Source organism: Puma concolor, chromosome E2 (genome assembly GCF_028749965.1).
Source record: "Puma concolor isolate L17-30 chromosome E2, mPumCon1.1.hap2, whole genome shotgun sequence".
Taxonomy (NCBI): Eukaryota; Metazoa; Chordata; class Mammalia; order Carnivora; family Felidae; genus Puma; species Puma concolor.
Window position 1 is genome coordinate 53,820,770 of NC_141681.1, and position 208,712 is coordinate 54,029,481.

A 208,712-nucleotide genomic window follows, 5' to 3' on the forward strand; every position below is an offset into this window, starting at 1 on the left:
GTGAGCGGGGGAGACGCAGAGAGAGAGGGAGACGCAGAATCCGAAGCAGGTTCCAGGCTTGGAGCTGTCGGCACGGAGCCTGACGCGGGGCTCGAACCCACGAACCGCGAGATCATGACCTGAGCCGAAGTCGGATGCTTAACCGACGGAGCCCCCCAAGGCGCCCCCTGGATCCGCCCCCTTCTCTGAAGATTCCCTTAGCTTGAACTACCCTCCCACCTCCGTGTCTCCCCTAAACTGGAAGGGGTGTCTCTAGTAGGGCTTCTCACCCAGGCCCTGCTGACACCTGGGATCACACGACGGTCGTGGGGCCATCTTGTGCACTGTGGGACGTTGAGGCACATCTCAACCTCCACCCACTGCTCCCAGTAGCATCTCCCGCGGCTTCTGACCCCCTTGATCTAGGGACTGGATTTTTTTTTTTTTTTTTTTTTTTTTTTAGGTGAGAGAGAGAGAGAGAGAGAGAGAGGGAGACTCCCAAGCAGGCTCCTTGCTCAACATCGAGCCCAACGCAGGGCTCGATCCCACAACCCTGGTATCGTGACCTGAGCCCAAATCAAGAGTCGGACGCTCAACTGACTGAGCCACCCAGGTGCCCTGGGACTGGCTTTTAAAAGCCTTCCAGGGGATTCTGATGGACAGCTGGGGTGACAACTTGTGACCCCAAGGTACTGTTGACTCAGCTTTCATTGTGGGCCAGGAAACGTGCAAAACTTTTTTCCTTGAGGGACACCCGCCAGCGTAGTGGGTAGAGCCCGCAACTCTTGATCTCGGGGTCGTGAGTTCGAGCCCCACACTGGGGACAGAGATTACTTTAAAAAAAAAAATAGTAGTGGGGCGCCTGGGTGGCGCAGTCGGTTAAGCGTCCGACTTCAGCCAGGTCACGATCTCGCGGTCCGTGAGTTCGAGCCCCGCGTCGGGCTCTGGGCTGATGGCTCGGAGCCTGGAGCCCGCTTCGGATTCTGTGTCTCCCTCTCTCTCTCTGCCCCTCCCCCGCTTGCTCTCTCTCTCTCTCTCTCTCTCTCTCAAAAATATAAATAAACATTAAAAATTTTTTAATAAAAAGAAAATAAAATAAGATAAACAAAAATTAAAAAACAACTTATTTCCCTCAAGCCAAGCTGATGTCAGGTTCAGACCCATGCTGGACAAGCACCATTAGCTCTCTGTGCCCCAGTTGCCTTATCTGTAAAATGGGGATAATGGGAGTGCAGGCCTTATAAGGTCATCATGAGGATAGATCTCCTGGCACCGAGCTGGGCACTGAGTAAGGGCCACGTCAGTCTTTGACAAATACAACAAAACTATGAGTGTGTTTCTTGGTATGACTAACAGTGTCCCTGGTTGTGTCTTTGCATTGTGCAAGGCATGTCCCTGAGCCACGAGAGAGCCGGCCACGTCAGGGGAGGCAGCGTGCGGGATCAGTGCCAGGTCACAGAGGAAAGCCGGGATGGCACCCAGCTCCCACCGCCCTGCCATCTTGCCTGTCCACCGGCCTGCTCCTGCCTCTGAGCTTCCGTTCTTGCTGAGCCTTCTGCCTTTCCTTCCTTCAGCCCCTTCCTTCAAGGGCTCGTTCAGATGCCACCGCCTAGGTTTAAAATTGCAATTCCAAAAAAAAAAATTGCAATTCAAGGGGTGCCTGGGTGGCTCTGTCGGTTGAGCGTCCAACCCTTGGTTTCCGCTCGGGTCGTGATCTCCCAGTTTCGTGAGTTCGAGCCCCGCATCAGGCTCTGTGCTGGCAGCCTAGAGCCTGCTTGGGATTCTCTCTCTCTCCCTCTCTCTCTGCCCCTCCCCGACTTGCGCTGTGCCTGTCCCTCTCAAAAGAAATAAACTTAAAAAAAAAAAAAAGAAGAGGGGTGCCCGAGTGGCTCAGTCGGTTAAGCGTCCGACTTCGGCTCAGGTCATGATCTTGCGGTTCCTGAGTTCCAGTCCCGTGTTTGCAATTCAACTCAAGGCCCACTCCCGATCTCCCAGTGCTTCACCCTGCCCGTGTTCCTCCGAGGCACTGTCTTCACATGTTTATCTGGAAAGCTCCCTGCAGGGCAACCACATACCATGATGAAGGCAATTTGACGATATACACATACTTAAAACAAATTCATTTGAGAAAGGGGTGTTGTCTTTTTCCAATTGCCAACGAAGGCACTGTGTAGATCACCAGCTCCCTCCCTCAAACCCTCTGCTCCAACCACACTGGCTTCCCCATGTTCCTTCCTCGCCCGCCCCAGGCACGCTCCTACCACAGGGCCTTTGCACTGCTTCTTCTCTCTGCGGTGCTCTCCCTGAGCTATCCACCCAGCTCCCTCCCTCACCCCCTTCGGGCTTCTGCAAAATATCGCCTCCTCTGAGAGGCTGGTCCGGACCACCCACCTACAACAGTCCCTAGTTCAAGTTCCAGCCTCTTCGCCTGCCTTGTTTTTTTCCTAGTGCTTGTCCCTCCTTTCCATTTATGTAATGTTTAGCTGTTTGCTATCCTCTTTCTACTTCTATAGTTTCATATTTTTAATGTTTTGTATTTATTTTTGAGAGAGAGAAAGAGAGAGAGAGCAGGGGAGGGGCAGAGAGAGAGGGGGACAGAGGACACTGCGCTGACAGCAGCGAGCCTGATGTGAGACTGGAACTCACGAACCCACAAGATCGTGACCTGAGCCGAAATCAAGAGTCAGACGCTCAACCGACTGAGCCACCCAGGCGCCCGCACAGCGGTTTCCTACTGCTACTGTAGCAAATGACCCCAGATTTCGTGGTTTAAAACGACACAAGTTTCTTATCTTGCAGTTCTGGCGATCCGAAGACCAAAGCGGTTCTTACTAAGCTAAAATCAAAGTGTCTACAGGGTGGAGGCTCCAGAGGCTAATCCGCCGCAGAGGCTAAGGCCTTTTCCAGCCTGCACTCCTCGGCTCTCGGCCCCTTCTTCCGGCTCCAAAGTCCGCAGCGGCCACCATCCCGAAATCTCTCTCTGACTCTGACCCTCCAGGCTCCCCCTTTCACTTTAAAACACCCAGGATCATCCCCCCCATCTCAAGACCCTTCGCTCGATCCTTTGGCCGCATGAGGTCACACGTCTGTCTGTGCCAGGACCCGGGTGCAGGGTCATTATTGGGCGGGCCCACCGCTGCGGCCTCCCCAGCGCCTGGAACAGCGCTTGGCACTGAACAGGCGCTCCGTAGGAGCTGCGGAAGGAATGAATGGAACACAGGAGCGGGAGGGGCAGGAGAGGTGTTTGGTGGGGCAGGTTTGGGGGGACTGAGGGCCAAAGAGGAAGTGTCATCCACAGAAGGAAGTGGGGGCACCGCCCCTTGCCCCAGGCGGGCGGGTGATGGAAGGAGCCAGGAAGAACAGGACGAGTCTGGCAGGCTGATGATGCAGCAGTGGGGGCATCCTGTTCTCCTCCTGGAGCCCGGCCTCCCATCCACCTACTCACTGCCCTCACCCTCGGGCTGGGCTCAGGTCTTCCTGAGCCACTGCAGGGAAAGGAGGGGGGGGGGGCACAGGATGCCCGACTGGCACAGCTGGTTTGGCTGGTCCTGGCATCTTGGCAGGGCAGAGCCCTGGGGACAGGTGAGGATGTGGCTGGGAGCACCTGGGAGGACGGGAAGACGCGGGTCCCTGGGGACCCCACACTCCCATATCCACCCAGAAGGCTCGCGGGACCCTGTGTGTCCCAGCCCCAGGGCCCAGGCACCTAACCTCCCCATGCCAACCTTCTCCCAGACCCAGAGGCGGGGGACCTTAGAGCCTCCTCCCTCGGTCCAGGCTCCCAAGCGCCTCCTCCCTCAGACCCAGGAGTCCAGGCCCCAGTCCCCTCCTCCCTCAGACTCAGGAGTCCAGGCTCCCAAGCCGTGATCTGTCACCATTGCCACCACCGGACTTGACCTCTCGGGATCCCTCCTCTCTCTACACCTGTGCCCCTTCCCACCTCCCCCCCCCCCCGCCCCCCTTCTTTTGTGATGGGGCCGCTGGTAAGGACCCAGCTTCTCAGGCCCCCCCCACCCCCAGCTCCTGGGTCTCTGGCTCGCCCCAGGACGCCGAGTTAGGGTCCCCAGCCGTGCCCTCCCCCGGGGGAGATGAGGTGTGGCCGCCCCCACCCCGCCCCGGCGCAGCCCCAGGAGCAGGTGGGCGGGGCGCCCGGGTGGCCGTGCGGGGTGGGGGCGGGGCCTGCAGTATCGGCCCCGGGGCGGGCTCCTCCATGGGGCAATCGGGGTGGGGAGCACCCAGGGAGGTTTCTGCAACGCCGCACACCCCGAGATGGACCCACTGATTAGAGGGGAAAGCTTGGGGGCGGGGCACGGGCTGCCTTGGAGATGTCAGCTGGCCTCCTACCGCACCCCGTATGATGTCTTGTTTCCTTCCCAGAGGGGCCCTCCGTAGCCCTGGGGACCAGGGCATCCCTCGCCCATGGCCCATCCCTTCCCCAAGTCCAGCTGTCCCAGTTTCGTCTCTGTCTAGGTCACAGGAGTCCCGGCCACCCCCCCACCTCCTCCCTCAGAAGGAAGAATCGGGGCCCCCAGCCCCTCGTCCCTCAGACCCAGGAGTGTGGGCCCCCAGCCCCTTGCACTGTCCCCCTCCCCACCTCATTCCGATTCTTTATTCGTGACTCCCCAGATTTGGGAGCCCTGCCCCCAGCCTCCACCTTCTCTGGGGAACCCAGCCTCTGAGCAGCCTGGTCTCCAGCTCTCCCAGAATTCCTGGCAATTACTGGCTTTTAATGGAAAGGTCAGGCTCTGGAGGTGACAATGGCCCCGATTCTGTGGCAACCTGACCTCGTGACCCAGTGACCTCCCTTTGCCCAGGTCTGAGCTCCAAGAGCAAAATGGCACAGCCTGGGGCTTCGTGGGGCCCTGGTGGGGGCTTGGGGAAGCCCCAAGGAATGGATATGGGGGGCCCAGAACAGGGGGGCACCTTTGAGACCTTCCCTGATGCCTGAAGCTGGAGACCCCCCCACCCCCCGATGGTCAGTGGCACACACAGGTGACCCGTTCATCTCCCTGGGGGCTTGTCGGGGCAGAGGGCACGTCCTGACCGACCAGCCTGGCCCACCCTCCCTGCTATCCTTTTTTTTTTTTTTTTTTAAGTTTATTTTTCTTTATTTTGAGAGAGAGAGAGAGCAAGCGGGGGAGGGGCAGAGAGAGAGAGGGAGAGAGAGAATCCCAATCAGGCTCCGCCCTGTCAGCGCAGATACTAATCCCCACTGGGGCTCAAACTCCCGAATCCCTGAGATCAGTGACCTGAGCCGAAATCAAGAGTGGGATGCTTAACCGACTGAGCCGCCCAGGCACCCCCTCCCTGCCACCCTTGAGCCCCGGGGACAAGTATCAGCTCCCACTCCAGGGCCCAGACACGCCCCCCTTATCCTCAGATGCTCCCTCTTTGGATGAAGAACATAGTTTCCCCATCGTCGTCCCTCCAGCATCTAAGCCTTTGCCCCACCAGGACCTCCACCTGGTAGTTCACGGGGAGCCGCTCCCCTGCTGTGACATCCTCCTCCCTGGGGAGCCATCCCTGACCTCCCAGAGGGGCCCACGTCTGCGAGCAGCATACCCACCAGGCTGAATTTGCCCCAGGCCAGCCGGACTCGTATGCTAGCCACACCCGTCATTTTAAACCTTCCCGTGGCCACATTCTTCTAAAAAGTGAAGAGAGGGGCACCTGGTGGCTCTGTCTGTTAAGCAGCTGACTCTTGGACTTCAGCTCCGGTCATGATCTCACCGTCGGTGAGTTCGAGCTCTGTGCTGACAGCGCAGAGCCTGCTTAGGATTTTCTCTCTCTCTCTTTCTCTGCCCCTCCCCTGCTCGTTCTCTCTAGCTCTCTCTCCAAATAAATAAATAAAATTTATTTTACAAAAGAACAGAAAAATAAAAAGCGAAGAGAAATCAACGAGATTCATTTTAGGGATAGATGTTATTGAATCCAACGTATCTAAAATACCATCACTTCAACGTGTAATCAATATAAAAATTACTTATGAGATCTTTTACAAATTTTGTCTCAATTCCGATGCTCCGTGCCCAAGGCTGAAATTGAAATGTCATCTTACCAAAGCATGAATGTTGCATTTAAGAGGAAAGTAGTTTACGTTGTTTCTGTTTTTCAGGTTACTGTGTAAGTTGATTAAAATTAAATACAACTGGAGGGGCGCCTGGGTGGCGCAGTCGGTTAAGCGTCCGACTTCAGCCAGGTCACGATCTCGCGGTCCGTGGGTTCGAGCCCCGCGTCAGGCTCTGGGCTGATGGCTCAGAGCCTGGAGCCTGTTTCCGATTCTGTGTCTCCCTCTCTCTCTGCCCCTCCCCGTTCATGCTCTGTCTCTCTCTGTCCCAAAAATAAATAAACGTTGAAAAAAAAATTAAAAAAAAAAAATTAAATACAACTGGAAAGGTTCACTTCCTCAGTCACACAAGCCACATTTCTAGGGCTCAATAGCCATGTGTGGACGGTGGTTCTCGTGTTGGATGGTGCAGCTCTAAGCCGTGTTTATTTACCTTTCTTGTTTGTGGATGCAAGGCCAAGTCCTGCAGAGGAGGACCCCCCCAGATATTAGTTGGAAGGATGGATGGTTGGATGGCTTGGGGATGATAGATGAATGGATGGAGGGATGATGGATGGATGAATGGATGGAGGGATGATGGATGGATGGTTGGGGGTGGATAGATGAATGGATGGAGGGATGATGGATGGATGAATGGATGGAGGGATGATGGATGGATGAATGGATGGAGGGATGATGGATGGATGGTTGGGGGTGGATAGATGAATGGATGGAGGGATGATGGATGGATGAATGGATGGAGGGATGATGGACTGGTGGCTGGGGATGGATAGATGAATGATTGGAAGGATGACAGATGGATGGTTGGGGAAGGGATAGATGAATGAATCAAAGGATAGACGGATAATCCTTGCTTCTCCTAGGAAGACCAGCTGACACTGGATTTTCCACTTTTTTCTTCCCACCCTGACCTCCAAGACTCTTTCCTGTCGCTCACATCTCTAGGCTCCCCAGAGCCATGTGATGGGGTCAGTGATCCCGATTACTGTCCCTCCCCTCCTGTCACTGGGTAAATGTTATTCTGGCTTCTGGTTCCCCTTGCTCCCTCCTCAGGAGTCTGGGCCCCTCGCCCTCTACAACCAGGCCTTGCATTTCCCACCCCCTGTTCTGAAGAGATTCAGCCAACTTTTCCAGGCACCTCCCCTGGGATACAAGAGGGGACAAACATAGAACAAGCCCTGTCTTCATGGGGCTGACAGTCTGATGAGGAGACAGACAGTAAGACCAAGAAGTAAAACATTTAGACATCAGAAGATGACGAGGACTGTAGAAAAAAGCAACACGGGGGGCGCCTTGGGGGCTCAGTCCGTTAGGCGTCCGACTTCGGCTCAGGTCCTGATCTCGCGGTTGGTGAGTTCGAGCCCCGCGTCGGGCTCTGTGCCGACAGCTCGGAGCCTGCAGCCTGTTTCGGATTCTGTGTCTCCCTCTCTCTCCGCCCCTCCCCTGCTTGTGCACTATCTCTCTCCCTCAAATATAAACATTTAAAAAGATATAAAAACAAAAACAAAAATAAGTCAGCGACAGGATGGTGGGGCTGGACGCTGACACGCCTGCGGGAGGGAACAGCAAAGCCTGGGGTGACCGGGACCCATGTGGACATCCCCAGATGGAAACCCAGGAGGAGGCATGATTCCGGGGAGCCCCTGAGCCCCCGACCCACGCTGCGGATGGTGTGTGTCTTAAGCCCGGGAGGGGCCCAGAGGGGATGGTGGGGGCCCCTGGGAGACACATCCTTCTGGGCCCAGGGCTTCCAGAAGCTCAGAGAAGAAAGTCCGAGGGGCTAAAGGCACTCGCTCGGGCCTACACGTGGCTCACGGGCGACGGCTCGTGACCCCCACTTTTCAGACGGGGACCCTGAGGCTCAGGAGGGCACGTGACTGGATCAAGGTCACGCACTGAGCGAGGGCTGGCCATCTGCCGGCCCTCTGGCTGGGGGGGGGCAGAGAGGAGGGAGGCTCCCAGGTGGAGGGAAGCCGGGGGCTCTCTGGGGGGAGACGGGGCAGAAAGCCAGAGGGCCGAGAGAAACGGACAGGAGAATGCGGAGCAGAAAATGCCAGGCCTCGGCCCGGAGCAGGGTGGGGACAGCCCAGAGCACCTCAGCCCCGGAGGCACAGAGCCCAGAGCCCCTGGGAGCCTTGTCTACATCACACAGCTCTCACAATTCACGTGCTGGGATCCCTGGAGCCCGGGGAAGCTCCTGGCTGAGGGCAGGGAGGGCAGGGGAGGGGAGGGCAGGGGAGGGGCCCAACACTGCAGCCTGGGGTGGCTGGGGTGGCTGGGGGGGCCCAGAAGGCCAGCGGACAGACTCGCCTGGCCCGCCCGCCTGGCCTGCCTGAGAGTAAGATATCAGGGGTCGGAGGTCATGTAGGCAGCGCACCTTGTGATCTCGGGCTGGCTGCCTGCCCTCTCTGAGCCTCCACTCGCTCATCTGAAGACCACGCTCATCTGAAGGGCCACGGGCAGGGGGCGCTGGGGGGGGGGGGGCGGGGGGGCGCGGGTGTCACCAAGGCTGTGGAGGACGGGAGGAACCGCAGACTCCGGGGGCAGACCGATGGGGTTCGGGTTTGCTTCCGGCCGCCCCATCACGGCCGTGGCACTTTCCCTCTCAGCCTCAGTTTCCCCATCCGGAAAGCGGGTACCGGACCAGTGTCCGACTCACCCCCAGGAACAGAGGAGTCATGCTCCGGAGGTGGGGAGGGCTGTGTGCTGACCTCTGCCTCGAGGGCCGGGCCGAGGAGCCCAGGGCCCATCCTCCGACCCTCCAAGCTTCCCCCCTGGGGACCCGGGGACCCGGGGACAAGGGCTCTGGCTCTGGGACCCAGCTGCATCCGGGGCCCCGCCCACCCCTGCCCTCTCCCGCCTCCCCCAAACAGAGCAGGTGGTTCCTCACAGCATCCCAGCCCTTAGAACAGCGCCTGCCTGGCCCCCTGGGCGCTCAGTAAAGATTTCTTGAATGAATGCAAGTGTGGATGAATGAATGAACTCTCTGCGATGGGACTGGCCTTTTTGTCACCGCAGCGAACCGAGGCTCCAGAGAGGTATGCCCAGAACCACCAGCCCGGGAGGTTCCCTTGTGGCGCTGGACTTACGCCTCGGACTCTGCCCCCCCCCTCCCCCCCCCCAGGCCCGCCACGCCACGGGCGACATTCCTCAGATGTGCCCATCACCCTCCTCCCCTCCCCACCCTCGGAGAAGGGCGGCTCTCTCCCAGCCTCTCCCCGCTGTCGGAGGCGTGGGTAGCAGCTTGGAGAACCGGCTGGGTGCTGCCCCTCCCCTTGGGCGCGGAGGTAGGCACCTGGCGGACGCCCCGGGTGGCAGGCGTCACCGCTGCACATACCCGGTCCCCGCGCGCTGCCGGCTCCCTGCGCGTCCTCCCCTCCCCGCCCTCACCCGCCGCCTGCCATGGACGGGCCCGCGGAGCCCCGGATCCGGGCCCTGTGGGACGGCCCTGAGGACATCTCGGACATCAGGTGAGGCCCAGAGCCCCGCGCGAGCCAGGAGATCCCCCCTCCACCCCGCCGCCTGGAGGAGGTGGCCTGGGGGGAGAGCCACAGGTCCGTTTCTGCCCCGGTGGCTGCCAGGCTCCTGCTGCCTCCTGCCTGACCTGGCGGGACCCAGCTGGCCCTTCCACCCTGGGATGCAGGTCCCTTCTGGAAGGGAGTGGGGCACGGGCTGTGCCGAGGTGGCAGCTGGGACCTGTGAGGTGGCCCTGATCGCTGTGGGGCCTCAGTTTGTCTCTCTTTCGAAGGCGTCTTCCTGATGCGGGGCTGGGTGAGGGCAGGGATTTGGCTCAGAGCAAACAGGACACAGGAGGGTCTGTTGTCGCCTTTTCCTCCCGGACACCCCAAGGGACCCTCAGATGGGGGTGCTGCCCCTCACAGGGGCTCAGGATGTGGTCACTGCTCTGTTTGGGGGAGGTGGGAGACGGCAGGGGTAGGCGGGGCCCCGGATGCAGCTGGGTCCCAGAGCCAGAGCCCTTGTCCCCGGGTCCCCGGGTCCCCAGGGGGGAAGCTTGGAGGGTCGGAGGATGGGCCCTGGGCTCCTCGGCCCGGCCCTCGAGGCAGAGGTCAGCACACAGCCCTCCCCACCTCCGGAGCATGACTCCTCTGTTCCTGGGGGTGAGTCGGACACTCGACCGGTACCCCGCTTTCCGGATGGGGAAACTGAGGCTGAGAGGGAAAGTGCCACGGCCGTGATGGGGCGGCCGGAAGCAAACCCGAACCCCATCGGTCTGCCCCCGGAGTCTGCGGTTCCTCCCGTCCTCCACAGCCTTGGCGACATCCGCGCCCCCCCGCCCCCCCCCCCCGCGCCCCCTGCCCGTGGCCCCGTCTTCAGATGAGCGAGTGGAGGCTCAGAGAGGGCAGGCAGCCAGACCGAGATCACAAGGTGCGCTGCCTACATGATCTCCGACCCCTGATATCTTACTCTCCGGCAGGCCAGGCGGGCGGGCCAGGCGAGTCTGTCCGCTGGCCTTCTGGGCCCCCCCAGCCACCCCAGCCACCCCAGGCTGCAGTGTTGGGCCCCTCCCCTGCCCTCCCCTCCCCTGCCCTCCCTGCCCTCAGCCAGGAGCTTCCCCGGGCTCCAGGGATCCCAGCACGTGAATTGTGAGAGCTGTGTGATGTAGACAAGGCTCCCAGGGGCTCTGGGCTCTGTGCCTCCGGGGCTGAGGTGCTCTGGGCTGTCCCCACCCTGCTCCGGGCCGAGGCCTGGCATTTTCTGCTCCGCATTCTCCTGTCCGTTTCTCTCGGCCCTCTGGCTTTCTGCCCCGTCTCCCCCCGGAGAGCCCCCGGCTTCCCTCCACCTGGGAGCCTCCCTCCTCTCTGCCCCCCCCCAGCCAGAGGGCCGGCAGATGGCCAGCCCTCGCTCAGTGCGTGACCTTGATCCAGTCACGTGCCCTCCTGAGCCTCAGGGTCCCCGTCTGAAAAGTGGGGGTCACGAGCCGTCGCCCGTGAGCCACGTGTAGGCCCGAGCGAGTGCCTTTAGCCCCTCGGACTTTCTTCTCTGAGCTTCTGGAAGCCCTGGGCCCAGAAGGATGTGTCTCCCAGGGGCCCCCACCATCCCCTCTGGGCCCCTCCCGGGCTTAAGACACACACCATCCGCAGCGTGGGTCGGGGGCTCAGGGGCTCCCCGGAATCGTGCCTCCTCCTGGGTTTCCATCTGGGGATGTCCACATGGGTCCCGGTCACCCCAGGCTTTGCTGTTCCCTCCCCGAGGCGTGTCGGCCCCACCGTCCTGTCCCTGGACTCTCCACCCACACCCTCCTTCTGCCTGTCCCCCCCACGCCTCCTCTCCCACCACCCCCAGCCTCACCCCAGCCTCCCTGTCTCCGGTCCTTCCCAGAGCTGCCCTCCCCTCCCCCCAGTCCCAAGGTTTTCTGGGCCCTGGTGGTCGGGCCTCCTGCCTGTACCCCAGGACTTCACATTGCCTGGCCACACGCCTCACCTTCTCTGCCCCAGTGCCTTTGCATGTTCATTTCCTCTGAGGATTCCCGGAGAAGTCTTTTCTCATCTCCAAATCCACCCGTAGCCATCCCCAGCTCAAGTTCCCTCTGTGGCTCCGTAGCGCCCATGCTGATGGTGTCTAAAACGTTTAAGACGCAGATTTCTCTGTCCCAGAGAAATCCTACTCTGGGGCAGAAATACTTACTAGAGATCAAGACGGAGCTGGCTGTAAAATGGGGGAGTAGGTGGGGCGCCTGGGTGGCGCAGTCGGTTGAGCGTCCGACTTCAGCCAGGTCACGATCTCGCGGTCCGTGAGTTCGAGCCCCGCGTCGGGCTCTGGGCTGGTGGCTCGGAGCCTGGAGCCTGTTTCTGATTCTGTGTCTCCCTCTCTCTCTGCCCCTCCCCCGTTCACGCTCTGTCTCTCTCTGTCCCAAAAATAAAATAAAAAAAAAAACGTTGAAAAAAAAAAAAATTAAAAAAAATAAATAAATAAAATGGGGGAGTAGGGCCGGGGTCTCGCCGTTCGCCCTGCTTCTTCCGTGGGAGCTCCTCTCCGCACAGTCCCCACCTTCCTCAGTGCCTGAGCCCCACTGGTTGCCTCCACACCCGCTCTCTCGGGGCCTGGACCTCCCACCTTCAGGCCTTTGCATGTTTCCAAACATTCCTTTGCCCGGGGACGACCTCTCTCCCGCAAAGTCTTTCTCCCCCAATTTCGGATCCTTGGTCCCTGACCACACTTCCAGCTTCAAAGGCATCCCACGCAGCAAGCCGTGGACAGTTCGCGGGTAGGGACAGAGTTGGGCCACCCCGGGGCCCCAGCAGGTCTCTGAGAAGGATGTCAAGGAATGAATGGAGGAAAGATGAGGCAAGCCCCGAGCAAGGATGAGGCAGGACCAGAAGGCAGGTGAGCAGGGGAGAGGAGGGGCAGACAGCAGGCAAGTCTGGATCACAGGGGAGCAAAGGGCAGCGGGACATTCCCATGGGGACCCTTGTTACGCAACCGCCACACGAGTGGCATGTCCAGCGAAAGGAACGAATCACAGGACGCCAGCTGCAGCGTGATTCCATTTTTTTTTTTTACCAACCCCCCTAAACCCAAAAAGCCGATATCTCGCTGTTGGAGTACAGGCACTCAGGACAAAAGTCTCTTTAAAAAAGTGAGCCACGGGGGACGGCGGGGGCGGGGCTCGGTCCGTTGAGCAGCCGCATCCGACCTCGGCTCAGGTCATGATCTCGCAGGTTCGTGGGTTCGAGCCCCGCGTCGGGCTCTGGGCTGAGGGCTGGGAGTCTGGCCGGCTTCGGATTCCGTGTCTCCCTCTCTCTCTCTCTCTCTCTCTCTCTGCCCCTCCCCCCACCCCCGAATAAAATAAACATTTAAAAGAACTAAAACCAAGAAACCAAAAGCAATGGACAAGGATTTCATCGGAATAGCGGTTGAGGAGCCCAGAGACACCCGCAAGGCCACGCTGCTCAGAATGTTCTCGTTCACGGGGTTTGTTAGAAACCAAGCCTTATAAATTGTGTGGGCGTCCCGTGTACCCAAAGGGGGTCCTGAGGGCAAAGTAAGAATTTGCCAAGGGAAATGTTAAAAGCGGGAGGCAGGCAGGACGCGTGGGCAGTTTGTGTTCAGCGTACGGTCCGTGGCGCCCAAGGCGACACAGGCCCAGGGGACGTTCGTCCCTTTTCGCCCTTGCTTATGGGCTCACCGCGCCGGGTGCCTGCCACACATTCAGCCACTTCGCCTTCACAACAAGTGAGATTAACCCGCGCAGATGACTAGCTCTTATCATCCCGTTTATGGTTGAGACACCGGAGGCCCAGAGAGGTTGAGCGAGCTGCCCGAGGTCGCACAGCTGCCAAGTAGGGTGTAGCCAGGATTTGAACCGAGCCTGCCCGACTCGCAGGCCCTGGCTGGGATGAGCAAGAAGGGGAAGCGGGCCCCAGCCCAGACCGGAGGCTTAGTAGGCCTCCTCCTGTGCTCCGCCACATTTCCGGGCCAGCCCCTCCTGGAGGGAGTCAAGGCCAGGGGAAGCCAAGCAGGCATTTGGACCTGTGGTTACCACCCCTCCCTCCCTCTGATCTTGGAGAGCCTCGTGCAAGGCCCTTTCTGATCTCTGCCTCTTTATGGCTGAGGTCCCCAGGCCAGGTTTTACAATCCCGCCCTCTCCTTCCCTGGGGAGGGCTGAGCCACCCCAAAGCTTTTATGGCTAGAGCCCTGCCGGTCCCCAGAGCTGCTTGGCCCAAGGAGAAGGGGCCCGCTAATAAAAAGGTCCCGAGCAATAAACAAATAATAAGACATTGGGCCTTGTCGCCTGGGTGGAATCTGGGCCCCGGATTTGGGCAGAGAGGGGAGGGGACTCCGGGCCACCGCGAGTAAAGAAGGTGCCTTGGGAGACGCTCACAGCCACCCCCCTCCCCAGACTCCCACGTGCTCTTTAGGGGCCGGAAAATGGAAGCATCCGAGGACCCACTTGGAAAGAACTGAGCAGCCCGGTTTGCAGAAGGTGGGAGGGAGAGCGGTGCCCGGCGGGCCCTTGGTAGCACTGAATGCCGAGGCAAGGAGCGAGATGCTGGTGTTGCGGGGAGGCCTGACCCAGAGGACTTTGCTACAGCGGACAAGGATGTGCCACATGGCTCGCTGGCTGGGACCCGCGGGGCAGACGGGGGCGCTTGGAGCTGCGCGTCTGCGAAATGGGTGCAGAGGGGGTGATGCCTGGGGACGGGTCAGACCCGGGCGCTCTCTGCTGAGTCAGGGTTTCTGCGGTTTTCTCTCCTCCTTCTCCAAATCCTGTGACCCCTCCTGAGCCAGGAACTCAGCTGCCAGGAAGGGTGGGGTCTGGGTGAAGAACGGTAATAATTACAGCCTTCCAGAGCATTCCCCATGCGCCAGGCCGGTTGAGGGCTTTGTGTGGGTCAGCTCCCTCCAACCTCACAACAGCCCTGTGAGGCGGCCGATGTGAGGATTCCCATTTTACAGGTGGGCAAACTGAGGCCCAGAGAGGACTCGTACATCTGAGCTTTGCTCCCAGGGCCTCCCCCCCAAGCCCCCCAGAGGGGACCTCAGAAGGAAAGAAGAGGCTGTCACCCACACGGGACCAATGAGTCTGTGGTCTGTCCACCCTCCAGACCAACGCTGTCCCACAGATGCACAGCGTGAACCCCCAGGTAAACATTTTCTAGTAGCCACATTAAGAAAAAAAAAAAAGGGGGGGGGGCAAAAGGCACCGGCAAAACTAATTTCAATTTTGTATTTTATTTAACCCGCTATATCTGAGATGTTACCATTTCAACATATAACCGATAGAACAAACTATGGATGAAATATTTTCCATTCTTCTTTTCATACTAAGTCTCTGAGGCTGAGCGGGTTTTTTTTCTCCAAGGAGATGCCAAACTCCCATCAGAAAGACTTGATGGGCATGTAGGTCTCGCCCCGTGGGGCCCCCCCGGGTGGCTCAGTCAGTTAAGCTGCCGACTTCAGCTCAGGTCATGATCTCGCGGTCTGTGAGTTCGAGCCCCGCATCGGGCTCTGTGCCGACGGCTTGGAGCCTGGAGCCTGCTTCGGGTTCTGTGTCTCCCTCTCTCTCTGCCCCTCTCTTACTCACGCTCTGCCTCTCTCTGTCTCTCAAAAGTAAATAAACATTTAAAAAAATTAAATAAACAATTGAATAAAAAATAAACAAATTTAATAAACATTAAAAACAAAAATAGACCTCACCCCGTTACAGCTACGAAAAGTCAATTCCCAGGCCCGAGTTGTTCCAAACCTGCCTAGAAAGTTTTCTCACAACCGAGTAAAGTGTCAGGGTTGCGGTTGAAATCAATACTAATCAAATAGAACTAAAAGGGCCCCTGTTATCACGGCCGCATTTCAAGGGCTCAGTAGCCACATGCAGACAAGCAGAGGTCATACTGGCCGGCACGGGGCGAGCTGTTTCCATCATCACAGAAAGTTCCGTCGGATGTATGTTTCAAGGGAGAGAGACAAAGGAGAGAGAGAAAAGTCAAAAGGAGCCTGTGGCTAAAGGCACAGCACACATAGACATCCGAGGTGTGCTGGAGCATAGAGTATATAGGGAACAATTAGAACTCGATGATGGGTACGGAACAACACCGGTCGTGCTGGTGTGGGGACCTAGGAGAGGTGGGGGCCGGTGGGGGCGCCATGAGTCTGCTGGCCCTTGAGGGACGAAGCCGGGGATACAGTACAAAGAGCTCTGAGAATTTGAAGGGAGTGATTCATTTCTTTAGCTAGGATTTTTCTTTTCTTTTTTTTTTTTAATTTTTTTTCCCAACGTTTTTTTTATTTTATTTTTGGGACAGAGAGAAACAGAGCATGAACGGGGGAGGGGCAGAGAGAGAGGGAGATACAGCATCGGAAACAGGCTCCAAGCTCCCAGCCATCAGCCCCAGAGCCTGACGCGGGGCTCGAACTCACGGACCGTGAGATCGTGACCTGGCTGAAGTCGGACGCTTAACCGACTGCGCCACCCAGGTGCCCCTAGATTTTTCTTTATAATTATTGTAAAAGTAATATATCAAAGTGATATATCTCACGTGTTTTTAAAAAACTATTTAAAAGTTGATATAAAAGTTTTTTTTTTTTTAATTTTTTTTTTCAACGTTTTTTATTTATTTTTGGAACAGAGAGAGACAGAGCATGAACGGGGGAGGGGCAGAGAGAGAGGGAGACACAGAATCCGAAACAGGCTCCAGGCTCCAAGCCATCAGCCCAGAGCCCGACGCGGGGCTCGAACTCGCGGACCGCGAGATCGTGACCTGGCTGAAGTCGGACGCTTAACCGACTGCGCCACCCAGGTGCCCCGATATAAAAGTTTTTAAGTTTATTTTGTTTGAGAGAGAGGGAAAATACCTGGTTGTTTGCCCCAAGAAATGCGAACGTAGGCAAGGACATTGCAACAGCTTTAGGCAGAACAGCCTGATCTAGAAACAGCTGTGAACAGGGGGATGGATGGATAATCACGCGGGGATTGATTCATGCAGTAGAATTCTACTCAGCTGCAAAAAAGGAAAAAATTCGAATATACACGCAGACACCAGAGAATGTTGAGGACGTTATGCTCAGCAAAGAAGGCAGGTGCCAGAGTGCATTCCATGAGATGAATGTTCTAGAACAGCCAAGACCAGACAGCTCAATTTATGAGGTAAATGCAGGACAGAGGTCACCACTCGGGCAAGGGCGGGGACAGATTAGGAAGAGACAGGAGGAAACTTTCTGGGGCCGTGGACTCTTGCATATCTTGATGGGAGTTCGGACTGTGTGAGGATGTGCGCTTGTCAAAATTCCCTTAAGATTAAGACATTTCTGGGGTGCCTGGGGGGGGGCGCTCAGTGGGTTGAGCAGTCGACTTCGGGTCAGGCCATGGTCTCGCGGTTCGCGAGTTCCAGCCCTGCGTCGGGCTCTGTGCTGATGGCTCCGAGCCTGGAGCCTGCTTGGATTCAGCGTCTCCCCCTTCTGCCCCTTCCCCAGTCATGTTCTGTCTCTGTCTCTCAAAAATGAATGAACGTTAAAAAAAAAAAAAAAAGAGGGGCGCCTGGGTGGCTCGGTCGGTTGAGCGTCCGACTTCGCGGCTCAGGTCACGGTCTCACCGTTCGTGAGTTCGAGTACGAGCCCCCCCCCCCCCCCCCCCCCCGTCGTCGGGCTCTGTGCTGACGGCTCAGAGCCTGCAGAGAGCCTGCAGGAAATCAGTATTTTTTGGAAGGAGAGGAGAGGGGGAGGGGGAGGGGAGAGGGGGAGGGGGAGGGGGACAGGAGGAGGGGAAAGAGAAGAAATCTGAGGAGCTCTGAGCGCTCACCCTGTGCCTATGTTTGCCTGTGCTTCTAAAATTTTTTTTTAAGGTTTTATTTATTTTTGAGACAGGGAGAGATAGAGCATGAACAGGGGAGGGTCAGAGAGAGGGAGACACAGAATCTGAAACAGGCTCCAGGCTTTGAGCTGTCAGCACAGAGCCCGACGCGGGGCTCGAACACACGAAGCCGTGAGAGCGTGACCTGAGCTGAAACCAAGAGACTGAGCCACCCAGGTGGCCCCTCCCCACCTCCTCCACTTAGATTTTCTAAAGAGAAAGACAAATACGCATGTGCCTCATTAAGCAAGTCTGCCGGACTTAAATGTACCCCCCCCCAAGCCCCACCCACGTGAGGTGCTTAACCCAGTAGAAATTCAAGGAGGGTCATCCTCCAGCCCCAAGTGCTTTGGGCCATGTGGTCACATGTTTGGGGTCAGGTGCTTCCACCGGTGGTTTCCAAGTCCCCTGAGATGTCTCTGGTCCCACCAGCCAAGGGCAGGGGTGGGGGGGTGGCGAGCACACAGCAGCCACTGCCACTATGATTTAATTCAGAATTCAAGATGTACGGAAGCCAGGACGTGGAAAATTCTAGTCTCACAACTACCCCAGACCCAAACCACTATCTGTCCTTACTTGTGATGCATTTCGAAGGAAGAGGCACACATCAGAACGTTTCATTGGAACCCGTCCCATATGTGCTCGCGGGATTTTCTTTTATTTTTTTTTATTGGGAGGGGGAGGGGCAGAGAAAGAGAGAGAGACTCTTCTCAGCCTAAAGCCCTGACACAGGGCTGGATCCCATGACCCCAGGGATCCTGACCTGAGCCGAAATCAAGAGTCCGGATGGATGCTTAACTAGCTGAGCCACCCAGCCGCCCTAATGGGATTTTATGTACGTATTTATTTTAAATCCTTTTTAAAGTTTTTTAATGTTCATTTATTTTTGAGAGAGGAGAGACAGAGCATGAGCAGGGGAGGGGTGGAAAGAGGGGGAGACACAGAATCGGAAGTGGGCTCCAGGCTCCGAGCTGTCAGCACAGAGCCGGATGCGGGACCCGAACCCATGTACCTGGAGATCATGACCTGAGCCGAAGTCGGATGTTTAACTGACTGAGCCACCCAGGCGCCCCAGTGTTTATTTCTGAGAGACAGAGACAGAGTGCAAGCAGGGCAGGGGCAGGGAGAGGGGGAGACACGGAATCGGAAGCAGGCTCCGGGCTCCGAGCTGTCCGCACAGAGCCAGACACGGACGCGGCGCTCGAACTCACGAACCACGAGATCATGACCTGAGCCAAAGTCGGACGCTTAACCCACTGAGCCACCCAGGCGCCCCAGTGGGATTTTCTTTTCATACACGATGTTTTACATCACTGATTCTTGGAGGTGGGACACGGGAGAAGAGGAATTTCCGCTCCCTCCTCCTCCCCCTCCTAGTGGGGCCTGACTGATTTTAAGAAGTCCATAGCCAAAGAAATTAGTTACTAAGTATGAAAAGGACTGTGAAAGAAGCAAACAGGATGCTGAGCCGAATAACAATATAACAATGCGCCTGGGGGGGGGGGGTTGTCTCCTGCTTTAGAGGGGGTGGTCTGCATAATTAAAATGTTGCCAAGTGATCTCCCAAAGAGGTGACTCTATAATCCCCCCGCCCCCCAACCCCAAGAGCGGGCAAGTGAAAAGCGCCTGGTTTCTCTCTGGACCGCGGCCAAGGCGTGAGTCATTGCACTGAGAAGGAGGTGCCCAGAGGAGATGGGGAGGCTTGCCCAGATGGGCTCCAAGCTTCTGGAATTTCAGGAGGTGAGGAAAAGGCGCTCCCGCCACAGAGAAGGGCCCAGGCAGAGGCATGGGGCTGGGCTGGAGACCGCACGGTGTGCCCTGGGAATGGGGCACGGTGAACCCAGCTCGGGCTCGGGGAGTCTGGCAGGGCTCCCCCAGAGAAAGGCAGGTTGGTCACAGGCCCCCGCCATGAGTCAGCAGGCTGGCTGTTAAAAGCATCCTGCGGCCCGATTGCATTCCTCAAGGGTGGGGCCGCTCGCAGGAAGGGGGCGGTGCCCCTGCAGCCCCCCAAATCCCAGCAGCCCCCTCTCTCTCCTCCGCTTTGCACAAACCGTTCCCCGCCCTCCTGCTCCCCCCCCCATACTGCTTCCCAGGCCTCTCTCCGGTCCCTTCAGAGGACCCTCCCTTGACTCCCTTGATCTTAAATCGCCACCTTGGAGGAGGGGGGGTGCTGGGTGGCTCGGTCGGTCAAGCATCCGGCTCAGGTCAAGATCTCAGGGGTGAGTTCGAGCCTTGCTTCGGGCTCCCTGCTGACAGGGCAAGCCCGCTTGGGTTTCGCTCTCTCTGTCTCTCTCTCTTCTCTCTCCGCCCCTCCTCCCCTCTCAAAAATAAACAAATACACTTAAAATATATCTATACATAATCGCAGGCTTTCCCGCACACTCCCTAACCTCCGCCTACCCCACCTGCCCCCATCACCGTCCGATACACCACATTTAAAACGTTCGGGGTTCATTTTTGTCCACTCAAACACACACCACAATAGGGCTTTTTGTTTGTTTGTCCACCTACTCTGTGCCCCAGCCTCTAGCATACCGTAGGTGCTCAATAAATCCTCGCGGGCTGAATGGAGCAATTTGACCCCGTCTCGGGCAAGAAGGCCTAAAGCTTCCGGGGATACGGAGAGCTGTCTTTGGACATCAGACTGGAAGGCCCCGGGAAAAGAGGTCCCTGGTCCCCCCCCCCCCCCCCCCCCGCCACTGGTTATTCTTCAAATGAGACCAGAGAGGCACAGCTTCTGTGTACATTCCTGCATAGCCAAGGAGGACACTGGCCAAAGGGATGCTTTGCTACAAGACTGGATAGTGGACTTTAAGCATTTCTATTAAAGAGGCTCGTTAAAGAAAAACATACAGGGGCACCTGGATGACTCAGTCCCTGGAGCGTGGGGCTCCTGATCTCGGGGTTGGGAGTTCAAGCCCCACATCCGGCGTAGAGAGTACTAAAAAAAAGAAAAGATGGGGTGCCTGGGTGGTTCCATCAGTTAAGCCTCCGCCTTCGGCTCAGGTCATGATCTCACGGTCTGTGAGTTCGAGCCCCGCGTCGGGCTCTGGGCTGATGGCTCAGAGCCTGGAGCCTGCTTCCGATTCTGTGTCTCCCTCTCTCTGCCCCTGCTCCTCTCTCGCTCTGTCTCTGTCTCTCTCTCAAAAAATAAGTAAACATTAAGGAAAGAAAAGAAAAGAAGATCGTACAGTAAAGTCGATTTGTGGGGGGGGTGAGGGGCGTGTTTAGGTTTACGAATTTTAGCGCCTGTATAGATTTGTGTAACCGTCACCAGCCTCAGGATACAGAACGGGTCCCATCCCCCCTCGACTCCTACCCCCACGCCCACATCGCGTCTCTGTACAGCTTTGCCTTCTAGAAAACGTCCCGTTGGTTTCCCGTTGGTTTCCCGTTGTTGGTTGCGACAATTAACCACACGCCCCTGTGGCTGCGAGCGGGTCAGAAGTCTGGATTCGGTGCCACTGCGCGGAGATCCCCGTGTCGGCAGCCCGGCCCCCAACAATCTCCCCATCTCGAAACCCTTCCCGTAACCACAGCTGTCAGATCCCACTTTCCCTGCAAATGTAACACACTCATATAGGCTCTGGGGACTGGGATGCGGACGTCTTCGGGGGCCGCTGTCACATAGATGGAATTCTACAGGCTGGGGGCCGAGTCTGGCTTCTTTCACTCGGCGCGGTGCCTTCGAGACGCATCCATGGGTGGTCGTTCTCCGTGGCTGGTTCTCGTCTTTGCCAAGTAGCGCCGCACAGTGTGGACGTCCCCGTTTGCCTGCGCACCTGCTGAAGGACGTCTGGGGTGTTCCCACTTTGGGGCGATTGGGAACAGTGTTGCTATAAACGTGTGAGTGCGGATACTGGAGTGAACATACGACTTCGTTGCTCTTGGGTGAACACGCAGGAGAGGGAGAGAAGCCGTTTTAAAATGTGGGGGGTTTATTTATTTATTTATTCATTAAAAAAAATTTTTTTTTAACGTTTATTTTTGAGGCAGAGAGAGAGCATGAACAGGGGAGGGTCAGAGAGAGAGGGAGACACAGAATCCGAAGCAGGCTCCAGGCTCTGAGCTGTCAGCACAGAGCCCAACGCGGGGCTCGAACTCACGGACCGTGAGATCGTGACCTGAGGCGAAGTCAGAAGCTCAACCGACTGAGCCACCCAGGCGCCCCTATTTATTTATTTTTGAGAGAGACAGAGACAGTGTGAGCAGGGAAGGGCCAGAGACAGAAGGAGAGAGAGAGAGAATCCCAAGCAGGCTCCACACTGTTAGCACAGAGCCTGAAGTGGGGCTCGAACTCACAAAACCACAAACTCATGACCTGAGCTGAAACTTGAGAATCAGACACTTACCCGACAGAGCCCCCCCCCCCCCGCCCCCGCCAGGCGCCCCGAGAGAGAATCTGCTTTAAAATCTGCTTACATAGGGGCGCCTGGGTGGCGCAATCGGTTAAGCGTCCGACTTCAGCCAGGTCACGATCTCGCGGTCCGTGAGTTCGAGCCCCGCGTCGGGCTCTGGGCTGATGGCTCAGAGCCTGGAGCCTGTTTCCCATTCTGTGTCTCCCTCTCTCTCTGCCCCTCCCCCGTTCATGCTCTGTCTCTCTCTCTGTCCCAAAAATAAATAAACGTTGAAAAAAAAAATTAAAAAAAAAAATAATAAAATAAAATCTGCTTACATTAAGATAGTTCAGGGAGGGGCCCCTGGGGGGACTCCGTCAATTAAGAGTCCGACTTTGGCTCAGGTCATTATCTCGAGGTTCATGGGTTCGAGCCCTGTGTCAGGCTCTGTGCAGACAGCAAAGAGCCTGCCTGGGATTCTCTCTCTCTGCCCCTCCCCTGTTCGTGCTTTCTCTCTCTCTCAAAATAAATAATTAAATGAAAAAAGATGTATAGTTCAGTGAGCTATTTTAACATACAGTATATAATGCAATACAGTATGATAATAATATTCCCCAAGGAGTTTAATACTCCCGTGACCAAGGGGAGGCAGGTGAAGACATACTCGGAGAGGTTATGTGAGGTCAAACCCATGTCTCCTTGACCACCCCCCCCATCCCGAACCCCCCACAGCCCCTGCCCAGAAAGAGCACACCTGGAAAGAATCGAGTTCGGGGGCTACCTCATGGCCCTTGGTGGTTAGGGGCCACACCCGCTTGGGTACAAATCCCCGCTCTGCCCTCCGTAGCTGTGTGACATCAGCCCAGTGACTTTGCCTCTCTGTGCCTCCATTCCACATCTGTAACACGGCGATAGAAATACCACCCACCTCCTAGCTTTGTGGAGGGAATAAATGAATTCAGGCGCATCGCGTCGTGGGGATCGCTGTGCCAAGGGGGCGCTCTCAGCATTATTTAAAAAAATTTGTTTTTAAAGGTTTATTCATTTTTCAGAGACAGAGAGACAGAGTGTGAGCAGGGGAGGGCTAGAGAGAGAGGGAGACACCGAATCGGAAACAGGCTCCAGGCTCCGAGCTGTCAGCACAGAGCCCGTCTCGGGGCCTGAACTCACGGACTGCGAGATCATGACCCGAGCCGAAGTCGGCCGCCCAACCGACTGAGCCTCCCCGGGGCGCCCCAGCCTTATTTTTATTTCTTCAACGAATGCTGACTGAAGGGCTTCCCTGGGTATTCGGGTGCTTGGGATACACTGGGAACCGAGACAGAGGGAAACAAAAGAAAACAAACGCCTAAAATCCCTGGTCTCATGGAGCTTACTCGCCAGAAGGAAGGCAATCAACAATGAAAGAAACACGTAAACCTCGAGGGAGGGAGGGAGGGAGACTCTCAAGGGCTCCAGAAAACGACGCAGGGGGAGGGGAAGGGGGAGGCTCAGCTATAAACAGGGCGGGTGGCCGAGGCCTCAGGGACGAAGTGCAGGGGTGATCTTGGAGCACAGGCAGGAGGTGAGGGTGCTAGTCACCCAATGGAAGACAGATCAGTCAGTGCAAGGGCTGTGGGGCAGGCCTGGGCCTGAAGGGCCGGGAGGGTTTCTGACACGGGAGAGTCAACAGCCTAGTTAGTTTCTAAACCATTCTGAGAACCGACCACGGTGGGGGGGGGGGGGGGGGGGGCGGGGCGCTGGAAGCAGCGAGATCAGCAAGGAGGTGACCCGGTGACCCTGGCTTTTAATCCTTCCTCCTTGTCCAGAAGCCCAGAGAGGTTATTCAAGGTCACAGAGCTAGCTGGTAGCCGAGCCTGAGTTCAAATCCAAGGTTACCCAACCTCAGCCTGTCTGCCTTCCCCACCGGCGCTGCCCCTGGAGATGGTGACGAGGCACCCCACCCCCGGGGGATCTGAGCTGGGGACCGATGTGCTCATGGCACGGGTCGTGTGCCAGGCACCGGGGATAAAATACTGAATGTGACGGACGCACTGTGGCCTCGCGGCAGAGGGAAGGGGCGAAGGTGCCTTGACAGGTACGGTACCGAGACCACCTAGGAAGGCGGCTGTGTGGCCTTAGGGAAACGCGTTAACCTTTCTGGACCTCCGTTCCTTCTGGCACGAGGTGCTGTTCTCAATACCCGCTTCATGGGATTCTAGAAGTCTGATAGTGTGTGTGTCCTCGGCTGAGAGTTTCTTCATGAGTGGGGCCCCCCGGGTGGCTCAGTCGGTTGAGCCTCCGACTTCGGCTCAGGTCAGGATCTCGCGGTGTGTGGGTTCGAGCCCCGCGTCGGGCTCTGTGCTGACCGCTCCGGAGCCTGGAGCCCGCTTCGGATTCTGTGTGTGTGTCTCTCTCTCTCTCTCTCTGCCCCTCCCCTGCTCACACTCTGTCTCTCAATAATAAATAAATAAATAAATGTTAAAAAAAAATTAAAAAATTAAAGAATTTCTTTATGAGTGCCCCCCACCCCACCCCCCCGCCTCCTCCCCTGCTGGAGGCAGAGGGAAGTCAGAGGTCTGAGGAGGGCAGAGAAATGGGCAGACCCAGGCTATGCAGGGCGTTGAGTTCCGGGCTGAGGGGCTACGGCCAGGTGCGGGATGGGCAGGCGGGAGGGACTGGAGGCCACGAGACTGAGGAGGCTGGGTTGAGGGCCCGGGGGGCGAAGAGGAGAACAGAGCTGGATGGGGGCAGTGGGGACAGAGAAGGAGGGCCAGCGCCTGGCACACGGTGGGGTAGAAGGCCTCAGGGCCGATGCCTTGGGCCATTAGACTCTCGTGTCCGGGAGGGGGGGGTCTCCCGAGCAGGGCAGGCCAGGCATCTTCTGGGAGGCTCAGTGGGTCCTTGGCCAGCTGCCTGTCGTGTTGGCCGTGGAGCCCACTGTCTGTTTCTCCTGCAGGCCTCTGACCCAGCTCAATAGTTACCCCCATGCCTCTGCTCCCATCGAGCGACTGCTGTGGGCCACGTGGTGTGGGGACCCGGCGGGCTCGTCACCCAGCGAGTGGAAAGGTCACCCCGGGGCCAGGTTTGATTTACAAGGTTGGGAGAGAAGGCACACGGCACCTGTTCTAGGACACCCAGTGAGGTCCGGCCACGCGGGAATCGGGTGGGGGCTCCGTGGCCTCTACACTCTAGCGCAGACGAGGACAGGGGACCAAAGTCTTGGCTGGAGGACTGGCAGATCCAAAGGACCGGAAGGGGGAATGATGCTCAGCGCGCTGGGGAGATTCGGCTGGAGGGTGGGGTGCGTGGGGAAGGGGGGACTGGAACAGAAAAACCTCTGCAGGGCTGAGGTTCAAATCCCAGCCCTGCCTGGAACTTGCTTTATGGTCTCCGCCAAACCACTTCCCCTTCCTAATCTTCCTTTTCTTATCTGTAGCCGTCATAACACGGAGGGACATCCCAACCCTACCCCGTTCATGCCTCAGTTATTTATCGGATACTGATTCATTTATTGAGCGGTTGCTTGTTCTGGGCTCAGAGGGCACGGTCGTGAGGTTTGGAAAGAGGCCTGTGAAAAGAGCAGACTTTGGGCATCTCTAAAGGCCCGACAGGGGATTTTTGAAGGGCTGGGTACCGAGCACCACTGGGGCAGGGAAAAGGTCATAACAAAAGCTCTTTGACTTGACTTCCTTTTTTTCTAGGGAAATCCCTTCCTTCATTCACATGAATGAAGGAACCCCCACATTCATTCAGTTAGTCAAATACTGGCTGAGCACCAACCATGTTCCCCCAGGGCCTCCTGGGGTGGGGCCAGGACCCTCGATTTGCAGGCTGTAAACGCTGGGAGAGGGGGGAGGTCTGGGGGAGGGGGACACCCTTATATTTATTCATGTGTGCAGTCACAGACTGTTTCGGGGACTCCTGACAGGCACAGGATCCGTTTTCCTGTCGCGTAAACTGGGGAGGAAATTTCTCCAAGTTGCTGTCAGACCAAAGACTGAAATAGCACTGCCCACTAAAGGGAGCTCGTTTCCGGAGTGGTTATCAGAAGCCAAGCGCTTAACCTAGATTATCCCTTTGAATCCTCGGGTGCGATTAAAACCATGGGGTAGAGATTACTATTATCCTCATTTGACAGATGAGGCAACCGAGGCTCAGGAGGTGAGATCCGCCGCCCAAGGCACGGAGAGAGCCAAGGCCCAGGCACTTGGCCCCCAGTCGGCCTGATGGTAACTGACCACCTCGGAGCGCCCACGCATTGGGCTCATCTGCCTAGCAACCAGTGACATCACCAAGCCCACACCCACACTCAACCTTTGGGGGGGAAATGACGTCATCACTGAGCAGTAAAGTGACTAAAAGGTGCTGAGGGCTTACTGTGTGCCCCTCCTCTGGACACACGCAATGCCCAGCGTTAGCTCTATTACTGTGTCTGGCCACGATAATTGTAGGAGGGCCCAGCTGACTCGGCTGATGGAGGACTCCGGGTCTCAGGGTTGTGAGTTTGAGCCCCGTGTTGGGTGTAGAGATTACTACTTAAAAAATAAAATCTCTTTTTTTTAATTTTTTAAAAATCTGTATTTATTTTTGAGAGAGAGAGACAGTGTGTGAGCAGGGGAGGAGCAGAGAGAGAGGGAGACACAGAATCCGAAACAGGCTCCGGGCTCCGAGCCGTCAGCACGGAGCCCGACGCGGGGCTCGAACCCACGAACTGTGAGATCATGACCTGAGCCGAAGTCGGACGCTCAAGCGACCGAGCCACCCAGGCACCCCGAAAATCTTAAGAAAGCCCCCAAACAGGAATTCTCGCCCAGATTTATTGAATGCAGGGCTCCATTTTAAAGTTTTGTGTCTACTGATACATTATATTTTCCCACTGTCCTTATTTTTAACAAAATCAGCAGGGGTTCTCTCTCTCTCTGCCGCTCCCCTGCTTGCTCCCCCCCCCAAAAAAAAAATAAACAAACATTTGAAAAGAAACATCAGTGGTTTTAAGGTGAATAGATAAATAGTTAAAAAATAAAATGAAGACAGGTGTTTTAATGGGAAGGATCCCCCCTCCCCCCCCCACCCCATCCCCTTTACTGCTTTGTTTATTCGTTCACTGAATACTTTGTTAAAGTAAAACACGGATCTTTTGTCAACAACTCAAGGAATTTTGCAAGGTAGGCATACCGCCACCAGACCCCCATCTGCCCCCACCCTGTCAGCCCCTCCTCCCAAGGATAACTGCCACCTGCCTTCTAGCACCTTCTTCTACCTTACTGTCTTGTACTTGAACTTCCCATAATTGAAATCATGGGGTCTGGACGCTCGTGGCTCATCTTTGGCTCAGCCCCTTGTGTTTCCGAGTTTTCGTCCGTGTGGACCCCACCCCTCTTTATATAACAAGAGTATCTATATAACAGCCTCTTTACTATCCCGAAATGCAACCCACAGGCAGTGTAACCTACTTACACACGTACTCCCCCCCCCATTTCAATGTATTGTCCTCCGTGTATTATAGCGGGACACCAACGCAAAGTAGCACGGTGTCGCGGCTCAGAACTCAGATCGAGTTCTGCGGGGGGGGGGGGGGGGGGAGGGAGGGAAGCTTACACCGCTTGGAAGGGGGTCCTCCTTAAGGCGAGGAACCAATGTGTGCGACTCCAAGCCTAGGTGGGGGGGAGGGATGTTGATTTAGAGGGAGGGAGCAAGTGACAGCAACTTGTCTCATTTTGAAAGCTGACAGGCCCTCCTAACGTTCCAGAAAAAGGACACAGAGTACCTTTCTGGCTTCATCCCCTTTGAACCTGTGTCTCCTCCTCCCGCACATGCTTTCACGCCAGATGCCCTAGGACAGGTGAGGCGGCGATGCGACTTCTGGGAATTCTTCTGGGAATTCCTGCAGCCAGCCGGCCTGCACAAATGCGACCACGCTCCCTGACTGCGGACCTGATGAAATACCCCCAGGGAAACTCAGTAAAAAGTATCCCCACCTCTGTGTCACCTTACTGGGTTTTTTTTAATGGTTATTTATTTTTGAGAGAGAGAGAGAGCCCGTGGGCACCCAAGTGGGGCAGGGGCAGAGTCAGAGGGAGACAGAGGGTCTGAAGTAGGGGAGGGGCAGGGGAGGGGGCGGACAGAGGATCCAAAGCTGGCTCTGTGCCAGGTCCCCCAAATGCCCACCCCCTCTCCCATGCCAGGGGCAGGAGACCCCCCGGGGGGAAGCTACGGTGGAAAGACACAGTGGGGTACGTGGATTGCTTTTAAAACAGCTCACCCGGGAAAATGTTACTTCCGGGTATGGCCCTGCGGTTGCTTGGTGGGGCTTTTTCGGAAAGGCAGCTCAAGTGAGGGGCTGAAGCTTAACACTGTTTCAGTTGCAGGGGTGGGGGGGGTGCCTGGCTGGCTCACTCGGTAGGGGTGCCACGCTTGAGCCTGAGGGTTGTAAGTTCAAGCCCCGCCTTGGGGTGTAGAGATTACTTAAAAATAAAATCCTGAAAAAGAAAATAAATAAATAAAAGCATGTGTTAATTTCTTTAAAAAAATTAAAAAAAAATAAAATCCTGGGAGCACCTGGGTGGCTCAGGCTGTTGGGCACCGGACTCTTGATTTCGGCTCAGGTTGCGATGTCCCGTTTCATGAGTTCAAGCCGTGCGTTGAGCTCTGGGCTGGCAGTGGGGATCCTGCTTGGGACTCTCTCTCTCTCTCTCTCTGTCCCTCCCCCACTTGCGCCCGTTCTTTCTGTCTCTCAAAATGAGTAAATAAACCTAAAAAAATGAAAAGGGCATCTCAGCCTCATGGTGACCCCTGGATGGGGTTTTTCATAAGTGGGCTTTGCCAGCCCTGTGGCCTTGCACAAAAGAGTGGGCACGACACATAATTTCTGTGGCTTCGATTTCCTCGTTGGTAACATGGCGGGGGGAGGGGGTGACTTCGCCTCTCCCTCGAGGGTTGGGCCAAAGAATCGATATAAGGAAAGCACTTGGCCCCAGTTTGCAGATGTGAAGTGTTCCATGTTCCACCGGCTGTGTGGCTTTGGGAAAGTCACCCAACCTCTCTGTGCCTCCCTCTCTTCATTCCTTAAAGGGGGATGCTAATCACTGTCACCGCATAGGATTGTTGTGGGGTTCTGGTAAACCATTCCCAGTTGGCAGATGAAGAAATGAGGTTCAGGGAAAGTTTGTCGCCAGGATTCTCTAGCTAGCGGGGTACCCCTCCCCCGTCTCCCTGCTCACCATCCCTCTTGCCCTGACATTTCTCTGCCGCCGCCCCCCCCCCCCCGCGCCCCCGGGGGTGACCTCAGTCCTCCTCTCCTCCCCGGTCCTCACGGTGTCTCTCCCCCATATTCCTACAGCCAGAAGTTGTCAGGCGAATACTTCAGGTACAAGGGGATCCCCTTCCCCGTGGGCATCTACTCACCCGAGAGCATCCGCATGGTCGAGAACGCTGATGTGCAGGACGACGACATCTTCATCATCACCTACCCCAAGTCAGGTACCTGCTGGGAGGGGTTGCTGGGGGTGGGGGAGGGAAGGTGGCCACAGAGGCTGAGAAGGGAGCACCCAGGGGAAGGAGGCAGAGGAAAGAGTGGGGGGAAGGCCTGAATCTGCTCAGAACCTGGAGCTTGGGCGTTTGCACTGGCGGACCCCTCCGCTAGGTGTCGCTCTTCCCCCCCACAACCCAAGTGGGCTCATCCTCCTCGGGGAAGCCTTCCCGTGGCCTCCGGGGCTGCAGCACCTGTCCCCACCCTGTCCCGCTCTATCCCCTTAAACTCGCCTCTACTCTTCTCAGCCCGTGTCGCCACCGGCCACTTGGCTGTGTTTTTGGTTGTTGATTTAGCCTCCCGTCTCCCCCCACCCCCCCCCCTAGAACATGAGCTCTTGGAGGACAGGCAGCTTAGTGTGCCTGGATCGCGGCTGTATTCTTGGAGCCTAAGTCGGTGCCTGGCACCCATTCAGTAAATATTTGCGGGAGGAAGTGGGGGCGGAGGGAGGGACGATCTTCATTGTCTCCCTCCCTTTCGCTGCTTATTCTCTGCCATGGGTGCAGACGCGGCTGTGAACTGGGGCGACATTTGTCAGTTTCTCCGGCGAGACAGGCTTTATGTAAACCCGCGCTCACTCCTTTGACTATATAATTAGGGTTGGGGGGGGGTAACCTCGAGGAAAGGTGCAGAGAGCGTTGAATGTAGGTAACAAGAGACCGTCTGGGGGATGAGCGCAGGCTTTGAGGGGGAGAAGATGTTCGTGCGGAGATCTGGAAGCCGCAGAGGCGTTTGAGTGGGAAAGGGTGTCCTAGACGACGGAGGAATGGCACACGCCAAGGCCCGGGGGTCGGGGGAGGCTTGAGGGAATCGAAGGAACAAGACGGGATCAATGAGGCTGTGATGCAGGGGGCAGTGGAAGAGGCTGGGAATGGGGGGGGGGGGCGCCTGGAGGATGAAACATCCCTACTTCATGTCTTTGTCAGAATATGTTTGAAAATTTTCAAAATATGGCTCTCTGATAGAGTTCTGTGAGGGGTCCTTTTTGAGATATTCATGTACCATGTGGTTTATCCATTTTAAAGTGTACGTTTCAGGGCACGTGGGTGACTCAGTCAGTTAAGCGTCTGATTTCGGCTCAGGTTATGATCTCACGGGTCGCGAGTTCGAGCCCCGCACCGGGCTCTCTGCTGTCAGCCCAGAGCCCGCTTCAGATCCTCTCCCCTCTCCCTCTTCCCCTCCCCACTTGTGTTCTCTCTCTCTCTCTGTCTCTCAAACAAATAAACATTAGGGGGCGCCTGGGTGGCTCAGTCGGTTAAGCAGCCGACTTCAGCTCAGGTCATGATCTCTCTGTCCCTGAGTTCGCGCCCCGCGTCGGGCTCTGTGCTGACAGCTCAGAGCCCGGAGCCTGTTTCGGATTCTGTGTCTCCCTTTCTCTGACCCTCCCCTGTTCATGCTCTGTCTCTCCCTGTCTCAAAAATAAATAAAACGTTTAAAAAATTAAAAAATTTTTTATTAATAAAATAAACAGATAAAATAAACATTAAAAAATCTTTACAAAATAAAGTGTACAATTCTATGGCAGTAATGTATTCACGGATTTGTGCAACACGTCACCACAATCCATTTTAGAACGTTTAGAACAAGATACGCATCAGCCATCACTCCTCAAACCCCACCTCCCCGACCCCAAACCTTAGGCAACTCTGACTCTATGGATTTGCCTTCACGTCTGGCTTCTTTCATTTAGCATGTTTTGGGGGCTCATCCATGTGGTAGCGCGGGTCAGGGCTTTGTTCCTGTTTATGGCCAAGTACGGTTCATACTATTTTTCTTTCTTTCTTTCTTTCTTTTTTAACATTTATTTATTTTTGAGACAGAGAGAGACAGAGCATGAACGGGGGAGGGGCAGAGAGAGAGGGAGACACACAGAATCTGAAGCAGGCTCCAGGCTCTGAGCGGTCAGCACAGAGCCCGACGCGGGGCTCGAACTCACGGACCGTGAGATCATGACCTGAGCCGAAGTCGGACGCTTAACCGACCGAGCCACCCAGGCGCCCCATTTTTTTTTTCATTTTTTTAATGTTTAGTGACTTTTGAGAGACAGAGAGACAGAGCACGAGTGGGGGAGGGGCAGAGAGAGAGAGGAAGACGCAGAATCTGAATCAGGCTCCAGGCTCCGAGCCGTCGGCACAGAGCCCAACGCGGGGCTCGAACTCACGGACCGTGAGATCATGACCTGAGCCGAAGTCGGACCCTTAGCCAACTGAGCCTCCCAGGCGCCCCCTGGGGCTACCACTTTTTTTGTTTATTCATTGGTCAGTTGATCAACACTTGCGTTGTCTGCGCTCTTTGACGGTCAGGAGTAATGCTTCTAGGAACATGGCCATTCATTTCCATTTCCCTCAGAGTTCTGAGTTTTGAGAGACACATACGGTCATACAACCCCCATCGCAACCAAGATACAGAACCGCTCCCTCACCCCCAAAATCCCTTCGCACCCGTTCGTGGTCTGCTCCTCCCTCACCGCCAGCCCCCGGCAACCATGGCGGCTTACGCCCCCCCCCCCCCCGGAGTTTTGCCTTTTCCAGAATGTCACACAGATGGGCTCATACTGTGTGCATCTTTGGAGACCGATTTCTTTCACTCAGCATATTCTACTTTCGATTCATCCAAACTCTTGGATTTTTTTTTCTTTTTTTTTTACTGCCGAGAAGTATTCCATTCTATGGATGGACTGTGGTATATCCATTCATCTCTTGAAGGACATTGGGGTTGTTCCCAGATTGGGGTAGGTATGAATGAATACACCTGCTATGAAGCTTTGTGTGCAATTCCACGCATGCAGATGTGTTTTCATTTATCTTGGGTAAATCCTTAGAAATGAGACTGTTGAGGGGCACCTGGGTGGCTCAGTTGGTTAAGTGACCGACTGCGGCTCAGGTCACCATCTCTTGGTTCACGAGTGAGCCCCACGTGGGGCTCTGTGCTGACCGCTGGGAGCCTGGAGCCTGCTTCGGATTCTGTGTCTCCCTCTCTCTCTCTGACCCTCCCCCGTTCATGCTCTGTCTCTGTCTCAAAAACAAATAAACATTAAAAAAAAAAATTTTTTTTTTAAACAAGTGAGGGAGGATTAAACTACCAAGAGGTGAACAGAGCCCCAGGGGACACAGGAAGAGCCCATACAGGGATCAGCCAGTCCCCTTGGGCTGAAGCAGAGCCCCCAAGGAAATCTGCCGGGGGGGGGGCGGTGGCGGAGGGAGAAAGGGTCACTGGGGTCCGCGGCACTGCTGGCCGCTGTCCGGTCACGAGAGCAGCAGGGAAGGGCCCGGGAGAACCTGGAAGGGAACCCCGTCCTCCTGCGGGGTTCCTCCAGCGCCCTCTACTGGCCGCTGCCGGAGAACCGTTCACAGGGTCCCGCCCCAATATCCCAAAACAGGGCAACTAAGAATGAGTTTGGAGGCGAGAGGCAACCCATTAAGAACCCGGGCGGGGTTATTGTTAGAATCCAGGGAACTAGAGGGGCGCCTGGCTGGCTCAGTTGGCGGAGCGTGTGATTCTTTGACCTGGGGTTCGTGGGTTCGAGCCCCACGTTGGTCACGGAGATTACTTAAAAAAAAAAAAAAAAAAACAACCCACAGAGAATCCAGGGCAATATGATACTAATGACAGGTGATTGTCAATATTATTATTATTTTTTTCTATTTCTCATCTGACCTGCCTGTATCCTCGTGGAATCCGGACGCGTGAACTGGGCCATTTGATGCGATCCCTTCCTGCTACGTGACACACGGGTGTCCCCACAGAGATCAAGGGGCTCCTCCCGAGAAGGGGCAGTGAAGAGAGCTGAGATTTTAAGTCCAGATGCCTGGATTTAATTCCAGCTCCCTCTGTGTTTGGACACGATGCTTCTGTCCTCATCCGCGAGCCGCGGAATCTCAGACACGAAGGCCTGCTGGAAGCTTCTGTGTCATTTCTTCAAACTCCAGTTGGTGGAGGGATGGAGGGAAGTTGGGGGAAATCCAGGCTGCCTCAGGCATTCTGGCTCCTTCCATCTCATGGCCTGCCATCCCCGGGAGCCCCAGTTTCCACTGGGTCCCCGCATCCAGCCAGCAGAGAGGGAAGAAGAGAGAGTGGCGGGGGGAGGGGGGGACACGTAGGAGGTGTTTATGGGCCAGCCCTGGAAATGGCTGCCACCTGCACTTCCTTGGCCAGAACTCGGTCACACGGCCCCACATGTAGCTGCCGGAGAGGCCGGAGAAGTGGGGTCCCCTCATCTCCCTGGTGGGGAAAGAAATGGGGTCGGGTGGACAGCCAGCCGGTCTCTGTCACTTCCTCGCCTCGCCGCCAGCTGTGAGGCTCTGGGCCGTCAACCTCTGTAGCGAATGGCGCTGTAAAGCCCAACACGACTCTGTCTGTTTCCCCGCTCCTCTCCCCTGCACCCGTCCCCGCCCTTTGATTGATTGGCCCAATTTCTCCTGACAGGGACCAACTGGATGATTGAGATCCTCAGCTTAATCCTAAAGGACGGGGACCCATCCTGGGTCCTCTCGGTGCCCATCTGGAAGCGGGCGCCCTGGTGTGAGACCATCCTGGGTGCCTTCAGCCTCTCGGACCAGCCCAGACCCCGCCTCATGAGTTCTCACCTCCCCATCCAGCTCTTTGCCAAAGCCTTCTTCACCTCCAAGGCCAAGGTGCAGGAGGAGGGAGGCGTGTGGGGGTGGGGGAGCCCATAACCAAGGGGTGAATTCAGCACGGTATTTACGGAGCACCTACTATGTGCCTGATCTGGAACGGCAGTAAATAAACGCGCAGCAATGCCTGCCTCGCAAGCCCACGTTCTAAAGGGTGACAGGCCGAGAGAATAGAGAAGAAAAATCTCCTCGTGGGCAAAGGTGATGACTTCACGAACAGCCCGCAGGGGTGGGCGAGGAGGGCAGAGGGCGCAGGTGGGAGGCAACGGTGGGCCCCACGGAGTGGGAAGGGGTGGCCCGCGCGGAGGTGAAGAGAAGAGGCCGAGCTGGGGTTGTATGTTGAAGGTGGGACCAGCAGTAGGATTTGTTGGCAGATGGGGCGTGGGTGTGAACCAGATGAGTCAAGGGTGACTCTAGGGCGTTTGGTTTAAGCAACTGGGAAGATGATGCTGATGTCAACTGACTTGGGGAGGCCGGGAGAGAGGCTCGGGGGAAGGCGGGAGCTCTGTCGGGGCCCGTGGACGTCCAGGTGGAGGGTTGCCAGTGGGCAGTGAGGCAACCGAATCAGGATTCGATAGGACACGCGTCTCTGGAATTGGCTGGTCGACACAAAGGTGGACGGGGCCATTAAAGGCGGGAGACTGGTCGCATCACCAAGGAAGCGAGTGTAGACAGAGGAGGCCCCCCGGGACCCCCCCCCCCCCGCCCGGTCAGGCTCACGGCTTTGCTGCGAGGAGGCCCAGATCTCGGCCAAGCTGCTGCACCCACGGCCGCAGAGAATCCCAGCAAAAGGACCGAGGCTAAAGTCAGTGGCGGAAGGAGGCGTGTGGGTCAGCGTCCAGGTGTCTGTCCCAGAGCAGAGCTGCCTGACCCTCCCGGCAGCGACATGGGATGACACGCGAGCCTTGGCATCCGGGGTGTTTGTCGGGGCGGACCGCCCGGGTGGCTGACCGTGGTCGTGGGGAAGGAGACGGTGGCCAGGAAAGGAGCCATCTGGTGGGGCTGACGCAGGCTTGGTTGTGGAATAGGAAGCTGGTAATCAGCTAGGAGCCAGGGAGTCGGAGCCTTGAACGCCAGGCCCAGAGGCCAAGAGGGTCAGTCAGTGCCTCTCACCTTGATCACCCCCATCCTGAGCCCCCCATGCCTTCCTCCTCCTGTTTTATGTATTTAGAGAGGGGTAGGGAGGGGCAGAAAGAGAGGGACAGAGAGAGTCCCAAGCAGGCTCCATGCTGAGAGCACAGAGCCCAATGTGGGGTTCCATCTTGCCAACCGTGAGATCATGACCTGAGCCGAAATCAAGAGCCGGACGCCCAACCGACTGAGCCACCGGCGACCCCCCCCCCCCACCCCTGTCCTCCGGTCTTAATTCCCTTGAAGCCAACCTGTCACCCCGCCTGGTCCGGGAACAGTCCCCGTGTCCTGCTGGAATGTGGCTGCAGGGAGGTCTCCCCACCCTCTGGGATGAGATGAACTTGATCTAAGCCACTGTTGGCGGGGAAAGTCCCCTGAGAAGTCTACCCTGAGGCCTTCCTGCTGCAGGCCCAGAAACAGAGAAGGCTTGGGGGCATGCAGTCTTTGGGGTGGGGTCCTGCCTGTGTGCGACACCTTCTCCCCTCTCCCCAACACCCATACGCAGGCGATCTACATGGGCCGGAACCCCCGGGACGTGGTGGTCTCGCTGTATCATTACTCCAAGATCGCCAGGCAGTTGAAGGACCCCGGCACACCTGACCAGTTCCTGCAGAACTTTCTCGAAGGCGAAGGTGAGGACTGAGGCAGAGTGGGGGTCCGGAAGGGGTGCCCCTCTTGGGCCCAGACAGGAAGGGGGCAGGGGAGGGGGTAAGAAGGAGAGAGAGAGGCAGCGATACAGGGCGTGATTGACAGTGAAGGCGACAGGTGTGTAAGAGACCGAGCGACGGTGACAGACACAGCAATGGGGAGAAAGAAGCGGAGAGAGACTGAGAGGCCCAGAGTGAGCAGGAGACAGAAGGAAACGGAGACAGACAGACAGACAGACACACAGATACAGAGAAGGGAAGAAACAAACAGAGACAGAAATGCAGAAAAGGGGCAGAAATAGAGAGAGATGGGGAGACAAAGGTTCTCTCTCCGGGGGCCAGATGTGGGGGGGGGGGCTTGGGGGAGGCATCCAGCCCCGAGGCACCATGCCCGGGGCCACGTGGGGGGCTAGTCAGGCCTCCCCCCCCCCCCCCCCCGGTCCCCCAGCGGGGGTGGCCCTGCTGCCCGGCCCTCATCCGCCTGCCCCTCCGCCCCGCAGTGCAGTTTGGCTCCTGGTTCGACCACATTAAGGGCTGGATTCGGATGAAGGGCAAAGAGAACTTCCTGTTCATCACCTACGAGGAACTGCAGCAGGTGATCGCGCGCCCCCACCGCCACCCGGCGCCTCCCGCCCCCTTCCCTTCCCCCAACACACCAGGTACTGGGGGCACAGCGGTGAACAGAGCAGAGTCCCGATCCAGGGAGCAGGAGAGGGGCCATGGGCAAACAAAGAAAACAGATGGCAGCTGGAGAGCAGAGAGAAAAGGCAAGGCGGAAAGGAAGATAAGGAATGTGTGTGGGGCACAATTTTAAATAGGGTGGTTGGGGAGGCCTCCGGGAGAAGATAACACTTAAGCAAAGATCTGAAGGTCAAGGACGACCCAGGGGGATAGCTGGTTGGGGGGGGGGGGTCTCAGGCAGAGGGAACCCGCCAGTGCAAAGGCCCTGAGGTGACAGCACACGCTTGATGTGTTTCCAAGGGGAGCCAAGAAGGATGTGGCCAGAGCCGCCTGAGCGGGGGTAGGGGTGGGGGTGGGAGACAACAGCAAGGACCTTGGCTTTTCTCTGAGGAGGTGGGAGCCAGGGGTGGGCCCTGAGCAGGCGAGGCGGCAGGAAAAGCATGGAACCGTGGCGCGTGGGGAGTGAGCTCCAGGGATGGCCGTGGCAAGGAAACAGCCTTTGGAGTCAGACGGGGATCCTGTCTGGACCCCACCAGACGTCCCCGGAGCAGGCACCTGGGAGAGAGATGCCTTCCGGCTGGGGCAATCAGGGAGAGTTCCCTGGAAGAAGTGCCGTGCCAGAATGCCCACTGCCTTGCCCCGCCGCGAGGAGGATGCCGGGCTTCTGGGGGCACAGCCCCCAGCGAACACGCCCAGCCATTCCAGGTCCTTAACAAAGATGTTTCCAGAAGCTGGGCACCCGAGAGGGTGCCCTTACATGCCCCTTCCCCAAGCTCCCCAGACATGTTTCCTTCTTGTATGTACACGTCATGGATTTTATTTTATTTGGTGGCGGGGGGGGGGGGTTGAGAGAGGGGGAGACACAGAATGGGAAGCGGGCTCCAGGCTCCGAGCTGTCAACACAGAGCCCGACGCGGGGCTCGAACTCCCGAACCGTCAGACGGGAGTCGGACGCTTAACCGACTGGGCCACCCAGGCGCTCCTCATGTATTATTATTATTATTATTTTTTGGATGCTTTCTGCCGGTACTTTTTGGAGGGGGAAGCACCTGAATGTTTGTGTCCGACAAAGCAGTTAACGTCCCCCCAAATCTCTCAGAGCCTCAGACGTCCCATCCTTAAAATGGGTGGGAAAATGCTAGCTCGTGAGGTTGCCGGAGGGAGCCCCCGGCACAGCACGACCATCTGACAAGGTACCCCAAAGTGTTAATATAGTGCGCAAAGTAAAAGCGACTAGGTCCCGAGGCAGGACCTGTGGGATCGGCAATAACGAGAATACCACGCACCAAACACCTCACTTAATCCTCAGCGTGTGGACAGGCGAGTCACAGATGAGCTAGAACCACCTACAGCTGCCCATATTGGACCCGTTTGGATCTGCAAAAAATATAATTGTATAGGGTGCACCCCAATATTGTTAGTACCCCCGTTTTATGGAGGAGGAAGCTGGGGGACAGTTGACAACCTGCCTGAGTCTTTTGCCCAGCCCGGTAAACGTCTTTTGATGGAAAGGTCCAGACAAGATGTTTGGCGTTAACCGCCACCCCCCCATCCCCTCCCCCACCCCCCGCTTTGTTTTATTTTGTTTTGTTTTGTTTTGTTTCATCGCGCTTTTTTCTCCAAAGCCAAAAACTGGGCCATGCAGCCTGGCAGAGCTTCTGGGCTGCCCCTGGCGTGTGAGGAACTGCACACATGTTAGAATTTCTGGGACACGCCGGTGGTTCAAGAAGATAAAGGGATGTAGGGTTGCGAAACCAGGAATGGCCTGGAAAACCCGAGCCGTGGGGCTGGCGGCGCTGACGAGAAGGCTAACTGTCCTGGGCACTAAGTATCAGGGAAGGCGGCGAGACAGAGGAGGGAAGCGTGGGCTTCGGGCACGGAAGTCTGAGTTCCTCCCTAGCTGTGTGACCCTGGACGAGTGTCTTCCCCTCTCTGGGCCTCCATTTACTGACCGGGGTAATGACACCTGTCTGCAAGGCTGCTGGTGGGCTTGGCACAGATATACGAGAGAGAGAGAGAGAGAGAGAGAGAGAGAGAGAGAGAGAGAGAGAGGGTGAGGGGCAGAGAGAGAGAGGGAGACAGAAGTCCCGAAGTGCGCTCTGTGCTGACAGCACAGATGTGGGGCTCAAACCTGTGGACGGTGAGATGGTGACCTGAGCCGACGTCGGACGCTCAACGGACTGAGCCCCCCAGGCGCCCCTCAATCCACGTGGCCTGAACGATCGATCGTTGCCAGGAGGAGGGTGATGTTTGAGCTGTATCTGGGTGGAGAAGTTTGCCTGGGGGAGGAGGGTGCCAGGGGGCATTCTCGGCCACCACCCTCCCCCCCCCCCCCCCCCCCACCAAGGCTGCAGGGAGGAAAATGCAGGGAATGGTTAAGTTCTGGAATTAGAGGCCAGGCCAGACCACTTCTGTCCTTGAAAGCCAGGCCTGGGGGCCGGGACTCCTGTCCCAGGGCACTGGGGAGCCACAGGGGGGCCGGGAGCAGCTTTGGGTGTGGGCGCCTGGAGGCAGGGAGGCCAGGGAGGAGGCCGAGTCGCGGGTCCACGGGGAGAGGACAAGCCAGGCCCAGTGCAAGGGCGCCGAGAACAGAGGAGGGGATGAGCAGAGGGACACTGACAGGGGTGTGGGGGGAGGGGGAGTAAGAGAGGGGGGAGGCCGGGCTGGGAATCTGGTCCTGTGACCCAGTGAGTGAGGCTGCTCTTCCGGGATGGGCACCGGGGGGGGGGGGGGGGGGGGGGGAGGTGCAGATCTGGGGCACAGACAGGCTGACCCCCACTTCTAACCTGAGTGAGGGGTGATTGTGCACCAGCTGCCCAACTGACCTCTGCCCCGGCTCTGCCCCTTCCCTCCCACCCGCGGAACCCTCCGAAACCCCCAGCCTGCGAAAACTCTCGGAAGCCATCGCCCCATCCCTCGGCTTGGTGGTGGGGAAACTGAGGCAAAGCAGCAGAGCCACCCAGATGGCTCTGGGTCGGGGACTCGGACATCCAGATTCTGGGTCTGGTGCTCCTTCCTTGCCTGGGGTCCCCTCCCTCCACCCGGCCTCCCTGACCCCCCTCCCCGGCCCCCGCAGGACCTCCACAGCTCCCTGCAGAACATATGTCAGTTTTTGGGCCGGCCGCTGGGCAAGGAGGCGCTGGACTCCGTCGTGGCACACTCGGCTTTCGGCGCCATGAAGGCCAACGCCATGTCCAACTTCACTCTGCTGCCCCCCAGCCTGCTGGACCAACGCCACGGCGCCTTCCTCCGGAAAGGTGCGGGGGTTCTGGGGTTCCAAGGCTCACCCGGCCACCGCCTGGCTGTGCACCTTGGGGCGGTCATGTCACCTCTCTGGGCCTCGGTTTTCCCAGCTGAAACGTGGGGTCGCTCCGAGCAGCACTGCCTTCCCAAGGTCCCGAGGGACCCCCCCCCCGCCCCCCCAGGGCTTAGCACAGGGCCCGGCATCCAGAGAGCTCCAAACGGCGACAAAATGGCCCTGTCCAAGGCCACAGCCAGGACTGAACCGTCTTGAGGCTATATAGACTCTTAGTGAATCTTTCTTAGTGTTAAGGTTCAGCCCAGAAACATTCTAGCGCTCGGATTACGGGAAGGAGGGGAGGGAGTGTCTTCGTTCCTATTCCTGCTACAAGACCACAAACTGAGCGGCTTAACACAACCCACGTTTATTCCCTTACAGCTCTGGTCAGAAGTCCCAAATCAGTGTCCCTGGGTTAAAAATCAAAAGTGTCAGGGGGACGGGTCCTTCTGGAGGCTCCAGGGGGGAGAATCTGTTCCCTGCCTTTTCCGTTTCCAGCCCCACACCGACTGCTGGGCTCCTCGCCCCTCACCGGTCTTCCGATCAGAAGGGTGGCAGTCTTCCAATCCCAGACTCTAAGCCTCCCGCCTCTTTTGCTTTTTCTTTTTCTCCCTATGTTTGTTTGTTTTGAGAGAGACCAAGAGGGAGCAAGCGGGGGAGGGGCAGAGAGAGACGGGGAGGGAGAGAGAGAGAGAGAGAGAGAGAGAGAGAGAGAGAGAATCCCAAGCAGGCTCCGCACCGTCCATGGGGGGGGGGGGGGGGGGGGCTCGAACTCACAAACCATGAGATCGTGTCCTGAGCCCAGATCAAGAGCCTGACACTCAACCTGAGGAGCCACCCTCCCCCTCCCCCCGGGCGCCCCTCCCCCTCTTCTTATAGGGACCCTTGTGGGTCTGCCTGGATAAACCTCCATCCTTAACCAATGACACCTGCAAAGTCCCTCTTGTAAGGTCACATATTCATAGGTTCCAAAGACCAGGACGTGGACGTGGGGGGAGGGGGATTATTCAGCCTATCACAGGGAGCCCCACCCCCACCCCTCACTAGGGGGCGTCATGTAATTCAAAATACTGCCATCCAAATGACATTGGCCCCAGGTGAGAAGCACGAGGCCGGCCCGGAGGGGGCCCCCCCGGCGCCCGCCTGGGCCCGTGGAAGGGGCAGAGGTCACGCCCCTCGCCTGCTGGGTCGCCACGAGGGTTAAGGAGGGAAACCGAGGAGGCCAGGGCCACCCTTCCGCGCGTTCCCTGGCACGGGCGTGTGGGCACATCCCCAATGGCAGAGCCATCACGGAGGTAGCGTGGGTGTTGCGGGAGCCCCGGAGTGAGGATGCTGTTTTTCCAGCCAGAGAGGTTAGGGACAGGGAGCCAGGAAATGCTGGAGCGGGAGGGGGAGGTTCTGGGCAGAGCGATTTAAGGGGTCAGGGGGTAAAGCTGGAGGAGGAAGGCAACAGGTCTACTGAAAGGAGAGGCGGGGTGGGGGGGGGGAGCCAAGGGAAGGAGGGGGCAAAACGGGTGCCCAGGGGTCTGGCCAGGTGACTGGAGGCCAGCGTGAGAGGCAGCCACCAGTAGGAGGTAAAAGGGCAAAAACGTGGAGATGAAAAGGGAGCGGGGAGGTGCTCCTGGCCAAGGCCCGGAGGCGGGCAAGAGGGTGCTGGGATGTGGGGCGCGGGGGATGACCCCGCCGGGCCTCACCTCGCCGCCCCTCCCTCCTCTCGCCGCCCCTCCCTCCTCTCGCCGCCCCTCCCCTCTCGCCGCCCCTCCCTCCCCTCCAGGGGTGTGCGGCGACTGGAAGAACCACTTTACGGTGGCACAGAGCGAAGCCTTCGACCGCGTCTACCGGGAGCAGATGCGGGGGCTGCCCACCTTCCCCTGGGACGACCCCGAGGACGCCAGCCCGGACCCCGATCCCAGCCCCACCCCAGCCCAGGCCTCCGAGCACCCCCCGGACCTGTGACCTTGAGAATAAACGCATCGCTCCTGCCCCGACTCTCGATGCGCTCTGGAGGCGGCGCGCCGGTGGGCGGCCGGCAGGGGGCGCGCGAGGGGAGGAGGCCGCCGGGGTGGGGGGACCCCCACGCTGGGCGCCTGGCTCCCCCAGGGAGTCTGAGGGAGGAGGGGCCCAGGACTGGATTCCTGGGTCTGCGGCTAGGCTGTGAAAATGCAAGATTCTGGCATAAAGCAGCTTTCTTGTGAGCAGAGGGAAAGGGAGCCCCAACTCGCCCCTTGGCACCCAGAAAACAGTCCCAGCGCCCAGGGCCCTGACCGGTCCCCCAGCAGGGGTCCCCACCAATTTCCTGTCCCTCATTATTAAGCCCCACTCCCTGGACTGGATTCTCTCCTCTCCTCTGCTAAGCTCAGTTTACCCACAGCTCCGGAGCCTGATAGATCCAGGAGGCTCCCCACCCTGTCCCAGGGACGCCCCACCTTCGCCCCCACGCGACGCCGGCTCGGGGGCCACTCGGCCAGGCCCGTCCTCAGACAAGTTCCGGCCTGGCCGCAATTGGATATGCCCTGTCCCGGGATGCCAGCGGGTCGACACTTTCTGCCCATTTTCTGAACTGCGACACTGGCATCTAGACTGAGCACTGGGCTTGCCCGAGTTCTAGAACAAAGGGGGAAACATCCCTGCCGCTTCCCGGACACCGAGGCCAGAAGCCTTGTCCAAGGCACCACACGGACGGGGGACGGGGGGCTGGGAGGTGACCGTCGACAGGCCCGTCCAGGGTGGCTTTGGCTCCCGTCAGGGTCGCCCCCTGAGTCCTGCCTGGGCAGCCCAGTCTGGCTGCTGGGTGCCTCGGGGCTCCTGCAGTTTGGAGGTGGCATCCTCACCAAACCTCCTTCTGGTCGGGGACAGATGGCGGAGGCGGCGGGCAGGGAGGACGGGGAGGGGGCCGCCTGGGGGCTGGGACCGGCCCAGAGGACGGGGTTCTGTCTCACCCCAGGGGGCCCCTCCCATGCCCCGCTGCCTCATCAGGGCCTTCGCGGGGGTGTCCTTGGAACCCCAGGATTTCTTGAGCTGTGGAGGGAAAGACAGGGAGGTGAGAGAAGGTGCTGGGGGCCGAGTCCAGGCAAGGGGGGGCAAGGGGGGGCGTGTGTGTGCAGGGAGGCCTGGGGGGGGGGGCCCCCGGGAGCCGTGATCCCCCCCTGCAACTCTAGACTTGAGGAGAAACAGGAAGCTGCCAGCAGCTGCCTGGGGGGAGTAAATATTTGCCGAGGGAGGTGATGCTGGGTGAGGGTGGCTCAGGACCGGGTGGAGGCGAGGACCTTGCCCCTGCTGTGCCCATCCCCACCTCTCCCCTGGACCGGAAACGAGGGAGGGAGGGGATTCCTGGGACATTTCTCCCTCCCCCTCCAAAAAGGTCCCCACTGGTTCCCACTTCGCGGATGGGAAAACTGAGCCTGACGGGGGCGCACAGCTCGCGGAGAAACTGTGCCCCAGTTCTGCCGGCATCCACGGCCCCCTCCCCATCCCGGCTCCGCTCTCACCCTCTCGACAGCCCACTTTACAGCTGGGGGCACTGAGGCTCCCCACCCAGGATCCCAGAGAGTTAGTGTAGGCTGTGTTGGAACCCCGGTGTCTAAGCAGCTGGGGAGGGGGGCGCCAAGACCCCCTCAGAGCTCCCCAAATCCCCTCCCCAGCACCCCCATGACGCTCGAATCTGGGAAGCCAGGGGCAGAGCATTTAAAAGCTTCACCCGGGAGGCAACCAGGGCCGAGTTCCAATCTCTCCCTGGTGCCTCGGTTTCCTCACCTGCGAAATGGGCGGGTGCAGAGTTGTAATAACATTCCCCCACACCCCCCCCTCCGCCAGAGGGTTGTGGCAGAGGTCCCAGCTAGCCACCCCTGGGAAAGCGCCCGGCGTGTGGCAAGGTGCCCCCAAAAGATGGTTGCTTGGAACTCTGGGCAAGTTACTTGACCTCTCTGGGCCTCAGCTTACCCCTCTGTAACAATGAACGTGAGAAGACTAGTAGCTCACTGACCTGGGGTGAGGTGAGGCCACGAACTCAGTAAAAATAAATTCCACTTCGCGGATTTACCGGAATGATGATTGTTCTAGTTCATCCGCCCCTCACTGACTCCCTCCCGCCGAACTGAGCATGGGGACCACTGCTGGGCCCATTTGCTAGACGAGAACATGGAGGTTCAGGCAAATTTCTGCCCCCCCCCCCCCCCCCCCCCCCGCCCACGGCTCTCACAATTGGCGTGTCGTGCCCGGATTTGCACCCAGGGTGGCTCCCGGGGTCTCTGCCCCGGGCCGCCCAGCGCTCACCCCTGCCTGGCACGCAGTAGGGCCACACGCCTCTGAGGTGGGTGTTACTACAGCTCGGGACGCACCCATTTCACAGATGAGGAAACTGAGGCGCCAGGGAGAGACTGGAACTCGGCCCTGGTTGCCTCCATCCTTTTCCAGCTATCCCTGTTCTCTCTCAGGCCACCCGCCAGGTCTCACCTCGTTGTCACCGTCGCTGGAGCCGGACAGCTGGGACAGGCGGCTCAGGTCCCACAGGGAGTGGCTGGGCCGGGCGGGGGGGCCGCTGGGGGTCCGGGCGCGCTGGACACTCCTCAGGATGTCGCTCAGCGCCGGCCCTGGGGCGGCCGGGGTCTCCTGCCTGTCCCCGTCAAAGACTCGGCAGGCGGCCAAGCGTTGGGCCAGCGGGCCATCGGGCGGTGGCGGTGACACGGGGGCCACAGAGCGGCGGCGGGCCACACGGTGGGGGTTGTGGGCCAGCTGCAGCCCCCCCACGATGCTGACGAAGGGGCCCGAGGTGGGCGCGGACGGGAGTGGCCAGGAGGCCGCATACAGTGTCCGGAACTCTCGGCTGAAGGCGGCAGCAATCTCGCCGGTCAACAGGGTCACCAGGCCTCGGTGCAGGCGGGAGTCGCTCCATGTGAAGCTGGGGGGCACGCAGGGAGGGGTCAGGCTCTCCGTGCAGCCCCGCGGGCCCCGCCCGGACTCCATTACCAGTCCCCACCTGGTCCCAGGGCAGGCTGTGTGACCTCAGGCAAATCCTGCAACCTCTCTGGCCTCGACATCCCCCTCCGTAGAATGGGAACGACTCACGTACCTACCCAGAGGGCTGACGTGACCGCTACATGAGTTAAGACACTTAAATTTATCTTAAGGGACTCTGCCCCCTCCCCAACCAAGGCTGCATCAGTGCCTCGGTTTCCCCATCCGGAAAGAGATGGGATGTGTTTTCGGACTCCACAAGTCCTGTCGTCGGGCTCGGCTGCTTCCCATATAATGACCGCCATTTGTCAAGCACTTGTTGTGTGGCCGCTCCGTGCCTCTGTCTGCTCGTCTGTCATACGGAGCTCGAATGTAGGGAGACTGGAACGAGGGAACAGGGCGTTGAGCCCCGGGCACGGTGGCCAGCTCTAAAAGCCTGCTGGCTGTGGTCAGCGGTGTCCCCATCGCCCCTGTTGTCACGATGGTGGCGTTTAAAGCATCTGGCTCAGGCCTTGGCGCATAGCAGGTGCTCAGTAAATGCCCTCTTTGGAATCACACGAACCTGGGCTGCAATCCTGGCCCAGGGGACCTTGGACACGTCGCTTTCCCTTCCTGAGCCTTGGTTTGCCCATCTGGAAAGTGGGCTCACTGCGGGCTGTGTCTCGTGCGCCTCAGCGGGCACAGCACCCAGCGCCCAGAGAGCGACGACTCAGCCCCCAGGATGGCGAGCGTGGGTCCGATCGTCCTTACCTTGGCAGGGTGGCAGTGTCCTCCCTTGCTCCCTGGCAGGTCAGGGGGCCGTCCTGCCCTCAGATTGTGACACCCCTCCCCCCACCTGTGACCTCACCCCTGGAGCGGCCAGTGGGAACCCTGAGGGGTCTGTGAGGTCACCCCATTCCGCTGCACAGAGACGCCCGTCGGATCGCGCCTGCTGGCTTGTCTCCGTCCCGGGGATCTTCTGAGACCCAAGCGCTCGAGAGCCGTGGTCACGACGGAGCTCCTGAGACGGACACGGAGCGTTGGGAACCGAGGACACTCCAAGTGCTGACCCCGGGAGGCCAGCCCAGGGGCGAAAGTCGCGGGGGGGGGGAGGGAGACTCGGGATCCTCATTCAGCGGTTCCGGGAGGCCCAGGAAGCCCACGGCCTGGCTTGGGCACCGTCACCCCCGCCTGGCCACCATGGTCCCCGGCTGGCTGCTGCTTCTGGCGATGGCTCTGCCCCCGGGTGCCACGGGCGCCAAGGACTGTGTGTTCTGTGAGCTGACCGACTCCACGCAGTGCCCCGGGACCCACATGCGCTGTGGCGAAGACGAGGACTGTTTCACGGGCCAGGGGGTGGCCCCGGGGCTCGGCCTCATCATCAACAAAGGCTGCGTGCAGTCCACTTCCTGCGGCCACGAGGAGCCCGTCACCTACATGGGCGTCACCTACACCCTCACCACCACCTGCTGCTCCGGCCACATGTGTAACAGGGCCCCCGGTCCCGAAAGCGGCCAGCTGGAAGGGGTCACCGCCGCCGGCCTGGCGCTGGGCCTGCTGCTGTTCCCACATTTGCTGTGACCGACCTGAAGGGCAGGGCCTGGGACTGGTCTCCCGGCCTTGCTGCTCCCCGAGCCTCCTGCCTCCACCCCTCCCCCTCATTAAATGCCCAGAGGCCCTGGACAACCTCTCGTGGCCCTGGCCTCATCTGTTCTAGGGCCGTCCACCCGGACCCGGGGGCTCGGCAAAGCGTCCTCAGGCCTGATTTGGTGGCGGGGAGCCACGCTCGGTGGGTTTGACTTGTCCCCCTACTGTATTTCATTGGTTCTAAGACGCATCTCTTCTCGCGTTTTGATCAGGATGCTGCTTTTCATCGGTGGCACCTTAGAGTCGATGAAATAGGGTTCAAAACAAAACAAAACGAAACCAAGAAACCCCGAATAACGACAATAATAAATGACAGCTGATGTTTACGGAAGGCGGCTGATGTGACGTGCCAAGGCACTGTGATCTCGTTGAATGCCCCCAGGCCAAGCCGGGAAGATAGATTCTTTCCGAAAGGTCCCAGTCTCCACAGTGGCGGGTCCCAGAATGGGTTCCTCGGACGGGCAGCATGGGTAATCAGTGGGAGGAGCTTGCCAGGAATGCTGCTTCCCAGGTCCCATCCCAGGCCGGCTGAATGGGGGCGGGGCCCCGAGATCCACGTTTTGATTCCGCCGCAGGCAGGCCCCAGATTGAAAACCGCTAGCCTAGGCCAATGGTCACCGACCGCGCATGTCTGCCCGTCCCCCCCCCCCCCAGGGGGCACCCGGCAATGTCCGGAGACACTTTGGCTTGTCATAGTAGGGCAGAGTGGGTGCTATGGTCGTCTACTGGGGAGACACCAGACATTCAGTTCAGCCTCCTCCAGGGCCCAAGAAAGTCCCCACGACACAGAATCATCCGGCTGTCCCTCACGTGAGCACCGTCTCTGTCGAGAAGAAACCCTGCTCCACGGGCCCTAACCACATCATCCCGCTGTGCAGCGGGGGAAAAGCAAGCACAGAGAGGTGAAGTCCGTTGCCCAAAGTCACACAGCGAGTAGCTGGTGGAGCTACAGTTTGAACCCAGGCCCTCTGACCCGAGAGTCCCTGCACCCCGCACCCTCCCCGAACTGTGACCTTCGGAGGTAGGTGCTGTGATTATTCACACCTTCCCGATGGGGAAACTGAGGTTCAGAGCAGGGGAGGCACAGAGCTCAGTGTCACCGAGCTAAGAGGTCGAGGAGCCAGGATCCAGGGTCGGGTCAGATCCCAAAGACAGGAGAGAGGAGGGTCACGGACCAGTCCGAGGGCCAGGCCCTTTGCACACCGGCTGTTTTTTTTTTTTTTTTTTTTTTTAAATAGACGCTTAGAGGGGCGGAGTCAACTCACTCAGGGCGGAGCTAGGACCCCAAGCCAGGTCCTCCTGGTTTGGAAACCCACACACAAACTGCGGGCCCCGCTTTCCAGATGGGGAGACCCAGGGTTAAAGAGAGGACCCTCCCCCACTAAACCGGCCCCCTGGGCAGGCCTGGCTCCACCCCCAGCTGGTTCTGCCCCCCCCCCCCCCACCTCCTCTACCAGCAAGGGTGTTTCGACCCATTTCACAGACCAGGAAAGCGAGGCTAGGCTGGTCAAAGGGACGCCAGCTGCTCTCTGAGCACACTGGGAGTTGGGGACAGGACACCGGGTGGCATCACGAGGGGCAGCAGTACCTGTAGGATCCGGAGATGACCCTCTCGCCGTCCAGCAGCACAAATTTCTCACGCACGTTGCCACTCACCTGCCGTCGCCAGCGGCTCTGGAAACTGCAGCCTCGCACGACCCGGATATCCAGGTTCTGGAACGGAGGGGGCACGCCCCTGCTCAGGCCCACCTCGCACGCCTCCGCTCACCGCACAGGGCCTGGGAGTCCCCTGCTTAGGACTCTGTCCCAGCTTCCCCAGAGTCACCAATATCCGGCCTTGTGGGGGTGGGTCTCTTGGAGGTACCCCTAACTCAGGGGGACCGTGTGGGAAAGCCCGCCCCTGATTCCCCCAATGCCTCGGGCATCAGGTCTCAGCAGACCCTCTCAGCTGGCATCTGCCTCAGTGAGCTAGGACCCTGTGGAAGGATCTGCCCCTGCTGCCCCAGCGCCAGGAAGATGGCGACTTGGTCGCCCCCCCCCCCCCCCCCCCCCCCGCCGGGCTCCTACCTCAGTGGCCCAGGGGTTCACCCCCAGCTGCCGGGCCAGTGTCAGGAAGGCAGGCAGCTGCTGGCGGTCCAGGAGCAGGTAGACAGGCACCCAGCGGCGTGTGGCGGCGTCTAACAGGTCCGAGAGCAGGTCTGGGTCGGTGAAGATGTCCATGACCACGGCCACTAGCTGGGGGGAGGGGTGGGGAAAAGGGCTGTGGATGGAGCCTGGAGCTCCGGGGACATTTGGGAGTGGGGGGGCGGGGCCCTGGGGGTGAGGTGCTCTGGGGGTGGGAGTTGAAGGGCCTGGCTTCCGCGGGATGTTCAGAGGACTGCGGGAGAGACCCCCCCCCCAGACCCACACTCCTGCTCATATAGTGCCTACACGTGGATGAGGAAAAGCCTGGCTTTCCTGGAAAACTGTCATCCTAATCACAGCTGCAGTGGTGAATGATGTCCCCTGAGCTGTGACACACTGCATGGTGCCCCACCCCCACCCCCCCCCCCGCTCCAGGGCTCAGTGGGCTGGATGCCCGGGCAGGGCACCTGTGGCCAACTGCACAGCTGGGTCCTTGGGGGTGCCCTGGGTGCCCTGGATACCCAGAGCTCCCCTGGGGACTGGGGTGCTGAGCACCTGGAAATACGTAGCAGTGATGACTCCTGATCACCGGCCAGGACTCCTTGGTCCAAATCCCCGCTCGGCCACTCACCGGTGAAGACACTTAACCTCCTGTGCCTCAGTTTCCCCATCTCCTCACTTGGTTAAAATGCGTCCCAACCTCACAGGACCCTCCTGAGGGTCATTAAATGTTAACCCGCGCAAAGCACTTAAATGTGGGAGCCGACAGGCACAAAGACCAGGCTAGGGGCGCCTGGGTGGTTGAGCCTGTGACTTGGGCTCAGCTCATGACGTCACGGCTCGTGAGTTCGGGCCCCGAATCGGGCTCACTGCTGTCTGCACAGAGCCTGCTTTGGGTCCTCTGTCTCTCTCTCTTTCTCTCTCTCTGCCCCTCCCCTGCTCACTCTCTCTCTCTCTTAAAAATGAAATATATATTAAAAAAAAAAGAGTAGGCCACCTAGGGGGGGCTGCAGGGGGGAATCTGGGGTGGAGGAGGTGACTGAGCCAGGGGGTTATAGTTAAGTCCCAAGGGTCGTGGATGCCTAGGGGTACCCAGGAGAGAGGGCGAGGAGGAGGTCTGAGGGATACGGACACCTGAGTCATCGGGGCGGAGCCATGTGGACCCACAAGTCCCAGGAGGGCATGGCCAAGATGCCACGGGGCCTAGGGGACGTGCACTCCCAGGGGCGGGAGCTGGCGTGTGAGGACGCGCGGGTCTGGGGAGTGGACACCGGGCCCCCGGAGCCCCCACCTTGCGGGCGGCCTGGATTTCCTGGCGCACCAGCTCCTTGAGGGGCGGGTGGCCCTCGTCGGGTGGCTGGGTGAACAGCTGCACCCGGGTGATTCCCTTCCAGGCCGGGTCCTCCGGCCAGCCCAGCCGCAGCGTGGGCACCAGCTCCTCCGACCGTCCAGGCCAGTAGGTCAGGCTGCCCGAGTCCCCATCGGTGGCGGCGGCTCCCTCTGCCGCCCTGTCGGGCCGCTGCTTGGACGCTGTCCAGTCTTCGGCCGCCGCCGCCAGACTCCGCAGCTCTTCCCCGCTCAGGAAGGGCCGCAGCCCCTCTCGCTGCACGCAGGCCTCGAACGCCGCCGCGCCCTTGCTCAGCAGGGCCTCGAGCGCCAGCCGCTGGCCCTCGGAATACAGGAAGCCGGGGCTGGCCTCGGTCAAGGGCGGCCCCCCGGCCTCCGACTCAGCTCCTTCCAGCGCTGCCAGCTGGGAGGCTGACATGGGGCTGCTGGGGCGGACGGCCGTGAGGCTGGGAGGTGGAGGGTTTGGCCGTCTCTGGGGCACTGACCATCTGGGGGTCTCCTGCCAGGCAGATTCTACGCGGCCACGGGACCCCTCAGCTCCTCCTCTATGCTCCGCCCCGCAACAACTTCCGGCCTGCTGGCCACGCGATGCCCCAAATGACCGGTCTGCTGGCTCAGTCTCGGTCAGGCTGATGGCCCACCTGTCCTGGCCAGAGAGCCGGCCGACTGCCCCACCATCTCCAGGCGACAGGCCGCCTGCCTGTCTCCTACCACTCAAATGTCCCCAACTAAAGGCAGAGCGGGCTGCCTACGTGCCCCTGACCAATAGCGCGTCGAACTGACGCTCTCCTTTGGATTATCTGGCAGGCATCGATTGCTTCCAACAATGTCCGTATCTGACCACCCGGCCGTGTCCCGCAGAATCTGTTTTTCCTGACAACTCGCGGCTGGCTCAGCAGCTCTCACGGCCGGATCGTTCCACGCACCTCCCCTTTGGACCTGCTCGCTCAAGCTTGGGAAGAATGGGCTCCAGCCCGAAGTCTGGGCATCCCCCTTACCCAGCCAGGGAACGAGACCGGTCTCCGTGGACTGGGGACCCTGCTCCTGGGGTTTCACACCCACTCGGGCTGCCACAGCGGAGCCGCTCACCAGGAGGTTTCATCACCATGGAACCGGCCCATCTGGATGGAGGGCCTGACCAACCACCGTTCCTTGGATTGGCTGCCCCTGCCGGCCTGTCTCCCAGCCGGAGTGCTCTCGGGCTGCCCTCTGATCTCTGCTGATCCCTGGCCGAGCTGCCCTGCCGGGGTTTCTACCCGAATCCTGCTATCTCCTGCTAGCTAACCACTTATTCCTGGCCAAGGACCACTCTGTCTCCTGTCCTGTCTCCCTCTCATGCTGTTCCTTTGAGGCTCCTGACCCAACCTTTGGGCTGTGGACCCCTGATCCCTGCAAACCAGCGGCCCCTCCTTCCAATCACGGCACCCAGGCGGCTTCCCTCCTCCAGACCACAGCGACCAGGCCTACAAAGATAAAGAGGAATAAAACCAGGACTCCCTCTCGCCCATCCAGAGCTCCCCCCATGTGTCCGGACCCCCATCCTCTTCCCTCCTTGCCTTGCCTTTTCGGAGGTCAGAACAGGGGTCTGGAGACCTCCTGCCTCTATTTCTGCCGTCCTTCCGGCTGTCTCGCCTCATTCATCAGGTTTTAGCCTGGGATCCGGGGAACCCAGCCCCTTGTGTAAACACAGAGGAGGGCCCGATGCAGGTCCCTGCGGAAGGCCCCAGCCCAGGGAACACACTCACCAGGTCACTGGCCCAGGGCCCAGGGGCCCGCCAGACCCCAGCTGACTCAAGCTTCGGTTAAAGGGGAGCAACTCACCTGTTCCCACGTACCCCTCCCCCACCGCGATCCCGCCCCCTCAGCACTTCCGCGTCCACACCCTGCCCACCAGGCCGAGCCTGGGAGGAGCTCAGGTTTAGAGGGGCGGGTGCGGTTAATCCGGGGGAGGGAACAGGTGCGGAAACACCTGTCACCCGGCTCACTGAGGGGGCGGGACTTTGGCCGTGGGGGGCCCTCAAGGGTCCAACGGTGCAAGATCCAGACAAGCACGCACCGGAGCCTCCAGAGGGCGCCTGCGGGTAGAGCTAGACTCCGCCCCCGAGGGAAGGGCTCCTCCGCCATTGGTGTCCACGGAGAGGGGCGCGCATCCTACTCCCAGACTCCAATTCGATCCGATCCCCTCCCGTGTCCCGCCCCCCCGTCCCTCATCCCTGGAATAACACACAAGAGAACGTCAACAGTCCAAATCTTTTTAATAACAAGGCAGGGTCTGGGGTTAGTTTTTGTAGCCTCGGCTGGCCCTGCGGCCTCTGGCGCGCTCGAACTTCCGGCCCTTGGATCGCACGTAGGGTCTGCGGGAGGGAGAAGAGGGTGAGACCGTGCCCACACAGGAGTGGCCAGCCCCAATGGGACACGGACAGCTACAGAGCAGCACCGGACACGGGATGGGGTGGGGGGGGTGAGGGGGAAGGACCGGGGAAGGCCGGGAGTGCAGTTAGCATCAGGCACCCAGGAAGGGTTCATCTGAGCTGCCCCAAGGGCAGGGTAAGACGCAGGCTCCGTGAGGGAGGTGCAGACTCAGGCCCTGCAGGGCCTCAACAGGACCAGCTTTAAGCCAAGTCTTGAGGAAGAAGCAGTAAGACCAGGTTGGGGGGGGGGGGGTTCTACGGAGGCCTGACGCTGGGTTGGTCTGAGAAACAGAAGGGGCTGGAAGCGGGGCAAGGCCCCCAGACCCACCGGGCGGGGTCCAGGAAAAAAGTCAGGGCCGGGTGGCAAGGCTGGGTATACTCACTTGGTGTGGCTGTGTGGGGTCCCTGGGGCCTTGCCGAAATGCCTGTACACCTCTCGGCCCTTGCGCGGACCTGGGGAGAGGAAGGGAAGGACTGGATCAGGCAGGGACCCGGCGCCCAGAAGTAGCCACGGGAGCCACTAAACCCCACTCACCAGAGAGCAAGACGGTGCCACAGCCCTTGGGGGAGTCCAGGGCCAGCTGGTCGAAGGTGAGGATCTTGCCTCCAGCTTTGAGGATGCGGCTCCGGGCACGGCTGCTCACACGCAGTGCGCACACCTGGGGGACACACAGGACAGGAGCGGTCAGACCCCTGGCACGGCCACCCACGGCTGCTGGGACTTCCTCTCCACGGCCCTGGCCCAGCAGTCACCCCACTGCTTGCGGCGCCTGCTAATACCATTAGAGTGAGCTTCCTGAGTTGACAACAGCTATTCTTACCATTTTAAAAAATGTTTATTTATATTGAGAGAGAATGTTCACGTGCAGGGGAGGAGCAGAGAGAGAGAGAGAGAGAGAGAGAGAGAGAGAAAGAGAGAATCCCAGGCAGGCTCCACCCTGCCAGCACACAGCTCAATGCGGAGCTTGATCCCATAAACCGTTAGAGCACGACCTGAGCCGAAATCAAGAGTTGGGACACTTGACCTACTCAGCCACCCAGGCGCCTCTGAGGCCAATTTGTTTCTAAAATTGCCTTTAACAATGCAACACCCTCAAGTTACTACGGATAAGGAAACGGGGGTAAAAAAGACCCCAGACGTTGTCCACAGGCCACAAACTGCCAGAGAAATCTAGATCGGAAGCCAGGCTACATGACTTGAGAACCAGCACTGCCAACAGGGACCCAGAAGGGATGTGCCCAGGGACACCCACCATCGAGAACGCCAAGATCATCCCCCTTCAATCCTAAAAGCTGCTCAAACGGGTAGGTGTGACGCCTGCCTCACACAGAGCAGACCTGAGACAGGTCATCCAGGCCCCGGAGTCTGCTCTCGCCCCCCCCCACCATGCCCGGGAGCGCCCTCCTCACCCACCTTCAGTTTGGGCACCTCCTGGACCCGCACGTCATCGGTTATCGTCCCGACAACCACGGCGGTTTTGTTTTCCCGGCCAGGCAGCTTCATCTTCCGGATCTTTGGAGGAGGAGAAATGCATGTCAAGGAAGTTCCTTCTGGTGTCTAAACCCCATCCCACTGCTCCAGGCGCCCCCAAGGGCACAAGAGACACGTGTGCCCTGACGGGGCTAAACCCACCCGCGCCCCACCTCCCAACTAGCTCCCCGCTGGTCTAGCCTGGGAAAAGCACCAGACACGACGCGCAAGCAGACTGTTCAACAGATCGCTCCTGACACTTAAGGACTGCGTCATGGGACCTGAAACCACACGAACCCACTATAACTGCCCCTGCTTTACAAGAAAACAAGGCCGAACCACTCAAGTACCCACCGCTGTTCAGCCTCAAGGGTCAGAGCTCTGTGCCCACTGCTGGGTGAAGTAAACCAGCCGATGGCCAGGCTCCAGGCCTGCCCACCCCCCCGCCCACCCAGAGCCCAGCTCTAAGACAGGATGCAGTCGCTCAAGTCAGCCGCTCACCATCCGGGAAAGGGACAGCGGTGGCCGGTTGGTGCGACTCATGAACAACCTCTTTAACACAACTTGGTTAAAGGTAGAGTTGGTCCGTCTGGCCAGAAACCGGTACAGCTGGAGGAAAGAGAAAAGGAAGGATGAGAACCGAGGGCAGCCCACACCCCTCCCTCCCAACCTTCCAGCAAAAGGCAAAAGAAATGATGTTTGGGCTAGCAAGGTTTTTATGGCTTTCCCCCAGCCCACTGGGCCCCAAGGAGACCCTCCACGCCCCCTCCCCAACCCCCAGATATAGACAGCCTAGACGCTGAGAACACTGAACCTTCCGGAACCCCGGGCAAAACCAGTTACGAGCTTGCCAAGCAGACCCCTGGAGGAGCCTGGGGACCAATGCTAGAATGTTCTAGAAGTCACAATTCTGGGGTGGTGCTGCCTAAGGGTCTCAGGCCTCAAACTCACCTTGACCAACAGTCTCAGGTAGATGTCCTGGCTCTTGGGTTCCTTGCGCCGAACCTTTCGGTCCTTGTTGTGACGGATGTCGACTCCCTGCAGAGTTGATAAAGCAGAGATTACGGACCCAACTCTGATCTGGCAGATTATTCGCCCGCAAAAACGAGTTGATTACTCATCTCCGAGGAAGAGCAAGGACTCCAGTCTCTGAAGAGACAACACATCCCCGGTCCACCCCTAGGTGACATGCGGAGAGTCACTTACAATCTTCTGAGCCTCAAATGACCCCTATGAAAAGCTTTCACACAGCAGTCACACCAACTCAAAAAAAAGATTTTTTAAATTCTTTAAAATCTATTTTTTGACGACAGAAGCCAAGGGCAGACTCTACCTAACAACGTAGCGGAGAATCTTTATTTGGAACTCACTCAACTCACAACCAATACGAGAACCTTTCCCGCACTTACCTCCCCGAACCCCACAACCTTAGGAGGGAGTTTCCCACTTTTACGGAGAAAACCAAAGAAGCCACCGTTTCCACTACACCGTACCTCAACTTCTGCCCCGAGATTTTTTTTTTTTTTTAACGTTTATTTATTTTTGAGACAGAGAGAGACAGAGCATGAACGGGGGAGGAGCAGAGAGAGAGGGAGACACAGAATCGGAGCCAGGCTCCAGGCTCTGGGCCATCAGCCCAGAGCCCGACGCGGGGCTCGAACTCACGGACTGTGAGATCGTGACCTGAGCTGAAGTCGGACGCTTAACCGACTGAGCCACCCAGGCGCCCCGATTTTTTTTTTTTTTTAATAGACCAAGTTAGGAATTGCAAAGAACTACTTGGTTATCCGTAGCTCCCTTTTCTCCAACATTTAAGGTATGCAATCATCTATGATGCGTTCTTCGGACAAACTCTTCCAAACTCACATCGGTCACACAGGATTACTGTGTCCCCAACAAACAGACCGACAAATGGGGGTACGGAAAGGGAAGGCAAGATCACGGGGCGGACAAGGAGCTGAGACTTCAGCGGTTTGCCTGGCCACGAAACCCAGGCATTGGACGGTCAGAGACACCCCCACCCCCCCAAACCTCCCGCCCCAGAACCCAACGTGCCAGGCCAGGAGGGATGACAGGTCCAGGTAGAGGCAGCAGAGACAAGAGATTAAGAACGGACGTGGGACCAGCGCCTGGGTCGGAACCCTGGCTCTGCTACTTCCTGGCAGGGTGATCTCGGTCCTGTCACTTAACCTCCTTGTGTTTCAATACGGCCATCTACTTAATTGTACGTATAGTAACAAAAAGGCAAGGGAGGGGGCCGGAGGCTGAGATGACCGACCTATCCCTGGTCTCCGAGCCTCCCCAGTAGTTCCCCCACCGCGGCGGTCGCCCCCTCCGAGCTCCCCTGGCATCCCTGCTCCCCTCCGGCATTCCCCCAGCCCCAGTCCGAGACGGATGGCGGCGGATAGTCGGGGCCCCCAGCTCTCCAAAGCACGCTCACCATGATGGCGCCTCCCGCTCAGCCAGGTCCGGAAAGAGAGAACAGCGCCGGGGTGGGCGGGGAAAGCCTTCAGCGAGTGGCGCCTACGTGACGTCACACGGGCACGACGCGGCGCGGCACTCGAGCCGAGCCCCTTCACGGCGAATCGCCTCACCGGCCGTAGGGGCGATTCCGGAATAGGTGGACGAACCACCAACGGGGAACGAGCGCTACGTCGAGGAGGAGGGGCCAAGCCCGGCGGGGGCCTCTCTGGCCCCACCAGTCCCTGTTCTCGATAGTTTTCCGGAAGAAAGGGATCTGGGAGCGAGAGCGATGTGGCGCAGAGCTGGGAGAACGCGCCGCGCGGTGACGCTCTGGCCCGACGCCGACGGCCTCTCTGTGGCTCCGGGAGGACCCGGCGGGCCGAGTACTGGAGGTGAGGAGGCGGAGCTGGCGGGGCTTGTCGGAACCTCGGGAAACTTCTGACCCCACGCTTCAGGCATTTCCTTATCTGGCTCACCTCTCTTATCTCGTGCCGCGCTTGTTTGGCGCGGCCTTAGCTCGGGAAGTCCTACCTGAGATCTAACCCGAGATCCGCTTGCTGCAGCCCAGTCTAGAGCATCCCGCATTTCCCATTTTTAGATGCCGTTTCTCCCCCTCCTCTTTCTCTGACCCCCTCCTCAGCCTCTGCCATCTGGGGGCTGCTTTTCCCAGCCGGAGAGATTCAGGTGACCCAGCGGGATCAGTGCGAGGGCTTTGCACGGTACTGGAATGCGGAGGGGGCGCACAGAAGCCCCGGGCCTGGGGTGGGGGGGTAGGGTGGAGAGGGAATCGCTGAAAGGCTCCAGAAAGAGAGGGGGAGGAGAGACTTTGAAGGAGAGGAAAAGACTCAGAGGAGAGGAGGATTGGAGACCCAGAGGGGGAGTGGACAGAGACCGAGGGTGAGGGAAATGGAGACCTAGAAAGAGAAGGGAGATGGAGATTGAGGGAGAAGCAGAGACACAGAAAAGAAGGTGAGATGGGGTCGTGTCAGCTGTAGCCAAATTCAAATCCCGGCTCTGCGAATTACTAACAGTGTGACCTTGGGCAAGTCACTTAACCTCTCTGCGCCTTACTTTGCTTGTCTACAAAAAGGGGATAATAGGCTTGGCACATATTTTCCAGAATTACATAAGTTAGTAAAAAAAAAAAAAAAAAAAAAAACGCTTCGTACCATGCTTTACACAGGAGCACTCAATACAAATTAGTTTCCATTCCTATTATCAGCCCTTATTGTGTAAGACCGGACAGACTGGCTGGGGCAGTGACAAAGCTGACCTGTCCCCTCTTTTCTCCTTCCTCAGGGAAGCCCTGCCTGTTGGGCCTCCAGCACATGCAGCCTGGCCTCCGGTCGGCCTGCCCTTGGGGACAGAGGCCAGGCCCGCACTGTCAGGCCTGACTCCTTGCCCATACCACCCTCCCATGGCCTCCTGCCCGGGACCAGGGTCTTGCTGATGTGGTAACAAAGCAGAGGGCCAGCAGATGAATGGACACCTTGAAACAGAGGAGCAGGGGGATCAGGTAAGGAAGGGTCCACGTGAACGTGAAGATCACCATACCATGGGACACAATTTTCTTCGTGTCGCTGTGCCCTTGCGTTTGTGACTTGGTCTCTGTTGTTGAGCCCCAGCCTCTTTGTCTGGTGTGCCTGCCTTTCTCCCCAACTAAGATGTGTGTTTCCCTGTCTCTCCATCTTTCTGTCCCCTGTCGCTCTCTGGATCATTCTTTGGCGTATATTCTCTGGTGCTGTTGCTACTCTGGGTTTAAACGCAAGGAACATTGTTTGACAGTAAATGAACTTCCTCCATTCATCACTTTTAGCAAGTTCTGTCCCTGTCTCCTTCTGCAGGTGTCTTTCTGTGATTCTGTTTTTTTGGTCTCCTGATACTATTCTTGTCTTTCTCTCCATTGCACAATTTCTTTGCTTCTCTATGTCTCTGTCAACATTTTTGCTTTCTTTTTTTTTAAATTTATTTTTATGTTTTATTTTATATTTGAGAGAGACAGAGACAGCGAGCAGGGGAGATGCAGAGAGATAGAGACAGAATCTGAAGCAGGCTCCAGGCTCTGAGCTGTCAGCACAGAGCCCCACGCGGGGCTCGAACTCATGAGCAGTGAGATCATGACCTGAGCTGAAGCCAGATGCTTAACCCACTGAGCCACCCAGGCGCCCCAGCATTTTTGCTCTCTGACTCGTGGATTTCGGTTCCTCTGGGCCTCTGGGCCTCCAACATCGTCTTCCTCCCTCATCCCTGACCTAGAGGTCTCTCTCAGATACTGGTTCTCCCCATCTCTCTCTCTCTCTTTGTTTCTTTGTCTTGCCATGTTACTGGGTCATTCAGTGGGCAGATGTCCATGTCAGGCTGCCTCCATCCTGGTTTGGATCCAAGGTAGATGAATTAATGAGCCTCTTCTCCCTGGCTTTCATTCCAGAACTATCTGTCTCCATCTCTGTGTCCATCATTTTCTGGGTCTTCTTGTGGCCTTAGCCTTGCATGTTCTCAATTCTATTGTCTTTGTCTCTTTGTATATATCTCTGTTTTTCTTAGCGCTTGTCTTTCTGTAACTATCTGAAAAACAGAGGGCACTCTAAGTCTCTTACTGCTTCTGACTCTGCTTTTCTGGGTCTCTTTTACTAACTTCCGTTGCATATCTCTGGGTCTTTGTTACCTGTGTTAGGGTCAGTCTCTAATCTGCAGGCGGAGATCTTCCTCACGTCCCTTTTCTTTTATAAACTCAATGGACAGGACAGGCCTACCACTTGCCCTGCACAAAGATGGCGTCAGCGGCGCTGTCAATGGAGTCGTGACGCCCCCTCTGCTGCGCGTGTGCCCTCACCTACTATGGCAGCTGATCTCGCGGAGCGCGATGCCCCGCCCAGTTCTCGAGCTGTCCCTCGGCTAGTCCCTGCGCCAAGCTCGCGAGCCGGCTGGCCCCGCCTCCCGCACGCTTTCACTGGTGCGGCTCAGGCCGGCCGCGCGGCCATTGGCTGAGACGATGCACACCCTCCCCCCACCCCTGGGTCTGATGGGGGCGGTTGGTGCTGACTTGAGGGGCCGCCCGGAGGAGGACTCGGCGTGTGAGGAGGGTGCGGGGGTAGGATCAGGGACCCGAGTCTGGGGGACCGCGGGACCAAGAGGAACGGAGACGCAGGCCGGGACTGGGATACCAGGGGTGTGGGATGGAGACGGAGGACCAGAACCGGGATTGAGGGATCCAGGAATGGAAACCCAGGTCTGGGACTGGGTTCTGGAAATGGGGTGGGAATACAGGACCTGGACCGGAGGAACCGGAGACGGGAACTCAGGCTTATGGATTTGGGGGAATTTATGGGTGGAGACCCATGCCCAGGTCTGGGGGACCAGGAGGCAGGGGCTGGAGAGAATGGAGACCGGGCCTGAGACTTGAGGACCTGGGGACAGAGGCTCAGGCCCAGGACTGGGGGAGATCTAGGACTCTCTACTTAAGCCTGATTTGAGCTAACGGATAGGGGAGGGATCAGTTCAAGTTAGGGGTGGAGCCTGAGGGAGCTGCCCAGGGCAGGGGGCAGAGGTGACTCCTGAGGGTGAGTCCATAGATGGGGGTGCATCTGGGGCAGCTCTGGGCCCAGGAAGGAGAGGGCAGGACCGGCAGGTGGCTGGGTGGGTGGGGCGGTGGGGGACAAAGGTGAGCTGGAAGGAGGCAGAAGCTGGGCAGAGGGCAGGGGGAAGGTCTCTGGGGAGGGGACCTCAGGCCCGGCTCCTACCCCCTCCCTGGAGAGCAGGCGGCCAGACGCCCAGGTCAGTGCTCGGGGTCCAGCTTTTGGCCCCTGCCCCTTGCAGGTGCCTGCATGTGGCTTCTCTAACTCTAACTCTCTGACTCCTTAGCTCCTCCGTGTCACACTCCTTTCTTGATCTCTCCAGCTGTCTACATCCCCCCGCCCCTCCTATCTGCCCTGTCCTTTGTCTTTCTGATCCTCAGAGGACCTCCTGGAGCCCCTAAACTCTGACTCTCCTAAGTATCTTTCATCATCTGAGCTGTCTGCTCCTTGAAGCTGGTGGTCTCCTTCTCTCAGAGTTTGGCTCCTAGAACTTCTCCCTCTCTTTGGGTCCCAGTGTCTCTCCCTTGTTACTTTCTCCATCTGGAGATGACCGTGTGAGTGTGTGTGTGTGAGTGTGTGCGCATGTGTGTGCTTTGTGTGTGTGTGTGGTGTTCTCTATCTTTGCATGTCTGTTTCTTTATATCTCCACCATCATGATCTCTCTCCTCTGCCTTATTTTTCTCCAAAGCCCTTGTTAATCCACCATACTATGTATTTACCTCTTCGTCTCATTTTTCTGTCTTCTGATAAGACTATAAACTCCACAAAGGCAGGGATTTTTGTCTGTTCTGTTCCCTGCTGTGTTCGCTGGGCCTGGCACTGTGACTAGAACATAGAAGGCACTGAATAATTATTTGGGGGATAAGTGAATGAGTGTTTGCATGCCTGGCTGTCCACCCTCCAGGATGCTAGCCTTCCTATACAACTGACTTCTGTCCTGTGTCCTCAAGGTCTCCCCCCACCCTTGTCTGAGCCTGTCTGTTTCTGATGCTCCCATCTCGTCTGTCACCGCCCCCCTTGTCTCCTTGTCCACAGGCCCCGCCCCTGCTTTTCTCTATCAGCCGTAGGGGTCTTGGACTCTGACTCCTGCCCTCCTCCCTCCCCACAGAGGCCAGACCAGGAGCTGACCTGGAGCTGGGGCCACAGGCCTAGAAGCGCCCTGGACAGGGCCAAGGCCATGGCCCCCCCACCGCCGCCACCATTGGCCGCCAGCACCCCGCTCCTGCATGGCGAGTTTGGCTCCTTCCCGGCCCGCAGCTCCCGCTTCGCCCTCACTCTCACACCACAGGCCCTACACATACAGCGGCTGCGCCCAAAGCCTGAAGCCCGGCCCCGGGGCGGCCTGGTCCCGCTGGCCGAGGTGTCTGGCTGCTGCACCCTGCGGAGCCGCAGCCCCTCGGACGCAGCGGCGGCCTACTTCTGCATCTACACCTATCCGCAGGGCCGGCGCGGGGGCCGGCGCAGAGCCGCCCGCACCTTTCGGGTCGACGGGGCGGCCACCTACGAGGAGAACCGCGCTGAGGCCCAGCGCTGGGCCACTGCCCTCATGTGTCTGCTCCGTGGACTGCCGCTGCCTGGGGACGGGGGTGAGGCACTACACAGCCGCTCTGTCCCTAGGGCCACCTCGGTGTCTCTGTGGGTCTCCCTCTGTGGGCATCTCTGTCTGTACTGTGTGTCTGTCTGTGCTGTGTCTCTCTCGGTGTGTATCGAAAGAGTGATAGACAGGGACGGGCCCCAGAAGGAAGAAAACCACAGGCAGAGAAAACATGATTGGTGTCTGCTGCTCCCGTAGGTGGTTGTCTGTGTCCCCTCCCCCCTTCCATGGGCCCTGACCACAGATGAGTCAGAGGTTCCCAGGCTGGCGCGAGCAGCAGACTGAGACATGATTAGTCACCACCCAGGGACAGGCACTCACAGAGGTCCCCTAGGGCAGCCCAGGAGCCCAGAGGTGGCATCTAATCCGGCCTTTGGGGGTGGGGGTTGGCCAGAGACTTTTGGGCAGAGTGCCCCACTCCCCCCAGGCTTCTCAGTTGGCACAGGAAGGTAAAAGTTCAAGGGTCCCCAGCTGGTGAGTCTGCCTTGGTCTTCCAGGATCCTGCTGGCTGGCTGGGGGCCCTGGGGGATGGGAACGGGGAGGGGGCCTTGCACGGTGGAATAACCTGATCCTGGATTCCAGGTGCTTGACGAAGAGGAAAGTGAAAACCACAGCTCTCCTTCCTCCTCCCACACATGGGTCCAAAGGGCACTGGGATTAGACACCCAAGTCCTGCCTTTGGAGGACGGGGGGTGCGGAGGGTGCACACCTGAGCCTCAGCAGCCGAAGCCCCGGAGGCAAAAAAAAAACAAAAAACACACACCTTTGACTTCCCAGCAGGCTCCTGTGCCAGCCCTCCACCAGTTCCCCTGGGGCTGTTTGCAGTTTACTGCTGCTGCGGTGAGGGGCCTGGGTCTGGGGCCCACGTAGACGCCTTCCCCTCTCTTTGCAGAAATAACCCCCGAGCTTCTGCCAAAGCCACCCCGATTGCTCCTATTGGTCAATCCCCTGGGGGGGCGGGGCCTGGCCTGGCAGTGGTGTAAGACCCACGTGCTGCCCATGATCTCGGAAGCTGGGCTGTCCTTCAACCTCATCCAGACAGGTAAGGGCTGTGTCAGGATGGAGGTAGGGGCTGGGGTGGGGGGGAGGCTAGGACTCCTGAGTCTTGAGGCCTGGGGCGTGGTGGGGGGACGGAGCCGAACAGCCTGGCTCACCTCCGACTTCCCCACGCTAGAACGACAGAACCACGCCCGGGAGCTGGTTCAGGGGCTGAGGCTGAGTGAGTGGGACGGCATTGTCACGGTCTCCGGAGACGGGCTGCTGTTTGAGGTAGGGCGGGGGCATCCTGCTTGAGCCCTGGGATGCGGGGTTGGCCTGGCCCCGGGACCCAGGTGTCTTGGTCTCCCGCCCTCCAGGTGCTGAACGGATTCCTGGACCGCCCTGACTGGGAAGAGGCTGTGAAGACGCCCGTGGGCATCCTCCCCTGTGGCTCAGGCAATGCCTTGGCCGGAGCTGTGAACCAGCATGGGGGGTAGGTGGGGTCCTGCGTCGTAGGTGAGCCTGATACCGTGAGGGGAGGGATGAGTCCTCCTGCGGCCTGGCACTTAATGTCCCCAAGTCCCCTTTGCCCGCCAGCCCACTGCCAATCAGTCTGACTGGGGTGCTCCCCATACACCCCCCACCCCCCCGACATTTTTGCCTGGTTGTTCCCAGCTGTGTCCCTAGTGCCCAGAAGTGTACCTGGCACACAGATGGCACTCGGGAACGCTCATGGAATGAACTGACAGGGAGCCTGGCTCAGTAAGAAGAGTCCATCCCGAGGGGGCCCGATTGCTGCAGGCGGGCCAGGCCACCACAGGCCTGCCTGGTCCCGCCCCCCCCGCCCCTCCCCCCCGCTTCCCACCCCTTCTGTGCCTTTCTCCTGCTACCCTGTGCTCTGTGCCTCTCACCCAAGCCCGTCGACTCTTTCCCACTGTGTCCATCCGTCTCTGGCTGTGAAGGTTTGAACCTGCCCTGGGTGTGGACCTGCTGCTCAATTGCTCGCTGCTACTCTGCCGGGGCGGCAGCCGCCCGCTGGACCTGATGTCTGTGACGCTGGCCTCTGGCTCCCGCTGCTTGTCCTTCCTGTCTGTGGCCTGGGGCTTCGTGTCAGACGTGGATATCCAGAGCGAGCGCTTCAGGGCCCTGGGCAGTGCCCGCTTCACACTGGGCACAGTGCTGGGCCTCGCCACACTGCACACCTACCGAGGACGCCTCTCCTACCTCCCTGCCACCGTGGAGCCCACCTCACCCACCCCTGCCCGTGGCCTGCCCCGTGCCAAGTCAGAGCTGACCCTGGCCCCGGCCCCGGCCCCGGCCCCACCTGTGGCACACTCACCCCTGCATCGTTCAGTGTCTGACCTGCCCCTGCCCCTGCCCCTGCCCAGGCCCGCCCTGACCTCCCCTGGCTCGCCTGAACCCCTGCCCATCCTGTCCCTCAATGGCGGGGGCCCAGAGTTGGCCGGGGACTGGGGTGGGGCTGGGGATGCCCCCCTGTCCCCAGACCCACCACTGCCCTCACCGCCTAGCTCCCCTAAGGCAGCTTTACTGTCACCCATCACCGAGGGGGTCCCAGAAACGTTAGCATCCTCTGGGCTTCCCCCTCCCACCCCCGGCTCTCCGGGAGCCGTCTCTACCAGGGGCCCGCATGACCACCTGCTCCCTCCTCTGGGCACCCCACTCCCCCCAGGCTGGGTGACGCTGGAAGGGGACTTTGTGCTCATGCTGGCCATCTCACCTAGCCACCTGGGGGCAGACCTGGTGGCAGCTCCCCACGCGCGCTTTGACGACGGCCTGGTGCACCTGTGCTGGGTGCGTGGTGGCATCTCCCGGGCTACGCTGCTACGCCTTTTTCTGGCCATGGAGCGAGGTAGCCACTTCAGCCTGGGCTGTCCGCAGCTGGGCTACGCCGCGGCCCGTGCCTTCCGCCTCGAGCCTCTCACGCCTCGGGGCGTGCTCACTGTGGACGGAGAGCAGGTGGAGTACGGGCCACTGCAGGCGCAGATGCATCCGGGCCTCGGCACGCTGCTCACTGGGCCTCCCGGCTGCCCGCGTCGGGAGCCTTGAACCCAACGAAGCTTGCGGCCCGCCGGGGGCGGGGCCAACATTCCAAGGAGGCGGAGCCTGACCCGAGGGCGTGGCCTAGCTGCTAGAGTTAGGGCGAGGGTCCCACACGCAGGGGCCCCAGCCCCGTCTCAGGATTGCGCCCGCCCCCAGGGGACCAGAGGTAAAGTTGGAGTGTGGCCCGAATTCCGGAGGCTCATGATGGTCACAAACGGGCTGGCCCCGAGGGTTGTGCCTGACCGATGAGGGCGGGGCTCAGCCCAAACCCTCGCTTCCGGCTCGTAGGACGCCAGGTCGACTGAGGGCAGGGTCTGTCTTACGTCTTGTCCAATGACGGGGCCTGGCATGTGCGGGCTGGGGAAGGCCTTAGTTCATTAGCCAGTCAGGGCCCGGGTCTCGCCCCATCCATTCCGGTGCCTCCACTTAACTGGCCAATCAGCCCACGAGGGGCAGGTTCCCCGGGGCCGACGCTCGGATTTGCACTAATGTTCCTCCTCACCCCCTTGCCGGTGGGGGGCGGGGAAACGACCGTCTCCTGTCTTCTGTCTCCTGTGCGTCCCGACCCCAATCTTCAGAGCAATTGAAAAGGTCTATGCAATAAAGGCAGTCGTTGCATTCCTCTCAGACCGTCGTCCCTGCTGCACCACGCAACCCGTGGGAGGGATCCAACCCTAGGTGCTTCCGGTAGCTGCTGCCTTTTGTGGCTCCAAGCCCAGACCTGCCCACATACCGCGGCCAGCGTGACCCGATGGCCTTGAACTGGGGCCAGGGAGCTGCCTCCTCCCCCCACAACAGCTGGCTCTGGGGTTCTCAAGATTTATTCAGGGTGTGTTAACGGAGGCGGTGGGAAGATGGGGTCCCCGAAGTGGCAGGGGCAACACGGAGGACCCTCCCCGCCCCCGCGAGGGAGGGGGGAGGCTCGCTTTTTCTTAAAAATATAAATGTATTTATCTGCATCATCACGTCCCTGGGGCACCCAGCTGGCCGGCCTGTGGGCCACAGGGCGGGGAGGGAAAAGGGCGTCGGGGCGCAAGTCTGAGCGAGGCGGGGAAGAGCTCCGCCGGGCAAGGGTGGGGGACGGCCTCACAGGGCTCCGTGCTGGGCCTGGTAGCGCGACAGCACGGCGCGGTAGTGGGACAGCTCCTGGCGCACAGCCACCACTTCCTGCCGCAGCAGGGCGTTCTCCTTCTCCAGGAAGGCCGCCCGGACCGATATCTGGTTCTCCTTGAGCCGCCGGGCATCTCGGGACCGCTTGGCTGCCTCGTTATTCTTGTACCGCCGGCTCCAATACTTCTCGTCCTGGGGGTGGGGTTTGAGAAGGCACTGAGGGCCAGGGGTAGCAGCTTTCCTTGTGCCTTCAAGGACGGAGGGCATCTAAGAGACCCTCTGGGGGGTTTCTTGCCCAGTAGTGGGGCTTAAAGGTTACCAGGTCTCTCCTAGGATGGGTACCCAGGGATCTGGTTGCTAAGGAGAGCAAGCCCCTAGCAACAGCTAAGGTGTGAGATCCACCCACACTCAAAGCAATTTGGTTTCATGTTTTCACTGTGCAGAGCAGACCCCACTGCTCCTCACCCAACAAAGGGCCTCCAGTTAGCCCCTGGTTGCTAAGAATGCTCGTTCCCTAGCAACGGGATGGGACCTTCAGGGTCGGAGGGCTTCTCCCCATAAAAAGCACTGCTTTATGCATCACCTGCCCAGATGCTGGTTGCTAAGGAAAGCCTAGGCTCCCTAGTGATGGGGTTCTGTGTCCCATAAATCTTTCCAGAGCTGGGGGCCTTTGGACCTGGTTGTCAAGGCAACCTCCTTGTTGTTTCCCCAGCAAACAAAGGTAATGTCTAAGTGGTCCCAATGACTGTAGCCAGTCTCTGACCTACTGGCCTTGAATAGAGGCCAGAGAGCTGCCTTCTTCCCAACGGGTCCTGGTTGCCAGAAGGGCTGTACTTTAGCAAAAGGGCCTATCCTGAGGCCTCCCCACACCATTACACTTAGGGTTCTCTGGTCCTAGAATTTGGTTGAGGAGGACCACTCCTTAGTAACAAGGGCCACCCAGAGCTCCAAAAGATGACCTCACATCCCCGTTTCCTTAAAGCCTCGTCCCTGCTCACTAGGGTAAATCCGGTCCAGGCCCCGTGACAAGAGAAACCGCCGGTCCAGGCTGGGTTTACAGGCCAATCCTCAGTGCTTCGAGCAGTCGTGTCTTACACAAGGGTGAGGTGAAGTCTGGTGAGCAGCCAGGACCCCTCTTAACTAGGGGAGGCCCCAGAATTGGCCAAAGGGAGAAGACTGGAAAGAAGCAGTCGCTGCCCCAAATCAGAAGGCAGCTCTGGCTGCTGATGGGAACTTGAGGTCTCTCACCAGGGAGCAGTCCAGGCCCAGAAAACAAGGCCCAGAGGGGCTGTCAAAGTCTGCATCCTAGGCGGACGCAAGCACCCTGAACGATGCCCCAAATCAGAGACCAAAGGACCAGCCCCAGCAGGGCTAGCGGCTCAGAAGAAACAGACTGATACCCTGCTGCTAAGGAATGCTGTCCTTAGTAACTGGGCCTGGTCCAAGCCCCAAGCCTGTACAACTGGGCCCAGCAAGGCTGATTGAGACTGCATCCCATAATGACACCATCTTCGCAAATCTCAAGCCCAAACCTCAGCCCCGTCACACCCCACGGCTTCGCACGACTGAATGATCCTTGGCTGTAGGTTAAGGGAACCTTGAGAGCTAACCCTAATGAGAAGCCCAGGCCTGACTGGGAGGAAAGGGCCATCCCTGGCCGTAGGGCCTGTAAAGGCCATGCCTACATCCTACATCTAGCAGTGCTCACCTTCTGCTCCTCTGGCACCTGGATCTTCCGAGCCTTCTTCATGATGGGCTGGGGCTTAAGTTCCTCCTCTGAGAAGCGATGTCTCCGAGGGTCAAAGGTCTCGTGGCCAGGAATGCTCGACAGGGCTAAATCTGCTGGGTCGGGTTCAAATGTCATCAGCACCTCCACGGTGTCTGGGTCCACAGGGCTGGGTGTGTCCCGAGAGGTCAGGCCTTGGGGAAACAGAATGTGCCACCTGAGTGTGTATATATTTGGTACTCACAGAGGCTACCCCCTGCTCAGGTATCTTTTCCACCCCGAGGAAGGCCCTTACGAGGCCTACCGTAAAGCCTGCCAGAGATCAACCTCTCTAATATAAACTACGAAGGGTCCCTAAGCTACCTTGTAGCTTAGAAATCATGGAACCGACTCCACTTTCACAAACACAGAAATGAGCCCAATTATAACTGACTTACCCTAAATAACACGAGTCTGGTCTATTGCTTCTAACACCTCTGGCCCTCGGATTGGCAGCGTCAGCTTCCTTCCCATAGTCTAGCCCGAATCCTGCTTATTGAATCCCTGACCAAAGCCTAGCCCCCCCGGGGGGCTGCTCAAGAAAAAGAAATCCAATGCACTGAAAAGGCTTCAGGTAAGCTTCTTAAGAGCTGCTGGCTTCGAAGGGTTAGGGATGAAAAGCGGAAATGACAGGTTTTTGGAGGTCGGTTCAAGAGAGGGGACAGGGGCGGCCTGTGCCTTTAAGAGCGACCAAGCCGGGGCCAGCTGAGGACACAGGTTCAGGGCCAGTCACGTGCGGGCGCCTGCTTTCCCGCCCCGCCCCCCCTGCAGCCACGGGCGCCCTCTAGTTCCCCAGGCCCCGCCCCCTCCGCGTGACCGCGCGTGCGCGAAGTCAAGACTATGGAGAAGAGAGGAGAGGACTCACGTGGCGCAGGAATGTGCGGCTGGGAAGGGGAGGGCCCTGGTTCTGCCCGGAGGTCTGGCCAGGGGCAGGTGTGTCCGGGAATCCCCAACCTGCAGGCCGCCCCTGGACCCCCCAGTGCCCGAGAGAGCACACTTTTCCTTCGGCTCTTTGCGGTTCCTTAGCTCGAACCTCTCAACCTCCAAAGATCCAGGCATTCCTACACTCTGGGGAACACACTGAGAAACGGCCCCCTCGACCTCCTTCTCCCTCGCCACTGGGATACACGCTAGGATTCTGGGATCCTCGGCCCCTCCTCTCCCAGGACATAGGAGACTCGGTCCAAGCCTCAATGTAAGATCTAGAATGAAGATCCCCGACCTTCTCCCCTCTAGAGGATCCGGGGTGCTAGCCCTTCTCCACTGGTGGACTCAGGAACCAGGGCAGACAGTCCCTTACATCATGGTGGAACAGAAGTCTGTGCCCAGACCTTGCTTTCTCCCTTGTAGAGGACCTACGAGTTATGGTCCTTCCACACTCCACCGATTCTGGGCCCGGATTCTGGAGTGCAGTTCACTCCCCAGTAAATAATTCCGGTGTTCTGGGATCCCAGTCCCGGCTCCTCGAGTATCCGGACCCTCGGTCCCCACATCCCACCGAAAAATCCACACTATCTCCCTACTTGGACGTACTTCCTGGAATTTGGGGTCCCAAGTCCCTTATCTCCAATGGATCCAGGAGACCCAGTGCCCTGATGCATTAAGGGACACAGAATCCGGACTTCTCTCCAAACATCTCTCGCCTAGAAGGACCCAGAATTTGGGCGCACAACCCCAGCCCCACCATCGCATCCCCGGGTCGCAGCCCCGCCCCCGAAGTCCAAGCCCCGCCCAGCCGGGGCCCTGTCCCGCCCCCGCCGTCGCACCTGCGCGGTGGCCGCCCGCGGCCCCGAGGGCAGCCCGGGTGGGGGCGTGCCCCGGCGAGGAACGAGGGGAAGCTGAGCCGCAGGAGCCGGGCCCCGGGGAGGGTGCGGGCGTGCGCACGGGCGAGGGCGCCGGTGATGGGCCGCCGGGGGGCGGCGGACTGGGCGGGAGCCCGTGCTCCAGCAAGAAGGCGTCCAGGTCCACGTACTCCACGTCGCCGAACGGCAGCGTCCGCTCCCACAGCAGCGGCGCCAACAGACCCGGGCCAGGCGCGGCCCCCGGGCGCCCCCGCGGGGATCCGCCGCCCACCACCGCCCCAGCTGGGGCATCCGCCGGGCCCGCCGTCTCCAGGCCCGGCCCGGGGACCGTGGATGCCGGCGGAGCCGCCTTGCGCTCCTTTTCCTTCAGGAGACCTGCGGGCGGGGAAAAAGACCGGGTGGGGTGGGAAGGAAGAGACGGAGGAGAGACCCCGACACAGAAAGACAGGAAGAATGGGGGGATTGAGACCCACACGGCGGAGATCCAGAGAAAGAGGGGGGAGACGGGGGGGAGAGGGAGAGATCAGAGAGGGAAGGCAAGGACCCAGAGAGAGAAAGCAACAGAGACTCAAGAGAGCGAAGGAGACCCAGAGAGAGAAGGCACAGACGGGGGCGGCAGAGACAGAGAGGCAGGCAGAGACCGAGAGAGGGAGAGAGACTCAGAAAGAGGGAGGAGGATAGAGACCCAGAGAGGGGTAAGATAGAGACCAGGGAAGGTACAGAGCCACGGAAGGAGGACCGAAGTTCAAAAAGAGGCAGGTGGAGGGTTGGGCAGGTGAGAGAAAAAAAAAATGACGGCTCTGTAATTTCTCTGTAACCTACCCCCCTGCTCACTGTAGCCGCTTCTCCCCACCCCCACACTCTGCAAGGGGCAGGAAGGGGCTCTATTCCTGGGGCACATTCCTCATCCCCAGACTCCATGTGACCCCAGGAGGCCCCGCCCAAGCCCGTGTCAATACCGTGTGAGCATCCGACACACCCCCTCCCTCTTTCCTGGACCCCAGGGGTCCGGACTCTCATAACGCAGAGGAAGGGGGGGGGGGCTGGGGCCTAGACTCTTGGGTCCTCAGGGAAGAGGACACGGAGACTCCTGGGTCCTCCTGGTGGATGGGCTTTAAGCAGGTACTTTTGGATCCTAGGTGCCGAGGGATCTAGGGTCCTAAACACCCTAGTAACTGAGTAGATGAAGGTTGAGAATGGACTCTCGGCACGATAGGAGGTAGTCCCCCCCCCCCCCCCCGCCCCAGCATTTGAATCCCTAAGGGAGTTGGGTGTCCGAGTTGGAATAGGCGGGGGCTAGAACTCACAGCTGGATGGCTCTTTGGGCTTGCTGGTCCCCTGCAGAAGGCTCCGCAGCCCAAGCAGCGCTCCCCCGCCAGGGGGGGCCCCGGCTGGGCCGCCCAGCAGCAGTGGGGCCGGGGTCCTGTCGCTCACGGGCCGCGCCATCACCGGGCACCTGCCCGTAAGCTCACGGGCTCATGGAGAGGCGAAGAGCTGGCCTGCCAGTCAGCGGCACACTCCTGTGGTTCGGGCGAGTGCCTGCCCAGGAGCGGGCGAGCGTAGCCTGCAAGCCTCCAGTATCCAGAACACTGCAAATCCTAGGAGTGACGGGGATTCGCAGTCCTCAGTGCAGAAACGTGCAACTCAAGAGGGTCCCAGGAGACCATGCAGTCCGGGTGAGGGGGTGGTCAAATCAGGCAACCGGCTCTTTGCAACCCGGAGTTCAGGGGGACACAAGGCGCTCCAGCAAGGTGGGCGAGCTAGGCTCTTGCAAAATCTGCAGCTCTCTCAGCGGAAGGCGCTTTGCAATCTGCACCAAGAGGTGTGCGCGGAGGGGCGGGGGAGGGGGCAAGAGGAGGCGGCCGCCTTGAGGCGTGGCCAACGCAAACTTCTTTCGCGGAAAAAAAAAAAAAAAAAGCCAAACCAAAACACCCGACGCCACAGCGCACACCCCTCCTCTCGGCCCCCGCCTGCCTCTCGGGCCAAGCACCCCAGCCGCGTGCCTCCCTCCGGCTGAACGCACGGGCCAATCGCGTCTTGACCCCTCGAGACGCGCGGCCAATGGGACCCCAGCATCCGCCAAGGCCCGGGAGGGCGCGTGAGGGGCTAAGTGCGTGAAGTTGCTGCGCCTTTAGGTGGGAGGCGGGACCCTGACCTACATTTGCCCAATGGGAGACGGCACTGGGGGCGGGACCGTGACCCAGTTCGGGCCAATGAGGCAGGCGGGAGGGGGAAGCACATGGCTCTGCGCGTGCTGCCCGACGGGGAGGGTGAGTTGGGGGGAATGAAAGAGGCGCCACTTAAAGGAGCCGCTAATCTAAATGACAGTTTGGGGAAACAGGAAGCCAAAAAACCGAGTGGTGCGGTTTAGGAAGAGGGAGATTGGTTTCTAGAAGAAGGCTGCTGTTCTCCAATACCCAAATGTTTCCCCGCCGCGCCTAGAATCAGACCACTAAGAAACAGGAAGTATTCTGTCCCTTTAATAGCTTTGTTTTGGGGGTGACTCCCCTCCCCGAGTGGGGAGACTTGGAAAGGACAGGCGCAATCCTCGATGGGGAGTCTCAGCGACCATGGGGGGCACCATCCACTGTAAGACAGACGACACCGGTGGGGGAGAGTTAGTTTAGGGCACCACAGGCTGGACCCTGCAGAGGGGCGGGGGCTGGGCCGCGTAGGGCTCTAACCACAGGGAGGCTGCGAAGGGGGAACCCGGAATGTACCAGGTCGACAAGCTGGAGAAAACGGTCAGATTCTGGACCGGCACTGGGTTGAACCAGCAGGAGGCAGCAGGAGGGTGGAATAGGGATGTCCAGTTTCAGCATCAGACTCAACTGTGTGAAGGTATTCATGGGCGGGGGTGGGGTGGGGGGGTGGGTCTGGGCCAAACCATGTGGAGAAGCTGGAGAGGTGGCCTTTAGATCGCAGGGCTGAGCCACAGGGAGGCGGCAGAAAGGGAAGGGGAGTGTACCATGTTGATTTCCAGGAAGGGGGTGTGTGTCAGATTATGGAACACGATGCGATTGTACCACATGGAAACAGGGAAGGGATCCGGGCTGTACCATTGTGGAAAGCCATAGCAATAGGAACCACGGCCCAGTAGTTAATCGTACCACAGGGAAGCCAGGTGGCTCGGGTTCGGGTTATATACAAGTTGCAGGTTGCAAGCAGTGAAGAGGAAAAGACAAATCACGGACCAGCAACGGTCTGTGGCGTGGAGGTGGATTGTACCATGTTGACACACACGTAGAAGGGAGAAAGCGAGCGCGAGCTCAGGAGGCTGGACCAAATAGAAACAGCAGAGGGGTGGGTAGGACTGTATCACATTGGGACAACGGGGGGGGGGGGGGGGACACATAGGCGGGTTAGACCAAGACGTGCGGGGGAGGGGGGGGTGCAGACTGGACCATACCATGCAGGCGGTAGTTGGGGCCTCGGCAGCGCCTCTCGGGGTGCCGGGGGTCCCTGTTGCCCCTCAAGGCCCTGTGGGCCAAGGGCTGCAGGGGCCGGCCGTTACCGCTGAGGCTCTGGAAGATCTGGGACGGAGGATTCTGGCTCAGGAGTCTCAGGGAGTGCATCTGCCGCGGGAGGGGATGGGAAACAGAGTGAATAAGGAACGGTCCGGGTGAATGGTCTCAGGGGAAGCTCCGCCCCTCGAGCGGGTGGGCGGGGCTTTGCTCAGCCCCAGCCCACCCCCAAAGGTTGTCTGACCCTCCCAACAGTCGGACAAGGAAGAAGGGAGGAGAGTAGGTGAGGCCAAGGGAGGATCCCCAGGCCAGGGAATGGGTTAGCCAGGCCAAAGGGGCTGCAGTGCACAGTGGGTCACCTGGAGGGAGGTAATATTGAGGGCCCGGTCGATGAGGATCCAGGTGACAGTCTCTGAGCAGGGCGGGGTGCTGAGAGAGCCCTGATAGGTGATGAAGCCAAAGGATTCGGGGAACAGGAGCTCCAGGCTCAGGTCTTGAAGAAAGTAGGCATCATCTGCGGGAATACCGGGCGAGAGTGAAGAGGAGTGCCCTTCTTGAGCTCCCGTCCTGTGCACACCCTGCTCCCCCAGTCCCCCACCAATGCACCAGGGACTTACTCTTGTAGGAGATGCGGGTGATGGTGTCACGGTTAAGGAGGCGGCTGAGGAAGGGGTTTGAGCTGCCGGCCACCTGTGTGGGGGTACGAGGTGAGGAAGTGGGAATCCAGAAGCCCGAGCCCCCAATCCCTTCCTTCCCCAGAACGCGGGAGCCTGGGCCTCCCAGACTCCTTCTGGCTCAGACCCCACCTTCCCTCAGACTCTTGCCTGGGCTCACATTGACAAAGAGGCTGAGAATGGCCAGGCCATTGGGGCCCCGGGAGGCGGCGCTCAGGTTCCCATAGAGTTCTTGGTTGAAGTGGATGAGCTGCACCTGGGAGGGAAGCACAGAGTGGGGGTCCCCCAGCAGAAGGGGAGGAGAGAACAGGTACAGCTCTGGGCCCTTGGGGTCTCAAGTCAGGTTAAAGCTTAGTGCTCGGGGGGCTGTTCTATGAAAGAGGATGGGGTGAGGCCTCAAAAGAAAGGTAAGGTGGGGGAGCAATTGGGTCAACTTGGGGCGAAGGTCAAGGGTCAGAGGTCAGTGGCCACCACCTCCGCAGAGAACCCCTGGTGGTTGATCTGGTGTTCAGAGCCGGCTCCATCGCGCGCTCCAAACAGCAATCGCAGTTCACTGAGTCGATGGCTATAGAGGAGGGGCCCCCCAGACACGTTGACCACGGGCCGGGGTGCAGGCAGGAAGGAGACATGGCGGCCGGTGTTGTAGAGGGTTCCCCGGAGCTGCGGGAGAGGTGGAATGAGGTGGAAGCCGTCACAGGGACGAAGAGAGATGTTCTCGCTCCCGCATTCCACGCCTACATTTCCTGCTTCCGACAGTCATTTAGTCATTCGGCATAGTTTCAACACCAGTGACTTTGCAGGCTCTGTTCTGGTCCGTGGCAGGTGCTCACGATCGCTGGATTTATTTCACTAACAAATATTTATTGAGCTGCTACTATGTGCCATGGATGCCAGGAGGAGAGCATAAACAAGGAGACAAAAACCCTGGGCCTCATGGAACTTGCATGCTAAGGGAGCAGACACAATAAATAAGGAATCACATAAGTAACTGCTTAATGAATTACATCTTATGCTCATGCAGTAAAGAACTGAAAACTCTCAGAAGGTGTAATGGGAAACCCAGCCTAGATCGGGGGTGGGGTAGGGTGGGATGAGGAAAGGCCATCACAGGAAAGGGACATTTGAGTGGAGACCTAAAAGATAAGCAGGAATTAGTTGCAAAGAGCAGAGAGAAGGGCATTCCAGGAAGAGGAAACAGGAAGTGCAAAGGCCCTAAGGTAGCCTGTTTCCATGACAGCAAGGAGGCCAGTGGGACCAGAGCTTGGTGAGCAAAGGAGAGGAGATAGGAGCCAGATGGTGCAGGACCTTGTGGACAATGACGGGATGTTTTGTATTTTTATTTAAATAATTGAAAACACACACACACACACACACACACACACACACGCAGAGCTAGGCTCAGGTCATGATCTTTGGTTTGTGGGTTCAAGCCCCACGTTGGAGCCCGCTGCAGGTTTTCTATCTTTCTCTCTCTCTCTGCCTCTCCCTCGCTCATGCTCGCTCGCTCTCCCTCAAAAGTGAATAAACATTTAAAAAAAAAAAAAAAAGAAACGAAATGGCACTGCGAAGTGGGCAAGAACGTGGAGGCTAGGACCACACCGCCTGGGTTTGGATCCCAGGGATGGCACTCTAGCTGTGTGACCTCAGACAAGTAACCCAATCTCTCTGTGCCTCAGTGTCTGCATCCATAAAATAGGGACAATGATAGCACCTGTTTCATGGTGTGGTTTCTGAGGATTAGAAGACTTATTATCAAGCTTTTAAAACGGGGCCCAGCACCAAGAGCGGTTTGTTTTACAATTGCTTTTACAGATGTGGAAAAACTAGCGAGCCATGTTTGGGGAGGGGGGAACAGGTGATCCACTTTCGAGCGTAAGGAGCCTCCTTTCCACCCAGTGTGTGCCCCTCCTTACCCCAGGCTAGATTTCCACCTCAGAGACCCACCCCCACTCGTGCCCACCCCCAGGGGATTGGGTAACCCCTCCCACCAGGCCCCTTACCTTCTCTCCCCCAGTGCTGAGTCTCAGTGGGGGCAGAAAGGGGTCATAAAGGACCCTCTTCAGCTCCACGTCCACGGGGCTTTGCCGCTTCCCCACAGCACACAGACTCCAGGCGGCATTCACCAGGCCCCAGAAGGGAGGCCCTGGAAGCAGGGATGGGGCAGGGGGGAAAAGCAGTCAGAAATAGGGACTGGATCCCAATGCTGGGATCTGCCCACAAGGCTGTGGTCTGGACTCCCGGATCCCAGGAGAGGAAGGGCAGGAGACGGCGACTCCTGGGTCTGAGGGAGGAGGGGGCTGGGATCCAGAATCCTGGGTCCTAGAAGAATCTTGGAGGAGTTTCCTAAAACCATCTAGCACCCTCCTGGATGAAACCGATCTGAAGTCATTAAGCCATTGGGGGAAGGAACTACAACTCCCAGCAGGCCTGAGGGCAGCCAGCCTACCCATCCACTGCCGGCCCGCCCAGGCGCCCATGGGAGTCGTAGTTCTTTCAGTCTCCTGTGTCCCGCAGCTGGATAATGAATGTATGGGGAGAGGAGTTGCAAGACAGGGCTGGCCAAGGCAAGGGAACCGGCCGGCGACCCACTGGCTCCCAGGAACAGCCGGGACCTACCTGCCTCTTTCCTTGCAAAGGGACACGCGCTCTCTTCCACCCCCACACTCTTTCCTTCCACTCACTCCCACTCACTACTTGAAATGCACATATATAATGTCCCATGGTGAGCTCCCGGGTTCAGAGGCTGGGCCCAACTCCTGAGGGAGGGAGGAAGGGGCTGGGACTCCCGGGTCCTGTGAGGAGAGGGCTCCTGGGTCCGAGGGAGGAGGCACCCAGCAGCCCGGACTCCTGGGTCCCCGCCCTGGCTGCACCTGGCACGAAGTTTCCCTGGAGATTATCCTTGTAGCTCCACCAGTCTTCCGGATCAGGTGCAGGTCCGATGTGAGCTGCGGAGAGAGCAGCCTGAGCCCCTCTCCTGGGCACCCCCCCCCCTCAGGGGCTCCTGCCCCAACCCCCCCTCACTGGGCCTTACCTGCTGCCCCCAGTGCGGCCCAGAGTACCAGCGCTCGAGGGGCGCTCAGTCGAGCTGCAACCCCCATCCCCGGGAGGCCTCTGAACGACCCCTTCCCAATGTCCCGGCCCCCTCTCTCAGCTCCTCTGGCCCCTCTTTGTGGGACCCAGTCCCTCCAGGACTGCCAGCCTGCCTCTCCTCCCCACAGGGAGACCGGTTCCCCGAACACCGAGGCGGTGCTGGGGAGGACCGAGACCCCCCAAATCCCCTCCCGCCTCCTCTCCCTGCTCTCCCTCTCCTCCTTCTCTCTCTTTTCCCCAACCCTCCAGCCTCCCTCCACCTCCTGATCTTCCTATTCCTCTCTCTGCCTCCTGCTTCTCCCCGGGGTTACCTCCTGGTTTCTAATCCACACCCCCCCTCTTCGCTCTGTCTTCTTCCAGCTCCCCCCCTCCCCCCAGCCACCTAACCCCATGTCTCCATCCTGCTTCTCTTTCCTCCTCCCGGTCTCTCTCTGTCTCCAGCTTCTCTCTCTCCCTGCCTCCCCACCTCCTCCTCTCCTGCCTCTCCTGTTTCTTCTCCTTCTCTCTCTTCCCTCGTCCCCGCTCCCTCCTCCCCCTCCCTCTCTTCTCTCTCTGGGTGTTATTTAATTTTTTTGTCGTTGTTGCTGGGGGGGCGGCTGATCTCACGGCAGCGAACGCTCCTCGGCCTGGTGTAGGGGGGATGCCCAAGGGGCAGGATGGAGGGGTCGCTGGGGGCCGATCCCCAGCTTCCAACTGTGCCGGGGCCATGGGGGCGGGGCGGGGGGGGGAGGGTTGGCCGGGACACCTAGGGCCCAGAGCTGGCAGTTCCCATCTTCCGCAGAAGGGGGAAGGGGGGGGGGAGCTTAAGGTGGCGCTGACAGTCCTCCGAAGTCTCGGTGCTATGGTCCCGCTGGCGCCGGAGGATCCGAGGTCCCCCGGCTCTCGGGGACCCGGGTTGAGCCCGCACCGGCGCCTGCAGCCCCCGCCCCCCGCCCCGCTCGGCCTCGGCTGGGGGCTGCCTTAACCGGGCTGAGGGATCCCCTGGGAGATCGGGGTGCGGTGCGGGCGGCTGACCAGGAGGGGGAGGCAGAGACCTGGAGAGGGACCGAGAGCCGGGAGGAGGAGCAGGGGAGGCGGAGGCGAGAGAGCCGGAGGTGAGGTTTGGAGAACTGCAGAGGCTTGGGAAGGGAAAGGGAGCCCGAGATGGACGCGGGGCGCCAGGGCGGGGGGCAGACCGCCGGCTGGAGATGGGGAGGCCAGGAGGGAGGGAGAGAGAGAGAGACACACACGCTGAGAGAGAGATCCAGGTAGAAAGACGCGGAAAGTGATACAGAGAGAGAGAGAGAGAGAGAGAGAGAGAGAGAGAGAGAGAGATACTGATGGAGGCAGAGCAAGAAATACGGATACACACTTAGCTATAGCAACAGAGAGCCCCATCCACCCAGCAGGTCGGAGATGCCAGAACGGGACGCCAGGCAAGGCCGGGGGGGGGGGGGGGGGGGGGCGGAGACAGAAATAGAAAAGAGATCCAGAGTGACACAGCCAACACTAAAGAGAGAGACAGAGGGGCGCCTGGATGGCGCAGTCGGTTAAGCGTCCGACTTCAGCCAGGTCACTATCTCCGGGTCGTGAGTTTGAGCCCCGTGTCGGGCTCTGGGCTGATGGCTCAGAGCCTGGAGCCTGTTTCTGGTTCTGTGTCTCCCTCTCTCTCTGCCCCTCCCCCATTCATGCTCTGTCTCTCTCTGTCCCAAAAAAATAAATAAACGTTAAAAAAAAATTAAAAAAAAAAAAAGAGAGAGACAGAGAAACACAGAGAAAGAGGCAGACACACACACAGGCACCTGAGTAGAAACACTGCAGGGAAAGAGAGAGAGCCAGAAAGGACCAGATGGCAGAGACCCAGGGGCCCAGACGGAGGGAGAGAGACCCAGAAACAATCCAACGGACGTCAAGGGAGAGAGTCGAGGCAGAAAGACAGACATTCGGATAGAGAATTGGGAACGGACATTCCAAGGACCTAGAGATGGAGGGGACAGGGACGCCCAAAGGGAGTCAGAAATGAAGAGAAAACGCGAGAAAGAAAGGTATGTATGACTTATCCATTGCCACAATGGATATGGGGGGAACAAATCTCCCCCAAACTCAGTGGCTTAAAGCAGCAAACATCTGTTGTCTCACCGTTTCTGAGGGGTTAGAGTTTGGGAGTGGCTTAGCTGGGTGGTTCGGCTCAGGGCCTCTCATGAGGGTCCAGTTAGGCTATGGGCCAGGGTGCCGTCATCTGAAGGGTCGACTGGGGCTGGAGAATCACTTCCAAGCTCTCCTACACGGTGGTTGCCAGGAGGGCCTGGGCTCCTCACCAGTGGGCCTCACAACGTGACTTCTGGCTTCCCTAGAGTGAGTGATTGTGAGAGAGAGAGAGAGAGAGAGGTCTTCTATGACCTAATCTCCAAAACCACGCACCATCACTTCTGTTTTCTTCTGTCCCTCAGAAGTGAGTCGCTAAGTCTCACTAAGCCTAAGAGATTAGGCCCCTCCTCTCGAAGCATCAGAGAATCGACGAGGGAGAAGAGGGAGAAGAAGAGGGAGACAGAACAACGGGGAGAGATGGACCCTGAAAGCCCCGTGAGGCTTTGAGGTCAAGGAGACACATATTCAGAAACTCAGTGACACGTGGAGAGAGATGCTTGAGGGGACTATGGAGACAGGGAAAAGAGCAAGACAAAGGAAACAGTGGCGATAACACGGTAACAACAACAACAACAACAACAATAATAAGTTACAGTAATAACAGCCAGCACATAAAGCAGCTACGACATCCCAGGCAGAGTTCTGAGACTTCCTGTGAACTCGCTCGTGTAATCCCCAGCCGCCCAATGGGGTAGAGGCTGTGGTCCCATTCTACAGATGAGGAAACCAAGGGTCAGAAGCCATCAGTGACTTGCCCAGAGTTCTCCACTTAGGAAGTGGAGGAGCAGAGGAGGAAAACAAAGACGGGGGGGGGGGGGGGGGGGAGGGGCGCCTGGGTGGCTCAGTCGGTTAAACATCCGACTCTGGATTTCAGCTCAGGTCACGATCTTGCGGTTGGTGGGTTCGAGTCCTGCGTCGGGCTCTGCACTGTCAGTGCGGAGCCTGCTTGGGATTCTCTTTCTCTCCTCTCTCTGCCCTCCCCCCTCTCAAAATGAATAAATAAACTTAAAAAGAAAAAAGAGGAATGGAGGAAACACGATGGAGGCATAGATGCAGAAAAGTGGGGAAAGCGTCAGGAAGAGTGGAAGAGGGACCCAAATCTGATGGAGAAAAGCCGCCCTGACTGGAGTTTTCTAGACACCAGGCCATGCCATGCACCCTGTAGGCTTTATTTCAACCCTCAAAGCTGCCCCATGAGGTGGGGTTAAAATTAGCCCCATTATAGAGCTCTTCCTGCCCTTCGGTCCTGTCCCCATGCTTTAATAATAATATAAAAAAATTAGCCCCATTATTCAGATAGAAACACTGAGGCTGGTGAGAGAGAGAAGCGACTCATCCAAGATATAGTAGGTTGGATGGTGCCCCCACACACACACGAAAGAAAGAAAGGAAGGAAGGAAGGAAGGAAGGAAGGAAGGAAGGAAGAAAGAAAGGAAGGTTCCTCAAACCTGTGAATGGGACCTAATTTGGCCAAAAGGTTTTTTTTTTATAATTTTTTTTTTAACATTTATTTATTTTTGAGACAGAGAGAGACAGAGCATGAACGGGGGAGGGGCAGAGAGAGAGGGAGACACAGAATCGGAAGCAGCCTCCAGGCTCTGAGCCATCAGCCCAGAGCCCGACATGGGGCTCGAACCCACGGACCGTGAGATCGTGACCTGGCTGAAGTCGGACGCTCAACAGACTGAGCCACCCAGGCGCCCCTGGCCAAAAGGTTTTTGCAGCTGTGACTAAGTTAATGACCTTGAGAGCAGATCCTCCTGCATTATCTGCCTGGACCCTAAATCCAATGACAAGTGTCCTTATGAGAGAAAGGCAGAGGGAGATCCGAGATGACAACGTGGAGACAGAGGCACAGATTGGAGTGATGTGGCCGCAAGCCAAGAAATGCCAGGAGCCACCAGAAGCTGAGAGATGCGAGGAAGGATCCTCTCCTGGAGCCTTCAGAGGGACCATGGCCCTGCCGACACCTTGATTTGGGCCTCCGGGCCTCCGGAGCTGTGAGAGAATAAATTTCTGTTGTTTTCAGTCACACAGTATGTGGTCATTGGTTATGGCAGCCGACCTCACGGGTGGGGAGAAATACTGAGAAAGTCTCGGAACTTTTCAGAGACAGGCAATGACGGAGCCAGAGATACATGGAGGGAGAGACGGACAAGACACTTCACTTCCTGACACGTCAGGAAGAGTAGGCTCTACCTAAGAGTTGGCTCTCTTCCTCCGGGAAGCCCTCCCTGATGCCCCAGGCTGGGTCAGTGCCTACTGAGCACATCCCTAATGCCCTGTGCTTCCTCCGTTAGAGCACAGATCCCATCAGAGGAGGGACTGTCTCCTGTGTGTCGTCTCTCAAGGGCCCAGGCCTGACCCATCTCTGGGTCCCCAGCATCGCCCCACACAGGGCACATGGGGCTGTTCCTCGGGAGAGAAATCGAACATGATTGAATGAGACCAAACTTCCCATGTCTCTCCCCTTGAGACTCTGGCTCCCTCCTATCTGCTTGGGAGACACTTGGGTTTCCTGCAAGGTCCAGCAAGGGCCTCACCTCCTCCAGGAAGCCTTCTCTGATCTAACAGGGGAAGCCCCAAGCTGTCTCCATTATCACACATCACACCGATGTGACTGTATGTAGGTCTCTCCCCTACAACACCCTCCCCCTGCAGGGCAAGTCCTGGGTCTGACTCAGGTCTCCATCCCACTATTTCCCAGGGAGACCTCAGGAGAGTATGTTGAATGAAGGAATAAATGAAGGAATGGAGTCAAAATAGAGACAGTGGCAGAGAAATGAGGGAAATGGTGGAGAAAACATTTTTGTGTAGGGGAGGGGGGACTAAAAGGAAGGCTTCCGTGGGCGCCTGGGTGACTCAGTCTATTGAGCACCCGACTTCGGCTCAGGTCATGATCTTGCGGTTCATGGGTTCAAGCCCGGCATCGGGCTCTGGGCTGACCGCTCGGAGCCTGGAGCCTGCTTCGGATTCTGTGTTTCCTTCTTGCCCTCTGTCCCTCCCCCACTCGAGCTCTATCTCTCTCTGTCTCTCAAAAATAAATAAATTAAAAAAAAAAGAGAGAGAGAGAGAGAGAGGAAGGCTTACAGGGCCTCCTGGCTTCTTGATGTCAGCTCAGGTCATGGTCTCACGGTTCCTGAGTTTGAGCCCCACATCGGGCTCTATGCTGACAGTGCAGAGCCACCTTGAGATTCTCTCTCTCTCTCTCTCTCTCTCTGTCCCTCCTGCTCTCTTTCTCTCTCTTTCAAAATAAATACATAAACTTTAAAAAAAGAGAGAGAGAGAGGAAGTCTTCCAGGTGTAGGTGACATTTTCCCCTTTGTCTGTCCCCATAATTGAGGCCCAGGTCCAAACTCCTCCTCTCCCTGCTGGCCTCCCCCTTCTGGCTCTCCCTCTGCCTCCGGCCTACCCTTTACGGATCCCAGACCTCACCCTGCCTCTGCCCTAGTCACAGAGGTCCCACTGATGCCCAGCACCCCTGGACAGAGTGTCCGACCCTCAGCCTTTCTTGTTGTGACCAAATCCTTCATCTGTCCTTCAAGGCCTATCTCAAATATCACTTTCTCTAAGACACGTTTCCTGATCTCCGGGCTAGGTTCACAGCCCTCTCTGGGCTCTCCCAGTGAACTGAACACCTCAGTGATTAGAGGACTGGCTCTCCCCTTTCTTTAGCTCATAGACCTCCCAGGGCTCCCCAGGGCCCCACGGAAAAAACACACAGGCCCTCAGCCTGGCCTTAGAGGCCTCATATGCCTTGACTACCGCCAATCCCCAGCCTAATCTCTCTGGTCTAACCACACAAGGCCCTCTGGCTTCGAGAACTTTGCACCAACTGTTGCCTCTAACTGGGGTTCTCTTTTTCTCTTCTCTGCTGAGCAAATTCTTAGTCTCTTAGATACTGAAGGAGTCTACTCTTCTAGGAAGCCATCAGCAATGGTGAGGTGGGCAGGAGGCTCCTTTGAGTTCTGGAAGCCACCTGTGTGGCCTCCATGATAGCACACAGACAGACTGGGCTCGCTGCCCGGAGGCGGAGGGAATGGCCAGGGCGGAGGTGGGTCCCAGATGTGGATTTCACGCCTATTTGTCTCGGTCGCTGGGAACAAAGTTTGGGTCATAGGGAACATATGGGGCTCACCTCGGTCCTCAGTTTCATCTCCTGCCTCCCTGACCCCTGGGTGGGAGGCGACAGGGCCAGGACTCTCCAGGCCTGGATGGTTCCCACAGCCTCTCTTCAACTCCTCGCCTTGAGAGCAGGGAGAGAGAGCTGTTTGCAGCTTCTGCTCTCTTGGGGGAGCCCAGCAAATTCTTCCAGATCTGTGTTCTCTCTGTCTTTTGGCCTCTCCTTTCCTGAGGGAGCTGTGGCCACCAGGCATTTAAATACACACACACACACACACACACACTAAAGTTTATTTCTTTTGAGAAAGAGAGAGATCATGGGATGGGCAGAGAGAGAGGGAGAGAGAGAGAGAGAGAGAGAGAATCCCAAGCAGGCTCTGTGCGGTTATTGCATGTTCTAGATCTACTGTCTCCAGTAGGCTAGCCATCAGCCACTTGAGCTGTGGGTAATGCAACTGAGGAACCGAAGGTTAAATTTTATTTCATTTTAATCAACTTAAACTTAAATAGCCCAATGTAGCTAGTGGTTAGTGTATCACACAGCTCGGCTCTAAAGAACGAAGTTTGAAGGCCTGCTGCTCGTTGTGTGACAGTTGCTAAGACTCTTGGAAGAGATGGCTAGGAATGCTGGCCAAACCTTGGGGCGCCTGGGTGGCTCAGTTGGTTAGGCATCCGACTTTGGCTCAGGTCACGATCTCACTGTCCGTGAGTTCGAGCCCCGCGTCGGGCTCTGTGCTGACTGCTCAGAGCCCAGAGCCTGTTTCAGATTCTGTGTCTCCCTCTCTCTCTGACCCTCCCCTGTTCATGCTCTGTCTTTCTCTGTCTCAAAAATAAATAAACGTTAAAAAAAAAAAAAAAAAAAAAGGAATACTGGCCAAACCTAAACACACCTGGGTTTGAATCTCTGCCCTCACCTCAACATGGAGTTCGCCCCCCACCGGCCCCAGGAGCCTCAATTTCTTCATCTGTATAAGGGGGATAATAATAGGACCAACCTATGTATTCAACAAATATTTGAGTACCTATTGTGTTCTAGGGCTGCGGTTACAACATGGAACAAAACAGACGCAAATCCAAGGTCAGGACGGCAGGAGGTGGAATGCAATGCCATGACCAGACTCCTTTGAATCTCAGCTTCTCTTTTCCTGGAATTGCCAAAAGGCTGCTCTGCCTAAAAAAAAAAAAGCTGTTCTGCCTAGCATTTCATGATGTCATAGCATACTCTGGGTTCTGGGTTCTGATTGGCTAAGGGTCTGGCCTAAAGTCAGGCTGGCCGATTGTCCAAAACATTCTTTCTTTTTCTCTTTCTTTGATATTAAAACACCCTATTTAGCTGGCTCCAAGACAGCACAGCATTAAAAGTTGTTTTTCCACCTTCTCTTGCAGCTAGGTGTCGTCATATCACCAGATTCTGGCCAATGAGATAAGAACAGAGGGATTGTATGGCAGTTTTTGGAAAATAACCCTTATAAGTCAGCTGTGTGGGACTTTTGGCCTTTTCTCTTTACCTTCTTCCATCCTGATGCACTCTATGGATGATGGAGAGGAAAGCCAGGAGGTTCCAGTGGCTTCACTACATCCAGATTTTTCTTGTTTGTTTGTTTTTTGTAATTGGCTTCACCCCCCTCGTAGAGCCCATTGTGGGGCGTGCACTCACGACCCTGACATCAAGACCTGTGCTGTCAACGCAGAGCCCAACGTGAGGCTCCATCTCGATCAAGAGTCAGACGCTCAACCGACTGAGCCACCGGGGTGCCCCTGACTTGGGTTTTAAAGCCACCATCCTGGTTCTGTCTGAAGAAAACTCTTAGTAGGGGGGGAGAGGGGAGACCAGCATGGACACTACCGTAATAACCCAAGAGAACAATGGTGGGGGCTTGGACCACGTGGTGGCAGTGGACATGGTAAAAATGGCTGAATTACGAACATATGTAGTGGATGGAGGGTACAAGATTTGCAGATGGACAGGACATGCGGGTGGAGTGGGCCATTTCCTTCCTTTTTGTTGGCTGGAGGGCCCGTCCTCTCTTCCTAGCACCCAATGACATCATGGCCCATCCTGACTCTCCATTGGCTGAGAGGACTTCTTTCTTCTCAGGGAAGGAACAGGGTTGCTCTCCAGGCCCCAGTGGAGGGTAAGTCACATCCCTTCATCTGAGACTCCCTCAGGGCATTCCCTCGGTGACTCTCCTGCAAGGATCACCCAAATTTGAAATTGTTCTTGACTGTGGCTGCAGGGGGCAGAGGTGAGGTGGCGAGGAAAGTTCTAGGCTATGACAACCTTCCATTCCATGGTACTTACTGCTTCTTGCTTTTTTTTAGCTCCACCCCTGTGGCCCGTAGGGACCCAACTGTTGAGTGGGAATATAATTCTGCTTAGCAGCGGGGCGCCTGGGTGGCTCAGTCGGTTAAGCGTCTGACTTCGGCTCAGGTCATGATCTCATGGTGTATGAGTTTGAGCCCCACGTCAGGCTCTATGCTGTCAGCTCAGAGCCTGGAACCTGCTTCGGATTCTGTGTCTCCTTCTCTCTCTGCCCCTCCCCAACTTGTGCTCTGTAATTCTATGTCTCTCAAAAAATAAATAAATGTAAAAAAAAAAAAATCTGCTTAGCACCAAGTGATGCCCATAACACTCTGTGGCTCCCAATTGGCTATTCTCTCCAGAAAGGGTTTAGGCTGTACTTCAAGACCAGATGAACCTCAGTCAGAACCCTCTTTGGATATTCACTCCAAGTCCCTTTGTTCCTTTCTCAGAGACTATCCTAGGGGCCATCAGGAACACAATGTTCCTAAAGGTGGAACTTTCTGGAAACCCGGCACCGCTGTCCTTTTCCTCTGGCGCATCTCCCGCCATTTCAATCCACCCTCCCTCCCACTGGCTTCTGGCCAATCGTCAAGCAACACAAATCTGACCAGCACGTAGTGATGTCTTTCCAGCCCTTTCGCTGGGCTTGGCATTTTTGTCAGGGGGCACTGCCATACTTCAGCTCCGCACGTTTTCCTCATTTTGCCCCTCCCAGCACATATCAGGTGTCTGTGGCCAAAATTCCCCAAGAGTTGAGACTTTATTTAGGGGACTAGCTGCCCAGATCACAGGCCACATGTCCTCGCAAGAGGCCAAATGCCGGGCTCCCGGCCTGCCGCCTGCGCTGAAGGGTCCCTCCAGCCTGGCGCGTGCCAGTGACGTCAGCGGCTCCACGGCGCCTGATTGGCTCGCAGAGGGACGCGCCGTCGAAGTAGAAGATTCAGCTCGCGGTCGCTCCCAAGTTCCGTCGTCGTCGTCGTCGTCGTCGTCGTCGGCTGCGGAGGCCGAGCAGGTGGGGCTCTAGGGCTCGGGCCCCGGGCTCGGGGTGGGGGGTCGCAGGCCGCGGCAGCCCCCGGCGCGCTCCTGCAGCTGCAGCCGCCGCAGAGGCCGGGCCCAGCGTGGCCTCCAGGGCAGCGCGACGCCGTGGCGGTCGAGGACCAGGCGCGCGGGGTCGGGGCCGCCGGCCGCGCTGCCCAGCAGCAGGTAGTCGGTGTCGGGCCGCAGGCGCAAGCAGCCGCAGGCCAGGTCGGCGCGGGGGACCCAGGCGTCCTGGCCACCGCGACGCACGGGCCGCGCCCGCTGCTTGTACACGGCCAGCACGCGCACGGCCAGCCGCTGCCACGCCGGGCCCGCCGCCTCTGACGCCAGGACCTGGGCGCGGAGAACTGCGGGGAGGGCTGCCGTCAGGCCCGGGCTGGGTGTGGGGGGAGCCCCTGGGGTGGCGTGGGGTCGGTGTTTTGGTGGGGAGGGAGGCAGGATCCCCGGGAGGGCTCCCAGGATACCATTAGGAAGGAGAGAGACCTTGAACGTTTGAGGGTGGGCTGTCTGGGGGTCTGGCCCGGCGTGGGGGAGACGACGGTGGGGCTTAGGGAGTGCCAGGTGGGTTTCGAGGGTTGTAACTATGGAGGCCAGACTGAGAGAGGAACCCAGGAGCATGGGACATGCCAGGTGGGGCCCTTTGGGGTTCATACTGGGAGTAGCAGGTGCCCGAATTGGGCGTAGGAGAGGACTAAGGGGACCTTACAGTGGGTGTGGCCGGGAGCAAGACAGAAGAGGCAGGTCCAGGGTCTCTAATGTGGCAGCGTGAAAGATGTCAGAAGCAGAGCCCTTGGGAAAGGGTATTGCTGGGGGGGGGGGGGGGGCTCTGGGACGAATTTGGGGGCCAGAAGGAGGTCAGAACCTAGACCCTGAGGTCCTACTGGTGGTGATTCAGAAACATGTAATCGCTGAAGGGCCGAGGCGAGACATGTCAGGGGAAGGACTCTGGCTGGCAAGCTAAGTCTGTAGGTCAGAAGATCTCTGCGGGAGGCGGGACGAGAAGTTTCCACCTTCCAAGTCCTAGGACACTAGTGGCTAGGACCAGAGGATGATGATCCTCAGGGAGGAGAGGCCTGGGGGGTCTTACACCATCGAGGAAAGTCATGGGCTGGGCTGAACTCCTGAGTATCTAAGAGATCTCTGAGGTCACGGGGCTGGTGTGGGCTGATGGATTATGGCACTTCGGGGTGCGTCTCTGCGAGAGTGGGGCTAGGGCGCAGAATCTAGGACCCCGATGGGAGGCGGAAAGCGTCGAAGATGGGCAAGACCATCCATTCAACCAGTTCCCTTTTCTCCTTCCATCCCCAAGAGGCCAGCTGTCTCCCTCAAAGATGTCCAGCTGAAGGAGATAGCGAAAGTCTGAAGGCCGAGAAGATGGGGAAAGAGGAGACAGAGGAAGATAGGGCACGCCCCCCACTCCACTGCCCCTGCCCCCCCATTTATCTTCTGTCCCGTTAGGTCCTAGATCAGGAAGGGTCCTTTAAGAGCCCCCCCCCCTTCCCACTTTAGATGAGAACTGGGAAGCCCAGAGAAAGAGGCGGACATCAGAACACCTGGCCAGCCCCCAGCCTTTTTTTTCCTCCCCAGCACTCACCGTAGTCCTGCTGGCAATACCTCCAAAGGCTCATGTATACCCTGGTGTCCGAGACATTGCAGTAGTTTTGACACTGAGGGTCTGGGGAGGGTCAGGCCATCTGCAGTGGGCTCCCGAAGCCTGGACCACAGCATTCTACCCCCTGCCCAGCCCCGCGTGCCATCTTGACGGACACCGGAGGGGGGGCGTGCCCCAACCCTGGGGACTGGGCTCGGTGGGCCACCCCTGGATCCCCCACCTGGGGGCCCAAGCAGCCCATCCCCGATCCCGTTTGCTGCCAGGGTTCTCCACACCAGCCTTACCGGAGCTGTAAGCGCCAGGGGTAGGAGCAAGGGGGGTCGTCGCCTCTGGAATTCCTGTGAGAGAGGAGAAATGTAACCTTAGGGGTCCCCCCCAACAGGAATCCAGACCCCCCCGTGTCTATTCCCTTAAGCGCCCTTCGCCCTCCTCCTCCAGGACCTGGAGTTGGTCCCTAGTCTCTTCCTCTTTCAGATCCGGGAATCTAGACTCCCAGCCCCCTCCTCCCTGGGACACAGGAGTCCGGGCTCCCGGCTTCCTCCCTCCCAAGACTGAGGGGCCTGGAGTTTGAGGCCCCACCTCCCCCCAGGGACCCAGCGTCTGTTGCCCCGCTGGAGATGTGAGAGGTCCCCTTCCCGTCCCACTTAGGACAGGCGGCTCTGCCCCTCATGACTCACGCTGGCAGGGCATCCTGGGAGAGCGGCTCTGCTGGTAGCCAGGACCACAGCGGTTGCACGTCAGGCCGGTGACCCCTAGCTTGCAGGAGCACTGCCCGCTGGTCTGGTTGCAGATGCCACCCGTCGCCCCAATAGGGTGACACTGGCAGGCTGCGTGAGGAGAAGGGTCGGGGATCTGGAGTGTCTGGGCCCCGGGTGCTCCTTCCCAATCGCCCAGCCCCCTCCTCCCTCAGACCCAGGAGTCAGGTCCCGCCCGCCTCTCCTCCTAGGCCCCGCTCCAGACTACACTCACCCCTGCAGGCCTTGCGGCTGGTGATAGGCTGGCCGGGGTCCCTCCAGAACCCCGGGCGGCAGTAGTGACAGTGGCGCCCAGCCGTGTGGTGGCGGCACCGCTCACAGACGCCCCCGCTCCGGCCGCCAGACAGCCTGAACAGCTCCGAGTTGAACCTGCAGCGTCGGGCGTGCTGGTTGCAGGAACAGGCTAGAAAGAGGGCGGAGCAGGCGCACGTCAGGCCCGGCCTTGCTGCTCTGGGCCCCGGGCTCGCTCCCCACTGCCCGCAGGAGAAGAAATAAAGCGCGAGAGCGGGTACAAAGAAGAGATGGCCGGGGGTCCCGGGGTAAGCCTGGCTCCCCGAACCTCCTCGTTCTCATCTTGGGGTGCACTGGACTGAAGTGGGTAACCCCGAGGGGCCCGATGGACCGCCCGAACGTCCCTGAGACGCTGGGGTTCGGCACGAGCGCTGTGGGCACGGGCTGTGGAGTCAGACCCCGCACGTCCGCTCCCCACCGTGTTCCTCGAGCAAATGACTTTTCTGCAGCTCAGCCTCCTTTGCCGTAAGATGACAGTTCCGATGTCTACTACTTCCGGAGGCTTAAAGGAAACCAAAAGGATGTGAAGTTCTTGACCCGGGGCCTGACCCAGAGCCTGCCCTTGCCTGTGGGGAGTTTCTGCGCGCCCGGTGCTGCACATTTCGTTCTCGGAACGGCTCTGTGAGGTTCACGGCTTACAAAGTAATACAGCTGAGGGGGTGGCAGGGGCAGGGTCGGCCCCCAGGCCTTCTGGCTCGAGTCTGTGCACCGCGCAAGCAGGGTCCAGTGTGGCCCGCGCCCCGCGCGAGGATTCTGTGCGGTGTGTGTCTTCCTGGGGGGCTCTGGTCAGGGAGGCAGTGGGCGTCGAAACTTACTGCTTCTCACAGTTACCAGGAAACAGCTTCTCGGGGCGCACCCCCAGGGATCTGTGGTTCTGGCGAGCGAGATGCTGACTCAGGGGTTCGCGGGTTCGCGGGCCGTTCTTTGGAGAGATTTAAGGAGGGGCCTGGGCTGGCAAGGCCCGAGAACGCGGAGAAGCGGTAGAAAGGTCAGCAAACTGAGGCAGCCGTGCGTTCTTGGGAAAATGAGGCCCCTCTCTAAACCGTGGCTTCCTCCCATCCAGTGGGGACCTCAGTCCTTCTCCCCCAGGGTTTCCATGGGCCTGGAGGCGGCTGGTGCTCTTTAGATTATCAGTGGGAAGAATCTGGCTTTGGATTCCTTCTGACCTGAGGGTGATCACTTCACCTCACTTGCGCCCGGAAAACTCCGGTGACGGGAAGGGGTTCAGATCACCCCCGTCGGTCAAACCCGCGGCTCTGCCACAGGACTTAGTCCCACCCTGTGCGCCCAGACCCTGCTTCCTCACGACACCGTCGGCTTCTTGCCCAGATTCAGAGTGCCGGCGCCACGCTCGGCCTGGGGCCGTGTGGTGACCCTCAGACAGAAGGCCTCCCCCGCTCCCAGGCCCTGTCCGGGCCCAGGACGACCCCCGGCCCGCCCCCAGACAACGTGAGTCTCCCCTCAGGGCTCAGATCTGGCTGGTAGAGCGGAGTGGAGCTACCTCCCGGGGCCTGGTGCGGGGCCTGGTAACAAACGCACAGCATCAGCCAGGACGGCAGAGGCCGGAGGCAGAAGAGAGGGGGCTGTCTCTGAGGAGGGGCAGCTGGCACATGGGCAGGGCAGGGCCCAGACCCTGGAATCTCCCGCCTGGAAAAACCCGAGGGAGGGTGGAGGCAGGGAAGGTGTGGAGCAGGCCTGGAGCTTGCCGGGCTAGCCGGATGGCCCGGTGGATCGCCCGTTATCTAGGAAGGTCTGGCTTCCCGAGTCCAGTCCCAGCACCGCCGCTTGCCGGCATCGAGACTTAAAAGCAAGTGGGGCGGCCCCTCGGGCCCCCACCCTCTTCATCCGGGGAGTGGTAACATTGGCGATTCCGCAGTGAGGCCTTCCTTGGCGCCAGGTACCATATGCTAAGCTTTATTGTAAGGACTCTATGCATATCAACTCATTGGGTTTTCACCACGGCCTGTAGAAGAAGTGCTGTTACCAGCCCCGCTTGACAGGCGGAGGAACCGGAGGCACAGAGAGGTCAGGTCACTTGCCTGTGGTCACACAGCCATGGAGCAGAGGAGCTGGGATTTGAGCCCAGGCCGGCCGGCCCGCCGCTGAGCCCGAGTGCCCATCTGCCACCCTGGGGCACCGAGTGTGACGGCACCTGACAGGAGCCAAGACCCCAGAGCGGGACTTCCTGCCGCTCCCTAGCTGTGTGTGCTTGGGCAGGGGCCTTCTTCCCCCCCAGCCTCAGCCTCCTCATCCGTGCAAGGGACCCGATGACAAGCCTGCCTGGTACCCAGCAGGCGATGGGTACATATGTGTTCATGAATAAATCCTTCCCCCATGTGGTTGGTTTGGTGACTCGGGAAAAGTCCCGCTGCCCTGTTCCCCACGACCGTTGGGTAAATATCACCGGAGCACGTGCAGCAGCGGCATCATAATGGTGTGGGGGGCAGAGGCTGGAGAGACTGGAGCTCCCAGTGGGCGGCAGAGAGTGGCAGGCAGGTGGAGCCTGCGGGGTGGGGGGGGTGGGGGGGGGCGGGGGCGGCGGGAGGAGCCTGCGGGGGGGGGCGGGGGGAGGCTGTGAGGGGGGGCGGGAGGAGCCTGTGGGGGGCGGGGGGAGCCTGTGGGGGGGGCGGGGGGAGGCTGTGGGGGAGGCGAACGGGGGATCCCCTCAGGAGCAGTGGCGCTGAAGCAAGGAGCAAGCCCGGCTCTCAGGGGAGCGAGCACACTGCCCGCAGGGACCAGGGACCGGCTGCTACTGCCAGAGCCTCGGGGGCCGAGTGGTGGGTGGGGGCAGGAAGAGGGGGGCCCAGGACTCACGCAGGCAGGGGTGGGGGTGCTGGGGCGTGGCGGGCCGCCAGGGCCAGTCTCGATGGGACGGGCGGCAGCTCTCGCAGCCTGGGCCGGTGGTGTGGTGGCGGCAGCGGCAGCGGGGCGGCCGGGCGCGGGCGGCGCAGCGGGCAGCGTGGCCGTGGCACTGGCAGCGGCCTCGAACGCCACCTGCCGCCAGCCCCGCCCGGCCCCCGAACTCCACGCGGAGGTGACTGACCACCACGCTGGACTTAGGGCCCGGCGGGGCTCGGAAGGTCACCTTCTCGGGGCCCCCCAAGGCCCCAGGCCAGGCGGGTCTGCGCCACAGTGATCTCCAGGGGCCTCCGGTGGCCCAGGCAGCAGACAGGACCAGGGCCGGGGATCCTGGCGTGCAGAAGCGTAGGCTGACGGACGTCAGGAGGAAGGGGCCACCCAGGGCCAGGGTCAGACTCCCGTTGCAGGTGGCCCGGGGGCTGAGGTCCGCCCCCAGGGAGAGGGCACAGGCCTGGGGACAGGAGGCCGCCAGGCCGGCCAGCTGGGTCACCGGTGGGAGACAGAAGCGGGGGCGGCCACCTGGATGGTAACACGGGTCTGCGGTGGCCTGGCTCAGGAGGAGCAAGAGGGCAAAGGTCACGGGCATGGTCCTAGCAGAGCAAGTACCTGGAGAGGAGGAGAGGAGAGGAGTGACCAGGCCGAGGGTCGTCGGTCACCCTCCACCCCCTGCTCCCCGCAGGCTCTCTGAGGAACCCTAGCATTCCATCCCCGGCCCTGCCCAAGCCCCCCTGCCCGGCTGCTTCTAAGCGAGGAAAATAGTTCCATCTGGGGAGAATTACTGTTTACATAACCCAAAGGGAAAAGAACGCAAGCAAAATTGAGAATTTTGCCTGAACTAATCCGTAGCTTAACACCCCAGAGCTATCGTCAGTGTCGAGGGGCAGGGGGCCCTGGGGAGAGGGCAGGGGTGGGGACAGAGGGGGAATCCTAGAGAGGGCACCAGGGGGAGGGGCACTGAGAGACAGATGAAACTCAGAGACAAAGGGACAGAGGCACAGACGGCCGAAGACAGACAGGAGGGGACACAAGTGTAAGGGAAGGGCCAGGTGCAGAGAAGGAGCCATGAGGAGAGAGGACCGGACACAAGGGGAGGCCAGAAGGCCCAGATGGAGAGCGGCTGGGCACCCAGATCCACAGGGAATGGAGGGGATAGAGTGCCCGGGAGCCTGGGGCCCCGGCAGACAGGCAGACAGACAGGCAGACAGGCAGACAGACAGGCAGACAGGCAGACAGACAGGCAGACCTTGAGGCTCGGAGATACCCAGGGAGCAGGGGGAGAGCAGAGAGCAGACAGCCTGGCCCGTGGGGAGGGGGGGAGCGAAGAGGGGAGGGGAGGGGGCTGGGGGAGGGGCTCGGCAGGGGATCAGAAGCGGGAGGCCAGGCCCCCAGCCCACGAGGATCAGAGCAGAGGCCCTTTCCCACGTGGGGCCCTAACCTTGTTCTCCACACCCAGGGCACGGAGGGGGATTATCGCCAAACAACCCAGCGGCCTCCACTGCCACCCACCCCCGGCCTCCACCCTGCCTTAACCCTTTCCCACCCAGGTGCCAAGCCCAGAGAAGTATGCTGAGGAACCGGAGGGGGGACACCCGGGGACTAGAAGCCTAGGTCACTCTGGAGCTGAAAAGCGGGGTTAGGAAAGCTGGTGCACGAGTCCCCCTTGGAATTCACCGTGGGAGAACCCTGTACTTGGATTTCTGAGGACTTTCTTATAATCTCAGCCCTCCCCACTCCCGCCTGCCATCCTAGGCCTCAGGGTCTGGAGAGCAGAGCTCCCACATTGTCCGCCCCCCCTAAGGTCCCCAGATTAGAAATGGGAACGGATGTGGGGGGTGGCAGGTGCTGAGGAAGCGGGCGGAGAGAGAGGCAGGACAGGGCAGGGCCAGATGCCCAGGCGTCCAAGGGGGCCCGAAGTCCAGACCCTGGGATGGCAAGAGCTGGGAAGGACTGGGGTGCTGAAATGCCCCCCTGGTTTCCCGCTCCAGGGCTGGCAGCCCCTAGTGAGGAACTTCCTCAGGTTTGGGGGGCTCTTAGAGCCTTTCTGGGGCCCCACTGTCCACGCCCTTAGCTTGCTCCCAGCCTGCAAGTCTGTGAGGCGTCTGGGGGTGCAGGTGGGGTCCCATCCTCCCCCAGCCTGCTTTCACAGGCCTGGCTGTCCCCACTGCAGTTGTCATGTGCAGAGACCACGTCCCCCTGCCCCAGATGACCGGCGTCACCCTCCGCCCCTCCCGAGGGGCCTGGCGCCATTTTGCTCACTGGCGGCAGCGGCATTTGCCCCGTCCGTTACCGCCAGCCTTGTTAAGGGCCTGGCCCCCACCTCCTACCTCTCCTTTCTGACCTGGGTGGTTCATGGGGTAACACTTTCTGGACCCTAGCACCTTGGACGGCCAGGCCGTGAGTCCCCCGGTGTTCCTGAGGGGTCCAGAAGCCAGCCCCTGGCCATCTGGGAACCCAGATGTCCAGCCTCCTGTCCCTACCCGTCTGGGAACCGGAACATACCTCCCGCGCCGCCCCCCCCCCCCCCACCACCATAAGGAGAAAAGCCTAGCTGTGTTCCACCGGACCCACAGTAGGCCCCCCTGGCTGGGCGGTGTGGGGGTCCGCCTGGAGCCCAGGCTACTTTTCCCTGGCTTTTTTGCACACACCCTGCCCTTTGCCCCTGATGTTGGCCAAACCTGCACCCAAGAAGAGTGTCCTCTGCGGTGCGTTCCTCCCGTGCTCTCCCGTCCCACGGGAGCTCGGCGGCGGCGTGGGCTCTCAGGAGTGAGTGCAGAGTGGCTGTCGCCAGGCCCCAGGCTAGTGGGGGTTCTGGGCGGGAGCTCAGAGCAGAGCCCGCAGAATCCAACACCACCACCGCTCCCCCCAACCTCCCCCCCCACCCCCGCCCCAATCCCCTTCGCCAACCGCAGCCACGCTCTCCCCACAGGGACCCCAGCCAGCCCGCCACCCAGGACTATGTGGAGCGCCAAGGACATCGCCCGAGGGGGACAGCCCCGAGCAGGCTGGCCCAGGAGGCTCAAGGCAGGTAGGATGGGACAGCCGGCCAGGTGGGCTTTCCCGGGTCTCGGGTCCCCACCGCACTCACACTTAGACCCCTGCCCCAGGACTCCCAAGGGCAGGCAGTCCGCTGGGCTGAGCCCACCACGTGGTGGTGCAATCGATGGGGAAGGGAAGGGGCTGACCGGCCAGGCTGCTTCAGGGCGGCCCCTGGCCCACACTGAAGGGGGACCCCCAGCCAGAGCCTCCTCCCCTCTGGAACCTTCTGTCATCTGTGGGTGAACTGAGGATGAAGGTCAGTCATTTTCAAACCCCAAAAATCGGTGCTTTGGGGGGGATCTGGACAGCCACCGGGAAACCCAAAGAATTGGGCCGCTTTCTGAGATGGTGGGTGGGGAAGGAGGAGAGGGGATAAGAGTCACTCGACCTAGGACCTAGCGTTGGAGGGAGGAAGCAGGGACCCCAGCTGAAAGCGGAAAGGCCTTTCCTGCGAGGCCTCAACACTTCACTCACGGAAATTGTCATGCTGATGTGACTGACAACCCAATGGTTTTGACTAGAAAAATAAGGCTCTCCTTCACTTCCCGCTGAGAAAAGCTGGGGCGGGGGAGTCTCGAGAGGATAGGGCACAGATATTTGCTGCCGCGCCCTTGAGTGCCTTCGTTTCGGTGCCACGAGGACCCGACCCTGACAGGGATTTGGGGGTCCGCTGGCGGGACCCTGTCCTGGGGTCGGGAGAGCACAGCCAAAGGGCTGTGTGATTCTCGTTCCGGGTGGCCATCACCCGCCAGCACGAGCCGGGAGCCAGGACAAGGACATCGGATTTGAAATTAAGCCCGGAGGAGCAGTTAACCGCGAGAGAAGGAGATCGGGGGCAGAGACACCCTTAGATCACAGGGCGCATACCGGTTCTGGGACGGCGGTGTGAGCGACAGGGTAACATCACTGCACGAATCCATCCCGCAAGTGCGCCCCAGAGTCCCTCCTGTGTGCAGACACCCCGCTGAAGCTACCACCGCGAACTCCTACAAACCTCCCCGCCCTTGTCAGTCAGGCTTACAGTCCAGAGAGAAGAGCGATCGCTTCGGACAAGTAGTAAGTAATTCTGCTCCAGAGGATGGCGGAAGGTGGCGAGCGCTGCGGAACAAAAGCGAGCAGGGAGGTGGGGGTGGGGGGGTCGGGGTCCGGAGGGGACATCCGGGCTGAGACCCGAAAGCGGTGGGGACACACCGCAAGCCACCCGAGCATCATCGTGGGGGCTGGAGCGACGCGGGCAGAGGGCAAGGCCAGTGCAAAAGGCTAGTTTGGCTGCCAGAGAAAATTCCAGGAAGTTTAGGTCGCATTTTACTTTCCTCCCCATCCGGGGACAAGAAGTTTCTTTTTTTTTTTTTTTTTTTTTTTTAATTTTTTTTTTTCAACGTTTATTTATTTTTGGGACAGAGAGAGACAGAGCATGAACGGGGGAGGGGCAGAGAGAGAGGGAGACACAGAATCGGAAACAGGCTCCAGGCTCTGAGCCATCAGCCCAGAGCCTGACGCGGGGCTCGAACTCACGCACCGCGAGATCGTGACCTGGCTGAAGTCGGACGCTTAACCGACTGCGCCACCCAGGCGCCCCAAGAAGTTTCTTAAAGTAATGTGACCTGGAGGGAGGCTTTCTTCCTCGCTTTTGGTTTTCATAGTACTTACTTACTTACTTATTTACTTATTTATTTATTTAGGAGAAGGGGTTCCTCAAGTATTGGGCACTTTCATCCCCAGAGAGGAGGAAGCAGAACCCCCCCCCCCACCCCCAGGGCACAGCTCAGCCCAGCAGTGTGGGACCCACAGCTCTGGGCTTGCGGAGATCTTTTGCCCCTACCTGGGCGGCCCAGACACGGCAAGAGGCCCCACAAGGCAAGGCAGGTCACATTCCACGTCTAGCTGGACTGAGAGTGTGCGGCTGAGGGCTCTCCCTGAGGAATTCTCGAAAAATCCAGGACAGTAACGGACAGCACAGATTCCTGAGCCACACGGCCTGGGTTCAGATTCACGCTCTGCCTCTCTCCTAGCTGCATGACCTAAAGCAGGTTTCTTTTTCTTTTCTTTTTTAATATTTATTTATTTATTTAGAGAGAGAGTGAGTGTGCGTGTGGGGGGGGGAGGGACAGAGAGAGAGAGAGAGAGAGACAGAGAATCCCGTGCAGGCTCCCCACTGCCAGCGCGGAACCCGATGCGGGGCTCAAACCCACGAACCGTGAGATCCTGACCTGAGCCGAAACCAAGAGTCCGAGCCGCCCAGGCGCCCCTAAAGCAGGTTTCTCAACCTCCGTGCCCGGGTGCTCTCGTCTGTTAAATGAGCATAACAGTGTGCCTTCCTCGAAGGAGATCAAGAGGATTAAATGAGCGAAGACAGGCTTTCGGTTTCCTCTCTGAAACTCTGAAACTCTTTAGACCAGACACGTTTCAGAACCTGTGTGTTGGCACCGTAATGGGGTCCCTAGACTGTATGTTAGGTAGCTCCCCTGCAGGATCTGGGCAGCATCCCATAATCCAACTCTTTCTTTCTTTCTTTCTTTCTTTCTTTCTTTCTTTCTTTCTTTCTTTCTTTCTTTCAATGTGTATTGATTTTTGAGACAGAGACAGTGAAAGCAGAGGAGGGGCAGAGAGAGGGAGACACAGAATCCGAAGCAGGCTTCGGGCTCTGAGCTGTCAGCGCAGAGCCCGACGCGGGGCTCGAACTCACAAACCTGGAGATCGTGACCTGAGCCGAGGTCAGACGCTTAACCGACTGAGCCAACCAGCCACTCCTAACGTTACTGTTTCTGCTAGCAAAACACACGGACATCACATTGAGCAAAGTCTACAAATAGCCGCGGGTCAGTTCAGGCCATGTTTTGTCCCCGGATGAGTTCAATTCGGGTGGGGGGTTGGCCACCCAACTGGAGGAAAGTGGCCAACAAGGAAATGTGGACTGAGACGGTAAGTCTGGGGCCAGTGCCTGGTGTGTGGCGGAACCACAGAAGCAGTAGCCTTAATTCGCTGTTTTTCTGTGGCTTTCTAGTTGTTCAGGCTGAGAGAAAGCCAGGAGAGGGAGCTCTTGAGATTCCTGGAAGCGGGTGGCTGCAGGGCCGGCTGCCTGATTTGCAGAGCCAGTGGAACAGGGAAACAGGGGGGCCTTGTTCACATTTATTGATAATTTGTAGCTGTGAGACCAGAGCACTAAACCAAGTGCAGCACCCCCCCCCCCGGTTGTTTGTTTTTTAAACAAGTAAACTCTGCACCCAGCACGGGGCTCACACTCAAAACCCCGCGATCAAGAGTTGCACGCTGTACCAACTGAGCCAGCCAGGTGAAGCGCGGGGGTCCCTTTTGAGTGCAGGCCGTGGGCCGTTGCACGGGTCACACGCCTGGGTGGTGGGTACCTTTGTCCTGAGCGGCTCCCTCTTCCCCGGTAGCCCAGGTTCTAGTCCCGGCTCCGCTCCACCCCCTCTGCCTTTGGGACCTGGCCAGCCCCACAAGCTGGCTAGAGCCTGAGACCTGAGTCCTCCATGTAGGACCCCCCAGGCAGGCCCCGAGCTGGCAGCTGCCGTGATAAGGATTGGGACAGGGTTGTCAGGAGGCACGTGAGCAGAAGGGCTCCCCCTTTGGAAACCAGAGCAGTGGGCGGGGCACTTCTCGTACACACCGGTGGAATGTGAGGTCACACTTAGCCTTGCTGTGGAAGAGCCAGCTGACCTTGCTGGGGACCCACGCTGAACAAGCGACATTTGAGGAGGGCCCAGGAGTGCTCAGATTCCCACAGGGTCAGATTAATAAAGTGAGGAGCCCCGGAATGTGGGAGGAGGAGGAGAGCTGAGGCAAGGCCCACAGCACCCTGACGTTTGAGGGGAGCTGGCGGGGAGAGAGATGGGATGCCTGGAGCAGGGCGGACAAAAGCCAGATGATGAAGAGTGCCCCCCCCCCCCCCCCCCCCCCCCCCCCCCCGGCAATCCAGGGCTTCCTCCCACACGGGCCCATGAGACTCCTGAGCTGTGGCCGCTGGAATGGCCACAGGGAAACCGCAGATACAGAAGAGAACAGAAAGCGGGTCAGGACGCGCAGGACGCCGCTAGACAGGCTGGGATGACTTGTGTGAGGAATGAACCATTGGAGGGTGAGTGAGACTCACGTGCGCCTGCCCACCCGTCCTGACCGGATCCTCCCTCCTCCCCGCAGCCATCGCGAGATCCTGGGCCACTTGCCCTTCCTTCTCCACCGTCTACTTCCTCTTCATCATCTCGTGGCGTCTACCGACTTCCACTGCCACTGGCGCCTGGCCGTGGTGCCCGGCCCCGGGGCCTACTCGGGCCGCGTCGTCCTGCTCCCCAGATCTCTGCCCCGGGGCGGCATGGTCAGCATCAACGCCCAAGGGCGCCTGGGGAACCAGATGGGGGAGTACGCCACCCTGTACGCCCTGGCCAAGATGAACGGGCGGCCCGCCTTCATCCCGGCCGAGATGCACAGCGCGCTGGCGCCCATCTTCCGGATCAGCCTCCCCGTCCTGCACCACACCGCGGCCGGCAGGATCCCCTGGCGGAACTACCCCCTGAACGACTGGATGGAGGACCGCTACCGCCACATCCCGGGCGAGTACGTGCGCCTCACCGGCTACCCCTGCTCCTGGACCTTCTACCACCACGTGCGCGACGAGATCCGGCGCGAGTTCACCCTGCACGACCACGTGCGGGAGGAGGCCCAGGCGTTTCTGCGGCGGCTGCGGGTGGGCGGGCGGCGGCCGGGCACCTTCGTGGGCGTCCACGTGCGCCGCGGCGACTACGTGCACGTCATGCCCCGCGTGTGGAAGGGCGTGGTCGCCGACCGCGGGTACCTGGAGCGGGCCCTGGGCTGGTTCCGGGCCCGCCACCGCGCCCCGGTCTTCGTGGTCACCAGCAACGGCATGGCCTGGTGCCGCGAGAACATCGACGCCTCCCGCGGCGACGTCGTGTTCGCCGGCGACGGCGTGGAGACCTCGCCGGCCAAGGACTTCGCGCTGCTCACGCAGTGCAACCACACGGTCATGACCATCGGCACGTTCGGGATCTGGGCCGCCTACCTGGCGGGCGGGGACACCATCCACCTGGCCAATTTCACCCTCCGGCACTCCCCCTTCCGTTGGATCTTTAAGCCCCAGGCAGCCTTCCTGCCGGAGTGGATGGGCATCGCTGCTGACCTTGGCCAGGCCAGAGAGAACAGCCCCTAGCCCCGCACGCGCCTCCCTGGCCCTCGGGTCGGCAGGCGGGCCCAGAATCAGGCACCCACGGCCTGCCTCCCGGCTGCTCTGCTTCTGAGCTGGGCGGCGAACAAGTGCCTTAACCTCTCTGTGCCTTTGCGGGCCACGTGCAGAACATAATACAGGACTTCCCTCAGCGGCTCCTCGCAAGAACCCAGCAAGTCCATTCGGTGTTTTGAAAACACGTGGTGAGGGGCTCCTGGGTGGCGCAGTCGGTTAAGCGTCCGACTTCAGCCAGGTCACGATCTCGCGGTCCGTGAGTTCGAGCCCCGCGTCGGGCTCTGGGCTGATGGCTCAGAGCCTGGAGCCTGTTTCCGATTCTGTGTCTCCCTCTCTCCGTGCCCCTCCCCCGTTCATGCTCTGTCTCTCTCTGTCCCAAAAATAAATAAACGTTGAAAAAAAAATTTTTTTAAAAAAAGTTTTTCCGGGGCGCCTGGGTGGCGCAGTCGGTTGAGCGTCCGACTTCAGCCAGGTCACGATCTCGCGGTCCGTGAGTTCGAGCCCCGCGTCGGGCTCTGGGCTGATGGCTCGGAGCCTGGAGCCTGTTTCCGATTCTGTGTCTCCCTCTCTCTCTGCCCCTCCCCCGTTCATGCTCTGTCTCTCTCTGTCCCAAAAATAAATAAACGTTGAAAAAAAAATTTTTTTTGAAAACACGCGGTGAGTATTGGCCACTAAAGGGCGCGTGCGTGGCGTCCCCTGAACCGTTGTGCTGCTTTAAGAGGGAAACATATTTTGAGCGTAAGCCCACATTTTTTTTGCCCCTGCCTCCTGAGAGGGTTTGGTTTGGTGAAGCCATTCCTGCCCTCAAGTCAAGGGCAGCTAAGAATTCGGGCTTTGGGTTTCCTGAGGCCTTATCGTGCAAGGATGTGAGGGAAGCCAGGATCTGAGAGGGTAAATCTCAGGGAGACGCCCTCGGTGGAGCAGAGAAGTCCCCGGAAATGGGGGTGGGCGTGGGGTGGGGGCCTCACAACGCTCCCGGGACCCAAAGCCACTCTGAGAAACCCCTGTGTGGACAAAAGTTGGATGAAATGATCGTAATACGGGTTTTCTGGTATTCAGTGTGTTTAGAAGTATGGAGATCCCAGTATCTTTTTTCGGTGTATCACTCCTTTGTGGATAGTAAAAAAAAATAATAATAATTAATTTTAAAAAATCTTTTTTTTTCAAAGTTTATTGATTTGTTAAAACAAAAATATTTAATGCTTATTTATTTTTGAAAGAGAGAGAGAAACAGAGCATGAGTGGGGGAGGGGCAGAGAGAGAGGGAGACACAGAATCCGAAGCAGGCTCCAGGCTCCGAGCTGTCAGCACAGAGCCCCGCGTGGGGCTCGAACCCACAAACCGTGAGACCATGACCTGAGCCAAAGTCGGACGCCCAACTGACAGGGCCACCCAGGCACCCCTGAGTCCCCATTTCTTGGCACGCTTCTGAGGTTGAACAAATTTGTTTTCACGTATTAATCACATTGTATCTCCCCAGAGCCATTTTGACCCCAATTTACTTCCTTCAGTCCAGATGGAGGCATCATGGTCTGGGGCTGAGGGTCGGGGATACTAAAGAAAAGCCGAAGAAGGTTCCAGAGGAAGGGGAGGGGAGCCGGGAGGGAGGTTCTATGTGAGCCGTCTACTGCTGCTTAGCAAATTTACTCCAAAACATAGTGGCTTAAAATAACTACAGTAATGTATCACCTCGTACAGTGTGTGTGGGTCAGGAATTCGGGAGCCTTGTAGCTGGATGGTTCTCCCTGCCAGGTGTCGGCAAAGGCCAGTCATCTGAAGGTCCTCCTGGGACCGGGGGCATCGGCTTCCATGGCTAGAAGTTTCCTGGGCTCTTGGCTCTTGGTCATATCCTCGAGATGTGGGCCTCTGTGGGGCTGTGTGAGCCTCAAGGCCGCTGGATTCCTCCCTAGAGAGAAACCAAGAGACCAAGGTGGAAACTGCCCTGCCTTCACGGCCCAGCCAGCCCGAGCCACACACGGCCACTTCTGCCATATTCCATCGATCACACAGCGCAGCCCTGGTGCACTGTGGGAGGGGACCGCAGCAGGTTAGAATCCCCCGGAGCAGGGGGATCACTGCAGGCAGCCAGTGCGGTGGGGGGGGGGGGGGGTGATACTAGTTTTCTAGAGTCGTCATAACAAAGTACCACAAACGTCGTGGCTTAAACCACAGACACGGATTGTCCGATGGCTCTGGAGGCTGGAAGTCCGATCCACAAGGTCAGCTGGTTGGTTCCTTTTCTTTCTTTCTTTTTTTTTTTTTTCAACGTTTTTTATTTATTTTTGGGACAGAGAGAGACAGAGCATGAACCGGGGAGGGGCAGAGAGAGAGGGAGACACAGAATCGGAAACAGGCTCCAGGCTCCGAGCCATCAGCCCAGAGCCTGACGCGGGGCTCGAACTCACGGACCGCGAGATCGTGACCTGGCTGAAGTCGGACGCTTAACCGACTGCGCCACCCAGGTGCCCCTCTTTTTTTAATGTTTATTTATTATTGAGAGACAGAGACAGACTGTGAGCAGGGGAGGGGCAGAGAGAGAGGGAGACACAGAATCCGAAGCAGGCTCCGGGCTCTGAGCTGTCAGGGACCCCAAGATCATGACCCGAGTCGAAGTCGGACACTCAACCCACTGAGCCCCGCCAGCCGCCCCCTGGTTGGTTCCTTCTAAGGCCGTGAGGGAGGATGTGTTCCTGACTTGTACATGACCGTCTTCTCCCTGCCTTTTTGTCTCCCCTCTGTACAGGTCTGTGTCCAAACTTCCTCCTCTTCGTTAGGACACCAGTCATAAGGGATGATGCCCTCATTTTTGTAAATGTTTTTATTTACTTATTTATTTTTGAGAGAGGGAGCAGGGAGAGGGGCAGAGAGAGGGGGACAGTGGATCCAAAGTGAGTTACTCTGAGCCGACAGCAGCGAGCCCAACGTGGGGTTCGAACTCACAAACAGAGAGATGGAGACCTCAGCCAAAGCCTGACACTTAGGCCACGGAGCCATCCAGGCACCTCCCATTCCATGTGTTTCTTCCGTTCTCTCAAGGCCAGTCCCTCCTCCTCAGGATCATTTACCGGAGTCTGGATCTTTTCCCAAATTGTCCCCTTTGGAGAGACTCAAGCCAGAAGGGTAGAGGCATCTCAGCCGTGACCTGTGGCCCGTTACCAACTGCGACAATTGCAAAGTACAGAAGTGAACGGAGGCCGTGTGTCCCCCTTCGCTAGAATACGGCCGCGCCAGGGTCCTTCCTACCGCTCCTCCAAATCTCCTCTCCAACCTCCTCCGCCCTGCTGGCATCTGCTGAGGAGGGAATGTTTGGGTCCCTCCCCAGTTCCTGTGTTGAAGCCCTAACCCCCTACCGTGCTCGTGTCAGGAGGCGGGGCCTGGGGGGGGCGGGTGGGGGAGACAATTCGTTCATGAGCGAGGAGCCCTGGTGTAACAGGATCGATGCCCCTGTTGTTGTTGTTTTAACGTTTATTTACTTTTGAGAGAGAGCACGCGGGGACGGGCGGAGAGAGCGAGAGAGGGAGACCGCAGACTTGAAGCTGGCTCTGCCCTGAGAGAGCCCCATGCGGGGCTGGAACTCATGACCCGAGCTGAAGTCGGACGCCTAACCGACCGAACCCCCCGGGCGCGCCCCGGGATCGGTGCCCTGGTAAGAAAGAGACGCGAGAAAGATGATCTTGCTCGGCTCTCGGACTGCAAATCGGGAGGTGTGCTCTCGGCAGGCACCGGGGCGGCAGGCGCCCTGACCTTCAGCCTTCAGGCGGCAGCGTTGTTCCAGCCCCCAGTCCGGGGTTCTTTGCTGCCGCAGTCCCCACTGACTAATAAAGACCGTTTCCAGGGGCTCCCTCGCCCTGTGGCTCCGGTTGGCTTAGGCCAGTGGGATCACAGTCCAGAAATCAGGGGAGGAAGGAGAGCGAAGCCCGGGTATTTATCCTCCAGGCCCGTCCCTGCCGACCTGGGGTGGTAACTGCGCCCCATGTCGATGCCCCCGCCCCGGGAGCTGTAACATCTCTTTGTCGGTTTCCCTACATCCTCCCCACACCTTTGTAAACCGTCCTTGGAAACCCCTCTCCCGTTGCCCCCACGACTGTTCCCTCTGTGTTGGGACCCTGCGCGATGCCTCCAGAATTTTGCTAGCGCACAAAAGCACTCCCCACACCCACGCGGCTGTGACACCGAAGTCACTCAGCTTAGTGGCACGATGACCTGTCAGTCAGAATCAAGTTGGTTCTGAAGAAAATAATGAAAACGATGAAGAGAAAACAATGAAGTGATATTTCCCGCCGGCTTCACTTCAGGGACCCAGAGGAAAGCCACAGGCGGCCGGGCGCCCGCTTCCCGCCTATCTCTTCTCTCGAACACCCTGGGGACGCTGTTGGCACTGGGGGCATATTCGGAGGGTCCATCCTCCCAGCCACCCTCCGGCATTATCTCCCGGGTGGGGTCGTCTCTGCTGGGAAGGAGCCCTGCTGGGAGGCAGAACGGGGGCAGCTCGCTTCCGCTTCCGGGGAGCTGGGCGGAGAAGCACAGCAAGCCTCCAAGTTGCATCTGTTTCACCCAAATGCTAAGGGGACCCAGCTCTGTTCCCTCGTCTGGAAAAGGAAATAAATGACTTTTAGTTGGTAAGGGCCAAAGCAGAAACTGGCGAGCTGTCAACCATAAGTGGCACAAATTCAATCAACAAATATTTGCTGAGCTCCGCCCTGAGCTCAAAGACCTCCCACCTTGTCCCCACCACAGGGGATGGGGGGAAGCCCAGGGCAGGGGCCAGCAAGCCCAGTACCCCAAACAGCACGGAGCACGCAGTATGTGCTTGTTACGGGTCGAATTGTGTCCCCCAGAAGGGTGGGCGGAAAGCCTTCCGCCCAGGATCTCCGGATGTGCCCTTCTTTGGACATTAGGATCTTTGCAGATAAATTAGTTAAGATGAGGTCACGCTGGGGTAGGGTGGGGGCCCTGCCTCCGACGTGGCAGGTGACACCGACACAGGAGGGGACAGCGCCATGTGATGACGGAGGCAGAGATCAGCTTCTAGCCCCTGACTGGGAGGGAATGATTTTCCATTGTTGAAAGGCACACAGTGTGTGGTTAACAGCACCCTTGGGAAACGGATACGGTGCTTCCGGTTTATTTATTGAATGGCTTGGACAAACACGAGCTGGTGCCAGGCCCCTCACTGCGTGCACCAGCAGATTAGAGACACAGGCTGCCGTGGCCCAGGACCGGTGTTCCCGGTCAGATCACGGAACCCAGTGGCCATAAGGGGAGAGCACTGGGGGGTGAGTCAGGCAGGGTGTGATCTGGTTGAATGTGGGAAGCGGGTAGAGGCTATACAGGCACACCACAGGGGGCGACCTAGCACCAATATCCCTGCTTGTCATCTACTGTCCCTGAAACCCTCAGAGCCCAGAAAGCTGTCTTTCCAGAAGGAACTCAGGCTTATCAACCAGACGCCTATACCTGAGTTGAGCCAACCCAGCTGCGGGTCTGGGCGCCTTGGGTCACAGGGCCAGGGGTTGAGCCCAACCAGAAATGGACTCCCGGGTGTCACCTTCCCCTCTGGCAGCCTGGGACTCAAATGCAAGGACCAGGGTGGGGGTGGGGGGTTGCAGACTAAGGTTCACTTCACAGCTCAGCTAATGCCCCTGAGATTCCCAGCCTTGTGGCCCACAGGCTGGAGATAAGACCACTTTCTCACGCCATCGAAAATAAAGCCTCTGTTCCCAACTTGGAATGTGTTACACGTAGTGACTCAGAGGGGACGCATAGCTCAGTGGTTAAGTGCACACGCTCTGGCCGCAGGCTGAGGATGTCAGGCTCCCACACCCACTGGCCGTGTGACCCTTGGCAAAGGACTTCACCTCTCTGAGGATTGAAACAGTACCTGGCCGGAGCATGGGTGGGGGTGGGGGTGCCTGGAAGGCTCAGTCAGTTAAGTGTCTGACTCTTGATTTCGGCTCAGGTCATGATCTCATAGTTCGTGGGTTCGAACCCCGCATCGGGCTCTGTGCTGACAGCATAGAGCCTGCTTGGGATTCTCTCTCCTCCCCCATGCTCCTCTCTCCCTGCCTCCACTCTCACAATAAATAAATAAACTTGAAATATATATATTTATATATACTATATATATATTTGTAAAAAATATATATGATATATATTATATGTATATTACATTTTATAAAATATTAAATAAATCAATAAAACCGTAGCGGGCCAATCAACCACATACTGTATGAAATGTCCAGAAAAGGCAACTCCACAGAGACAGAAAGCAGACTGGCGGTTGTCTGGGGCTGGGGGTTGAGAGGCAATGGCTAGTGAGCGCTAATGGGAGCAGGCTTCCTTTTGGGGGGGATGAATACATTCTAGAATGATAGTGGGGACGTGTGCACGACTCTACAGCCACTCTGGTTTACAAGCCACTGATCCGTAAGGCCACCGAATACAAGCCACCGAATACAAGCCACCGAAGCGCATACGTCAAGTGATTTGTCTGCTTTACATTTTATAGTTTGAGAATTAGAGCTCAACCAAACTGTGATTAAAAGATCAACAATGCCCGGCCCAGCGACATGCGCAGTGACTGTTAGCTGTTACCACACGCAGGGGAAAGGGTGCCATCCCGGGGCGGAGGGGGGGGGGTCCAGAGCAGGGACCCATGGATTTCCACTTTTGCATGAGGGTGTATTTGTGGTGGTTAAAAGGAAGACGAAGAAAGGGGCGCCTGGGTGGCTCAGGGGGTTAAGCGTCTGACATCCGCTCAGCTCATGATCTCACAGATCATGAGTTCGAGCCCCACGTCGGGCTCCACTGACAGCTCAGAGCCTGGAGCCTGTTTCAGATTCTGCGTCTCCCTCTCTCTCTGCCCCTCCCCTGCTCGTGCTCTTTCTCTCTCTCTCTCAAGAGTAAGTAAACATTAATCCAGGTGCCCCCTCCAATAATAATAAAAAAAAAAGAATAAGAAAACATTAAAAAAATAAAAAAATAAAAGGAGGAGGAGGAGGAAGAAGAAGAAGAGGAGGAAAGAAAAAAGACAGCTTTGAGACCATGGGGGAAATTATAATTTGGATATTATGATATTCAGAAATGACTTAATTGTAGGGCTGGTAACAGCATGGTGTTTGTTCTACACTTAAATTTTTATTTAATTAATTTAAACAATTTTTAATGTTTATTTATTTTTGAGAGAGAGAGACAGAGCGTGAGTGGGTTAGGGGCAGAGAGAGAGGGAGACACAGAATCTGAAGCAGGCTCCAGGCTCTGGGCCGTTAGCACAGAGCCCGAGGCGGGGCTCGAACTCAAGAACCGCGAGATCATGACCTGAGCCAAAGTCGGACGCTTAACTGACTGAGCCACCCGGGTACCCCTACCAACACCTCTTTTTGTGCCCCGGGGAAAAGCTTAGGGGTGGCCTGGCCCTGGTTTCCACCCCACAGGGCTCCCAGTCTGATGGCAGAGGCCACAGGTAACCTTAATGGTGGGAGCCGCTCAGAGCCCTCACGGGGAGGCTGGAAGAAGGTTTGAAATCGCCCTTTAGCTTACACTGAGTGTCTCCTGACTGATGCAGAGCCCATGGATGGCGGGAGGTGGGGGGAGCTCCAGCGTTTCACCCTCCCCTCTGCAATCCCCATGCCCCTTTGTGTGTGGTCACCACAAGCGCCCCATCCACAAATCCCACATGCAGCCCGGGGCCCCTCTAACCCCGCGGTTAATAACCACAACACATCCCGGACTCAGATACTCATCAGCAAGCTGTTTACCTACATAGAGGTCTGGCAAAATGTTCCAAAGTCACGGGGTGCGGGAACATTCTTGGCCAAGTAACGATGATTCCTCCTCATTCTGGCATCCCCGGCCCTGGTCATGGAATGAGGTAGACGTACCCCCACCAACACTTTATCATACGCATAGAGGCTGGTGGGCAGTCGTCAGCTGCACGTACGTCTCATAGACATCATCCCAGGAGATGGAGGTCTGAAAACCCCTTCCTCCCTCCCTTCCTCCCTCCCTTCCTTCCTCCCTTCCTTCTTTCCTCCCTTCCTTCCTTCCTTCCTTCCTTCCTTCCTTCCTTCCTTCCCTCCACAAATATGTATAGAGCACCTACTATCTTCCAGGAGATGTTCTAGACAGTGGTGACCCACGAGGGAGCAAAACGGACATGGTTCCTGCTCTCAGGGAACTGTCACCTTAACGGGAGGTGTTTCAGTCAGCTAATGCTGCGTAACAAGCCGTCCCCCAAATGTAATGGCGTTAAGTGCCGAATTTATTATTTGTCACGATTGCGTGGATCGACTGGGTGTTTCGCTGCTCCGTGTAGCGTCTGAGGTCTCTCTTAGGGCTGCGCTCAGCAGGGAACTTGGTTGGGACTGTCGGCCATCGTCTGTGTGGCCTCTCTCCCGCAGGACAGGCTGGGCTTCCTCAGGGCATGTTGGCTGAATGCCAAGGGGACGTGTATCAGTGTTTACGGAAATGGGGCAGGTATTTGTGCAGGATCTTGTCTACAATTGGTACCCACGACAGAGAGGGTTAGAGTCACTGTCACTGGTCATTGCCTGCCTGCCAAAACAAACAGACAAAAAGGCTTCGGGTTCAGGATTTAAATCCCAGTTCCGCCACTTCCAGGCTGGGTGGCTTTGGGCAAGTGATTGCACCTCTCTGGGCCTCAGCTGCTAGGGATCACCTCACACAGTTGGAAGGACTAAGTAGGTTATGGTTGTAGAGCCATAATGAACATCGATAGAGTTCCTGCCCTGAAGGGACCTACAGCCATTACAGATATTTTTAGTCTCATTACTATTCAAGGTGCAAAATGAACATAAAAGTATGTCCTGGGGAGGGACCAGGAACAGAGGATTATGGGGGTTCCTGGTGGCTCAGGAAGTGTCAGCCTGAACTTGGCCCCCAGCTTGCAAAGGAGTTGGCTGGGGAAGGGTGCCCCAGGGGTTCGGGAGCCAGTGACTTGATTACAAACTGTGTCTGTGTCACCTTCTGTGTGTGACCTTGGGTTTTTCTCTTTGGCTTTCTTTATTATTATTATTTATTATGATTATTATTATTACTACTATTTTAATGTGTATTTATTCTTGAGAGAGAGGGAGAGGCAGAGCATGAGCGGGGGTGGGGGGGGTGGGTAGGGGTAGAGAGAGAGGGAGACACAGAATCCCAAGCAGGCTCCAGGCTCCGAGCTGTCAGCACAGAGCCCCACTCGGGCTCGAACCCACAAACCGTGAGATCGTGACCTGAGCCGACGTCAGACGCTCAACCGACTGAGCCACCCGGGCGCCCCTCTCTTTGGCTTTCTAAGCCTTGGGGTCTGAGGTCACAGCAAGACACAGGGGATGCTGGGACCTGGGCCTAGGGGCAGTGTGGGAGGAACATAAACGGAGGCCCCTGGGACAGGCCAGGCTCAGGCATGTGTGAGAGGCAGACCATCGCATCACAGAACATTTCCACTCCCTCGGAAAGAGGCCGGTACCCGTCAGGAATCACTATTTCCCCCTCCCCAACCCCCCGGCAACGAATCTGCTTGTGGATTTGCCTACTCTGGAAATTTCGTAGAACTAATCACACAAGGGGTCCCCGGGTGCCTCAGGGTTCGAGGCTCGTGGGCTCGAGCCCCGCATCGGGCTCTGTGCTGACAGTGTGGAGCCTGCTTGGGATCCTCTCTCTCTCCCTCTCTCTGCACCTGCCCTGCTCACTCACTCGCTCTCTCTCAAAAGAAACATTAAAAAAAAGTGTTCTCTCTCTAAAAACAAAACAAAAAAATAGACTAAAATAGAGTGTACACATAACTTTTTAAAAAAATTTTGTTTTTAATGTTTATTTATGTTAGAGAGAGAGAGAGAGAGAGTGCAAGTGGGGGAAGAGGCGGGGGGAAGCAGGGGAGAGGACCCGAAGCAGGCTCTTCCCTGACAGCTCAGAGCCTGGAGCCTGCTTCGGATTCTCTGTCTCCCTCTCTCTCCGCCCCTCCCCTGCTCACGCTCTCTCTCTCCTTCAAGATAAATAAACATCCCCCCCCCCAAAAAATTTTTTTTAAGTTTGAATTTTTTTGGTTAAGTTGGTTCTCAGTCGAAACAAAACAAAACAAAACAAATACACTTTTGAACATGTATCACAATCGAATACCTTTTGTCAAACCAAAACTCGAAATTCCTCCTGCCCGGATTATTTTCGTAGGTTTTCCTATCGTCTGTCTCTTGGGGTTATTTACATGTATTGTGTCCGTACGCGGGGTATCAAAGAACAATGTTCTCTGCAAGTCTGTGTTCTAAGATACGATGTTGGTTGCTTGACATTGGCCATGGGGTGGGGGAGGGGGGTGGTATTTATACCATCAAATTTTTTACCATTCACACCACTTGCTACCAACCAGGGATTATTTTTGCCCCAGGGAGCCGTCTGTTAAGCATTTCCCAGCCCACCCCTGGTCCTGAAACAGGAGACCTGAGGGGGAAGAAGGTGTAGAACGTAGAACAGCCGTCCTCAATTTGCGAGTATTGTCCGGGGCGGGGGGGGGGGGGGGGGGGACATTCTGGGCATCCCTGGGGCAGGTTTAGTTGTCACAAGGGTTGTCCGATGTGGCCACGGCATTTAGTGACTAAGGATAAATGCTGATAAATGTTACATAGAGATGTGTCCCACATCCCCGTGACTTTAAAAAATTTTTTTTTCAACGTTTTTTATTTATTTTTGGGACAGAGAGAGACAGAGCATGAATGGGGGAGGGGCAGAGAGAGAGGGAGACACAGAATCGGAAACAGGCTCCAGGCTCCGAGCCATCAGCCCAGAGCCTGACGCCGGGCTCGAACTCACGGACCGCGAGATCGTGACCTGGCTGAAATCGGACGCTTAACCGACTGCGCCACCCAGGCGCCCCATCCCCGTGACTTTTAAACATCCTGTCGGAGATGCACATAGGTGAAAAATCCGTTTCTATGTTTCGGAGCCCAGAAGCTGCTTTGCATATCTTACAAGCCTCCTCTTTGCTTGTTCCTTTTCTTCCAGTGTTGGGGAAGCCGGGTCATATCTCCTGTGGACCGTCCCACGTTCCGGACTTGGCCCAATGCACCCTCACGGTGTCCGTTCACTGGCGACTTTATCCTCCTGTTTTTCTGAAAACTGGTGATCACACCGAGAGGCTTGATCCGATTCAGATTTTTTTAAAGGTTTGTTTTATTTATTTTGAGAGAGAGAAAGCATGAAGCAGGGAGGGGCAGAGAGGTGGGGGGGGGGGTGGGGAGAGGGAGAGAATCCCAAGCAGGCTCCCCCCTGTCAGTGATGAACCTGGCTCGAACGTGCAAACCTCGAGATCAGGAGCTGAAGTCCAAGTTGGTCGCTCAACCGACTGAGCCACCCAGGCGCCCCCAGATGGTTTTCGTTTTTTGCAGGGAAGGAGCGGAGGGTGAGCTCCATGGATGGTGGGGCCTCCCGTCCACTCACTCAGGAGCCCGGAGGAGCTGTTGCCTTTCAGTGTTAGGACTGGTGGGGGCTCCTCCCTCCCCTGGAAAATTCCTCCTCGACCTTGCACTTGATTTTGGCGGCCGCAGACAAGCATAGCCTGGCCCTGTGATGTACGGTTAGGGGACTTTCATTTCCGAAGAGAATCTTTCTTTGAAAGCAGGGAGAGTGAGAAGAGTCGGTGCTCGCCAGGGTGTATCCGAGATTCTGGCCAGCCCGGTTTCGAAACCTAGCTCCTCTCACTTCCTAGCTGTGTGACCTTGAGCGAGTTACTTCACGTCTCGGGGCCTTGGAATCTCCGCCTGCACCACAGGGCCGCTGAGCGCACCGACCTCACCCGGTGGCGAAGATAGAAGGAGGTTAGCAGACCACGTAAATGCTGCGGTTGGGGCCCAAATAAAGAAACCCAGGAGGACCCTGGCAGGGCTGAGTCCGGACGAGCCAGGCCGGGCTGGACTCAGCCGGCCTCCTCCCGAGGGGCCTCCCGGGCCAGCGTCCCAGCAGTCACGTGGGGTGGGAGGTGGGGCGCCGGGCACACCTGGCTCCCTAAACCCCGCCACCCCCCACCCCCACCCCCCTACGGCTCGGGGAGGCCAGGTAGAGCCTGGGCGGGGTTTTCCGGACCCGGGTGCTGGAAGGTTCACACTTCTGAGTGAAGGGTCGATCTCCGACGAGGGAGCACCCGATCTGCTCGCGGAGCAGCCCCGTCGTCGGCCCCCGGATTCCTGCGGCCGGAACCAGGTGAGAGATGGCGAGGTGGGGCGGGGGTGTAGGGGGAGAGGCTCTCCCCGACCCGCTGCGCGCTGGCGAGAGCGCGCGCACGGGGCCGAGTGCTGGGACGCACTTGAACTCAGGGATCCCCTCTGGGATGCCCCGCCCCCGCCCCGGGGTCTCCGCCAGCAGAGGGTCCACCCCTCGCCGCCCAGGAGCCCACCTCCTCCGCACCCAGCACCCCAGTCGTCTCATCTCCCCGTGAGCCCCAGCCGCCGCCCCGCTCCGCTCCCCTCCCCTCCCCTTCCTTCCCTGCCGATCGACCACCTGAGCCCGCACCTCCCTCATCACCTCCACTCTCCCCTCCCCAGCCCCAGGCCACCAGCTCCCTCCCTCCCGTCACCAGTTTCCTGGAGCTTACCTAAGAATCACCGTGCGGGGCAGGGCCTGCTGTGCGAGAGTTTCCTGTTCGCCTCTCCCCGCCACCCCCCACCTCCACCTCCTGCGACCTCGGGGTCGCAGGACCCACCCACAGGACCCAGGGGTCCTCAGGGTCCCCGAGGCTGCTGCCACCCGCACCTCCAGGCCCACCGTGGCCCCAGGGATCCCTGGCTCCCGAGCCACCCGCCCCTCCCTCCATTCCAGTCCTGGGAATCAAGTCGAGGACTTCCAGGTGGTGGCCTCACATTTGTGCCCCAAGCTCTTCCCCAAAGGTGTGCTTACAGTGCGAATTTCGGGGGTGGGGTGGGGGTGGGGGGAGACGGGGTTATTTCTTGGTGGCGAAGCCTGGCTGGGTGGAGGTGGAAAGCCCTGGGAGGGCGGTGAGCTGGGGAGGTGCAAGGCCAGCTCTGGGTGTGGGGACAGATGGGCGGAGGCTTGGCACCAGGGGCCAGGCTCCAGAGGGGAGAGGACGCAGTGGGCCAGGCTTAGTCTGGGGTGAGAGAGCCAGAGAGAGCGCTTAAAAGGCCTTCTGGACAGATAGCAGTGGCCCCATTTTCCCGAGGGACCTGCAGGCTGGGCTCCTCCTTCGAAGTTGGGGCTCCTTCTGTTGTTCTCCAATCCTCCTGCCTCCAAACGGATGAAGGAAGGACTCTTGACCTTTCCTCTTGCCCCTCCCTCCTTGGATGATGGCCTGAAGGGCCTGATGCCGGTACAGGGACTGAGGACAGACACAGGGACTGAGGACAGACCCAGAGATGGACTTTCCGATCCCCCTGGGATCCCACTTTCCAGAAGCTGGCTGCTGGCATTCCCCAAACTCTCCCCACAGATGTCAGAGGGGCAGCTGCTCTCCCTGTCTCCCTGTGCCCAGCTCCCCGTCCCAGCCCTGGCCCGGGCTTGTCCCCCAGGCCCTTCTCTGGCTAGTTTCTGAGCCTCTTTTTTTTTTTTTTTGAGAGAGCCAGAGTGGCAGAGAGGGGCAGAGGGAGGGAGAGAGAACCTTAAGCAGGCTCCAGCACGGAGCGGGAGGTGGGGCTCCATCCCCCCGTACCGAGTGAGGAAGAGGGGAACCACCAAGGAAGCTGAGAGACGGCAGCCACCGTTCTAGAACATTCTGCCTTCCTTTTCACCCAAACAAAGCTGGCCTTATTGTCTTTCTGTCTGAGGGAAACAAATTTCGAGGGCACATTCAGGGCCAGCCCAGAGACGAAGAGGTGTGATCCTCACGGTCATTCTCCCAGTATCCTTGACAGGTGGAGGCCCACGTTCCTTCTACATACATTTCCCGAGCACCTACTGTGTGTCCAGCCCTGTTTCCGAGGGCTGCGGGACAGAGGTCAGAGCTGGACTGAGTGCTGCAGATCCTTTTCTCTCTCTCCTGTCTCTCCCTCTCTCCGTCGCTCCTGTGGTTTTCTATTCCTGTCTGTCTCTTTCTCCCTGCCTCCGTCTTTCTCTCTGTGTCTCCGTGTCTCCTTGTCTGTCTGTTCTCCTGCTCTCTCTGGCTCTGTCCCTGTATTTCTCTCCAGTTCTTTCTGTCCCTGTCTTTTTCTTTTCCGGTCTCTTTCTACATCTGTCTCTTCCCTCCTCCCTTCCTTCCTCCCTTCCTTCCTCCCTTCCTTCCTTCCTTTCTTCCCTCCTTCTTTCCTTCTCTCTTCCCTCCCTCCTTCCATCCTGCCTCCCCACAAGCATTTCCCTGGGCCCGCGTTTTTCCCATGTCCCGTGCTTGGCAAATTCGCAACCAGACAGAGGAGCTCTTCAAAGGCTCACAAGCTACTTGGAGGAAGGAAGAGAGAAGCACCCAGAAGAAGTGGGAAGAAGGCACTGAGGCCACTGTCCCTCCTCCTACCTTGGGTGTCCCCTCTGTCCCCAGCTTCCTCCTGCTTCCCAGTCCCCAGAGAGTTCCTTCTACCTCCAGAGTCAGGGCCGGGTCTCGAGGAATCTGGTTGGGATCTGGACAGGAATGTAAGGGCCAGTGGCCTTGACGAAACCGGAGCCAGGGAGCCATCAGGGGGGCACAGTGATGCTTTCCATCTCTCCCTCAACCTTTTTCATCTCAGGGTCCAGTTCACTGTGCTCATGGGTTTCTCTGGTCCCTCTTGGATATGGCTCAACATGGCTGCACGCGGGCTCTCACAGGCCCTTCAGCCGTGGGGCCCACAACCAACCAGCCACCCTCCCTGTGTTTCTAACTTCAAATTCCCAAGGGAGAGACTCTGCTGGATACAGACGCGTCTCTTGAGCCCGCGCCCATGCCCACACAAGGGCCGCCTTGGACCAAAGTCAGATGATGCCCTACTGGCTGTGTTTTTCTTTTTTTTTTTTTTTTAAATAAAGACACCATTGCTATTGGATTACGGCCCACCTTAGGATGACCTCATTGTAACTCGGTCACTTCTGTAAAGACCCTGTGTCCACGTAAGGTCCATATTCTGCAGTATCAGGAGTTAGGATTCCAATACGCCTTTTGGAGACAGACACAACCCAACGCATGGCACACAAGGTCTATGGGTTGAGTGGGCAAAAATGCACTACCTTCATACAGTCTACCCCTTGACTGCCATCACACGTATGCTTCATCTCATACCCCCAACTCCATTTAAAAAAAAAAAAAATCAGGGGTGCCTGGGTGGCTCAACTGACTAAGCGTGGGACTCTTGATTTTGGCTCAGGTCATGATCTCACAGGTTCGAGCCCCGTGTCAGGTGCTGCCCTCACAGCGTGGAGCCTGCTTGGGATTCTCTCTCACCCTCTCTCTCTCTGCCCCTCTCCTGCTCGCTCTCATTCTCTCTCTGTCTCTTAAAATAAATAAACACTAAAAAAAAAAAAACCCACAGAAATGGGGGCGCCTGGGTGGCTCAGTTGGTTGAGCGTCCGACTTCGGCTCAGGTCATGATCTCACAGTCCGCAAGTTTGAGCCCCGCGTCGGGCTCTGTGCTGACGGCTCAGAGCCTGGAGCCTGCTTCAGATTCTGTGTCTCCCTCTCTGCTCCTCCCCTGCTCATGCTCTGTCTCTCTCTGTCTCAAAAACAAATAAACATTAAAAAAAAAAATTTTTTTAGCCCAGAAATAAAAAAAAAAAAATCAAACATTAACCAGGGCAAGTAGAATCACACACACTCACCCACTCCTCAGAGAGACAGCCCCCGTGGTCAGCTCAAGCCACCGTATCTACATCTGATGGTATGAGGTCACCCTAGCTCATCCCAGAATTCACAACCTCAGGAAGAAATTCATTCCTCTTGTAGGTCTGTTCCCATCTCAGCCACACGGAGCAGGGCTCTTTGCTTTGAATGTGATCATCTTTCAATAACTGTTTAAATAAGTTTACATATTTATTTTGAGAGAGGTGGAAACAGCACGAGCAGGGGGGAGGGGCAGAGAGAGAATCGCAAGCAGGCTCTGCACCGTCCGCACAGAGCCTGACGTGTGGCTCGAACTCCCGAAAAACCGTGAGATCGTGACCTGAGCTGAAATTAAGAGTTGGATGCTTAACCGACTGAGCCACCCAGGCGCCCCCTGTATGTGATAAGATCAAAAGGTACTGTTTTAATGGTCAGAAAGGTGAAGTTGCTTCCCAGAGTCACACAGCTAATGAGCGTGGGAGCCTGCCGTCAACAGCCTGTGATCAGAGTGTGTCCACTGAGTCATGCATCCTCTCGGTCACTGTGTGAAGCCTAGTCCGTGTTGGGCTTAGGGAACAGAGGCTTTATTTACACTCGGTGGCAATGAGGAAGGGGCCTGATCCGGAACTTTTGAGCAGTAAGACTGAGCATCTGTGGAGCTGTGCAATGAACCTTAGTCAGTAAACCCAGCCTCCCTGGCTCCTTGCCTTTCAAGTTGAAGGGGGCCAGAGGAGATTGTATCATCCAGGAGTCCATTTCTGGCTAGGCTCAACATCTGGTAACCCAAGGGGCCCAGACAGACCCCCACCTGAGTTGGTTCAACCCAAATCCAGGCATCTAGTTGGCAAGCCTGACTTTCTTCTAGAAAGATAATGCGTATGGGGCGCCTGGGTGGCTCAGTCGGTTAAGCATCCGACTTCAGCAAAGGTCATGATCTCACAGTCCGTGAGTTCGAGCTCTGCATCGGGCTCCGTGCTGACAGCTCAGAGCCTGGAGTCTGCTTTGGATTCTGTGTCTCCCCCTCTCTCTGCCCCTCCCCTGCTCATGCTCTGTCTCTGTCTCTCTCTGTCAAAAATAAATAAAAACATTAAAAAAAAAAAGAGAAAGATAATGCAGATCATCTTAATGGGCTATGAGGGTAGCAGCGATTAAGAAACAGGGATATTGTTGGGACGCCTGGGTGGCTTGGTCAGTTAAGCGTCTGACTTCGGCTCAGGTCATGATCTCACAGCTCGTGAGTTCGAGCCCCGCGTCGGGCTCTCTGATGACTGCTCAGAGCCTGCAGCCTGTTTCAGATTCTGTGTCTCCCTCTCTCTCTGCCCCTCCCCTGTTCATGCTCTGTCTCTCTCTGTCTCAAAAATAAATAAATGTTGAAAAAAAATTAAAAAAAAAAAGAAACAGGGATATTGCTACATTAGGTCCAGTGCCAACTTTTATCAGCTATATATAATTAACCATAAAGGACCATATCTACATAGCTTCTGGCACCTTCCCAGCTTCAACCAGGTCACACCCTGCTTGATTTCCCCCCAGTGTTCTCTTCTTAATGGCCACTTGCTTCAGTACTTTGACCAAGGAACACAAACTGTGGACCCAATCAACCAGAAACCTTTCGTATCTAATCTACCTTCGCAGACAGTCTCCAGGATATGCTCTGATGAAAGCCTGCTCATGAGGAAGAGTTTTAAAAAGAGTGGGTGGGAACCTCATATTCACAGGGGAGGGAGAGGGAAGTCTCTGGGAGAGCTGGGGGACCAGAAGGCGCTTCATTCCTTTGACTCCTCCCATATATCCCCATTCCCGTGATTCCAAGCCCAAAGTTGATCAGTGACCAAACCTGGACTTCCACTGTGGCCAACAGGCAGCAGGTGTGGCTCCAGCTAGACTGCAGAATGGCAAAGCCCATCAATCACTTCTAGGGGCAATCTTCCAACAATAAAGCGTTAACCGTGATAATCCGGAGCAAGGCTTGTTCTGCTTTTCCTTCCTGGCGTCCAGTCATAATGGGGAGTCAGAACCAGTTCACTCCCTGGTTTCCTTTCCTTTCAGCTGTTTTGCTAACGCTCCATAACTGTATCTCCAAACCCCTGTCCCGTCTGGGCCTTATTTTAGTTCTAGGGGGTCCCAGGCCAAGAGCCTGATTAACCACTTCCCTCTTCGAACCATTGCATGCCTCCATAGTGAAACTTCCATCAAACCCCTAACCAATGGGTTTTGGAGAGGCTCTGAGTTTGGCAGGCCCACCCAAGAGCCAGGAAGGCGGCCCACCTCACCTCCATGGGGACGGCAGAAGGCCCTTCCGGATCTTACCTTATGTACTTCTTCTCCGGTTATGCGTTCGTATCCTTTATAATCAGATGAGTTCTGAGTTCTGTGAGCCATTTTGGCACATTATCAAACCTGAGGAGGGAGTCGTGGGCACCCCCAGTTCAAAACTGATCAGTCAGAGATGCGAATGGCTCAGGACTTGGCATCAGTATATGAAGTGAGACGGAACTCTTAAACCCATTGGATCGGATCCCAAGTCCAGGAAGGCAACGTCAAAATGGAATTGAATTGTTGAACACCCAGTTGGTGTGAGGGGAGAAAAAACAAACACTCACCTGCCAACTGCCTTCTGACCTTCAGGTAAAAATATTCAAGAGAGAGAATTGGCCAACTTATCTTTTTATTTATTTATTTATTTATTTGGAGGGGGGGAGAGTTTATGAGCAGGGGAGGGGCAGAGAAAAAATCCCAAGTAGGCTCCACACTGTCAGCCCAGAGCCCGATGAGGGGGCTCAAACTCACGAACCGTGAGATCATGACCTGAGCTGGGATCAAGAGTCAGACGCTTAACCCACTGAGGCACCCAGGGGCCCCTGGCCAACGTGTCTTTCAGAGCCAGCCTTACAAGTTGCAATTTTGCCAACAGATGGCAAAGCCACCGTGGAACCAGGCGTTTATCTTCCGTTCAGTTGGTGGTGGCGACGAGGGCAGGCAGGTCAGGTGGTGGAGTTTGTGATGGGTTGGGCAATTTCCTTTCAAAGGGACTATGGATAGGCAGGGCATGCAAGAATGGACATCTCTAGAAACCGGATCCCGGTCGGTAGAAGGTCTATACACTTGTCCTGCCCATATATACACACCCATGGAAGTATATTCAGTCTATAAACACATTGAAACATACAACGTGTATTTACATTATGTGTGTGTGTGTGTGTGTGTGTATGCTCACTGTATACATATTACACACCCTATATGTACATAACATATACACACTCACACAACACAACGCACACCTGTCCCTTGTATGCACACAAATTCACACATACCTGTATGTGTGCACAACGTATGCATACTCGGGTGAATGCACACGGCGTACTCCTTTCGACCCGGATAAGCAGGAACGAATGAATCCGATGGAAACACACTCCCGAGACCTGCCCCCATACACGTAACTGAGCACTCACGCTCATCTACACACAGAGTGACCCCCCCACCCCTGCACGCACCCTCCCCCCACCCCCCGCGTGTCTGCGCGCACCCCTCCGGGGCCGTCACCCCCTGGCCTAACATCCCCGGCTCTCCCTTCCCCGACAGCCATGTTCAGCGTCCAGGCGCCCTTCTTCTTCTCCATGGGCCATATCCTCCTCTTCGTCTTCACGGCCTCTACCATATTTCACCTTCAGCAGCGGCTCGCGAAGATTCGCCCCAGCTGGCAGTTCGAGACGCTGGTGTGGGCGCCCGCGGAAAACTCGACGACGCCCCGGCCCCGGGGCGGCATGTTCACCATCAACGCCCAAGGGCGCCTGGGGAACCAGATGGGGGAGTACGCCACCCTGTACGCCCTGGCCAAGATGAACGGGCGGCCCGCCTTCATCCCGGCCGAGATGCACAGCGCGCTGGCGCCCATCTTCCGGATCAGCCTCCCCGTCCTGCACCACACCGCGGCCGGCAGGATCCCCTGGCGGAACTACCCCCTGAACGACTGGATGGAGGACCGCTACCGCCACATCCCGGGCGAGTACGTGCGCCTCACCGGCTACCCCTGCTCCTGGACCTTCTACCACCACGTGCGCGACGAGATCCGGCGCGAGTTCACCCTGCACGACCACGTGCGGGAGGAGGCCCAGGCGTTTCTGCGGCGGCTGCGGGTGGGCGGGCGGCGGCCGGGCACCTTCGTGGGCGTCCACGTGCGCCGCGGCGACTACGTGCACGTCATGCCCCGCGTGTGGAAGGGCGTGGTCGCCGACCGCGGGTACCTGGAGCGGGCCCTGGGCTGGTTCCGGGCCCGCCACCGCGCCCCGGTCTTCGTGGTCACCAGCAACGGCATGGCCTGGTGCCGCGAGAACATCGACGCCTCCCGCGGCGACGTCGTGTTCGCCGGCGACGGCGTGGAGACCTCGCCGGCCAAGGACTTCGCGCTGCTCACGCAGTGCAACCACACGGTCATGACCATCGGCACGTTCGGGATCTGGGCCGCCTACCTGGCGGGCGGGGACACCATCTACCTGGCCAATTACACCCTCCCGGACTCCCCGTTCCTCAAACTCTTTAAGCCCGAGGCGGCCTTCCTGCCCGAGTGGATTGGGATCTCGGCAGACCTGTCCCCGCTGCTCCACCACTGATGGTGGCCGGCCTTCGGCACCCCCCCCCCCCCTTCGCTGGCTCCCCCGAGACCAGCTGCCCGAGGCCCCAGGGGCGTCTTGTTCCGTGGGCCAGGACCCTTCCCTCTCGCACCGGGACGCCCGAGAGGCCGCAAGAAACCCAAGTCGCCACCGACTTGAAATAGCACGTTTCTGTGTCCCACGCAACAAGAGCGGTGGGGCACATCTCTGGGGTTCGTCGAGGCAGCGGCTCGGCGATGTCACCGGGAACTCCAGTTCCGTCCATCTTGTTCAACTGCCATCAACTCCTCTCAGACCGCTCCCCACCCGTACCCCCCACCCCCATGATCCCAAAACGGCTGCCACATAACCGGCTGTCACATGCGGGCAACCTCTTCAGGAGGCAGCCAAAAAGTGGTCCGTTCTTCGGTCCCTTTTGAAGAGTGAGGGACGCATTCCAAAGCCCTCCTGCAACTGCCCCCCCCACCCCCCCCCCACCCCCCATAGCTCACTGGCCGGAAGTGTATCACATGCCCGCCTGACCCAACACAAGGCCAGGCGAATAAGACCCTGGGATTGGCTTAGCTGCAAATCAATAAATCTTTGCCCCCTTCGGCCGGGGTGTTGATCAGCCTCCTCTGAAGGATGTGGCGGCGGACAGGAGGAAAAGCGGGGCGCTCTTACCGAGGAGGAAGGACGCAATGTACGTACGGAAAACAGGGAAGCCTTGAACTCGGTTGTCTGCTCCCTCCACAAAGCCGCCTGGCCAAGGAGGCAAGCGCGCCTCAAATAGCGCGGACAACCACCTCTCCAAGCCGTGTCCTTGGCCTGGCTCATTTTTTTCTAGTTTGCCCGGAACGGGGTGGGGGTGGGGGTGGGGGGACCTTTCCCCCGGTTTCCGAAAGAGCGCCGCCCTGTTGGCCAGTCGCCGGCGTGCGTCCCAACACCCCCGGGGCCCCACTTCTGCAACCCTGGCTTCCCAGGGCCTGGGACGATTACTGTTGAGAACTCCGAGCGCAGCATGGCTCAGTGGACTTGAAGCGGGTCCATCTGTTCCCTCCGTAAACACTCGTGGCGGTGGAACCTCGCTCGGATCCCCGCCAGCGAAGGCGGGGTTGACAGAACCTAGCGGCCGACGTCTGGATCGCCTGCGTGTGTGGCCGGTCCCCCAGGACAGCTTGGACTTCCGCCTGGAACATTCCCTCATCCGGCCGCCATCTGGGTGTCGGAAGCCACCATGCTGTGAGGGGGCCCAGGCTCGCTCCGAGGCCACGCGTAGGTGCTAACAATGAGCGGTCTTAGCTGGGGTCAACTTCAAGTCCTTCCGCGTAGGCATCCCCCAGGATTCCACCTGTGACCAAAGAGGTAATGGGGGAAATAGAGAGGTCTAGACTCCAAGGGCTCAACAGAGACTCCTCGGGCCTGGAGTTCACAGGTTCACAGCCCGGAAAGAGACAATCTGATGCCTCAATCAGAGTGATGTTTGAGCCCAGCACTCACCGCGGGCCAATTGCAGAGAGGTCACACAATACAGACAAGGCCACCGTATTTGTAAGGGAGTCGGTCTGAAAAGGAAGTAATAAAGGAATATAAGGACTGGGAGGCACCTGGGTGGCTCAGTCAGTTGAGCATCTGACTCTTGATTTTGGCTCAGATCACGATCCCAGGGTCGTGGGATGGAGCCCCACGTTGGGCTCCGCCCTAAGCATGGAACCTGCTTGGGATTCTCTCTCTCTCTCCCTCTCTCTCTCTCTCTCCCCCTCTGCCCCTCCCCTGCTTGTGCATCACCCTCTCTCTCTCTCTCTGAAAAAAAGAAAAGAATATATATGTAGAGAGAGGAAGATGCTCCAAAAATCAGTACATAGGGAAAAAACGTTTACCACTATTTCAGTGGCTGAAGCCAATCAAGTGGCCACACCCAATTTCAAGAACAATCCACCCATGCACCCCAGAATATTTGTGCTCTAATAGCTACCTCACATCCTGCAGGCCTTCAAGGTCTCTCTAGGGGGTTCTCTTGGAACCCTTTTCTTTTGACTTGGGACTCATGCGATGGGGTGCCACGATTCTTAGTATGCTAATAGCTCTCTGCCTCAATAACTCTATGAACTCATTCAAATTCCCAGTCTGATTTTTAAGTTTTTATTTGTGATTTTTCGGTAGTTTATTTTATTTTACTTTACTTTATTTATTTTCAAGTAGGCTCAGGGCACCCGGGTGGCTCAGTCGGTTAAGCGTCTGACTTCGGCTCAGGTCATGATCTCGCAGTCTGGGAGTTCGAGCCCCGCGTCGGGCTCTGTGCTGACAGCTCAGAGCCTGGAGCCTGCTTTGGACTCTGTGTCTCCCTCTCTCTCCCTGCCCCTCCCCTGCTTATGCACACACTCTCTCTCTCTCTCTCAAAAGTAAGCATTAAAAAATACAAATAAAAAATAAAAAAATAAAAATAAAGTAGGTGCCACACCCAGCATGGGCCTCGAACTCATGACCCCGAGAGCAAGAGTTGAATGCTCTACCAAATGAGCCAGCCAGACCCCCCGTCCCTCCCCCGGTCTGATTTTACACAGCTTGAATGGGTGATGGTTTTTGGATTGGGTTTCGGTCTTTATTTTTTATTTTTTATAATATTAAAAAAAATTTAATGTTTATTTATTTTTGAGAGCGAGACAGAGAGAGACAGAGTGCAAGTGGAGGGGCAGAGAGAGAGGGAGACACAGAATCTGAAGCAGGCTCCAGGTGGCTCAGTTGCTTAGGCATCCAACTGTTGATCTCGGCTCATGCCATGATCTCATGGTTCGTGGGATCGAGACTCGCATCAGGCTCTACACTGATAGGGTGGAGCCTGCTTGGGATTCTCTCTCTCTCTCTCTCTCTCTCTCTCTCTCTCTCCTTTTCTCTGCCCCTCGCTCACTCGCGCACGCTCTCTCAGAATAAATAAGCAAACTGAAAACAATCCTAAATGAATTTGTTTATAAATTTGGCATTCTCCCTTTTAATGCACATTTTAAATGCATGGGGGTGGTGCGTGTTTCACATGCTGCTAAATTAAACAACATCATGGTTAGGTGTCATTTCCAACAATGGCCATGAGGACATCTCCCCTCCATCTCAACCACCCAAACCTTCCCCGGCCCATCCCTGATCTCAGTAAATGGCACTGTCCATTTACTTGAACCCAAACTTAACTTCTTCTTGATTCCTCTTTTCACACCCCATCCACCTGCAAGTTCTGTCAGCTTTACCTTCAAAATATACCCTGAATCTGACCTTCTGTCCCTCCTCCACCGTCGCTACTCTGTCCAGGTCACCATCACCTCTGCCTGGACATCTGCAAAAGTCTCTTAAAAACTACGGGTGCCTGGGGGGCTCAGGTTATAATCTCACGGTTCCTGGGATTAAGCCCCTCATAGAGCTCTGTGCTGATTGTGGAGACTGCTTAACACTCTTCCTCTCTCGGGGCTCCTGTGTGGTTCAGTCGGTTAAGCGCCGACTGAGGTTGTGATCTCGCAGTTCATGGGTTCGAGCCCCGCGTCGGGCTCTGTGCTGACAGCTCGGAGCCTAGAGCCTGCTTCGGACTCTGTGTCTCCCTCCCTCTCTCTCTTTCTCTCTCTCTGTCCCTCCCCATTCATGCTCTGTCTCTCGAAAATAAACATTAAAAATAATAATAATAAATCTTAAAAAAAAAAAAAACATTCTCTCTCTCTCTCCTTCCGCCCCTCTCCCGCTCTCTTGCTCTCAAAAATAAATGAATTAATTAAAAAAAAAAAAAAACCCTAACTAAACAGGGGCGCCTGGTTGGTTCAGTCGGGAGAGCAGAGGACTCTTGCTCTCAGCGTTGTGAGTTCAAGCCCCACGCTGGGCATAGAGCCTACTTGAAAAAAAAAAAAAAAAAGCGTAGGTGTGTAATTCTACACCACAGCCATGAGAAAGGTACGCTATAAAATGTCTATTAAAATATGCCTTGAAGAATGAATTTGACAGTGGACCAGTGAAGTGATGGCAGAAGTGAGGCAAAGAGACCAGTGAGATTACCAGATTTCTTTTTTTTTTTTTAAGTTTTTTTCAACGTTTATTTATTTGTGGGACAGAGAGAGACAGAGCATGAATGGGGGAGGGGCAGAGAGAGAGGGAGACACAGAATCCGAAACAGGCTCCAGGCTCTGAGCCATCAGCCCAGAGCCCGACGCGGGGCTCGAACTCACGGACCGCGAGATCGTGACCTGGTTGAAGTCGGACGCTCAACCGACTGCGCCACCCAGGCGCCCCGAGATTACCAGATTTCAAGATTGACCATAAAGCTAAAGTTACCATGACAAACTTGTGCTGGCATAAAAGCCGGACAAATGGGAGCCAACAAAGAGCCCAGAAATAGACCACATATATACAGTCACTTCATCGATTGATTGATTTTTTTTTTTTTTTTTTTTTTACGGTCACTTGATTTATGACGAAGACGTCAACACAGTTCAGTGGGAGGATAGAAGAGCTTTTCAGGGTGCCTCGGTGGCTCAGTCAGTTGAGCATCTGACTCTTGATTTTGGCTCAGGTCGTCCCAGGGTCCTGGGCTCTAGCCCCGCATCAGGCTCTGCACGGAACGGGGAGCCTGCCTCAGATTCTCTCTTCCTCCCTCCCTCTCTCTCTCTCTCGCCTCCTCTGCCCCCTCCCCTTCTCCCACATTTGAGCACACACTCTGTCTCTAAAAAGAGAGCTTTTCAAGAAATGGAAGCAATCCAGTATCCTTATAGAAAAAGTGAACCTTGATCCCTTCCTCACACCATTCACAAACATTAACTCAAGATAGACCACAAAATGTGAAAGCTAACAGCACAAAGCTTCTAGAATAAATGACCTTGAGGTGGGCAAAGGTTTCTTTTTATTATCATTTTTTAAATTTTAATGTTTATTTATTGGTGAGAGAGAGAGACAGAGCACGAGCGGGGAAGGGGCTGAGAGAGAGGGAGAGACAGAATCCGAAGCAGGCTCCAGGCTCCGAGCTGTCAGCTCGAACTCACCAACTGTGAGATCATGACCTGAGCCGAAGTCAGACGCTTAACCGACTGAGCCACCCCGGCGCCCCTTATGTTACTTTTCTAAAAGTAATCTCTACACCCAATATGGGACTCAAACTCACAACCCCCTAGATCAAGAGTCACATTCTCTACCAGCTGAACCAGCCAGGCGCCTTGGTTTCTTAATGAATACACACACACGCACAAAACCCCAGTAAACTGATAAACTGGGCAAACTAATAAACAGAAAAACTAGTAACCTGTACATCTTCCTAGAGAGCCCACACTGATTCCCAGTTCTTTTTTTTTTTTTTTTTAATTTTTTTTTCAACGTTTATTTATTTTTGGGACAGAGAGAGACAGAGCACGAATGGGGGAGGGGCAGAGAGAGAGGGAGACACAGAATCGGAAACAGGCTCCAGGCTCTGAGCCATCAGCCCAGAGCCCGACGCGGGGCTCGAACTCACCGACCGCGAGATCGTGACCTGGCTGAAGTCGGACGCTTAACCGACTGCGCCACCCAGGCGCCCCATGATTCCCAGTTCTTAACTGCAGTAGGCTCATAACATACTTGATGGATAGTCTAGTATAGAATTTTTTTGGGGGGGGGTTGTTGAGCACACACATCGGTCTCAGTTTCCTCCTATCCTGTATCTTACACCGTAGATGACGTCATACCACCCTCATTCTCCAGATTTTTTTTTTTTTTTTTTTTTTTTTTTACATGAAATCACAGAGGTGCCTGGGTGGCTCAGTCGTTTAAGCGACCGACTCTGGATTTCAGCGCAGGTCATGATCTCACAGTTCGTGGGTTCGAGCCCCCAGTCGGGCTCTCTGCTGTCATCGCAGAGCCCGTGTCTGATCCCCTGCCTCCCTTTCTTTGCCCCTTCCTCCTCTGCTCATGTGCACTCTCTCTCAAAAACAAACAAACATTTTTTTAAGATAAATTGATAATTTTGGCAATCTGTTGACTATATCCTTGGTCTTTCTCCCGTGCCTACTGAGATGGTATAGGAGGATAACGTGGTTCAGGGGCTCCCCATTCCTGTGCCCCACTTTGGTCCAGCCCTCTCTCGCTGGGGGCAGGAGAGAGCAACAGAATTGTCTGGAGAACGGCTGAGTGACAGGCGGTGGGGAGCGTGGGGCCCACGCCTCTCTCTCCGGCTCTGGGGTAAACATGCACACTCTACCCAAGCCTGTGCAGACAGATGGGAGAAGCCTCGCCGCACCCCTTCTGGATCTTTCCAGGACTGAAGGCACCCCTTTCCCACCAGTGTTCGGCCGGACACAAAGGCTCCTGCAGCCCCCGGCTGCCACCCACCTTTTGTTCCAGAAGCCCTGACCTCACAAGGTTCCCCCCACCCCCACCGCCCCGTGGCCACGCCCTTCACACCTTCTCCAAGGACCGCAGTCCTCCACACCGGTCCTCTGGCCACCCTACCCATTCCCCTCGGCTCCTGGTACTTTCTAGGAGTCACGGCCCCTCTGCCATGAATATACCCATCACCCTGCACTGAAACTCTCTCTTTGCAAATGTCTGAACCTCCCCAGAGCAGACAGCGAGGCTCTTTTTTGTTTCAACGCAGGCACAGGCTGTGGACTCATGGATCACGTTTAAAGCCCCTCTCTGACACCTCCCCGTCTGTGTGACACGGCGGGCCGCACCCCCCTCCTCTGGTCTTCCCCGATCTCATCTGCAAAGTGAGGAGGACAGATCCTCCCAGATTGCTCGGAAGACACCAGAGATCGCCTTCCCGTCACGGTGGCGAGCGCCAGTCCCCTCGCCTGTCCTGTCGTGACTCTTGAACGCCCACCAGGGTTTCCAACACTGGCGAACTAGAATTGTTGACCAGCAGCTAATAACGGTGGGGGACACTTATCAGCGTGGCTCCCACGCCACGTCCAGCTCGTGGGAACTCTCAGGGCACCTCTCATCCGCACTGGGCTGGAGTGCCACAAGAGCACACTGACAGCAAGGCAAGGGGAAGTCGCCGGCTCCGGGTCCCGTCGCACGTAACTGATCTCACGGTCCTTTTCCACCCGCAGTGGACACAGCTGGTGGCGGCCCAGGCGCCCTCAGACAGATCCCTCTTCCCGGTCCTGGGCACCCAGCCCCCAGCTTCTGCGTGCTTTATGCATCCATTCTGCCTTTTTATTTCCTGTTTTTCTGGTGCTCTGGCCTCTTCGGCTTTGTGGACAGTGCGGGGGGGGGGGGGGGGGGGGGGAACTGCCCTTCCTAGGGCTAGCCACTTCCTGGAGACAGTAAAAGACTCACCCAGGAGTGTGCTTTTCATATGCAAACTAACCAACCCCGAGCCCAGACTCACAACCGCTTCCTTTTTGAGCGCCTGTACTCCAGGCCACTGTTCCCCAGCCTAAACACCCCAGGATCAGGTTCCAGACAACCAGGGAAGGGGGGGGGGGGGCACACCTCAGAGCCAGCTGAAATTTATCCAAACTAGACAACCCTGAGGCTGCTTACCCTGCCTCTCCGGTTCCTTCCCTGGGAAACCACAGGAAAGACTTTTGCCCAGGGTTTCCCTCCCCCTCCCCCACTCGGCCTCCTGACTGACCCTGGCCCTTGCCCACGTGGCCTGGTGTGGCTTGGCACGCCCCCTTCTCTCGGGATCCGTGAGAAAAACAGACGGTCTTTTCAAGGAGGACAACAAAGGATCAGATCGTCCTGATCTGCCCGGCTCCGCCACACCTAAATAATACGAAAACCTATGCTTGAAAACCTACGCTGGAAAAGACGTTGTTTAAAGACAAACATTAGAAAAGAGAAATGTAAGGGGCGCCTGGGTGGCTCAGCCGGTTGGGCCTCCGATTTCAGCTCAGGTCATGATCTCATGGTTTGTGGGTTTTCTGTGCTGACGGCTCGGAGCCTGGAGCCTGCTTTGAGTTCTGTGTCGCCCTCTCCCTCTGCCCCTCCCCTGCTCCCACTCTGTCTCTCTTTCTCTCTCAAAAATAAATAAAAAAACATTTTTTTTTAAATAGGGGCGCCTGGGTGGCTCCATCGGCTGAGCTTCTGACTTCGGCTCAGGTCATGATCTCAGGGTTCATGAGTTCAAGGCCCCATCGGGCTCTCTGCTGTCCGTGCAGAGAGACCACTTCGGATCCTCCGTCCCCCCCTCTCTCTCTGCCCCTCCCCTGCTCGCGCTCTCCCTCTCTCTCAAAAATAGTGAAAAAAAAAAAAAGAAAAGAAAAAAATGAATAAAAAATGAAAATGAAAAAAAAAAGACTGTCTCTCTCTTGGGACACCTAGGTGACTCAGTCGGTTAAGCATCGACTTTGGCTCAGGTCATGGTCATGATGTGGGTTGGAGCCCCGCAACGGGCCCTGAGCTGATAGCGCGGAGACTGCTTGCGATCCGCTGTCTCCTTCTCTCTCTCTCTCTCCCCCTCCCTGACTCGCACATGCATTCTCTCTCTCTCTCAAAAATAAATAAACGTTAGAAAAAATTCTCTCTCTCTCCCCCGCTCCCACTCTCTCTTAAAAAAAAAAAAAATGACTGCAACCCCAAAGAATCGCCTTGCTGAGCCACTCAGTGGAATTGTGAGTGATCATAGTTATTATTTTGAGACTCTAACTTTGGGGATGGCTTGTTATTCAGCAATAAAAAGGGGGGGGGGCGGATCTCCCTCAGCTTCAAAAGCCTAACTCCCTTGGCCTCAGGGTAGGACAGACTGAAGCTTAATTTATCCTCCAGAGCTCCCCACGGGGCCCAGTTGAGGTTGGGACGTCACCTGACGTCACACTCTTGCGAATCTTCCCCCTTCTCTGTCCAGTGTCCTCTGCTCCCTTTTGGTTTCTCCTCAGAGCATTTATCTCATGAATCAGGGGGCACATGAGTCTTGTCTCGGGCTCTTCTTCCAAGGGAATCTGACCTCAGACAGGACACGTTGATATTCTCACTTCCAACCGGAAGCCAAGGGTCTGGCTCCCCATTCTCCCTCCCGACTCTTCCTTGACCCTCTCCTTACATCCCGCAAGCACAGACCACCTTCCAGACTCCCCAGCCCCAGGGAACCATCTAGTAGGTGGCACAGAGGGGGGGGAGGGGGGGGAAGAAGGTGGGAACAAAGACATCATGAGGTCTCTGAGGGAAGGAGCAAGCAGTTTGTTGGCCCTGGCCAGCAGCAAAGGACACGGACCACACAGCCATGGAGGAGATCATACGGAGGTCAGGTAGACAAGAGTCTGGCCGACGGCATGTCAGCAGCCGTTCAGGGGCCACGTGGGGATGAGAGTGTTCTCTGATTCTGTGTCCATGGTGGGAGGGGCTCTGCAGGTTGTCCCCCGCCTTCCTTGGGAGTATGCCTCTGTGACTTTCCCATCCCCACCAGTGCCCCCTCCTTGGAAGCCCCAGAATCCATCACCACGGATCGTCCAGCAGGTCCCACAGCCGGGTGCCACTGGGGTCAGATAAGTCAGCAGAGAAGACGCTGGGGGCTGGGGGACCACAGCCTAGCAGAGGACCCCCACTCAGAGCCTCCAGCCAGTCCAAGGAATCCGTGGGGCCCCTGGGAGAGGGCGACGGGGAGTTTGTGGGGGACGGGAGCGAGGAGGAGAAGACAGATGAGAGGCCTTCAGAGTCTGGGGAGGGGGACAGCACGTCGAAGGAGCCGGGGAAGTCCAGGGGGATGGGGGGCAGCTGGTCTGCAGAAGGAATGGAGTGTGAACTTAGGCAGGCAGAGATCCGGACGCCACTCTGTTAATCCTCGTTTCCAGACGTCTAAGTCCCCAACCTCTAGGACCCAGGACTCCAGACCCCAACCCCTTCCTCCTTGGACTAGGAGTCCAGAACCTCAGTCTCCTCTTCCCCAAGTTTGACTCGGGGCGCCTGGGCGGCTCAGTCCGTTGAGCGTCCGACTTCAGCTCAGGTCATGATCTCACAGTCCGTGAGTGCGAGTCCTGCGTCGGGCTCTGTGCTGAGCGCTCGGAGCCTGGGGCCTGCTTCGGATTCTGCGTCTCCCTCTCTCTCTACCCCTCCCCTGCTCGTGCTCTGTCTCTGTCTCTGTCTCTCTCTCTCAAAAATAAACAAACATTAAAAAAGATTAAAAAAAAAGTTCGACTCTTACCATCGGGCTCCATCTGATCCTCCAGGATGTCATCAATGCCCCGGTTCGGAAGTAACTGCGGGACGGGCAGAAGCGGCGTGAGCCTGGGACCCGTCCCGATCCTGATCGAGACCCCTAACCAGCTCCCTCTCACCTGCGCCCTGCGGATGGCTTCCTGCAGCTCCTCCTCCAGACTCGGGGCCGCCGTGGATGGTGCCGAGGCAGGGGTCAGCGCCGGAGCCCGCGCGGGAGCCGGCGCAGTCGGCTGGGTTTCCGCGGCACGTGGAAGAGGCGGAGGGTGACAGCCCCGGCCTGACTTGAGCTAGAACCGCGGGGAAGAGTTCCCATAAGCCACGCCCACTGGACGCAACCCCACCCCCCCTCGCAAGCTGTGGCTCCACCCCCCCACCCCCCGCCGGTCGCATCCCGGCCCTGCGCTCACTCATCGACCACCCTATTGGTTTCTCTTCCCTTAAGATCCGCCCACTACGCTCTTAACCACGCCCCCACACTTCATTGGCTATTCTTCTTTCGACCGCCCGCCCCCGTCCCGCTCCGTCTTCTCCTCACTGGTCCATACGCGCGTGGCCCCGCCCTCACCGAGCCCGGCCGCCGGACTGCTCCCAGAGCCTTGGGCCTGAGGCGCGGCCAGGGAGCGCTCGCGGGACTGTCCTCGCGTCGCGGCTTCGGCCGCTCGCGGGGCAGGGCGCCGCCGCGCATGCGCTCCAGGAGCATCGACTTAGTCCCCGACACCGGGAGGCCCCGCAGGCGCAGCTGCTGCCGGAGCTCTGAGACCTGGGGTGGGGGAGCGGGGAGAGGCCTTGCTGGGAGGGCTGCGGGGCGAGGCGGGAGCTGGGGCCGGATATTTGCAAAACCGCGAGAAGAGGGACGAGAAGACGGACGGGGTCTCCAATGGGGCAGAGACTGGGGGCTCAGACTTATGGGCATCCCCCCCACCCCCGAAGGAGAGGGCCAGCCTGGGAAGTACTCCCCATACTCACCGTCAGCTCCTCCAGTTTAAGGGTCTGAAGTTCCAACTTGTGTGGAGAGGGCGAGGCGCTGGGGACTCCAGGCGGGGAGGGAGTGAGGGGGATGGGCTTCATCCTGGTGGTAGTCGTGGGGGTGGGGGAACAGAGGTTAGACGGGGCGGGGCGGAGAGAGAAAGGGCATCCGGGGGTCCTCAAAGACCTGGGGCGGGGGGGGGGGGGGGGGTGGGGCGGTGTGAAGAGGAAGGAGAGGGCCCAAAGTTCTGGGTCTCCGACGAGGCTAGTCCCTGTGCATGGGGAGCAGGAACCGGAGGCTCAGTGTCTTGGGTCTGGAGCCAGGACTCCTGGAAACTGACGGGAGAGGGACCAGGAAACTGGGAGAGGAAGGGGCTGGGGGCTAGACTCCCCTGCTCTTGGACTCTGGGTTCGAGTCCAAGATGCTGCGGGCCTGACTTTCCGGCAGAGAACGAAAACGGGATGCATACCTGGGAGGTGGCCGCTGGGCGTTTGTCCCTTCCCACAGAGGTGGTCCAGGGGGACCCAGAGCCAACATTTTGGCCTGGGGGTCGACCCTGGACCCTTGTCTCGGCCCCGGGGGCACGTACTGGTGGTATGTCAAGTTCCCCTTTGGCTTGGGCTCTCTCCAATGTTGGGAGATCTTAGGAGACTCCTGTAAAAGCAGGTGTGATGTCACATGCTTCAGCTCTGTGCCCCCTTTCCTGCCCCAGAGCCTCATGCAAAGCAGGGCGAGCGTCAGTCAGCTCAGCCCCGCCAGAAAGGAGCCAAAAAGGGCAGCAGCAAAGAGGACCAATGCTATAGACTCTCGGGGGTACTTCCCTTCACTCGGTGGAGACTCACCTTCAGGGACCTCCAAGGGCCATATTCAGATTCAGGGAGCAGGTCCCCAGGACTGAAGAGGAAAGGAGTGGGACCCGAGGGCGAGGCTGGGGCCAGGGCAGGGCCCGTAGCTGAGACCCATGGATCTGGATCCAAGTCTGAAGAGGTGGTGAGGGACCCCGAGACGCCTGCAGATAGCAAGCCAGGCAGGGAGGAACAAGACTGTGTGGGAAGGAGGGCCCTGCAGGCCACAGCCCCCCACCGCGGGCGTGAGAGGGCGGGGCCAAGGAGTGAAACCCCAGGAGCCTGCAAGGCAGAGGTTCCAGGGACCCAGACTTTTATATTCTCAAGGAAGGCAGGAATCGCGTCCTTAGTCACCAAGGGGTGTGATGGCTGCGAATCGCAGCTTTCTGGGGTTCTGCTGGGACAGCCAGCACTCCTGGTTTCTTGAGGAGAGAGAGAGAAGCTGAAAGCCACATCCTGAGATGCATAATGTGTGCCAAATGCGGGGCCTGGGATGCCTGTCTTCTCCAAAGAAACGGGATCTGGATTCACGCGTTTCATTGGGGCGGGAAAAGCCAGAAAGCGGGAAGCGGAGCTTTTGGGGGTAGGGTGGCCAGGGACCTGTGTTCTTGGGTCCTCGGGAAAGGACGGGATCGGATTTCAGTGTATCCCTGGCAGAGGGACTGAGGCTCGGGAACCAGTGCAGGAGATCTGGCCGCTGGGCCCCAGGGGAGTCTGGCCACCATCCCCTCCCTTGCAGGGCCCACACTTACTTGGGTCCTGATACCGTCTGTGGATCCGAAGCTGGAGGACTGCGGAGGAAAGAGGGAGGTGGGAGGGGAAAGGCGGGAAGGGAGTGTCCAGGAGCCTGGCCTGGCGGGGCGCCGCGCCCAGCCCCCTTACACTCCCCGGGGCAGGCGGGTGGGTGGGCTGTCAGCCCGGTCCCTTTCCCGGGCCTCCCGCCTGCTCCTCGCTCCCAGCCGCAGCCCTTCTGCGACCAGGAGCCAGCCAGCGTGCAGGCAGGAGGCGGCCCTGCCCCCCCCCCCAGCTCCACCGGCCCCCCCTTCAGGAGCACGTACCCACCCAACTCAAGGCACCATCGCCATCTTGGCCAGCCGGACCCGTTTGCACCCTCGCCGCCTCCGGTCCATGTGCTCGAATCTGCGCAAGCCCACTCCCTCCTGCGTGCCCCTGGGCCTCCCCACAGTCGCCCCCTCTGTAGACGCCTCTCCCCTGGCCCTGGTTTGGCACGCACGCCACTTCTGTGCACTCGTACCCTGTGGCACTCTCCATCTTGGCTCACCCTGTCCTGGCACCCACCCAGCCACACTGACACACTTCCCCGCACACTCAGGATCTGGCTTCCAGCTTGGGAGCAAGGATCCCGCTCCGTCACGTTCCACGTGCACTCCCCGGCACCCCCTTGGCTCTTCGGTCACTGGCGTCTTCGCACCCACCCAGCCACGGAAGCACACTCGTTCACACGCGCATTTCACCCTCCGCGCGCCGCGCGCGCAGGAACTGACATCCAGCGCCACTCACTTGCCCGCTTTCTGTCTGCACTGGGACCTAAAACACAACCCGTGACGCTTTCGCCGCCTGACAGCTCGCTTGTCCCCTCACCCACGCTGCTCACGCCAAAGTCCCCAGTCTGTGTACCCCGTCCACTTTGCACACCTGTCAATTTCAGCTCCTGTTCCTTCGCAGTACCCGACTCTCCACACCCACCCCTACCCGCCCACCTGCTCCTCAGTGTTTACGTGAACATTGTATTGGCCGTTTGCACGCTCGCTGAGCCACCAAAAACTCATGCCCTTTGCTGGGGCCTCCTTTCTGCACAAGTGACCTTTTGTACAGAGGACACGTGCCTTGTGGGTCCCATGGCCTCCTTCCCACCTGACCCCCCCCCCCATACACACTCCCAGAGTTAAGAGTTCTCAATCCCAGGGGGCGCCTGGGTGGCTCCCTCGGTTAAGTTCAGGTCATGATCTCACGGGTTCGTGAGTTTGAGGCCTGTGTCTGGCTCCGCGCTGACAGCACGCCTGGGATTCTGTCTCTCTCTCTTCCCCCCCGCCTTCCCCCACTTGCTCTCTCTCTCAAGAATAAATAAATGAACGTTAAAAAAAAAAAAAAGAGTACTCAATCCCGGGGCCCAGAAGACTCCTTCCCTACATGCACAGAGAGAATCCTCTCACCAGATCTGAACTTGGAGCGAATGATTTGGGAGCGCTGGGAGGAAGCCGCGAGGGTCATTGCCAAGGCTGTGATGGTGACCTGGACTGAGGCGAGGGCAGGGCCCCCACAGGAGGCAGGGTCAGAGTGGAGGTCAGGAGGCTGTCCCCGCATGCGAACGCAGCAGGGAAACAGCTTAGGGATAGGAGAGGACTTGAACCATAAGCTCTGGATCCTGGGGGGTGGGAGGGATCCAGGGGCTGGGAGCCCAGACTCCCAGGTCTGAGGGAGAAGGGGGTTGAGGGCCCCAACTCCTGGAGCCTGGAGGAGGAACGGACGGGATCTCTGAAAGGAGACCCCCCCCCCCCCCCCCCCCCCCCCCGGGTCTGTGAACGGAGAGGGAAGAAAAGGGGGTGAAGAGACAGAGCTCAATCCTCTGAAGGGACTGGAATCCAACACCCTTGATCTAGAGGGGAAAGAGACCTGCTAGGCTCCTGGGGAAGGGAAGGGTCTCTGCCACCTGCATTTAAGCAGGGAGTGGGTGGGTGTCAGCCACTATGGTCTGTGAGGAAGGGACTGGGACCAGAGAGGTGGCAGAAGGGTTAAGGCGGGTCCCCCCAGCCCCACCCCAGGGGCTTCTCACCAGGTGGTCTCCGGCCAGTAGTGCTCCGGGGCGGGTTGAGTCCCCAGGTCAAGGCTGGAGGCCGCAGGCTCCGCCCCACCAGCCCAGGACCGCCCAGGACACCCCTTTGTAGGGCGAGCAGGAGCCTGTGAAATGGGGCGGGGCAGACAGAAGCTCCGCCCGTGACCCTGAGAAGGGGCGGGAGCACGGTCTGGGTGGCACTGGGGGAGGGGCGAACGTCGGGGTTCCCCGAGTCTCTCCCTCCTCCGAGGCCTGGGGCTGTGGGGCTCAGGCTGGGCAGCGGCAGGCGGACTGACAGAAGCAGGTGCCTGGAGAGGGGCGCCGGGTGAGCAGCGGGAGCAGGTGGTCGCGACCCGGCCCTGCGGGCAGGTGCCACCTGTCGCTTATTTTTTCCCTGACGCAGCAGCGGGAGTCGGATTTAGGGGAGTGGAAAGTTCAAACCGGAGCTCCGGACTCCTGGATCTGAGGGAGGAGGGAGCTGGGGATCTGTACGCCTGGGTCCGAGGGAGGAGGGGGTTGGGGCCTGGACTTCTGGATGTGAGGAAGGAGGGAGGCCAGAACCAGGACAAGGGGTGTTGGGATTCGGCAGTGTGACCGACGGGCAGAAATGTCCAGATGATGGCCGGGGGACCCAGACTCCCGGGTCTGAGGGAGAGGAGGGCTGGAGTATGGCCTTTGGGGTCCGAGGGAGAGATGGCTGGTTCCCGCTGGCAGGACCGAGGGCCTGATACCTGGCCGACCCAGCTTAGGGTTCTGTCCTGAAATGCGTTGCGAGGCCCCAGGGCTCCCGGTTTGGATTACAAGCCCCAGGGCAAGCTGAGGCCGTGGCTATAAATACCCCCGGGGCCTCGGCAAGAACTCAACGCTCCAGTCGAGGAACCTGGTGCTCTAATCCGCAGAAAATCATCATCGCCAGCGTTCCCAAGTCTTAACAAGCGAGGCGGTGCCAACACCACAGATACCTTTATTGCTTGCTCCTCGCCCTCACCTCCCAAGCCCGTCTTCCCGCTGTCACAGCCTCTACTACCCGAAAACTCAAACTCCCGGCATGCCACGCGGGGGAAAGAACTACAACTCCCAGAGAGCCCTGAACTCGGGCGGGCTCCAGGGAGCAGAAGCCGAAGAATTTTCAAGGGTCGCGCGCTCGTTGGTTATTGGTCCTCAAGGAGGCCGTGGCCACGGGAGGTCCGTGGCGGTGATTGGCCGGCAGTTCTTGCTGCTCAAGATCCCAGAGGAGGCGGCGGAGCCTGCGCAGTTCGCGGTGCAGGGCGTCGTCCGTCACGGGACCCGTGAGGCGCAGGCGCGAGCTGCCCAAGGGCAGGATGAGGGGCGGATGGGAGGAGAAGCTCTCGAAGATGTCCCCTAGGAGACAGAAGAAGACGGCGTCAAATTCTGAAAATGGGCGTGAGGCAGCAGTGTTAGGGAGAGGCTGCGTCACGCCCGAGGGAAGGGACAGACTTCAACCAGCAATTCCCGGAGCGAGACCACTCAAAGACGAGTCTTGGGAGTCCCCAAGCATCATGGGAGTTGTAGTTCAGACAAAGAAAGAGAGGCACCGCTGCCTGGGAAACGGGCGAGGTAGTTGGGTTCTTGGGTCTGAGGAAGGAAGGTCTGGAACTTAGTTTTTACGGATTCCTTCGTGAGGGGCCTGGAACCCGAGCCCCTGGGTGAGAAGGGTAGGTTGTCGGGGAAGGGGCTGGGGGCCTGAACCCTGGGGGGGGGGGAGGAGGAGCTGGGGCTTGAAATCCCGTATCCTGGCGGAGGAGGGAGTTGGGGCCCATCACCTTATTGGGTCTCGAGGGAGGAAAGGGTTAAGGGTCCACAATCTGGGTCAGAAGGAGGAAGGGGCTATGGATTCCTAGGTCCTGAGGCCAGAAAACAGCTGACAGCCCCCGTGCCTCTGTCCCCACCGTGCCTCACCTGTGTCCACAGCGTCTCGCTCTGCAGGGGGAGGGTCCCAGGCAGGTGGTGGCCCACGGCCAGGACCCAGCTGGTAGTGGCTGAGCAGATGGTGAAGCTGAGCAGGGGTCAGCGTGGGGTGGTCAGTTCGTAGGCTGCTCCAAGAAGCCTGGTGGGAAGATGAGGTGAGAAGTCGGTGGTCGTTATGGGGCAGCTGAGAAAGCCTGAATGGAAGGCCCCCCCCAGAGGGTACCGATGTAGGGGGTCGGCCGTGGTGTCTGTGCTGCCAGATTGTGACTGCGAAGCCAGGCTGTCACCAAAGTGATGGTGAGAAAGGGGGTGCTCTCAGCTTTAAAAAAAAAAAAAAAGTGATTTGTGGGGCGCCTGGGTGGCTCAGTCGGTTAAGCTTCCGACTTCGGCTCAGGTCATGATCTCACAGTTTGGGAGTTCGAGCCCCGCGTCGGGCTCTGTGCAGACATAAATGTAAAAATTTTTAAATAATAAAATTTTAAATAAAGTTTGGATCTACTGAACTGAGATGACAACCAAGTCATCATTGCGGTGGAGCCAGATTGCCTGGGTTCAAAATCCCGGCTTGACTACTCTTTACCTCTGGCAAGTCCCTGTGCCTCAGGTTCTTCATCTGTAAATCGGGGGTGGAGGGATTAGGCACCACCTAATAGGGTTGTTCTGAGGTTTCAATATGGCAAGATCGTAAAATACTTAGAACACGGCCTGGTGCTTATTAAGTGCTCTGTAAAAGTCTGAGAAATATCAACAAAAGAAATCAAGGAACTTATCCTGCCCGAATCTCAGTTTCCTTGTCTGTAACAAATGGTCAATGAATAACCTATTTCTTGAGGCTTAATCAGCACTCAATGAGCAGTGCTTGACAGTGTTTGGTATCTAGTTTACGTTCAATGAATGTTTTGACTGTCGCATTCCTTGGTCTCATACCAGACTTTCGGAACCAGCATGACTGAGGGAGGGGGCCTTGGAAACTATTATTCGGAAGTCCCACTGGGATTCAGGTGCACTTTGGACGCTTGGGGCTGGCTTCTAACTGCCAGTGCATCACCCACGGTGTCTGCGCTGGGACTGGGGATAATGTGAGGGCCAAGGGGATGTCAAGGGTGGGCTGAATACAGAGGATGGATGGTGGGGGGGGGGGTTGGGGACTCGAGGTCAGGGATCGGGAATCACCTTGAGCAGGGAGGTGCGGGGCACACAGAGCAGGTTCACAGCTATGGAGAGTTTCCGGAAGAATTCAGTGGCAATGTCGCCCAGCCCGGCCCCCTGCAGCCAGTCCAAGACGAGGTCCAAGTTGGTCCGGATTTGGACAGCTCGGGACCATTGATAGAAAGGTCGGCCTTGACCTGTGGGGAAGGTTAGGAAGGGGAATGGGTGCGTGGACTCTGCCCTCCCGCCTCCCGGACCCTTCTTATTTTTCAGCTTGGGATCTGGAGCTTGCTCTCCAGACTCTCTAAAGATGAGGCCTGATCCTGTGGTATGTTCTGAACTGACTTGGGTCCCGATGGCTCCCGCCCCTTCCCCGATCTGACCCGCACCTCGTTCCATCAGCGAGTTGAGGAGGGATGCATTGGAGAAGAAGAACAAGTAACCGAAAGTCTGAGACACGAGGTCCGGATGCAGCTCACACTGGCTGGTCAGTTCCAGGGCTGCTTGGAACACGCCCAGGGTGGGTCTCAGCCCCGGAGGCATGGCCGCCAGCTCGGCGCCGGGCCCGGGAAGCTCTGCCCCAGCGGTAAAAGGGTTACTATCCAGGAGAGCAGGCAGCGTTGAGTACAGAGTCTAGGAAGATACAGAGATGGAAACAAATGATTGGACTACACCTTCCTGGAAGCTTCCGGGCGGTAGAGCTTCTGGGAATTAGAGCCCATTCAACCTTCAACACCCTAAAGGCCTCTGAGCAAATCCCTACTTTCCAGGTGGCTTTCCGGCATTCATCAGGCCTGGGACACCTCAAGCCTTGACATTTTTTCAGTGTTTATTTCTTTTTGAGAGAGAGAAAGAGACGGAGCTCAAGTGGGGGAAGGGCAGAGAGAGAGGGGCCGACACGGAATCCGAAGCAGGCTCCAGGCTCCGAGCTGTCGGCACAGAGCCCGACGCGGGCCTCGAACTCAAGAACCATGAGATCGGGACCTGAGCTGAAGTCCGACGCTCAGCTGACTGAGCCACCCAGGCGCCCCAGGACTTGTATTTCTCAACACGGACAGCTCGCGGAGGACAAAGGACGCTGAACAAAGAGGCCCCCTTCAGTCAGAGAGTGATTTATCCAGAATTCCCAAAGGAAAGAAAAAGAATAGAGAGTCAGGAAGTGGGAGCAAAGTGGCAGTGAGCCAGTGGAAAGTGAGATCGGGCCAAGGACAGGAAATGAGGTCAGAGCCGAAGAAGAAACAAAGCCACACGTGGCAGGAATGTACAGGAAGCGAAGCCTTGGAGGAAAGGGCTTCACAAATCAAGGCTGCGTAAGGAACATCTTTACGTTGATCAGTCCCCAAAGATCCCCGTTCCGTTTACGGACAGGGACTCAGACCCACGGTAAGCCTGAAACCCTGAGAATTCCAAGGAGCAATATCAAGGTCAAGGGTGGTTGGGGGCCTGGGGGAGAAAGCGGGTCCTCAGGACTAGCACTCCAGGGAGAAGGTCTGTGGCTTGGAAAAGGGAGTGAATTTGGAGCTATAGGAAATGAAGTCAGCAAACAGGAAGCGAAGCCTGATTACAGAGGACTTTTCGTTTAAATGACAGTGCCTGACACTATTTGATATCTATCATCTTTCTATTTTACCAGTCACTGAAGAGTGGACTTAGAAAACAGGAGCTTGAGGGGCACCTGGGGGGCTCAGTCAGTTGAGCGTCCAACTTCGGCTCAGGTCATGATTTCACGGTTTGTGGGTTCGAGCCCCGTACTGGGCTTTGTGCTGACAGCCTGCTTCGGATTCTGTGTCTCCCTCTCTCTCTCTGGCCATCCCCCACTGGCGCTCTGTGTCTCCCTCTCTCTCTCTGGCCATCCCCCACTGGCGCTCTGTGTCTCCCTCTCTCTCTCTGGCCATCCCCCACTGGCGCTCTGTCTCTCTCTCTCTCTCTCAAAAATAAAAACATTAAAAAAAAAAAGAAAAAGAAAACAGGAGCTTGAGAAAGTGATAAGGGTGATACGACCAGGTAGTAAAGTTCACTTGTCAAGAGGGGACAGATGCAGACACAGGAGAAGAAGCCAGAAAGGCGTAGGCTCCAACAGGAAGGGGTATCAGAACAGCAAAGCCCTGGGGTGAACGGGAAGTGATGTCAGAGAAGCGGGAAATCTCACAAGGTCAACTAGGAAGTGACGTCAGAGCAACATGATGTAATGCAAACCGGAAGTGACGTTATGTCGAACAGGCAGCAGGGGACAAGACCAACCTTGGTGAGGTAGTAGACAGACTGCTGGAAGGTACACATGATGACCTCATCCAGGAGGGCCATGGCCTCATCACATAATTCCAAGTCATTGCAGAGCTGTGGGTCTGAGGACAGACCTGGGGGTAAGAGAGAGAACCAGAGGCTGACAGGCAGGAGCCCAAGTCCCCAAGTAGAGGGAATGACAGGGATCCCGGACAGGCCTGAGCTTGGGTCAGAGCTCACCCTCCTGGTCGGCCTCCTTCTCCATTTCCAGCACCTTCTCCTGTACAAAACTCAGCAGCTCCGTGGTGTTGGCCATCCACAGCATGAGTGGCCGCAGCTCTACGGACACAGCCTCGGGAGTCAAGGGCACCTCGGGGACTCCCTCAGGGTGGCTGGAGAAGGAGAAAAGGACCCATTAACGGGACAGTCCATTATAGTCATGGGGGTGGGGTGATCTCTGCCCAACCCCCACCATAGTGTCCAAACCCCGAGCTCTGGATCTAATTGAGGACAGAGGCCAATCCCCATTTCACGGCTGGAAAAGTTGGGGGCCAAGGAAGAGCCTGCCCGCAGAGCCCCACCCCTGCATCCCTCTATAACCCTTCTTCCCAGAATGTCTCTTACTTCTCTGGCTGGCGGTCTCCGATTTCCTTGATCTTTTCCTGTAGAACAGTAAGCTCAGAATCAAGGCGCGTGGAATTGAGGGAGAGAGACGTATGAGTTAATACCCTAGTATTTCTGGAAGCACTTTTTTTTTTTTTTCAACGTTTATTTATTTTTGGGACAGAGAGAGACAGAGCATGAACGGGGGAGGGGCAGAGAGAGAGGGAGACACAGAATCGGAAACAGGCTCCAGGCTCTGAGCCATCAGCCCAGAGCCTGACGCGGGGCTCGAACTCACGGAGCGCGAGATCGTGACCTGGCTGAAGTCAAGGACGCTCAACCGACTGCGCCACCCAGGCGCCCCTGGAAGCACCTTTTTGACACAGCCTCTCCACGCTCAAATGGACCCTAATCCCCAGGTTTCAGAATGGTTTCATCTCTCTGTACCTTTTTTTTTCTTTTTTAATGTTTATTTATTTTTGAGAGAGAGAGAGAGTGTGTACACGTGTGAGTGGGGGAGGGGAAGGGAGAGAGGAAGACACAGAATCTGAAGCAGGCTCCGGGTTCCCAGCTGTCAGCCCAGAGCTGGATGTGGGGCTTGAACTCAGGAGCCGTGAGTCAGTTCCTTAACGGGACTCAGTCACTTGGCCGACTGAGCCACCCCGGCGTCCGTCCCTCACCTCTCCATACCTTTTAAAACACAAAGCCCTAGGGGCGCCTGGGTGATTCAGTCGGTTGAGCGTCCGACTTCAGCTCAGGTCGCGATCTCACAGTTCCCTGAGTTCAAGCCCCACATCCGGCTCTGCGCCGGCCGTGCAGAGCCTGCTCGGGATTCTCTCTCTCTCCCCCTCCCCCACTTTTGCGCCCGTGCGCGCGCGCTCTCTCAAAAGAAATAGAATAAACTTACAAAAAGAAAATAAAATACAAAGCCCTATAATTGCCGGCGGTCTACCTCCCTCAGGCCCACTTCTGCTCGAATAGAAGTTTCTTCTTACCGCCCAGGCCCTTCCTCAACCTTCGCTCTGAGAAGCCCTAGCTCCATTGGATGGCGACTTTAACCTCCCCCCACCCCCCCCAAAATCCAGAAATCTGGATGATTTCTCCCAGGTACTTCCATCTGTAGGTCCGATGGATTTGTCCTCCCTCGCCTCCAAGCACGGTCTTGCCCACTACTGTTCAAAGCTTCGGGCCCAACGGGCTGCCCGCCTCACCTCCCACAACGGTCTCTCCTGACTTCTCATCCCAGGAGCTCTCTTCCCCCGGCTCCCAGAATCGTTTCTCCCATTATCCCAGAGCCGCAAAGGTGGTTCTTCGCTGCCTTCTCTTCCGGCACCGCGGATGAATCCACCACTCCCAGCACCCCGCAAGATCCCTTACTGGAGAGCCCAGCCCCCTCCCAAGCATCAGGAGAGAGGTGGCTTCATCCTGCTCGACTTCCAAACCGGCGGCGGGGGACGACGAGAAGCTGGGGGAAGCCCACGGGGAGCAGACGGGGTTGGACGGCGGTTGGAGGCACTCACCCAGACAGCCTCCTTGATGAGCCGGGCCAGACGGCCCAGCAGGCGCGGCAGGTGGCCCAGCTCCAGCTCCCGGGCTGAATGCTGGACGCACAGCGCCAGCAGCGTGGCCGGCCCCAGCGGTGGTAGGTCCCCGGCGCCGGCCGCTGCTGCGCGCACGATCTCACCCAGCAGCGCCTCTTCCTCGCGGGGTCGGAAGCGCAGCACCGGCTCGCGGCCATCCAGGTAGGCCGCCAGCGCCTCGCCGCGCTCCTGCAGGCCCCGGCCGCACAGGCGGCAGGAGAAGGCCCAGCCGGGGCCTGGCGGGGAGGCCCCAGGATGGGTGGGCAGCCACGGCGGCCGCGCTGGCCCCGAGCTCCCAGCGCGGGGGTCCTTGTACATGAAGAGGAAGTGCTCGCCCAGCCCCAGCAGGTCGCCAGGGTGCAGCTCGGCCTCCCGCAGCAGGAGGCACCCGTTGTGCGTGACCGGGGCACCCCGGGCCGGGCGCACCACGGCCGGGGGCTCAGGGCCGGCACGCACCGTACAGTGCCGCGGCAGGATGTCGGGGGCATTGAGAAAGGTGTCCACATACGGGGCCGGGGACCCACCACGGGCCGAGGAGTTCCCGCCCCGGCCGAAGACATGCTGCTCCCGCGTCATCACATACACCACGAAGTCCTGGAGGGAAGGTGAAGATACAGGAGAGACACAGCTCCGTGAGGAACGGATGTTTCCAAAGGGGACCCTTGGCCACAAAGGACTCTCCCATCCACCACCTCGCTTAGAATGAACGCTTTCAAGGAGATCTCCTGGGATCCCCAAAGCCTCAGCAATGGCTTCCCCTAACCGTGAGTGGACTCTTCGATGGCACTTCCTGTGATGGACTGGTCCAGAACACCCATCTGGAAGACTGGCTGGGTATAAGGAAACCCCTTTCTTGACATGAGTTCTGTAATTGCCCTCCCTGAAATTATTGATGTTTCCAGGAGACATTTCTCCAGGAGACGCCCCCCTCTTCTCACCTCTTCTGAATGGACCCTTTCAAGGAAATCCATTCCCACAATGCACTCTCCCATGATATAGAGCCCAAAGAAGGGGTGCTTCCAAGAGCACCACACCCCCATGACTACAGTGGACTGCCCATTAACTTGCCCCTCAAAGAATGGAACTTTCCAAGGACATCTTTCTCCTCTGAGCCCTCCCATTTCTCTACCCCTGGCCCCATTTGCCAGTCCTTCCACCACCATAATGGGGACTTCCAAAGACATTTCCCCTTCTAATAAGAGCTTCTCTGAATATTTCCAAGACATGGGACGGATATCTTTAAGGAGACTGCCCCTTTGAACAAAGGTTTCTTCCATTATCTCCACCCCATGAACATACACTTCCAGGGAGACCCCCTTTCTACAAAGGACCCTTATTTTCCCCCACCCCATGCTGAACTCACTTCCAAGGAGAAATAGTACTACAATGGACTCACCTACTACCCCCACTCCCATGATAGAGGATTCCAAAGATACTCTCCTTTCCATCAATGGATGCTTTCAGTATTCTCATCCCAACAAAGAACATCTCCATGGAGCTCTCCATATAGTGGCTCTTCTAGTAACCCCACCTTATTAATAGATGTTTTCAAGGAGACCCTCTTCTTATAATGGAGTGTCCCATTTCATCCACCAAATGAAGAGGTGCATTCCAGAAGACCCCTTCCTAAATGACTCTCCCATCTCCATCCTATAAAAATGGAAGAGCTCAGTCTGGCCCCCTTCCTAAAATAGACTCTCTGTTCTCTATTCATGTTGGGAGAATAGTCATCCTGATATCCATAAATCCTACCCTGAACTCACGCATTACCTTTACCTCATGGATGGACATTTCCAAAGAGACCCCTTCCTACAATGGACTTGTTCATCTGTCTCTAGGAAATGGACCTTTCCAGTATGACCACCTTCCGAAGGTAAAATCTCCTGTTATCCATCCCTGTTTGAAGGAATGGAATGGTCCAAAATACATGAAACCCTTTTCTTTTCTAAAATTACTTAACCCCAGAAGGGATTCCACAGTGCCCACAATGAACTCCCAGGTTATAGCCACTCATGAATAGATGAGTGCAAATAAATTCCTCCCTAAGAGATTCACCTCTGATTCCTCTTCCCCAGGAAGGAATACTTCCATAGAAGCCTCTTTCTTAGAAAGGAATTTCTCATGAACCCCATTCAAAAGAATGGATGCTCCCAATGGTCCCCCTCTTCCCAAAACAGGCTCTCCTATTCTGCAACCTTGTCTGCAAACCCCTCCCTGTAAGGAACTTGCCCCAGTCAGGAGGGATGAATTCTTCCACGCAAGCCCTTCTCTCAATAGTCTTAACCTCTCACTCATACACACCCACACACAGGCCACCGAACCCAACTGGATCACTCTCTGACAGCACAAATGGGACTATTTGCTGAGCTCCACTACCTCCTAGAGTGGGCTTTCCCAACGATTCCCAGCAGTACCTGTGGAACTTGGCTGTACTGCTGTTACTCAAAGTTGGGCAACACCACAAACATGGCTCCCCCAATCATCGCGCGCGCGCACACACACACACACACACACACACACAAATGAGTCTTTCCAAGAGTACATTACGTTTCTATTAATGAAACAATTTCCCACTAACCCACGAATCATTTTCTACTATCTGCTAATCCTTTCTCCCTCTCTGCTGCCTAACACTCAAGCAAAGTTCTACTGTCACCCAAATATAGAAAACAGAAGCATCCGTACCACCTACGCCCCCTAACAAGAGTCAAATCATTCCAGTGTAAACCATCACCTTTAAAAAGCGGGTTAGTCTGCTCCTTCCAAGAAAATACACGCTTACCCAGAACAAGATCCCATACATCAATGAAATTATCTTCCTCCCAAACAAGATAGACACTTCAATTACTCCTCATCAAGAAATAGAGGTTTACAAGGAGATCCCTTTTCTACGATAGGCTCTCACATTCCCCCTTGACAGACAAAGGCAGTGTTTTCCCCCAACACTGCATGAAATGAACCGTTCCCCACTTGTTCTTCAGCAAAATCTTTTTCAGCCATCAACCTCCACGACTTTCACCTCTTCCCCCCATCCCCTGTCTCCCACAATGACCTCTCCTACCCTGGAACCCTACCTTGCTGGGCCCACGCCTTCCCGCAAACCTGAGACTACCGCGACCCAGGGGATTCTGGGAGTTGTAATTTTGTCGCCCTGCAGACGAAGGAAGGTCGAAGGAAGGCCGGAGCATAGTTCTCTCCGGGGTAGGAGGGGCTGCCTTACCTGAGCGTCCTGGTAGCCCTGGAGCAGCAGGAAGTAGGGACGGTTGCTGGGAGCCTGAATGAGGCACTGGGTCAACTGATCGAAGTCGCCAGGGTCAGCAGGTCCGATTTGGGTGTCGGCTGCCCCTGGGGCCATGCTAAGTGCCTGCTGCCTGCGCTCCTGCTGCCGCCGCCGGCGACCCTGCAGGCTGAGCTCCGACACGCTGCGCCGCAGGGACAGGTTTTCTGAGCGCTCTTTGCCCCCGGACCCAGCGGGGGGCCCTGACCCGGACCCTGGGCCCGGACTGGCTAGGGCCGCCCCTCCGGACGCCGCCCGGGAGCGATTCTTCTGCGGCCGCCACGAGGGGGCACCCGTGCCTGCGGAGAGACCGAGAGGGATGAGGCAGAGACTCCAGAGAGCGAGACAGGCTCGCAGAGCCGAGATGATAAAGAGACAAAAATTGACCACAGAGAGGTGAGGCTGCTTCCCACATTTAGTTTTCTGTATATGCTGTTCCCTGTGCCCGGCACGTAGTGGGTGATGGTGAACGGAAGGAACGAACTAGTGATTTGTTTCTCACTAGGCCGCGAAATCTAGGAGGGTGGGAACCTCATCTGTCATGTGCTCACTGTATTCCCCCAGGGGCCTAAATAATGTGTGGCCCACAGTAGGCGCTCAACCAATGCTTTTTTGGGGGGAAAAAAAAGACAGTGATGGTTGTAATTGCCTTTCTTTATTAGGCGACCACTATGTGCCAAGCCCTGTGCTAAAACCCTTTTATACATTTTCCGATTTCATCTTCCCCTAGGGTTTTGCAGAGCGGAACCGACAAAGAACGGATCGGAATCCAAGCCAGAGTTCAGAGCTCAGGAGGTTGACCGCTACCCCACTCTGTCTCCCCGATGGGAGGCTCAGAAACAGAAAAGCGTTAGAAGGTTCTGTGAGCAGCCCCTTAGAGCCAGGCTCCATCCCTGCCGGGCCCTGCTCTGCACTTACTGTTTCACCAAGGGGGCCACCTCCTGTTCCAGGAACGTTTCCTCAAAGGCCAGGCCAGCATGTAAGCCCTTGATGGTGTTACGTCTTCATTTCGCATGCGCCACCCTCAAATCTCCCACCCACAGTCTGCGGCCAACCCAGCCTAGATCTACCTGCTCCAAGGTCAGATCCTCTGAAGCTTCGATCTTTTTTTTTAATTATTCTTAAAAGAGGGAGAGCATGAGCAGGGGAAGGGGAAGGGCAGAGAGAAGGAGACAGAGAATCTATAGCAGGTTCCAGGCTCCCAGCTGTCAGGACAGAGCCCGACGCCGGGCTCCAGCTCATGGACCGAGCGATCATGATCCGATCCGAAGTCGGAGGCTTAACCCACTGATCCACTCAGGCGCTCCTAAAGCTTGGATCATTTTCGGCCCCAAACAAGCCCACCATTTCTTCACTCTCCAAGCTCCTCCCCCTAAGAGGCTTAATCTACGTCGGCCCTGCCTCTCCCGAGAGGCCTTCTAGCCACGCGGACGACCACCACCACTCAACACTTCTGGCTCTGGGTTACCCTCTTCAGCAGGGACCCCCCCAGCCCATCACAAGCCCCGCCCATCCACTCTGGCAATAACTCCGGTCTAGCCCCAGCCCCGCCCCCAACCTGACCCGGGGCTTTAGGCTCCTCCCATTCACACACCCCCCCCCCTTTCTCCCGTGGGCCCCGCCTCCAGCCTACCCTAGGTCTCTCCAGCCCCCTTAGCCAGATCCCGGCCCCCTTAGCCCCCCGGCCCCAAGCCCCGCCCAGCCTCCCCGCTGGCTCCGCCTCCAGGACAGGCCCCGCCCCGCCCCCGCAGTTGGGCCCCCGCCGGCTCACCGTCGCTGTCCGCCGCCCCGAAGGCCTCCTGCTCCAGGCGGCGCGCCTCCTCGCGGCCGCGCAGCTCGAAACGGCGCGCCCAGCCGGGCCGCGCTCGCCACAGCTCCTGCACCAGCAGCGGACGCTCCGAGTCGCCCAGCACGCGCAGGTGCTCCGCCCGCCACTCGCAGCTGCCCACGCCGCCCGCCGCGGGCCGGCCCAGAGCGTCGCACAGCGCGAAGGCGTCCACGCAGCTGCTCTCGCCTGGGCTGCCGCCGGGGCTCCCCGCCAGCCCGTAGCGCTCCAGCGCCTCGGCCACCAGCTCGCGTGCCGTGGAGCGCGCAGTGGCGAGCACGCTCTTGTAGTTGGCGCCCGACGCCAGCCCGGCGCCGAAGATCTTGAGGACCCCCGGGGGTGCCGTGGCGCGGGCGGCCAGCGGGGGCTCGGGGGCCACGCCCGCGGCCAGCTCAGGCAGCTTCTTCTCGCTGGCCCAGCGCTGAGCGCCCCCCGGAGTCCCGGCGCCTCCCGCGCCGCCGGACCCCGTGGCCCCGGTCCCCGAGCCCCGAAAGAGCTGGGAGATGCGCTTGGCGCGACTCCCGGAGGCTCCCCCGGCCGCCTTGACCGCGCCCACTCGCCGCAGCTCCACGTGCGGCGGCGGCGGGGGCAGCGGCTCGCTGCTGCGGCTCCCCGTGTCCGAGGAAGAAGACCTGGGAACCCGCCAGGGGAGCGGAGAGGCGGCAAAGAGACCGAGAGAGACAGGCCAGGATGGAGGCCGATGGTAGAAGACGAAGGAAGGAGGTGGGCAGAGACCCAGACGGAGGGATCAGAGACCCGGAGAGTGACAAAGAGACCCATTGAGAGGGGAGACAGATCCAGACCGAAAGAGCAAAAGAAACCCAGGGAAAGAGAGGGACAGAGACACAGATAAAGAGGGAGACAGAGACCCACAGAAGGGGGAGAGACGCGAGTGTACAGATACGGAGTTGGGCAGAGGCCAGAGTCAGAGAGAGAGAGAGAGAGAGAGAGAGAGAAATAAATGAAGGCGAGTGGCACCTAAGGAAGTTGCAAGAGGTAAGCAGGGAGGGGAGGAAGGAAGGGTAATCAAACCCTTGCCCCTGTATCCCCATCGCCTTGTCCATCCAGCGAGGGCCCCTATCCAGGCCCGGCTCTTCCCCGACCGGACTCTGAGAGCACTGTGGCCCACTGTCTGTCTCCTCCAGCCCGCCACCTCACTTGCCCATTCCGGAAAGGAACTGCAGGCAACGCTCGGGACCCCTGGCCTTACCCGGTGCAGAGACTGGATCAGAAACGAGGACAATTGGGAGGTAGGTGGAGGAGGGACAGGGGCCTGGAGGAGGTGGGCACTCACTTAACAGAGGCGGCGCTAGGCCAGCGGCGTCCCAGCTTGGCCAGCTGCTTCCTGGGAGAATTGATCCACAAGCCCACGGGGAGGTGGAGCTTCCCGAAGCGGGGGCTTCCGCCCTCTTTCCGTTCACCAGATAGCATGGCCCTGAAGAAGGATGGGTAAGACCCCAACTCCTGAGTTCCCGAGTAGTGGGGTTTGGGATGGAGGGGCCTGGGGCTCAAACTCCTGAGTCTGGGTGGAGGAGAAGGATGCGAGCTAAGCTCCTAGGTGCTGGGATGGGAGATGGGTGGGGACTGGCCACTGGGTCTGAGGGAGGAGGGGTCTGGACTCCTGGCTCCCCGGTTCTTACCCTGCTTCAGGTCCCAACAGCACCCCGGGGCCCTGGCTCCGTTGGCCCTGGTTGCTTCCTGACCCCGCTGTTCCCGTTCAGCCTTTGCCTCTGTCCCGGCTCCCAGCACTGGGTGGGGGACAGGAAAAGGCGAGAGGAAACCCGGCAGGAAGAGCTGGGAGGGGGCGTCCTGTGAGGGGACCGGGCCTGGGGGAGGAGATCTGCGGAGGGCAGGCCCTTCTCTACTCCTTGATTCTGGAATTACATCTCAGCTAGTTGGGCACTGCCTTGACACAGGGAACTGACTTCCCAGTCTCTCCGAGGACAGGAGACCCGCCCCAGAGCTCTCCTCTCGGGAAGCCAAAACTGAGAATCTGACCGGAGAAAATGAATCCGATATTTAGGCAACCAGATAAATCTTTATTTAAGCCTTGGTGCTGTGGCCTTTTCTTCGTTCGGTACCTTGGGAAGCTGGGTCTGTGACACCTGGCTCTGTGATAGCTGGGTCTGTGACAGCCGACTTTGTGGACCCTAGTCCTCTGGGGCTGCTGCCTTGTCGGTACGGACCCAGGACTTGACCGAATCGATCAGGGTCCCAGACCTAAAGCAAAGTACGCTGGGGAAGGGGGGGGTGCGATCGTGTAAGCAGATTAGGTCCTGAGTGAGGGACACCCCTCCCAGCCTCCCTATATCTGATCCTTTTCTATGACCCAAGCTTCGCCGCCCTGGGTAAGCACGCCCCTCTTTTCTAAGCCCCTCCCCCTAACACCTCCTCCTACGTCAGGACGTTGGAGACCCCGCCCCTCGCCCCAAGCCCTGCCTTCTCCCGGAGGCGGCTCACGAGGTGGCAAAGCCGAGGATCAGAAACACAAAGCCCCAGATCAGCATCTCGAACAGAAAGCCTCTCAGCACCCCCCCAAACCCAGGACCCTGAGTCCCATACGTCTGTCGACTCCCCAGCTCTGACCTGTGACTTCAAAATGGATGATCGTGGCTGGGCCGGATCGCTCAGTGCCCAACTCGCAGCGGTAGTTACCCGCATCCTCTGGCCTCACCAGTCGCTTGATCAGGGTGGGCCGTTTCCCCTCGGACACCAAGGTCTCAGAATTGCTCCCCCAAACCTAGACCCAAGCTCAAGGGGTCACAGAGGCCTGGGGAATTCAGGGTTTGGGGCAGTACAGGTGTGAGGGCATCACGGGCTCTCAGTGGGGATGATGGGAGTCCAGGGTCACTGGTAAGGGCATGGGGTCCCCGGGGATCCCTAGAAGTCACACCTGGTGGGTCATGGGTCATGGGGATTGTGGCAACAAGCTTGTGGATGAGGGGGTCGGCGTTCACACAAGCCTTATGGACTTGGGGTTAAAGGGCCCACCCTGTAAAAGCTGTAATAGGTCAGGCCTTGAGATAATTTATGCCAGTCGAGCTCACAGTCCAGGATCAGGTCTTCCGTTTCATGGACGTTGATTTGGAGCACTGGTGAGAGGGGTTGTGCTCCTTTGCCTCTTCAAGGTTCCTGGTCCTCCCTCAACTGCCTCCACTTGGTGGCGGTCCCACCTTCTCTGGTGGGCGGGCTACAGTCTCCTCCCCCTCTGGCCCCGTCACAAGTCTGGCTCCGCCCCTCTTGCGCCAACCCCTGCGGCTGCCCCAGCTCTCTCACCCCCACAATCTCTGGATTTTCGACAAGCGTGAAGCTGCTTTTTACAGTTACTGCACCAGATCAGAAGCTGCAACATTGTACCTGAAGGGACAGGATCCAGGCTGTATTCGCCCTGAGAGGCGAGGCTAAAGGCAGGGCCAAGGTCTGGGGCGGAGTCAGGCGCCTAATCCCTAGAGCTCAGCCCAAGGGGCGGGGCTAGAAGGCAGTCCTCCCTGAAGAGGAGTGGAACCAGTCTCAGGAAAGAGCGCCCAGAGAATAAGACCCGTTGCCCAGGAAGTCCGCTGTGCAGAAGGACTACTGGGGACCAGGAACCTCTCAGACGTGGGGAAGGAAGAACCACCGAGACCCAAAGCCAGAGGAGAAAGGCTGGGTATTCACGGTGCAAGGATGAAGGATAGAGAGCCAGGTCCCGTAATCCGGACTCACCACATTTGTTGGGACAGAAATCTGCCTCAGAAGGAAGAAAAAGCAAAACAACAACAAAAAAGGATTATCAGATTCCTGTTAAAGGAGATGAGAGGGGGGAGAAGGAATAGGTTGCGTTTGGGCTCTGGGGATGGAGGGAAGAAGGACACGGATGTCTGGATCTCTGGGTCCCAGGGAGGACGCGGTGGGGAGAAGTGAGAGGCTGGACATAGAAAGCAGGGGCTGGGGACTTAGACCCTGGACGTGTTGGGGGAAGGGGCCGTGGTCCCTGACAGAACCCATCTTCCCCCACCCTTTCTTTGGAACCGAGCGACATAGCCCTGAAAGGCTGCCTTTTCCAGAGTCAACATCCAGGAGAACTCGTTCACGAAAGTGTCATCTGGGAAGGAGCAGGGTGACATAGAGTGGTACCCCTCCCCCGCCCACCCCAGGAGGAGATGCAGGAAGTTGGCCTCCATCTGAAGAGGCTGGCGTTCCACCTTGGGGCCATCTCAGGGAGGGACAGTGACATTGAATGACCACTTAACAATGCGGGCCACTGAGCTAAGCGGCGCCTGGCGTGCAGACACTGTTAGGACCCACTTTAGAGGTGACAAACCAGGGAAATTCCTCTCTCAAGGCCACACAGCTAAGGGGTGGCCAGGCCTGAAGCTGAACCAAGGCAGGTGGGCTCCAGAGCCACCACCAGACCCGTCCTCACCAACAATCATTTTTATACAAGATTCTGGAGCCCCATCCCCTGGCCCCTGTGTGGATTTACCTGCTGCACCACTGTTTCTGATAAGTCTCACACTCCTCAGAAAACTTAAGACTGACGTTTCCATTGTGGCCTCATCTGGAGGGACACAGAGGATGGGGGAGAGGAGCTAGACCTCAGATTCCAAGTCTTAAGGTCTCATTGGCTCAGCTAGTGTCAAAAACTACACTACCCATGAGGCTACTGGGCAAGGCCAGGGCTGTAAAAGGATTGCACGCCCGTTGACTTCTGGGAGATGTAGTTTTTTTTTTGTTTTTGTTTTTGTTTGTGGGTTTGTGTGTTTGTTTGGTATTTTACAAAATTGCAGGATAAGGACTAGGGAAACAGCGTATTCCTTTGCCCAGGGGAAGGCCTGGAATCGGCATCTCAGTCTTCTCCATTCACGAACCCAGCAGACTCTGCCTCCAGCCCTTACCTCCTGTCCCGCCCCCCGCAATCCTAGCACCAGACCCCTGCTTTCCCTCCACCCTGGATTCCCACGCTCTACCCTGCCCTCACCGATAACCCCCAGAAAGGTATCCTCTAAATATGGCAGGTCCCGGAAATTCCTCACGGTTTCTCTTATCCTTTCCATCACTTGTCTGTGACGCCCGGGGGCGAGGTGGGTAGGCAGGTATTCCTTTTCCAAGGCGTCCAGCGCGGCCACGACCCTTGGATCACAAATGACACAGCTCCGGGCCCGAAGCAGGCAGCCGGCCAGCGCCGCCACCAGGAGGGCTACTTGGGGACCCATTGAGGCCAGAGGGCTCAGCCCCGCACAGAACCCCGGGGAGGGTCCTCCCACCCCACTCGGAGGAGGTGATCGCTAAGGGGAAAGAAGCTATCCCTGAGACGAAGAGCCCCAGTTTGCAGGGCTCCCACTTCTCCGTTAGGAAACCGAGGTGTCCGGAGTCCCGAGGCACCCTAGACAGCTGCTGCCCGACCTTGACCTTGAATGTTGTAGCGGAACAGCCGAAACCAGGCTGAGGGCTTTTGGAAGGGACGAGCAGGCCACCGTCTTCCAGTCGATTTCCCAAGACTGAAAATAAGGATGTTGTTGGGGAGAGGGTGACGTTGGTCACGTGATGTGGAGGGCTTTATGACCGGAGCCAGGGTCACCTTTCACCCCGATCTACAAGGAATTCCCACACCCTCCCCCTTCTACGTTACTACCTGGCCCGCCCCCCCCCCCCCCCCCCCCCCCGCCGGACTTCCCTAGAGACGACGCTCCCCGGGAGTTTTCTTGGCCCCGCCCACAAACCCAACTCTGAGTCTGATTGGACGGCACCAAAGGGAGGCTCCGCCTATGGTTCCAGGACAAAGCAGACAGCCCCCTCACAGACTAGAAAGTTCATCTGGTCCCCCCAGACTAGGCCCTCAGTGGTGGGGTTGCCGTGCTGGGGGCTGGGGTGAACTCGTGAGTCTGGGTGGAGGAGAAGGATGGGAGCCCAGCTCATGGGTGCTGGGATGGAAGACTGCTGGAGACGGGCTCTTGGGTGTGGACCCCCGGATGCCTGGGTCTTCCCCTGCCTCAGGTGCCAACAGCACCCCGGAACCCTGGCTCCCTTGGCCCTGGTGGCTTCCTGACCCCACTGTTCCTGTCGGGCGTTACCCCAGCTCCCAGCACTGGCTGCAGGGCAGGAAAGGGCAAGAGGAAACCCATGGTAAACGTGGGGACAGGGTTCCTTGGAGAGGACCGGACCTGGGTGGGGTGGGGAGAATTCGGTAGGACTGGTCCTTCCCCACTTCTTAATTCTGGAACTACCTCTCAGCCAGTGAGGCCCTGCCACGACGAAGGGACACGGTTCCGGTCTCTCTTTCTAGGACAGGAGACCAGCCAGACCTCGCCTCTGGGGAAAGCAAACCCGAGGACCAGACCTGAGGAAATGAACCTGATGTAGAGACAACCAGATAAATCTTTATTTGCGCCTTGGCACTGTGGCCTTTTCCTTTGGAACTTTCCAAACCTTCGGAACCTGGGTCTCTGAAAGCCAACTGTGTGAACGCTGGTCATGTGACAGCTGGCTCTGTGACAGCCAACTCTGTGGAAGCTGGTCCTGTGGAGCAGCTGCCTTGTCGGTGCGGAATCTGGACTTTATGGGATCGATCACCATCCCAGACCGAAAGCAAAGTACGCTGGGGGACGGTAGGGTGCAAAATGCGGTAACAGATTAGGTCCCTCCCCATATTTGATCCTTTTCTAGCAGTGACCCAAGCTTCGCCCATGTAGGGGAGCCCCTCCCAGTTTTCAAACCCCACAAGACCCCTCCCACATTAGGAAGGTGGGGACCCCGCCCCTCACGCCAAGCCCTGCCTTCTTCAGTGGTTGGCTCACCCAGTGAAAAATCCTATGATCAGCAGGAAAAAGCACCAGAGAAGCAGCCCTATCAGACGGCCGGTCTGCACATCCTCTGGGTTTGAACACTCTGAGGGCACGAGGGTCGGGGAAAGGTCATCCCAGGTTTCCTCCTCGGCCTCGGTTCTAATGGCTGGTGACTGCGTTCCAATGGTTGGTGACTGGGTTCCAATGGTTGATGGCTGGGTTACAATGGTTGCAGACTTGGGAGATGTCGCCGTCACCGAGATGATTTTCCGAGGCAACACTGATAGAGAAGAGGAAATGAACGGACCTGAGAGGGTCCCAAGGGTCCGTCCTGACCCAGGCAAGCTCTCGTCAAGCGTCCCCAACACCCAGGCCTTCCAGGAGATACTCCCAACCCTAACTGCAGAAAGCAGGTCAAGGTGGCTGGGGGCCACACCCAGGCCAGGAAGCCACACCCCCGTGGCCTGAAACCACACTCTGACAGGAAGTTTTAATCCAACTGAATCCCCCACTTCGTTTTAACGAAACTGAACCCCACACTTCTGTCAACAGCACTGACCTGTGACTTCAAAACGAATGGCCGAGAATAGGCTCACTCCCGGAGTGCCCAACGCGCAGCGGTAGGTGCCTGCATCCGCGGGCCTCACCAGTTGCTTGGTCAAGGTGGGCCATTTCCCCATGTACAACAAGCTGTCAGCTTTGCTCCCCCAAACCTAGACCCAAAGCTCACGGGGTCACACAGGCCTGGGGAATTCAGGGTTTGGGGGAAGTACAGGGGCGAGAGCATCACGAGACCTCAGGGGAGAGATGGGGGTCCAGGGTATACCCTTAAGGGCGTGGGGTCGCCGGGGATCCGTAGAAGGCAAACCGGGTAGGTCACGGGTCACAGGGATTGTGGGAACAAGCCTGTGGCTACAGGAGTCGGGGGCTCACAACCCTAACGGATATGGGGTTGAAGGGCCCACCCTGTAAAAGCTGTAACCGGTCGCGCCTGTAGCAATTTTGTGCCAGTCGAGCTCACAGTCCAGGACCAGGTCTTCCTTTTCATGGACGTTGATTTGGCGCACTGGGGACGAGGGTAATGGTGGGGTGCTTCCTCGTGCTTCCAGGCTCTCCATCAACTCCCTCCAACCGGGTCTAAGCCCTTCTTTGCTAACAGGCCAGGTTCAGTCTCCTCCCGGTCAAGACTCCCTCTCTCCTCTGGCTCCGCCCCTCCTGCGCCAACCCCTCCCGCTGGCGCCAGCCCTCTCACCTCCGCAATCTGTGGACTTTCGACAAGGGTACGTGTGCAGCAGGCAAGAATCGCACCACCTCAGAAGCCGCAACAATACACCTGAAGGGGCATGAATGAGGCTGTAACTCGCCCCGAAAAACGGGGCTCCACGGAGAGGGCAGGGCCAAGGTCGGGGGCGGAGTCAGGCGCCTAATCCTTAGAGGTCAGCCCAAGGGGCGGGGCTAGAAGGCAGTCCTCCCTGAAGAGGGGTGTAACCAGTCTCAGGAAAGAGCGCCCAGGGAATAGGACCCGTTGCCCAGGAAGTCCGCTGTGCGGAAGGACTACTGGGGACCAGGAACCTCTCAGACGTGGGGAAGGAAGAACCACCGAGACCCAAAGCCAGAGGAGAAAGGCTGGGTATTCACGGGGCAAGGATGAAGGTTAGAAACCCAGTTCCCATGATCTGGACTCACCACATTTGTTGGGACAAGAATCCTCACCTGGAGAAAACGATGAAATGATAATCAGATTTCAAAGGTAAAGGACACCAGAGAGGGGGCCAGGGAATAGGTGGGGTTGGGCTCTTGGGTTGGAGGGAGGAAGGACCCGGGTGCCTGGAGCTCCGGGTCCAAGGGAGGGCGCGGTCCGTAGCGGTGAGGGGCTGGACGTAGAGAAGCAGGGGGCTGGGGACAGAGACCCTGGGACTGGTGGAGGAAGGGGCTGTGGTCCCTGACGGAGCCCATCTTCCCTCACCTCCGTGAAACCGAGCGACATTGCGCCGAAACGTTTCCTTTTCCCGAGTCAACATCGCGGAGAACTCCTTCACGAAAGTGTCATCTGGGAAGAAGCAGGGTGACAGGGAGTGCGACCCCTCCGCTCCCCACCCCAGGAGTGAGGTGCAGAAAGTTTGCCTCTGTCTGAAGGGCATGCCAATTCCCGTTGGGGACTTCTCAGGGAGCCACAATGAAATTGAATGACCACTTGACCACGCCGGCCACGGAGCTAAGCGAGGGCTGGTGTCCAGGCACCGTTATGATCCATTTTAGAGGCGGAAAACCTCCTCCAAGGCCACGCAGCTAGGGGATGACCGGGGGTGGGGGGATTTGAACCTAGGCAGGTTGACTCCAGAGCCAAAAGATTCTGGAGCCTCTCCCCTGGCCCGTGTGTGCATTTACCTCTTAAACCACGGTTTGTGATAAGTTTCACACTCCTCAGAAAGCTCGACGCTGCCATTTTCATTGTGGCCTCATCTGGAGGGGAACAGGGGATGCGGGGAGGGGAGCTCTAACCTCAGATTCCAAGCCTTAAGCTCTCTTGGCTCAGCTAGTGATACAAACTACAATACCCATGTGGCTCCTGGGCAAGGATGGGGCTGGAAAGCGATTGCCCGCCCGTTGCCTCCTGGGAGTTGTAGTTTTTATCCAAAATGGCAAGGTAAGACGTAGGGAAAGTGAACTCCTAGCCCTGGCAAGCCTGGATTCTGCATCCCAGCCTTCTCCACGCCCGAACCCAGTAGACTCTGCCTTCAGCCTTTCCCTCCCGTCGCCCCCTGCCCCTAGCAATTCTAACACTAGACGCCTCCTTTCCCAGGACCCAGGGTTCCCACGCTCTGCCGTGCCCTCACCGACAGCCCCATTTAAGGTAGACTGTATATCTGGCAGGTCCTTGAAATTGTCGACGGCCTCTCTTATCTTTTCCATCACTTCCCTGTGCCGCCCGGGGGCAAGGTGGGTTCGCAGGTATTCTTTTTCCAAGGCGTCCAACTGCTTCCCAACCCTCTCATCACACGTGATACAGCTCCGGGCAGGAAGCAGGCAGCCGGCTAGCGCCGCCACCAGGAGGGCAACTTGGGGACCCATTTCCCCAGGGCGCTCAGCCCCAGCAGAACCCACCAGGACTATCTGGACTTTATGGGGAGGGTCCGCCCACCCCACACGGAGGAGGAAGTGATCGCTAAGGGGAAAGAACCCTTTCCCGGCGACAAGACCCCCAATTTGTTGGGCTCCCGCTTCTCGGTTAGGAAACCGAGGAGTCCGGAGTCCCGATGCACCCTGAACAGCCGCTCTCCGACCTTGAGCTTGAAGGGTGTACCCTCGAATACACGTAGGGTTCACTGAAGAGCGGAATCCAGGCTGAGGGCATTTAGAGGGACGAGCCGGCCACCTCCCTCCAGTCTATTTTGCCATGAGTCCTCTTAAGGATGTTGTTGGAGCGAGGGTGAGGTTGGTCACGTGACGTGGAGAACTTTGTGACCGGAGTCAGGCTCGAGGATCGCCTCGATGTACAATGGAATCCCACAGCCGCCGCTTTCTACCTGCCTACACTGGGCCCCCGACTTCCCTAGAGACACTCCCAGGACGCTCCATTGGCCCCGCCCAGAAACCCAACTCCGAGTCTGATTGGACGGCAACAAAGGGAGGCTCCGCCTATGGTTCCAGGATGATGCGGACCGCCCCCTCTCACGCTAGACCTTTTCATGCATTCCTTCCAGATGAGGCCCTTGAGCGGTCGCGTTGGGGTAGCGGGGTGGCTCAGACTAATGAGTGCGGGTGGAGGAGAAGGATGGGAGCCTAACTCCTGGGTGCTCTCATGGGAGATGCCTGGGGACTGGCTCTTGGGTCTCAAGTAGGAGGCGTGAGGATCCCCGGGTCCCCGATTCTTACCCTGCGTCAAGTCCCAACAGCACCCCGGCGTCCTGTTTCCGCTCTCCCTGCTTGGTTCCCAAACCCGCTGTTCGTGTTCAGCCTTTGCCTCTGCCCCGGCTCGCAGCAGTGGCTGGGGGACAGGAAAACCCCAGAGGAAAGCCGGCCGGAAGAGTGAGGAGGGGGCGTCCTGTCAAGAGATGGGCCTGGGGGAGGAGATCTGGGTAGGGCTGGCTCTTCCCCACTCCTCGGTGCTGGAATTACATCTCAGCCAGGTGGCCCCGCCCTGACCAAGGGACCCCGCTTCCGGGTCTCCTAGGACAGGAGACCAGCCCCAGAGCTCTCCTCTCAGGAAACCAACACTGAGGATCAGACCCGAGGAAATGAATCTGATATTTCAGCAACCGGATAAATCTTTATTTGTGACTTGGTCCTGTGTCCTTGTCCTTCGGTACTTTGAGAACGTGGCTCTGTGACAGCTGACTCTGTGGAGCCTGGTCCCGCGGAGCAGCTGCCATTTCGGTGTGGTATCTGGACTTTACGGAATCGATCACCACCCCAGACCGAAAGCAGAGTATGCTGGGGGAGGGTGGGGCACGAAACGCGGTAAAGGATCAGGTCCCCAGTGAGGGACACCTTCCCCAGCCTCCTAATATCTGATCATTTTCTAGCAGTGGCCTAAGCTTTGCCCACCTGGGTAAGCCCCACCCAGTTTTCTAAGCCCCATCCCCCACAGGACCTCTCCTGCAGTAGGAAGGTGGAGACCCCGCCCCTCTCTCCGCGTCCTGCCTCTTCAGTGGTTGGCTCACCCGGCGACAAAGCCCAGGATCAGCAGCAAAAAGGACCAGAGCAGCAGCCCTACCAGAAGGCCTGTCTGCACGTTCTTCGGGTTTGAACACTCGGAGGGCCGGAGGGTTGGGGAAAGGTCACCCCAGATTTCCTCAGCCTCGGTCCCAATGGCTGGGGACTGTGTTCTAATGGTTGGTGACTGGGTTTCAGTGGTTGATGGCTGGGTTACAAAGGTCGAAGACTTGGACGTGATCTCCCCAAAGATTCTTTGAGGCAACACTGACAGAGGAGAGGGAAAGAGCCGACCTGAGCAGGCCCCAAGGGTCCGCCCTGGCCCAGGCATGCTCTCTCCACACCAACCTCCCCCAAGACCCAGGCCTTCAAGGAGATAATTATGACCTTCACTGCTGGAAGGCCGGTCAATGAGAGCGGTGGCCACACCCAGAACAGGGAGCCCCACCCCCGTGGCCTGAATCCACACCCCGAAGGGAAGTTTTAACCCGAAGACCACGCCCCCACGCTGCCTGCCATCCCCCAAACCCAGGACCCTGACTCCCACACCTCCGTGGACTCCCCAGCTCTGACCTGTGACTTGAAAATGGATGACCGTGGCTGGGCCGGATCGCTCAATGCCCAACTCGCAGCGGTAGTCACCTGCATCCTCTGGCCTCACGAGGGGCTTGGTCAGGGTGGGCCATTTCCCCTTGTACAACAAGGTCTCAGAATTGCTCCCCCAAACCTAGGCCCAAAGCTCAAGGGGTCACAGAGGCCTGGGGGAATTCAGGGGTTGGGGAATTACAGGGGTGAGAACATCACGGGATCTCAGTGGGGGAGATGGGAGTCCAGGGTATACCGCTAAGGGTATGGGGTCCCCGGGGATCCGAGGTCAAACTTGGTAGGTCATGGGTCATAGGGATCGTGAGACCAAGGCTGTGGATATAGAGGTGGGGGCTCACAGAAGTCTAATGGACTTGGGGTTGATGGGGTTGAAGGGCCCACCCTGTAAAAGCTGTAATAGGTCAGGCCTTGAGATAACTTATGCCAGTTGAGCTCACAGTCCAGGATCATGTCTTCCTTTTCATGGACGTTGATGTGGCGAACTGGGGACAGGGGATTAAGGTCGGGTGTTTCTTCAAGGGTGCTGGCCCTCTCTCAACTCCCTCCACTTGGGCTCCGCCCTGCTTTTTCTCCAGTCTCCGCCCTCTCTAGACTCACGCTGCCCTCTGGCTCCGCCCCTCTCTTGCCAACCCCTGCAGCTGGCCCCAGCTCTCTCACCCCCGCAATCTCTGGACTTTCGACAAATGTAATTGTCCTGGACGCAGTTACTGCACCACATCAGACGCTGCAACATCGTACCTGAAGGGGCATGAACGAAGCGGTATTGGCCCCGAGAGGCCAGGCTACACGGAGAGGGCGGGGCCAAGGTCTGGGGAGGACTCAGGCGCCTAATCCCTGGAGGTCAGCCCAAGGGGTGGGGCTAGAAGGCAGTACTTGGGAAGACTGATGGAACCAGGCTCAGTAAAGAGCACAGGTAGAGTATGACCCGCTGCCCAGTAAGACCGCTGTGCAGAAGGGCTTGGAGACCAGGAACTTCTGTGACGTGGAGAATGAAGAACCATCGAGACCCAACGCGGGAGGAGACAGGCTGGGTATTAACCCAGCGAGGATAAGGAATAGAGGACCAGCTCCCATAATCCGGACTCACCACATTTGTTGGGACATAAATCTGCCTCGATAGAAAAAAAAAAAAAAAAATCAGATCAAAGATGAAGTACTTGAGAGAAAGGACGAAGAACTACGTTTTGGGTTGGGCTCTTGGGTTGGAGGGCGGAAAGACCCGGATGTCTGGATCTCTGGGTCCCAGGGAGGACCGGATCGGCAGACGTGAGGAAGTGAACATAGAGAAGCAGGGGGCTGGGGGCAGAGACCCTGGGATTGTTGGAGGAAGGGGCTGTGGTCGCGTACAGAACTCATCATCCCTCACCCTCTCGTTGGAACCGAAGGATGTAGCTCTGAAAGGTTGCCTTTTCCCGAGACAATATCTTGGAGACCTCCTTCTCGAAAGAGGCATCTGGGAAGGAGCACGGTGACAGAGTGCTTTCCCCTCCCCACCCACCCCAGGAGGAAGTTCCTTCTGTGTGAAGAGATTGGCATTCCGCGTTGGGGCCATCTCAGGGAGGGACAGTGAAAATTGAATGACCACTTAACAATGCCGCCGCTGAGCAAAGTGACGCCTGCATGCAGACGCTGTTAGGACCCATTTTGGAGGGGACAAACCTGGGAAATTCCTCCCGCAAGGCCACACAGCAAGGGGTGACTGGGCGGGAAGCTGAACCCAGGCGGGTGGGCTCCAGAGCCACCACCAGACCCGTCCTCACCAAAAAACATTTCTCGAAAAGTTTCTGGAGCCCCATCCCCTGGCCCCTGTGTGGATTTACCTGCTGCACCACTGTTTCTGATAAGTCTCACACTCCTCAGAAAACTTAAGACTGACGTTTCCATTGTGGCCTCATCTGGAGGGACACAGAGGATGGGGGAGAGGAGCTAGACCTCAGATTCCAAGCCTTAAGGTCTCATTGGCTCAGCTAGTGTCAAAAACTACACTACCCATGAGGCTACTGGGCAAGGCCAGGGCTGTAAAAGGATTGCACGCCCGTTGACTTCTGGGAGATGTAGTTTTTTTGTTTTTTTGTTTTGTGGGTTTGTTGTTGTTGTTTTTTTTTTTTGTTTTTTTGTTTCTTGTTGTGTTTTTTTTTTTTTTTTTTTTTTTTTTTTTTTTTTTTTTTTACAAAATTGCAGGGTAAGGACTAGGGAAATAGCGTATTCCTTTGCCCAGAGGAAGGCCTGGAATCTGCATCTCAGTCTTCTCCATTCAAGAACCCAGCTGACTCTGCCTCCAGCCGTTGCGTCCCGTCCCTCCCCCGCCCCCAGCAATCCTAGCACCAGACCTCTGCTTTCCCTCCACCCTGGATTCCCACGCTCTACCCTGCCCTCACCGATAACCCCCATAAAGGTATCCTCTAAATATGGCAGGTCCCGGAAATTCCTCACGGTTTCTCTTATCCTTTCCATCACTTGTCTGTGACGCCCGGGAGCGAGGTGGGTAGGCAGGTATTCCTTTTCCAAGGCGTCCAGCGCGGCCACGACCCTTGGATCACAAATGACACAGCTCCGGGCCCGAAGCAGGCAGCCGGCCAGCGCCGCCACCAGGAGGGCTACTTGGGGACCCATTGAGGCCAGAGGGCTCAGCCCCGCACAGAACCCCGGGGAGGGTCCTCCCACCCCACTCGGAGGAGGTGATCGCTAAGGGGAAAGAAGCTATCCCTGAGACGAAGAGCCCCAGTTTGCAGGGCTCCCACTTCTCCGTTAGGAAACCGAGGTGTCCGGAGTCCCGAGGCACCCTAGACAGCTGCTGCCCGACCTTGACCTTGAATGTTGTAGCGGAACAGCCGAAACCAGGCTGAGGGCTTTTGGGAGGGACGAGCAGGCCACCGTCTTCCACTCGATTTCCCAAGACTGAAAATAAGGATGTTGTTGGGGAGAGGGTGACGTTGGTCACGTGATGTGGAGGGCTTTATGACCGGAGCCAGGGTCACCTTTCACCCCGATCTACAAGGAATTCCCACACCCTCCCCCTTCTACGTTACTACCTGGCGCCACCCCCCCCCCCCCCCCCCCCCGCCGGACTTCCCTAGAGACGACGCTCCCCGGGAGTTTTCTTGGCCCCGCCCACAAACCCAACTCTGAGTCTGATTGGACGGCAACAAAGGGAGGCTCCGCCTATGGTTCCAGGACAAAGCAGACAGCCCCCTCCCAGACGAGAAAGTTCATCTGGTCCCCCCAGACTAGGCCCTCAGTGGTGGGGTTGCCGTGCTGGGGGCTGGGGTGAACTCGTGAGTCTGGGTGGAGGAGAAGGATGGGAGCCCAGCTCATGGGTGCTGGGATGGAAGACTGCTGGAGACGGGCTCTTGGGTGTGGACCCCCGGATGCCTGGGTCTTCCCCTGCCTCAGGTGCCAACAGCACCCCGGAACCCTGGCTCCCTTGGCCCTGGTGGCTTCCTGACCCCACTGTTCCTGTCGGGCGTTACCCCAGCTCCCAGCACTGGCTGCAGGGCAGGAAAGGGCAAGAGGAAACCCATGGTAAACGTGGGGACAGGGTTCCTTGGAGAGGACCGGACCTGGGTGGGGTGGGGAGAATTCGGTAGGACTGGTCCTTCCCCACTTCTTAATTCTGGAACTACCTCTCAGCCAGTGAGGCCCTGCGACGACGAAAAGACACGGTTCCGGTCTCTCTTTCTAGGACAGGAGACCAGCCAGACCTCGCCTCTGGGGAAAGCAAACCCGAGGACCAGACCTGAGGAAATGAACCTGATGTAGAGACAACCAGATAAATCTTTATTTGCGCCTTGGCACTGTGGCCTTTTCCTTTGGAACTTTCCAAACCTTCGGAACCTGGGTCTCTGAAAGCCAACTGTGTGAACGCTGGTCATGTGACAGCTGGCTCTGTGACAGCCAACTCTGTGGAAGCTGGTCCTGTGGAGCAGCTGCCTTGTCGGTGCGGAATCTGGACTTTATGGGGTCGATCACCATCCCAGACCGAAAGCAAAGTACGCTGGGGGACGGTAGGGTGCAAAATGCAGTAACAGATTAGGTCCCTCCCCATATTTGATCCTTTTCTAGCAGTGACCCAAGCTTCGCCCATGTAGGGGAGCCCCTCCCAGTTTTCAAACCCCACAAGACCCCTCCCACATTAGGAAGGTGGGGACCCCGCCCCTCACGCCAAGCCCTGCCTTCTTCAGTGGTTGGCTCACCCAGTGAAAAATCCTATGATCAGCAGGAAAAAGCACCAGACAAGCAGCCCTATCAGACGGCCGGTCTGCACATCCTCTGGGTTTGAACACTCTGAGGGCACGAGGGTCGGGGAAAGGTCATCCCAGATTTCCTCCTCGGCCTCGGTTCCAATGGCTGGTGACTGGGTTCCAATGGTCGATGGCTGGGTCACAAAGGTTGATGACTTGGAAGTTGTCTCCGCAATGATTCTTTGAGTCAACACTGGTAGAGGAGAGGGGAAGAGCAGACCTGACTGGGTCCCAAAGGCCAGTCATGGCCCAGGCAAGCTATCTCCGTGCCAACCTTCCCCAGCACCCAGGACTTCCAGGGGATAATCAAGACCCTAACTGCAGAAAGCCCGGTCAAGGTGGCTGGGGGCCACACCCAGGGCAGGAAGCCACATCCCACTGGCTTGAAGCCATGCCCTGAAGCTGACTGTCCCCCCCAACACACAACCCTAATCCCACACTTCAGTCAACTCCCCAGCACTGACCTGTGACTTGAAAACGGATGACCTAGAGTGTGCTCACTCCCGCGGTGCCCAACTCACAGCGGTAGTTACCTTCGTCCTCTGGCCTCACGAGGGGCTTGGTCAGGGTGAGCCAGTTCCCCTTGTACACCAAGGTCTCAGAATTTCTCCCCGAAATCTAGACCCAAGATCAAGGGGTCACAGAGGCGTGGGGAATTCAGGCCTGGTGTAGCACAGGGGTGAGATCCTCAGGAGACTTCAGTGGGGGGTGATGGGAATTCAGGTATACTGCTAAGGGCATGGGGTCCCCCGGGGATCAATAGAAGTCAAACCCGGGAGGTCATGGGTCACAGGGATTGTGGGAACAAGCCTGTGGATACAGGGGTCGGGGGCTCAGACAAACCTAATGGACTCGGGGTTGAAGGGCCACCCTGTAAAAGCTGTAATGGAACCCGCCTGTAGACATTTTATGCCAGTGGAGCCCACAGTTCAGGATCAAGTCTTCCTTTTCATGGACGTTGATTTGGCGCACTGGGGACAGAGGGTGACCGTGGGGTGCTTCCTCATGGTTTCCGGTCCTACCTCAACTCCCTCCCACTGGGTCTGGGCCCCCCATGTTTGCTAGGGTGCCAGCTTGAGTCTCCGCCCGGTCAAGACTCCCTCTCCTCTGGCTCCGCCCCTCCTGCGCCAACCCCTCCCGCTGGCGCCAGCCCTCTCACCTCCGCAATCTGTGGACTTTCGACAAGGGTACGTGTGCAGCAGGCAAGAATCCCACCACCTCAGAAGCTGCAACAATACACCTGAAGGGGCATGAACAAGGTTGTAATTCGGCACCCTGAGAGAAGGGGTTACACGAAGAGGGCAGGGCCAAGGTCTGGGGCAAGGTCAGGTGCCTAATCCCTAGAGCTCAGCCCAAGGGGTGGGGCTAGAAGGCAGTCTTCCCTGAAGAGGGGTGTAACCAGTCTCAGGAAAGAGCGCCCCAAGAATGGGACCCGCGGTCCAGGAAGTCCGCTGTGCGGAAGGACTACTGGGGACCAGGAACGTCTCAGACGTGGGGAAGGAAGAACCACCGAGACCCAAAGCCAGAGGAGAAAGGCTGGGTATTCACGGGGCAAGGATGAAGGTTAGAAAACCAGTTCCCATGATCTGGACTCACCACATTTGTTGGTACAAGAATCTTCATCTGAAGAAAGGGAAGAAATTATTATCAGGTTTCAAAGGTAGAGGACACCAGAGAGGGGGGCCAAGGAATAGGTGGGGGTTGGGCTCTTGGGTTGGAGGGAGGAAGGACCCGGGTGCCTGGAGCTCTGGGTCCAAGGGAGGGCGCGGTCGGGAGAGGTGAGGGGCTGGACGTAGAGAAGCAGGGGGCTGGGGACAGAGACCCTGGGACTGGTGGAGGAAGGGGCTGTGGTCCCTGACGGAGCCCATCTTCCCTCACCTCCGTGAAACCGAGCGACATTGCGCCGAAACGTTTCCTTTTCCCGAGTCAACATCGCGGAGAACTCCTTCACGAAAGTGTCATCTGGAAAAGAACAGCGTAACAAGGAGACCGTCCCCTCCTCTCCCCACCCCAGGAGTGAGGTACAGGAAGTTTCCTCTGCCTGAAGGGCATGCCAATTCCCGTTGGGGACTTCTCAGGGAGCGACAATGAAATTGAATGACCACTTAACCACGCCGGCCACTGAGCTAAGCGAGGGCTGGTGTCCAGGCACCGTTATGATCCATTTTAGACGTGGAAAGCTTCCCGCAAAGCCACACAGCTAGGGGATGACTGGGAAGGTATTTGAAGCTAGACAGGTTGACCCCAGAGCCAAAGATTCTGGAGCTTCTCCCCCCGCCCATCTGTGTGCATTTACCTCTTAAACCACGGTTTGTGATAAGTTTCACACTCCTCAGAAAACTCGACGCTGCCATTTTCATTGTGGCCTCATCTGGAGAGGAACAGGGGATGCGGGGAGGGGAGCTCTAACCTCAGATTCCAAGCCTTAAGGTCTCCTTGGCTCAGCTAGTGTTACAAACTACAATACCCATGTGGCTCCTGGGCAAGGATGGGGCTGGAAAGCGATTGCCCGCCCGTTGCCTGCTGGGAGTTGTAGTTTTGATCCAAAATGGCAAGGTAAGGCCTATAGGGGAAGTGTATTCCTAGCCCTGGCAAGGCCTGGATTCTGCATCCCAGCCTTCTCCATTTCCGAACCCGGTAGACTTTGCCTCCAGCGCTTCCCGTTTCTCCACGCCTGCCCCCTCCTGCAGCAATCCTAGCCCCCAGACCCTTCCTTTTGCAGGCCCCAGGGTTCCTTTCTAAGCTCCCCTCACCAACAGCCCCCATATAATGGAGGCTTTAAATCTGGCAGGTCCTTGAAATTCCTCACGGTTTCTCTTATTGTTTTCATCTCTTGTCTGTGCCGTTTGGGCGCCGTGTGGGTAAGGAGGTATTCTTTATCCAAGGAGTCCGGTGCCGCCACGACCCTCTCATCACACATGATACAGCTCCGGGCAGGAAGCAGGCAGTAGGAGGGTAGAGCCTGAAGGAGGAGACAGGGAAGGGCAACCAGCTATGGGCACATAGTCCTGACTTTCCTCAGGACTCCGTAACATAGACCGCCCAATCAAGCTGTACGTCCGTATGTTGCCATGTATGGAAAGCAAAGAATTAGAAATTGTATAAAAGGCCATACCCCGCCGCACTCACGGGTCAGTTTGTTGGGGGTACCAAGCCATTGAGGCCGTGCTGGCACGATGAATCAAGTTGCTTCCTGGAAAGAAACGCCTAGGTATCACGACTCTCTGCGAGGACCTTGGTGCCATTACACTATGGGTCAATATCGATCAGATGAGGGCCTATGAGGGTAGTTACCAAAATGGAGGCAGCTGAATCCGACGTGGACAACATACAGGAACCTCCTCGTGTAGAAAGGATTGTCTGTTGGCTTGAAGTTAATGCAGTGATGGAGTCTTGGGATCAGGATGAGATACAACAAGACAATTTGAATAACAAGAAAGAAACTCCAATAAAAGTCCTTTGGTAGTTGCCAAAAATGGTCTAGTGCAAGAATTTAACCAATCGCTAAAGGAAAGGGAGTCAATGGGTTTTTTTTGTTTTGTTTGTTTGTTTTAATTATTTTTTAGAGCAAGAGAGAGAGAGAGAGAGAGAAAGAGAGTGAGTGGGGGAGGGGCACCAAGAGAGGGAGACCTAGAATCTGAAAGAGGCTCCAGGCTCTGAGCTGTCAGCACAGAGCCCGAAGTGGGGCTCAAACCCACAAACCATGAGATCATGACCCAAGCCGAAGTCGAATGCTCAGTCGACTGAGCCACCCAGGTGCCCCAAGAAAGTGATTGTTTAAAGCACCCATTTGAGTACTCATGTTAGGTAGAAACCCAGAAATACATTTGTGGTAATCTGGAACAATACACAGCATTGTTTTTATGAGAGCACAACTTCCACCTTGTGCAGCAGCGAAAACATCTAATGCCCTTCTATTTTACAGAGCTGTGCTGCGCGTCTGCGCGACTTCAGTGTTGAGTAACCAGATGCTGTTTTGTGAGTTATTGAATGCCCCTACGGTCTAGTTATCGAGGGCTTCCACATGCCAAATGACACTTTTTAACCCTACACGTGGGACAAAAATGGATGCCAAGTGATCATGACAGCGGAAACAGGTCCTGCCCACTTTTGTTTTAAATCTGGAAGGTCAGCTGGGGCAGCGATGGTTTTAATAATGCGCCCATGAATCCAGGCAAATTCGAAGGTGCAGTGATCTATCTATCCATCTTGGAGAAAGCCAGGGCCATAGGTAAGTACTACGTATCATATGTATCATTTCTTTGTTCCCTGCATAAAATTGCCCTTTGTGACTGAGCGATCCCATGGTGAGCGTGAGCCATAAATATGCATCCCAAATTTGACAGATGCCATCCACAGTATGCTGATAAGTGGGGATTTGTAACTTAAGCCCTCGTTGGTGGGTATTACCTTGTGGGTTTGTAAAATCAGCTACTACCTTCACAGGTTGAGGATATGAAAAAGTCCAGTTATGTCCTGGTAAATTCCAAGACATCGCTCCTGGACCAGAAAGGAACATTTTGATTAGTGATAGACTTCTTTTGAAACATCGTATCTTTCTATGTTATTTTTGAAATCCAAGTACATAGAGAGTGCCAACCAATACCTTGTAAAGGGGAGACCCACCATGGTAGCCCAGATGTGCTCGACATGGGCAAAACTCTACGTATCCAGCAAGCTGTCTGACATTGGAGTTCAGCACTAATGCTGTGCCCATTGTACAAAGGAATCGTTAGTATAAATTGGGGAAAGGAGAATGAGAAAGGAAAGGCTCAACCATCATAAGGCAGGTTTGAGGTCTTGCACAGGTTCACAGGAAGATGAAGGCACATTAGTTTGTTCATTGACTTCCTGTAAAGGGGGTACAGGTTTTATTTAGATACAGGGGCTCATGAAGAGTTCCCCTCTAACTGTACTGCAGTGGGAGTATATAATAGGACTCGTTGGGGGCACTTTTATTTTGGAGTTAAATCCCCTGCTGTATTAGACTTTTAATCCTCTAAATAAACAAGGTCTCCTGGGTTTATATGGTGTGAGTTTCTAGTAATCACCGGGTCAGGTTTAGGAAGGATACGTTAGATTCAGGTGAATAATTTCATAAAGCTCTATAGTCTTTATCTACTGATAGGTTTACAGCGAGAAAAGTCTTTTTTATGTATGATTGTTAGGGGAGTCCATCCCATTTTCCCGTTGTTCAAATAATCCTATGCCCATTGAGTCCTATTATTATCCCCACAGAATAAGAAGCAAAAAGATTGTCCATACCTGTGCTATTGTGACAATATCTCTGAAGTGCCTCAAGTTGTCCAGCTTAGGCAAACATTTAAAGAAAATCAGAGCTAGAATTTAGTATCCATTAAGGTCTATTATTGAAACCTAATTTTTCTCCCTAGTAACCTTCATTCCAGAGATGGCCAAATCCAGCCTAATTCGCTTGTAAAACACATCTAGTTTGATAAACTTGGCCTAATTATTCAGATAAGCTCAGCAAGAATAGCGATCGAGTATAAGGATCTTTTAAAGTTTGCTTTGCTGGAACCTTTCATAGGGAATCTCTAGATTGAACTTTTAGTAGCCTTTACAGTCCAGAAGCCAAGCCAAGCACTTGCCATCAGACATGGCTGCAATACCTGTGGAATTGGGTGAATTCCTCTTCACGAGGTCCCCAAGCTATCCTGAGGTTCCTACACCTGCCAGGAAGTGACATGTTTTACGCAACTGGTAAGGCTGCTGGGAACTCTGTGAGCAAGGTTTCAGGCCAACATTTCCAAAGGGCTTTATGGCTCCCTGTTTCATAAAGTCAACCTTAGTTTCTTAGAGCTGTATGGTCATGTCTGAGTCTACTCATGTCTCTCAAACAGGACATTCCGGTCAAAACCTTGGTAAAATAACCGTATTTCCAATGGCATCCTGTTGCAAGCAGAACAGATCCTTACTGAACTTCTGCAAATGATTCTAATTGTTGTGAACAGATACTCACTGAGGGTCTTTGAATTGTAGAGGGTCGGGGCGCCTGGGTGGCGCAGTCGGTTAAGCGTCCGACTTCAGCCAGGTCAGATCTCGCAGCCCGTGAGTTCAAGCCCCGCGTCGGGCTCTGGGCTGATGGCTCAGAGCCTGGAGCCTGTTTCCGATTCTGTGTCTCCCTCTCTCTCTGCCCCTCCCCCATTCATGCTCTGTCTCTCTCTGTCCCAAAAATGAATAAACGTTAAAAAAAAAAAGATTAAAAAAAAATTGTAGAGGGTCTAGGTAGAGAGAAAAGTTAAATGCTCCAGTGTGTACACAAATGAATACTCTATCACATTTCCCTTTGTCATAGGTACCTTAAGAGAAAGTTCCCTTCATCTGGAAGAGCAAACCTTAAAGGACCGGCAATATTTCCAACAAGAGTCACAAAACTCGAACCTGTTCCTCACTTCATTTAGTCCACTGTTCCTAATTCTTGTCCAGTTTGAAGGCAGCTTCTCACCCATTTAAGTATTCATCTTGGAGATGTCAAATATCTCTCTTTGTCCTAAAAATCCTTTTGATTAATCTCCTTGAAGATGAGTATCAGAACCACAACTATAAATGACAAAATGTCAGAAATGGACATGTTCACCATATGATATGAGAGTTCATTATGATGCAGTTAGCAAGGTCATCCAGTGTTCAAAGACACATAATACTTTGATAGTCAGAGTACCAAAGGAAGACCCTGTACCAAAACATTAAAAGTTTAGAAATCACATATATATTTGAACAGTTCTAGCATTTACCCATGCAATACCATTATTTGTTGGAAAGTGGTTCCAGAGTAACTTAATATGCCAGAAAATGCCTAATTGGTAAAAAAAGACTTCATTTATGATTTAAATGTGGGAAAGTTTGCTAAAACCTCAGTAAGCTACAAAGCACATCCTAAATAGGATTACAGATCATTACAAATCGTCAAACTTTACATTATTTATTTAACCAGGATGGCAACAAGAGATCCCAAAGGCAAACATGTAAGGTTATACAGTTGTTAGCAAAACTTAGCTCCTTTAACACTGAGAAGTTTTAACTAAGTAATTAAAGACTTGATGAAAGAGGAACCCTAAAGCTTTGGGCTTTTTCCCAAAGAGAAAAAACTCTTTGTTTGCATTTTCTTATCAAGGGCAGACCAACAATCCAAGAAAACTTTGACTTTGAACAGAGAGAAAAACAGAATTTCAACCTTATACCAGTGTACTTTTTTTATAATGTTCATTTATTTTGAGAGAGAGAAAGAGAGACAGAGCATGAACAGGGGAGGAGCAGAGAGAGAGGGACACAGAGGCTCCAGGCTCCAAGCTGTCAGCACAGAGCCCCACATGGGGCTCGAACCCACGAACCGTGAGATCATGACGTGAGCCAAAGTCGGACACTCAACTGAGTGAAGCATTCAGACGCCCCCAACATGAGCTTATTTGACCTTTAATAAACCTAGATAGAATAAGTTTCATATTTAATGCTGATAACCCTAAAGACATGTATCAAATTAAATCAACAAACTTAAATTAGTTTAAACACCAAATAAGTTCCACCGGTGTCCACTTACAAGATAATATGTTCCCCGTTGTCAATTTTTTAAACTTGGGACACTGGTGGGGAAACCTGAAGTGGGTGGTCCAAGGGGGTGCTCTTTGCTCCTTGACCTTGAGGGAGGAGCCGATGGTGCCTGAGGCACTGAGGGTGGTATAGAAGACAGTTGTGTAGGTCTCACCCAAGGTGGTGCAGAAACAGGAGGAGGGGGATAAGACTGAAGGGGTGAGGTTTGGCCAAGAAGCCTAAAGGTAGATAAAAGCCCAGAGAGCGGAGAGAGGGGGGTCTCCTGGTACTAAAGCCTGTCAACTTGAACAGATGAGCAGATGGCATGTTTTTTCCACCAAAGAAGAATTAGGCGGTCCGTGTCAGGCTGGAGAAGATAGGGGATTTCCCTAAAATGAATGGAGTTTCGGCAGCTGCTTGGGAATATTCCGTAAAGTCCCAGACCCGAGGGAGACTAATCACAATTACCTCCAATTGTAGCCGTTAACCCAGGAAATGCATGAGGGAGAAGCCCTCACACCAGTTAGGAGGAGGAACAGAGAGAAAGAGTTAGCGTCCCCTTGGCTGGAAATGGCCTGTGTTTCCTCCAACAGCCTGGATTCACTTAGAGGAGGCCTATCTAGACATCCAATATGTCAGGGGGGAGTTTACCAGCCAAATACACTTTGGCAAACACATTCTGCAAGAGGCATTTGGGTCTGGGTCGTGATTTAGAGCTGTGAGGGCCTGGACCTAGGGTACCTCTGTCCATTTGCCCTGTTTACTGCAGAAGAGATCTAACTGCTAGATCCTACGGACGCCATGCAGTATTACAGGAGATCAATCCTTTCCTAAATTTTGCAATCCAAATTGTTTCCAGTGGGTTAAAAGACATCCCAGGGGAGACTCCTTGGAGACAGAGGAGGAACTCCCATGCTTCTCCTAGAGAGAAAGCGTCTATTATCCTGACAACCGCCCCACCCCCCGGCTCCCTGGTGGTGTCCCAGGCACAGGAAACGTCAGAGGTTCCCGGTGCCAAAGCGACCCGACACAACCCTCAAACGAAATCGCTATGACCACCGACTAGCCGATTAAGGGCTCCTAAAAGAGGGATGTTAGCATCCCTTCACTTCCCCCAGACTACAGATGGGTGTCTGACGTATGGACGAAATTTGCCTTGCTGAGGAGGACAGTCAACTGTCATTTAGAGCCCGTGGAAAACACTGGAAAAGTTTTGCAAGGGGGAATGACCCAATTTGGTAATTTAAGTAGCAGGTAGTAGAGGACACTGATTGAAAACAGTAAAGGTAGAAATCCACCATGATCTAAGTGACATTCCAACACGTAAGGTCTTCACAGCCAACTTCCCTAAGAAACGGTCCCCGGTTCAATGTTCTTTCAATCGAGTAGTGGTTCCACCAGCTCTCCGTGGGAGGTTCCAAGGCTGGAAGCAGCTAGACCAGAAATGTGGAGGGGATCACCTTAGACCAATGAGGAAGATACCTCACACGGGAATCATAAGATTGGCAGCCGTGTTGGTCCACTTGGCTACTTGGACAGGTGGCTGTCCCATGCACAAGACAGACAACTTTGCCTGAGGACAGGAATAAAGAGAGGGCACCAAGTTTCTGGGTCTCATTACCACCCCACCCAGGGTAGTAACATCCAGCCAAAAGACAGGCTTTCTCCTCCCCATAGAGTAGACACGGGCTAGAGGATTGCAGCCTGAGCAATCCACATGAAAAGGGTTCCAGTAAGACCATACTTCGCGAAAAGCCCCTAAAATGAGAGTAAAGGAAGAAAAGACAAAGTACCTCAGGAGTGTCTGAGCAATGTCACCTATATCCCACCAGGGGGTGGGGAGTGCTAGCTTCTATTTTGCTCTCAGCCTGCCTTATGCTCCCTCAACACTAGGTCTGAGGGAGGAGGGGTCTGGACTTCAGGGTCCCTGGTTCTTACCCTGCTTCAGGTCCCGACAGCACCCCAGGGCCCTGGCTCCGTTGGTCCTGGTTGCTTCCTGACCCCGCTGTTCCCCTTCAGCCTTTGCCTCTGCCCAGGCTCCCAGTACTGGCTGGGGATCCAGAAAAGACAAGAGCAAACCTGGCAGGAAGAGCTGGGAGGGGGCGTCCTGTGAGAGGACGGGCCTGAGGGAAGAGATCTGGGTAGGGCTGGTCCTTCCCCACTCCTTGATTCCGGAATTACATCTCAGCCAGGTGGCTGTGTCGTGATGAAGGGTCGCATGTTCCCAGGCTCTCCTTCTAGGACAGGAGAGCAGCCCCAGAGTTCTCCTCTCGGAAACCAAGAGTGAGGATCAGAGCAGAGCAAATGAGTCCGGTATTTAGACAACCAGATAAATCTTTATTTGTGCCACGGTACTGTGGCCTTTTCCTTCGGTACCTTCGGAACCTGCTCCTGTGAAGGCTGACTCTTTGGGACCTAGCCCTATGGAAGACCCGCCCTGTCAGCGGAGAACCAGGTATTCATGGAATCGATCACCTTCCCAGGCCGAAAGCAAAGGACGCTGGGGGAGGGTGGGGTGCAAATAGCAGAACCAGATTAGGTCCTGAGTGAGGGACACCCCTCCCAGCCTCCCTATATTGGATCTTATTCTCGCAATGACCCCAACTTAGTCAGCAGAGGTAAGCCCCACCCCATCCCCAAGAGAACAACCTCCTCCATTTGGAGGGTGGACATCCCGCCCCTCGCTCCAAGCCCTGACTTCTTCAGTGGGCGACTCACACGGTGAGAATGCCGATGATCAGCACCACAAAGCCCCAGATCAGCAGCCCTATCAGACGGCCTCTCAGCCTATTCTCCAACTTCAGGTACTCTGCCCTCCCGACAGTTAGGGACCGGTCATGCCAGATCTCGGCCAGGGTTCCACTGGTTGATGACCGGGTTACAAACATTGAAGGCTGGGTTACAAAGGTTGAAGACTTGGACGTTGTCTCCACAATGATTCTTTGAGGCAACACTGACGGAAGAAAGGGAAAGAGCAGACCTGAGAGGGTCCCAAGAGCCCTTCGTGGCCCAGGCAAGCTATCTCCACGCCAACCTTCCCCACACCTAGGCCTTCCAGGAGATAATCAGGACCCTAACTGCAGGAAGCATGGTCCAGGTGAGTAGTGGCCACGCCCAGGACAGGAAGCCACACCCCCATGGCCTGAATCCACATCCCACAGGGAAGTTTTAACCCGCAGGCCACGCCCTGAAGATGGCTGTACCCAAAACCCACGGAACTGAACCCCACACTTCTGTCGACTCCCCAGCACTGACCTGTGACTTCAAAATGGATGATCGTGGATGGGCCATGTCGCTCAGTGCCCAACTCGCAGCGGTAGGTACCTGCATCCTCTGGCCCCACGAGGGGCTTGGTCAGGGTGGGTCGTTTCCCCTTGTACACCAAGGTCTCAGAATTGCTCCCCCAAACCTAGACCCAAGTTCAAGAGATCACAGAGGCCTGGGGAATTCAGGCCTTAGGGAGAACAGAGGTGAGATCATCACGGGCTCTCAGTGGGGAAGATGGGAGTCCAGGGTCACTGGTAAGGGCATGGGGTCCCCGGGGATCCGTGGAAGGCAAACCTGGTAGGTCATGGGTCATGGGGATTGTGGGAACAAGCTTGTGGATACAGGGGTCGGCGCTCACACAAGCCTAATGGACTTGGGGTTGAAAGTCCCACCCTGTAAAAGCTGTAGTTGGTCAGGCCTTCAGATAATTTATGCCAGTTGAGTTCACAGTCCAGGACCAAGTCTTCCTTTTCGTGGACGTTGATTTGGCGCACTGGGGACGAGGGTTATGGTGGGGTGCTTCCTCATGGTTCTAGGCCCTCCATCCACTCCCTCCCACTGGGTCCAGGCCCTTCTTTGCCAACAGGCAGGCTTCAGTCTCCGCCCTGTCAAGACTCCATCCCTCCTCTGGCTCCGCCTGTCCTGCGCCAACCCCTCCCGTTGGCCCCAGCCTCTCACCTCCGCAATCTGTGGACTTTCGACAAAGGTAAAGGCGTTTTCTGCATATGTGACACCAGAGCAGAAGCTGCAACATCGTACCTGAGGGGAGAGATCAAGGCTCTATTTATCCTAACAGAGGAGGCTAAAAGGAGAGGGCAGGGTCAAGGGCTGGGGAGGGATCAGGCGCCTAATCCCTAGAGGTCAGCCCAAGGGGCGGGGCTAGAAGGCAGACCTGCCGGAAGAGGGATCTAACCGGGCTCAGTGAGGAGCCCACATGGAATAGGACCAGGAAGTCCGCTGTGCAGAAGGACTACTGGGGACCAGGAACCTCTCAGACGTGGGGAAGGAAGAACCGTCGAGATCCAAAGCAGGAGGAGAAAGGCTGGGTATTCACGGGGCAAGGATGAGGGATAAAAAACCATCTTCCATAATCTGGACTCACCACATTTGTTGGGACAGAAATCTGCCTCAGAAGGAAGAAAAAAATAACGGCATCAGGTTTCTAAGCTAAAGGACATGAGAGAGGGGGAGAAGGAATAGGTGGGGGGTTGGGCTCTTGGGTTGGAGGGAGGAAGGGCCCGGGTGCCTGGAGGTCTGGGTCCAAGGGAGAGCGCGGTCGGGAGAGGTAAGGGGACGGACATAGAAAGCAGGGGCTGGGGACATAGACCCTGGGACTGGTGGAGGAAGGGGCTGTGGTCCCGTACAGAACCCATATTCCCTCACCCTCTCTCTGGAACCGAACGACGTAGCTCTGAAAGCTTTCTTTTTCCCGAGTCAACATCTCAGAGAACTCCTTCTCTAAAGTGTCATCTGGAAAAGCAGCAGGGTGACGTAAAGTGCTTCCCCTCCGCTCCCCACCCCAGGAGTGAGGTACAGGAAGTTTGTCTCTGTCTGAAGGGCATGCCAATTCCCGCTGGGGACTTCTCAGGGAGCGACAATGAAATTGAATGACCACTTAACCACGCCGGCCACGGAGCTAAGCGAGGGCTGGTGTCCAGGCACCGTTATGATCCATTTTAGAGGCGGAAAACCTCCTCCAAGGCCACGCAGCTAGGGGATGACCGGGGGTGGGGGGATTTGAACCTAGGCAGGTTGACTCCAGAGCCAAAAGATTCTGGAGCCTCTCCCCTGGCCTGTGTGTGCATTTACCTCTTAAACCACGGTTTGTGATATATTTCACACTCCTCAGAAAACTCAAGACTGACGTTTCCATTGTGGCTTCATCTGGAGGGACACAGGGGATGTGGGGAGGGGAGACAGAACCTCAGATTCCAAACCTTAAGCTCTCTTGGCTCAGCTAGCGTTACAAACTACAATACCCATGTGGCCGCTGGGCAAGGATGGGGCTGTAAAGCGATTGTCCGCCCGTTGCCTGCTGGGAGTTGTAGTTTTTATCCAAAATGGCAAGGTAAGGCGTAGGGGAAGTGTATTCCTAGCCTTGGCAAGGCCTGGATTCTGCATCCCAGCCTTCTCCATGCCTGAACCCAGTAGACTCTGCCTTCAGCTCTTCCCTCCCGTCCCCCTCCCCCCCCCCGCCCCTAGCAATCCTAGGACTAGACCCCTCGTTTCCCATGACCCAGGGTTCCCACGCTCTACCCTGCCCTCACCGATAACCCCGATAAAGGAACGCTGTAAATTTGGCAGTTTGGTGAAATTCCCCACGGTTGCTTTTATCGTTCTCATCACTTCTCTGTGACGCTCGGGCGCCAGGTGGGTAGGCAGGTATTCCTTATCGAAGGAGTCCAGCGCAGCCACGACACTTCGATCACACGTGACACAGCTCCGGGCAGGAAGCAGGCAGCCGGCTAGCGCCGCCACCAGGAGGGCAACTTGGGGACCCATTTCCCCAGGGCGCTCAGCCCCAACAGAACCCACCAGGACTATCTGGACTTTATGGGGAGGGTCCGCCCACCCCACACGGAGGAGGAAGTGATCGCTAAGGGGAAAGAACCCTTTCCCGGAGACAAGACCCCCAATTTGTTGGGCTCCCGCTTCTCGGTTAGGAAACCGAGGAGTCCGGAGTCCCGATGCACCCTGAACAGCCGCTGCCCGACCTTGAACTTGTCCGTTGACCCTCGAATACAACTAGGGTTTGCTGAAGAGCGGAGTCCAGGCGGAGGGCATTCAGGGGGACGAGCCGGCCACGTCCTTCCGGCTCTGTTACGCCACGACTGAAATTAAGGATGTTGTTGGAGCGAAGGTGAGGTGGCTCACGTGATGCAGAGAGCTTTATGACTGGAGTCAGACCTGAAGATCGCCTCAATGTGCAAGGAAATCCCACAGCGTCTCCCTTCTAGCTTTCCACACAGGCCCCCGACTTACCTAGAGACAATCCAGGCGTGTCCTTGGCCCCGCCCACAAACCCAACTCTGAGTCTGATTGGACGGCAACAAAGGGAGGCTCCGCCTATAGTTCCAGGATAATGCCCTCCGCCCCCTCTCTGCTAGAACTTTTTTCTGGTTCCTCCCAGATGAGGCCCGCGTGTGGTCGCGTTGGGGTGGAGGGGGTGGGGTCAGACTAAAGAGTCTCGGTGGAGGAGAAAGATGGGAGCTTAGCTCCTGGGAACTGGCGTGGAAGATGGCTGGGGACTTGCTCTTGGGTCTGATGGAGGAGGCGTGTGGACCCCTGGGTCCCTGCTTCAGGCCTCAACAGCACCCGGAGCCCTGGCTCCGTCGGCCTGGTTAGTTCAGACCCCACTGTTCCTATTCAGCCTTCGCCTCTGCCCCGGCTCCCAGCACTGGCTGGGGGACAGGAAAAGGCAGTGGAAACCCACTGGAAGAGTGTGGACGGTTGTCATGTGAGGGGTCGGGCCTGGGGGAGGAGATCTGGGTAGGGCTGGCCCTTGATTCGGGAATCACTCCTTGATTCTGGAAGTGCATCTCAGCCAGGTGGCCCTGCCACGCCGAAGGGACCCGGGTTCCCAGTCTATCCTTCTAGGACAGGAGACCCGCCCCAGAGCTCTCCTCTCAGGAAGCCAAAACTGAGAATCTGACCGGAGAAAATGAATCCGATATTTAGGCAACCAGATAAATCTTTATTTAAGCCTTGGTGCTCTGGCCTTTTCTTCGTTCGGTACCTTGGGAAGCTGGGTCTGTGACACCTGGCTCTGTGATAGCTGGGTCTGTGACAGCCGACTTTGTGGACCCTGGTCCTCTGGGGCTGCTGCCTTGTCGGTACGGACCCAGGACTTGACCGAATCGATCAGGGTCCCAGACCTAAAGCAAAGTACGCTGGGGAAGGGTGGGGTGCGATCGTGTAAGCAGATTAGGTCCTGAGTGAGGGACACCCCTCCCAGCCTCCCTATATCTGATCCTTTTCTATGACCCAAGCTTCGCCGCCCTGGGTAAGCACGCCCCTCTTTTCTAAGCCCCTCCCCCTAACACCTCCTCCTACGTCAGGACGTTGGAGACCCCGCCCCTCGCCCCAAGCCCTGCCTTCTCCCGGAGGCGGCTCACGAGGTGGCAAAGCCAAGGATCAGAAACACAAAGCCCCAGATCAGCATCTCGAACAGAAAGCCTCTCAGCACGTCCTTGGGATTCAGACACTCTGACGGCTTGAGGGATCGGAACCGCTGATACTGGGTCCTGGGCTTTGATTTCGGGATCTCCTCAATGACTCTTTTGGGCAACACTGACAGAGGAGAGAGAAGGAGCAGTCCTGGGAGGGCCGGTCGTGGCCCAGGCAAGCTCTGTCCACGCCACCCTTCCCCAGGACCCAGGCCTCCCAGGAGATAAGCACGCCCCTCACTGCCTGAAGCCAGGCCACTGTGAGAGGTGGCCGCACCCTGGGCAGGAAGCCACCCCCCCCTTGGCCTGAAACCACACCCCGACAGAAAGTTAGGCCCCCCAGGGCGCTCGCTGAAGCTGACTGCCCCCCAAACCCAGGACCCTGAGTCCCATACGTCTGTCGACTCCCCAGCTCTGACCTGTGACTTCAAAATGGATGACCGTGGCTGGGCCGGATCGCTCAGTGCCCAACTCGCAGCGGTAGTTACCCGCATCCTCTGGCCTCACCAGTCGCTTGATCAGGGTGGGCCGTTTCCCCTCGGACACCAAGGTCTCAGAATTGCTCCTCCAAACCTAGACCCAAGCTCAAGGGGTCACAGAGGCCTGGGGAATTCAGGGTTTGGGGCAGTACAGGTGTGAGGGCATCACGGGCTCTCAGTGGGGAAGATGGGAGTCCAGGGTCACTGGTAAGGGCATGGGGTCCCCGGGGATCCCTAGAAGTCACACCTGGTGGGTCATGGGTCATGGGGATTGTGGCAACAAGCTTGTGGATGAGGGGGTCGGCGCTCACACAAGCCTTATGGACTTGGGGTTAAAGGGCCCACCCTGTAAAAGCTGTAATAGGTCAGGCCTTGAGATAATTTATGCCAGTCGAGCTCACAGTCCAGGATCAGGTCTTCCGTTTCATGGACGTTGATTTGGCGCACTGGGGACAGGATTTACGGTGGGACACTTCTTGGAGGTTTCCGGCCCTCCCGCCAGTGCCACCCACTTTGTCTAAGCCCCCCTTTCTGTCTCCACCCTCCGCTCCAGTCCCCGCCCTCTCTAGGCCACGTCTCTCCTCTGGCTCCGCCCCTCTTGCGCCAACCCCTGCGGCTGCCCCAGCTCTCTCACCCCCACAATCTCTGGATTTTCGACAAACGTGAAGCTGCTTTTTACAGTTACTGCACCAGATCAGAAGCTGCAGCATTGTACCTGAAGGGACAGGATCCAGCCTGTATTCGCCCTGAGAGGCGAGGCTAAAGGCAGGGCCAAGGTCTGGGGCGGAGTCAGGCGCCTAATCCCTAGAGCTCAGCCCAAGGGGCGGGGCTAGAAGGCAGTCCTCCCTGAAGAGGGGTGTAACCAGTCTCAGGAAAGAGCGCCCAGAGAATAGGACCCGTTGCCCAGGAAGTCCGCTGTGCAGAAGGACTACTGGGGACCAGGAACCTCTCAGACGTGGGGAAGGAAGAACCACCGAGACCCAAAGCCGGAGGAGAAAGGCTGGGTATTTAAGGGGAAAGGATGAAGGATAGAAAACCAGTTCCCATAATCCGGACTCACCACATTTGTTGGGACAGAAGTCTGCCTCAGAAGGAAGAAAAGAGAATTATCAGATTCCTGTTAAAGGGGATGGGGGCGGGAGGAAGGAATAGGCTGGGGGTTGGGCTGTTGGGTTGGAGGGAAGAAGGACCCGGGTGTCTGAATCTCTGGGTCCAAGGGAGGACCGGGTCGGGAGAGGTGAGTGGTTGGACATAGAAAGCAGGGGGCTGGGGACAGGGTCCCTGGGCCTATTGAGGGAAGGGGCCGTGGTCCCTGACGGAAGCCATCTTCCCTCACCCTCTCTTTGGAATCGAGTGACGTAGCCACGAAAGGCTGCCTTTTCCAGAGTCAACATCCAGGAGAACTCCTTCACGAAAGTGTCATCTGGGAAGGAGCAGGGTGACATAGAGTGGTACCCCTCCCCCGCCCACCCCAGGAGGAGATGCAGGAAGTTGGCCTCCATCTGAAGAGGCTGGCGTTCCACCTTGGGGCCATCTCAGGGAGGGACAGTGACATTGAATGACCACTTAACAATGCGGGCCACTGAGCTAAGCGGCCCCTGGCCTGCAGGCACTGTTAGGACCCATTTGAGAGGTGACAAAGTTGCAAAGTCCCTCCCTAAAGGCCACACAGCAAGGGGTGACTGGGCGGGAAGCTGAACCCAGGCAGGTGGGCTCCAGAGCCACCACCAGACCCGTCCTCACCAAAAAACATTTCTCGAAAAGTTTCTGGAGCCCCATCCCCTGGCCCCTGTGTGGATTTACCTGCTACACCACTGTTTCTGATAAGTCTCACACTCCTCAGAAAACTCAAGACTGACGTTTCCATTGTGGCCTCATCTGGAGGGACACAGGGGATGCGGGGAGGGGAGCTAGAACCTCAGATCCCAAGCCTTGAGGTCTCTTGGCTCAGCAGGTGTTAAAAACTACAATACCCATGAGGCTACTGGACCAGCCCAGGGCTGTAAATGGCTGGCACGCCCGTTGCCTTCTGGGAGTTGTATTTTTTTTTTCCATATAAAATTGCCACGTAAGGACTAGGGGAACAGTGTATTGGGAATCTGCATCCCAGCCTTCTCCATTCACGAACCCAGTACAGTCTCCCTCCAGTCTTTCGCTTCCTTCCCTCCTGCCCGCTCCCGCAACAATCCTAGAACGCAGACCCCTCTTTTCCCTCGACCCCTGGATTCGCACTCTCTACCCTGCCCTCACCGATAACCCCCAGAAAGGTATCCTCTAAATCTGGCAGGTCCCGGAAATTCCTCACGGTTTGTCTTATCTTTTCCATCACTTCTCTGTGACGCTCGGGGGCGAGGTGGGTAGGCAGGTATTCCTTTTCCAAGGCGTCCAGCGCGGCCACGACCCTTGGATCACAAGTGACACAGCTCCGGGCAGGAAGCAGGCAGCCGGCCAGCGCCGCCACCAGGAGGGCTACTTGGGGACCCATTGGGGCCAGGGGGCTCAGCCCCGCACAGAACCCCGGGGAGGGTCCTCCCACCCCACTCGGAGGAGGTGATCGCTGACCGGAAAGAACCCCTTCCCCGAGATTAAGACCCCCCAATTTGCAGGGCTCCCCCTTCTCGGTTAGGAAGCCGAGGAGTCCGGAGTCCCGATGCACCCTAGACAGCCGCTGCCCGACCTTGACCTTGAATGTTGCACCCTGGAATACTAGGGTTCGCTGAAGGGCCGAATCCAGGCTGGGGGCCTTTAGAGGGGACGAGCCGGTCACGTCCTTCCACTCTATTTGCCACGGCTAAAATCGAGGATGTTGTGGATCGAGGGTGAGGTTGGTCACGTGACGTGGAGAGCTTTATGACTGGAGTCAGACTCGAAGGTCGCCTCAATCCCACAGAGTCCCTCTTCTTCCTTTCTCCTTGGGGCGCCGACTTCTCTAGAGACACTCTGGGCCGGTTTCCTTGGCCCCGCCCACAAACCCAACTCTGAGTCTGATTGGACGGCAACAAAGGGAGGCCCCGCCTATTGTTCCAGGATCTCGCAGACCGACCCCTCTCTGACTAGAACTTTCATCTCATCCTCCCAGATGAGGCCCTTGTGTGGTCGCGTTGGGGTGGAGGGGGCTGGGGTCAGAGTAAGGAGTCTGGGTGGAGGAGACGGATGGGAGCTTAACTCCTGGGAACTGGCGTGGAAGATGGCTGGGGACCGGCTCTTGGGTCTGATGCAGGAGGGGTGTGGACCCCTGGTCCCGCGGTTCTTGCTCTGCTTCGGGTCCCAACAGCACCTCGGCGCCCTGTCTTCGTTGACCCGGGTTGGTTCTTGACCCCTCTGCCCTGGCTCCCAGCACTGGCTGGGGGACAGGAAAAGGCCAGAGGAAACTCTGGCTGGAAGAGCGGGGAGGGGGCGTCCTGTGAGGGGGCGAGGCTGGGGGAGGAGATCTGGGTAGGGCTGGCCCTTCCCCACTCCTCGATTGGGGAATTACATCTCAGCCAGGGGGCCCTGCCATGACCAAGGGACCCGGGTTCCCGGGCTCTCCTTCTAGGACAGGAGGCGAGCCCCAGGCCTCTCCTCTCGGAAAGCCAAAATGAGGATCAGACCCGAGGAAATGAATCCGGTATTTAGGCAACCAGATAAATCTTTATTTGTGACTTGGTGCTGTGTCGTTTTCTTTCGGTGCCTTCGGAACCTGGCTCTGCAGGGCGGCTACTTTGTTAGTGAGGAACCAGGACTTTATGGAATCCATCACGTTCCCAGGCAGAAAGCAAAGTACGCTGGGGGAGGGCGGGGGATGATAGTGGAACCAGGTTAGGTCTTGAGGGATAGCCCTCCTCGCCTCCCTATATTTGGTCTTATTCCAGCAATGACCCAGGCTGGATCATCACTACCATTTTCTAAGGCCTCTCCCTTAAAGGACCCCCTCCCGCATTGGGATTTGGAGACCCCGTCCCTCTGTTCGTGCCCCGCCTTCATCAGGGTTGGCTCACGCGGTGACAAAGCTGATGATCAGCACCACAAAGCCCCAGATCAGCAGCCCTACCAGAACGCTTCTCAGCACCTTCTCGGGCTTAGGGTACTCTGAAGGCTGGAGGGTTGGGGACAGCTGCTCCTCGGTTTCAAAGTTTGATGTCGGTGTCTCCTCAATGATTCTTTGAGGCAACACTGATAGAGGAGAGAGAAAGAGCAGCCTTGGGAGGCCACCAAGGTCCCCCGTGGCCCGGGCAAGCTCCCTCCCCTCCAACCTTCCCCCAAGACCCGGGCCTTGGAAGAGACAATCGCGACCCTGTCTGCCTGGACCCCGGCCACCGTGGCGGGTGGCCACACCCCCGTGGCCTGAAATGACACCCCGACAGGAAGTTTTGCCCCATAGGCCATGCCCCAAGCTGACTGTCCCCTAACCCCAGGACCCTGATTCCCACACTTCCGTCGACTCCCCAGCTCTGACCTGTGACCTTAAAATGGATGACCGTGGCTGGGAGGGATCTCACAGTGCCCAACTCACAGCGGTAGTCACCTGCATCCTCTGGCCCCACCAGGGGCTTGGTCAGGGTGGGCTGTTTCCCCTTGTACACCAACGTCTCAGAATTGCTCCCCCAAACCTAGACCCAAGCTCAAGGGGTCACAGAGGCCTGGGGAGTTCAGGGTTTGGGGAAGTACAGGTGTGAGGGCATCACGGGATCTCAGTGGGGGAGATGGGAGTCTAGGGTCACTGGTAAGGGCATGGGGTCCCCGGGGACCCGTAGAAGTCAAACCTGGTAGGTCATGGGTCATGGGGATTGTGGGAACAAGCTTGTGGATACCGGGGTGGGCGCTCAACCAAGCCTAATGGACTTGGGGTTGATGGGGTTGAAGGGCCCACCCTGTAAAAGCTGTAATAGGTCAGGCCTTGAGATAATTTATGCCAGTTGAGCTCACAGTCCAGGAGCAAGTCTTCCTTTTCGTGGACGTTGATTTGGCGCACTGGGGACAGGCGGTTACGGTGGGATGCATCTTGGTTCTCCCTCAACTCCCTCGCACTTGTTCTTGGCCCCCACTTTTCTGGTGGGCCGGCTCCTTTCTTTGGCCTCTCTAGATCCCGGCTCTCCTCTCGCTCCGCCCCTCTTGCGCCAACCCCCCACCCCCTCCAGCTGGCTCAGCTCTCTCACCACCGCAATCTGTGGACTTTCGACAAACGTGAAGCTGCTTTTTACAATTACTGCACCAGATCAGAGGCTGCAACATCATACCTGAAGGGGCAGGATCAAGGTTGCATTTATCCTGATAGAAAAGACTAAAAAGAGAGAGCAGGGTCAAGGGCTGGGGCGGGGCCCAGCGCCTAATCCCGAGAGGTCAGCCCAAGGGGCGGGGCTAGAAGGCAGACCTGCCGGAAGAGGGATCTAACCCGGCTCAGTGAGGAGCCCACATGGAATAGGACCCGCTGTCCAGGAAATCCGCTGTGCAGAAGGGCCACTGGGGACCAGGAACCTCTCAGACGTGGGGAAGGAAGAACCATCGAGACCCAAAGCAGGAGGAGAAAGGCTGGGTATTAACCGGGGCCAGAATGGGGGATAGAAAACCAGCTTCCCTAATCTGGACTCACCACATTTGTTGGGACAGAAATCTGCCTCAGAAGGAAGAAAAAAAAAAAGTTATGAGATTTCTAAGTTAAAGGACACGAGAGAGGGGGAGAAGGAATAGGTTGGGGTTTGGGCTCTTGGGTTGGAGGGAGGACGCTGTTGGGAGAGGTGAGGGGCTGGACATAGAGAAGCAGAGGACTGGGGACAGGGACCCCGGGACTGGTGGAGGAAGGGGCTGTGGTTCCTGAGGGAACCTATCTTCCCTCACCCTCTCTTTGGAACCGAGCAACATTGCGCTGAAAGGCTGCCTTTTCCAGAGTCAACATCCAGGAGAACTCTTTCACAAAAGTGTCATCTGGGAAAGAGCAGGGTGACAGAGTGCGACCCCTCCTCCCACCCACCCCAGGAGGAGGTACAGGTACCCGTCTGAAGAGGCTGGCGTTCCAGGTTGGGGCCATCTCCGAGAGGGGCAGTGAAATTGAATGACCACTTAACCATGCTGGCCACAGGGCTAAGTCACTGGCCTGGGTGCAGGCACCGTTATGACCCAGTTTGGAGGTGACAAAGCTGTGATATCCCTCCCTAAAGGCCACACAGCCAGGGGATGACAGGGCCGGTGTTTGAACCTAGGCAGTTTGGCTCCAGAGCCAAAGGATTCCGAAGCCCCTCCCCTGGCCACTCTGCCATTTACCTGCTATGTCACTGTTTGTGATAAGTGTCATACTCCTCAGAAAACCCAACACTGACGTTTCCATTGTGGCCTCATCTGGAGGGACACGGGGGATGCGGGGAGGGGAGATAGAACCTCAGATTCGAAGCTTTGTGGTCCCATTGGCTCGGCTAGTGTTAAAAACTACAATGCCCATGTGGCTACTGGGCAAGGCTAGGGCTGTAAAGGATTGCCTGTCTGTTGCCTTCTGGGAGTTGTAGTTTTTTACATAAAATTGCAGGGTAAGGGGTAGAACACAGTATTTCCTAGCGCTCAGAAAGCCCTGGAATCTGCATCTCAGCCCTCTCCATCACGAACCCAGTAGACTCTGGCTCCGGCCCTTCCCTCCCTCCCCGCACCCCGTCCCTGCTCCCAGGAATCCTAGCACCAGACTCCTCTTTTTCCACGACCCGGGGTTCCCACGCTCTACCCTGCCCTCACCTATAACCCCCATAAAGGCATCCTCTAAATATGGCAGGTCCCAGAAATTTCTCACGGTTTGTCTTATCGTTTCCATCACTTGTCTCTGACGCTCGCGCGCCATGTGGGTAGGCAGGTATTCCTTTTCCAAGGCGTCCAGCGCGGCCACGACCCTCTGATCACATATGACACAGCCCCCGGCAGGAAGCAGGCAGCCGGCTAGCGCCGCCACCAGGAGGGCTACTTGGGGACCCATTGCGGCCACAGCGCTCAGCCCGCACAGAACCCTGGGAGGGTCCTCCCACCCCACACGGAAGGGGTGATCAGTAACGGGAAAGAACCCCTTCCCCGAGAGTAAGACCCCTCAGTTTGCAGGGCTCCCCCTTCTCGGTTAGGAAACCGAGGAGTCCGGAGTCCCGATGCACCCTAGACAGCCGCTGCCGGACCTTGACCTTGAATGTTGCACCCTGGAATACTAGAGTTCGCTGAAGGGCCGAATCCAGGCTGAGGGCCTTTAGAGGGGACGAGCCGGTCACGTCCTTCCACTTTATTTGCCACGGCTAAAATTGAGGACGTTTCTGGAGCGAAGGTGAGGTTGGTCACGTGATGTGGAGAGCTTTGTGACTGGAGTCCGAGTCACCGTTTCCCCCGATCTACAAGGAATTCCCACAGCCTCCCCCTTCTAGCTTCGGACGTGGGGGCGCGACTTCCCTGGAGACACGCCCAGGAGCTTCCTCGGCCCCGCCCACAGACCCAACTCTGAGTCCGATTGGACGGCAACAAAGGAAGGCTCCGCCTATGGTTCCAGGAAATCGCAAAGAGGCCTCCTTCTCAGACTAGAAGTTTCATCTGGTCAGCTCAGGCGAGGGCATCTGCCCTTCAGCCTCCTCTCGTCCCTGAGTTTCTGAGCCCAGGCTTCGGCTAGATGCCTGGGATCTTTTGGAATGTTTGGCGTCAAGCCACGGAATTGGGAAGTGGCCCTTTCTAGCCGCAGGACTACGACTCCCAGGAGGCCCTGGGGTGTCTCCCTGGCCAGAGTTCCACACTTTACTCACTCCCTCCTCCTCCTTCTCTCCGTAGCTGAGGGGCTGGATGCCAGGGTTCCAGAAGAAAGAGGCCTAGAGCCAATACTAAGAACCTGGGGCTCAGACCTATGGGTCCTGGAAGGTCTCTCTCTCCTTTTCTACATCAAGAATCAAACCACCATAAAAACTGGAACCGCGGGGCGCCTGGGTGGCTCAGTGGGTTGAGCGTCCGTCCGGCTTCGGCTCAGGTCATGATCTCACCATTCAAGCCCCGCGTCGGGCTCTGTGCTGACAGCTCCGAGACCGGAGCCTCCTTCGGATTCTGTGTCCCCCTCTCTCTCCGCCCCACCCCTGCTTATGCGCTGCCTCTCTCTTGTCTTTCAAAAATGAATAACCATTAAAACAAAACAGGAACCGCGACTCACACAAGCCTGAAAACAGGAGGCTGCCAGATCTCAGCAGGGACAATACCCCTAGACGTGAGCAGTTCTGGATTTCCCCTCTTACACACACACACACACACACACACACACACACACACAGTGGGCGCCACAACACCTGCAGAGACAGGATTTGGTGGTGTGGACTTTTAATTCATACCTCCCTCTCTCCCACCTGTGGCAGCTGAATAGTGAATGATCCCTCAAAACTCCCTGAGAAGACTAAAAAAAGGGGGGCTTGGATTCTTCTGGGTAGGTAGGAGACGCGATCAGAGTTGTCTGTAATAAAGCTAGGTACCTTCATCCCCTACAAAAAAGCACCAAGGGGGTCCTGGAATCTGAGTCAAGAATCCCATCCTCCTTGGCCAGACCTTGTGCTCTGGCCTGGGTTTCAGGCCAGCCCGGGTCCCGTATACTTTCAGACCTTCAGATCCTTTCATTCTTTTTTTAATGTTTATTTATTTTTGAGAGAGAGAAAGAGAGGTCGAGCGGGGGTGGAGGGGTGGGGACAGCGAGAGAGGGAGACGCAGAATCCGAAGCAGGCTCCAGGCTCTGAGCCGTGAGCACAGAACCCCACTGGGGCCCAAACTCACGAACCATGAGATCATGACCTGAGCCAAAGTCGAAGGCTGAACTGACTAAGCCACCCAGGTGCCTACAGAGCCTTTGAAGCCCGAAACCGGGTTTAGTGGTTCTGTGAAATCAGAGGAAGCTCAGGTTGGCAAGGGTCCCCATACCTGTAGCTTTCTGCAAGCCCAAAAGAAACATTCATGACGTTTATTTATGCTGGCTGAATTCCAGAAAATCGATCCCGTTACATCCAACAGCCCAGCTGCAGAGAAGGAAACTTTCTTAATTGAGAAGAAAGGTAACCTTAACTCAGAGCCAACTTGTAAAGTGCCTGTCTTTGGCAGTTTTTGACAAAAAAAAAAAAAAAAAGTCTCTAGGTTTCTGGAAGGCTTTCCTCCAGGAGCTGCTGTATTTCAGCATCCATACCTCTCCCCCACCTGTGGAGGAACAGTCCCACGTTTTAGTCTATCTGCTCAAAATAGACTCTCTGGGGCGCCTGGGTGGCTCAGTCGGTTAAGTGTCTGACTTCGGCTCAGGTCATGATCTCGCGGTTCGTGAGTTCGAGCCCCACCTCAGACTCTGGAGCCTGCTTTGGATTCTGTGTCTCCCTCTCCCTCTCTCTGCCCCTCCCCTGCTTGCTCTCTGCCTCTGTCTCAAAAATAAACATATAAAAAAAAAATTCAAGGGGCACCTGGGTGGCTCAGTCAGTTAAGCCCCCGGCTTCAGCTCAGGTCATGATCTCTAGATCTGCGAGTTCGAGCCCGAGTCGGGCTCTGTGCTGACAGCTCGGAGCCGGGAGCCCGCTTCCGGTTCTGTGTCTCCCTCTCTCTCTGCCCCTCCCCTGCTCACGCTCTGTCTCTGTCTCTCTCTCAAAAATAAACATTAAAAAACATATTTTTGGGGCGCCTGGGTGGCGCAGTCGGTTAGGCGTCCGACTTCAGCCAGGTCACGATCTCGCGGTCCGTGAGTTCGAGCCCCGCGTCGGGCTCTGGGCTGATGGCTCGGAGCCTGGAGCCTGTTTCCGATTCTGTGTCTCCCTCTCTCTCTGCCCCTCCCCCGTTCATGCTCTGTCTCTCTCTGTCTCAAAAATAAATAAACGTTGAAAAAAAAATTAAAAAAAAAAAACCATATTTTTTTTTCTTTTTAAATTTCAAAAACGGGCCTTTGTCTTTCTTTTTCTCAGAGGCTGAGAGGTTGGACAGATTTCCCACCTCACGGGACAGACACTTTGTGTTCTGCCAGTCTTTCTGGCAGTGGCTGAGGTGTTGAACTTCTGAGTGTTCCCTTCCTGAGATCCTCCTAGAATTCCAGAACCTCATCCCCTCTGGGGGAGCCCTGCAGGATTCTCCACAGGCCTGAGACCTGGCCTTCTCTAGAACCACTCCAGAAACACAGCAGGGGAGTGGATGAGTGCTTGCTGTGGACTACCCCTAAGTTCTTTCAGTCCTGAAGATTGTCCTTCTCTTCTAGAAAAGACCAGAGGCAACATTAGAAGGGGGGGGGAGTTCTCCGTTTTTGGGGTGAAGCCGTCCAGAAGTACCCTGGATCCGTGCTGGGAACAGTGGGTAAGGCATTGCCTTCCAGAACTGACGTGAGCCTCTCTGGACATTGCCAGGCCTCAGGAAAAGATCCCCTGCTGGTTCTAGAACGTCCAGGCAGTTACAGAAAGCCCCTAGGTTTCTCTTTCTCCAAGTCCTCTTTCTCCAAGTCTAGCCAACTAGGATTACTCTAGAAATGGGTGCCCGCCTGCTACGGGGCTACCACAAGCTTCTCCAGAAGCCGCTAGGCCCCCGGAGACCCAGAACGCTGGCCCGAGCTATTCCAGAAAGTCTCCCCGCTGCTCAAGGCCCAGCCAACGAGCGGAGGGGAGACAAGTCTGCGTTAATGCCCACCCACTCGGGCAAGAAGGCAGCCTCGGGCTTAAAGATCTTCAGGAAGTTGGAGTCGGGCAGGGTGAAGTTGGCCAGGTAGACGGTGTCCCCACCGGTCAGGTAGGCGGCCCAGAAGCCAAAAGTGCCAATGGTCATGATGGTGTGGTTGCACTGCGTGAGCAGCGCGAAGTCCCTCCCCGGCGAGCCCTCCTGCCCGTCGCCGGCAAAGATCACATCCCCACGGGACGTGTCCATGTTTTCCCGGCACCACTCCATGCCGTTGCTGGTGACCACAAAGACGGGGTCTTCGTGCCGTGCCCGGAACCAGTCCATAGCCTGCCGGAGGTAAGCGCGGTCGCCTACCACCCCCTTCCAGCGGTGGGGCATGACCCGCAGGTAGTCCCCGCGGCGCACGTGGACGCCCACGAAGGTTCGAGGGCGGTCCCCGGTGGGGCCCAGGCGGAGCCGGCTCAGCAGACCCTGGGCCTCTCGCCGAAGGTGGTCGTGCAGCGTGAATTCCCTGCGGATCTGCTCCCGGAGGTGGTGGAAGAAGGTCCAGGAGCAGGGAAAGCCGGTGAGCTTCAGCAAGGGGTCCCTCAGGCGGGCGTACTCCCGGGACATCCAGTCGTGGAGCTCCAGCTCCCGCCAGGGCGTGTGGCTGTCCACCTCGGGCGCCAGCACCGGCAGGGTGATGCGGAACACGGGGGCCAGGGCGGCGTGCATGGCGGGCAGGATGAAGGCCCGGCGACTGTTGAGCTGGGCCAGGGCCAGGAGCGTGGCATACTGCCCCATCTGGTTACCGAACCGGCCGTCTGGGTGGATGGTCCAGGTTCCCGAGAGGGAGGCGGGGGGCTTGAGGCAGGCGGAGGTGTTGGGGGACAGGCAGAGGATGGCCACGGGGGATGGCACCGGGCGGCGGCCTGGACACAGGGCCGTCAGGGCCAGGCCGTTGGGAAAGAGGTCTTGGTGGACGTAGAGGAACAAGGTGGCTGAAAGGACACACACTAGCAGGAAAGCCACACAGAGCTGCCGTTGGCTGGGGGCCCACATGGCTGCACGGGAGGAAAGGTGAATTAGCGGGGCCCCGAAGCCCCAGGAGGAAGTGTCCGTGGGCAGGGGCCTGGGGGAACGAGGAAACCAAGGCTTGAGACTCCTGGGTCCCGGGGAAAGGGGATCAGGGGCCTGGATCTGAGGGAGGGGAGGGAGGTGGACGCTTGGAACTGCAGGGATGGGGACGGCGAATGTCGAAAACTGGTGTTTCCAAGATAGCAACGGGTCTCGGAGCCGGCCTGCCACATCCGCACCTTGGAATCTGGCTCTCCGGGCCGGGAAGTCCCACTTTAGTTGGGTGATGTGCCACCCACTCCTCTCTGGGGTGGGCCTGGTGGAGGGAGGGTGAGGACTCCGCCATGGGGGTGACGGGAAGAGACGGGCCAGGTGGAACATGAGAGGCTGGAGGTCGGGGACTGGATGAGGGATCTCGGCCTCTGGACGAGCAGGAGTTGGGGGGGTGGGGTGGAGACTCCTGGGGTCCTACGGGGCTAGCGGTTGGGGCTGCGCCTCCTGGGACCGAAGGCCCCGATTCCTGGGTCCCAGGCATCCTCCGGTCCCACTCACCTGAGCTCCTGGCGGGTGACAGAGCCACAGCGGGCTTAGAGAGGCTGGAGCGCGCCGACCGCAGGTGCAGCCCACATCCGGCCGCCCCCGGAACCCGGGACTCCGGGATCCTAGGCTCGGCAGCCCTCCCCTCCATGCCGCCTCCCCCGACTGGCTCCTAGGGCTCGGGGGAGGGAGGAAGGAGATGGGCGCGGTTCCGAGACTCCCAGCCTCCGCCCCTCCCGACCTGGGCAGGTAGGTCGGAGGCGGAGCCCCGCCCCCGCCCCGGCGCCCCAGGCTAAGCTGGTAACCCCCGCCCCCCCCCCCCGCCCTCCCCAGACCCGGGGACCCGCGCCCGGCCCCCTCCTCCTCGGCCCCGGCCCGCGGGCGGGCTCTCCAGGGCCAGCCTCCACAGCATGGAGACCCGGCGCCCAGCCGCAATGCCGGACCCAGGTATTCGGGTCCATCGACTTCTCCCCCTTCTCCCGAGCCTGGGCTGAAGGGCCGCCCAGAGTATCTGGATGCTCCGAGCCCGGCCACGCCCCAGCCGCTGGGGAGGGCGCAGACACCAGGCCCGGGCGGGGGCGAAGATCCTCCGCCCTCTGCCGGGTCCTCCCGGTGGGGAGGCAGAACCTGTTTGCCAGGCCTGCTCCAGGAGCCGATGGAAACCTCCTCCAGCTCTCAGGGTCCCGAACGTGGGCGCCTCCGGCCCGAAAGTGTGTCCCCGCGCACACCGGGGGCCGCTGATTCCCCGTCTCCGCGCGGTGCACCTGCGAACTGCTGAGCCTCTCCTTTTGAGGAATCGTACGATCCGGGGTCCGACGGCTCCTCTCCAGACGGGCGCGTCCCGGGGGCAGCGTCTCCCCGAGGGCGAGGAGGAGAAAGCAGGAGGGGAAGCGGGCCTGTCATGCCCAGCCGCACCGGGAGGCTGGGGCCCCAGGTTGGGGATCCAGGGCCTCGGCTCCGCGGTGTATACCTGGAGCCGCTTCCATTGTCCGGGCGGTTCCGCCACCCCCTCCCCCCCCGCCCCACTTCCCTGGGCTGGAGCCGTGTGATCATTGTCATTCAATAAATCAAAGCTAAAGACCCAGGAATTTGACTCCCCTCTCCAGAGAGTGGACCGTGATGTCTCCAGACCCAAGCCCCTCCTTCCACAGACCCAGGATTTCCAGCCCCAGCCCCCTCCTCTGCTGGAGACGTTCAGACCTCCGCACTGGAGGGTGTCCAGTTTCTGTCTTATAGTTTCCAGGAAACCACCCCCCCTCCCACATTCCCTCTGGGCTCTGGTCTCTCACTTCCCCCCTCCAGAGCCTGGCTCAGCCCCCCCCCCCCCGCCCCCACCCCAGAGGCGCTGAGTCAGACTTTCACCCTCCACCCGCCCTCCCCACCCCAGGCTATTTTGAGAACACCTTTCTGGGCCTGGGGTAGCTACTCTGGTGAAAGAGGTCCCGGGATTGCATCAGGGAGGAGAGGGAGGCTCTCCTCTGGCTCATTAGGTGCCCGAGGAACCTCTGGGCTGGGGTTGGTGAGGTTGAGGCGAGAGGCTTTTGGTCACGTGGCTTTTGCTGCTGTCCTGATGATCGAGGAACGTCCGTGTGTGTGTGACACCCTCCCTGCCCACACCCCCCCCCCCCAGAAACCCACAGAAATTCAGGCAGGATGGCGCAATCCCGATTATGGGGCACGGTGTCCGTCGATCAGTCAGGGAGGCAGTTTTCCAGGCCCCCAGCCCTCTCCTCCCCCAGCCCCTTTCAGCCAAGTCCCAGTCAGCAGGTCCCGGTCCCCCTGATTCCTCAGACCCGGGAGTCCAGGGCCCCAGCGGGAAGGACCCCCCCCCCCCCACCACCGGTTGCATCATTCGGCTCAGGCTGATCTGGCCACGGTGGAATCCTAGCTCTTGCCAAGTGGGTCAAATATCATGGGTCAGGTGTGGGGAAGGTGATTGGGCGGGTCTGTCTGGATATAAATTTTGGAGTGCCTGCATCCATTCTAAGAGACCGGGGTATTCTGTCAGCTGGGAATCCGCGGACACGAAGACCCAGGCGTTGAGGCTCACTAAGGTGCAATCCGTGAATCTCCTGTCCCAGACAACCAGGATCTGAGACAGAATCTAGACCATTCGGCTCCTCAAGCCCCAGACCCCGGATCTCACCTGAGGACGTGAGCCAGTGATGGGCTGGGACGAGGCCGGGTCCCAGCACCTGGGACTGTGGGTCCTGATGATGCTGGGGGTCCTTTTCCCGGAAGCCTGCCAGGCACACCCTATCCCTGACTCCAGCCCCCTCCTCCAATTCGGGGGCCAAGTTCGACAGCGGTTCCTCTACACGGACGACGCCCAGGAGACAGAGGTCCACCTCGAGATCAAGGCTGATGGCACAGTGGTGGGGACCGCTCGCCGGAGCCCTGAGAGTGAGTGCACAGACAGAGCCTGGTCTGAGGGAGCAGGGGCTGGGGGGCCCAGGCCCCTGGGTCTGAGGGAGGAGGGGCTGGGAGCCTAGACCCCTGGTTCTAAGAGAGACGGGCCTGGGCAGAGGTCCTCTGAGCCCCTGACCACTCTCTCCTCTCAGGTCTCTTGGAGCTAAAAGCCCTGAAGCCGGGAGTAATTCAAATCTTGGGGGTCAAAACGTCCAGGTTCCTGTGCCAGGGCCCAGATGGGACACTGTATGGATCGGTGAGTTTCTGGGATCGCCCCCCTCCTCGTGTTCCCCCCCCCCCCATATCACCTTCACCACCCAGGGTTCCACCTCTCGCACCTTGGGCCTGAGCCAGGCTTGGTTCTGTGCTCCCTGCGTGGCCCCCCCCACCTCGCCACCTCCCCTGCACGAGGGAGCTGACCTCATCATTTGTGCACAAGGGGAAACTGAGGCTCAGGCAGGGACACACCAGCTCCGAGTCACGAGGCCCGTGAATGACGGAGCGCCTGAGTCCTGTGACCTGTGACCCCTGCCAGGCCGCATGGGCTCCTAGCTGCCTGCTTCACGCTGGGCACAGGGCTGCTCAGGGGACCCATGGCCTGTAAAGTGACCATGACCCCTTGGGTGGAAGCCAGACGCCTCTGTCTGGACTCAGAGAGCCTTGACTGGTCCCTGGGCTGGAATATTGGTCTCTGTGAAGTGAAGCCAGGGAGGTAGGCCTTGCAGGACTGCCCAGGGGTAAAGGGGGAGCCTGCTTCTGTTACCTGTGTCCCGGAGGAGGGGCTGGGGGCCGGGACTCCTGGGTCCTGCAGCAGGAAGGTGCAGAAGAATCCCGTATCTCCAACGTCCGCTCTTGTCCCCTCAGCTCCGCTTTGACCCCGCAGCCTGCAGCTTCCGGGAGCTGCTTCTGGAGGACGGATACAACATCTACCACTCGGAGACCCTCGGGCTCCCACTCCGCCTGCCCCCCCACAACTCCCCATACCGGGACTCAGCCCCCCGGGCACCTGCCCGCTTCCTGCCGCTGCCAGGCCTGCTTCCGGCACCCCCGGAGCCTCCAGGGATCCTGGCCCCCGAGCCCCCGGACGTGGGCTCCTCGGACCCTCTGAGCATGGTGGGGCCTTCCCAGGGCCGAAGTCCCAGCTACGCTTCCTGAAGCCACGGGCTGTTTGCTGTGGGGCCTCCTCTTTATTTATTGGGTTATTTGGTATTTATCTTATTTATTTTTTTATTTTGCCTACTTGGGATAATAAAGAATCTGAGAGGAGGGTCAGGGTGCACGTGTGTGAGTGTTTGAGGGAGGAACTGGGAACCCTGTGCTGAGGGAGGGACTGGAGGGACTGAAGTCTGGGAGTCCTGGTTCTCTAGAAGAGGGCTTGAGGATCTAAATTCATCCGTCCAGGTGCTTATGGACTTGGAGTGCAATGACTGTCACAGAATGCAGTCCCAGTGAGCGGGTTGCCTGTTCTCTCTCCCCGCCCGCAGCGTAGATTTCCACGTTGTTCTTTGAGCGATTCCCTGGGTGGGACAGAAGGGAGGACAGAAATGTAGACAACAGCCCAGATTCACGGACAGCGCTGATGTCCAGGAGTCTGACCCACTCCCACGGCGTCTTGGGCCCTTCATTTTTTTTTTTTTTTAATTTTTTTAATGTTTATTCATTTTTGAGAGACAGAGACAGAGCATGAGTGGGGGAGGGGCAGCGAGAGAGGGAGTCACAGAATCCGAAGCCGCTCCAGGCTCCGAGCTGTCAGCACAGAGCTCAGCACACAGCCCTACACGGGGCTCAAACTGTACGATCATGACCTAAGCCGAAGTGGAAGTCTTAACCCACTGCGCCGCCCAGGCGCCCCAGGGCCCTTCATTTTTATTTATTTATTTTTTTTAAAATTTTTTTTTTCAACGTTTATTTATTTTTGGGACAGAGAGAGACACAGCATGAACGGAGGAGGGGCAGAGAGAGAGGGAGACACAGAATCGGAAACAGGCTCCAGGCTCTGAGCCATCAGCCCAGAGCCCGACGCGGGGCTCGAACCCACGGACCGCGAGATCGTGACCTGGCTGAAGTCGGACGCTTAACCGACTGCGCCACCCAGGCGCCCCCAGGGCCCTTCATTTTTAATTCCAAGGTTCAAATGAGAGGAACATCTCAGTGGAAAGGGGATATAACTGCAGGTCCCAGCAGGTCCCAGGAGGGACTCAGTGACTGGAGGAAATGAAGCTCTCTGCATCTCGTGGCAAGTGTGGCTGTCCGCTCTGGTGGCACTGGGCTGGCTCCGGCAGGGAAAGAGTTGTCACCGGAAGCAGAATCCGAAACGCCACAAAAGTCGCCGGAAAGAGCGGCTTCGTGGCTGGGGGGGGGGGGGGGGGGGGGGAGCTTCATGTGGGATGTATGTTCCTGGGTCAGAGGAGTTCACCTGACTCTGGAAAGTCTCCCCCCTGCGAGGGAGCAGGAAGCACCTTGGGGCATCTGCCCTGATCACTTTCCCGCCCACCCCACCCCTGCAAGCCTCCGCAGTCTTGGAGAACGCGGACCTGGCCAGCCTGGCGGGGAGGGAAGAGGTAGCGGAATGGTGGGGGGTGGGTCCTAAGATAGACACCCAGAGAGAGGAAGTCAAGGACCCAGGAGGAGGAGGAGAAGAGGGACAAACGTGGGGCTCGGTGGGGAGACGGGGGGGGGGGGGGGGGGGGGGGGTCAGAGATACCCAGAGAGGGGCGGGACCCTGGAAGAGGGAAGCCAGACAGGAAACCTACAGAACTGCAAGATGTGTTAAACAAGCAAACACCTCTCCCCCCACCTGGGGATGTTAACTCCCAATCGCATTGTCTCTCCTTTCCACTAGAAGCAGGTTAGTGTCAAAATTAAAAAAAGAAAGGGGTGGGGGGAGGGGGGGGCCTGGGTGGCTCAGAATCCGCAGCAGGCCCCATGCTCTGAGCTGTCAGCACAGAGCCCCACGCGGGGCTCGAACCCATGAACCGTAAGATCATGGCCCGGGCTGAAGTTGGACGCTCAACCGACGGAGCCACCCAGGTGTCCCTAAATTACCCTCTTCTTACGAGGGCACCGGTCACGTCAGGTTTAGGACCTGGTCTGGTCCAGCGTGACCTCATCTTGATTGGATTCCACTGACAAAGGCCCTATTTCCAAATAAGGCCACATTCATAGGTTCCAGGTGAACTTGAATTTCCAGAGGATGCTCTTGAACTTGGTGCACACCTGTGCAGTCTGTTACATTCGTCTGGTCTTGCTCACCTGTCAGGACGTTTAGGAGGGGTGTGGACCGGGATCGCTGTCCCGGGCTCAGAGTTCTTAAAGTTCAACTCTTTGTTCTTTCCATACGGTGTTTAAGAACATAACCATCTCGGGGACTCCTGGCGGGCTCAGTTGGAGGAGGGTGAGACTCTTGATCGTGGGGTTATGGGTTCGAGCCCCACGTTGGGTATATAGAGATAGCTTGAAAATAAAATCTTTCGGGCGCCTGGGTGGCTCAGTCGGTGGAGCGTCTGAATTGGGCTTCGGTCATGATCTCACGGCTCTCGGGAGTTCGAGCCCCTAATCGGCCTCCCTGCTCTCAGTGCAGAGGCCACTTTGGATCCTCTGTCTCCCTCTCTCTCTCTGCCCCTACCCCGTTTGCACTCTCGCTTTCTGTCAAAAATAAACATTAAAAAAGTAATAAAATATTTTTAAAAAAATAATAAATAAATAAACAAATAGAAATTACCTGTTAGTATATCCACTTCTCCAAAATTTTGTAGAGAGATCTACCTCTGTTTCCCTTCCTACCAGTACCCAAACCTTTTCTCTCCTTTACCCCCAGAGCTCCTGCCAAAATCAACCTGGGGTTTCCTTACGCTAGTTTTTACAAGAATAGACCTTTAGTCCAACCCCTAAAAAGAAAGGATAATGATGAAACCTCATAGAGGTGTTCATAATTACTACAATGGCAATCACATTATGCTATGTAAATGTATCAGATTAACATGTTTATGCACCTTAAATTTTTACAATGTTGTATGTCAAATACGAGCAGGAGAGGGGCGGAGAGAGAGAGGGGGAGAGAGAATCCCAAGCAGGCCCCTCACGGTTAGCGATTCAAGGCTCGAACCCACGAACCGTGGGATCATGACCTGAGCCGAAACCAAGAGTCGGACGCTTAACCGACTGAGCCACCCAGGCGCCCCATGAGTTTATTTTATTTTTGAGAGAGAGTGTGCACGCACACGCAGGGGAGGGGCGGAGAGAAAGGGAGAGAGAATTCCAAGCAGGCTCCGCGCTCAGCCCGGAGCCCAACACGGGGCTCCATCCCAGGACCCTGGGATCGTGACCGGAGTTCAGAGATCAAGAGTTGGATGGAGTGCCCCCTGCAGGGAAAGTTCCAGTCTTGCTAGCTTCCTTTTTGGTCCCAGTCACTTGTATGTCAGGGGTTTGTGCAAAATGTTTGTTGGTGAATTTCTGCTATCGTAGTTGCTCTACGTGGATCTGTTTCTGTTGTTGTTTGGGGGGGGGTACGGGGGTGGGGGTGGGGGTGGAGGTGGGGGGTGCAGGAGGTGGGAGGTGGGAAGATCCAGCCAGCCTTGTGCTGCCTAACCTGAATCGAATCGTGAGGGAGGAAACATTTTCCTATCAGGAGACCTTCTGCAAAACAACCGGCCTTGACTCTCTTGGAAGAAGTCAAGGTTAAGGACAAGGCCAGGAGGAAATGCTCGTGTTAATGGACACCAGAGGCAGCTCTCTGAGCAATCAGGTGACATCCCGGTGGTGAGGAAGACGCTTGATGAAATTTGAATGAGTTCAGTGCATTAGATAGTGGTAATTGATCCACGGGAATTTTTCTGATTTTGATGATTGCCTTGCGGTCATTAAAAAGAATGTCCTTGTTCTTAGCAAATGCAAATACACGCTGAAGTACTTAGGGACAAAGGGGCATGGTATCTCCAGTGTTTTCTCAAATGTTTCTGGAAATGTAAATATATAATAACCTAGAGAGATAGCGAGCGGATGATAAAGCAAAACGCGGGGGGTTGCTGGGGTGGGGGACGGGAACAGCGAGAACTGAAGAACCTAGCAACGGATAGATACATGGGGCTCTTTGCACAAGTCTCAAAACTTTTCCATTAGTTCAAAATTATATCCGCTAAAAGCTGCGCCCGTGAGAAAAAATTCCATGCTGTGGCCCTTGTTGTTACCTGGCGTCTTTCCAAACATCCTTCTAAGTGTGTGGACAGGCTTCTAAGAAGAGGGACGCCTGGGTGGCTCAGTTGGTTGGTTAGGCATCCGACTTGGGCTCCGGTCATGATCTCATGGTTCATGGGATGGAGCCCCACATCAGGTTCTCGGCTGACAGCATGGAGCCTGCTTGGGATTCTCTCTCTCTCTCTCTCTCTCTCTCTCTCTCTCTCAAAATAAATAAGTAAACTTAAAGAAAAAAAAAAAGGAAGAAAGAAAGCTTTGAGGCAATTTTCCTATTTCTGCTGGGGCCCTGAGTGGAAGAAAGTGATTCCATATTGGAAATTATAGAACCACTCCAACCAATCTCATGTGGCATGGGCTTGAGGTCGAATTGGGTGGTTGAGGCACTGGGACGCTGAGAAATTAATGCGATGACGGGTGGACTAGTGATGTCCCTGGGTCCTCTGCCAAAGGAAAGGCTAATGCTTCTCTAGAGAGGCGTCACTCAACTCCGATCGCACGGAGGAAGGCTTGAGTGAGTTCCTAGTCCAAAGTCACGAAATACGGGAGGGATCCAGGCACATGGTGTGTATATTGGCAGGCACACTGAACACGACTAGACAGCCTTGCCTCGCCCTACCCCGCCCTGCAAAAACTTTATTTACTTTTTTAGATTTTATTTTTAAGTGTGTTTCTTTCTTTATTTAAGTAATCACTGCACCCAACGTGGGGCTCACGCTCATGACCCTGAGATCAAGAGTCACATGCTCTTCCGACTGAGCCAGCCAAGCGCCCCTTTCTATTCCTACTCTTGTCTGTGTTTTTTGCTGTCATATCTGAGAAACCATTGCAAAACCCAACGTCATGAAGCTTTCCCCATTCTATGTTTTCTTCTTTGATCTTTATAGTTTGGGTCGTTAGGTTTAGGTCCCTGATTGAATTAGAGTTAATTTTTGTATATGGCGTCCAACTTCCTTCTTTTGCATGGGGATATCCAGGGATGCCAGCTTCCTCGTTGGTTGAAAAGATCGTGGTGGGGTCTTTTAATGTCAGAAGAGCTTTTAAGGATGGACACAAATATTCACAACTATTTGGGTTTCTTTGGTAATGATTAATGAATTTTTAAGCAATCCCCTTTCCTCTAAACATTCACTGACTACGTCCACAGCTAAAAATAGCTGTGCATTTCACAATTTTAGATTTCACCAAACATCTGAACACTGCAAACGTGATCAATGGGCTTCCACAAGTCTGGCATCTCAGATTCCCCTAAATGAGTTAAGTGCCTTGAAGAGAAGACAAACATTAACGCAATCTTGATCGGACGTTTTGAAAGTCGAATATACCAGATCCTTCCAAATGTCTTTAGTATCTCAAGGACAGATCAGAGTACAGTGATCAGCAAATCAATCAGTTTCTTTACATGAAACTGACACAAAAGTGTCAGTGTCACGGGGCACCTGGGTGGCTCAGTCGGTTAAGCGTCCGACTTGGGCTCAGGTCATGATCTCGCGGTTCATGAGTTTGAGCCCCGCGGTGGGCTCTGTAGCTGACAGCTCGGGAGCCGGGAGCCTGCTTTGGGTTCTGTGTCCCCCTTTCTCTCTGCCCCTCCCCCGCTCATGCTCTGTCCCTCCGTGTCTCTCAAAAATAAATAAACATTGAAAAAATATTTCTAAAGTGTCAGTGTCATGGATATAAAGGTGTTTGTTTCTTCAGTACCTCTCTTCTGATCAAGATTTTGATTTTGATTTAAAGGTCCTGATACTTCCTCTTCCTTGTGATTTTTCGTACCTGTCAGACAGGTAGGCTTGGGGCGCCTGGGTGGCTCGGTCTGTTAAGCGTCCCACTCGTGATCTTGTCTCAGGTCATGATCTCATAGTTGGTGAGTTTGAACCCCCATCGGGCTAGTGTGGAGCCTGCTTGGAATTTGGTCTCTTCTCTCTGCCCATCCCATGCTTCTGTGCTCTCTCTCTCTCTCAAAATAAATGAATAAACCATAAAAAAAACAAGAAGAAGAAGAAAGAAAGGGAGGCTTCACTCGTCCATAAGCCAACAATTTGGGGGTTGAAGGTTCAGTCCTAGGACACGAGCCCTGCTACCTTCCAAGTTAATTCCCACCAAGCCCAGATTCCGGGACAGGTAGACTTTGTCACTTTCACACAGATTAGGAAACTGATTTGGGTGATCCTGATTTACTTCCCACAGCTGTTCGCTCAGAGCGGCAAATCCTCGTAGCACAGCCCGAAAAACATTCTCTAAGAGTCGTCCTATCATCATAGGCAGACGTGATTTAGCCGCTGTTTGTTCTGGAGCCTTCTCTGTGAAAGGAGCACTTTCTCTTGCTCACGCACTCTTCCCTCCGCCAGTTCCCTGGAGGCCAAGAGCTGCTGTTTATGGAGAAGCTCACCCTCCAGCTCTGTGACCCCTGGCAGGAGACTAGGGGGCGGGAGGCGGTTGCCGAGGACCTTCTTTCCCAGCTGCTCCAGTTCCAGGCTGCATCCAGCGTCCAGCCATGGTTTCTTTTTGCACTCTCCCTGCACTCACATAACCAATTCCCTTTAACGCATTCCCTGTATTTGAGGGGCGCCTGGTGGCTCAGTCGGTTCAGTGTCTGACTCTCCATCTCGGCTCCGGTCGTGATCTCAGGGCTCGTGAGTTCGAGCTGACAGCTTGGAGCCTGCTTGGGATTCTCTCCCTCTGCCCCTCCCCTGCTCTCGCTCCAAAGAAACAGATAAATAAAGAAACAGACAAATTCCCTGTATTTGAAATACCTAGGGTGGTTTCTGTTTTCCTGAGCAGACCCAGGGACCTGGTCTGTTTCAGGTCAACTGAAAGCCTTTGGTCAATTTTGAAATCACAATGTTATCTTCCTTCCTTCCTTCCTTCCTTCCTTCCTTCCTTCCTTCCTTCCTTCCTTCCTTCCTCCTTAATGTTTATTTATTTTGGGAGAGTGGGGGAGAGAGCCAGAGAGTGAGGAGGGACTGAGAGAGAGGGGGGGGGGGAGAGAGAGAGAATCCCAAGAGGGTTCCAGCCCAGAGCCCGATGCAAGGGCTCCATCTCACAAACCGCGAGATGGTGACCTGAGCTGAAGTTGGGTAGCTTAACCAGCTGAGCCACCCAGGCGCCCCCAAATCACAACATATCTTTCTGAAAAAGCTTAGGGTCTGTAATACTGGCAACTAGAAGATGAACACATTCAGGGACGCCTGGGGGGGCTCCGTCGGTGAAGCGTCAGCCTCTTGATTTCCGCTCAGGTCGCGATCTCATGGTTTGCGAGATTGAGCCCCACGTAGGGCTCGGTATGTTCCTCCAAGAGACAAGTGGATGGAAAATTGAAGGAGACAAGGAAGGTAGAACACACGGTTCCAATAAACTTCTAGAGGAACATATAGAGCTGAGAGGAGAGATGAGTTTCAAGAAGAGAATAGCTGAGCACTTCCAGAAGTGATTAAAGACCTGGGCTCTTGGATGTAGGAAGCACATGTCTTCTGTGGGGGTAAGAGGTGATACCGCCCCCCCCCCCCTTCAGATTGGAGGTTCCAATCCAGATTGGATGCTTTTAATTTTTTTTTTCAACGTTTATTTATTTTTGGGACAGAGAGAGACAGCATGAACGGGCGAGGGGCAGAGAGAGGGAGACACAGAATCGGAAACAGGCTCCAGGCTATCAGCCCAGAGCCCGACGCGGGGCTCGAACTCACGGACCGCGAGATCGTGACCTGGCTGAAGTCGGACGCTTAACCAACTGCGCCACCCAGGCACCCCTGGATTGGATGCTTTTAATTTGCTACGGTGGCTCACAGAAGTCAGGGAAACATTTTTGTTCACCAGTTTTTTTTTTTAATTTTTTAAATGTCTATTTATTTTATTTTTGAGAGAGAGAGAGCACGAGCAGGGGAGGGGCAGAGAAAAGAGGGAGACACCGAATCCCAGAATCCGAAACGGGTTGCGGGCTCCGAGCTGTCAGCACAGAGCCTCAAGTGGGGCTTGAACCCATGAACCGTGAGATCATGACCTGAGGTGAAGTCAGACACTCAACCGACTGAGCCACCCAGGCACCCCTGTTCACCAGTTTATTAAAAGATGATAAGGATATGAGATGATAAGTTTATTAAAAGATGATAAAGGATATGAGTCAGCTGCCAGTTGGAGAGATACATAGGGTGAGATCTGGGGGGGGGAAAGTCTGGAGCCTCCGTACATGTTCCAGGTATGCCACTGGCTCCCAGACTCCCACGTGTTCACCAGCCTGGAACTTTCCATGTCACCTGCAGGGCTCCGAGGCATTTTCAAGAACTGGATGAAGACTAACTACATCTGAGAAATAGACATTTTGGTTATCTGACAAAATATGTATTTCTCATAATCATTATCATAATGATATCTGCCCCCCCACCATTCCCGCATCTACCTTGGGCTTCTGCTCACCCAGCCAGTCCAGCACCCCCTCTCAGCACACACACCTTGCATGATCCCCACTGTGCTGAGCCCTCCCCACCCCACTAAGGTCGGGACACTCCATTCGGGGCCACTGATCCTCCCCAAACTGGCCTCGCCTGCTCCACCCAAGGGCCTGAGGGCTGTTTGTTCAAAAAGAAACAAAAAAGAAAGAAGAATGTCCGATCCTATTTCCCCCCCATTTGAATGCATCGGTGTTTTCTTTTCTGGCTTCTGGATTATGAGTCACAGTTTAAACGCTTTCTCCACACCCAGGTTATAAAGGAACTTTCCAATGTTGACTCCTCTTTCTTTCATGGTTTTGTATTTTACATTGAAATCTTTGAGCTATTTGGAGCCTGTTCAGCGTATTATTTTTTTTTCCCACTCTTTCCTTCTATTGGATTGATGGGGTTTGCTTTGCTCCCTTATTTTTTCACATTTACTTTTAAATCAAAGTTTCGTATGCGCACAGTAAAGTCACCAAGTGCTACTGGTCAGTTTAAAGTTCCACCTCCGGGGTGCCTGGCTGGCTCAGTTGGTCAAGCGTCTGTCCGACTTCGGCTCAGGTCATGATCTCGTGGTTTGTGGGTTCGAGCCCCACGTCGGGCTGTGTGCTGACAGCTCAGGGTCTGGAGCCTGCTTCAGATTCTGTGTCTCGCTCTCTCTCTCTGCTCCTCCCCTGCTCACATTCTGTCTCTGTCTCAAAAATAAATAAAAAAATTTTTTTTAAAAACATTAAAACAATTTAAAAAAATAAAAATGTATGTACTTGTTTTGAGAGAGAGAGAACAGGAGGGAGGAGGGGGGCAGAGAGAGGAGGAAGAGAATCCCAAGCAGGCTCCACACTGTCAGCACAGAGCCTGTCGCAGGGCTTGAACTCATGAACCTTGAGATCATGACCTAAGCCGCAATCAGGTTGGACATTTAACAGATGGAACCACCCAGGCGCCCCTAAACATTGTATTTTTGCCATTTCTACACCCAGAGTGAGGCTTGAACCCACAATCCCAAGATCAAGGGTCACATGCTCCACCGACTGAGCCAGCCAGGCGCCCTTGGGGGTGTGAATTAATTCAACCAGTGGACAATGGCTGATCAGTATATGCTAAACCTGGACGTATTCATAAGCTCTATTCATAAAAGCCCCAAACTGGGACGCACCCTGAAATATTGGGATTTATAAAAAGAAATGTGTATTTGATCTCCATTCTCTGTTTCTGGCAGAGTTCCTAAACCTTTACAATTTCCGACGTGCTGTAGAGTGTTCAAGGTGCCTTGATATTCTTAACAAACCCCTTTCAACCACATTTGCCTTGGTACGGTGACTTTGGAAAGCACCTAAGAGCGGGGGCTGGCTGCCAGGGGAACGAACCAAGTGGTTAGAGGGCTAGAACTCTCAGCCCCACCCTCTGACCACACGGGGGAAGGGGAGAGCGACCGGAGGTTGAATCCATCACCAATGGTCAGTGATTGAATCAGCCCTGCCTGTGTAAGGAAGACGCCATAAAACCCAAAAAGACGGGATTCAGAGAGCCCCCAGGGGGATGAGCTCCTGGAAATTTGGGGAAAGTTGTCCCTGGAGAGAGCATTGAGGCTCCATACCCTTTCCCCATGCCTTATCTGACTGTTCCTGGGTTATATCCTTTTTTTTTCTTTTTTTTTTCTAATTGGGGTGGGGGTGTGTATCCTTTTATAATGAAGCAGTAATCTAGTAAGTAACATGTTTCTTTGAGTTCTGTGAACCACTCCAGCTAATTAATCCAACCCAAGGAAGGGATCGTGCTAACCTCTGCTCTGTAGTTTACGGGTCAGAAGCACAGGTGACAACCTGGATTGGGAACAAGTATCTCAAGTTGGGGGGAGGGGGGCAGGGCTTCTGGTACCGAACCCTTAACTTGCAGGATCTGCGACTCTCCAGATAAATAGCGTCAGGAACTGAGTTAAACTGTAGGACGCCCAGCTGGTGTTGGCGAATGGCTGGTGTTGGCGAATGGGTTGGAAAACCCATCGGAACTGGTGTCGGGATCACGGACGCAGAAGTTCATTACCAGTGAAAAGGGTAGTAAATTGAGGTACATTCAATGAGCAAACTATAACCACGCAAAACGTCTCACAGAAGGGCGTTAAGGGAAAGCAGTCCTGTTTTCTCTTTCTCCTCTCATACCTGATCTCTCGCATCCCGTCTGACCCGTTGGTCTGACCTTCAAAATGCACCAGAACCCGATCACTCTTTGCTGCCCCCGCCCTGGTCCTGCGCCCTTGCCCGCCCACCTGGACTGCTCAGTGCCCGCAGCGCTGAAAGATCCCCGCGTCCAACCTCCCCTCCCTCGACCTGTTCCCCACATGGCCGCCAGAGGGCGCCTGTTCCCCACTGATGGGTGATTGAGCTCCTTTTCTGCTAGACACTCGTCCCTGGCTCCGGGCTCATTCCTAGAAAAGCCTAAGTGCCCGCAAGGCTTTGAAGTGTCTGGCCCCTTCCTTCTCTGCCTTCACACCCCCCTCTCTCCCCAGGGCTCGCTCACTCCGTTCTGGTCACGCCTGGCTTACAGTTAGTTCCTGCAACACTTGGCGCTTCCTCTTAGCCTCAGGGCCATTGTACTGGCTGTTCTCTCGGCTGGGAACGCCCTCCCCCCAGATACCCACTTGGCTCATCCCTCACCCGCTTCAGGTGGCTGCTCCAATTACACCTTCTACCGGGAATTAAGTGATATTAAGGGAATTAAATGATATCAGGGAATCGTTGTTAACTTCATTATGCCGTGGGAAAGTGATTTATAGTAGGGAAAATGTCTTCACTGTTGGAAGACACAGGCTGAAGGGTGGAGTGGGGAAGATGGCTCGAATGGGTCCTAAAATGGTTCAGCAAATACAGAAACATTAAACAAAAGAGGCAAATGAGGCAAAATGTGGCAGATTGCTGAACACCAATATAGAGGGCAACCTTATGATTCTTCCTATTTTTCTGTACATTCCAAATTTTCATAATCAAAAGGTTTTCTAAGTGCCACTTAGAAAGCCTCGGTGAGGCTTTTCTGGTCTATATAATATATATTATAATATATTGTATATATTATATTATAATATATTATATATATTATATATATTTTTTAACGTTTACTTATTATTGAGAGACAGAGAGAGACAGCATGAGCAGGGGAGGGGCCAAGAGAGAGAGGGAGACACGGAATCCGAAGCAGGCTCCAGGCTTGGAGCCGTCCGCACAGAGCCCAATGCGGGGCTCGAACCCACAAACCGTGAGATCATGACCTGAGCCAAAGTCAGACGCTTAACCGACTGAGCCACCCAGGCGCCCCACCGGGCCACAATATTTAAAATTATCCTTCGGAGAGCCTGGGTGGCTCAGTCCGTTAAGCAATGGACTCTCGATTTCGGCTCAGGTCATGGTCTCACAGTCCTGGGATTGAGCCCCACATGGGGCTCCGTGCTGACAGTGCGGAGCCTGCTTGGGATTTTTCTCTCTCCCTCTCTCTCTGCCCCTCCTCTGCTCGTGCTCTCTCTCTCTCTCAAAATAAATGAACATGAAAAATAAAAAATAAAATAAAAATCATACACCCTTCCCTGCTTTGTTTTCTTCCATAACACTTGTTTGTATTCACCACACATGGAAGTTTTCTATGTTTTATAATAAATAAATATATACATTTAAAGGTATATAGTATTCCTCCTGATATATAGATATCAGAAGACACATAAATATACTTCATACTATACAGTATGTAAACATACTTCATAATATACAAGTATGTAAACATGCCTAATAATATAGTAGAATATATATATACTTATATATAGAATTATATATATATAATAGATATATAGTAGAATTATATATATATATAATAGTAGAAATATATATACTTTCTACTATACAAACATACTTTGCACTAAATAAATACATAGCATATATTTATAAAATATTTTGTGTTAATATATTTATATAAAAATATTACATATAGGGACGCTTAACCGGCTCCGTCAGTAGAGCATGAGACTCTTGATCTCGGGGTCATGAGTTCGAGCCCCAAGTTGGGGTTAGACTTTACTTACTAAATTTTTTTAAATTATATATATATACTATACAATAGAAATTATATAATTTATAATATTGATTTTACCAGGGTGTTGTGTTTACTTTGTCACCCACCCCTACCCCACTGGAATATGACTGGCAAGAGGACAGTCTTGTCCTCATCTAGACTCTGCTGGGTCTCCCGTCCCAGCCCAGGGCCTAACACACAGTAGGAAAGTTTGTGGCACTGATTAATTCCCTTCCCCCGGTTCCTGAGTGGGCCTAAAGATCCTTCTGGCAAGAAAAAAAAAAAAGTCCTTCAGGGCCCTTCCCCACCCCCCCACCCCCCAGCCTCCCAAGCCCTGCCTGGTTCCAGTGTGCCAGGCACAACTATCCTATTTAATCCCCACCCCCCCCAACAAACTTATGAGTAAGGTACTCTCCTCACCCCCATTTTATAGATGGGGAAACTAAGACCCAGAGAGGCTGTCCCTTTGCCGAAATTCACACAGCTAAAAAACGAATAGCTAAGATTTTATTTTTTTGAGAGAAGTGTTGTGTTCCTTTCTTTTTTTTTTAAGGTCTATTTTTGAGAGAGCACAAGCAGGGGACGGGCAGAGAGAGAGGGGGCCAGAGGATCCAAAGCGGGCTTAGTGAGGACAGCAGAGACCCCAAGGCGGGGCTCGAGCTCACCAACCATGAGAATTTCCCCTTGCATCCTGGACCTTCTCCCGAGCAATCATTGACAAAAGGGGGTGAGAGGGTTTGCCAGTGGTTATCAACAAATCAGAATTTTTTTTTTTAATTTTTTTAATGTTTATTTATTTTTGAGACTGAGAGAGACAGAGCATGAATGGGGGAGGGGCAGAGAGAGAGGGAGACACAGAATCGGAAGCAGGCTCCAGGCTCCGAGCCATCAGTCCAGAGCCCGACGCAGGGCTCGAACTCACGGACCGTGAGATCGTGACCTGAGCTGAAGTCGGATGCTCAATAGACTGAGTCACCCAGGGGCCCCAACAAATCAGAATTTTATTCCAAAGCGGTTGGTTGCTGGGTAGGCCACAGACCTTGTCTGCTCCATAGTCCCCCGTGGGTCTCCCTCTAACAAAGGGTGTCAGAGATAAAGCGACAGGCCCAAGGCCACACACCCGGCAGATGACACATCTGTGACCAGCCTGGATATGCCCGGTCCTAACGTCTGGCTCTCTCTACACCTACACACATAAATAATTAAAGTATGTATGTGAAAGAGCCAAGATCTGGCTACGAGGCACGACACAGGGAGGTAATGGTGACTATGTTTTATAGACAGACTTCTGACGTTGACCCCATCCAAGGGTATTGTACCTTGCCTCACTCCACACTCACCAGGGCCCACTATCTGCGGTACTGGCCATGGGTGCTGGGAAGCCCTTGGAAGAGAGCAAGCAGGGGAGGGGCAGCTCTTGATGCACAAAGACCCTCCGGGGGCCAAAGTGGATGCCAGGGCGCAGGCTAGGGCCAGGGTCCAGGCAGAAGAGAACTGCGTTGAAGCGGGGCCGAGGGGGCCCAGAGGAGACGCACAGGGCCGATTTGGGGACAGGAGGACAGGGCTTGAGTCTGATGGGCTTTGGCAGGGGAAGAGGGGCAGGGCCGAGGCATCTGGCCTAGCGACTAGATGTACAGTGGGGCTGTCCCAAAGATGGGGAAGTAGA

The 208,712-nt window shown here is 56.9% G+C and overlaps 20 protein-coding genes and 3 long non-coding RNA genes across 40 annotated transcripts; 9 read left to right on the top strand and 14 right to left on the bottom strand.

Moving 5' to 3' along the window:
* The first annotated feature begins 9,311 nt into the window (after window positions 1–9,311).
* Window positions 9,312–41,574, top strand: SULT2B1 (sulfotransferase family 2B member 1). The gene is made up of 7 exons (XM_086690295.1): window positions 9,312–9,516; window positions 29,013–29,152; window positions 33,627–33,835; window positions 35,472–35,598; window positions 36,114–36,208; window positions 39,371–39,551; window positions 41,367–41,574. Exons 1-7 carry the CDS (start codon window positions 9,449–9,451, stop codon window positions 41,546–41,548), a joined length of 1,002 nt encoding a protein of 333 aa, XP_086546421.1. The 5' UTR covers window positions 9,312–9,448; the 3' UTR covers window positions 41,549–41,574.
* A 186-nt stretch (window positions 41,575–41,760) lies between these two features.
* SACK1E (scaffolding CK1 anchoring protein E) lies at window positions 41,761–51,359 on the bottom strand. The gene is made up of 5 exons (XM_086690294.1): window positions 49,587–51,359; window positions 48,239–48,406; window positions 47,760–47,884; window positions 44,045–44,489; window positions 41,761–42,610 (listed from the first exon to the last, which is right to left on the bottom strand). The coding sequence occupies exons 1-5, from the start codon at window positions 50,058–50,060 to the stop codon at window positions 42,335–42,337; spliced, it is 1,488 nt and encodes a 495-aa protein (XP_086546420.1). The 5' UTR covers window positions 50,061–51,359; the 3' UTR covers window positions 41,761–42,334.
* On the top strand, window positions 45,452–46,212 carry SPACA4 (sperm acrosome associated 4). Its single transcript, XM_025914928.2, has one exon. It carries the CDS (start codon window positions 45,725–45,727, stop codon window positions 46,103–46,105), a length of 381 nt encoding a protein of 126 aa, XP_025770713.1. The 5' UTR covers window positions 45,452–45,724; the 3' UTR covers window positions 46,106–46,212.
* A 519-nt stretch (window positions 51,360–51,878) lies between the features above and the next one.
* On the bottom strand, window positions 51,879–56,111 carry RPL18 (ribosomal protein L18). Its single transcript, XM_086690299.1, has 7 exons — window positions 55,965–56,111; window positions 54,476–54,562; window positions 54,026–54,133; window positions 53,468–53,566; window positions 52,589–52,712; window positions 52,437–52,506; window positions 51,879–51,996 (listed from the first exon to the last, which is right to left on the bottom strand). Exons 1-7 carry the CDS (start codon window positions 55,965–55,967, stop codon window positions 51,921–51,923), a joined length of 567 nt encoding a protein of 188 aa, XP_086546425.1. The 5' UTR covers window positions 55,968–56,111; the 3' UTR covers window positions 51,879–51,920.
* Window positions 56,112–57,352: 1,241 nt separating this feature from the next.
* SPHK2 (sphingosine kinase 2) lies at window positions 57,353–64,822 on the top strand. 7 transcript variants are annotated; one of them, XM_086690288.1, is made up of 6 exons: window positions 57,353–57,503; window positions 60,671–61,148; window positions 62,049–62,198; window positions 62,331–62,425; window positions 62,512–62,627; window positions 63,097–64,822. In XM_086690288.1, the coding sequence occupies exons 1-6, from the start codon at window positions 57,465–57,467 to the stop codon at window positions 64,199–64,201; spliced, it is 1,983 nt and encodes a 660-aa protein (XP_086546414.1). In that variant the 5' UTR covers window positions 57,353–57,464; the 3' UTR covers window positions 64,202–64,822. The 7 variants fall into 7 exon arrangements, with proteins under 7 accessions (XP_086546414.1, XP_086546419.1, XP_086546413.1 ...); XM_086690287.1 differs by lacking the exon at window positions 57,353–57,503 and adding an exon at window positions 57,966–59,078; XM_086690292.1 differs by lacking the exon at window positions 57,353–57,503 and adding an exon at window positions 59,038–59,061.
* Window positions 64,823–65,000: 178 nt separating this feature from the next.
* Window positions 65,001–70,784, bottom strand: DBP (D-box binding PAR bZIP transcription factor). 2 transcript variants are annotated; one of them, XM_086690296.1, is made up of 4 exons: window positions 70,180–70,784; window positions 68,837–69,247; window positions 67,014–67,225; window positions 65,001–65,497 (listed from the first exon to the last, which is right to left on the bottom strand). In XM_086690296.1, exons 1-4 carry the CDS (start codon window positions 70,316–70,318, stop codon window positions 65,282–65,284), a joined length of 978 nt encoding a protein of 325 aa, XP_086546422.1. In that variant the 5' UTR covers window positions 70,319–70,784; the 3' UTR covers window positions 65,001–65,281. The 2 variants fall into 2 exon arrangements, with proteins under 2 accessions (XP_086546422.1, XP_086546423.1); XM_086690297.1 differs by lacking the exon at window positions 70,180–70,784 and adding an exon at window positions 69,695–70,091.
* A 546-nt stretch (window positions 70,785–71,330) lies between these two features.
* On the bottom strand, window positions 71,331–76,317 carry CA11 (carbonic anhydrase 11 (inactive)). Its single transcript, XM_086690298.1, has 9 exons — window positions 76,042–76,317; window positions 75,881–75,955; window positions 75,011–75,153; window positions 73,485–73,670; window positions 73,171–73,266; window positions 72,954–73,026; window positions 72,696–72,850; window positions 72,282–72,447; window positions 71,331–71,459 (listed from the first exon to the last, which is right to left on the bottom strand). The coding sequence occupies exons 1-9, from the start codon at window positions 76,106–76,108 to the stop codon at window positions 71,434–71,436; spliced, it is 987 nt and encodes a 328-aa protein (XP_086546424.1). The 5' UTR covers window positions 76,109–76,317; the 3' UTR covers window positions 71,331–71,433.
* Window positions 76,318–77,851: 1,534 nt separating this feature from the next.
* LOC147573722 (uncharacterized) lies at window positions 77,852–80,253 on the top strand. Its single transcript, XR_015244993.1, has 3 exons — window positions 77,852–78,124; window positions 78,530–79,704; window positions 79,942–80,253. It is a non-coding gene; the product is annotated as an uncharacterized LOC147573722 (long non-coding RNA).
* Window positions 80,254–84,352: 4,099 nt separating this feature from the next.
* LOC147573723 (galactoside 2-alpha-L-fucosyltransferase SEC1-like) lies at window positions 84,353–99,431 on the top strand. The gene is given in 4 exon segments (XM_086690310.1): window positions 84,353–85,666; window positions 94,136–94,234; window positions 98,404–98,463; window positions 98,466–99,431. Coding segments are annotated over 3 exon segments (1,092 nt in total). The 5' UTR covers window positions 84,353–85,666; window positions 94,136–94,164; the 3' UTR covers window positions 99,428–99,431.
* On the bottom strand, window positions 85,651–94,075 carry NTN5 (netrin 5). Its single transcript, XM_086690309.1, has 7 exons — window positions 93,885–94,075; window positions 91,165–91,815; window positions 88,274–88,462; window positions 87,982–88,131; window positions 87,589–87,642; window positions 87,287–87,367; window positions 85,651–86,039 (listed from the first exon to the last, which is right to left on the bottom strand). Exons 2-7 carry the CDS (start codon window positions 91,793–91,795, stop codon window positions 85,675–85,677), a joined length of 1,470 nt encoding a protein of 489 aa, XP_086546435.1. The 5' UTR covers window positions 91,796–91,815; window positions 93,885–94,075; the 3' UTR covers window positions 85,651–85,674.
* A 12,084-nt stretch (window positions 99,432–111,515) lies between the features above and the next one.
* Window positions 111,516–121,372, top strand: FUT2 (fucosyltransferase 2 (H blood group)). Of its 2 annotated transcripts, none has more exons than XM_086690311.1 (2): window positions 111,516–111,652; window positions 118,764–121,372. In XM_086690311.1, exon 2 carries the CDS (start codon window positions 118,766–118,768, stop codon window positions 119,789–119,791), a length of 1,026 nt encoding a protein of 341 aa, XP_086546437.1. In that variant the 5' UTR covers window positions 111,516–111,652; window positions 118,764–118,765; the 3' UTR covers window positions 119,792–121,372. The 2 variants fall into 2 exon arrangements, with proteins under 2 accessions (XP_086546437.1, XP_086546439.1); XM_086690313.1 differs by lacking the exon at window positions 111,516–111,652 and adding an exon at window positions 115,380–117,809.
* MAMSTR (MEF2 activating motif and SAP domain containing transcriptional regulator) lies at window positions 119,942–135,291 on the bottom strand. 6 transcript variants are annotated; one of them, XM_086690305.1, is made up of 10 exons: window positions 134,478–135,291; window positions 133,858–133,941; window positions 132,436–132,474; window positions 131,681–132,105; window positions 131,308–131,492; window positions 130,838–130,940; window positions 130,437–130,631; window positions 129,991–130,158; window positions 129,858–129,912; window positions 128,882–129,435 (listed from the first exon to the last, which is right to left on the bottom strand). In XM_086690305.1, the coding sequence occupies exons 2-10, from the start codon at window positions 133,913–133,915 to the stop codon at window positions 129,152–129,154; spliced, it is 1,512 nt and encodes a 503-aa protein (XP_086546431.1). In that variant the 5' UTR covers window positions 133,916–133,941; window positions 134,478–135,291; the 3' UTR covers window positions 128,882–129,151. The 6 variants fall into 6 exon arrangements, with proteins under 6 accessions (XP_086546432.1, XP_086546433.1, XP_086546431.1 ...); XM_086690306.1 differs by lacking the exons at window positions 128,882–129,435; window positions 134,478–135,291 and adding an exon at window positions 119,942–121,121 and having other exon boundaries at window positions 133,858–134,471; XM_086690307.1 differs by lacking the exons at window positions 128,882–129,435; window positions 134,478–135,291 and adding an exon at window positions 119,942–121,335 and having other exon boundaries at window positions 133,858–134,471.
* Window positions 135,292–135,421: 130 nt separating this feature from the next.
* RASIP1 (Ras interacting protein 1) lies at window positions 135,422–148,839 on the bottom strand. 2 transcript variants are annotated; one of them, XM_086690302.1, is made up of 12 exons: window positions 148,704–148,839; window positions 148,358–148,498; window positions 147,010–147,695; window positions 145,182–145,537; window positions 141,902–142,555; window positions 140,403–140,440; window positions 140,019–140,170; window positions 139,797–139,900; window positions 137,945–138,188; window positions 137,580–137,752; window positions 136,398–136,545; window positions 135,422–135,839 (listed from the first exon to the last, which is right to left on the bottom strand). In XM_086690302.1, the coding sequence occupies exons 2-12, from the start codon at window positions 148,492–148,494 to the stop codon at window positions 135,607–135,609; spliced, it is 2,925 nt and encodes a 974-aa protein (XP_086546428.1). In that variant the 5' UTR covers window positions 148,495–148,498; window positions 148,704–148,839; the 3' UTR covers window positions 135,422–135,606. The 2 variants fall into 2 exon arrangements, with proteins under 2 accessions (XP_086546428.1, XP_086546427.1); XM_086690301.1 differs by having other exon boundaries at window positions 139,797–139,912.
* Window positions 148,840–149,587: 748 nt separating this feature from the next.
* On the bottom strand, window positions 149,588–151,166 carry LOC112850690 (izumo sperm-egg fusion protein 1-like). The gene is made up of 5 exons (XM_025914215.2): window positions 151,058–151,166; window positions 150,766–150,786; window positions 150,340–150,420; window positions 150,055–150,155; window positions 149,588–149,803 (listed from the first exon to the last, which is right to left on the bottom strand). Exons 1-5 carry the CDS (start codon window positions 151,164–151,166, stop codon window positions 149,588–149,590), a joined length of 528 nt encoding a protein of 175 aa, XP_025770000.2.
* Window positions 151,167–153,399: 2,233 nt separating this feature from the next.
* Window positions 153,400–158,016, bottom strand: LOC112850782 (izumo sperm-egg fusion protein 1-like). The gene is made up of 9 exons (XM_086690314.1): window positions 156,662–158,016; window positions 156,213–156,287; window positions 155,791–155,874; window positions 155,511–155,537; window positions 155,077–155,157; window positions 154,790–154,890; window positions 154,384–154,537; window positions 153,837–154,104; window positions 153,400–153,637 (listed from the first exon to the last, which is right to left on the bottom strand). Exons 1-9 carry the CDS (start codon window positions 156,894–156,896, stop codon window positions 153,421–153,423), a joined length of 1,242 nt encoding a protein of 413 aa, XP_086546440.1. The 5' UTR covers window positions 156,897–158,016; the 3' UTR covers window positions 153,400–153,420.
* Window positions 158,017–158,069: 53 nt separating this feature from the next.
* LOC147573728 (izumo sperm-egg fusion protein 1-like) lies at window positions 158,070–162,030 on the bottom strand. 2 transcript variants are annotated; one of them, XM_086690316.1, is made up of 10 exons: window positions 161,961–162,030; window positions 161,465–161,616; window positions 160,907–160,981; window positions 160,453–160,539; window positions 160,174–160,194; window positions 159,744–159,824; window positions 159,468–159,568; window positions 159,054–159,207; window positions 158,489–158,747; window positions 158,070–158,258 (listed from the first exon to the last, which is right to left on the bottom strand). In XM_086690316.1, the coding sequence occupies exons 2-10, from the start codon at window positions 161,538–161,540 to the stop codon at window positions 158,096–158,098; spliced, it is 1,017 nt and encodes a 338-aa protein (XP_086546442.1). In that variant the 5' UTR covers window positions 161,541–161,616; window positions 161,961–162,030; the 3' UTR covers window positions 158,070–158,095. The 2 variants fall into 2 exon arrangements, with proteins under 2 accessions (XP_086546442.1, XP_086546441.1); XM_086690315.1 differs by lacking the exon at window positions 161,961–162,030 and having other exon boundaries at window positions 161,465–161,911.
* A 5,214-nt stretch (window positions 162,031–167,244) lies between these two features.
* LOC147573729 (uncharacterized) lies at window positions 167,245–170,058 on the top strand. The gene is made up of 2 exons (XR_015244996.1): window positions 167,245–167,305; window positions 169,644–170,058. It is a non-coding gene; the product is annotated as an uncharacterized LOC147573729 (long non-coding RNA).
* Window positions 170,059–173,191: 3,133 nt separating this feature from the next.
* On the bottom strand, window positions 173,192–177,141 carry LOC112850689 (izumo sperm-egg fusion protein 1-like). The gene is made up of 9 exons (XM_025914214.2): window positions 176,410–177,141; window positions 175,952–176,026; window positions 175,526–175,612; window positions 175,245–175,265; window positions 174,821–174,901; window positions 174,535–174,635; window positions 174,131–174,284; window positions 173,594–173,828; window positions 173,192–173,375 (listed from the first exon to the last, which is right to left on the bottom strand). The coding sequence occupies exons 1-9, from the start codon at window positions 176,642–176,644 to the stop codon at window positions 173,297–173,299; spliced, it is 1,068 nt and encodes a 355-aa protein (XP_025769999.1). The 5' UTR covers window positions 176,645–177,141; the 3' UTR covers window positions 173,192–173,296.
* A 674-nt stretch (window positions 177,142–177,815) lies between these two features.
* LOC147573730 (izumo sperm-egg fusion protein 1-like) lies at window positions 177,816–181,287 on the bottom strand. Its single transcript, XM_086690317.1, has 9 exons — window positions 181,038–181,287; window positions 180,591–180,665; window positions 180,124–180,210; window positions 179,848–179,868; window positions 179,422–179,502; window positions 179,133–179,233; window positions 178,728–178,881; window positions 178,258–178,432; window positions 177,816–178,032 (listed from the first exon to the last, which is right to left on the bottom strand). The coding sequence occupies exons 1-9, from the start codon at window positions 181,270–181,272 to the stop codon at window positions 177,837–177,839; spliced, it is 1,125 nt and encodes a 374-aa protein (XP_086546443.1). The 5' UTR covers window positions 181,273–181,287; the 3' UTR covers window positions 177,816–177,836.
* A 246-nt stretch (window positions 181,288–181,533) lies between these two features.
* Window positions 181,534–182,433, top strand: LOC147573731 (uncharacterized). The gene is made up of 2 exons (XR_015244995.1): window positions 181,534–182,091; window positions 182,323–182,433. It is a non-coding gene; the product is annotated as an uncharacterized LOC147573731 (long non-coding RNA).
* On the bottom strand, window positions 182,398–186,694 carry LOC112850783 (izumo sperm-egg fusion protein 1-like). 3 transcript variants are annotated; one of them, XM_086690318.1, is made up of 9 exons: window positions 185,484–186,692; window positions 185,025–185,099; window positions 184,602–184,688; window positions 184,357–184,377; window positions 183,923–184,003; window positions 183,637–183,737; window positions 183,223–183,376; window positions 182,765–182,939; window positions 182,398–182,551 (listed from the first exon to the last, which is right to left on the bottom strand). In XM_086690318.1, the coding sequence occupies exons 1-9, from the start codon at window positions 185,716–185,718 to the stop codon at window positions 182,419–182,421; spliced, it is 1,062 nt and encodes a 353-aa protein (XP_086546444.1). In that variant the 5' UTR covers window positions 185,719–186,692; the 3' UTR covers window positions 182,398–182,418. The 3 variants fall into 3 exon arrangements, with proteins under 3 accessions (XP_086546444.1, XP_086546446.1, XP_086546445.1); XM_086690320.1 differs by having other exon boundaries at window positions 182,818–182,939; window positions 185,484–186,685; XM_086690319.1 differs by lacking the exon at window positions 184,357–184,377 and having other exon boundaries at window positions 185,484–186,694.
* A 1,923-nt stretch (window positions 186,695–188,617) lies between these two features.
* FUT1 (fucosyltransferase 1 (H blood group)) lies at window positions 188,618–191,230 on the bottom strand. The gene is made up of 2 exons (XM_086690300.1): window positions 190,986–191,230; window positions 188,618–190,420 (listed from the first exon to the last, which is right to left on the bottom strand). The coding sequence occupies exons 1-2, from the start codon at window positions 191,119–191,121 to the stop codon at window positions 189,339–189,341; spliced, it is 1,218 nt and encodes a 405-aa protein (XP_086546426.1). The 5' UTR covers window positions 191,122–191,230; the 3' UTR covers window positions 188,618–189,338.
* Window positions 191,231–192,942: 1,712 nt separating this feature from the next.
* Window positions 192,943–194,651, top strand: FGF21 (fibroblast growth factor 21). The gene is made up of 3 exons (XM_025914766.2): window positions 192,943–193,373; window positions 193,532–193,635; window positions 194,244–194,651. The coding sequence occupies exons 1-3, from the start codon at window positions 193,136–193,138 to the stop codon at window positions 194,532–194,534; spliced, it is 633 nt and encodes a 210-aa protein (XP_025770551.1). The 5' UTR covers window positions 192,943–193,135; the 3' UTR covers window positions 194,535–194,651.
* Window positions 194,652–208,712: the final 14,061 nt, after the last annotated feature.

Bases quoted from the DNA above. Each gene is read 5' to 3' on its own strand.
- SULT2B1 (XM_086690295.1), top strand. From the start codon at position 9,449: ATGGACGGGCCCGCGGAGCCCCGGATCCGGGCCCTGTGGGACGGCCCT. The intron at 29,153-33,626 runs GTACCTGCTGGG...TTCTCCTGACAG, and splicing joins CATCACCTACCCCAAGTCAG to GGACCAACTGGATGATTGAG. The intron at 39,552-41,366 runs GTGCGGGGGTTC...CCTCCCCTCCAG, and splicing joins CGGCGCCTTCCTCCGGAAAG to GGGTGTGCGGCGACTGGAAG.
- SPACA4 (XM_025914928.2), top strand. From the start codon at position 45,725: ATGGTCCCCGGCTGGCTGCTGCTTCTGGCGATGGCTCTGCCCCCGGGT.
- SACK1E (XM_086690294.1), bottom strand. From the start codon at position 50,060: ATGTCAGCCTCCCAGCTGGCAGCGCTGGAAGGAGCTGAGTCGGAGGCC. The intron at 48,407-49,586 runs GTGGGGGCTCCG...CCCTCCCCCCAG, and splicing joins AAATCCAGGCCGCCCGCAAG to CTAGTGGCCGTGGTCATGGA. The intron at 42,611-44,044 runs GTGAGACCTGGC...TTCCCTCCACAG, and splicing joins CCAGCGACGGTGACAACGAG to CTCAAGAAATCCTGGGGTTC.
- RPL18 (XM_086690299.1), bottom strand. The intron at 52,713-53,467 runs GTGGGTGAGGAG...TGTGTCCCCCAG, and splicing joins AGGAGGTGCCCAAACTGAAG to GTGTGCGCACTGCGTGTGAG. The intron at 52,507-52,588 runs GTGAGTGGGGTT...TCCTCTCCCCAG, and splicing joins TGGCACCGTCTTGCTCTCTG to GTCCGCGCAAGGGCCGAGAG.
- SPHK2 (XM_086690287.1), top strand. From the start codon at position 58,980: ATGCACACCCTCCCCCCACCCCTGGGTCTGATGGGGGCGGTTGGTGCT. The intron at 61,149-62,048 runs GTGAGGCACTAC...CTCTCTTTGCAG, and splicing joins GCCGCTGCCTGGGGACGGGG to AAATAACCCCCGAGCTTCTG. The intron at 62,199-62,330 runs GTAAGGGCTGTG...TCCCCACGCTAG, and splicing joins CTTCAACCTCATCCAGACAG to AACGACAGAACCACGCCCGG.
- DBP (XM_086690296.1), bottom strand. From the start codon at position 70,318: ATGGCGCGGCCCGTGAGCGACAGGACCCCGGCCCCACTGCTGCTGGGC. The intron at 69,248-70,179 runs GTGAGTTCTAGC...CCCCGCCCGCAG, and splicing joins GCCCAAAGAGCCATCCAGCT to GTCTCCTGAAGGAAAAGGAG. The intron at 65,498-67,013 runs GTGAGCACTGCT...CCCCACCCCCAG, and splicing joins AGGTGCCAGAGGAGCAGAAG to GACGAGAAGTATTGGAGCCG.
- CA11 (XM_086690298.1), bottom strand. From the start codon at position 76,108: ATGGGGGTTGCAGCTCGACTGAGCGCCCCTCGAGCGCTGGTACTCTGG. The intron at 73,671-75,010 runs GTAAGGGGCCTG...CCTCTCCCGCAG, and splicing joins TCAGCACTGGGGGAGAGAAG to CTCCGGGGAACCCTCTACAA. The intron at 73,267-73,484 runs GTGGTGGCCACT...CTTCCCTCCCAG, and splicing joins ACCAGGGGTTCTCTGCGGAG to GTGCAGCTCATCCACTTCAA.
- NTN5 (XM_086690309.1), bottom strand. From the start codon at position 91,795: ATGCCCGTGACCTTTGCCCTCTTGCTCCTCCTGAGCCAGGCCACCGCA. The intron at 87,643-87,981 runs GTGAGTCATGAG...CCTCTCTCACAG, and splicing joins TCCCAGGATGCCCTGCCAGC to GAATTCCAGAGGCGACGACC. The intron at 87,368-87,588 runs GTAAGGCTGGTG...GACCCTCCCCAG, and splicing joins CCCTGGCGCTTACAGCTCCG to ACCCTCAGTGTCAAAACTAC.
- FUT2 (XM_086690311.1), top strand. From the start codon at position 118,766: ATGTTCAGCGTCCAGGCGCCCTTCTTCTTCTCCATGGGCCATATCCTC.
- MAMSTR (XM_086690303.1), bottom strand. From the start codon at position 134,008: ATGCGGGGACAGCCTCCTGACCTCCACTCTGACCCTGCCTCCTGTGGG. The intron at 130,632-130,837 runs GTGAGTATGGGG...CCCCCACCCCAG, and splicing joins TTAAACTGGAGGAGCTGACG to GTCTCAGAGCTCCGGCAGCA. The intron at 130,159-130,436 runs GTGAGGGCGGGG...CCGCGGTTCTAG, and splicing joins CAGTCCGGCGGCCGGGCTCG to CTCAAGTCAGGCCGGGGCTG.
- RASIP1 (XM_086690301.1), bottom strand. From the start codon at position 148,494: ATGCTATCTGGTGAACGGAAAGAGGGCGGAAGCCCCCGCTTCGGGAAG. The intron at 140,171-140,402 runs GTAAGAGACATT...CTCCTTCTCCAG, and splicing joins GGAGACCGCCAGCCAGAGAA to CCACCCTGAGGGAGTCCCCG. The intron at 136,546-137,579 runs GTGATTCCCGAT...TCTTCCCACCAG, and splicing joins CCCGCACCTCCCTGCTCAAG to GCTTCTTGGAGCAGCCTACG.
- LOC112850690 (XM_025914215.2), bottom strand. From the start codon at position 151,166: ATGTCACCCTGCTCCTTCCCAGATGACACTTTCGTGAACGAGTTCTCC. The intron at 150,787-151,057 runs GTGGGGGAAGAT...CTTCTGAGGCAG, and splicing joins CGCTCGGTTCCAAAGAAAGG to ATTTCTGTCCCAACAAATGT. The intron at 150,421-150,765 runs GTGAGTCCGGAT...CTGTCCCTTCAG, and splicing joins TTTCTGTCCCAACAAATGTG to GTACAATGTTGCAGCTTCTG.
- LOC112850782 (XM_086690314.1), bottom strand. From the start codon at position 156,896: ATGGGTCCCCAAGTTGCCCTCCTGGTGGCGGCGCTAGCCGGCTGCCTG. The intron at 154,891-155,076 runs GTGAGAGGGCTG...CCTCGTCCCCAG, and splicing joins AAAGTCCACAGATTGCGGAG to TGCGCCAAATCAACGTCCAT. The intron at 154,105-154,383 runs GTCAGTGCTGTT...CTTCTCTATCAG, and splicing joins CATTCGTTTTGAAGTCACAG to TGTTGCCTCGGAAAATCATC.
- LOC147573728 (XM_086690315.1), bottom strand. From the start codon at position 161,699: ATGGGTCCCCAAGTAGCCCTCCTGGTGGCGGCGCTGGCCGGCTGCCTG. The intron at 160,195-160,452 runs GTGAGGGATGAT...CTATCGAGGCAG, and splicing joins CCTTCGGTTCCAACGAGAGG to ATTTATGTCCCAACAAATGT. The intron at 158,259-158,488 runs GTGAGCCAACCA...ACCCTCCCCCAG, and splicing joins ATCCTGGGCTTTGTCGCCGG to CATACTCTGCTTTCGGTCTG.
- LOC112850689 (XM_025914214.2), bottom strand. From the start codon at position 176,644: ATGGGTCCCCAAGTTGCCCTCCTGGTGGCGGCGCTAGCCGGCTGCCTG. The intron at 174,636-174,820 runs GTGAGAGGCTGG...CCTCGTCCCCAG, and splicing joins AAAGTCCACAGATTGCGGAG to TGCGCCAAATCAACGTCCAC. The intron at 173,376-173,593 runs GTGAGTCGCCCA...ACCCTCCCCCAG, and splicing joins ATCATCGGCATTCTCACCGT to CGTCCTTTGCTTTCGGCCTG.
- LOC147573730 (XM_086690317.1), bottom strand. From the start codon at position 181,272: ATGGGTCCCCAAGTAGCCCTCCTGGTGGCGGCGCTGGCCGGCTGCCTG. The intron at 179,234-179,421 runs GTGAGAGAGCTG...TCCTGTCCCCAG, and splicing joins AAAATCCAGAGATTGTGGGG to TGCGCCAAATCAACGTCCAT. The intron at 178,433-178,727 runs GTCAGAGCTGGG...CTCCTCTGTCAG, and splicing joins CATCCATTTTGAAGTCACAG to TGTTGCCCAAAAGAGTCATT.
- LOC112850783 (XM_086690318.1), bottom strand. From the start codon at position 185,718: ATGGGTCCCCAAGTAGCCCTCCTGGTGGCGGCGCTAGCCGGCTGCCTG. The intron at 184,689-185,024 runs GTAAATGGCAGA...GCTCTTTCCCAG, and splicing joins CACAAACAGTGACATAGCAG to ATGACACTTTTGTGAAAGAG. The intron at 182,940-183,222 runs GTCAGAGCTGGG...CTCCTCTATCAG, and splicing joins CATCCATTTTAAGGTCACAG to TGTTGCCTCAAAGAATCATT.
- FUT1 (XM_086690300.1), bottom strand. From the start codon at position 191,121: ATGGAGGGGAGGGCTGCCGAGCCTAGGATCCCGGAGTCCCGGGTTCCG. The intron at 190,421-190,985 runs GTGAGTGGGACC...CCTCCCGTGCAG, and splicing joins GTCACCCGCCAGGAGCTCAG to CCATGTGGGCCCCCAGCCAA.
- FGF21 (XM_025914766.2), top strand. From the start codon at position 193,136: ATGGGCTGGGACGAGGCCGGGTCCCAGCACCTGGGACTGTGGGTCCTG. The intron at 193,374-193,531 runs GTGAGTGCACAG...CTCTCCTCTCAG, and splicing joins CGCTCGCCGGAGCCCTGAGA to GTCTCTTGGAGCTAAAAGCC. The intron at 193,636-194,243 runs GTGAGTTTCTGG...TTGTCCCCTCAG, and splicing joins ATGGGACACTGTATGGATCG to CTCCGCTTTGACCCCGCAGC.